General features: G+C 46.3%; 1 protein-coding gene across 1 annotated transcript; it reads right to left on the bottom strand.

Moving 5' to 3' along the window:
* Nucleotides 1-38,467: 38,467 nt before the first annotated feature.
* nxn (nucleoredoxin) lies at nucleotides 38,468-208,439 on the bottom strand. Its single transcript, XM_063031226.1, has 8 exons — nucleotides 207,863-208,439; nucleotides 113,943-114,060; nucleotides 113,719-113,852; nucleotides 108,620-108,720; nucleotides 91,035-91,141; nucleotides 69,686-69,865; nucleotides 64,216-64,337; nucleotides 38,468-39,233 (listed from the first exon to the last, which is right to left on the bottom strand). The coding sequence occupies exons 1-8, from the start codon at nucleotides 208,166-208,168 to the stop codon at nucleotides 39,051-39,053; spliced, it is 1,251 nt and encodes a 416-aa protein (XP_062887296.1). The 5' UTR covers nucleotides 208,169-208,439; the 3' UTR covers nucleotides 38,468-39,050.
* Between the last annotated feature and the right edge of the window lie 37,961 nt (nucleotides 208,440-246,400).

Raw genomic sequence — 246,400 nt, 5'->3', positions numbered from 1 at the left:
GAGCAATTTCTGGGTGTCAGTGTCTCTCAGGATCTGTCCCGGGCCCAACATATTGAAGCAGCTATGAAGAAGGCACGACAATGGCTACGTTTCATTAGGAGTTTGGGAAGATTTGGTACGTCACCGAAGACTCGCAGGTTTCTACAGGTGTACTGTGGAGAGTATTCTCACTGGTTGCATCACCGTCTGGTACGGAGGGGTCACTACGCGGGATCGTAAGAAGCTGCAGAAAGTTGTAAACTCAGCCAGCTCCATCGTAAGCACCTACCTCTCCAGCGCTGCGGACATCTTCAAAAAGTGATGCCTGAGAAAGGTAGCATACATTGTTATGGAGCCCCTCCACCCAGGACATGCCCTCTTCTTACTACTACCCCCTGAGAGGAGCTACAGGAGCCTGATGCTACACTCTCAATGTTCAGGAACATCATCTTCCCCTCCACCATCAGATTTCTGAATGGACAATGAACACTGCCTCACTATTTTTGCTCTCTTTTTTGCACTTTATAGATATATATTGTATCTCTTATTGTAATTTATAGTATATTTTGTGTCCTGCTGCTGTGAAAAACAGATTTCAGAACATATTTCAGTGATGCCCCACCTCCCCCTCGTACCCCATCCGTTTTTTATTTATATACACACATTCTTTCTCTCTCTCTCCTTTTTCTCCCTCTGTCCCTCTCACTATACCCCTTGCCCATCCTCTGGGTTTTTCCCCCCTCCCGCTTTTCCTTCTCCCTGGGCCTCCTGTCCCATGATCCTCTCATATCCCTTTTGCCAATCACCTGTCCAGCTCTTGGCTCCATCCCTCCCCCTCCTGTCTTCTCCTATCATTTCAGATCTCCCCCTCCCCCTCCCCGTCCTACTTTCAAATCTCGTACTAGCTCTTCTTTCAGTTAGTCCTGACGAAGGGTCTCGGCCCAGAACGTCGACTGTACCTCTTCCTAGAGATGCTGCCTGGCCTGCTGCGTTCACCAGTAACTTTGATGTGTGTTGCTTGAATTTCCAGCATCTGCAGAATTCCTCGTGTTCAGTGATAATGAAACTGATTTTGATTCTGACTCATGAATGATACTCTGGAGGAACGCCACACCATCTCCACTCTCACTCAGGGGATCCCAACCTGTTTTATGCCACGGAGTCTTACCATTAACCAAGGGGTCTGTGAACCCCCAGTTGGGAACCCCTCCCCTCACGCATTTTAGGAACATCATCTCCCCCCTCCATCGTATGTTGAAAGATTGGAGCCACTGGGTTTGTATACACTGGAATTTAGAAGGATGAGAGGGGATCTAATTGAAATGTATAAGATTATTAAGGGATTGGACACGCTGGAGGCAGGAAGCATGTTCCCACTGATGGGTGAGTCCAGAACCAGAGGCCACAGTTTAAGAATAAGGGGTAGGCCATTTAGAACGGAGTTGAGGAAAAACTTTTTCACCCAGAGAGAGGTGGATATGTGGAATGCTCTGCCCCAGAAGGCAGTGGAGGCCAAATCTCTGGATGCTTTCAAGAAAGAGATGGATAGAGCTCTTAAAGATAGCGGAATCAAAGGTTATGGGGATAAGGCAGGAACTGGATACTGATTGTGGATGATCAGCCATGATCACAGTGAATGGTGGTGCTGGCTCAAAGGGCCGAATGGCCTACTCCTGCACCTATTGTCTATTGTCTATCAGACTTCTGAATGGACCACAAACACTATATCACTTTTTCCTCTCATTTTGCACCACTTTTAAAATATTTTTTTGGTGTGACTTGGTGATTTTTATGTATTGCACCTTACTGCTGCCACAAAACAACAAATTGCTCAATATATGTCAGAGGTAATAAATCGGATTCTGATTGTACGGCCATGTGTGGGCTGTGGGATGTCCTGGAGTCCTTTGACCCTCTTGGGAGTTGTGGGCATCACTGCCAAAGCTGCCACCTATAGGCGTAAAGCGTGGCTTCTTGCCAAGGCCTGGGGTCGACCACAGTCCTGCAGGTAAACACAGAAGTATTTTCTTCTTGAAAATACACGAGCGACCTAGGTAAATTGTTACAACATCACTGCAGTTTCAAGTTGCTTTAGCCCATTACTTCATTCCAAGTTATTTAATTTGTTGAATTTAAATTCCTCAGCTGACGTGCTAAGACATGAGCTTACATTTCTGAATCTTGAGCCCAAGAAACGTTTTAATTCAATGCCCACCTATAGCTACAGTTTAGGTAACCAATGGCAACAAGCTTGGGGAGATAACAAAATTCCGAGACAGTGGCTTATGTGATATCAGAGTTATTGACTGGGATAGACAAGGTGGAAATCAGACTTCGGTTTAAAATCACCGGCATATACCGGAAAATTTGTTGTCTGCAGCAGCAGCAGAACAATGCAAAACATAATAGAGAGAAAAATGTGAATTACTGAAATATATATTTAAATAGGTAGTGCAAAAATAGAAATAAAAAAGTAGTTCATGGGTTTAATGTTCATTCAGAAATCAGATGGCAGAGGGGGAAAAGCTGTTCCTGAGTCGTTGAGCGTGTGCCTTCAGGCTCCAGTACCTCCTCCCTGATGGCAGCATAGAGAACAGGCACGACCTGGGTGATGGGGGTCTCAATGATGGACACTGCTTTCTTGAGGCATCGCTCCTTGATGTCCTGGATACCACGGAGGCTAGTGCCCATGATGGAACTGACTAAGTTTGCAACTCTCTGCAGCTTATTTCAGTCCTGTGCAGGAGCCCCCTATACCAGACGGTGATGCAGGCAGTTAGAATGCTCTCCACAGTAATTAGCTCTGGGTTCAAAGTTTGGCCTCCAAGCAAACTAGCCTCCCCTCCATTCACTGTCTGCACTCCCACCGCCTCAGCAAAGCAGTCAACAAAATCAAGGACCATTCCCAGCCACCCCGATCATTCTTTCCTTCCCCCCTCCTTTCGGGCAGAAGATGAGAGCATGTATCACCAGACTCAGGGACAGCTCCTACCGCACTCTTATCAGACTCCTAAATAGACCTCGTCTATTGTTAAAAGATGAACCCTCGATCTCCCAGTTTACCTCGTTGTGGCCCTTGCATTTAATTTGCCTAATTGCTCTGTACCTCTGTAAATGTAGCACTCTGTGACACTGCAGTTCCTGGTCAAGATGGCGCAGATAAAGGGCCTTGGCCCAAAATATCGACTCTTCATTCCCCTCCATGGATGCTGCCTGACCTGCTGAGTTCTTCCAGTACTTTGTGTGTTAGTGTGCGTGTGTGTGTGTGTTACACTGAGCTGTGATGCCCATTGAAGTTGTAGCTCAGCTTAACACACACAAAATGCAGATGCTGTTCTAGCGTAGTGGTTAGCGTGACGCTATTACAGCTCAGAGCTTCGGAATTGGGAGTTCAAATCCAACGCCGTCTGCACTTTCTTCCCGTCAGTGTGTGAGTTTCCTCAGGGTGCTCTGGTTTCCTCCCACAGTCCAAAGACATAACGGTTAGTAGGTTAATTGGTCACTGTAAATTATCCTGTGATTAGGCTGGGGTTAAATAGATGTGTTGTTGGGCAACGTGGCTCACTGGGATGGAAGGGCCTGTCCCTCATTGTATCTCTAAATTTAAAAAAACCCAAACCCATACCAAAACATGTTTCTAAACCTGTGAGAGAGAACGGGCCAGGAGATTGTCCTCAGTCAGATCGTACATAAAATCAATGCTAGCAAACCGACCACAAGCCAGGCAACATCTGGAAACTCTCAGGCTAAAAACAAGCATTTTACAGAAAAAAAAAGCGAGAGTTTTGGCTAGCTGACAAAGATAAGCAATAAAATCTAAAAGTATTTAAAAATTCATCAAAACATCCTGGAGGAATTTATCCTCCTAATGAGTGGAGAGCAAAACTGGGGAGAATCTGTGGAGCCAGTTAGGAATTTAAGCAATGGTAAAAAATAATGAAGTCGATGTAGAAAAATGTCAAACACAGATTAATTTCTGGAGGTGAGGCCAGACTTGCATTAAACTTTGGTTAAGTGATACCTGGAGTTCTGCACTTAATATAAACTAAATGAAAAATGGGGAAAAAAATACATAGAGATGAAACAAGAACTGGAAATTAAGATCTGTTTAAGAATGTTAACAAGGACAAGCCAGGGAACTACCAGACGTCAGTAACAGGGAAGTTACTGGACGACATTCTGAGGGGCAAGATCTATGAGCATTGAGTTGACAGAGTCTGAATAGGACGACTGGTCATGGCTTTGTATGTGGAAAGTCATGCTCAACATACAGAGTTTGTTCAAAAAAGTTGTTTTGAAGAAGTATCCAAAAAGGTAGATGAGGGCAGGGTAGTAAATGTTGCCTAAATGGACTTTGACAAGATCCCAAATGGTAGGTTGGTCTGCAAAGTTAGGTCCCATGGAGAGTTGGTTAGGTGGATTGAGACTTGGCCCGAAGGTATGAAGCAGAAGATGATGACTGAAAGTTGTTTCTGATTACAAAGGTCAATGTCTAGTGTGTGCCACAGAGGATGTTGGCACCTTCATTATTCATTATTCATATAAATGATTTGGATGCAAATGCACAAGGCTCGATTGTTGATAGTAAAATAAAACAGTAAAGTTGATAGATGGTAAAGTTGTTGATAGTAAAAAGGAAAGGTACGTCGCATCCAGAGTTTCTGGGGTGAGCGGACGATTTCCCTCCACGCCTCTCTGACGTAGTGGGGAACCGCGTACCAGGCAAGTTACAGCAGTGGTTTGCCATTGCCCTCTGCCGGGTGAGATTCCAAAGAGATCACCAGCTCGTAACCCAGCACGGATGGAAAGCGTGCAGGGGAGCCGGCTGGATTCGAACTTGGGACCTTTCATCCCAAAGTCCGGCACTGATGCCACTACGCCACCAGCCAGGTCTTGTTGATAGTAAAGAAGGTTATTTCAGACCACAGGGGGATCTTCACTAGTTAGGAAAATGGGCTGAGCAGCAGCAAATGGAATTCTATACAGATAAGTGTGAAGTGGTGTGCTTTGGAAAGTCAAACCAAGTAGAATTTATCCTGTGACTGGAAGGAAGCCAGGGAATGCATTAGGACAGAGGGACCCAAGAGTGCAAGTGTATAGTTCATTGGAAGCGGCAATATGGAAAGACAGGATAACAAAAAGCTGTTTAGCATACTGACCTTTATCAGGCAGGGAATTATACGGTTGGAGTTGTAAGTGTCATTGGTGAGCGTGTGCTTGGAGTATTGAGCAAGGTTCTGGTCTCCCTGTCATAGGAAAGGTGATTAAACTGTTAGAGAGTGCAGGAAGTATTTATCAGCATGTTGCCAGGAGCAGAGGGCCTGAGTCACAGGGAAAGGCTGATGATGGCTGATGCATTTGTGTTATTGAGATGCAGTGCGGAATAGGCCTTTCTGCCCTTCGAGCTGTGCCGCCCAGCACTCCCCTGATTTAACCCTAGCCTAATCACGGGACAATTTACGGTGACCAATTAACCTCCCAACCGGGTAGGTCTTTGGACCCACGTCATCACAGGGACAATGTGCAAACTCCTTACAGCAGCTGTGGGAGTCCTTCCAACAGTCATCCCAGAGGATTCTTTGCATTTCTAAAGAAGAAACATTCTTGTAATATCTCTCTACTCACCCCCCCCCAAACCCCTTCTCTCCCATCCACCCCCCCATCCCACTTTAGTAAGGGTGGTGAATCTGTGGATATCTACCGTGCCTCTCACCACCCCCCCCATTCTCCTGCCTTCTCCCCGTAACCTTTGACGTCCTGACTAATCAAGAACCTATCAACCTCTGCTTTAAGTATACCCAAAGACTTTGTCCCCACAGTGGCCCGTAGCAATGAATTCCACCCTTACTAAAGTGGGATGAAGAGGGGGAGAAGGGGAAGGGGTGAGTAGAGAGATGTTACAAGAGTGCTTCTTTTCTTTAGAAATGTAAGACTGGTGTAGGAGTCCTCTGGGATGGCTGTTGGAAGGATGCATGGTGAACCATGTAGAACTGCAGACTATTTAGTCATAGTTGCTGCTCTAGAGAGAGAGTCGGCATAGATGTAAAGAAATCTTGTTCTGTCATTTCTTTTCCCCCATAGCCCGGCAATTATATTTCCTTCTGAAGTATACAGTGTTCCTCTGAAAGCTCCTATTGAACTCCGGATCGAAACAACTCATTGTAAAGAATCCCCTCCTTCCCCCTTTGTGTGCCACGGGGATCAGTGTTGGGGATGCAGATATTTGCAACCTCTCTGTATCCCTCGGATAATTTACACCACACTTCTTTATTCTTCTGCGACTGCTGAGAAGACAGAGCCCTGTGCAAGAGTGGGCTGAGGTTAGGACACCGAGAGCCTTCAAGAGGCTAAAACCAGTCTAAGTGGGTGGACAAGGGGGAGGGGCTGGTGGAGTGTTACATTTCCATTTTATAGAAAGAGTGGAAAAAATCAGGAGAGAGAGCAGGGGTTCTCGCCCCAGGGTCCACAGACCCATTGCTTAATGGCATATTGGTCCATGGCATAAAAATGGTTGGGAGCCCCTGGCTTAGAAATAGACCCAGTGACCACTCTATAGGGTACAGAGTGGAATTCCAGTGTGATCTTCTGCTGCTGTAACCCATCCACTTCAAGGTTCAATGTGTTGTGCGTTCAGAGATGCTCTTCTGCACACCACTGTTGTAATGTGTCATTATTTGAGCTACCGCTGCCTTCCTGTCAGCTTTAACCAGTCTCCTCTGAGCCCTCTCATTAACAAGGCATTTTTGTCCGCTGAAATTCCGGTCATCGGGTGGTTTTTGGGTTTTTTTTTTGCACCATTCTCTGTAAACTCTAGAGACTGTTGTGCATGAAAATCCCAGGAGATCAGCAGTTTCTGAGATACTTAAACCACCCTGTCTGGCACCAACAATCATTCTATGGTCAAAGTCATTCAGATCACATTTCTTCCCCATTAATGTTTGGTCTGAACAATAGCTGAATCTTCTGACCATGTCTGCATGCTTTTATGCGTTGAGTTGCTGCCGCATGAGTTGACATTTGTATGAATGAGCAGTTGTGCAGATATACCTATTAAAGTGGCCACTGGGTGTATGTACTGTACCTTTAATGGTTGTTGCTTGCAAGCCCGTGAGGCATTTTGATTATAAGACCATAAGACATGTAATAGGAGCAGAATTAAGCCATTCAGTCCATCGAGTCTGCTCTGCCATTCAATGGGCCTTTCCCACTGAAATCTAGCAGCCACACTCTGCGTACTGGGATTTTCCTACCTGCTAGAGGCTCCAAGAGTGAAAATCTAGGAATGACTTTTGTAGGTGAGAGCTACCATTTTGAGGATGAGGTGAGGTGTGTCCGTGGGAGATTGTGGATGGGGGACTGGGAGTGGAGGTTGGGTCTTTGGAGAGGCAGATGTGTTTACAATCTGAAGGGCCTAACATGGTTGTCAGACTCAACTCAGGGTGTGCCCAAGATGAATGTCAGGTCATTCTCAGAACTTGTAGAGTTTTACAACATGGACACAGGCCCTTCAGCCCAACTTATCCCTGCTGACTGAGGTGCCCTCCTGAGATAGTCCCGTTGGCCCTTTTTTATGCCATGGACCAATACCATTAAGCAAAGCGTCCTTGGAGCCCAGGTAGGGAACTCCTGCTCTGAAACGTTCTTAGTTATGAGCTTGGCCAACACACACAAAATGCTGGAAGAACTTAACAGCTCAGGTAGCATCTATGGAATGAGAAAAACACTCAATATCTCTGGCCAAAGCCTTGGTAAGGGGCTGAAAACCGGTCACAGTGCGGTCTGACCAAAGCCTTATGAAGCCTCAGCTTAACATGCTTGCTTTTATAATTCTAGTCCTCTCGAAATGGATGCAAACGTTGCATATGTGAGTGCGGTGGGGGCGGGGAATCGATGGTGGGACACTCAGCGTAATGGAGGTTGAGATTACAATGAGATGTACGGCTGTCCTGAGCAACCCTGACAGCCTGACAAATGGTGTCTGGACTGCGACAACAATATACCAGCCTTGTTACGAGCAGCGTGATGTACAACTGCATCCCACGCCTGACTGATTAACTACATTAGAGACTGCGGATAAAATATTAAGCAAGGATTTCTCATTTATCATGCTCGGTTGGTAGGGAGAATTTTGGCTGATTGGCGTTTAAAGCTTGCTTTGTAAAGACAGCCTCACTGTAGGCCCAACACCAACATCCTCACCTCTTTAATCCTACAATCCTTTAACAAGTATTTTGTTTAATAATGCCATCTTTAATAAAATAATAATGCACTTCAAAGAGAAAAACAGTTTTTCATTGAGTCTATTGTATTTCCTTGCTCTACTGTGAAAGCATGCAAGAAAATGAATCTCAGGGTAGTGTATGGTGACATACACAGTATGTGCAAAAATCTTAGGCACATGTATATAGCTAGGGTGCCTAAGACTTTTGTACAGTACTGCAGTAATTTTATGTATTGCACTATACTGCTGCCACAAAAAAAAACAAATTTCATGGAATATGTGAGTGATGATAAATCTGATTCTGATATGGGTCTCTTTTGTGGACCAAGAGTGGAAAGGGGGCAGGGAGAGGGGAATTGTGGCTAGGAAAAGGGGAAGGGAGAGGGGAGGGAGCAGGAAGCACCAGAGGGACATTCTGTAATGATCAATAAACCAATTGTTAGGAATCAACTGAACTTGGTCAGAGGGCTGGGTCTGTCTGCACCCATGCCATCTCCCACCCTGGCACTCTTTCCCTGCCACCTGTCCCACACCCCTCCCGTGGCACTCCACCCTTGCCATTCCCAGCATCCTTTGCTCTCACTCTCTGCTACGTGTTGGCAAATACAGTACTGCACAGAAGTATTAGGCACCCTAGCTATGTACACGTGCCGAAGACTTTTCCACAGTTCTGTATGTACTTTGATAATAAATTTGATTTGTACTTGGGGAAGGAACAATGCCATTTAGTTTGGGTTATTCTTTTAAAGAACTGCTATTCAGTAAATCAAATTGCCTCTTTGTGTGCAGTAAGAATCTATAAACCATTACAAAATCTATTCTACACATCAGTGTTAAATTTACATACATATTTTAGGCTGTGCGTTGGGAGATGTGGTGTAGTCAGTAGCCCTAAGGGGCTTCAGCCTTTGAATTGTATTAAATCTGTATTCCTTCAGGTTATCACACACAACAACTCTGCCCAGCCTGAACAGACTGACAGCAAAGCATCTGTCCTCCCAACAGCGCAATCCCTTCTCCTCCAATCTTTCCCGGAAACAGGTAACATAAGGGGCCATAATTTGCAGGTGATTGGAGGGAAGTATGTGGAGAATGTCAGGTGATTTCTTTAGACAGAGAGCACACAGCCCTGCCAAGCATTGTGGAACAGACAGATAGGTACATTAGGGAAATTGAAGAAACTACTAGATAGGCACATAGGTGATTGAAAAACGGTGTGGGGGGAGGTGGAAGAGATATGTAGAAGGGTAGAGTTAGATCTTATTTACGTGCTTTACTTACACCCATCACTACTCGCCGCTGACAGCAGCTCGCCGGAGTCCACAGTCCAGGGCCACTCTTTCACATAGTTCCCAGGTGCAGCCCATCTTTGAAGATCCGAGGGATGAGGTCTTTGGGGCATCACTGTCTGTTATGGAGGGGCTACTGCACAGGACCAAAAGAAGCTGCAGAGGGTCGTAAATCTAGTCAGCTCCATCTTGGGCACTAGCCTACAAAGTACCTAGGGCATCTTCAGGGAGCGGTGTCTCAAAAAGGCAGCGTCCATTATTAAGGACCTTCAGCACCCAGGGCATGCCCTTTTCTCACTGTTACCATCAGGTAGGAGGTACAGAAGCCTGAAGGCACACACTCAGCGATTCAGGAACAGCTTCTTCCCCTCTACCATCCAATTCCTAAATGGACATTAAACCCTTGGACACTGCCTCACTTTCTTAAATATACAGTATTTCTGTTTTTTGCATGTTTTTTAATCTACGTATTTCAATATACATATACTGTAATTATTTTTTTCTCTCTTCTATATAATGTATTGCAATGAACTGCTGCTGCCAAGTTAACAAATTTCACGTCACATGCCGGTGATAATAAACCGGATTCGGATTCTGTTAGCATTTCTGTTTCAGTAGGATTTTACAGGATGGGGTTGCAAGTCCCAAGCCGAGCCCTCCTCCTCTCACAGCCAGGCTTGCGACCATCCGTGATGGAGTTAGATTGATCTGAGAGGAGGTTAAAAGGTCAGCACAACATTGTGGGCTGAAGGGCCTGAGGTGGTGTGATGTTCGATGTTCCATCCATTTAACTGAACTCTCCTCCCTGGTGTCAGCCTGTTACGTCTAAGGAAGTTCCCCATACCTTGACGTCGTTTCCACAGCACGCAGAACTGACCATTCTGTGGACCGTACCGCACAGAAACCTGCTCCTTCAGTCGACCTGTCCCACAGAATCTGGAACAACACACACACACACACACAGTGCTGGGGGAACTCAGCAGGTCAGGCTGCACCCATGGAGGGGAATAAACTGTCGACGTTTCGGGCCGAGACCCTCCATCAGGACTGGAAAGGAAGGGGGAAGAAGGTGGGGGAGGAGAGGAAGACAAGGTGGCAGGTGGCAGGTGAGACCAGGTGAGGGGGAAGGTGGGATGAAGTAAGAAGCTGGGAGGTGAAAGGTGGAAAAGATAAAGGGGTGAAGAAGATGGAATCTTATAGGAGAGGAGGAGGGACACCGGAGGGAGGTGATAGGCAGGTGAGGAGAAGAGAGGAAGAGGTGGGTCTCCCCTTCCCCTTTTCTCTTTTTCTATTCCTCATTCTGGCTCCCCTGTTACCCCTTCTCTCTCCCCTCCTGCCCCCCACTTCCCTCAGGTGCCCCCACTCCTTCCCCGCTTCCTCTGGGCAGTACAGAGACAGTGCGGTGCAGGTAAACAACAAGGGTGCAAGATCATAACGAGCTAGACTGTGAGCTCAAAGTGTCCATAGGATTCACATTCAGATTAATTTATTTATCACTTGTAATCAAAATTCATCGTTTATACTAACAACCAGCACAACCCAAGGATGTGCTGGGGGTGGGGGGCAGCCCACAAGTTTTGCCGCTCATTCCAGCACCCACACGTTCAGCAGAACAAGCTCCTTTGCTCTCTAACACTCAGCCACACAGACAGGCCGCCATCAGGCCTCTGGCCCCCCGTGGATTCGCGGACCGACAAACAGTGGGCCTCTGACTTCCGGATGTGCCGACCCAGGGCTTCAACCACTAGGCCTGGATTTCCAGGCTCGTCAATTTCAGTATTCGATCCTCTTTATCAACCCCAGGACTCGTGATCACGGGTCCCCAAATACTGCTCTGGCAGCAAGTTACCATATATTACGTAAAAAGTTAAACTCCACAGTACACAGTTGTAGGGTGTATACAGTTTAAATGGATCAGCATGGACTAGATGGGCCAAAGGGCCTGTTTCTGTGCTGTACTTTTCTATGTCTCCATGACACTCATGTTTCATCGTTACCCGCAAGAATCAAACAATGTGAGGAGGTTGAAGAATCAAACAAAATACTCACTTGATGCAGTATTTATAGGTCTTTGGGGACATTTAAAGTGCAGGTTGACAGGTTCTTGGTTAGTCAGGGCATCAAAGGTTATGCGGGTGAAAGCAGGAGAATGGGGTCGAGAGGAATAATAAATCAGCCTTGATGGAATGGCAGAGCAGACTTGATGGGCTGAATGGCCTAATTCTGCTCCTGCGTCTCATGGTCTAAATCTCCGAACTGCTACAAGACAAAGCAATCCTTGCCAATCTGATTAGGTGCATGTGACCACTTCTCACTGTATGTTTCTATGTATGTATGACAAGTAAAGCTGATCTTTGATCTTTCAAGCTCAGAGAAGTAGTATAGATGACCCATCAGCTGAGGGGTGGTGGCGGTGTGGTGAAAATCCTGAACTGCCAATTCACAGAGCGGAACGAATGACCTGAGATCAGGTGTTCCAATATGATTGCAATAGCTCATGATGTTATATTTCGGTTAATTCAATAAATCTGGAATTAAAAAGCCAGTGATCATGAAACTGATGGACTGTCGTCAAAACTCATCTGCTTTCAAGGAGGAGATCAGTCCTGGGTCACACTTGACTCCAGAGCCGTAGAAAAGAATTTAACAATCCATTGCCCTTCGAAAGGGATTTCTTCAACCTGAAGGCTGATTTATACTTGTGCGTCAAATGTATGCCGTAGGTACGGCGTAGCCGCAAACCCTACGTTGTATCTACGCTGAACCCTACGCCGTAGCCTAACGCGCACCTCTCCCAAAATGTAACTACGCGTCGCAGTGACGCAGACCTGAACAAGTGTGACTGGTCAGATTGGTAGCATCGCATTTCCTCCTACGCTGCAATAGCTTCCCATTGGGCAACTGAAGGGCAGGGAAGGGACTCTGGCTGCAATACTTTCCATAAAGCTTTACAGACCTCTGAAATCATGGAGGACCCTGTGCTTGACGCCAGTTTGTAGCTAGCTGCTACAGCCTGTTGACTTCCACCTGAAGCTAAAACTCAACTGGTGATTGCCAGTCTCTGAGTATACTGTGCGTACACTGATGCGAAATAAATGTTTGGAGACGATGAACCAAATCGTCAAATCTACCTGCCAACATCCAAAAATATTTGAAATGCATTTCCTCGTCCATGTCTCTCAGTGGCCGGACAAGCTCAGAAAATTCACCCTCCTTCAGTTTCAGTCGCCATTGTTTGAAGTTTGAGTTTCTTCGTGTTGGGTTTCAACACGAAGAAACTCAACACAGTGGCATGGAAACACCACGGGCAACTAGCGTTTTGGTAGTGAATTGCAGAGCGACGCAGACACACCAACACACAAGTATAAATGCTCACAACGGCGTAGCCCACTTGTGTAGGCTGCGGCGTAAGCTAGTACGGACAAGTATAAATCAGCCTTGAGAGTGGTGAATCTGTGGAATTCATTGCCCCAGGCCACTGCGGAGGCCAAGTCAAAGTACAATTATGTTATCAAAGTATGTACACAGAATACCGCTCTGATATTCAACCTCCCGCGGGCAGCCATGAAACAAAGAAACATCATGGAACCTGTTCAAGAAAACAGCAAACACCCAGCGCGGGGGGAAGAAGAACAAATAGCGCAAATGGCAAAAAGTGAGAGAACAGCACAGACTATCAAACATCAGCCAGGAACCCTGTAGTATTCAGTCTGGTTCAGTTCAGCGCTGCACCGTTCGCCCACCGCAGGCCGTTGGGCCATTCTTCACCGAGGCGCCCGAGTCTACGGCGATCGCCTCGATCAAAACACTCGAAAACAGCAAAAAAAAATAACCAGGATCCAGGAACACATGTGACATGAGCGTCCGAGTTCCCCAGAATAAGTTCACAGCCTTGCCGATCAATCCTAGTAACGTGGATCCTGACACTTCTGTACTTTCGTCCGACAGCAGCTAGCGAGAGGGAGAGGAAGACCGGTCAAACGCAGGCCGGCGCCGCCAAACACCCACCCGCCCTCCACTCTCAACCTCGTCGACTTCAACCTTGCTCAACGCCTCAATCAGAGAGAAGCAATGGAGTCGATCAAAGCGGAGGCTGATAGGTTCTTGATCAGAAAGGAAATTCATTTGCACTGTGGACAACAACAGGCAAATGAACCATTTCTCGGGCATTATGACTCATCTCCCTCAATCCTCGGCCGCTCGATGGACACGAGAGTCCGCCCCACAGGGGTCCACAGGTGTTCATAGACAAGAAGAAGGCAGGCTCATCCTCAGGAGCGGTTTTTGATTCCCAAGAAGCATTTGGGATTCTTCACTTTCATTTTATTAAAAGAGGCTGGAGTTAGGTTAGATTAGATTCATGGTGCCAAGTACAGACAGAAAGCCAAAGAAATGCAGTTAGCATCTGACCAGAAATGCGAAGAATAGTGTTATTTACAAAATAACTGTGAATAAAAGAAGTGCTACAGCACACAAATATAAAAGTACTGAGACAGTACAATACGGATGCAATACTGCTTAGCACTGTGATGAGAGGTTCCTGCTCCCATGACAATCCTTACTACCAGAGGGCTTTTGATGCTCGCTGTTAAAGCTGCCATATATATTCAGGAGTTGGTGAGAGGCTGCTGCTTTCCACAGTTGTATTGGGACTGTAAATGTGAGTCAATGGGTAGCAGAGTGCCTGAGTCAGAGGCCGCAGATTCAAGAACCACTTCAAGGGGTCCAGAGGAGGATTACAAGAATGACCCCAGGAATGAAAGGGTTAACATATGAGGACTGTTTGCTGGCTCTAGGCCTGTACTCACTGGAGTTTAAAAGAATATGGGAGGATCTCTTTGCAACCGACGGAATACTGAAAGACCCGGACAGAGCAACGTAGGGAGGATGTTTCCGACAGTGGGGGTGTCTAAGTCCAGAGGGCACAGCCTCAGGATACAAGAATATCTGGAGATGAGGAGAAATTTCTTTGGACAGAAGGTGGTGATAGTTTCAGATGGGTGTGGAGGCCAAGTTATTTAAAGTGGAGGTTGATAGGGTCAGGGCGTCAAAGGTTACGAGGAGAAGGCAGCAAAATGGGGTTGAGAGGGTTAATAAATCAGCCAAGGTGGATTGGCAGAGCAGAATCGATGGGCTGAATGAAATAATTATGCTCCTATTTTTTATAATCTAATTTTAAAAAAGAGATTAATGCCGGGAATCCCTTTAACATTGCAGTTAGCGTAACACTATTTCAGTGCAGCATCTCAGACTCAATTCTGCTGCTGTTAGCAAGGACCCCTCGACTAAGTGGGTTTCATCCAGGCTCTCCAGTTTCCTCCCACCTTCCAAACCTGTACCAGTCAGTAAGTTAACTGGTCACACGGATGTAATCAGGCAGCGTGGGCTCGTCGGGCCGGAAGGTCCTGTTACTGTGCTGTACCTCTAAACTGAATAAAGATACAGTGAGAAGCCTCTCATGCAGGTCAGATCGTTACACAGCGCCTCGAGGTCGAACCAGGTGAAACAATAACAGAAAAGCAGAATGAAGTGTGACAGCTATGGAGAGGGTGCAGGCAAACTATAAGGTGCAAGATCATAACGAGGTAAATTGTGAGGTCAAGCGCCCATCTCATTGTACAAGAGTGGCTGATAACAGCGGGGCAGAAGCTGTCACTGAGCCTGGTTGTACTTGCTTTCAGGCTTTTGTATCTTCTGCCCGATGGGAGAGGAGAGAAGAAAGAAGGGTGGGGTCTTTGATTTTGCTGGTTGCTTTACTGAGGCAGTGAGCAGTGTAGACAAAGACAATCCTGATGAAATGCAGTCTGTATATTGAATTGAATCGACTCTATTACTCACAAACTTCATATACACAAGTAAAGAATCTTTACGTTACGTCTCCATCTAAATGTTCCTCTCCATAGATGCTGCCTGATGTGCTGAGTTCCTCCAGTATTTTGTATGTGTTGCTCTGGATTTCCAGCATCTGCAGAATCTCTTGTGCTTGTGACAGACAAAGATTCTTCCCCTCGGGGAAGTGGCAAGGGTTGTATTTGTACCTCCCCAGCAAAGAGATTTCAGTGCAGGGAAAGAAACACTTCTTCCCACGTTATTGCAAATAGAGGTAAGATTACTAATCAGAGCTACACTAGCCTAACCGGCAACTCAAAGCCAATGTCCCTATTGTAAGAGGAGTCAGCCAGCTAGCCCGGAACTCAGCATCGGCAGAAACCGCGAGTCATTGACTTGCTGTTGTTTAGAAGAGCTGACAGCTTTATTGGAAGCCCAGTCACAGGGGATAAAGGACAGAGTGCTAACCCACTGTGCTGGCCAATGTCGTCTCCTTGTTGGTATTCGCAATCGTTCTGATCAGAAACATGCAGCACTTTTTAATCCATACGTGACGAGGAAGAGACACACAGGCTAACAAATAAAACCAGCTTCATTTTGGTTACGTGAGACAACATACATTGGGAAGATTAAGCTGCCTCCACACAAAGAACAGATGGCCCGGACACTGTCCTTCACAAACCTTGGTTCATTCACTTGAGGATCAAAAGGTGATGCGTCAAAAAGACACCATCCATCATTAAGGATCCCCATCGCCCAGGAAGTGTTCTCCTCTCATTACTACCATCAGAGAGGAGGTACAGAAGCCTGAAAACACACACTCAATGTTTTAAAAACAGCTTCTTCCCCTCCACCATCAGATTTCTGAAATGGACAATGAACCAACCCACGAACACTATCTCACTATTTTTGCTCTTTTTTTGCACTAATTTAATTTATATATATTAAATATGTAAATATAAAGTTATATTAAATTACAATAATTGTAATTATTGTAATTTATAGCATTTTTCAAGTTCAAATTGAATTGTCATACACCCGAATGCAGCCAAATAAAACAGTGTTCCTCGAGAACCAAGGTACAAAATGCAGTACTAACAGTCACACACAACACAAGCACATACACCTACTGATGTATGTACAGCACTGTACTGCTGCTGTAAAAACAGTCAGCGATATTAAAATGGATTCTAATTCCAATGGTGATTCACTGCCGCTTCACGGGCTAAAGGGTTTTTATCCTGGGCGTGGAGGTTTGCCTTTGTTGGTTGAACTCTTTGTTTAAACTACCACGTTGTGGGTTCAAGTTGGAGTTCACGAACCCAAACTTGTGAACAACACCATAGCAGTGGAAGACAGCTGCTCGACCTTTGACACGAGGCTGAACTCGGGCCACCTTTCGTCTTTCAGTTGGCTGCATTATAAAGCACTAGGTCAGACCGCATCTGGAATATTGCGAGCAACTTTACACCCCGCCAAGGAAAGATGCGTTGGTCCTTGGAGAGGGTCCGGAAAAGCTTCACAAAATTGACCTCAGGATAAATCTTGGTGATAAGAGGCGTGGATAGAGTGGTAGCCAGAGGCTAATACAACGGGGCAAAACTTTAAAATGTTTGGTGGAAAGTACAGGGGGGAATATCAGAGGTAAGTTTTTTTACACAAAGAGTGGCAAATGCTATGGGTGGTGATAGAGGTGGCTACGTTAGGGACTATTAAGAGACTCTTAGATAGGCACAAGGATGATAGAAAAATGGAAGGCTGTGTGGGAGGGAAGGGTTAGATTGATCAGAGAGTAGGTTAAAGGGTCGGCACAATATCATGGGCTGAAGGGCCTGAACTGTGTTGTTCTATGAGGAGCATTTGATATCTCTGGGCTTGTAGTCGATGGAGTTAATATGAGGGTGCAATGTCATTGAATCCCACTGATTTAAAGCTTGGATAGAGCCGATGTGGAGAGGATACCTCCATTAGTAGCTGAGCCTACGGTCCGGGGCCACAGCCTCGGAATAAAGAGGTGCCCCTTCAGAACAGAGATGAGGAGGAATTTCTGCAGCCAGAGGGTGGTAATCTGTGGAATTCATTGCCACAGAGGGGGTCAAGTCATTGACCGTAAGACAATAAGACATAGGAGCAGAAGTAGGCCATTTGGCCCATCGTGTCTGCTCCACCATTCCATCATGAGTGTATTTAAGGCAGGGGTTGATAGGTTCTTGGTCGGTAAGGAGGTTAAAGGTTATGGGGAGAAGGCAGGAGAATGGGGTGAGAAAAGACAGCCATGACTGAATGGGGAGAGGACTCAGCGGACCCAGTTCTGCTCCTGTATCAGAATCTCTTCTGGGCCAATGGTTTATTATTGTTACATGACCAAGGTACAGTGAAAAGCTTTTGTGTGATTGCCATTCAGACACACCAATCAATACATACTACACTGAGGTAACAGAATGCAGATTAGAGTGTTACAGAGAAAGTGCAGAGCAGGCAGACAAATAAAATGCAAGGGCCAAAACGAGGTAGATCAGGAGTTCAGTTTTCAGCATATGAAAGGCCCGTTCAAAAGCCTGACAACAGTGGGACAGAAGCTGTCTCTGAGCCTGGACCTACATGCTCTCAGCAATTTGTATGCTGAGTCCTGATGAAGGGTTCCGGCCCGAAACGTTGACTGATCGTTTCCACGGATGCTGCCCGACCTGCTGAGTTCCTCCAGCGTGTTGTGAGTGTTGCTTTGATCCCAGCACCTGCAGAGTATTTTGTGTGCTGATGGGAGGGTGGACAAGAGAGCATATACGGTCTCCCCGTGACCAACGTGTGTTTCCTCCGGATGCTCCAGTTTCCTCCCACATTCCAAAGCTGTACGGGTTAGTAGTTCAATTGGTCACATGCCAGGTGTAATTGGGCGGCATTGCCACCCTGGGCCGGGAGGTCCTGTAATTGTGCTGTATCTCTAAAATAAAACTCATGCAAATCTTCACTAACTCTGTCGACAGTTCCTGCTGCTTCAGGAAAGCAGCCAACATAATCAAGGACCCCTCCCAGCTCAGTCATTCTCTTTTCTATCCAGCTGTTATCAGAGCTTTGAATGGACCTCTCATACACAAAAAGAGGAACACTCTACCTCACTGTGGGCCTGCACCTTATCTGTCTACCCACACTGCACCTCCCTTGTAACCCTAACACTATTTCCATTTTCTTCTTATGACCGCAATGTAATTTTATATGGCATGTCCTGTCTGTTCAGTGAGTTCAATACCCACTGCTGTCCATAAGGAGTTTGTACGTTTTCCCGTTGACTGTGTAGATATGCTCCAGGCGTTCCCATTAGGTCAATCGGTCACATGGGTTTAACTGGGCAGTGCGGGCTTGTTGGGCTGGAAGGGCCTGTTACTGATTTCTTAGTAAAATAAATAAAGTCTTTGTTTTGCCATTTGAAAATTTAATTTCCTATCCAGTTTGTTTAATGAGTTTAAAACGAGCAGTTGTAATCTTGTGTTCTTGCTACAGTATATGAGAGACTTGCATTTCTATACCCAGTGGCCACTTTATTAGGTACGTCCTGCACCTAACAGAGAGGCTGCTGAGTGTATGTTTCTGGACCTCTGCTGCCGTAGCCCATCCAGTTCAAGGTTTAACGTGTTATGCATTCAGACATGCTCTTCTGCACACTAACATTGTAATAGGCGATTATTTGAGTTACTGTCGCCTTTCTGTTGTCTTGACGCAGTCTGGCCATTCTCCTCTGACCTCTCTCATTAACAAGGTGTTTTCACCCATAGAACTGCTGCTCACTGGATGTCTTTTGTTTCTCACACTATTCTCTGTAAACACTAGACTGTTGTGCGTAAAAATCCCGGGAGATCAGCAGCTTCTGAGATACTCAGGCCACCCCATCTGGCACCAACAATCATTCCACAGTCACAGTCACTTAGATCACATTTCTTCCCCATTCTGATGTTTGGTCTGAAGAACAACTGATCCTCTTGACCATGTCAGCATGCTTTTTTGCATTGCGTTGCTGCCACTTGATCGACTGATTAGATATTTGTACTAACGAGCAGGTGGGCAGGCGTACCTAATAAAGTGGCCACTGAGTGTAGCGTTGAGCAAGAAACAGATGGCTGGTGGAACTCAGCCGGTCAGGCAGCATCTGAAGAGGGAATTGAAGAGTCAATGTTTAGGGTCGAGACTCCCCTCGCTCACTCCAACCTCACAGCTTTCAGAATCAGGTTTATTATCACTGGCATGTGACGTGAAATTTGTTAACTTAGCAGCAGCAGTTCAATGCAATACGTAATCTAGCAGAGAGAGAATAATAATAATAATAATAATAATAAAATAAAACATAATAATAAACAAGTAAATCAATTACATATATTGAATAGGTTTTTAAAAATGTGCAAAGGCAGAAATACTGTATATTAAAAAAAGTGAGGTAGTGGCCAAAGCTTCAATGTCCATTTAGAAATCAGATGGCAGAGGGGAAGAAGCTGTTCCTGAATCACTGAGTGTGAGCCTTCAGGCTTCTGTATTCTGTACCTCCTACCTGATGGTAACAGTGAGAAAAGGTCATGCCCTGGGTGCTGGAGATCCTTAATAATGGACGCTGCCTTTCTGAGACACCACTCCCTGAAGATGTCCTGGGTACTTTGTAGGCTAGTGCCCAAGATGGAGCCGACTAGATTTACAACCTTCCCCTGCACCAATTCCAGCCTTGTCATCAGACCCACAGACAGCAGGGTCTGTTGTCCTGAGACAGGAGGTGATCCGCGTTACCTGGATTGGACGACTTTAGAGGCTGGATAGGCTGGGACTGATTTCCCTGGGTGAAGGAGGCTGAGAGCTGCCTTTATGAAATGATAGGAGGCAGTGATAAGTCACAGTCTTTTCCCAGAGTAGGGGAGTCTGAAACTGGACGGTGAGAGGGTAAGTTTGAAAGGAGACCTGAGGGGAAAATTCTTCACATGGAGGCTGGTGGATATATGGAACAAGCTGTCAGAGTAGGCAGCAGAGGAGGATATAGTTATGATGTTTAAAAGACAAAGTTCAAAGTATGTATACTAATACAACCTTGAGATTCGCCTCCTTACAGGTAGCCACAAATCGAGAAACCCCAAAAGAACCCATAAAAAGAAGGAAACTGTCAAACACCCAATGTGCAGAGAAAATGACAACAAACCATCCAAACAATAAAAGTAAGCAAATATATCCAGGACTGGTTTAGAAACGTGAATCCACAGACACGAAGCCAGGCATCACTGCAGCCGGAGCAGACCACAGCCTCTGTTCAGTGCAGAGCTGAGCCGAGCCGAGTCGAGTAAATGTCACAGAGCAGCGAGCAAAGCCGGGCAGACTCGGACCCTCAGCTCCGGTCCCGACACCCCAACACCCTGACCTGTGCAATTTGGCCTGGTGCTTAAACTGATCAAACCTCAGGTCCTTCCTTGTACCCGCTCCTCTCGACTCTGCCTCAACTCAGCTCGCCTCCACTCTCCTCAACTCTACTTCGATTCAGCTCACTTCTCCATTGTTTGCAGTGATCGTTATTAATAAAGTGTTAGTAATAAAGTATTCTGTTGTTTTCTTTGTTTGTGTTTTGCCACCAATAGGCAGTCACTGGGTTTAAACCAGACATTTGGGCCAGGTACATGGACTGGAGAGGTTCAGAGGGATGTGGGACAAATGTAGGCAAATTGGATTAGCACAGGGAAGGCATCCTGGTCAGTATGCATGAGTTCAGATTCAGATTCATTTACTGTATTTATCACTTGTACATCAAACGTACAGTGACGTGTGTTGTTTGCATAAACAACCATCACAAGCTAAGGATGTGTCGGGGGCAGCCCGCAAGTGGCACCACCTAGTATGCCTACAACACTGGGCACAACAACACAGCACACAACAGCGAAACGAGACACAGACCTTCCCCCCACTACCACACACTCACACAGACACATTCACACACTCACACTCTCTCATGCACACACAATCACACACACACACTCACCCCATACATACGCACACACACACACTCACACTCTGTCTCTCACACACACACACACTCTCACTCATTCACACTCACACACACACACACACACACATACACACGCACTCACACTCTCTCACTCACTCACACACACACACACACACACACTCTCTCTCTCTCTCACACACACACACACACACACACACACTCTCTCTCTCTCTCTCACACACACACACACACCCACACACCCACACACTCCTCTAACCCAGAACAGACCTGCTGCTTCTAGTTTCCGGACGACTCACGGGTTCGCAGATTTTGGGCCTTCAGCTTCCTTGGTGGACTCACAGCCTCAGGACTCTGCCCGTCGGACCTTGGGCTGAAGAGCCTGTTTCTGTGCCTTGATTTTAAAATATATGTAGCTTGGAAGGGTAAAAAGGGTGTTCTGGAACAAGGACAATATAACATAAGACCACAAGACATAGGAGCAGAATTAGGCCAGTCTGCCCATTGAGTCTGCTCCGCCATTCCATCATGGCTGATTTATTATTCCTCTCAACATCACTCTCCTGCCTTCTCTCCGTTACCTTTGACACCCCAACTAATCAACAACCTTAATGAGTGTGTAATACTTGATCTGCTATTAGGGAATGAGACAGGACAGGTGACAAAAGTTTGTGGAGGGGTTCACTTTAAAACTACTGATCATAATGCCATTAGTTTCAAGCTAAATATGGAAAAAGATAGGTCTAGTCCACAGGTTGAAATTCTAAATGGGAGAAAGGCCAATTTTGATGGTATCAAAAACTATCTGGCATGTGTGGATTGGGCCAGACTGTTTTCTGGCAAAAGCGTACTTGGTAAGTGGGAGGCCTTCAGAAGTGAATGTTTGAGTGTACAGGGTTTTCATGTGCCTGTCAGAATAAAAAGGTAAAGATATCAAGCATTGGGAACCTTGGTTTTCAAGAGATAGTGGGGCCCTGGTAAAGAGACAAAAGGAGGTGCTTAGCAGGTATGGGCAAGCAGGAACAAGTGAGGTGCTTATGGAGTATAAGGAATGCAGAGGACAGTTAAGGAGGAAATCAGGAGGGTTAAAAGAAGGCATGAGTGTGCCCTAGCAGACAAGGTGAAGGAGAATCCCAAGGGAATCTACAGCTACATTAAGAGCAAAAGGATTGCGAGGACCACAATTGCTCCTGTGGAAGATAAGAATGGCAATTCATACGTGGAACCAAAACAGATGGGGGAGATCTTAAATACATTTTTTTCCACTGTACTTACTCAGGAGATGGACACAGAGTCTATACAAGTGAGGCAAAGTAGCACCAACTTCATGGACCCTACACAGATTACAGAGGAGGAGGTGTTTGCTGTCCTGAGGCAAATCAGGGTGAACGAGGTGCTCCTTCAGACCCTGCAGGACGCTAGTGCAGAAATCGCTGGGACCCTAGCATAGATATTTAAAACATCCTTAATGATAACAACAATAACCAATGTTGTTCTGCTGTTTAAGAAAGGCTCTGAACATAAACCACAAAATTATAGGCCAGTGAATCTGACATTAGTTGTGGGAAAGTTATTGGAAGGTATTCTAAGGGACCGGATATATAACTGTTTGGACAGACATGGACTGATCAAGGATAGTCAGCTTGGCTTTGTGAACGGTGGGTCATATCTAACCAATCTTATGGAATTATTTGAGGAAATTATCAGGAAAGTGGATGAAGGCACTGCAGTGGATGTTGTCTACATGGACTTTAGTAAGGAATTTATCAAGGTCCCGCATGAGAGGCTGGTCAACAAGGCTCAGTTGCTTGGCATTTAAGATGAGGTAGTAACTTGGATTAGACGCTGGCTTTGTGGGAGAAGCCAGAGAGTGGCAGTAGATGGTTGCTTCTCTGACTGGAGGCCTGTGTCTGGTGGTGTGCCGTAGGGATCAGTGCTGGGTTCATTGTTGTTTGTCATCTAGATCAACGATCTGGATGATAATGCGGTTAACAGGATCAGCAAATTTGTGGATGACACCAAGGCTGGGGTGTAGCAGACAGCAAGGAAGGCTATCATGGTTTGCAGAGGGATCTGGGCCAGCTGGAAAAATGGCAAATGGAATTTAATGCAGACAAGTGCGAGGTGTTGCACTTCAGTAGGACCAACCAGGGCAGGTCTTAGACAGTGAGCAGTCGGGCACGGAGGAGTGTGTTAGAACAGAGGGATCTGGGAACACAGGTCCATAATTCATTGAAAGTTGCGTCACGGGTTGATAGGGTCGTAAAGAAAGCTTTTGGCACATGGAGCTTTATGAATCAAAGTATTGAGCACAGGTGATCGATGTTATGTTGGAGTTGTACAAGACATAGGTGAGGCCTACCCTGGAGTATTGTGTGCAGTTTTGGTCACCTACTTTATGTCAATAAGGTTGAAAGAGTACAGAGAAAATTTACAAGGATGTTGCCCAGACCGGAGGACCTGAGTTGTAAGGAAAGATTGAATAGGTTTGGGCTTTATTCCATGGAATGTAGAAGGTTGAGTGGAGATTTGATAGAGGTATGCAAAATTATGAGGGGTATAGATAGGGTAAATGCAAGCAGGCTTTTTCCACTGAGGTTGGGTGGGACTACAACCAGAGGTCATGGGTTAAGGGTGAAAGGTGAAAAGTTTAAGGGGAACATGAGGAGAAACCTCTTCACTCAGAGGGTTATGAGAGTGTGGAATAAGGGGCAGCGCGAGTGGTGCATGTGAGCTTGATTTCAACGTTTAAGTGAAGTTTGGATAGGTGCATGGGTGGTAGAGGTATGGTGGTCCCGGTACAGGTTAATGTGAGTAGGTAGCTTAAATCGTTTTGGCATGGACTAGATGGGCTGAAGGGCCTGTTTCTGTGCTAGACTCTATGACTCTAACCTATCAGCCTCCACTTTAAATATACCCAATGACTTGGACTCCGCAGCTGTCTGTGTCATTGCATTCCATAGATTCAACGCCCACTGGCTAAAGAAATTCCTCACCTCTGATCTGAACGGACATGATCGTATTCTGAGGTGGTACTGCCTTGTCCTAGATTCCCCACTATAGGAAACGTCCTCTCCACGATCACTCTCTCTAGGCTTTTCAATATTCGGTAGGTTTCAATGCGATCCCCCCTCATTCTTCTAAACTCCAGCAGGTACAGGCCCAGAGCCATCAATTGCTCCTCGTACTTTAACCCTTTCATTCCCAGGATCATTCCCGTGAACCTCCTCTGAACCCTCCCCAATGCCAGCATATCGTCTTAGATAAGGGGCGCCACAGTGTTGTAACAGTTAGCAGGGTGATATTACAGCTTGGGGCATCAGAGTTTGGAGCTCAATCCCAGCATCCTCTGTAAGTCAATATGTCCTCCCCGTGAAATGCATAGGTTTTCTCCAGGTGCTACAGCTTCTTCCCACAGTCCAAAGCTGTACCGGTTAGCAGATTAATTGGTGATTGTAAACTGCCCCGTGGTTAGCTTAGGGCTAATTGGTGGTGGATGAGGATTTCTGGGGTGGTGTGTTTCAAAACGCCGATTCCATGGTGTTCCTCTAAATAAACTGCTCACAATACTCCCTAGTGCGGCCCGACCAATGCCTCAGCATTGCATCCATGTTTTTATATTCTAGTCCTCTTGAAATGAATGCTAACATCGCATTTGCCTTCCACACCACAGACTCTGTCTGTCTGTATCTTGTTTTACGGCGGTCGGTGTCCAGCTTAATGGTGCATTACCGCCACCCTCTGCTCCGGAATGTGCACTAGACATACATTCTAAATCCCTTCACCCAATCACACACACACACACGCACGCACGCACGCACGCACACGCACACACACACACACACACAAACCTACACTTTACCCTCCCATCTTTGACCATCCTAGTACCCTATTCCTGTTTATCCGTCATATCCTATTAAAAAACCCCTGTACCCCTTAAAAACGCTAAAAATACTCGGACGTGCTCTCTCACCCATGCCCAGCAACCCTTTTAATGTGAATTCCTGCACCCCCAACTCCCTTAATTTAATTCTCATCATCTCTCTCTGTATCCCATACTTCCTGCAACACAAAACTACATGTTTACACCACAGACTCAACCTGCAAGTTAACCTTTAGGGAGTCCTGCAGGAGGACTCCCAAGTCCCTTTGCACTTCGGATTTCTGAATTCACTCCCCATTTGGAAAATAGGCTACGCCTTTATTCCTTGTAACAAAATGCATGACCGTACACTTCCTGACACTATATTCCATTTGCCTGTTTTCCGGCAGACTTAATACTTCCTCAACACTACCTTCCCCCTCGACCTATCTTTGTAATAATTGATTACAAAGTGAATAATTGATAGTCTAACTAGCACAAACAACAACACAACCATTATTATCAGCTGTCTCCCAGGTGGCAAAACCCTATTGAGTGTCATCACAAGTCTATTTAAGGGAGCCTATTCCAACTCTGCAACGTGAGACCGACAGGCTTGGCCTTGGTGATATTTTCCACTATCATGTAACGCTGACAGCTCATTGCCTCTGGTGAGCAAAGAGACTACAGGATGCACCTTACTGTCTGGCATTATTCACTCAACAAATCATTCAGTGCTGATTTCAGCCGACATCTTCATGATAAACTATTGTTGCTTATTTGAACTGCTGGAGTAGTCACAAGAGACAAGGTTTGAGGGAAATGTGATCCATGTGAATGTGCAGGTATGTTGGATCAGGGTGTACAGTTGTTATTTTTCTTGTAGTTTAACTTCCCTATGCTTATAATTTTTATATAATCACCTACATATATGTATAATTATTCAGAAACTTACTTACTGCTTGTTGCACCCCTGGCATTTAGGGCAGTAATGAAGGTTCTCCATCTCTGTCTGTATAGAAGGATTCTTCATCGCTGTTTCCTCAACGATTGCTTTTGGACCAGTCTGGATTGTTTGCCCTGAGCCAAACCCCTGAACCTGGAGGACCGGTGAACCACTCGTAGTCTGTTCTCTCTCCTTTGACCTGTTTGTCATGGGTGACCCTACCAAGAGCCAAAGCACAAGACCCTGACTCCAGCCAACACAGCTCTCCTGGTCATCGAGGCACGCAAGCCTCAATGACCCTATGGCAAGGTTGTGGTCCTCTTGGATAGTATAGATTTTCTATTAATTGTAGTATCGCTGATTCTGGATTTTCTAGAAGCTTCTCAGTTTTCCTGCAGCATTCTATAAGGTCAGTTGTCATTGCTAGAAAGTTGTTATCTCCAGTCTGTGTAGGACACAACCACAACTTTGGCAAAAAACACACAATCCTGGAGGACCTCAGCAGGTCAGACAGCATCTACAGAGGGGAATAAACAGTTGACGTTTGGGGCCAACCCTCAGCAGGACTGGAAAGGAGGGAGGAAGAAGCCAGAATAAGAGGGAGAGGAAGGAATACAAACTGGCAGGTGATAGGTGAGACCAAGTGAGGGGGGGCAGGGAACTGGCAGGTGGGTTGGGGAGGGATATGAAGTGAGAAACTGGGAGCTGATGGGTGGATGAGGTAAAAGGCTGGAGAAGAAGGAACCTAATAGGAGAGGAGAGTGGACCACGGGAGAAAGGGAAGGAGGAGGGTCACTAATGCAGGCAATGAGCAGGTGAGGAGGGGTAAGAGGGAACCAGAATGGGGAATGGAAAAAGAGAAGGGGGCGGGGGAGGGAATAACCAGAGGTTAAGAGAAATTGTTGTTCATGCCATCAGGTTGTAGGCTACTCAGATGGAATATGAGGTGTTGTCTTTTTGTCCTTTGTTCTTGTAACACTTAACACTTGAACAAAACAACAATAACTTCCAAGTGCCATGCCTCATTCTTGACTTCAGAAGAACTTCTGGGTTAATGTCATCAGATCGGAATGAGGAGACGGCAGGCCAGTAAGGAGTCTTCAATAGATCCGGAGAATGGCTACACCCACGCTAAATGTACAAACAGAAACCTCACCCTCTGAGTCCTCCACTCTTTGGACTGGTAACATTTAACATTTGCAAGGCTGTCATGTCGAGGTGAACGTGTTCCAAGAGCTTTTATCACATGACCACCTGCCTCCAGTTGTCCCACTCTCCGGCCATTGGCCGCTCGGCAACTTAACCTTGTCCATGCACAACAAAGGACCCGAATGGATGAATCCTGACTATCAGACTCCATTTCACTGGGTCCCAATATTTTCATAACCAAAGCACAAACCTGTTCAAAGCAAATGAGAAACATGCACACAATTTCTTTTCATGTCCCTGGTGACTTCCCTCCCTGTTCTGCACTTGGCAGTTTCCTGGAAATTAATATTTAATCCTTCAGGACTCAGGGGAAACCCTGACCATATTTTTTCACTCATTATTTATTACCTATCCCTACTATGTAATTTCACGGGCACTTGAGAGTCTGGAGTTACTCACAGACCAGGCCAGAAGATCTCCTTCATTAAAGGTATTAGTCAACTACGTGGGTTTTTTTTAAACAACTCATTATTAGCTGCTATTTTAAAAATAAACCCAGGTTTGTTGAACTGAACTGAAGCTTCCTGTCTGTGTCAGATCAGTCGAGAGTGACCATTCGGTTCTTGAACCAAACCTAAACAACCACATTCACTAGAGACTAGGTGAGGCTGGAGTTTGAGGCCTAGTGCTTGGTGTCCCATCAACAGTGAGACTGGAGTTCGAGGCCTAATGTTTGGGATCACTTCATTGGCGAGACTGGAGTTCGAGGCCTAGTGTTTGGGGTCCTGTCATCGGTGAGACTTGAGATCGAGGCCTAGTGCTTGGCGTCCCATCAACGGCGAGACTGGAGTTTGAAGCCTAGTGTTTGGGGTCCCGTTGTTGGTGAGACTGGTGCTCAAGGCCTAGTGCTTGGCGTCCCATCAACGGCGAGACTGGAGTTTGAGGCCTAGTGTTTGGGGTCCCCTCATTGGCGAGACTGGAGTTTGAGGCCTAGTGTTTGGGGTCCCATCATTGGTGAAACTGGAGATCGAGGCCTAGTGTTTGGGGAACCATTCATGGCAGGTCAGGAGTTCGAGGACTAGGGTTCAATGATCAATATGTCCTGGAATCATGCCAAGGACTGAGGCCGAGAGTAGAATTGCAAGTCTGGAAATTGAGACCCATTGGCTGGATCCGAGTCTATGAAGCTCTGCGAACTCTGTGAAGCCACTGAAGAGGTCGAAGCCCAATCTGAGTCTGAGTCTGCTGGATACTGGAGGCTGGAATCCTGTCCTGGGATTAGAGGACTTTGTATGTGCACAGGTGGGAGGGAGGAATGGGTCTAGTTTTGCTGTTGATATTTTGCTGTGTTCTGGGCATGCTCTGTTGCTGACACTCACGGGCTGCTCCCTGAGGAGTGTTGGTTGTTAACGCAAATGGTACATTTCACTGTGCGTTTCAAAGTCCACGTGATAAATAAACTTGAATCTCAAATCCTTTCCTTGTGAGTGTTGTGTCTCTGATGCTACGTGCCTGTGATACTGCTATAAACATGTTTTTCATTGCACTTGTGGGTACATGTGTTACATCTGCGCATGCAGAAGTCCCACACCACCAGGTTCAGAGGGAAAGGTTCATTTAATTTTCTGTTTATTTATTTTGAGATACAGCACGGAGTCAGGCCTTTCCAGCCCAATGGGCCTGCAATTACACCCACGTGACCAATTAACCTCTAACCCCAAACACTGGGCCTCGAACTCCTGTCCCGCACTGCATGGGAGGAAACCCATGTGGTCACATGGAGAATGTGCAAACTCCTTACAGGCAGTAGTAGGAATTGTTACCGTAATAGTGATACGCTATCACATTGCCCATTCATAGCCTTGTTAGAAATCTTGCACTGGCTGGGAAGCCAAAGCCCTTTGACAATAAGCTCAACTTCGAGCATGAGCAGGGTTACCAGTCCAGGGATGTAGGCACAATGCAGTCATCCTCGTCTTTACCGAGTGTTCCCACTCCAGTCAGCCGCTCCCGGCCATATCGCTCAGCTAATCATTCAATCACCTCACCCCTACTTCCCAACGGTTGGGGAGCCAAGAGCTATGTGGGGGGGGGGGACATGGGTTTAAGGTGAGAGGAGAGAGATTTAATAGGAATGTAAGGGGCAACTTCCTCAGGGTGGTCTTGGAACGAGCTGCCAGAGGGAGTGGTAGAAGTGAAAACACGACAATGTTTAAAAGACAATTGGGCTTGGAAAGGTTTTGAGGGGTTTGGGCTAAATGGGACTAGCTCAGTATGGCGGGGTTGGGCTGAAGGACTTGTTTCCATGCCGCAGTCTATCATTACGATCATAACATTTGCGTGAGTTTCCTCCGGGTGCTTTGGTTTCCTCCCACATTCCAAAAACACACAGTTAAGTAAGTTGTGAACATGCTACATTGCCATGGGAAACATGGAGACACTTGCTGTCTGCACCCCCCCCAACCCCTGGCACATCCTCAAACTGTGTTGGTCATTGACATTAAACAGCGTGTTTCACCGTGTACATGTGACACATAAAGTTAATCTTTAAATCTTTTTAAATTGAGATTTCCGCTGTCCAGCCTGATATAGAAAGCTGTGTAGATTTCTTTCCCAGATGAGGTGTGTGTAAAACCATTACGACCAGTGGAGTAACATGCGGAATAGTCATTGTGGTGATACGGGACAGAGAGCAACTGGGACGTACACAGCAATCTGCCGCATAATGGCGGGTGTGATAACCTGTCGAGGATATTGATTGATGGTTAAATCCTGGCCAGGTCGGCAGCAGTAACCTCTTCATGATAGTGTGGTGGGAACTTCATCCTTTACTCAAGTGAGTGGACGGAGGTGGTTCACCATCTCATTGGAAAGTCTTGTGGTCCGGCACCTGCCTCACAGCTGTGGTGGTCTCGATTCCTTCTGAAGGGAACTAGTACCCACGACCTGAGCTGCCAAGTGACCTCGAATGGATATCACATCAAAATTAAATAACACAACATAACAATTAAGTGGAGACTCACTTTGCAGTGTAAGCCATGGACACCTTGGTATCATTAACCATATAACCATATAACAATTACAGCACGGAAACAGGCCATCTCGGCCCTTCTAGTCCGTGCCGAATGCTTACTCTCACCTAGTCCCACCGACCTACACTCAGCCCATAACCCTCCATTCCTTTCCTGTCCATATATCTATCCAGTTTAACTTTAAATGACATCGAACCTGCCTCTACCACTTCTGCTGGAAGCTCGTTCCACACAGCTACCACTCTCTGAGTAAAGAAGTTCCCCCTCATGTTACCCCTAAACTTTTGCCCCCTAACTCTCAACTCATGTCTTCTTGTTTGAATCTCCTCTGTTCTCAATGGAAAAATCCTATCTACGTCAACTCTATCTATCCCCCTCATAATTTAAAATACCTCTATCAAGTCCCCCCTCAACCTTCTACGCTCCAAAGAATAAAGGCCCAACTTGTTCAACCTTTCTCTGTAACTTAGGAGATGAAACCCAGGCAACATTTTAGTAAATTTCCTCTGTACTCTCTCAATTTTATTGACATCTTGCCTATAATTCGGTGACCAGAACTGTACATATTACAGACAACTGAGCATAAAAATCAGTGCAGAGCCTAGGGAGTGCCGTACTGTCAGGATACTGGCTTTCAGACGAGACATCTCCAGAGGACATAAAACATAACCCAAGCAAATGTATTGGAGAAGATAAAGTCAGCAAAGTTACATGTTTTATGGATTGTGTTGCTTGTAAAGGATAGGGATTGTCAGGTTTGCAATTTGCAACTTTATGACTCAGAGTTCAGCACAGAAACAAGCCGTTCAGCCCATCTAGTGTGTGCCAGCCTGGTTTTCTGTCTAGTTCCATCTACCTACACTGCGACCACAGCCCTCCATACTCTCCCCATTCACGTACATTCCAAATTCCTCTTAAGTGTTGCAATAAAACTTGCATCCACCACTTCCGCTGGCAGCTCCTCCCACACTCCCACCGTAATCTGACTTTAGAAGTTTCCTTCAAACGTACCTTTCACACTTGACCTGTGACCTCCAGTTCTGGTTTCACTCCACCTGAGAGGAAAGTGTCTGCATATATTCACCCCATCTATACCCCTCAGAATTTTGTATATCTCTATACGGTCTCCCCTCACTCTCTTGCCCTCCAGGGAATAAAATCCTAACCTACTCAACCTTTCCCTCTAACTCAGGCCCTCAACACCTGGCAATATAAGACCATAAAGACTGACTGATTAGATTAGGTTTATTTTATTAGTCATATCTACATTAAAACATACAGTGAAGTGTGTCATTTGTGTTAACAACCAACAGACAAGTGTGAAGTGTTGCACTTTGGTAGGACCAACCAGGGTAGGTCTTACACAATGGTAGGGCACTGAGGAGTCAAGTTTATTGTCGTGTGGTAGATCAAAGGAATCTGGGAATACTGGTCCATAATTCACTAAAAATGGCGTCAAAGGTTGATGGGGCCATAAAGAAAGCTTTTGGCACACTGGCCTTCATAGGTCAAAGTATTCACTACAGGAGTTGGGATGTTATGTTGAAGTTCTATAAGACGTTGGTGAGGCCTAATTTGGAGCGTTGTGTGCAATTTTGGTCATCTACCTACAGGAAAGATGTAAATAAGGTTGAACGAGCACTAAGAAAATGTACAAGAATGTTGCTGGGTTTGGAGGACCTGAGTTATAAAGAAAGATTGAATAGGTTAGGACTTTATTCCTTGGAATGTAGATGATTGAGAGGTTTGATAGAGTTATACAAAATTATGAGGGGTGTAGATAGAGTAAATGCAAGCAGGCTTTTCTCCACTGATGTTGGGTGGGACTACAACTAGAGGTCATTGGTTAAGGGTGAAAGGTGAAAGGTTTAAGGGGAACATGAGGTATTGTAGTTTTCTCTGATTCTATAACACATACCCGCAAGTGCCACCATGCTTCCAACACTAACATAGCTTGCCCACAATGTTCAGTAGAACACACACAGCCAACATACAGGACAGACTTAGCAGCAGCAAAAAAAAAACCTTCTTATGCCCAAACCTCCATTGGGGATCACTGGCCCACATCCCCAGAACCCGCTGACCATGGCCCTTGACCTCGGGGATTGCATCATCAGCACCTACCGACCTCAGGGGTCTCCAGCTCTCATCCTCAGGACCTGCTGACCTCGTCCATGGTTTGATTGCACGCTTTATGGGATGTACTGTATGTTTTATAGGCTTTGAGATTTAGGGATTGCATGGTTAATGGGTTGCCCGGGTTACGTGTTGTATGCTTCTGCTGTCTGAAAAGGCGGAAGAGAGCTGGACTATGCACATTCACACTCAGGTCCTTCTACAGATGTGCAGTGGAGCATCCTCACAAACTGCACTGTGGTGGACAGGAAGGTGAGCAGTTGGTCGGATCTGACCAACACATCACCGGCATCAGCCTGCCTGTTGGAAAACGGCCAATAACCTCACAAAGGATCCCACCCGCCCTGCTCACAGACTGTTTATCCCACTCCCATCAGCAGCATCACCACCAGGACCGTCCGACTCAAAAACCAGTTATTTTCCCCAAAGAGTAAGGCTGATCAACACCTCCACCACCACTATTGTATCATTTTCTCTCAGTCACCTTACGTGCAGACACTCACAAGATAAAGGAGCAGAAGTAGGCTATTCGGCCCATCGAGTCTGCTCCGCAGCTCCCCCATGAGCTAAACTATTCACCCATCTAGTTCCAATTTCCGGCTTTATCCCCATATCCCTTGATACCCTGACTAATTAGATACCTGTCAATCTCCTCCTTAAACACCCTCAATGATCGGGTCTCCACAGCTGTATGTGGCAACGAATTCCACAAATCCATGACCCTCTGGCTAAAAAAATTTCTCCTCATCTCTGTTTTAACTGGGTACCCTCTAATTCTAAGACTATGGCCTCTTGTCACTTATGGGCATACAATCTAATGTACTCACACTTATTGTAACACAAAATGCTGGAGGAACTCAGCAGGTCAGGCAGCATCTACGGGAATGAATAAACAGTCAAAGTTTTGGGCTGAACCCTTCTTCAGGACCGAGAAGGAGGGAGAAGACCCCAGAATAAGAAGGTGGGGGGGGGGCTTAATAATAAATAAATATTTATTGTGCTTACTATTATTGTTGTTCTTTACCTTATTGTTTGCCTTGCTCTGCATCGGATCCAGAGTAACAATTATTTCATTCTCTTTTACACGCGGGTCCTGGAAATGACATTAAGCAATCTTCATTCTTGTATGCTTTATGGGTTGCTCGTTCTTTGGCTCTCAAGGCTGACAGGTTTGAGTCTGATTTGTTTGAGGCCCTGAGCTCTGAAATTCCTATCCCTACCATCTTCTGCTCTTTTTAGTCACTGCTTCAACCAACCATAAGGACTAAGCTTTAGGTCACCTAGGTTGGCATGGGGAACATGGCGACAGTTGCCAGCAGTCCCAAACACGGTAATGCATTTCAGTATTTTTTTGATGTACAATATATGACAAAGAAAGCTACCTTATCCTGCATCTTATTGTCTGCCTGCTCTGTAACTGCAACACCATCTCCTGCGTTCTGTTGTCATCTTCGTGTGTACTACCTCGATGCACGGTTGTAATGAATTGACGGTAAATTTCTTTATTGCTGTCAGAAAAATATTGCATGATGGCATGCAAAGTTTTTCTGATGGCAATAAAGAAATTTACCAGTTTTGAGGCACAAGACATTCCACAGACAATGGAAATCTTGAGTAACACATACGCACACACAAGTGCTGGAGGAACTCAGCAAGTCAGTATGCAAAGAAGCTTAAGAGGCCGGATGCAATTTTCAACTCCATTTTGTTGACTAAAGCGTCCATTGACCGCTGACTAAAGTGTCGAGGAAGACTGAGACATCGAAGCGAATGCGGAGGGTGAGTGAGAGCTCAGCGCCGACTGCCTGCCTTGTCTGTGAGCGGCCTATCGCTGTGGCAGGTGAGTAGGCCTCAGCACTTGTGTGGTGTTCCTCTCTTTCGATGAGTGCTGGTGATATCGAAAGATGGCATCATGGTTCTGCATTTACGTGCTGGACTATTGTATTTATGGACTTTTTCAGACTTGTAGTTTTTATATTGTTTTTCTTGCCCGTTCCTTTTCAGTTTTATTGTACCAGGGAAGGAGTTGTTCTTGTTGCGTTCTGTGGGGGAGGGGTTCTTTGGGTGTCGATGTTCTTGTTCCATTTTGTGCAGGGGAGGGGGATTTGGGGTCGATGTTTCTCTCTGAATGACTTTCATCTTCTTTCTGTGCTTCGTGGCTATCTGGAGAAGGGGAATCTCAGCGTTGTATGTGGATACGTACTTTGATGATAAATGAACCTTTGAGCACCTATGGAGGGAAATAAACAGTTAAGGTTTTGAGGCCTAGGGTCTTCATCAGGACTGGAAAGTCAGAGGGCAGAAGCCAGAAAAAGAAGTGGGGGAGGGGAAGGAATACAAGCTGGTAGGTGATGGGTGAAACCAGGTGGGGGGGAAGGTGGGTAGGTGGGGCGGGAGGGATCAGTGAGAAGCTGGGAGGTGATTGGTGGAAGAGGAAGAGGGCTGAAGAAAGAGGAATCTGATAGGAGAATACAGTGGACTGTGGAAGAGAAGGAAGGAGAGGACCCAGAGGGAGACGGATCATTTCCTTCCATCGATGCCATTTGACCTGCTTAATTCCTCCATCTTGAGCAATATACCAATTTTACCGTGTTAATATTGCTCCATAAATCCAGATGTCATCTGTTGTTCCTTACAGACTCTGAAACAATGCGCAGGAGCATTTAGTTTACTCAAAATCTTTACTCCCTCCTCGTTGCCGTCACTAGAGTTCAAACGAGCCTAAAATTGAATTTCTTTCCACGCACGTTACCTGAAAATGACTTGCTGCCTGCCTGAGACAAATAACGCAGGGCAGGAGCAATGGGAACTTGACCTGTGACCTCTCCGCAGTTGTCCTCATTACCCGACCAGACCTAGTCAAGTAGCTCCTGCATTAAATCCTCTCCCACCACAAAAACATAAGGCATGATCTCTCGTCCTCCCTCCCCCCACCAGCCGCAGCTTAATCATCGTGAAAGGCCGATCAGGCGGCACATGTGGAAGGTGGAGGATACACCCTGCCATTGTTCTCTCATTTACTCCTCTTGCTTATATTAAACGCACAATAGTCTCGGTCTGGCACCCTGATCACAAAGACAGATGTTCCCCATGTACTAACTGAACAATAACTCTTTCATTTGTCTGATTAAACTCCAGCTGTAATTTGAATATCAGTCTTCTTGAAATTGTAATAGAAGAAAGGAAGCAACCTTTTTATTGAGGGGGAAGGAGGAACAGCCAGGGCAATGGTGGAATGCAGATTCGAAGTACATTTATGCATCCACTCAGTGGCCACTTCATTAGGTGCCCCCGGTGGTCACGGAGTGTCTGTTTGTGGTCTCTTGCTGTTGTAGCCCACCCACTTCAAGGTTTGACGTGTTGTGCGTTCAGAGATGCTCTTCGGCCCACCAACGTTGTAACACGTGGTTATTTGAGTTACTGTCAGCTTGAACCAGTCTGGCCGTTCTCCTCTGACCTCTCTCAGTAACAAGGCACTTTTGCCCACAGAACCTGCCTCATTGGATGACTTGGTTTATCACCCCATTCTCAGTAAACTCTAGGGCAGGGTTCCCAACCTTTGTTATGTCAAGGACCAATACTATTAAGCAAGGGCTCTGTGCACCCCAAGTTGAGAAACCCTGCTCTAGAGGCTGTCGTTCGTGAAAATCCTAGAGATCAGCAGTTTCTGATGTACTCAAACCACCCCTTCTGACACCAACAATCATTCCATGGTCAAAGTCACTTAGATCACATTTCTTCTCCATTCTCTAATGTTTGGTCTGAACAACTGAACCTCTTGACCATGTCTGCATGCTCCTATGTATCGAGTTGCTGCTACATGATTGGCCGATTAGACAGTTGCATTAATGAAGTGTACAGGTGGACACGGGGTGTAAGCTTCAATGTACATCTGACAAATACAGCCAATCTTTATCAGCCTTAGCTCTGCACCTGTGTTGCTGAACTCCAGGCTTACCCCAGGTTGAAACGTTTAATGCTGTGTGCGAGTGAGGGGGAGGGGGGAGGGAAGGAGAGGGGAGGGGGAAAGGGAAAGGGAGAGGGACGGGGAGACACTCAGTTACGGTACATGTTTTGCGGAATCTGGCTCTGAGGGTCACCTACTCCTACCAGTTGGGGGTCTTCTTACCTTTTGTGGGGTGTGGGGCTTGGTCGTTTTCCAGTGTCCACCCAGAGGGCTGGCAATGTTGCGGAGATATTGGCACCACCTTTACTGAGGTCCCGGCTGTGGAGTCCTTACACCAGTCCTGCGTATCGACAGTCCCACAGTCCTCACCTGTCACCAACAGAGGGGAGAGAACATCTCTGCCCCCGCTGACTGCACGGGTTGAAACAGCTTCAGGTGGTGTGCTAGTGTACCGCAATATCAGGACAGGCATGTGGGGGGGGGGGGAGACTGAGGGAGGGAGAGACAGAGACCGGGAGGGAGAGGCAGAGGAAGGGGGAGAGACAGAGAGGGAGAGGCAGAGGAAGGGGGAAAGACAGAGAGGGAGAGGCAGAGGAAGGGGGAAAGACAGAGAGGGAGAGGCAGAGGAAGAAAGACCAGACACTTTGGGAGGTAGAGGCACAGAATGAGACACACACAGGCCAGGAGAAAGAGGACACTGAGCAGCACACACACCACACACACACAAACCACACATACAAACATCACACACACAGACCACACGTACAAACATCACACATACACATTAACACACACCACACATACACACATCAATACACACACACCACATACAGACCACAACCACACACACCCCCACACAGACACACCACACATACATCAACACATATTGACACACACACACAGACCACACATACAACACACACACACAAACCACACGTACAAACACCACACACACAAACATCACACATACACATTAACACACACCACACATACACACATCAATACACACACACCACATACAGACCACAACCACACACATTGACACACACACACCACACATACATCAACACATATTGACACACACACACAGACCACACATACAACACACACACACAAACCATACGTACAAACACCACACACACACAGACCACATATACACACACACCATACAGACTACACACACACCACACATACACCACATACATAGACCACACATTGACACACACACACACACACCACAAATACACACACACACACCACAAATACACACACACTTACATACACTTTTCCCAAGCGATACACATACATACCGAGCCCCTCAAAGAGACCAACACTCTGAGCAAAAAAAACAAACACATATGTTTATTGAGCAAAGCAAATGCAGATGTGAAACAGAGTGAGAGTGATGAAGTAAGAGATGGTACATGGGGGGAGAGAGAGAGTGAGTGGGGAGAGGGGGAGGGGTAGAGGAGAGTGATGAATCTGAGGAGTTTGTTACTATAGACGGCTGTAGAGGCCAAGACAGATGTTATGGGGAGAAGGCAGAAGAATGGGGCAGAGGGGGAAAAGGGGGGGCAGAGGGAGAGGGGAGTGAGGAGAGGGGGTGAGGGAGAGGGGAGTTGGGAAGGGAAAGGGCAAGGGGAGTGGGGAGAGGGTAAGGGGCATGGGGAGGAAGAAAGGGAGAGGAGGAGGGGAGGGGAGAGCAAGAACGAGGAGGAAGGGTAGAGTGAGAGGGAGAGCAAGGGAGAGGGAAGGAGGAGAAGAGGAGGGAGAGGGAGGAGACAGATAGTGATACAAGGAAGGAGAGTGATAAAGAAACCAAATTACATAGACTTCCAAACAGCAGACAAGGGTAGTGAGAAATTAGAGAAAGATTATATTCCATAAAGTGTGGTGAAGGGACAGATGATCTTAAATAGGAGAGAGATACAAAGACCCAGGAAGATACCAAAGAAAACGCAGGCCACCTGGAGGGACTGAGAGAAGTCCAAGGCTGCGATGGGATAAGTTAGGGTCAGTGGCAGTTCAGCTGCCCTCTCCAGCTCCTCACAACAGCATCTGCATATGAAAGCTGCTGTGGTATAAACGACTCTGGCGGAAGCCATGTTGCCTGCTGAAAGCCAGACGCGCAGGAAATAAATCACAGCTGCTTTCAATGTGACTGCTGCCATGTTTATTGGGCTGAACTTGCAAATAATTTAAAACATCATAACAGGACCAGATTACAGAAAAAAATGGGGAATATAAAAACTAAAGTGGCATAAAATCCAGCCTTTAATACACCGACTGATGGGAGCCTCTTCTGAAGAACCTGAGGCAGTCAATTGTTTGAGAGAGCAGATTTGCTGAGGTTGGTCTAGGTTTCGAGGATGGAGCTTGCACTGGTTGGTGGAGAGGTGTGTGGAATTTTCAGCCGCTTGCTTCTGTTGCGATAACTGTTTCCAGCTTCAGAAGGGAGAAGGCGAGGCCCAAGCCCTGGTTAACTCGGACTTCCACGGACTATTGGTGCTGCTGGTGGAACGGAGGTCAGACTACCTTCACACCAGGACCTGGTAAAGCAGAGACAGGAGATGCCAGCAGCTTCCAATACAGCTGTGCCTACGACCACAATGTTAAAACGAGTAGAAATTCGAGAGTTAGAAAGACCATTTTTTTAATTGTTTTTTTTAAAGGTTTAAATAGAACAGGAACCAGGCGAGAGTATGAAACATTCTCCTTCAGATGGGTTCGGGTTTTAGTTTTTCCATCAGGAACGCCCTCACAAACTCCTCCACAATGACCGGCGTGATCTCCTCCACATCTTTCACGTACTTTGCTCTCTGCGACATGTCCAGGATGGTGAGCAGTGGCGCAGATTCTGGGAGGTTGGTGAAGTCCCGCAGCGATTCCGTCATGTCGTCCTGCAAGAGGGTGAGGAGCAGTTAGTCATCAGAGCGGCACGGTTTTGGACTTTAGCCAGGGTCAAAGTCACACTTCAAATTAAGGAAGAGCTACTGATAGACAGAATGCAGAGTGCAGAACCCGCCAACACCAATGGCATCGCTATGGAGAATGGAAACAAGCCCTTCAGCTCAGCTCTCATGCACCAGTCCTCATCGATGGGTGAAAGGTGCAAAGCTTCAAGTTGCTGGGCATCAACATCTCTGAGAATCTATCTTGAACCCAACAGATTGACAATCAGGAAGGCAGCACATCAGCATTTCTACTTCATTAGGAGTTCGAGGAGATTCAAACAACAAAAGACCGTAGCAATGTTTTATAGAGCATCCTGACCAGCCTGCTGTGGAGCCTCCAATGCACAAAACAACAAACTTCATGACATACAATACTGTGTAAAGGTCGTAGGTAAATATATATAGCGATGGTACCTAAGACTTTTGCACAGTAGTGTCAACATGGAGTGGAGAGCGAGTTTGTAAATCTGGCTGGATCAAATGATGCTGGGTGGAGTGCAGTGGGAGGGGTGCGGGACAGGTGGCAGAGAAGGAGTGCCGGGGTGGGTGTGGCGTGGATGCAGACACACCCAGTCCTGAGACACCAGGCAAGGTCATTTGGTTCCAAACAATTGGTTTATTGATCATTACAGAATGTCTCTCTGGTGCTTCCTTCTCCCTTCCCCTTTTCCCAACCATGATTCCCCTCTCCCTGCCTCCTTCCCACACTCAGTCCACAATAGAGACCCATATCAGAATCAGGTTTATTATCACTCACGTTTCATGAAATATATTTTTTTATTGCGGTAGTACAGTGCAAAACATAAAATTACTACAGTACTGTACAAAAGTGTTAGGCACCCTCGCTACTAAGACTTCTGAATGTCCGTGACAATAAACCTGATTCTGATGGGAAGAGGCTGCAGACCCAGCCAGCTCCCCCAGAGGCAGAACCCTCCCCACCACTGAGGGTGTCCTCAAGAGGCAGTGCCTCAAGAAGGCAGTCCATCATTAAGGCTCCTCACCACCTTGTCTCATTACTACCGTGCAGCAGGAGGTACAGCAGCCTGAAGACCCACGCTGAACGTTTTAGCACCAGCTTCTTCTCCACCACCATCAGATTTCTGAACAGTTCACGAACCTGTTTGCACTAGTTACTTCTTCTTCTAACGTACAGCAATATCTTTATGCCCTGCACTGCAGTGGTACCACAAAACAGCAGGTTTCATGGCATGTGTCAGTGATCATAAACTCTCACTCTGATTCTTGTTCCATTGCCCCCCACCCCGCTAACCAACATAAAATGAGAGGCTCAGATAGTCAAAGTCTTTTTCCCAGGGTAGAAATGTCAAATACTAGAGTCCATCGCTTTACGGTGAGAGGGGGTAAGACTGAAAGGTATTACAAAGCACTGAAGAGAAGTTTGGACAGAGAGGACTATGGAGGGCTCTGATCTGGTGCCGGTAGATGGGACTAGGCACAGAGTAGATCAAGGGTTCCCAACCCTTTTTATGCCATGGACCCCTACCATTAAGCAAGGGGTCCGAGGACCCTAGGCTGGGAACCCCTGGACTAGATGGACTAGTGCCTGCAGCACTCCATGACTCGATGTGTTTTCAGAGAACGGGAGGTGCCTGGAAATCACTGCGATTTAGACAGACAGGGAATGGCGGAGTACAGGTTCCAGGTCCATGAAAGTGGAATTGTCTTGGATTGGTATTGCACTCCTTCGCCATTCCGTTCGATGTTCGAATTCATGCTCACCCACATGGATCCTGACTTCCTGGTCAATTCAGTTTCGCTGACGTCGCTGGATCTCCTGGCCTCTTGGCACAATGTTACACACTCTGTTGACCCTCACTGAACCAGGACAGCAGACCCAGGTGTGGGGGGCAGCTACCCTGGGCAAAGGTGGTGGAAAACAGGCTCCCCATTCCTGGGACTCTAGACGACTGGGTCTTTGCACCATTGTAATGAATTGATCTGACTGGACAATTTTTCTCACTGAACCCAGGTACATGTGACAATAATAAACCAATTTACTAATTAACAAAGTTATCCCAAGGGCACAGAAACAGCAGGCAATCAAGGGTTCTGCTGAGCTTTATCTGGGGTTAAATTCATGCCCGAGCGTCCCTGCAGAAGGAACACGGGGTGTCCGCGCTAACAGTGGGGGCATTTCTGCAATATTCATTTATTTGTTTTATATCTCTTATTGACACCAACAGAATCAACAAACTCATTCGTAAGGCCAGTGATGTTGTGGGGATGGAACTGGACTCTCTCACGGTGGTGTCTGAAAAGAGGATGCTGTCTAAGTTGCATGCCATCTTGGTCAATGTCTCCCATCCACTACATAATGTACTGGGTGGGCACAGGAGTACATTCAGCCAGAGACTCATTCCACCGAGATGCAACACAGAGCGTCATAGGAAGTCATTCCTGCCTTTGGCCATCAAACTTTACAACTCCTCCCTTGGAGGGTCAGACACCCTGAGCCAATAGGCTGGTCCTGGACTTATTTCATAATTTACTGGCATAACTTACATATTACTATTTAACTATTTATGGTTCTATTACTATTTATTATTTATGGTGCAACTGTAATGAAAACCAATTTCGCCCGGAATCAATAAAGTTTGACTATGACTATGTAACTCACAGTAAAATTTTAGTCTCGCACTGTACTGCTGCCACAAAACAACAAATTTCATGACCTACTGTATGTCAGTGATGATAAACTTGATTCGGAGTCTGAGAAACGAAAAGAAAAATGGGTTTTAACTGGTAGCAAGCTATTAAATGTATGTAGACATCTGGGAGCTCTGGTTTATGAGGTGCAGGAAATTACATGCAAGCAATTGAGAAGGTAATTGGAATCCTGGCCCTTATTACAAGAATAGGAAGAAAGGCTTAGTTTGCGTTCCAACTGTCAGCAGTACGGGCCAATTCCACGTTGGTCACTAAAGACTCTTACAGATTTCTATAGATACCTAGTGGAGAGCAATCTGCACAGTTTCGTATGGTGTTCCCAATCCATAGGATCAAAAAAGGCTGCAGAACTTCAGAGTCTCAGCCGGCACCATCACGAGCACAACCCTCACCCAGCAACAAGGACAGATTCAAGGCGCAAAGCTGCAAGAAGGCAGATTCCATCATGAAAGACACAAGGAAACCGGCAGATGCTGGAATTCCAAAGCAACACACACCAAGTGCCGGAGGAGAGCTCACGAGGTCAGGCAGCATCTATGGAAAAGAGTGAACAGTCGATGTTTCAGACTGAGACCCTTCTTCAGGACTTGTAAGGAAGGGGAGAAGTCTGAGTAAGAAGGTGGGGGGAGGGGAAGGAGGAGTACAAGGTGGTAGGTGATAGGTGGAACTGGGAGGGGGGAAGGGGGGATGAAGTAAAGAGCCGGGAAGTTGTTTGGTGAAAGTGATAAAGGCCTGGAGAGGGGGAAATCTGATAGGAGAGGACCGGAGACCACAGAAGTGAGGGAAGGGGGAGGAGTACCAGAGGGAGTGCTCACGAGGTCAGGCAGCATCTATGGAAAAGAGTGAACAGTCGATGTTTCGGACTGAGACCCTTCTTCAGGACTTGTAAGGAAGGGGAGAAGTCTGAGTAAGAAGGTGGGGGGAGGGGAAGGAGGAGTACAAGGTGGTAGGTGATAGGTGGAACTGGGAGGGGGGAAGGAGGGATGAAGTAAAGAGCCGGGAAGTTGTTTGGTGAAAGTGATAAAGGCCTGGAGAGGGGGAAATCTGATAGGAGAGGACCGGAGACCACAGAAGTGAGGGAAGGGGGAGGAGTACCAGAGGGAGGTGATGGGCAAGTAAGGTGATAAAGTGAGAGAGAGAAAAATAGGAAAGGGGAGGGGGGGGGCAATTACCGGTAGTTCGAGAAGTCAACATTCATGCCATCAGGTTAGAGACTATCCAGATGGAATATAAGCTGTTGCTCCTCCAACCTTAATCCATTAAGGACCCTCACCACCCAGGACATACCCTCTTCTCATTACTACCATCAGAGAGGAGGTACAGGAGCCTGAAGGCACACACTCAACATTTTAATAACAGCTTTTTCCCCTCCATCAGATTTCTGAACGGTCCATGAACACCACCTCACCATTTTGCTTTTATTTTTGTACGATTTACTGTTTTTTATATTTCTTATTGTAACTTTTTTATGTCTTGCAGTGTACTGCTGCCACAAAACAACAGATTTTGCGACCTTAGTCAGTGATAATAAACCTGATTCGGAGTCTGAGAAACGAAAAGTAAAATGGTTTTTAAAAAGTAGCAAGCTATTAAATATATGTAGACATCTGGGAGCTCTGGTTTATGAGGTGCAGGAAATAACATGCAAGCAATTGAGAAGGTAATTGGAATCCTGGCCCTTATTACAAGAGGGCGGGGACACAGAAAGAAGAAAGGCTTAGTATGCGTTCCAACTGTCCTGCAGGAAGGGCCAATATTCCATGCTGGTCAGTAAAAGACTCTTACAGATTTCTACTGATACCTAGTGGATAGCAATCTGACTGGCTGCATCACAGACTGGTGTGGAGGCTCCAAGGCACAGGATTGAAACAAAAGGCTGCAGACTCAGCAAGCTCCCCTCACGGGCACTACCCTCCCCACCACTGAGGGCATCTTCGAGAGACAGTACCTCAAGATGGCAGCATCTATCACCAAGGATCATCCCCACCCAGGACGTGCCCCCTTCTCATGACCACCATTAGGGAGGAGGTACAGGAGCCTGAAGTCACACACTCGATGTTTTAAGAACAGCTTTTTCCACTTCATCATCAGGTTTCTGAACGGTCCATGAATTTGTGAACACTATCTCGCTATCTTTTTGCACTTTTTTTATATGCTCTTATTGTAATTTAAAGCACATTTGCTGTATTGCTCTGTACTGCTGTTGCTAAACAACACATTTCACAATATACGTCAGTGATAATAGACTCGACTGTGTTTTGGATAAGGGTGTGAATCCCTCAGAGGGGTGTGGATGCTTGGACACTGAGGCTGTCATTCATTAGGACATTTTGGAGAACATGGGCTGAGGGGACTGGAAGGGAAAGTGAGGTCCAAGTATGGTCCAGGGTCTTAATGGTCTAGTATTTCCTTCACAGGAAATCGGCAGTGTCAGCCCGGTGCTGAGATAGTGAATGGGGAGGGGGAGAAGGGAGAGGTGTCAGCTGTCTCACTCTCCCAAGGAGGGTAGAAAGACAACGTACTGCAAGTTATCATGGGGTGCCTTAGGGATCTTTCAACACACCAGCAGATTTGGAATCATGGCTGAGGCTGTGTGGGTTCAGGAATCAATCCAAGACCAAAAATAAATGCCTGCATCTGAGAATGTTTAAGCTTTAATACTTCCAATTTCGGAGAGCTACAACATTCTGATTCCAACCTCACTTTGATTGTGTAATGTAAAATAACCGCAAATCCACTGCCTGGTTCTCTGAAATTATATATACACATGAAATGAATGGAACATCTCCCAGTAATCAACATCAGGTCATACTTTTCAATAAAGCTGCTGTGTTGAACCCTGGGAGCTGGGAGTCGATGTTCTGAATCAGAAGCTGACTGTACAATCAATGTATGTATGTAAGCTATCTTATATTCGGCGGGAGGAGAGAGAGCAGCACGCCGCGCGTGTGCAGCCCTCCGATGAAAAATGATATCGTATCCGTTAAATAGGGGCCGTGGACAATTCTGATTTGATGGAGATGGACGTGAAAGCACAGAGGAACATCTGGAAAAATTTCTGAAACACTCGTTCGCTGCTGTCGTTACTGCACAGTCCGGAATCTTTCGGAGGGAAGGCCTCAAAATCCCCGGCCTTGCTGGCTTTTGGTGACCGAGAAGGAGGTTGAATCGTTCAGATAGAGATGGCGCTCAGTACTCGGTGTCGGTGAGCTGATTCGGAGGCTCGAAGTTTTCGGATGACTCAGTGTCGGACCGTGGTCGGGTATGGCAGGGAGAGTTTTTCTTCCTTCTCTTCGTCTGCGTGAGATGTGGGACATTTGAGAGACTTTGAACTTTTACTGTGCTCATGGACTTCTTCAGCAAGTTATGGTATTGTTGCACTGTTGTAACTATATGTTATAATTATGTGGTTTTGTCAGTTTTTTCAGTCTTGGTCTGTCCTGTGTTTCGTGATATCACACCGGAGGAAATATCATATCATTTCTTAATGCATGTATTACTAAATGACAATAGAAGGGGACTGCGTGTCTTCATAATCTAATCTAATGTGTTTATATTTATTGTGTTCTTTATCTTATTACGTGTTTCTTTTGTGCTGCATCCAATCTTGAGGAACAATTATTGTGTTCTCCTTTACACCTGTGTACGGGAAATGACATTAAACAACCTTGAATCTTGAACAGGATTCAGAAGGAGCGACGAGCAGATGGTAACATGGCGGCACCCCTCGCCCCTTCAATGGTGGCTCAGTGTGTGGAACGACTATCTAACCACAACAGATTGTGGGAACTGCTGAGAGAATCATCGGGGTCTCCCTCTCCCCGCACGCCCCTCCGATCCAGGGCATACACCAAAAGTTCTGCGTTGAGAGTGCTCAGCATTGTCAGGGGCCCCTCCTACCCATCCCACCTCCTACCGTCAGGCAGAAGGCAGCTCAGTATAAGAACAAGGACTGTGAGGCTGGGCAACAGCTTCTTCCCCCAGGGTGTGAGACTTCCAAGCACCCTGCTACCCCTCAGTTCACATTATTTATGACAGCGCCGTTAACACTAACACTGTTGTATATTTAACTGTATGGTGTATCTGCACTTTATATCAACTTGTACATCTACAGAGTACTTTTGTTGATCTGTTAATATTATTCTACGTGCACTGTGTTTTGCACCTCAGTTCCTGAGGAATGTTGTTTCGTTTAGCTGTGTACACATGCACGGATGAATGACAATAACCTTGAACCCTATCATTGAGACAGAGGGCTCTGGGTTCGACCCCCACTCCAGACACTCAGATATTAAAATTTCCATGGGACAAAGGGAATTAGGCACTGAGGAACTTCCGCCTATCGCCAACAGAGCTACATCCACCAGCTCGGATGACTGCGACTGATCTCACGTCGTGGCTGTGAAGAAAGGCTCCGGATAACTCCTTAACACAGTGACAACAATTTGTCTTGTCCAACAGAGGTAGATTCTCTGCCTGTCTTCGCTTTGCTGTTTGGAAGACCTCACCGTGTACAATGTGGCTGCTGTCTTTCCCACCCCAGTGACAGCAGTTTATAAGATTATGGGAGGTAATGATTAGGGCAGACAGTCAGAGTCATTCTCCCAGGCTACAAATGTTAACTACTATGGGACACGTGTTTAAGGAGAATGGGGGGGAAGTTTAAAGGAGGTGTGTGGATAAGTGTTTTTTTTAACATGGAGAGTGGTGGGTGCCTGCAACCGACTAGACTGACGAGGGTGGCGGTGATGGAAGCAGATACGATTGTGGTGTTTAAGAGACATTTACATCTACACATGAAGATGCAGGGAATGGACGCGTTTGGATTCTGTATTCACTGGAGTTCAGAAGAATGAGGGGGATCTCATTGAAACCTATTGAATATTGAAAGTTCGAGGTCGAGTGGACGTGGAAAGGGTGTTTCCTATAGTGGGAGAGTCTAGGACCAGAGAACGTAGCCTCGGGATACAAGGACGTCTCCTTAGGACAGAGATGAGGAGGTATTTCTTTAGCCAGATGATGGTGAATCTGTGAAATCCATTGCCACAGACGGCTGTGGAGGCCAAGTCACTGGGTATATTTAAAGGGGAGGTTGACAAGTTCTGATTAGTCAGGGCGTTAAAGGTCACAGACACGGGGTTGAGCGAGAAAATAAATCAGCCATGATGGAATGGTGGAGCAGACTCAATGGGTCAAATAGCCTAATTCTGCTCCCATGTCTATGGCCACTGCAAGGTCACCATGAAGGTTAGAACTTAGGGCCCACAACCCTGCAAGTGAGAGGATTTCAAAGAGCCCGCAGCTCCGTGCCTGCGGAAATGGAAGCGGATCTCGTCCTTGCCTGACCCGGGAGTTACTTGATCTCATCATCTGGTTGAAAGCAAGAGGGCTGGGCGGGAGCCATCCGTCATCCTGACAGATCCACACAAAGGGAAGCAATCTGAGACGAGGAACGAGAGGAGCTGGGCAATACATTAATTCACCGCCACACGAGCAACCTACAGCAGCGGGAAAGGCACAGAGCACAGCAGGGATGCCTCATAAACGGAGAACCCAGAGTCTGATCCCAATGCTAATAATCGGCAATTAGCCTGGCACAGGATGTACTTAATGCAACATAGCCCGCAGTGGGTTATCACTCGCTACATCCATCACAGCCACAGCTCGTTTCCAGCCTCAATCTCTGTTCTCAACGTTTACGACAGTCTCCAAGCTAGGGACAGAGCAACCCAGCTAATGTCACCCAGAGGGTGATGAATCTGTGGAATTCTTTGCCACAGACGGCTGCGGAGGCAGAATCGTTTGTTGATTTTTTAAAAAATTATTTTATTTAGCGATACAGCAAGGTAACAGGCCCTACCGGCCCAATGAGCCTGCTCCGCCCAAGTAGAACCATGTGACCAATTAACCCACTAACCCGTACGTCTTTCGGACGTGCGAGGAAACCCCAGCGCTCGGAGGAAACACACGCAGTCACGGGGAGGATGCACGAAATGGAGAATTGAACTCAGGTCGCTGGAACTCTAAAGCGTTATGCTACCCACCGCACATCTGTGCCGCCCCACACCCTTACTGTGGTCATTGTTGTTCCTTTTCGTGCCTTGTGGCGCATCGGGCGGCATTTATGCCCTTTCCGTAGCTTTGACTGTTTTTTTTTGATGAGGCTAAGTTGCTAGCCAGATGCCGAGCCCAGCATGGACGGAAAGCGCGCAGGGAGCCGGCTGGATTTGAACTCGGGACCTTTCGCCTCGAAGTCCAGTGCTGATGCCACTACCCCACCGGCCGGCTACCCACTGTGATTAGTAAGGTGTCAAAGGTTACGGGGCGAAGGCGAGAGAATAGAGCTCAGACAGAATCAACCGTGATCAAAGGGGCCAAGCAGAATCTATTACCCAAATGGCTCAATTCTGCTCGTGAGTCTTACGGTAACCCGAACTGTCCACAGATTGGGACTGAACAACAGTGCATGGGAAAGGCTCGCAGGAACAGTGGTGACGGGAGAGCGGGCAGGCACGGGAAGAGCATTCTCACTGACCCAGTGAGGGAGAGAGTCTGCTCGGCGCCACCCAGCCCCCCGACTGTTGCGGCGTGGGAGACGGCGGAGATACAAGACATGGGGAGGTGTCCTCTTCCCACAGGGCAGAAATAGCCTGCAGCTCCATAGCACCAGGCAACTCCCCGCTGGTCTTTCAAACGCTCGCCTGTACGTACAGGGTGTCTGTAAGTCGGGCGTTTGTGACCCGGGGTGAGCTCAGTACAGTGCAGGAGCAGGCCTTTCAGTCTGCTCTGTCCCTGCTGACCATCAGGTATCCACTTGCACTAATCCCACTTACCAGCAAATAGCCCGCAGACAGCGCACGTTAACAACTTAAGCGCCTCTTCAGATTCTAGTTAAAAGATTTTCTACCTCCACCACCCCTCAGGTAATGACTTCCAGATACCAAACACCCTCTAAGTGAAGTGTTTCTTCTTCAGATCCTCTCTAAATCTCTTACACCTCACCTTAAACCTTCGCCTTTGCTCTCAAACATTTTGTTTTACTATCTCCCCTTTCTATTTGGCGGGATGGAGATACGTCTCTACCAAAGGAGGTGTAAAGCGCTCCTTCCCTCTGCTCGCCTGCAGGTCCCACTTGAGCAAAGTGCAGCCCCAACTTAGCCCTCCCCCCGCCCCCACACTGAACCCATGGGAGCAGGTGGTGGATGGTTGTACAAGCAACTAGTGCATATCCCAAGTCCTGGTATGTGACCACTGACACCAGGCAGACAATCTCTGAAGAGTATTGATAATGGCTGGGGTCACCCGTCTTGTAAAGTCACTGCTCAGAAGAAGGCAATGGCAAACCACTTCTGTAGAAAAATTTGCCAAGAGCAATCATGGTCATGGAACGAACATCATTGGTTATGTCACACGACATGGCACATAAAGATGATGTCATATGACATGGCACATAATGATGATACCATACGGCACAACATATAATGATGATGATGATTCTATCTATGCCTCAACACTAAACTCTCAATTCTTCATGGAATAGAGAACAGTATAGAACAGCCCAGGCCCTTCAGCCCACAATGTTGTACTGACCTATATAAACCTACTTCACAATCAATGTAATCTTTCCGTCCTACACAGCCCATAACCCTCCATTTTCCTTACATCCATGTGCCTATCTAAGAGTCTCTTAAATGCCCCTATTGTATCAGCCTCTACCACCACCCATGGCGATGTGCTCCTGGCACCTATCACTCTCTGTGTAAAACACCTACCCGTTGACGTCTCCTATACTTGCCTGCACTCACTTTAAATGGATGTCCTCTGGTATTAGTCATTGCTGCCTGGGAAGGTGCTGGCTGTCGTCTCTACCTTGGCCAATCTTGCAACATTTACTGGCCTTGTTTCTAAGTACCTCCAGTGATCTCGCATCCATAATCCTCCAGGAAGAGGGAGTTTCAGGGTTCTGATTACAAATGAGTCTTTGTGGTTCCATCAGCAAAGGGGCAATGACGTACAGAAAGGAGGCCATTTAGGACCATGGACTGTGATGTTGAGATGGCAGGAAGGGTCTGCTGCCAACCCCGGAGAGCTAAGAGAGGGGCAGGGGAGGGGACTTCTAAGAATTTATTTCTTGAGATAAAGCACACAGTAGGCCGATCTGGCCTTCGAGCCGCGCTGCCCAGCAATCCCATAACTTAATCCTAGCCTAACCACAGGACAATCTACAATGACCAATTAACCTACTAATTGGTACATCTTTGGACTGTGGGAGGAAACCAGAGCACCTGGAGGAAACCAACATGGTCACGGGGAAAATGTACAAACTCCTTGCATGCAGTGGTGGGAATTGAACCCAGATCGCCTGTACTGTAAAGCACTGTGCTGAGCACAATGCTACCGTGCTGCCTCGAGGGATCCTTTCACTCCAAAGACTTGAGCACCTAATCTAGGGTGGTGAGGAGATATGGTATGCCACCAAGGACTTACAAATTTCGACAGATGCGTGGTGGAGAGCATTCTGACTGGTTGAGTGGTATCACAACACAACCTTGCACTCAATGTTGGTAAGATCAGGAACTGATTGCCCCTACTGTGTAGGTGAGTGGCAGGGCCTGGAGTGGGGGGGGGGGGAAATGGAGGAACCTCATGGGGGCTGGAATAGGTTACAGGAAAATGTAGCATAATCAGAACAGGCAAATGGCTTTCTCTATAGTACGGAAACATGGAAGGACTTGGTGCCTTTTCCCAAGGGAGGTTCGAAGCTGCCTGCAACACACACAAAATGCTGGAGGAACTCAGCAGGTCGGGCAGCATCAATGGAGAGGAATAAACAGCCAACTTCTTGGCTCAGACCCTTCACCAAGACATTGTAACTCTTGACCGTTGCCCACAGATTGCCTGCGGCCATTGGCGTCCCCCGAGCTGTCTCAGTAGGCCCAGACTAATCCTCACTGCACCCCCCTCCACCAGCAGCACCACTCCCTGCAAGCTGAGCAGAGGAAGAATTAAAACCAGTTGTCGAAAGAGCTCCTGGCTGAAATTTAAGTCTGCAATCACATCTCAGGAGCTCCAGAAAATTCATCTGGGCTTCCTTCCATTGGAATATTCTCAAACGCTGGATACCCCGAGTATATTCAAACCATCCCGTTACACTGACAGCTCATCACTAAATTAGATTATAGACTGCGCTCACTGTAGCCATGGGAAGAATATAAGAAACAGCAGAGGGAAAGGCAAACCTTTCAGCAATTCCATGATGCCCTGGCTCCATCTTTCCCTCGTCTACTTCCCCGTCTGGTCACTGGATCCCTCAATTCCACTGGGGCTCAACAATCCGTCTGCCCCAGTCTCAGAGAGAGAGATTCCACTGTTTCCGGTAGAATAGTACAACACAGTAACGATCTTTTGGCCCGCAAAGTTACAGTAAATTTACTGTCCAAGTACGTATATGTCACCATTTACAACCTTGAAATTCATTTTCTTGCGGGCATTCACAGGAAAATGAAGAACTACACCAGAATGTTCGAAAAACCATACATAAACAACGACTGACAAACATCCAATGTATAAGAGCAGACAAATGCTGTAAATAATACCAAGGGCACAAACACGAGGAAATCTGCAGATGCTGGAATTTCAAGCATCACACATAAAAGTTGCTGGTGAACTCAGCAGGCCAGGCAGCATCTGTAGGAAGAGGTACAGTCGACGTTTCGGGCCGAGACCCTTCGTCAGGACTAACTGAAGGAAGAGCTAGTAAGAGATTTGAAAGTGGGAGGGGGAGAGGGAGATCCAAAATGATAGGAGAAGACAGGAGGGGGAGGGATGGAGCCAAGAGCTGGACAGGTGATTGGCAAAAGGGATATGGGAGGATCATGGGACAGGAGACCCAGGGAGAAGGAAAAGGAGGGGGGAACCCAGAGGATGGGCAAGGGGTATAGTCAGAGGGACAGAGGGAGAAAAAGGAGAGAGAAAAAGAATGTGTGTATATAAATAACGGATAGGGTACGAGGGGGAGGTGGGGCATTAGCAGAAGTTTGAGAAATCAGTGAAGGCGTGAGCTATGGTGTCCTTAACGCAAGCCTGTAGGTTGTGGAATCCCGTCCACAATGTTGTGCTCACCTGAGGCTTCTTTCCCCCCCACTGAGATAGGGTGAGACTAGAACCAGAGGTCGCAGGTTAAGGGTGAAAGGTGACAAGTTTAAGAGGGAACTTCTTAGAGGGTGGTATGAGCTGCCAGTGGAACTGGTGGATGTGAGTTGGACTGCATCATCCATGGGAAGTTCAGAAGGTACATGGATGGCAGGGGTATGGAGGGTCCAATATGGGTTAATGAGACAAGGCAGAATAACAGTTCAGTACGGACGAGACGTCTGTGCTGTAGTGCTCTATGACCTGTTAGCATACTCTACAATCAATATAACCCTTCCCCCTACACAGCCCATAACCCACCGTTTTTCTTTTGTCTGTGTGCCAGTCTAACAGTTTCCTAAATGTCCCTGCTGGATCCATCTCCACTACCACCCACGGCAGTGCGTTCTACACACCCACCATTCTGTGTATAAAAGAACTACTTCCCACATCTCCCTTAACTTCCCTCCACTCACCCTCAAGGGATGGCCACTGCTGCCCTGGGAAAAAGGCGACGGCTGTCCGCTCTCGCTATGCCCGAACAGCTTACGTATCTCTACTGAGTTGCTGCTCATCCTCCTTCAGTCCAAAGGGAAAGCCCTAGGTCACCCAACCATTTCACACAGGAGACCATGGAGGGATAGTGTCCAGGGCACCACATTATACTGCCAGCAATCCAGGTTCAACTCCTGCTGCTCTCTATATTCTCCCGGTGACTGCAAGGGGATTCCTCCAGAAGCTCTGGTTTCCTCCCATATTCCAAAGACGTACAGATTAGTGAGGGTTAGTTAGTTGGGGGCATGCTATGTTGGCAATGGAATCATGGTGACACCTGGGGGCTGTGCCCAGCCATATTTAGACTGTTGGTCATTGAAGCAAACAATGCATTTTAATGTACGTTTTGGTGTGCATGTGACAAATTGTGCTATCTCTTTATGTAATCTTCTTACATCCCTGTGCCTCCCTAAGACTATTAAATGTTCCAGTTTGTATCAGCCTCTACTCACACCGCCAGCAGTGCATTCCAGACACCTAGAACTTTCTGTGTGAAAAAACACACCTTTGACATCTGTTCTATTTTCCCCCACTCACCTTAAAAGGATGTCCTTTGGTATTAGTCATTACCGCCCTGGGAAAAAGCTTCCAACTGTGCAATCTATCAATGTCTCTTGTCATCTTGTACATCCCCATAAGTCGCCTCTCATCCTCCTTCACTTCAAAGAGAAAAAGCCCTTGTTTGCTCAACGTTTCTTCATAAAACAGCTCTCTAATCCAGGCAGCATCCTGGTAACTCTCCTCTGCACCTTCCCTAAAGCTTCCACATCCTTCCGATACTGAGGTGACCTGGACAGAACGCAACTGATCCACAAGAGATTTTGCCTCATCTCAATCCCAAATGAACTCTGACCAAGGGTAGGAGTGGGAGTGATGTGAATCTGATGGGTCACTCAACCATTTATCAATCACAGACCACATTTCTTCCACAACTGAGGCTCTTGAGATAACAGGAGAGTTTGGACAGGCTAAGACTTCGTTCTCTAAAGTGTAGGAAAATGAAGGGAGGCCACATTGAGCTGTATAAAATCATGGTGGGGGGGGCACAGATAGGGTAGAAATACATACAATCTATTTTTTCCTGAGAAAGGGAACTCTCTTCCCCTAGTAGTGTCACCTGTCTCCTGGCAGAATGCACTCAATGGACCGAATGGCCTCACTCTGCTCCTGTCTTATGGGTACGCAGTGAAGTGGGACTCACCGAAAGGTGGTCACTTGCCTGAGAAAGTGCTCAGATGCCAACCACTGAATGTCTGGTCAACATCTGCACGGCTGTACTCACTGACAGATCAAAGGTCATTTTTTAAAAATTGTACCAAAAACAAAAATCAAAGGTCCACTTCTATCAGCTGAGAGGGATCCAGTCACATTCAAAGTTCAAAGTAAATTTATTATCGAAGTACATATATGTCGGGCCAGCTGGTGGCACAATGACATCAGCGCCGGACTCTGGAACGGAGGTTCCCCGGTTCGAACCCAGCCGGGTCCGTTCCTGAGTACGCTTTCCCTCTGTGCCGGGTTGAGTGTCAAGATCGCAACTCGACCTCGTAAAATAAAAAAAGGGAAAAATACTGCGAAACACAGTCTCTCTCTCTCTCTCGCTCCGCGCTCTGTAAAGACATGAAAAAGACATCGTCCCACCAACATGGCACACACACGCACGCAGACACACAGACGTGCACAAATACGCAAAAAAAGTACATATATGTCGCCATATACAACCCTGAGATTCATTTTCTTGTGGGCATTCACAGTAAATACAAAGAAACACCAGAGGATCAGAGACAAACCACACACAACAAAGACGGACAAAGAACCAGAGTGCAAAAGACAACAAACTCTGCAAACACAAAGAGAGAGAGAGAAAAAACAAAGTAATAATAATAAATAAATAACTGACAAATAGCGAGAACACGAGTTGAAGAGTCCTTGAAGTTTAACATCAAAGTACGTGTATGTCACCATACACCATTCTGAGGTTCAATTTCTTGCAGGCATTCACAGTAGATACAAAGAACACAATAGAATCAATGAAAAACTACACGCATATGATGGACAAGTGCCCAATGTGGAAAAGGACACAAACTGTGCAAATACAAATGAATAAATAATGGAAACGCAGGCACGTCAGTACCCAGACTGGACAGTGCTCTGGTCAGTGCCTGTTCTCCATGTTAGGGGCAGCTGAAGCTAAAACCAGGCTGTAGGTATGAAAAGCACTAGGCTTTTAGCTTTAGAGATGGAGAGACGTCTACGGAACAGAGTGATACAGCCACTGCCTGAGGGTGGCCAGGAGCGAGCGCTGGGTGTGACAGTAAGCCCACCGTGAGTGGCACACTGCTGAGTAGGCGGGCAGGCACCAGGAAAGCCAAACCAGTAGCCCACCAACACCAGAGGCTGCGATGGCTGCAGGTCTTTCCCAGGGGAGCTGCCCACTTACAACCGAGACCACTCAAGCAGTTAAGAGAAGACAGACATGCTTGAAATGGTGATTAGAAGTAAACATGTTCATAATGTGCGTACGTTACCGAGTAACGGAACTTGAGACTGACATGACAGGAAACAGGGACAAACTTCATCAGCAGTCACACAGCAATATCTATGTAAATCTTCAGAAAGCCACAATAATAAACACCAATGAAATAGTCTGAAAGTTCCCAGCAATTGAGAAATGAGTGTACTTGGCTTTGCCTGTACCTCAGATTTTACCAGCTTGAGCTAAGATTAAAAAAAATGAAGTAATAAATAATACCCCAATTAATCCTAACCAAACTATGAGACAATCTGCAATGACCAATTAACCTACCGGTACATCTTTGGACTGTGGGAGGAAACTGGAGAACCCGGGGAAAACCCAAGCATTCCACACAGAGGACAGACAGAAACTCCTTAAACAGGACGCCGGGATTGAACTCTAAACTCAAGACACCCTGTAATAGTGTCACACTAACCGCTACACCACTGTGGCACCCTATACTACCCTGAGATTCATTTTCTTGCAGGCATTCAGAGTAGAACAAAGAAATAAAACGGAATCAATTGAAAACTGCACACAAACGACCAGTGACAAGCAACCAATGTGCAAAAGAAGACAGTATTTGCAAACAGAATAAATAAATAATACCGAGAACGTGAGTAGCAGAGTCGTGCGAAGTGAGTCTGTAGGTTGTGGAATCAGTGTTGAGGTGAGTGGCGTTATCCACCTCATTCCCCCATCCAACATGGCTGCTTGGCTTTACGGAGGATCGTTAGCTTCTAACATTGCACCTAGACGGTCAGCACAGAATCTGCTTCTAGTTAGTGTCGACTGTGTTCTCATGTTAAGGGAATGCTTCTAATTAACGCACAAAGGCTTCGGGCTCTCTCTGTGCTGCAGGGAGGGGGAAAAACAGATACTTGCGCCTGGCAAGCGTCACTGCCCCCCCCCCCGCCAGATACGCTGACTGCTCCGCCCTGGCATTAATGCACATCGGATGGAAGATTTGTACACCCGACTAAAACCCCCTTCTCTCACAGTGGCCTGTCACAAAGCCAAACACTTAATTTTCCCCCTCGCCAATGCACACTTCTCAGCAGGTATCTGAGCTCACAAATGATCTAATGGGTGTGATATCCGCTGGCGTCAACAGTAGCCTGAGTTACAATCCTAACGGAGCCAAGAATGATTCCCTCTCTCCCTTTCATCTGGAAGGTATGCACTGACCCTGGTGAATCTGCGCCTGTTACGTCCCTCCCCCACACTTGCCGGGACTCATTGTGGCCCGCAGTCAGATGAAGTCCAATGGGAGGCAAAGGTGACCCCCCCACCCCCCACCCTCAGTGCTGCACCAGTGGGGTGACACGGTAGTGTGGTAGCTACTGCCACGATCTAGAGGGCCAGCCGTAAAATCGGAGTTCAATTCCTGCCGCTGTTTGTAAGGAGTTTGTACGTTCTCCCTGTGACCGCGTGGGTTTCCTCCGGGTGCTCCGGTTTCCTCCCACGTTCCAACGATGTACGCATTGTAGTCAGTGAGTTGTGGGCGTGCTATGCTGGCACTCGAAGCGTGGCGACACTTGCGGTCTGAGTTGGTTGTTGACGCAAACAATGCATTTCACCGAGTTCCTCTAGCGTGTTGTGAGTGTTGCTTTGACCCCAGCATCTGCAGAGTATTTTGCGTTTGCATTTCACAGCATGGTTTGACGTTTCGATGTACACGTGACCCAATTTAATCCCTAAACATTTTAACAACAAGATCCACACTCTTTATTGATGCAGTGTAGAAGACAATCGTATCTGGATACATCACAGCTCAGCTCGGTACAGCAACTGCTCTGTCTGTGACTGTAGAGAGTTCTGGACACAGCTCGGCACATCACAGGGATACGCTCGGACCGATGGTTTGGGATGTGTCTATTTTAATGCAAGGAGCATCATGAACAAAGCAGATGAGCTTAGAGTGTGGATCAGTACTTGGAGCTGTGATGTGGTGGCCATTACAGAGACTTGGATGGCCCGGGGGCAGAAATGGTTACTTCGAGTGCCAGGCTTTAGATGTTTCAGAAAGGACAGGGAGGGAGGCAAAAGAGATGGGGGTGTGGCACTGTTGATCAGAGATAGTGTCACTGCTGCAGAAAAGGAGGAAGACATGGAGGAATTGTCTACAGAGTCTCTGTGGGTAAAAGTTAGGAACAGGAAGGGGTCAATAACTTTACTGGGTGTTTTTTTATAGACCACGCAATAGTAACAGGGACATCGAGGAGCAGATAGGGAGACAGATTCTGGAAAGATGCAATAATAACAGTGTTGTCATGGTGGGAGGTTTTTTATTTCCCCAATATTGACTGGCATCTCCCTAGAGCAAGGGGTCTAGATGGGGTGCAGTTTGTTAGGTGTGTTCAGGAAGGTTTCCTGACACAATATGTAGATAAGCCTACAAGAGGAGAGGCTGTACTTGATCAGGTATTGGGAAATGAACCTGGTCAGGTGTCAGGTCTCTGGTCTCTCAGAGGGAGAGCATTTTGGAGATAGTGATCACAATCCTATCTCCTTTACCAGAGCATTGGAGAGGGATAGGAACAGACAAGTTAGGAAAGCGTTTAATTGGAGTAAGGGGAAAATATGAAGCTATCAGGCAGGAACTTGGAAGCATAAATTGGGAACAGATGTTCTCAGGGAAATGTATGGCAGAAATGTGGCAAATGTTCAGGGGATATTTGCATGGCATTCTGCATAGGTACGTTCCAATGAGACAGGGAAAGGATGGTAGGGTATAGGAACCATGGTGCACAAAGGCTGTTGAAAATCTAGTCAAGAAGCACAGAAAAGCTTACAAAAGATTCAAAAAACTAGGTAATGATAGAGATCTAGAAAATGATACGGCTAGCAGAAAGGAGCTTAAGAATGAAATTAGGAGAGCCAGAAGGGGCCATGAGAAGGCCTTGGCGAGCAGGATTAAGGAAAACCCCAAGGCATTCTACAAGTATGTGAAGAGCAAGAGGATAAAACGTGACAGAATAGGACCAATCAAGTGTGACAGTGGAAAAGTGTGTATGGAACCGGAGGAGATAGTGGAGGTACTTAATGAATACTTTGCTTCAGTATTTACTATGGAAAAGGATCTTGGTGATTGTAGGGATGACTTACAGTGGACTGAGAGCTTGAGCATACAGACATTAAGAAAGAGGATGTGCTGGAGCTTTTGGAAAGCATCAAGTTGGACAAGTCACCGGGACCGTACGAGATGTACCCCAGGCTACTGTGGGAGGCGAGGGAGGAGATTGCTGAGCCTCTAGCAATGATCTTTGCCTCATCACTGGGGACGGGAGAGGTTCCAGAGGATCGGAGGGTTGCAGATGTTGTTCCCTTATTCAAGAAAGGGAGTAGAGATAGCCCAGGAAATTATAGACCGGTGAGGTCTTCAGTGGTTGGTAAGCTGATGGAGAAGGTCCTGAGAGGCAAGATTTGAGCATTTGGAGAGACATAATATGATTAGGAATAGTCAGTATGGCTTTGTCAAAGGCAAGTTGTGCCTTATAAGTCTGACTGAATTTTTTGAGGATGTGACTAAAAACATCGATGAAGGTAGAGCAGTAGATGTAGTGCATATGGATTTCAGCAAGGCATTTAATAAGGTACCCCATGCTAGGCTTATTGAGAAAGTAAGGAGGCATGGGATCCAAGGGGACCTTGCTTTGTGGATCCAGAAATGGCTTGCCCACAGAAGACAAAGAGTGGGTGTAGACGGATCATATTCTGCATGAAGGTTGGTGACCAGTGGTGTGCCTCAGGGATCTGTTCTGGGACCCCTTCTCTTCGTGATTTTTATAAGTGACTTGGATGAGGAAGTGGAGGGATGGGTTAGGAAATTTGTTGATGACACAACTGTCAGGGGTTACAGCGGGACATCGATAAGATGCAAAACTGGGCAGAGAAGAGACAGATGGATTTCAATCCAGGTAAGTGTGAGGTGGTTCATTTTGGTAGGTCAAATATGATGGCAGAATACAGTATTAATGGTAAGACTCTTGGCAGTGTGGAGGATCAGAGGGACCTTGGGGTCTGAGTCCATAGGACACTCAAAGCTGCTGTGCAGGTTGACTCTGTGGTTAAGAAGGCATATGGTACATTGGCCTTCATCAATCGTGGGGCTGAGTTCAAGAACCGCGAGGTAATGTTGCAGCTGTATAGGACCCTGATCAGACCCCACTTGGAGTACTGTGCTCAGTTCTGGTCATCTCACTACAGGAAGGATGTGGAAACTATGGAAAAGGTGCAGAGGAGATTTACAAGGATGTTGCCTGGATTGGGGAGCATGCCTTACGAGAATAGGTTGAGTGAACTCAGCCTTTTCTCCTTGGAGCGACAGAGGATGAGAGATGACCTGACATAAGTGTATAAGATGATGAGAGGCATTGATCATGTGGATAGTCAGAGGCTTTTTCCCAAGGCTGAAATGGCTAACATGAGAGGGCGCAGTTTTAAGGTGCTTGGAAGTAGGTACAGAGGAAATGTCAGGGGTAAGATTTTTTTTTTACACAGAGTGTGGTGAGTGCGTGGAATGGGCTGTTGCTGACAGTGGTGGAGGCGGATACAATAGGGTCTTTTAAGAGACTCTTGGATAGGTACATGGAGCTTAGAAAAAGAGGGCTATGGGTAACCCTAGGTAATTTCTAAAGTAAGTTCATGATCAGCACAGCATTGTGGGCCGAAGGGCCTGTATTGTGCTGTAGGTTTTCTGTGTTTCTGAACCAGCCTTCTCTCTGTGGACTCTGTCTACACTTCTCTCTGTCTCAGTCAAGCAGCTGGCATAATCAAAGGCCCCACCCATCCCAGACAATCTGTCTTCACCCCCCATCCGGCAGAAGATACAAAAGCTTGAAAGCCTGGCTCAGGGACAACTTCTATCCTACCAGTATCGGACTCCTGAATGAACGTCCTGTACAATCATTTGGAGTTTTGACTTCACAATTTACCTCATAATGATCTTTCGTCTTATTATTTACCTGCACTGCACTCTTTCTTTAACTGCGACACTTTATGCTGCATTGTTATTGTTTTATCTTGTTCTTCCCCTTTGGACTGTGTAATAATTTGATTTGTTTGAACAGGATATAAGAGAAGCTTTTCACTGTATCTTGGTACAAGTGACAACAATAAACCAATACCTATATTAAGACTAATTTTATTTCTCGGTAGGCCCTGAGAAAGTCTGAAAACCGATGGAAGTCAAAACATTCACTTTCAATTTCTCCCTACCCTCCACATTTCTTTTTGTGAAGACGTTCTTGAGAATGACTCCGGGAATGAAAGGGTTAACATATGAGGAGTTGTCTGATGGCTCTGGGCTGGACTAGCTGGAGTTTAGAAAAAATGAAACCTATAGAATGCTAAAAGGTCTCAAAGGAGTGGATGTGGAGAGGATGTTTTCTATAGAGGGTGAGTCTAGGACCGAGGGCACAGCCTTAGAATAGAGGGACGTCCATTTAGAACAGAGATGAGAAGGAATTTCTTTAGCCAGAGGGTGGTGAATCTGTGGAATTCATTACCACAGATAGCTGAGGAGGCCAAGTCAGTGAGTATATTTAATGTAGAGATTGGTGGGTTCTTGGTTAGGATATCAAATGTTACAGGGAGAAGGCAGAAGAATGGGGTTGAGAGGGTTAATAAATCAGCCATGATGGAATGCAGAGCACAGTTGATGGGCCGAGTGTCTTAATTCTACTCCTATGTCTTGTGTACTTATTGGCAAACATTCAGGGCCTGGCCTACTGGCCTTAGGCGGGAGATTCCATGATGTTTAGCCTCTGTGTCTGGGCTGGACAGCAGTGGTGAGCTGACTGAGATTCCCTCCCTGGAGAAGGGCTGGAGGCTGAGGAAGAACAGCGGCTGCTTCCCAGCAGGAGACTCAGCGGCATTATTAGCGGCAATAGAATGTCCTTAACAAGTAAAAAAACGTGTTTAGTCTGTTTCCCCCTCCACAAACACTTACACCCGGAGGCTTCTGAAAATTACTGCCATTAATAAAAAGCCACAGTAACTTCCCTCAGCTTTACGTGCCTTGTTTTTAACTCAGCCACGGTTGCTGGAAGTTCATCCTTGCAGCTTAGGAAAGGCCTTACAAACGTTTAGTGTTAGCAGGAGCCGTGGAGAGGGTTTTACCTGGCATCAATGCGCCTGGCCTCTACGGAGATACACATGGGAAGAGGTCCTTTGGCCTACAAAGTCTATCAGCCATCATTTGACACTAATCCACTCACTGACACACTAAGCAATTAAACGCATAAGACATAGGGACAGAATTATACCATTTGGCCCATTCCATCATGGCTGAATTATTACTCCCCTCAACCCCATTCTCCTGCCTGCTCCCTGTACCTTTGATGCTCTTACTAATCAAGAACTTATCAACCTCCGCTTTAAATATAGCCAATTACTTAGCCTTCAGTCATCTGTGGCAATCAATTCCACAGATTCACCATCCTCTGATTAAAGAAATACCTCCTTACCCTCATTGTAACCCTTGGCTATTAGGTTCTATAATGAGTCAAACTATAGCTGGGGAAGTGATGACCCCCTCCTGTTAGACTGTGATACCTTGTTTTTTTTATTCTTTCCCCTTCTCTTCTGGTATTTGTGTCTGTGCACTTGTAATGCTACTATGACACCGTAATTTCCTTTGGGATCAATAAAGTATCTATCAATCTCTCATCAATGTTCTAAAGGGACATCCTTCCATTCTGAGGCTGACTACTGGAAACATCCGCTGCCCGTCCTTTGGATGAGAGAGGATACCGGAGCACTCTGAGGAAACCCACGCGGTCAAAGGGAATGACATGCAGACTCCACGTGAACAGCACCTGGAGTCAGGAATGAATCCGGGTCTCCAGCACAATGAGGCGCAGCCCCTGCCAGCTGCTCCACTGTGCTGGGAGTGTCCCTGTGTTTAACAGGGCCTCGGCCTTCAGACGGTGTCCGGCCTTTCTGCGGAAGACTGGGTCTGCGACTGTGCTGGTGCAGGGTGCGGGTATCCAGCACCCACGAGGTAGGGGAGGACCTGCCTCACTTCTTTCGGAGAGCGGCAGCAGATTTCACCCTTGTGAATGCAACTGAGGGTTAACGTATGAGGAACGTTTGATGGCTCTGGGCCTGTACTCGCTGGAGCTTAGAAGAATAGGGGCTATCTCACTGAAACCTATCGAATGTCGGAAGTTCTAGATAGAAGGTGTTCCCTATAGTGTTGGCACAGTCTCAGAATAGAAAGATGTCCCTTTAGAATGGAGCTGAGGAGGGATTTCTTCAGTTAGAGGGTGGTGAATCTGTTGAATTCATTGCCACAGACGAACGTGGAGGCAAAGTCATTAGATAAATTTAAAGCGGAAGCTGACAGGTTCTTGATTAGTAAAGGTGTCAAAGGTTATAGGGAGAAGGCAGAAGAATGGGGTTGAAAGGGAAAATAAATCAGCCATAATGGGATAGCACAGTACTCGATGGGACAAATGGCCTAATTCTTCTCCTATGTCTTATAGCATAAACAGATGGCTGCCTCATTACTCTATGGGAGCTTGCTGTGCTCAATCTTTGGCTACCCCCTCCTCTCGCTCTCTCAGACACATGCACACGTTCGAAGGTTAAGAACCTGATTTGCTACAAGAGTAAAACTCTGACAATCAGGCATCCAATTTATTTTTGATGGCCCGCTCATACGTTCCGAGCGTGTGCCGCGGTTCCAGACTGTGACAGGGGCGGAAGTCCGGAATATGGGCCAGGTCTGTCCGCGGCCAAGCTCGAGGTTTGGAATACCAAGGATCAGGAACGTGGCTGGGTCTGCGGCTGGAGGGTTTGTGCATTTCCCTGTATGCTCTCCGGCTTCACTGGGAAATGGATTATACCGCCATGTGACAGGTCAAAAAGAAGTGATATGGAAGAATAGTTATACAATATCCTCTAGTCTGCACATTCTGCTAGACCGGCACCACCAATTTCCCGAGAGTGCTGGGGGACTGGAATTGTACATAACAAGCTTGGAAGCCAAAACCTTAATGAAGAGCACAATTCCACAAGCACACGCAGAGGCCCTTCAGCCCTTTCATTCATGCTGAACAAAATGCCCATCTCACCTCGTCCCGTTTGTCTCTTATCACTCTAAACCAGGGTTTCCTAACCTGGAGTCCACGGACCTCTCGGTTAACGGCAGGGGTTCATGACATAAAAAAGTTGGGAACCCCAGCTCTAAACCTGTCCAAAATGGCTTTAATTCAACCACTTTCTCTGGCAGCTCATTCTATCATACAGTCCTCCGCATGAAGAAGTTGCCCTTCAAGTCCCTTCTAAAACGTCACCCTCTCACCATAAACCTATGCTAACTAGCTTTTGATACCATTTCCCTGGGAAACAGATGCCATTCACCTTATCTGTGCCTCCGTTATCCAAGTCTCTGTACAGTCACCTCTTGAGCTGCTGTACTCCAAGGAGTAAAGTCCTAGCCTCAGAAGTAACACAGTTTATGAGATATCCCTTGTATCTAATACAGTGGCCACTGAGTCTATGTTCGTAGTCTTCTGCTGCTGTAGCCCGCCCACTTCAAGATTCGACATGTTGTGCATTCAGAGATGCTTTTCTGCACAGCGCTGTTGTAACACGTGGTTATTTGAGTTATTGTTGCCTTCCTGTCAGCTTGAACAGGTCTGGCCATTCTCCTCTGACCTCTCTCATTAACAAGGCGTTTTTGCCCACAGAACTGCCGCTCACTGGATTTTGTTTTTGCACTATTCTCTGTAAACTCTAGAGATGTTGTGCGTGGAAGTGTCAGGAGATCGGCAGTTTCTGAGACACTTAAACCTCCCCGTCTGCCACCAGCAATCATTCCATGGTCAAAATCACTTAGATCACATTTCTTCCCCATTCTCTGATGTTTGGTCTGAACAACAGCTGAACCTCTTGACCATATCAGCATGCTTTCATGCATTGAGTTGTTGCCACATGACTGGCTGATTAGATATTTGTATTAACCAGAAGGTGTACCTAATAAAGTGGCCACTGAGTGTACATTTGCAGAGAGTATCATCTACCTACCTCTCCTGCTACAAAGAACAACAGCGGGGGATCCTCCTCCTTCGCTTTGTGCTCTGAGAGAATTTTTTCTGCGATCGGCTGGATCAGTTGTTTAGCTGGCTCCAGTTCCTCCTCTTCTGAATCTAAGGGAGAAGTTAAAACGGGAAGAGTCACCGGCACGTTGCAGTAAAGCATCCAGAAGGTGGAAATGGGAAATAAAATGGTAGCTGTAGGCCCATTACTACTTAATCCCTGTCGACACCCACTGACAGACCGCAACCCCCCCGCACCTCTCCTTACTCTTGCCTTCCCTCCTTTTGTTCTCCCTCTCCACTTTCAATTCCAACTTCTTCCAGTTCTGATTAAGAATGATTGATCTGGTATGTTATTCTCTTTTCCTCTCTCTCCACAGATGCTGCCTGACATGCTGGGCATTGACAACAGGAGAATCTTTGAACATTGTACAGACATTTCGGCCCACAATATTGTGCTGACCCTTTAATCCACTCTAAAATCATTCCAAGCCTTCCCTTCCATATAGCTCTCTGTTTTCCTATTGTAGAATATAGAACCCCCCAGCACAATACAGGCCTTTTGGCCCACTATGTTATACCAACCCTTCCTACACAGCCCTCCATTTTTCTCTCAACCATGTGTCTACGATCCAGTGAGACCTCCCTCATTCTTCTAAACTCCAGCAAGTATGGGCCTGAAGCCATCAAATGCTCATATTACCCCTTTCATTCCCAGAATTATTCTCGTGAACTCTGGACTCTCTCCAATGCCAGCACATCCTTTCTTAGATAAGGGGCCCAAAACTACTGACAATACTCCAAGTGCAGTCTGACCAATGCCTTATAAAGCCTCCGCATCACATCCTTGCTCTTATATTCTAGTCCTCTCGAGATTAATGCTAACATTGCATTTGCCTTCCTCACCAGTGGAGACCAGGAGAAATTGCTCTCCCTCTCCCCGCCACATTGGCATGAACTTTCTAGCTCTTATAGTCATACAGCACACTAAAAGGCCCTTTGGCCCATCTCCTCCATGCTAACAATGGTGCTATTTGCCCACACTGGGTTCCCAACCTGAGGTTCACGGACCCCTTGCTCAACGGTATTGGTCCACGGCATAAAAACAGTTGGGAACCCCTGGTCTAAACTTTTCCTGTCAGGTACTCATCTAAGTGATTTTTAAAGGTTGCTATTGTATCTGCCCCAACCACTTCCTCTGGCAGCTCATTCCATATATACACTACCTTCTGTGTTAAGTTACCATCCCTTTGGTGCCTTTGAGATCTCTCCCCTATCCCACTAAACCTAGTTTTTATTCCCCTTTGATGGTCTGAATTCCTCCTCACAGCCCTCACTTCCACTATCTTCCAAAAGTGCCTCCCCTTCCTCCAAGTAGTCCGCCAGGTTTTATGTATAAAACTCCCGAACGTATTTAACGAATTGAAATTCCCCGGCTGCTCGAGCTCTCTGTGTGCTATTCCAGTAACTGAACCCCCACACCGGGCAGCCCCCTCTGGAAACGGGCAGGAGATGCGGCAACACGAAGTTGCTTCATCATGGTCTTTATTGCCGCAGCACTTGATGAGTTAAAAGAGCACCCGGTAAAGTGCTCCCGTGGCGTTGGGGAGGGAGGGGAGGGAGGGGCGGCTGGGGCAGAGCTCTGGCTGAGGAAGCAATAAACCCACTGGTGGAATTTAGAGGGTAATATAACCGAGCAAATGAACTAATTAGAAGCATTAGAGAGGATAGTAATGATTGGGGAGGGCAATAACAAGGGCAGTAAAATGATTAACAAGTTTAGCAGAAGCCTGGAGAGGTTTGGCTGGGTTCACGCTTGCTATTCTGTTGTAAACAAAGTACCGAGTCGTGTGGGAAATGGGGATCAAAGGTAAACGCTACACCAATTGGTGTTAACGCAGCAATTGACTCCGAATCAGGCTTATTATCACTGACATACGTCAGAACATTTGTTATTTTGCGGCAGCACAGTGCAACGCGTAAAAATTTACTGTCAGTTAAAATAATCAATATAAACAAAACATTGTAAACACGTAGTGAGATGTTGTTCCTGGGCTCGTGGTCTGGAGGGGGAAGAAGCTTTTCCCTCAGTCGTTCAGTGTGTGTCTTCTGGTCCTGGTTCCTCCTCCCTGATGGTTGCGGTGGGGAAAGGGCACGTCCTACCTGGTGAGGGATGAATCGTGAAGGAACTGTCAGTGTGTTGGCTCAGGGAAGCTTTCATTCCCTGAGTGCGTGATGATGTAGAGAAGGGCGGTATGTGTGACTGTATTTCCGTGTGTGGTGTGCAGATGTATGTATTCTTACATATGTGTGATGTGTGTGAGAGAGGGGGGAAGAGGGAGAATAAAAATGAATATGAATGAGTCCTGGAGACTGCATAAGCGATGTGCATGTATGTGAGAAACAGATTTAATGTCACTGGCATTAATCATGAAATATATGGCTTTGTGGAGGTAGTACATTGCAATACATAATAAAATTACAAGTTACAATGAGAAATAGATGTATAATATTTACATTAGATAACTAGTGCTAAAAGAAAACAAAAGCGAACCACATAATGATACAGTCTACAAGCAGGGGTAGGCAACCTTAACACAAATGATTTTCTAGCATGCGTTATTCATTAATTTGAGGCAAAACATAACTAGATGTATTTAAATGGATAATTCCCATATTTCAAGTTTTTTATGGCATTTATCTGGCCCACCGTCCGCTCATTAATGCGCGATCCGGCCCACAGAGGCAAAAAGGTTGCTGACCCCTGCATTGTCCATTCAGGCAGTGGGGATGAAGCTGTTCTTAAATGTTGAGTGTGCGTCTTCAGGCTCCTGTACTTCCTCCCTGAGAAGAGGGCATGTCCTGGGTGATGGGAGTCCTTAATGTTGGATGCTGCCTTTCTGAGGCGTCACCTTTTGAAGATGTCCTGGATGCTGGGGAGGCTGGTGCCCATGAAGGAGCTGGCTGAGTTTACAACTTTCTGCAGCTTTTTCCGATCCTGTTCACTGACCCCACCATACCAGACGGTGATGCAACCAGTCAGAATGCTCTCCACAAGATTTGCAAGAGTCTTTGGTGACGTACCAAATCTCCACAAACTCCTAATGCAATGTAGCCTCTGTTGTGCCTTCTTTATAGAAGAAGAAAACCCTTAACTCTGAGTGGAGTCATCGGGACGCCGTCATGACGGTGTTTTTTTTAGCAGGCTTTCTTATTTTTACGAAGCCGAGTTGCTAGCTCGACGCTCAACCCAGCACGGATAGAAAGCGTGCAAGGGAGCCGGCTGGATTCGAGCTCGGGAGCCTTCACTCTGAAGTCCGGCGCTGATGCCACTACGCCACCAGCCGGCGGCCTTCTGTATAATTGCATCAATATGTTGGGCCCAGGGTAGATCCTCAGAGACACTGGCACACAGGAACTTGAAAATATTCACACTTTCTACTGCTGACCCCTCGATGAGAACTGGTCTGTGTTCCCTTGGCTTCCCCTTCCTGAAGCCCACAATGAACACGTTCCTTGGTGTTACTGATATTGAATGCAAGGGCGGTGTGTGTGTGTGTGTGTGACACCAAAGTCCTCGGTCTTCTTGTTGCTCGGCGGCCGGGGAGGGGTCAAAGCGCTCGGCAGAGGATGGGGCTTGAAGAGGCTGTGTTAAAGGGCTGGCCGGAGGCTCGAAGTTTTCGGACGGACTCAGAGTCCGCTGCGGTCGGGTGCTTCCAATGCATTGGCAAGTTTGCGGCGCTTGGAGGTTCATGGCAGGGAGAGTTTCTCCCTTCTACCGTCTGCGTGAGATGATGGGGCTATAGGGACTTTGAGACTTTTTTTTACCGTGCCCATGGTCTGCTCTTTATCAAATTATGGTATTGCTTTGCACTGTTGTAACTATATGTTATAATTATGTGGTTTTGTCAGTTTTAGTCTTGGTTTGTCTTGTGTTTCTTGTGGTATCTCTCTGGAGGAACATTGTATCATTTTTTAATGCATGCATTTCTAAATGACAATAAACGAGGACTGAGTGTCCTCATAATCTAAGTGTGAAATGTTACACATGTACAGTACTTTCTCTGTGTGAGAGACAGTGATGGTGTATTTGTACACTATGTGCACAACATAGAGTCTCTGTGTGACTAAATTAACTCAAACCCAGTGTGGAGATGTGGATCAGCAGATTACTGGCACTCAGAACAACCACAGGGCCCTTGCTGTCTACTTAAGCCCTTGGACATATCTGGGGCCCCTGGTATACACTTGAGTTTTAAGAAACCTCAATTAGCTCCCTCTTCTTCCGACAGTTTTACCTTTCCCACAACAACCTGCCTCCTCAGTTATTTTCTGATCACAATGATCCGATCATAATTGGGAATGTTGTCTGAACGAACTGGGACATCAGAGTTGACGAGAAGAACAAGAACTGACCGAGAACAGGGTGGTAGGGCAGCCAGACTGCGATCCCAGGGAGATGCAGGACAGAATCTGGGACGAATTTCGGGAAAAGTCCAGAACTTGCTCCGGTGGGCGAGGGAAGGTATGGGGAATCAAGGATGGGCACTAAGGTGTCCTGACCTATGACCTACTCTCTGTGAAGTGCCTTGCCTCCCTCACTAACCTCACCTCACCCGGCCAGTCATCGGGCTTGGTTTACACATACTGAACATGCAGAGAGCAGTCACCCCCGGCTGTCAAACCGACTGCAGTCCGAACAGGAGGCTGCTCTGTACCAAGTCATGACTTTGATAAAAGTAACACAACTGCACAACCTTTGTTTCCCACAATTACCAGGTGGTTGTGCCGAGAAGATCCGGCGGTTACCTGAAGATCGATCAGGTGATAGATATGCCCAGTAGCACAGAGTGATAAAGTCATGCTGTTTATTATGGGATGGTGAAGATGACTTAAAACTTCAAATGAATGTTGTGAAATTTTAACTAGGGTCCAGATTTTTAAATAAAATACAGGCATTTTTCACACTCACACATACATGGATTCAGATATATGGCCACACAGACGGGCACTCTCATACAGCAAACACACCACCCTGTATAAACGTGCACACACACACGTAGACTTTCTCACGCACCTTTTAATCACACACCTAACACGCATGTGGATATCACTCACACACATTTTTACACGTATGTATATACAATGACTATGCACAAACACGAAATGTGCACACAGACACACAAAGTATCACATGAGGGCACACACTCTGACATACACATTTTTATACACGTACTGTATGTACAGACATACACACACACACCGAGACTTTATTGACACCCCAGGCAGTGCGCAAGCGCGCGCACACACACGCACACACTAGTGAAGACACACACACACACAAGTATCACCAATAATGACAGAGACATGGGCACACAGACAAAGACACACACACACACACACACACACAGAGGCAGACTGAAGTCTAGACTGGGAGATTCATGGCGAGCACTTCATACCCACAAACAGAACCAGGCAGGGCCCCTCATTCAGTTGCATGGTGCTGGACTCTGTAAGTTCTAATACCGGTTTCGGATGCCACGGGAACTCTTTGCAATCCATGTCATTGAGCACAGCCGCCCTCCCCTGCCGAGTGATGATCTTTCCCTCCTGGTCGAGGATGATCAGAGTTGGAATGCCTGCATTTAAAACAGAACACCGGGGATTAGTCGGTTTCTGTGCACAGTGTCAGCAGCCCTACAGTTCCAGTGAATCAAATTCTCCCAACTTACCTCAGGGTCCCTCTCCTGTGATTGTCCCCATATCTGGGATTCAGAGCATGGAAACTCTAAGGAACAGACCTTTTGTGTTGAGCATCACCCGCCTTTTTTCTAACAGGCAGGATTCTATTCTCGAAGAGGAAAATGGCTCCGTGACTCTAGTCAAAAAGCCTGCCATATTAACAGTAGTAGCAAATATCCAAATGAGGACTTCAAAGGCCAAGGCAGAGAAAGCTTCCTTGTGTACAGCTGAACATGGGCCAGTTGTTTCTAGGAGAATAGCAAAGTCCTTCCGCTGACTGGCCTTGGACCTGCACTGATGCTGTGTGACAGGCCGACAGAAGCTTCTCAGGCCAAGGCCCAGCAGGACGGACACTGCTATCTATGCTGATACCCCCCACACTGTACTGCGGGAGGAGCAGTCTCCAAATGTTGGATGACAGCACCACAGCGGTTAGCGCAATCAATTTACCGTGCCAGCGATCAGGGTTCAATTCCGTAAGGAGTTTGCACGTGACTGTGAGGGTTTCCTCCCGGTGCCCCGGTTTCCTCCCATGTTCCACAGGTTAGGGTTAGTAGGTCACGGGCATGTTATTTTGGCGGCAGAAGTGTGGCAACACTTGTGAGCTGACCACTCCACAACCCTCGGTCTGCATTGGCCATTGACGTAAATGACGCTTTTCAGCAGCAGCAGAGAATACAAAGCAGACAGAGAACAGATGCATGGCTCCTACTATATATATATGAATATACATACATATACAGTACTGTGCAAAAATCTTAAGGACCCTAGATTTTTTAATATGATTTCAGATGGTATAGCTTCCACTGAGCCCTGATCTCAACATCATCGAGGCTGTCTGGGATTACCTGGAGAGATAGAAGCAAGTGAGACAGCCAAAGTCTGCAGAACAACTATGGCAAGCTTTCCAAGATGCTTGGAACAACTACCAGCCGATTTTCTTATAAAACTGCACGCTGGTGCACCTAAGAGAATTGATGCAGTTTTAAAGGCAAAGGATGGTCACACCAAATATTGATGTGATTTTTTTTACAGTTTACTGCTCTTTATAGTTTTTTTTGATATTCAGAAACTTTTCATTTCATTATTTTCAAAAGCATCTTCATTTTACTGAATTTTTTTACATGTGCCTAAGAATTTTGCACAGTGCTGCACATATCACATATAAAAGCATTATCAGGGATGCATCTCACCCTAACCATGGACTTTTTAACTTTCCTCCCATCTGGTAGGTGCTACAGGAGCCTCCACTCCCGCACCAGCAGGCACAGGAACAGCTTCTTCCCTGAGGCTGTGACCCTGCTGAACCTCACATCACAGCGCTAAGCAGTATTGCATCCATATTGTACTGTCTCAGTACTTTTATATTTGTGTGCTGTAGCACTTTTTTTATTCGCAGTTATTTTCTAAATAACAATATTCTTTGCATTTCTGGTCAGATGCTAAATGCACTTCATTGGCTTTGTATCTGTACTTGGCACAATGACAATGAAGTTGAATCTAATCAAATCTAATCTGCATCTACCATCACTCCTGACAGTACTTTTCTGGCACTCTCTGGAATAAAAAACTTACCTCTGACATCTCCCCTAAACTTTCCTCCGCTCATCTTAAAGGGATGTCCTCTGATATTCGCCTTGCAGCCCTGAGAAAACGGCATTGGCTGTCTTATAGACAATAGACAATAGGTGCAGGAGTAGGCCATTCGGCCCTTCGAGCTATCCACTATCAGTATCCAGTCAACAACCAACACAGTCCAAGGATGTGCTGAGGACAGCCCGCAAGTGTCACCATGTTTCCAGCGGCAACGTAGCATGCCCACTACTCACTAACCCTAACCCATACCTCTTTGGAATCTGGGATGATACTGGAGCACCCAGTGGAAATCTATGGGGTCACAGGGAGAATGTACAAACTCCTTACAGACAGTGGCGGAAATTAAACTCCAATCGTTGGTGCTGTAATAGTGTTACACTAATCCCCACGTTACTATGCCCCGAGTCAGCGGATCCTGAAGGTGTCCCAGCACTTTCTACAGCGGTGGCAGTGGACAAAAGGAACGTGTGCGTGGGATGTGAATGCAGCGGGGACTGAGGCTCACTGACACTCAAAGAAGAGTTCCGTCATCCAGCCAGAACCACGAGGGAAGGATGCTGTGACTGGACGAACCTGATCGCTGACTCTCATCAGAGAGGGAGAGGCAAAGAGGAAGTTAGGACAGGCTGGGGCTTGTGAGGAAGCGTCAGTAGATGGTGAATCTCAGTCGATATCTGAGCAGTCTGAAGGAGCAATCCAAAGATCTGCACCAACAATACTAGTTTCAAATCCTGCTGTGGCAGTGCAGAATTTAAAATTTGGATAACCCTTTAAAAGAACATTATTGAACATAGAGCAAAGTACAGACCTTTTTATCCCACTGTGGGTGCTGACCTTTTAACCTACTCTACCATCAATCAAACCCTTCCTTTCTAAAAGCCTATAACTCTATATATTTCTTCCACCGGTATCACTCACGTCCCCATCTACATCAATGGAACTGGAGTGGAGCGTGTATCAAGCTTCAAATTCCTTGGTGTCCACATTTCCAAGGATCTCACCTGGTCCCTGAACTCCTCCATCCTGATCAAAAAGGCCCAACAGCGCCTTTATTTCCTGCAGAGCATGAAGAAAGCTCACCTCTGTCCCAGGATACTGACGGACTTTTACTGCTATACCATTGAGAGCATACTCCCCAACTGCATCTCAGTGTGGTATGGCAATTGTCCCGTATGCGGAGCAGACTCGATCGGCCGAATGGCCTACTTCTGCTCCTTTGTCTTATGGTCTTGTCTTATGGTATGGGACCGCAAAGCACTCCAGCGTGTGGTGAATACTGCCCAGCGGATTATCAGCACCCAATTGCCCACCATTGAGAACATCTACCATAAACGCTGCCTGGGTAGGGCGAAAAGCATTATCACATATGCATCTCACCCTAACCATGGACTTTTTACTCTCCTCCCATCCGGTAGGCGCTACAGGAGCCTCCGCTCCCGCACCAGCAGGCACAGGAAGAGCTTCTTCCCCGAGGCTGTGACCCTGCTGAACCTCTCATCACAGTGCTAAGCAGTATTGCATCCGTATTGTACTGTCTCAGTACTTTTATATTTGTGTGCTGTAGCACTTTTTATATTTGCAGTTATTTTGTAAATTATTCTTTGCATTTCATTGGCTTTGTATCTGTACTCAGCACAATGATAATAAAGTTGAATCTAATCTAATATATTCTGTACATACTGCGCATGCATATATATGTAAGTATGCTTATTGGGAAACAACTTTTACATAACAAAAACTAATCAAGAAAATAGCTGGGATTCACTTTGTTTATTTAGAACACTATGCTGCTTGATTGGAGCAGGAGACTGCTGCTTAAGTTTCTAACTAGTGTCGCATGCGTGCACTTGTACGTGTTAGACACTACATTGTATTTAGGTTTTAAATATTGTCAGTTGCATTGTGTTTGTGTTCAAAAATCAGTGATTTTGTCACTGACAGTTGGTGAGAAATAAGCTTTGAGACAATTCAGAATTGCTTTGCTCTCTAGAGTTTCAACCATTCAGGCTTGGAGATGGCAGAAACGGCCGGGAGTGTAAATTAAATGACTTCATTACTTCAACAAGTTCGGTACTACAAAAAATTTGAAGGTATCAACAATCATCTTGAATGTTACAATAAATGTGAAGATTTGGAGGATGCAGTCCATTGATAGTGTTATATGAAGGCGGTCCATTAGCTGCACTAGGTGACTGCGCTAATTTTGTTCATTTATTGTCGATCAAAAGAACGCGGCAGTGTATACTGGATTAATTTCTCAGTCAATAACTATTAGGAACTAATACACAGTTTTGTAGTATTGTAGTAGTACTCATACTGTTCTAATGTGTTCTTCATTTCATTAAATACAAAATTTGTTACTAAGATATATGGTAGTTTGTCTTTTTATACCTTTTTAACTATTTCCATGAAACTTTGGCTAATTGGGGCAACCGTTTAACTGGACCAAAATGTACTGGTACTGATGTGTCCCAACCGGAATCCACTATAATTATCAATGGAGGAATTCATCCGTGTTACATTCTTTTGACTGCAAATGAACAGAGCGGAGGTTGATAATTTCTCGATTAGCAAAGCTGAGAAAGTTTATGGAGCACGGGACAGAGAGGAATCATGAATCAGACATGACTGAATAGCAGAGCAGACCCAGATGACCTAATCCTACTTCTATGTGGTTTGGTCTAATATGTGTATCTGTCCAAATATCTTTTAAATGTTGTTATAGTTCCTGCTTCCTCTTCCTCTGGCAGTTCATTCCAGAAATGGACCACCTTCTCGATTTAAAAAAAAGTTCCAATTAAATCTCTCCCCTCTCACCTTAACCTCATGCACTCTGGATTTGCCAACCCTGAGTAAAGACATAGAACATAGAACAGTACAGCACAGTACAGGCCCTTCGGCCCACAATGTTGTGCCGACACTCAAACCCTGCCTCCCATATAACCCCCCACCTTAAATTCCTCCATATACCTGTCTAGTAGTCTCTTAAACTTCACGAGTGTATCTGCCTCCACCACTGACTCAGGCAGTGATGCCCTGGGGAAGAGGCGCTGGCTATCCACTCTATCTATTCCTATTAAGACGGTGCGCATTCACCCTATCTATGCACCTCATAATTTTATACTCCTCTCTAAAATCACCCCTCACTCTCTTACACTTCACTGAATAAGGTACCATACCCTGAACAAAATACTCCAACGTCATGCAGAAGTGCAACATAATGCCCCTCTCCCCACCTCCTATACTTAATGCCCTGACTTTGGAGTAAGCCTTCAGAGGAAAGAGTCCTGCCAACCCACTCACAGCTGAGATAATGAGATCCTTTGTTTAGTTCTAAAATTCTAGAAAATTCTCCAACCCTACTCCCTTTCCCTCACGTAGTTTAAACTGTCTGCAGAGTCACTCCAAACATGGGCAGCGCGGGGAGAGGGCGTGGAAATGGAAACCTTTCATTCCTTTATATCGTAGGATCACAAGACATGAGAGCAGAATTACACCATTCAACCCATCAAGTCCGCTCCACCATTCCATCTGGGCTGATTTATTATCCCCCTCGTCCCTATCCTCCTACCTTCTCCCCATAGCCTTTCACACCCTGATTAATCAAGAACCTATCGACCTCTGCTTGCTTATACACACACACACACACACACGGCCTCCACAGCCGTCTGTGGCAATGAATTCCACAGCTTCACCACACTCTGGCTAAAGAAATTCCTTCTCATCTCTGTTCAGAAGGGGCATCCTTCTATTCTAAGGATGTGCCTTCTGGTCTTAGACTCCAATATAGGAAATATCATTTCCATGTCCACTCTATCTATATTCGGTAGGTTTCAACGAGACTCCCCCACATTCTTTTAAACTCCAGCGAGTACATGCTCAAAACCATCAAACCCTCCTCGTAGGTCAATCCTTTCATTCCTGGGATTCCTGAGCGCCTCCTCTGGACTCTCTCCAACGCCAGCACATCGTTTCTTTGATTCAGGGCCCAAAGCCGCTCACTAATGCCCGATAAAATCTCAACATTACATTCTTGTCCTCTCAAAATGAACGCCAACATTGCATCTGCTTTCCTTAGTCCCAACCCGACCTGCAAATTAACCATTGGGACTCCCATGTCCCTTGCACCTCTGATTTCTGAATACACTCCCCATTAAAAAAAAAGTCTACACCTTTCTTCCTTCTACTATACACCACCCTATACTGAATTCTCCCTGTGACTTCTTTGCCCAGTCTCCTAATCTCTCCAAGTCCATCTGCAGACTCCCTGCTTCCTCAACACGACCTGTGCCTGTATCATCTGCAGACTTGGCCACAAAGTCAATTCCATGGTCCAGATCATTAACATATAACATGAAAAGTAGCGGACCCAACACTTTGGTCATCGCTGATTATCTGGACTCTGATAACTTGTATAGGTCTCTCAATCACACTTTATTTACTTGGTCTGGCCCCTGTCATTAAACTGTTCAAATGTTTGAACTAAGACATGCTATTTCTAGGCAGAAAGTAACTAGTCAGATACAGGTATTTACCAACTGAAAACATTGTGCATGTTCAAATTCCTTATTTGCATAATCAGTCACCAATTACAATATGATAATACAGGTATTGATAGCCAATAGAATCTACACATTAAAGACCAGTAATACTTTGAATTAGTAAAATAACTTTCTAATAGGAATCGTCACCGAAGAATTCTTTATTTGCATTCTTGTCTTGGTATGCCAAATAGCAAGACAAGTATGCTGTTGCAGGAAAGCAGCATCCATCATCAAGGAGCCCCCCCTGCCCACGACATGCCCTTTTCTCGATGCTGCCATCTGGAAGGTGGTACAGGGGCCTCAGGACTCGCACTACCTGGTTCAGTAACAGTCACTACCCCTCAACCACCAGGCTCTTGAACCGGGGGGGGGGGGGGGAATAACTTCACTCAATTTCACTTGCCCCATCACTAAAATTTTTCCACAACCAATGGGTTCATCCTCAAGGACTCTTCATCTCATGTTCACAATATTTATTGTTGATTTATTTATTTTCATTTGTGTTTGCACAGTTCGCTGCCTTCTGCACTCTGATTGAACACTGAAGCTGGGCAGTTCTGTTATGATTATTATTCTATGGCTTTATTGAGTATACCTACAGGAAAATGAATCTCAGGGTTGTGTATGGTGACATATATGCACTTTGATAATAAATTTACTTTGAACTTTGAAATAGCCTGGCCCCGTGCTGCGCAAAGGGAAGCTATGCTCTTTAAGGATCTCTCTTCAAAAGACTCACTTGCCTGCGTTGACTACATGCTATCTGTAAACTATCCTTGCCCGGATGTGACCTTAAACCTCGCCTTACTGCATCTTCCTCACCATCAATCACCCGTTCCTAGGCTGTACCCGTACACTAGGGGCAACTTCAAGCAGGTAATTAACCTAACACTCACAACACGCTGGAGGAACTCGGCAGGTCGGGCAGCATCCGTGGAAACAATCAGTCAACGTTTCGAGCTGGAACTCTTCGTCAGGACTGTAGAGGGAAGGGGCAGAGGCCCTATACAGAAGGTGGGGGGTGGGTGGGAAGGAGAAGGCTGAAGGTTCCAGGTGAAAAACCAGTAAGGGGAAAGATAAAGGGGTGGGGGGGGGGAAGCAGGAGAGGATAGGCAGGAAAGGTGAAGAAGGAATAGGGGAAAACACAATGGGTCGTAGAAGGAGGCAGGATCATGAGGGAGGTAGTAGGCAGCTGGGGGAGGGGGCAGAGTGAAATAGGGACAGGGAAAGGGAGGGGGAGGGAATTAGCAGAAGTTGGAGAATTCAATGTTCGTACCAAGGGGCTGGAGACTATTGCTCCTCCAACCTGAGTTCAGCCCCATCATGGCAGTAGAGGAGGCCATGTATGGACATATCTGAATGGGAATGTGAGCAGAGTTGAAGTGGGTGGCAACCAGGAGATCCTGTCTACTGTGGCGGACAGAGCGGAGGTGCTGCACATCTTTGGGGTGTGGGAGAGAACCTGGGGGAGGGGACACACAGTCACAGGGAGATTATACAGACTCCACATCGACAGCAGCTCAGGTCACGATCAAACCTGGGTCAATGGAGCTGTCTCACCCTTCTGGACAGGGCGTCCAGTATCTCTCCGCTAAGTCTCACAAAACACAATGCCAACGCTGAGTGGACCTTTATCAAACACCTTTATTCCACGCAAGGGGAAGTTCACCTCCATTCCCATCAGGAGATTTCCAACACACCTTTTACAAAGAATTCTTTTTATACACAAGAACAAGGTGAAGTTACTATCTCCATTGAACACAGTCCTCCGAATCATCAATGGACACGTTTGTGGTGGTCTGCCATCTGCAGCTGACTCATCTCTGCTACTTCCTTACTCTTGCACAATGTTCAGTACACTGCATGCTTGTAGTCACGTATTCCTTTAGTAAACACACTTCTTATAGTTCCTTCTTGTTACCTTAATCACACTCATATATTGCAAGGTATTAGCTTAGCACTCTGGGGTTGTACAACTCCATTTTATCACATCGAATGGTTACAAAAACACACAGTTCAATACATAAATCCACATGGGTAAACCTAAAGCCTGGTTTATAATTCTGTGTCAACGCATCGCTGCAAACCCTACGCAAAGCCGACGTGGAACCCTACGCGAGAGCTTGCGTTGCTGCGACACGCACCTCTCCCAAAATGTAACCGCGTGTCGCGGCAACGCAGAACACAACAGCTGTGATTGGTCCGCTTGGTAGCATCACATGTCATCCTACGCTGCAATAGCTTCCCATTGGGCGACTGAAGGGCAGGGAAGGAACTCTGGCTGCAATGCTTTCCATAAAGCTTTACAGACCTCCAAAATTATGGCGGACACATTTCGCACGAAAAAAGACGCTCACGTCTTGTTTACCCCAAGACTACCATGACCATGAAGCCTTGCGCGGGCAGGTGTGTGCGCATGCGTGACGTGCGCGAATTGCCGAGTGATGCAGACACACCAACGCACAAGTATAAATGCTCACAACGCGCGTAGGTCACTTGCATAGGTTACGGCGTCCAGTTAATGCAGAAGTATAAACAAGGCTTAAGACGGGCTGAACAATTTGTTTTAATGACGTAGCTTCCTTATAAAGCAAACCCTGCAACCATCGTTTCAGTCTCCAATCTCACCCATCCCATTCTCCCCTTTATACCCATCAACACCCCCCCCAACGATGTCTTGACCTGAAACGTCCGCAAATCTTTTCCCTCACCAGAGATACTGCTTGACCCACTCAGCTCTTTCTTGCTGCTCCTGACTCCAGCGTTGGCAGCTGCTTCTCGTGCCTCCTGTGACCATCTCTGAGGTTAAAGGCAGTCTCTTGTGTTAGCATGGGAGCTGAACGTTGCTCCCAGAGTTCGCCCCGACATCAGTCAGCAGCTAGGCCACCTGGACTCTGTCCTGCCTCTCTCCCTCAGCCATGTCTCAGAGAGGCGTCACTCAGACAACATGGCAGTGTGGGATCCTGGTGCTTTAGCCATCCAAAGCTTCTTCAGGAGTCAAGAAAGAGGCCTAAAATTTGTTGATTATGATTTTATTAAATGTTACAAGAGAAAGAAGCTCAAGAGATCAAAGAAAAAGACCATATCAAAAAGGATTTGTGGTCTTCTCATACTCAGTTTCGAGATGACAGAATTCCACTGATAACAATTAACCTGCAGTACACTTAGTGGCTACTTAATTCTCTACCCCCATACCTAACAAAGTGAACACTGAGTACATGTTTGTGGTTGTCTGCTTCTGTGGCCCATCCACTTCAAGGGTCGACATGTTGTGCGTTCAGAGATGCTCTTCTGCACACCACTGTTGTAACATATTCTTACTTGAGTTACTGTCACCCTCCTGTCAGCTATTCTCCACTGACCTCTCTCATTAACGAAGTAATTTTCGCCCACAGAACTGCCACTCCCTGGATGCTTTTTTGGGGTTTTTTTGCACCATTCTCTGTAAACTCTACAGACTGTGTGGAAGTCCCAGGAGATCAGCAGTTTCTGAGGCACCCAAAACACCCCATCTGGTACCAACAAGCATTCCACAGTCAAAATCACTTAGACCACACTTCTTCCTCATTCTGAGGTTTGGTCTGAACAACAACTGAACCTCTTGACCATGTCTGCATGTTTTTACACATTGAGTTGCTGCCACATGATTAGATATTTGCATTAACAAGCTGGTGTTCAGGTGTACCTAATAAAGTGGCCACAGAGTGTATAAAATAGCCAGATTCTTGTGAAGTGACACCCGATACTGAAAACTAAGAAGTTTCTAGAGAGAAAAAAAAACAGAAGCAGCTGTACTGGAAAATTCACTGAACAAGTACACGTATATTCGGCAGGACTGTGGGTTTTGGCCCGAAATGTCAGACTGTACTTTTTTCCATAGATGCTGCCTGGCCTGCTGAACTCCTCCAACATTTTGTGTCTGTTGCTCGGATTTCCAGCATCCGCAGATTTTCTCTTGTTTGTGACATGTATATTGGTGATTGGATGTGCTGGGGCCAGCCCACAAGTGTCACCCTGCTTCTGGTTGTTAACATAGCATGCACACAATTTATTAACCCTAACCCCTACGTCTGTGGACTGAGGGAGGAAACCAGAGCACCCAGAGGAAACCCACACAGTCTCAGGAAGAATGTACAAACTCCTTACAGACAGCGGTGGGAAATGAACCCCAGCTGGTGATTGTTGGCACCGTGAAGTATTGCGATAGCCGCTATACTACAGTGGAGCCGTAGGGCACAGTAACAGGCCTTTTGGCCCATCTGATCTGGGCTGTTCATCAAGCACCCACTGACATAACTAGCGCCGGCCACTACTCTACTGTGCTGCCCCTCAGGGAACGGGGGATCACTGGGCTGCAACTATACATACACACAGACAAGACGTGGCGTTATTCATCCAGCTCAGAGGCAGCTGAGGGCTGGGCTAAGGAGGAAGTGTGAAGTGTTGAATTCCATGGAGCTGAGTTCAGATCAAGCAGAACAGAAGAGGAGGAGCCTGTGTGAGCAGTGAGTGTGCAACGCCACAGCTCACACTCTGTAATGTACCGTAAGAATCTGAAGAATTCTGTGGTAATTAAGCTTCTGGAGTTCTCCTACACTCCCAGTGTCCATAACCAAATACATTCGAGGTTTAAAAAAAAACACATTACAAATGGCTGTTATACTCTTGAGGGCAATTGGGAGAACTACTTTAGGAGGGGCTAGGGATAGGAGATCTGGTTACAATTACAAATTGGTGTTGAAAACAAAAGGTGGTGTGTGAGTGGGCCACACAGATCCTGTCACACCAGGTGATAAGACATGCCAACAGTCCATAGATCAGAAAATGTCACAGTGTAGGAAGCCATTCAGTCCCTTGCCCCTCTGCAAACCCCTTTTACGTGGAATGAGGACCCTAGGTTGACAATGGAAATGGTGTGTTGGCCACCACGAATTCCCATCTGCAGAAGCAACCGGATAACCAGTGTTAGTGACAGCGAATCGGGGATAAGTAAGTATTATGAACGTCCAAGATTCAACGTTGGTAATTGTCTTTCGTCAGTACGCTGTGTAAAGGAGAACAATAAGCTTGTTACTCCGGATCCAATGCAGCACAAAAAACACAATAGTATAATAAACAGAACAGATATCAATACAGACAGTGCCTATAAAAAGTATTCACCCCCCCCCAAGAAGTTTTCATGTTTTATTGCTTTACAACATTGAATCACAGTGGATTTAATTTGGCTTTTTTTGACACTGATCAACAGGAAAACTCTCTTGTGTCAAAGTGAAAACAGATCTCTACAAAGTGATCTAAATTAATTAAAACATAAAACACAAAATAACTGATTGCGTAAGTATTTACCCCCTTTTATTATGACACACCAGATCATCACTGGTGCAGCCAATTGGTTTTAGAAGTCACATGACTAATTAAATGGCGACAACAGGAATTCTGCAGATGCTGGAAATTCAAGCAACATACATCAAAGTTGCTGGTGAACGCAGCAGGCCAAGCATCATCTATAGGAAGAGGCGCAGTCGACGTTTCAGGCCGAGACCCTTCGTCCTGACGAAGGGTCTCGGCCTGAAACGTCGACTGCGCCTCTTCCTATAGATGCTGCTTGGCCTGCTGCATTCACCAGCAAATTAAATGGAGATCTGTTTTTGGAGACCTGTGTGCAGTCAAGGTGCTTCAATTGATTGTAGTAAAAATACACCTGTATCTGGAAGGTCCAACTACAGGTGAGTCAGTATCCTGGCAAAAACTATACCATGAAGACAAAAGAACACTCCAAACAACTCCGCAAAAAAGCTATTGAAAAGCCCAAGGGATACAAGAAAATTTACAGTTAAGTCAATCATGAAGAAATGGAAAGAATATGGCACAGCTGTAAATCTGCCTCGAGCAGGCCGTCCTCAAAAACTGAGTGACCGTGCAAGAAGGGGACTAGTGAGGGAAGGGGACAAGAGACCTATAACAGCACTGGAGGAGTTACAAGCTTCAGTGGCTGAGATGAGAGAGACTGAGCATACAACAACTATTACCTGGGTGCTTCATCAGTCACAGCTTTATGGGAGAGTGGCAAAGAGAAAGCCACTGTTGAAAAAACTCACATGAAATCTCAGTTAGAGTTTGCCAGAAGGCATGTGGGAGACTCTGAAGAAGGTTCTAAGGTCTGATGAACCCAAAATTGAGCTTTTTGTCCATCAGACAAAACATTATGTTTAGTGTAAGCCAAACATCGCACATCATCAAAAACACACCATTCCTACCGTGAAGTATGGTGGTGGCTGCATCACCTATCTTCATATCGTCTGCAAACTTTGGAACAAAGCCATCAATTCCATCATCCAAACCATTGACATATAAAGTAAAAAGAATCGGTCCCAACAAAGACCCCTATGGAACACCGCTAGTTATTGGCAGCCAACCAGAAAAGGTTCCCTTTTTCCCCCCACTCTTTGCCAGCTGCCAATCAGCCATGCTTTATCCCTGCTAGAATCCTTCCTGTAATTCCTTGGGCTCATAGCTTGTTAAGTAGCCTCGTCTGGCACCTTGTCAAAGGCTTTCTGAAAATACAAGCGTATTATATCAACCGATTCTCCTTTGTCTATCCTGGTTATTATTTCTTCAAAGAATTCTAACAGGTTTATCAGGCAAGATTTTCCCCTGAAGAAACTAAGCTTACTACAGCCTATTTTATCATGTGCCTCCAAGTACCTTAAGACCTCATTCTTAATAATGGACTCCATCTGGTCCAGGTGACTTATCTACCTTCAGATCCTTCAGTTTCCCAAGAACCTCTCTAGTCATGGTAACTTCAGACACTTCATGACCTCTGACACCTGGAACTTCCACCATACAGTGAAGCACTGATGCAAAATTTCCTTGTCCCCCATTACTCTCTCTCCAGCATGGTCTTCTAGCAGTCTGATATCCACTCACCTCTCTTCTACACTTTATATCTGAAGAAACTTTTGGTATCCTCTTTAATATTATTGGCTAGCTTACTTTTATATGCCATCTTTACCTTCTTAGTGACTCTTTTTGTTGCCTTCTGTTGGTTTTTAAAAGCTTCCCAATCCTCTAACTTCCCACTAATTTTTGCTCTATCATATGCCCTCTCTTTGGCTTTTATGCTGGCTTTGACTTCTCATTAGCCACGGTTGTGTCAACTTTCCTTTAGAATATTTCTTCCTCTTTGGGATGTATATATCCTGTGCCTTCTGAATTACTTTCAGAAATTCCAGCCACTGCTACTCTGCCGTCATCCCTGTCAGTGTTCTTTTCCAATCAATTCTAGCCAACTCCTCTCTCATGGCACTCCCTCTGTAATTCCCTTTTCTCAACTGTAATACTGATACATCTGAGCTTAGCTTCTCCTTCTCAAATTTCAGGATGAATTCAATCATATTATGATCACTTTTCCCCTAAGCGTTCTTTTAGCCTAAGCTCTCTACTCAATTTTGGTTCATTGCACAACACCCAATCCAGAATAGCTGATCCTCGAGTGGGCTCAGCCGTGAGCTGCTCTAAAAAGCCATCTTGTAGGCACTCTAGAAATCCCCCCCCCCCACCCCCGGGATCAAGTCAAGTCAAGTCACTTTTCTCACCCTGTCTCTTGCAAAAATGTCATCCCCTTCTCGCAATTCCTCCGTCTCCACCGCATCTGCTCTCAGGATGAGGCTTTTCATTCCAGGACAAGGAAGGTGTCCTTTTTTAAAGAAAGGGACTTCCCTTCCTCCACCATCAACTCTGCTCTCAAACGCATCTCCCCCATTTCACGCACATCTGCTCTCACTCCATCCTTCCGCCACCCCACTAAGAATAGGGTTCCCCTGGTCCTCACCTACCACCCTACCAGCCTCCGGGTCCAGCATATTATTCTCCGTAACTTCCGCCACCTCCAACAGGATCCCACCACTAAGCACATCTTTCCCTCCCCCTCTCTCTGCTTTCTGCAGGGATCGCTCCCTACGCGACTCCCTTGTCCATTCGCCCCCCCCCCCATCCCTCCCCACTGATCTCCCTCCTGGCACTTATCCTTGTAAGCGGAACAAGTACTACACATGCCCTTACACTTCCTCCCTTACCACCAGTCAGGGCCCCAAACAGTCCTTCCAGGTGAGGCAACACTTCACCTGTCTGTCGGCTAGGGTGATATACTGCGTCCAGTGCTCCCAATGTGGCCTTCTATATATTGGCGAGACCTGATGCAGACTGGGAGATCGTTTTGCTGAACACATACGCTCTGTCCGCCAGAGAAAGCAGGATCTCCCAGTGGCCACACATTTCAATTCCACATCCCGTTCCCATTGTGACATGTCTATCCACGGCCTCCTCTACTGTAAAGATGAAGCCACACTCAGGTTGGAGGAACAACATCTTATATTCCGTCTGGGTAGCCTCCAACCTGATGGCAGGAACACTGACTTCTCTAACTTCCGCTAATGCCCCACCTCCCCCTCGTACCCCATCCGTTATTTATATACACACATTCTTTCTCTCACTCTCCTTTTTCTCCCTCTGTCCCTCTGACTATACCCCTTGCCCATCCTCTGGGCTTTCCCCCCTCCCCCTTTTCCTTCTCCCTAGGCCGCCTGTCCCATGATCCTCTCGTATCCCTTTTGCCTATCACCTGTCCAGCTCTTGGCTCCATCCCTCCCCCTCCTGTCTTCTCCTATCATTTTGGATCTCCCCCTCCCCCTCCCACTTTCAAATCTCTTACTAGCTCTTCCTTCAGTTAGTCCTGACGAAGGGTCTCGGTCTGAAACGTCGACTGTACCTCTTCCTAGAGATGCTGCCTGGCCTGCTGCGTTCACCAGCAACTTTGATGTGTGTTGCAAGTCACTTTTTATTGTCATTTCGACCATAACTGCTGGTACAGTACACAGTAAAAACGAGACGACGTTTTTCAGGACCATGGTGCTACATGAATCCAGCACCAACCTGATTTTCCCAATCTACCTGCATATTGAGGTCCCCATGACTATTGTAACATTGCCCTTTTGGCATGCATTTTCTATCTTCTGTTGTAATTTGTAGACCGCATCTTTACAACTATTTAGGGGTTTGTGTACAACTCCATTCAGGATGTTTTTACCCTTGCAGTTCCTTAGCTCTACCAACAACACCTTCTGACCCTATGTCATCTACTTCTAATGACTTGACTTCATTTTTATACCAACAGAGCTATGCCACCACCTCTGGCTTCCTGCCTATCCTTTCAATTCGGTGTGTACCCTTGGACATTAACCTCCCAGTTATCATCTTCTTTCACCCCTGATTCAGTGATGCCTACAACATCATATCTGCCAATTTGCAACTGTGTTACAAGTTCATCTATCCTTTCCCATATACTGTGTGCATTCAAATATACAGTAACATCTTCAGTCCTGTGTCCACCCTTTTCGATTCTGTCCACATTTTACGTTGCAACTCATTGTGTTGACTGCAACTTTGCTGTATCAGCGGCCCCAACAACCTCTCCTCACTACACGTTGCCTCTGTTTGTAAACCAGCTCCATCATCTTCCACACTATCAATACCGAGGTACGGTTACCCTATTGAGTGATTTTTGTATATTTTCCAACGAATGGACAAAACTGATGTCGGTAAAAACGGAAACTCGCTCATGACTTGGGGTTGTCCTGTTCTATCTGCTCACTTGACGTAATCCAACCATCCAATGGAAAGTGGACCTGCCTGAAACGTCGACTGTGTACTCTTTTCCATAGATGCTGCCTGGCCTGCTGAGTTCCTCCAGTGTTTTGTGGGCATTACTTTGGTTTCCAGCATCGGCAGATTTTCTCTTGTCAGTGATCCAATGCAAAGGGTCAGTTTAAGCCCTGTCTTTGTCAGTGGAGCCTCTGATTTCACTGGGTCCTCACAGAAAGCAGACTTAGCAATTTTTGTTAACAAATTCAAAACCCTTGATTTTAGACATGAGGGAATAATTTTAAGGTAACTGGAGGAAAGTACAGGGGTGATATCAAAAGTATGTTTTTTCCTTTCATTGGTTGGTAAGCGCATGGAACTGGGGGTGGGGGCAGAGGGAGATAGATTAGGAAAATGTCAGAAATTCTCAGATGGATGGCAGAAAAATGGAGGGCATTGTAGGAAGGAAGGGTTAAATTGATCTCAGAGGAGGTTAAAAGCTAGGCAGAACATTGTGGGCCAAAGGGCTCATACTGTTCTATGTTCTGCAATGATGTTTTACAACTCTTACTGACTTTTTTCACCACTTATTCCTTTGTAGGACTTGAACGCCATTTCTTGCCCGTCCCATCCACAACCCTTCGCCTCCCTGAACTGAAAAGCTTCAATAGAGGGTAAAGAGCTGATCGCTTTGGAGTTGCAGATGGGCGGACCAGTTGGCGGGGGGGGGGTGGTGGGAGGGTGGCATGTAAAACAGCATGAGCTTTTCCACTGATGGGCACCCGGTAATTTCATGGTCTCCATCGCTGAGGCTCACTTCTGATTTCCACAATCATTAATTGTGCTGTCATGGCAGAATTTGAGCTCATCCCTCGGTACTCGGTCAGTAATTGAACCACAATTCCAGATACACAACCACTATATAACCAGGGTGGGCTTTCTGTCTTCCTTGGGTCATAATTATCTTATTAAAAATTCTAACCACCGAAGTTAATAACATATCATTCAAGAACCCAAGGGAGCAGCTTGTTTGAGCAAATCATTCCATCCCAGAGACGGCTGGCATCAACTCCATCCCACATTCAAAGGTCTCCGCAGCTTCATTGCCGCTTTGAATCCACTGATCCTTCTGCTCCACTTCCACTTGTCCCAGGGCAGTAGGGTAGTGTGGCAGTTGTCATAACCATTGCGGTTCAGTTCCCACTGTCTGGAAGGAATCTGCACATTAGGTACACAAAACCATGAGGTGCGGTGATCGTCCAATGGAGACAGGAAGCCTGTGTGGGAGGAGTTTCCAAACTGGAAAGAGCCATTGCCCTGGGGCGGTTCCGCTCTCCCGACCGCGGAAGCCCGGGTCCAGAGATACGAACAAGCCTCACAAACCGGGGCCTTCCTTGATTGCAGTGGAGGACCGTGACATTTTCTGAGCCTTGTCACGCCCTGCGTTGCAGTACCACCTTCCTCGCCGTTGGATCCCCCTGCAGATTGCATCCGCCAGAGCTGACTTCACACGCTGGGACAGGCAACCACCAAGTGTATCGACGGGATCAGGGTACACAAAATTGTAAGGAGTAATTTCAAGCAGGCTTTTCCCACTGAGACTGGGAGAGCCTTGAACTGGAGGTCGCAGGTTAAGGGTGAAAGGCGAAATTTTTAAGGGCAACTCTTCACTCAGAAGGTGGTGCAAGTGCGGAACAAGCTGCCAGTGGAAGTGGCGGATGTGGGTTCATTTGCAGCACTAAGAGAAGTTTGGATCGGTACATGGACGGGAGAGGTGTGGAGAGCCATGGACCTAGGCAGAGTAACGGGTCGGCATGAATTGGATGGGCTGAAGGGCCTGTTTCCGTGCTCCATGACTCTATGGCTTTCTGTGACTGTGTGGGTTTCCTTTGGGAACTCCAGTTCCCTCCCACGTTCTAAAGTGTAATGGGTCAGGGTTAGTAAGTTGTGGGCATGTTACATTGGCACCAGAAGCGTGGCGACACTCACAGGCTGCCCAGAGCAGATCCTTGTTGGTCGCTGACGCAAAATATGATACATTTCACAGTATGTTTCAATGTACTTGTTAAATAAAGTTAATAAAGCTGATATTAAATTTCAGCTCCCCGGGAGAAATGCACACCGACAGCAATCCCTACTCTACTCAGATCAGTTGGGATAATAAGACCATAAGGCACAGGAACAGAATTAGGCCACTCAGCCCATCGAGTCTGCTCCACCATTCCAACATGGCTGTTTATTTTCCCCCTAACCCCATTCCATAGTACGATGAGCAATACAATAGGAAAGCAGGCCCTTCTGCTCATCGTTTGCGCCGACTATCGGGTAGTTACTGTCATCATTGTCCTTTTGCGCTGTGTCATATGACATGGGCGATCATGGTCTTTCCATGACCATGATTGTCCTTGGCAAATTTTGCTACAGAAGCGGTTTGCTATTGCCTTCTTCTGAGCAGTGTCTTTACAAGATGGGTGACCCCAGCCATCATCAACACTCTTCAGAGAGCATCTGCCTGGTGTCAGTGGTCGCATAACCAGGACTTGTGATGTGCACCGGCTGCTCGTACGACCATCCGCCACCTGCTCCCCTGGCCTCACGTGATCATGACCAGTGGGGAGGAGGGGGCCTAAGCAAATGCTACACCCCTTGCCCAAGGGTGACCTGCAGGCTAGCGGAGGGAAGGAGTGCCTTACACCTCCTTTGGTAAGAGACGCTATCTCCACCCCGCCACCCTAGCAGTTACAGTACACCTGTTAAAAATAATCTACTAATGCTTCTTATCCTCTCCCCTCCACACCACCCTGCACTGCTCGGAGGGCAGCCCTTCAGCGGTGCGGTTGGAGACGTCAGAAAGCAGGCTCACTGACCACTGCCCTCCCACCTCACTACAGTCCTGTTGTACCGTAGGAAGGCTCTGACCTTTGCTGCATTCAGAGGACGTGGATTTACAAAACAATGATGGGCATACACAGGGCATACAATGCAACTTCTTCACCCAGAGGGTGGTCAGTATATGAAACAAGCTGTCGGAATTAGTGGCTGAGGCAGTTCCATTAACAATACGGTGGTGTAGCGGTCAGTGTAATGCTTTACAGCGCCAACAACCCGCATTCAATTCCTGCCGCTGTCCATAAGAAGTTTGTACTGTTCTCTCCGTGACTGCGTGATCTCCAGCTCCTCAGAGAACAAGCAACCGTGATCTCAAACATTTTATCTGGCCTACTAGATCCCCGGATCCCACAGGCCCATGGAGGGGGACAGGGAAAACGGGGCCATGTCCAATCCCACCCCCCGGGGCAGCCTGAAGCCGAGATACCAGGCTGGGATCCCAGTGAGGGGCCTGTGGCAGTGCCAGGAGATCAACCTCCCTGGCACCCCAAGTGTGGGCAGAGTGTGAAAAGAGGACAAACGTCAGCACACTCACACAGGCACACCTGGGCTGTTACTTTACACCAAAACAACATGTCTGAGACAGAGCCTTCTGGGCAGGAGCTGACAAGCTTTGTCTGCTCTTTTGCTCCCGCAGTGGCTTCCTCAGTCGCTCCGCGAACGTGGCTGCTATTACATTACAACAGGGCACGCATTCAATTCGCCTGTGTACAAACCCTCCAAAGCACCGCCTCTTCCAGTAATCCCCGCTCCCCATCCCACAACCATCAGGCTCCTGAACCAGCAGAGATAACTTTACTCACCTCAACACTGAACTGACTCCACAACCTACAGATTCAATATCAAGGCCTCTACAACTCGTGTTCTCAGTATTATTCATTTACATTTTTTAATTATCTGCACAATTTGTCTGCTTTTGCACATCAGTCATTTGTCTGTCTTTGCTATTTATAGATTTTCATAAAATTTATTACATGTATTTTATTGTGAATACCTGCAAGAAAATGAACATCAAGGTAGTATAGGGTGACACATAAATGCTTTGATAAGGAAGTTACTTTGAACCTCTCTACTTTACTTCCATCTCACATCCAAGATACTTGCGGTTGAGTACTTGGAATTTCATCCGGATTGGAAAGGAAAAGGGCAGAAGCCAGAACAAGGTGGTCTCACCCATCAGCTGCCACCTTACAGTTCTCTCCCTCTCCCCACCTTCTTTATCTGGCTTCTGCCCGCTTCCTTTCCAGTCCTGGTGAAAGCTCTTGGCCTGAAACGTCAACTGTTATTCCTCTCTATAGATGCTCCTTGACTTACTGAGATCCTCCAGCAATTTGGATGTGTTGCTCTGTACTTTTAAGAGAACAATCGTTGGGTGTTCCCGAAGCTGCCTCCTCTACAATGGTGAGACCCACTGTAATTTAGGGGACTGCTCTAGCCTCGCACCTCCACACCATCCGCCACTTCTTGTTGGCCAAACATTCCAATTCCCGTTCCCACGTGTCGATCCATGGCCTCCTCTTGTGCCAAGATGACACCACCTCAGGATGGAGGAGCAAGCAACGCCTTATATTACATCTGGGTGCCCTCCAACTTGATGGTATGAATATTGATTTCTCCTTCCGGTGAACATATTCCCCGCCCCCATCCTCTATTCCCCACTCTGACCTTTTACCTCACCTATTACTTCCCCCTGGGCCTCTTCCTCCTAGTGTCCACTCTCCTCTCCTATTAGATTCTTTCTTCTCTAGCCCTTGACATTTCCCACTCACTTGGCTTCACCTATCACCCTCCAGCTAGCCTCTTTCCCTTCCCCTCGCCCCCAACTTTTCCATTCAGGCATCTTCCCCATTCCTTTCCAGTCCTGAAGAAGTGTCTCGGCCTGAAACCTCGATTGTTTGTTCCTTTCTGTAGATGTTGCCTGACCTGTTGAGTTCCTCCAGCATTTTGTGAGTGTAACTCGACATGAAGAAAGTTATCCGTTCCCAGACAGCTGCAATGTTGAAGAAACTCTTGTGCTCTTGAAAGTGTGCCAGTGGGATATAGCACAATAGAGATGATGCTGTTTGCTTTTTGGAGTTGATGACTTCACCCCAGTGACATTCAGAACATTGGCATTTTATACAACAGAGAACAGCAGAACACTGAATCAGGCTCTACAATGAACAATGCCTGTTCTGAGTATGATCTGCATGGTCTACATTTGTCCACTCTCTATGTAAAAGCCTCACAAGCAACACATACTGAACGACACTCTTGAGGTACCGAGCGCAGTCCACCACGCTGGTGCTTCGAGTTTTCAGGGAGAATGGGAACATCAGGCTGGAAACAGAGCACACAAGCCTCTTGAAGCTGACATGCACAGAGGGAGCAGTGCATTACTGGTCCCAACTCGTACCTTGTATGCCATAGTGTCGGTTGAGCCGAGACCTTCTGGTTTCATCAGTGTACGGGACAGCTGTCCAAGGCATCTCACTGAAATACTGTTTGTAGGAATCTTCTGACCTGTGGAGGGAGAGAGTAAACAGTCAAAGTTCAAGCCCTGAGGTATGGGAAGGGGTTCAGCAGGTTGGGGACTTTTTTTTTACATTGCAGTGTAGGACAATGAAAGGTATCCGGTTGGCCAGGACCCAGTGGAGACTAGCGGCCTGCACGACAGCCAATCAGAACAATGCATCGGTCCAATATGAACGTGAGTACTCGACAGAAACAACGCTCAACTGCGTGCTGATGATGTCACCTTGACTGGTGACGAAACATTTGTGGCCTAATCTCCAGGCTTGACGATCGACCCTACAGACAAGCACTCAACCTCAGCTACCAATCTTCTTTTTCATTTCAATGAAGGGTGACCCTATTAAAAATCATGAGGGGCATGGATAGGGTGAACGTACCCAGTCTTTGCCCCAGGGTTGGGGAATCAAGAATTAGAGGTTTAAAATGAAAGGAGATAGATTTACCAATTTACTGGAAATTGGTTTATTAGTGTCACATTTATTTATTTATTGATATACAGTGTGGAATAGACCCCTCCGGCCTTTCAAGCCGTGCTGCCCAGCAATCCTCCCAATTTTAATCCTAACCTAATCACAGAGCAATTTCCAGTGAAAAATTAACCTCTTTGGACTGTGGGAGGAAACTGGAGCACCTGGAGGAAACCTATGAGGTCACGTGTTTGTTCTCATGTGGTAACAAACCCATTACAGACAGCAGTGGGAATCAAACCCGGGTCCGTGCCACCCTCAAGGTACAGTGGATAACTTTGACCTGCCTGGCACCCGTACACATCATTTCACCGCATCAGTAGAGTTATAGAGCATGAAAACAGGCCTTTCCGCCCAACTGGGCCCATGGTGACCACCAAGATATCCCAATCAAGTTTATCCCATTTGCCAGAACTTGGCCCATGACCTTCTAAACTAGGGATTCCCAACCTGGGGTGCATGGAACCCTTGCTCAATGGCATTGGGCCATGGCGTACACAAGGTCAGAGTCTGAACTTTCTCCTATGTACCTGTCCAAGGTACACGGCACGTTATATCAAGGTAATCCATAATGCAGAATGTTGTGTTACAGTTAGAGAAAACGTGCAGTAAAGGCAGACGATAGGGTGAAAGGTCATGATGGGGGTCAAGTGTGAGGTCAAGAGTTCATCTCGTAAAAGGTGTATGAAATCATGAGGGGCACAGAGAGCGTTGATGTGCGCACCCCGCCCCGAGGCCGGAGAATCAAGAACTAGAGGGCGAGGGCTTAAGGGGAGAGTTAGAGACTGCCTGTTACACTGCTGGTGTTTAGGGCAGCAATGAAGGTCCCTCATCTCGGTCTCTCCCACACAGACAGAGGATTCTTCATTGCTGCTTCCCTAATCACTTCATTGTCCAGTCAGGGTTGCTAGGCCTGAGCTGAAAGATGAGAGAGGAAAGAATGATTTTATTTTTGTCGTATTTAGAGATACAGTGAGGAACAGGCACTTCTGGCCCAATGAGCCACAGATTTGACCCTGGCCCAATCACTGGGCAGTTAACAATGACCAATTAACCCACTGACCGGCAGAGCTGCGGCAGCACCCTGGCACTCACTTCAATAGGATGGTCAGTAAATGGAATGAGCAGGCCTGAGGAAGTCGTTGAGGCACGTACTCAAACGACATTTAAAAGGTATTTGGACAAGCAGATGAAGAGGGGAGGTTTAGAGGGCTATGGGCCAAAGGCAGGCAAATGAGACAGGTTTAGATGGGAACCTGTGTCATCATGGACCAGTTGGGCCTATTGGCTGTCTGACTCTTTGACACTGACTTGATTTGGAGGAGGTGGCATTGCTGAGGCTAAAGAGGACACAAATGCTGGGACCAGGACCAGAGCCAGAACCTGTCAGTGAAGGACTCAGGGAGAGATTTGCAAGGTCGATGGTGAGATGTTTGTTTCTACAGCTGGGCAGGTGCAGAGCTAGGAGGCAAACCCATGAGGCTCATGTTGAAACTTGTGAATTCTCTGCTCCGGTGGTCTGTGGACACTTGTTCACCGAGTACACTGCAGCCTGTCTGTCAATGCCTGGACACCAGCCTGGAGGGGAAAAGGATTTGAGGATGTGGACCAGCTGCAGCTCGTTGAATGGAGGAGGATTTTGGGCAGATTTGCCAACCTGTCTCGAAAATCTGGTCTGACTGGCGTGGAGGTCTTGCAAGAGGAAACCACACTCCCAAAACTTCTGGTGATTTACGCAAGGAGTATTGTCAAAAACGGCAAGCTGTGGCCTGACTTGTAACAAGTTTGTCTTTGGTGATCCAGTTGCCAAGCCATCTTAATTCAACCCCAGGACAGGAAAAATCTGACGTTTATAACTACAATCAGTGGTTATAAATACAGGCACCAGACTTGGAGCAATGCCAGAGATAACTGTGCACAAGTCTCAGTCAGTCACCCAGGTCATGCTGCCATCAGGCAGGATGTACAGAAGCCTCAGGTCCCACACTACCAGGTTCAGGGCATTATTACCCTGCACCCATCAGGCTCCTGAACCAGTGTGGATAACTTCACTCACAACTCTGGACTGATTCCACAACCTACAGACTCACTCTCAGGGACTCTTTACAACTTGTTCTCAGTGTGATTTTGATTTGCACAGTTTATCTTCTCTTGCATGTTGGTCATATTATTTATGTATAGTTTTTTTGTAAATTCTGTTTTATTTCTTTTTCCTCCCATAAATGTCTGCAAGAAAATGAATCTCAGGGAAGTATATGCCAGCATATATGTACTTTGATAATAAATTGACTTTGGACTTTTGATTAGAGAGCTTGTCACATAGACACACACTGTGTTGTATCACTCACTGGCTGTACACTAGCTAACATGCCTGATGACAAAGACAATGAATGCAAACACCACCCTGACTTGCCATTTGTTATGATGGAGAAAGGGGCCATTCAGCCCATGAAGTCTATACTGACCCTACAGAACAATCCCACCGGTCACATTCCCCACATAACCTATTCTCTTTCACATGCCAAAGAAATCCCCTGGACTCTGCCACTCACTTACACACTGGGAACAACGTACAGCGTACAATCAAACCGCCAACCCACATATCCTCACTATCTGCTACACCACTGACTAGCAACTTGTAGACCCAAGAAATATGGCAGAGAGAGATAGATAGATAGGGAGATAAGGAGATAGAGATAGGTAGAGTGATTGGGAGGTAAAGACAGAGAGTGATTGGGAGGTAAAGACAGAGATAGATAGGGAGATAGAATAGAGATAGATAGGAAGATAAGAGATCGATAGGGTGATAGAGATAGACAGGGAGATAGTTAGAGATGGAGAGAGATTAGAGGGAGATAGGGAGAGAGAGAGAGATATTATTTCCCTCCATAGCTGCTGCCTGACCTGCTGAGTTCCTCCAGCACTCTGTGTATTGTTCAAGATTTCCAGCAACTGCAGAATCACTTGTGTCTCCAAGAAGAAAAATGGGTTGAGTACAGGGTTAGTGCAAAGCTGGTGATCTTCACCTTGGAGTCAGTGGACCAACGGGCCTGTTTCTGTGTTATACCACTATGTCTGCAATCTTTGCCTGGTAAATCCAGTTTCTGAAAACACTCCAGCATCGAGCTTCAGAAGGTCTCACTCTACTAAGTACAAAGTTGTGGTTACAGAGGGAGCTTGGAACCGAGCTATGTTCCTACAGCCTTTTCTATGTCACCTGTATTTTCATCAAATGTAATGCACATTTAATGTCGCTTGTCCAGCTGATCCTTTGATACAGAAGACTTCATTGAGTAACTGATTGAGGAAGGGGGTGCTCCAAGGCCATTCAACACCAACAGCTCAGTTCCACTACAGACTGCTCTTCTCTTTTTTGCTGGCCTAGTGTGAAAGGCTTTGGTTAGTCTCACTCCAGTTTAATGTGTGTGGGCACTCGTGAGTCTCACACTGAAGGACCAGAGCAAGAGGGTGTCGAGGAAGAAGTAAGGGCCTGTGTCATAGTTCAACCTGACCAGGCCCCGCAACAGATGATTAGTAAGATAATTAATGATTGACACAGCTCTTACACACTTTTCCAGCTGTCTGAATACATTCCTCAATTTAGCAAATCATCCAGCAACCCCTCACAATGTGGGGTGGCATGGTAGCGTAGTGGTTAGTCCGACGCTATTACAGCGCCATCAACCCAGGTTCAATTCCCGTTGCTGTCTTTAAGGAGTTTGTATGTTCTCCCCGTGGCAGTGTGGGTTTCCTCTGGCATCCCAGAGACGCACGGGTGTTACGAGGAAGCAGATTCACGGGTTTGGCGAGTGAGACACAAGACACTGATTACCAATGAGCACATTAACCATTCACTTACAGACAAACAGTAAAATATTCAACCTAACATCTAAGCCACCCTAAGTTACACAAGCTATGATACTAAACATTCAGTAACAGGTACTTTGTTAAGTCTCCCCAAGTTACACAACTACAAAACCAAACATTCAACACCCAGATACTTAGCTAAGAGCGCATGTGGGCCCTTCTGTATCTGCAGCACATTTTCCCAATGGTTCTTCAGCACTATCACGACCTCAGTGCGAAGATGAGTGCTCAGAGACAAAGGAAAGCTCCTTAGGAGCCTGAGTCCGGACATCGTTGCCGTGGCACACAAGGCAACCAATGGGGAAAGAGGTGCTGCATCCTGCAAATGGGCCAATCGATGACTGGCACAGTAGAAGTGGCTTTTGACCAACAAGTAAGCTAACCCTTCACAGTAAACAGGTTAGTAGGTCAATTGGTCACAAGGGTGTAATTGGTCGATGTGGGGTCGTTGGGCCAGAAGGGCCTGTTACCGTATCTCTAAATCAAATAAAGAAATAAATGTTTGACCTTTGATCACCACACACATCCAATCTCATCATGCTGTTTAATCTTCTCAGGCCAGTCAGTACTGGGTCAGTGCTCCATTTTTGACTCAGTCACCTCTTTGCCAACTATGGGTTTGCGAAGGGGGTGTGGAGAAAGATGCAAAGGGGGCCCGTGCCACAATTCATCCTGAGCAGCTGCCTGACAGAGGAGACGGACGTCAAGTACTGCTGGCAGATCAGCCAGCTCAGTGAAAGACGCCCTTCGGGCTGCCCGAAATCTGTTGGTCGGCCAGCACATTGAGACGTCCGTGGAGGAACGCTGGCAGCTGGCACGTTCCAGGCTGCAGGAGTATGTGCTGAGGGACTCACTGAAGCTTGGTGCAGTCACCGTGAGGACTCGATGGGGAACGAACACAGTGCAGGGTTCTTCTGCTACTGGACAGGGAGAGGCCGGGTTAGGAGAGAGGGTTCCTCAATCATTGTAGTGGTATACAACCACAGGGGGCCAGGTGAATGGCAACAGTCTTAATGGTTTTAAGGAACATAATAAAACACCACTTAAAAACATTGTCTATGACTGTGAGAATGAAAGGTATTGCAGAGTTTATTTTTTGTGAATTTTTGAAAGTTTTGAATAAATTTTAGTTTGATTAAAAAAAAGGAATTTGCAAATTGGGAAGTCACACAGCTGCTGTGTTGGAGGCAGTGGGCTTTCTCAGAATGGGACAGGGGAATAATGTTGAGTGAATACTATCCCTTCCCTTACCCAGAGGAATGGGGCTCACAAAGGAATCATGAAAATCATCAGGAACCCCCACATCCAGGTGATACTCTCTTCTCACTGCTGCTGTCAGGAAGGAGGTACAGGAGCCTCAGGACTCATCACCAGGTTCAGGAACAGTTATTACCCCTCAACCACTGGGCTCACTCAACTTCACTTGCCCATCACTGAAAAGTTCCCACAACCTACAGGCTCACTTTCAAGGACTCTTCACCTCATGTTCTTGGTCTTTATTGCTTATTTATTTATTACTTTTTTCTTTGTATTTGCACAACTAGTTGTCTTTTGCACAATGGTTGAACGCCCAAGTCGGTGCGGTCTTTCATTGATTCTATTACGATTATTATTCTATTATGGATTTATTGAGCATGCCCGCAAGAAATTGAATTTCAGAGTTGTACATGGTGACGTGTGTACTTTGATAATAAATTTGGATTAGATAATCTAATTTACTTTGAACTTTGAAAATCTTCATAAATCTAGTCTGCATCCTCTGCAGTGCAATTACATCAACGTGGTAACCAGAACAGCACAAAATTCTCAACCTCTAGTCTGACTAGGAACTCAGAGGTTCGAGCAATATCTATGCAGGGAAAGGAATTATCAACATTTTCGGGTCTAAACACTGCATCAGGATTTCAATCCGTAATGTGGTTAATTCCGCCCCCCCCCCGCCGTACTTCGTGTATTGCTCCAGATTATGGTAAATGATTACCGCAAACAAATGAAGAGGTGTGCGAAGGCGAGGCCAAGTCCAGGATCGAAGCACGCGGATGCGATAGAGAGTCGGAAGGAGGTTGAGGCATTTTTGAGGAGGAATTGGAGCAAGGTAGAGGCATGTTCAATATGGAGTCGGGACTTGTGAACTGGAGAAACATCAGAGCGGAGGAGGGGCAATTCAGGGCCCATTCACGTTGACTGGGAGCGAGGTTTGATCCATCGAGCACTGAGCCGATTTAGAATGGTCGGGCACGGGGCCAGAATGTGGCGACAGGGTCCAGGTCCAGTGCATGTCGAGGTGATAAGGCCTGGGTCCTAAAGGGAGGAATAACCTGATGTTTGGGCCATTTAAACACTAGGCCAGACTAGGTGCTTGGACTAGAGGTGAGGGTCGGACCAGTTCTGCTAGCTGATCTGCAATGTTCACTCCACTCTCTGCACTGAGGTTGAGGCTGTGGGCCTGCTCAGACTGCTCTGGGCTCAGAAACATTTACGCTGCTATGTGCTGAACTGAGGCTCAGGCTGTGGGCCTACTCCAGGCTTCATGTCTGAGGACTCACTTTCATTCTAAATGCTATTTGCTTACTTTTGTTTGCACGATTTCTGTTTTTGTTTCTCTCTCTCTCTCTTTGCACATTGAGTGTCTGTCAGTAAACTTTTGGGTTCCTTGTTTCGTGGCTGCCTGCACGGAGACAAACCTCCAGGTTGTATAATACATACATACTTTTATAATAAATATACTTTGTACTTTGAACAGACTTCAGCATCTGCAGTCTTTTTTGCCTCTAGTGTTATTTACAGTTCTAAGTCCCTATTCTTATATTCTATCTGTTCCAGTTCCTATACAAGTCCCTGTTCTTATATTTTATATATAAAACATCTGATAACATGCACTTCAAACTTTACCATAGAGACAATAAAATGCATTTTAACTATCTGGGAATACAGACACATAATTCATTGAAAGTGGTGTCAGAGGTAGATAGGGTTGTAAAGAAAGCTTTTGGCACAAGGGCCTTCATAAATCAATGTATTAAGTGCAGCAGATGGGATGTTATGTTGAAGTTGTACAAGACGTTGGTGAAGCCTGGCTTGGAGTATTGTATGTAGTTTTGGTCACCTTCCCGAACAAGATTGCTGGGTCCGGAAGGCCTAAATTATAAGGAAAGATTGAATAGGTTAGGACTGTATTCTTTAGAATGTAGAAGATTGAGGGGTTATTTGATAGGGGTACACAAGATTATGAGGGGTATAGATAGGGTAAATGCAAGCAGGCTTTTCCTACTGAGATTGGGTGGCACTACAACCAGAGGTCATGGGTTAATGGTGAAAGGTGAGAAGTTTAATAGAAGATAGAACAGTACAGCACATTACAGGCCCTTCGGCCCACAAAGTTGTGCCGACCCTCAAACCCTGCCTCCCATATAACCCCCCACCTTAAATTCCTCCATATACCTGTCTAGTAGTCTCTTAAACTTCACGAGTGTATTTGCCTCCACCACTGACTCAGGCAGTGCATTCCACGCACCAACCACTCTCTGAGTAAAAAATCTCCCTCTAATATCCCCCTTGAACTTCCCATCCCTTACCTTAAAACCATGTCCTCTTGTATTGAGCAGTGGTGCCCTGGGGAAGAGGCGCTGGCTATCCACTCTATATATTCCTCTTAATATCTTGTACACCTCTATCATGTCTCCTCTCATCCTCCTTCTCTCCAAAGAGTAAAGCCCTAGCTTACTCCTAAGGGGAACATGTGAGGAAACCTCTTCACTCAGACGGCCGTGAGAGCACGGAACGAGCTGCCAGCACAAGTGGTCCATGCAAGATCAATTTCAACATTTAAGAGAATCTTGGATAGGTGCACGGACAGCAGGGATATGGGGGGCTATGGTCCTGTTGCAGGTCATCAGGAGCAGGCAGTTTAAATGGTTTCAGCATGGACTAGATGGGCCAAAGAGCCTGTTTCTGTGCTGTCCTTCTCTATGACTCTACTCAATTCGATTGCTTACGTAATCCTCACACAGAAGCCACAATAGTGAGACCAGAGGTATACTGGGACAGATCTTCCGCTGCCCCAAGAATGCTGGTTGTCCACACTGGAGTGAGAGTGTCAATGATCTTTAGAACCATGGAATGTTAGAGCTCTAACATGTCCTCAATGTAACAATTGTGGGCGATAGGAAGGATGAAGAGAATGCCTTTGTAGGGTTGAGACCAAGAGAAACTGACATCTGCTGATGTTAGTGGCTGAGACTGTGTGGGGAAGGCTGATCTGTGAAAGAGATGTAACTGGAAAAAAGAAATGAACCCAAGGACATACATGTACTTTGAAAATAAATTTACTTTACTTAGATCAATACTCTTCCCTGGTGCTGACAGAAAATTGGACAACTACACTCAATCTGACAGTCCCTGGCCGACCATATGCCATAATCTACAGTCAACTTCAGCCTTCTGCAGGGAAAGCCACTCCCTATGGATCACCTTCCAGAGCTTTGCTTGCATCTGGAACTTGTCTCTGTATACTGGACTGGTCAAAGAACACTGAGGCTGTCTACAAGAAGGGTCAGAGCCGTCTCTATTTCCTGAGGAGACTGAGGTCCTGACGATGCTGAGGATGTTCCACGCGTCTATGGTGGCCAGTGCTGTTATGTTTGCTGTTGTGTGCTGGGGCAGCAGGCTGAGGGTAGCAGACACCAACAGAATCAACAAACTCATTCATAAGGCCAGTGATGTTGTGGGGATGGAACTGGACTCTCTGACGGTAGTGTCTGAAAAGAGGATGCTGTCCAAGTTACATGTCATCTTGGACAATGTCTCCCATCCACTACATAATGTACTGGTTGGGCACAGGAGTACGTTCAGCCAGAGACTCATTCCACCGAGATGCAACACAGAGTGTCATAGGAAGTCATTCCCGCCCGTGGCCATCAAACTTTACAACTCCTCCCTTGGAGGGTCAGACACCCTGAGCCAATAGGCTGGTCCTGGACTTATTTCCATCTGGCATAATTTACATATTATTATTTAATTATTTATGGTTTTCTATTGCTATATTTATACTCTATTCTTGGTTGGTGCAACTGTAACGAAACCCAGTTTCCCTCGGGATCAATAAAGTATGTCTATCTATCTATCTATCTATCTATAACAGCTTCGAAGGAAGGAAGGAAGTTGACCAAACTTCAAAGCCCCACTGCTGTCCAGTTCGAAGTATGACATTACAGACATGATTTACTCAGATTTTTCCAAGGAACTGGTTGGCACGGTGGTGCACTGCTAGAGCTGTTGCCTCTCAGTGCCAGGGACCTGGGTGCTGTTTGTGTGGAGTTTGAATGCTCTCCTTATGGTCATGTGAGTTTCCTCCCACATCTCAAAGATGAATGTGAGGACTGGCTCGTGGACCTCTGCTTTCCTCCTCCTGAAGTCAATAATCAGGTCCTTGGTCTTGCTGACATTGAGTGAGAGGTTGTTGTTAAGGCAGGTTTTCAATTTGCCTTGTGCATGCTGATTCAACACCACCTTTGATTCAGCCTACAACAGTGGTGTTGTCTGCAAACTTGAATATGGCATTGGAGCCGTGCATGGCCACTCAGTCATAAGTAACAGGCGAGTAGAGCAGGGGGCTTAGCACATAAACCTGTGCTGCACCTCTGCTGATGGAGATCACAGAGGAGATGCTGTTGCCAATCTGAACCGACTGGGGTCTGCAAGTGAGGAAATTGAGGATCCAATCGCACAAGGAAGTATTGAGGCCAATGTTTTGAAGCTTATTGATTAGTTTTGTCTGTCCGTTGCAAAAGGCAGGATCTCCCATTGATCATCCATCTGAATTCTACTTCTCATTCCCATTCCGACATGTCTGTCCACGGGCTCCTCTAATACCACGATGAGGCCAATCTCATGCAGGAGGAGCAAAACCTCATATTCCACCGGGGTATTCTCAGTTCAGACAGCATGAACAATGATTTCTCTAACTTCTGGATATTTCTCCCCCCTCTCCTTCTCTCTTTTTCCGTTCCCATCCTGGTTACCTTCTCACTCCTTCTCTTCTCCTCACCTGGCCATCACTTCCTTCTGGTTTCCCTTCTCCTTCCCTTTCCTCCAAAGTGTACTGTCCTCTTCCAGTGGATTTCTTCTTTTTATTCTTTTTTATTTCTCCTTTTCATTCTGGCTTCTGCCCCCTTACTTTTCGGACTTGATGAAGGGCCTCGGCTTAAAATGTCAACTGTTTCTTCCTCTCCATAGACGCTGCCTGACCTGCTGAGTTCCTCCAGCATTTTGTGTGTGTTGCTCTGGATTTGCAGCATCTGCAGAGTCTCTTGTCTTTGTGAGTCAGTAGGTTAACTGACGCTGGGAATTGCCCCCAGTGTCTGGGTCAGTGGCAGAACTGGGGAGAGGTTGATGGGAACAAGAGAGAAATAAAAAGTTTAAGGACTAATGAACATAAGGGGGCTCTTGATCAGCAGGGACCTGACAGGACCAAGGGCCCGTTTACATTCTGTATGATTCCATAATTAGTTACGTGGATTTACGAGAGAATCCAGGGTTGTGCTACAAAAGGATTTGATAGAGTGTCAAAATAACAACAGATTATAACAATAGGTTATAACCGATACCTGTACCCGGCTGGAAGTCCGAGAAGAGTTTATTCATCATATAGGCCAGGAAAGCACTAGGTCCCTTTTCACAAAAGATTAAGGTTAAATAAATAAAGAGAATCTGTTCCAAAGGCCAAAGGAACAGGGGAACACAGACAATGTGGTTGACAATGATCATCACCGTCATTATGCGCTGCGTCGTACGACCATGATAGTTCTTGGCTAATTTTTTTCTACAGAAATGGTTCGCCGTTGCCTTCCATCTGGGCAGTGTCTTTACAAGACGGGCGACTCCAGCCATTATCAATACTCTTCAGAGATTGTCTGCCTGGTGTCAGTGGTCACATAACCAGGACTTGTGATATGCACCAGATGCTCCCATGACTCTGATCGGGGGGCTAGGCAGGTGCTACACTTTGCCCAAGGGTGACCTGCAGACTGGCAGAGGGAAGAGCACCTTACATCGCCTTTGTTAGAGGCATTATCTCCATGCCACCAACCCAACAATAGGCATAACAATACTGGATCACTGTCCCTGCCTTGTCCTTCCCCTTCATTGTATTTTGCCTAATGCCTACATCCCGCTGTCTCTCTGTCCTTCCGTATCTCCATACTCAGCCCAATCTTAACCAGTACTAATTCCCACTCACACATCAGATAAAGAGATAAAGATCATGGGTAGCTTTATTTGCCTCATGTACAGTAAAGCATGCAGTAATATACATTGTTTTGCGTCAACAACCGACACAGTCCAAGGATTGTGCCAGGGCAGCCCACATTTCCAGTGCCAACACAGTATGCCCAGAACCCAAACCCTGTCCCTACATAGATCAGTCTGCCCAGAACCCAAACTCTGTCCCTACATAGATCGGTCTGCCCAGAACCCAAACTCTGTCCATACATAGATCAGTCTGCCCACAACCCAAACCCTGTCCATACATAATTCAGTCTGCCCAGAACCCAAACTCTGTCCATACATAGCTCAGTCTGCCCAGAACCCAAACTCTGTCCATACATAGCTCAGTCTGCCCAGAACCCAAACTCTGTCCATACATAGCTCAGTCTGCCCAGAACCCAAACTCTGTCCATACATAGCTCAGTCTGCCCAGAACCCAAACTCTGTCCATACATAGCTCAGTCTGCCCAGAACCCAAACTCTGTCCATACATAGCTCAGTCTGCCCAGAACCCAAACTCTATCCATACATAGATCCGTCTGCCCAGAACCCAAACTCTGTCCATACATAGCTCAGTCTGCCCAGAACCCAAACCCTGTCCCTACATAGATCAGTCTGCCCAGAACCCAAACTCTGTCCATACATAGCTCAGTCTGCCCAGAACCCAAACCCTAACCATACATAGATCAGTCTGCCCAGAACCCAAACTCTGTCCATACATAGCTCAGTCTGCCCAGAACCCAAACTCTGTCCATACATAGCTCAGTCTGCCCAGAACCCAAACTCTGTCCATACATAGCTCAGTCTGCCCAGAACCCAAACTCTGTCCATACATAGCTCAGTCTGCCCAGAACCCAAACTCTGTCCATACATAGCTCAGTCTGCCCAGAACCCAAACTCTGTCCATACATAGCTCAGTCTGCCCAGAACCCAAACTCTGTCCATACATAGCTCAGTCTGCCCAGAACCCAAACTCTATCCATACATAGATCAATCTGCCCAGAACCCAAACTCTATCCATACATAGATCAATCTGCCCAGAACCCAAACTCTGTCCATACATAGATCAGTCTGCCCAGAACCCAAACTCTGTCCATACATAGATCAGTTTGCCCAGAACCCAAACCGTAACCATAAATAGATCATAAGACATAGGAACAGAATTAGGCCAGTCGGGCCACTCATCTTTGGAATATGGGAGAAAACCCAGAGGCAACCCGCGTCATGGGGAGAATGTACAAATTTGCGGCGGGAATCGAACCCTGATCTGAGACCCCTGGTGCTGTAAAGTGATTGTGGCAACCGCTAGGCCGCCATGCCACTCTCCTTATCGACCATTCCACAAACAAAAATTTGAAATGGGTCGAAGGGCCGATTTCCATGTTGTATCATCTATGAGACTTCATCCCTCTGACCTACACTGTGCCTCTCTACCCCTGACCCGTTCTTCATCACCTGCTTCCTCAGTCTGTGCCCACTGCTGACGGTACCAAGCTGTGCGATTCTCTGTTACCTATCCCGTACTTACTCCCTCCCATTCACTTTGCTCTCCTGTTGGCCATCACCAGCTTCATAGTGGTTTGGTCGAGTGAACACAGAACACTGCAGGCTCTTCAGCCCATAATTTTGTGCCAACCCTTCTCACAGGTCAATCTAACCCTTCCCTCAGCGTCTATCATTATCCCTGGCCGTGCATTCCATGCACCTACCACTCTCTGTGTTAAAAAAAAACCCACTTCTGCCACCACTCCCCCAGACTATCCTCCAATCACCTTAAAATTATCTCGTATTAGCCATTTCCTCCCTGGGGAAAAGTCTCTGGCTGTCCACTAAATCTTTGCCTCTCAACATGGTGACAGAATTGATGGCTTTGTGGCCAAGTCTGCAGACAATATGAAGGTAGGTGGAGGGGAAGGTAGTGTTGAGGAAGTAGAGAAGCTGCAGAAGGACTTAGGGGAATGGGTAAAGAAAAGGCAAACAACAGGAATTCTGCAGATGCTGGAAATTCAAGCAACACACATCAAAGTTGCTGGTGAACGCAGCAGGCCAGGCAGCATCTATAGGAAGAGGCGCAGTCGACGTTTCAGGCCGAGACCCTTCGTCAGGACTGCAGTCGACGTTTCAGGCCGAGACCCTTCGTCCTGACGAAGGGTCTCGGCCTGAAACGTCGACTGCGCCTCTTCCTATAGATGCTGCCTGGCCTGCTGCGTTCACCAGCAACTTTGATGTGTGTTGTTAAAGAAAAGGCAGATGGAATACAGTGTCGGGAAGTGTATGGTCATGCACTTTGGTAGAAGAAATGAAAGAGTTGACTATTTTCTGAATGGAGAGAAAATTCAAAAAACTGAGGTGCAAAGGGACTTGGGAGTCCCTGTGCAGGGTTCCCTAAAGGTTAGCTTGCAGGTTGAGTCAGTGGTGAGGAAGGCAAATGCAATGTTAGCATTCATTTTGAGAGGACTAGAATATAAAAGCAAGGACGTAATGTTGAGGCTTTATAAGGCACTGGTGAGGCCCTACTTGGAGTATTGTGAACAGTTTCCGGTCCCTTATCTAAGAAAGGATGTGCTGATATTGGAGAGGGTTCAAGGGAGGTTCCTGAAAATGATTCCGAGATTGAAAGGCTTATCATATGAAGAGCATTTGATGGCTCTGGGCATGTACTCACTAAAATTCAGAAGAATGAGGGGGGATCTCATTGAAACCTGTCAAATGTTGAAAGGCCTCGATAGAGCGGATGTGGAGAGAATGTTCCCTGTGGTGGGAGAGTCTAGGACCAGAGGGCACAGCTTCAGAACAGAGAGGTCCACTTAAACAGAGATGAGAAGGAATTTCTTTAGGCAGAGAGCTGTGAATCTGTGGAATAGGTTGCCACAGACGGCTGTGGGAGCCAAATCATTGGGTATACGTAAGGCAGAGGTTGATAGACCCCTGATTGTTCAGGGCATGAAGGGATACAGGGAGAAGGCAGGAGATTGGGGCTGAGAGGGAAATAGATCAGCCATGATGAAATGGCAGAGCAGAGGCGATCGGCCAAAAGGACTAATTCTGCTCCTGTATCTTATGGTCTTATCATCTATCAAGTCAGCTCTCATCCTCCTTTGCTCCAAAGAGAAAAGCCCTACCTCGCTCAACCCTTCCTCATAAGCAAAGGCTTCTCACCAAGGTGTGACGCTTATGGGATGGACGTGGATGTGGAAATTCAAGAGACGGCAGGGTTTATTGCTCCCAAAACAAACAGGGTATTAAGTATATATGGACATTTGGTACACAGCACTGACTTGATGGGCTGAAGGGCCAGTTTTCAAGCAGTGTGACTATCTGCTATAGTGTGATGAGCTTTTTAATTACTGAATTAAAAAGAAGCTTTAATTAGGCGGCACGAAGAAACGTCTGCAGTTCTGGTCACCCTGTTGTGGGAAGGATGCGGAGACTTTGGAAAAGGAGCAGAAGGGTTCTATCACAGTGTTGTCTGCCGTGCCCTACGAAGAGAGGTTGGCCTGTTTCTGTTTTCCCTGGAGTGCTGGAGGCTGAGAGGAGACGTGACAGAAGTTTATTAGACCATGAGAGGCACAAGTAGGGTAGACAGTCAGAATCTTTCTTGCAGGATAGAGATGTCAAACACAAGAGGACATGTATTTAAGGTGAGAGGGAGGAAGAGCCTAAAGGAGATACCTGGGGCAAGTTTTTCTTTATACAGAGTGGGGGGGGGCTGCCATAGCATAAAAAAGGTTGGGAACCCCCATTTTAGATAGATGCATGAATATTCAGAGAATAGAAGGACATGGATCCCTCAGTGGAGGGACACAGGCAGAAGATATTTAATTTAATTTGACATCATGTTCAGCACAGATATTGTGGGTTAAAGGCCCTCTTTCTCTGTTGTACAGTTCTGCATTATAGGAACTGAAGATCCCCATTATCTGTGGTGGGATTCACAATCACATCTGGAGACTATTCTAGTAATTTACCTCCTCGGTAATTGCTTTTCTCATCTGATCACACTCCTGGCATGCACTTTGGAGTGTTTCACCCAGTGAGAATGACATTGTAATTGCAGTATATCATTCCTGTGCCCGTTACCCCCTGGCACTACTGATCAGACTGGATAGGCTGGGACTCTTTCCCCTTGAACGAAACAGGATGGGGAGTGACCTTCAAATTCACAGTCAAAGTCAAAGCCAAGTTTACTGCCTATAAAAGTTTATAAATAATGGGGCGGGGGGAGCATACTTTGGCATAGTCCCAGGATAGGGGAGACTAAAACTAGAGGGATAAAATTAGGTATAAGGTTAGATTAAAAGGGGATTAAAGGGGTATGTTTTCCCACACAGAGGATGGTGGGCTTTGTAACTTAAAAACATTAAACTAACTCAAAGGAAGACATGAAATTCTGAAAAACGGGTGTAACTTCGTCTTTAAGCGAAACACGCCCGTATCATGTGGAAGTGTGATGACATATGCAATTAACATATTTTTACATATAACCCATAATTGTTTAAACGAACAAGAATGGTTAATCAAACAATATATACAAGATTACTCAAATGTACCTGAAATATTGAATACACAGCAGTGGGCATATGGGACAACCTGCCAGAGGAAGTGGTGAAGGCGGGTACAGTTACAATCTTTAAAAGGCAGGGAGATGGACAGAAAAGGTTTAGAGCAGGGGTTCCCAACATGGGAGCCACAGACCGCTCGGATAGTGGTAAGGCACCATGGCTTATATAAAAAAAAGGCTGGGAACCCCTTGTTTGGAGATGGGCAGAACACAGAAAAATGGGGCTAGCTTGGGAAGGTCTCTTGATTAGCATGGACAAGTTGGGCTGAGGGGCCTGTTTCTGTGCTGTATGACTCCAGGACCTCACAAAGTAGTTAGACAGAGTAAATCTATGACCTATCATGGGAACCCAACATAGTTATAGAGTGAACAGCTTCTCACCAAGGTTTGATGGTTATGAGGTGAATGTTTCTGAAGACGAAAGGAGATTCAAGACTGCAGATGTTATAATCTGGAGCAAAAGATAAAAAGCTGGAAAACCTCAGCAGGTCGGGCAGCATCTACGGAGGCAAAAGGACATTTGAGGTTTTGGGTCAAGACCCTAAATCTCCACTGAAGGATATACCACACTCAACAATTTCGGAGCAGCCTGGTCCAGAAACACTATGTTATTCATGTTCGTGCTTTTTATATATTTTTGTAACTTTTAGTGATTTTTATGTATTGCTCTGTACTGCTGCTGCAAAACAACAAATTTCACAACATATGTCGGTGATTATAAACCCGATACTGTTTCTGAAGATAAAGGGTTTCAAGCATTAAAAGTATATTTATTATCAAAGTATGTCCACAGAATTCAACTCTGAGATTAGTCCTCCCACGGGCAGCCACGGAACAAAGAAACACCATGGAACCTGTTCAAGGAAAGGTCAAACGCACAATGCGCGATTAAAAAAACAAAATTGGGTGCGAACAGAAAATAAGCAAGCAAACAACATGTAGAATATCAAATATCAAACCAGTAATGTTCAGTTCAGTGCCGTGCCACTAGCCAACGCAGGCCGTCGGGACATTCTTCACCTAAGCGCCCCAGTCCGCATCAGTTGCCCCAATTAAACCGCTGAGGGGAGATGATCAACATCCAGAGGTGGAAGGGTGGGGCTGAGCCAAAACTGGTGGGTGACAGGTAGATCCAAGTGATTGCTGGTAAACTGGGCTCCTGAGGCATTCTCCGCTGCTTCTGAAAATCACCCAAACACCCCCCGCAAGCACTGCCATTTCACCCTCCCCACCCAACACCATCAGTCAATCAGGAAGAACTTACAAAACCCATGGCCAAACCAGCCCCAGTAAAACGAGCACTTGTACCTGTCGGCACTGACGAAAACGATCTCGAACTTCTGCCCTGATTCTTTGATTTTGCGGTATGTCTCCACGAGTACACGGGTAAGGCCTCTGCAAGGAGGGCACTGCATGGAAAAGTTCAAAGGTCAACTTTATTCACCACGTACCATTACATGCATTTGGAATTTGCTATAGTGTGTTGGTAAGAGTGCGACGCACAACATTCAAAATTCATAAATAATGAAGAATTACAAAAAAAATTTACATATAAGCTAATAAAGTTTAGAGGTCAAAGTACAAATATGGAATTAAAATGTGTTTTTTTTAAATGGGTTTTATTGGGTTTCTTTGTTTTGTGGCTGCCTGCAAGGTGATGAATCTCAAGATTGTATATGGTATGCATACTTCGATTATAAATATACTTTGAACTTTGAAATACCACAATGCAAGAACATTATAAAACATGGTTTAAAGTGTTTACAGTGCAGTGATGGGGTTAATAGATAGAGGGGGTGGGGGGGGTCTAACTAGAATGGTTGATCAGATTAATTGCCTGGGGCGAAGAAAAGCTTTTAAGATGGCGCAAAATTTTTGTTTTAACAGCCCTATAGTTTTTCCAGAAGTGAGCATTTGGAAAAGGTGGTTTAGAGGGTGGGTAGTGTCCACAATGATTATTCCTGCCCATTTCTTTGTTCTGGACACATACCAGTCCTGCAGTGATGGATGACTGCAGCCAGTGACCTTTTCGGCTGACCTGACCGTTCGCTATCATCCTCGTACATCGTGAGAGGACACTGCACCAGACCAGACACTAATGGCTGGAGTGAGGATGCTCTTTATGATGGCAGTGTAGGAGAGGGTTAATGCCAGTGAGCAACAGCTGGCCTCTGTAAAACACTGCTATGGGATGTGCATTTTTAACAGCATGCTCCTCATCACAGATGCCCCCATTCACTCACAACTCCATTAATACCCGGCACTTGGCCTCTTGTCTTTGTGTTTGCCTATACCTCTCCAAATCGAACCCAGACCCTGCCTTGTCACAGCGACCCGCACTCCGAGATTTATAACCACCCCGGGAGTGGGGGAGCTGAATTTCCCACGGATGCTAGATATGGCTGGAATGCATTCAAAGCAAATTTAAACTCCCCCGGCCCCGACTCGAACTTACTTCTACAGCTGTTGCCTCCGCTATATGTACTGCTTAAGAGAGCAACGCAAACAATTTTGACAGGAAAGCGGCTGGAGAAGCTCTGCAGGGTGCTGAGAAGAAACGGTGGTCAGGAGGTACGGCCGAGGGATTGATTTTGGTCCCGCTGTCTCCCGCTCACCCAGGACTCTGCGGCCTGTGTCCTAGCACGGTACCCACCACCCCCCAGCCAGGCAACTACTCCCTCCGAGTTCACTCAACTCTTCAAGGCCTCGCCCCATCCCCACTCCCTGCCCCGTGGAGAGGAGGTGGCAGAGGCGACTGCAGTGACAACACTTAGAATAACTTTTGGGCAGGTGCGTAGATAGGAACAGTTCTGAGGGGAATGGTCCAAATATTGGTCAGCAGGAACAAGTTGGGCCAAAGGGCCTGTTCCCATGCTGTCTAACTCTAAAGATAAAGATTAGTTTTATTTCCCACATGTATATCGAAACATGCAGTGTAATCAATGCAAACACGAGGAAATCTGCAGATGCTGGAATTTCATGCAACACACATAAAAATTGCTGGTGAACGCAGCAGGCCAGGCAGCATCTGTAGGAAGAGGTACAGTCGACGTTTCGGGCCGAGACCCTTCGTCAGGACTAACTGAAGGAAGAGCTAGTAAGAGATTTGAAAGTGGGAGGGGGAGGGGGAGGGGGAGATCCAAAATGATAGGAGAAGACAGGAGGGGGAGGGATGGAGCCAAGAGCTGGACAGGTGATTGGCAAAAGGGATATGAGAGGATCATGGGACAGGCGGCCTAGGGAGAAAGAAAAGGGGGAGGGGGGAAGCCCAGAGGATGGGCAACGGGTATAGCGAGAGGGACAGAGGGAGAATCTGTCATTAGCTCTTCTTTCAGTTAGTCCTGATGAAGGGTCTCAGCCCGAAACGTCGACTGTACCTCTTCCTAGAGATGCTGCCTGGCCTGCTGCGTTCACCAGCAACTTTTATGTGTGTTGAGTGTAATCAATACAGTGTAATGCATTGTCCTGTGTCAACGACCAACACAGTCTGAGAATGTGCTGGGGACAGCCCACAAGTATCACCACCTTTCCAGCGCCCACAACTTATTAACCCTCGCCTGCACACCTTTGGAATGTGGGAGGAAACCCGAGCACCCGGAGGTAACCTACGTGCTCACGAGGAGAATGTACTCTAGGCTTTTGTAAATAAAACAGCAGAGGAGTTTCCTTTATTGTCAAATAAGCACAGAAAAAGTACGGTAAAAGTAACTTGACATCATTATGTCATCACATCAGAGCAGTCTCTTAAACTGAACCCCAACTCAACATCAGTGTTTCCACTCGTCACATTAGCCCGCAGTGCAAGCTCCTTACAGACAGGAGAGGGAATTGTGCCCTGACCGGTGATCACTGGCTCTGTGAGGTGTTGCACTGACCACTAATGTACAATGGAAGCACCCGGCATGGAGGGAGGCCAATCGGCCCCTCGGGTCAATCATGACCCTCGAGCGCCCACTGAGCGCCACTCCCACTGCCAACACAGGGCTTCTGTCAGCACCTGCACAGGGCGGCCTCACAAAGCTCTCTGTAAGGAGTTTGTACGTTCATCCCGTGACTGCAAGGGTTTCCTCTGGGTGCTCCGGTTTCCTCCCACATTCCAAAGACTCATAAGTTGTGGGCATGCTATGCTGGCACCGGAAGCATGGCGACATTTGCAGACTGTGTGGGTCATTGACTCTAATTACACGTTTCATAGTATGTTTTGATTTACATGTGACAAATAAAGTTAATCTCTCTAATCTCTTAAGTAAAGGAACAGAGAAGCAAAGTAGCTAACTCTCCCTGATTCTGTAGTTTTACAGTGGTGTCACAGGTAGACAGGATTGTAAGGAGAGCTTCTGGGACATTGGCAGTTATAGCACTGAGTGCAGGAATAGGGATGTAATGTTGGAAGTTGCTTGTGTCATTGCTGAGGACAACTTTAGAATATTGTGCGCAGTTCTGGTCATCTACATACAGGAAGGCTGTAAATAAGATTGAAAGAGTACAGAGAAAATTTACAAGGATGTAGTCGGGACTGGTGGACCTGAGTTATAAGGGAAGGTTGAATAGGTTAGGACTTTATGTCCTGGAGCGTAGGAGAACGAGGAGAGGTCTTATAGAGGCACACAGAATTATGAGGGGGAGAGACGTTATGAGTGTATTCGGGCTTTTTGCCCCTAGGTCAGGTGAAGCTAAAATGAGAGGTCATACTGTTGGTCCATGGTGGAAGGTTAAATATTTAAGGGGAACCTGAAGGGAAACTTCACTCAACAAAAGCGGTGGATGTTGGTTTGATTTCAACATTTAAAAGAAATTTGGATAGGTACATGAACGGGAGGGGCGCAGGTAGATGGGACCAGGGAAAAGGCCAGGCCAACATGGACCAGATGGGTCGAAGGGCCTAATTCTGCACTGTGGTGCACAATGACCAGTAACTGAAAAGTAACCTGAGGGACAACAGAGGGTAGTGGGTACTTGGAACAAGCTGCCCGAGGAAGTGGTAGAAGCGGGTACAATTGTGGCCTTCGATAGAGACTTGGACGGGGGGGGGGGGAGAGAGGATGATGAGGATGAGGATGAAGAAGAAGAAGAAGAAAATAGTTTATTAATCTCAATTGGGAAATTAAGTAGCAACAGGTAACGGACAAGACAAGCTTCGAGGAAACGTGGCCAAATGCAGACAATTAGGACTAGCTCAGTCTCACAATTTGGATGGTAGAGACAAGATGGGCCGAAGGGCCTGTTTTCCGTGCTGTGCAGCTCCATGATGCTGTTAATGTGAGGAGAGAATCTGGAGTTGAGAGAGAAGCCCTCCATGAGAACCCCGGGCTGGGGTGGTGAGGTGCTGATGGTACCAGGGGACCCCAATTCATGGCACACTTCAGCCCTCGAACTTTGAACCTACTCGAATAGCAATCTCACCCTTCCTTCCCACAAAACCCTCCAGTTTTCCTTTCATCCATGCGCCTGTTTAAGAGTCTCTTAAATGTCCCTAATGTATCTGCCTCTTCCTCCACCACTGACACTGTGTTTCATGCACTCAGCACTCCGGGTAAAAAATCTTTCTGTGAGTTCCCCCCACCCCCCCACCCCACCACCAAACTTTTCACCAATTGCCTTAAAATTATGCCCCCTTGTAGTAATCACTGCTGTCTTAGGAAAAAGGTACTGGCTGTGAAGTCTATCTATGCTTCTTAACACCTTACACACTGCAATGAAGTCACCTCTCATCCTCCTTTGCTCCACAGAAAAAAGCCCTAAGCTCGCTCAACATTTCTTCTTCAGACATGTTCTCTAATCCAGACAGCACTCTGATAAATCTCCTCTGCACCCTCTCTAAAGCTTCCACATCCTTCGCATAATGAGCTAACCAGAACTGAACAGCACACTCTAAGTGTGGTCTAACGAGAGTTTTATAGAGCTGCAACATTACCTCACGTCTCTTGAAGTCAGTCCCCTGACTAATGAAGGCCAACGCACCAAATGCCTTCTTAACCACTCAATCATTTTAATGCAGTTTTGAGAGTTTCATGGACGTGGATTGAAGATCTCACTTTTCCTCCAGGCGGTGAAGAATCCTGCCATTAACCCCACGTCTACCTTCACTTTTCCAGATTGAGCTCCATCTGCCACGTTTCAGCCCAGCTCTGCTGTCAATGTCCCACTGTAACCCCTGACAGCCTTCTACACTATCCTGCACACCACTAATCTTACTAACCTATTCTCCCACTTCTTCATTTATAAATTTACAAAGAGCAGGGGCCTCAGAACAGATTGTTGTGGGACACCAGCAGTCACCGACCTCCAGGCAGAATACTCTTTGTAAATATGCAGGTCCAGCACCTTCGAATGAAGGAAGAATGGGTGACTAGGGAGTGGTGTTGGTGGATACCAAATACACTCTTCTGGATGTTTATCAGTCTTACCCAGTGGGCAGAGAAGTAAATGCCAACGTAGCTGCCGTCCAACTCACTGCTGTTCACCACCTGCCCGCTGTTCTTAATCAGAGGGCCGGCCATGATTTCGCCAAATGACTTGGGACCCCAGGGGAACTCGGAGCCTGTTGGAGGCAACGGACCAGGTTAGCGAGGCTGCAAAAGGCTGGAGGTCCACGGCCATCTCGTGTCCTCACCCGCCTGGCATTACCTACCCATTGGGTCGTCCCGAATGATCAGCTGCCCGTTCCTGCTCACGATCCTCCCGGTGCTCCCCTCGATGAAGATGAGCGTGGGGACATTGGTCACTTTATACTTGCTCCACAGCTTCACCTGAAATTGGAAAATAACATCTGTTCAGCTGAACATTTACCTCAGAAAGTCTCCCTCCAAGGCCCCAACATTTACCTCAGAAAGTCTCCCTCCAAGGCCCCAACATTTACCTCAGAAAGTCTTCCTGCAAGGCCCCAACATTTACTTCAGAAAGTCTCCCTCCAAGGCCCCAACATTTACCTCAGAAAGTCTCCCTCCAAGGCCCCAACATTTACCTCAGAAAGTCTCCCTCCAAGGCCCCAACATTTACCTCAGAAAGTCTTCCTGCAAGGCCCCAACATTTACCTCAGAAAGTCTCCCTCCAAGGCCCCAACATTTACCTCAGAAAGTCTCCCTCCAAGGCCCCAACATTTACCTCAGAAAGTCTCCCTGCAAGGCCCCAACATTTACCTCAGAAAGTCTCCCTCCAAGGCCCCAACATTTACCTCAGAAAGTCTCCCTCCAAGGCCCCAACATTTACCTCAGAAAGTCTCCCTCCAAGGCCCCAACATTTACCTCAGAAAGTCTCCCTGCAAGGCCCCAACATTTACCTCAGAAAGTCTCCCTCCAAGGCCCCAACATTTACCTCAGAAAGTCTCCCTCCAAGGCCCCAACATTTACCTCAGAAAGTCTCCCTCCAAGGCCCCAACATTTACCTCAGAAAGTCTCCCTCCAAGGCCCCAACATTTACCTCAGAAAGTCTCCCTCCAAGGCCCCAACATTTACCTCAGAAAGTCTTCCTCCAAGGCCCCAACATTTACCTCAGAAAGTCTCCCTCCAAGGCCCCAACATCTCATAGAAGCAGCAGCTGGTTGAACGCCAAGTTGGCGCGGTCTTTCATTCTTTCTATCATTACTATTCTATGATGGATTTATTGAGTATACCAGCAAGAAAACAAATTTCAGGGTTTTATATGGTGGCATATATGTACTTTGATAATAAACTTAACTTGAACTTTGAACAAAGGTTTGTCCAAACCAGTGTTTCAACCTCAAACACTGATAGTTCCTTCTCCCCAAACAGAAGCTTCTTGACTTGCTGAAATCCTCGAGCAGATTGTTTGAACATAGAAGAGTACAGCACAGGAAAAGGCCATTCAGCCCACAGCATGTGCTGAACCAGCTCAAAAGCACATCAAAACACCCAAACACTAATCCCCCCTACCTACACAATGTCCACATCCCTCCAGCTTCCTGACACCCGTGTACCTATCCAAATGCATCTTAAAAACCTCTAATGTATTCGCCTCCACCACAACAGGAAGAACATTCCACAACTCTCTGAGTGAAAAAAACTTACCCCTCACATCCCCCTTTTCAGCTTCAATGCATGCCCTCTGGTATTAGGCATTTCAATCCTGGGAACAAATACTCCCTGTCTACTCTATCTACGCCTCTCCTAATCTTATAAACCTCATCAGATCCGCCACTCCAGAGAAAACAACCCATGTACAGCCTCTCATGTTTTAGCACATACCTTCTAGACTAGGCAGCATCCTGGTAAACCACTTCTGCACCTTCTCCAAAGCCTCAACATCCTTCCTCTAATGGGGTGAACAGAACTGAATGCAGTATTCCAGAGGTGGCCTAATCAGAGTTTTATAAAGTTGCAACATACCCTCTTGACCTTTGAACTCAATGCCTCGACTAATAAAAACAAGCATTCCATAAGCCTTCTTAACCACCTTATCGACCTGTGTAGCCTCTTTCATGAAGCTATAAACTTAGATCCCAAGATCTCTCTGCTCAGCAACACTGTTAATGATCTTGCCCTTTAACAATGTACTGCCTCCTTGCATCTTGCCCTAGTGAGGTGCAACACTTCACATTTATCTGGGTTAAACTCCATCTGCCATTTCTCTGCCCACTGCTGCAAATCGTCTAGATCGCGCTGTAACTTTTTACCAGTCTTCTACACTATCCACAACTCCATCAAGCTTGGTATCATCCACAAACTTACAAACCCACCTGTCTACATTATCATCCAGGTCATTTATATACATCACAAACAGCAGAGGTCCCTGCAAAACACCACTACTGTAATTATAGACATCCAACTCAAAAAGTCCCTTCAATCACTACCCTCTATCTTCCAGGCACAAGCCACTTCTCAGTCCAAACAGCTGTAATATATTTATTTGTGATACAGCACAGTAACAGGCCTTCCCGCCAAATGACTCTGTGTTGCCCAATTACACCCATGTGACCAATTAACTTACTAAGCCCTGTGTCTTTGGAATGTGGGAGGAAATTGAGAATGTACAAACACCTTACTAACAGGCAGTGGTGGGATTTGAACCTGAGTTGCTGGTGCTGTAATGGCATTACACGAACCGCTATACTGCCATGCCACCCTCTGCTTTTCCTTTACACGCTATGCGGAAGTCGAATGAATTTTCTTGTGAACTCTGTTGAGTTTAAAAATTGCTCAGGAACGGAGACTCGGTGAGCTCAAGATGGGGAACAGACGACAGAAGCAGGTGAACCAAATGCCAAACTCCGCCTAGGTAGCCTCCAACCTGATGGCATGCACACTGATTTCCCCAGCTTCTAGTAGTTTCTCCCCCCTCCCCCTTCTCTATTTTTCTATTCCGCACTCTGGCTCCCATTTTACCCCGTCTCTTCCCCACACTTGCCATCACCTCCCTGGTGCCCCTCCCCCTTCCATTTCTTCCACAGTCCACTCTCCAATCAGAGTCCTCCTACCTCATCCACCAATCACATCCCAGTTTCCTAGTTCATCCCCTCTCCCCCCACCTCATGTTACCTATTACCTGCCAGCTTTTACTCCCCCCCTCCAATCTTCTTATTCTAGCTGCTTTCCCCCCTCCCTTTCCAGTCTGGATGAAGGGTCTTGGGCCAAAACTTCAACTGTTTATTCATTTCCATAGATGCTGCCTGGCCTGCTGAGTTCCTCTAGCATTTTTTTTACGATTATGAGGACATTCAGTCCTCATTTATTGTCATTTAGAAATGCATGCATTAAAAAATGATACAATGTTCCTCCGGTATGATATCACAGAAACACAAGACAGACCAAGACTAAAACTGACAAAAACCACATAATCATAACACATAGTTACAACAGTGCAAAGCAATACCATAATTTGATTAAGAGCAGACCATGGGCACGGTAAAAAAAAAATCTCAAAGTCCCGATAGCCCCAACATCGCACGCAGACGGTAGAAGGAAGAAACTCTCCCTGCCATGAGCTTCCAGCGCCGCAAACTTGCCGATGCATTGGAAGCACCCGACCACAGTCCGACTCTGAGTCCGTCTGAAAACTTCAAGCCTCTGACCAGCCCTCCGATACTGAGCACCGAGCACCATCTCTGCTGAGCGCTTCAACCCCGCCCCGGCCGCCAAGCAACAGGCAAAGCCAAGGATTCGGGGCCTTCCCCTCCGGAGATTTCGGGTCACACAGTAGCAGCGGCAGCGAAACAGGCATTTCAGAAGTTTTTCCAGATGTTCCTCCGTGCTTCTCATGTCCGTCTCCATCAAATCAGAATTGTGCACAGCCTCCTACTTGACAGATTACAGCTATTCATCACCGGAGAGGTCGCGTGTGCTGCGACGCGCCACCATCTTCTCCTCCTCCCGATTTGGGGCGTTACTCCTGATTTCCACCGTTAGCAGAATCTCGTGTTTATGAACCAAATGAGAGGTCTTTCAGGATTTTCAGTGTTTAACAGAGCAGTGGGAAAGTAAATCAGAAGGCACATTAAATTTACTATCACTGACCTATGTTGTGAAATTTGTTGCTTTGTGGCAGCCGTATAATGCAATACATAAAAAAATTACAAGTCACATTAAGAAATACGAAATAAAGGAGTACAGAAAAAGGACAAAAAGTGAGGTAGTGCTCACAGTCCATTCAGAAGTCTGATAGCGGAGTGAAAGAATCTGATCCTAAAAGATTGTGTGCGCGTCTTCAGGCTCCAGTACCTGCTCCCTGATGGTACCAGCGAGAAGACGGAATGAGAAAATGAAGACCAGGAAGAATATGTCTTCTATTTGCAGGAGTCTTGTGGGGTAGCCTCGTATCTGACTGCTTCACTCAGCTTGGCTGCGCGTCCGGACTACAGAACAGGCACTTCTTTATGAAGCATTGTACAAGTCCGATTTTGATAACTGAACCCTCAGTATACCTAAACAAAAAGCCCATTGGGAAATGAAGCTGCAAGTCTAAGATTGTGGTTTGTGCCAAATTAACATTTAATTATATCACAGACTAAGCAAGAATACAATATCAGACGCAGAGGCACAAGAAAATTCGGGGGTCTGTATACACTGGCAGGTCACAGGTCATGGATGGGTATCTAAGGAATGCTGGCCTCGAGTACCAGACCCTGATCAACCTAGACTGCCTCTGGGGCACCTCCTGACTTAGTGAGTGTGCCTGCCTAGTGGGATAGGTTATGGGATTGGCAGCAGGTTCAAATCCCTCCGTGGCAGATGGGAACTTTAAGTACAATGCCCTTTCTTTCAGAATAAAGTGTTGCAGAGAAAGTGCAGAGCAGGCAGATGCTAAGGTGCAAGGCCGTAACAAGGTAGATTGTGGGGCCAAGAGTTCATCTTACCATACTGGTGGTTGTTCGATAGTTTTATAACAGTAGGAGTGAAGCTGTCCTTGAGTCTTGGTGATATGTGCTTTCTCTTAGATTTGGTATGTCACCAGAGATGCTAGCAAATTTCTCCAGGTGTACTGTGGACAGCACTCTGACTGGTCTGGTATGGAGGGCTGCAAACTCAGCCCGCTCCACCATGGGCACTAGGTTCCCTAGCATTGAGTAATCTTCGGATGGTGATGCCTCAAAAAGATGCATCCATCATTAAGGCCCCCCCTATCACCCAGGATATGCCTCCTCCTCATTGCTACCATCAAGGAGGTGGTACAAGAAGCTGAAGACACATACTCAACGTTTTAGGAACAGCTTCTTCCCCTTCGCCATCAATTTTCTGAGAGGACAATAAACCCATGAACACTATCTCACTATTTTTGCTCTCTATTTGTGATACTTATTTTTTGTGATGCTTAGTTTTTTAAAGCAGTGGATTCTGGTTATTTGGGCCATTGATAAATTGCGGCAACAGCTTATCTGGGACAACTCTGAAAGAGCAAAAACTAATCGAGAGTGTAGCTGGGATTCCGTTTATTTGGGACATGATGCCGCTTAACCGGGGCAGGAGACTGTTGCTGAACAGTTTTTAAACGAGCAACAGACACTGCACTGTACTTACGGTGAAGAGTTTTTAAATAGCGTCAGTTGCGTGTGCTTGTGTTGTTATCCATTTGAGCTGATGGATGCTGATTCAAAAAGCAGTGATCTTGATCATTTTTCTTTTATTTCCACTTGAAAAAAGATCAGACCCTCGCCAAGATGCCAAGAAAAGATTTGACACCAGCTGAAAAAAATTACCTTAGTGGAGCAAATTTATAGCCATCAGCTGGTAGAGATAACTGGAGTGCCGACATCTACATCTGCAAGAGAAACTGTGAGAAGAATGGGCATTACACGAGGGACAACAGGGAAAATTCCACAAACGGAAGTGTGAAGGCAAGGATCCAGATGTTGAAGTTTTCCATCGTAACGGGACAAGGTGTGTAGATCCGTAGATCAATGTTGAAAAAAGCATGTCAAAGGAGCTGGTCACAAAGATTTTAAAGCAACAGATGGCTGGTTATCTTAATAGAAAGGTTGGTGCCACATTAAATTCAAGAACACATGGTGAGAAAGGTAGTGCTGATGTTTTAAGTGCAGAAACATAAAGATCTACAAAACTCCCTGACTCGCATCAAAAATTTTGTGCACATTATCTGCAGTGCCGATGAAACAGTCTTTTTATTTTAAATCGTGCCAAGCCAGACGGTTCCCTTGGCTACAAACACCATCAGGTTCAAAGAAAGCAATGGACCGCAAAATGGACCTATTATCTACACTAGGTTTCTCTGCTGATCTTGTTCATTTACAGTCAATCAAAAGAATGCAGCAACGTACACTGGATGTGCTCCTCTGTCGATAAAATTTTGGAATGAATGCACAGTTTTATAGTATTGCATCATATGACTGTTGTTCTGATTTTTTTTCTGTATTTAATCTAAATACATGGTTTTATTCACTTTTTGTTTTTTTAAAATATATCTTTTTAATGATTTCCATGAAACTTTGGCTAATTGGATAGCTACTCAATTGGGCCAAATGTACTGGTCCCAATGTATATATACACATGTGCATATGTATGTAGGTGTGGGGGGGTGAGAGAGAGGGGGGGAACGGGGGAAGAGAGGGGAAGGGAGAGAGGGGAGAGGGGAGAGGGGGGAGAGGGGAGGGGGAGAGGGGAGAGAGGAGAGGGGAGGGGGAGAGGGGAGAGAGGAGAGGGGAGGGGGGAGAGGGGGGAGAGGGGAGGGGGAGAGGGGGGAGAGGGGAGGGGGAGAGGGGGGAGAGGGGAGGGGGAGGGGGGGGGGGGAGAGGGGGGGAGGGGGGAGAGGGAGAGGGGGAGAGAGGGGGGAGAGATGGGGGAGAGATGGAGTGTGTGAGAGTGAATGTAGTAATTTATAGTTTGTTCTAGGCATTACACTGTAATGCTGTTGCAAAAAACAACAAACTTCACGACATATGTCAGTGATAATAAAGCTGATTCTGATTCGGACCGATGGGGGAGGGGAGGAGAGAGACCATCCCGAGTGGGAGGGGGTTTTCATAATGTAGGCTGCTGTACCTGTACCAAGGCAGCGAGAAAGGCCACGATGAGGTAGATTGTGAGATGAAGGGTTCAGCTTTTAGCATTTGAGAACCATGTTCACGATTCTGATCACAGCATGACTCAGGCCGGAAAATAGAGAAGATAGCTCCAAATCTCCAAATCTGTTGTGGCAGTCCATCCTTTCTCCCTGACTTGAACCAGTTCTGGCAGGGAATCCATCAGTCATGGTAGGGGTTGTGGCGGCTGGGAGGGCAAGCACTCACAAGGCGCCTGGACGGACTCCTTCCTGACAGTTTAACCTCCCACACTGGCTCAGGGTTAACACTACAACAGATGGCGTCAAGCATACATGCCACATGCCAACAGGACAACGCTTTCTCATCCTCACCCTTGGGACCCAATCCATGGGGCATTAACGACTGAGCTAAATTCAAAATAAAACATCTGCAAAATAACAGTCGACTATATTCTGTTCTTGCAGAAGTCTGGTTTCACTTGGGGATTTTGATCACTTTCATTGAGACTTAGAATTAAGAACTCTGCAAACAGAAAAGCTCACAAAATGATTACACCAAACACAGAAATTATTGACAGATGTGTAAATCTGCAGCTATCCCCGAGGTGGATTTTAACATTTTAAAAGAAACAAACTTCCCCAGAAACACAGCGTGTGATAGAGCCTGGAGCAATTCAGGCTGAGATGGTATTTCCTCAGTTAAAGAAATCTTAGCAGAGTGAGGAACCCATAGTCATCAAGTTAAAAACAAAACCATTATTCTTCCTTCCCCTGCTGCCGCACTGACTTTAGAATTCAGAAGCATTTCATTCACTAGCACTCATAACAGTAGACACAGAATGACAGTTCGCCTCTTGCTTAACTAACAATGAATAACATTCAGAAGTCTATTATAGATCAGTAGGCTAGATTAGCTTTGTTTGTCACATGTACATTGAAACAATCTTGCACTCATCGTCAGTAAGACCAAAGAGCTGATTGCGGACTTCAGAAGGGGCAAGATGAGGGAACACAAACCGGTCGTCACAGAGGGATTGGAAGTGAAGAAAGTGAGCAATTTCAAGTTCCTGGTTGTCAGTACCTCTGGGGACCCAGCCTGGTCCCAACATATTGATGCCGCTGTAAAGGGGGCAAGACAGAAGCTATATTTCATTAGGCACTAGAGGAGATTTGATTTGTCAACTAACACACTCGAAAACTTTGACAGATCTACCTTGGAGAACATTCTGACTGTCTGCATCACTGTCTGGTATTGGGGGGTAGGGGAGCTACTGCATAGGATTGAAGTAAGCTGCAGAAAGTTCTAAAATTAGTCAGCTCCATGATGCCTACCAGCATCCATAATAGCAAGACATCTTCAAGGAGCTGTGCCTCAGGAAGGCAGCATTCATCATTAAGGACCCCCACCACTCAGGACATGTCCTATTCTCATTGTTACCAGCAGGAGGGAGGTACAGAAACCTGACAGCACACACACTCAGCCACTCAAGAACAGTTTCGTCCTCTCTGCCATTCCATTTCTCAATGGACATTGAACCCATGAACACTACCTCAATACTTCTTTTAAAATTTCTGTTCTTGCACTACTTAACTGCAAACGTTTGTATGTATGTATATATATATATATATATATATATATATATACATACACACACACACACACACACTGTAATTCATTTTTTCTATATTTATCAAGTATTTCATTGTACTGTTGCCTTAAAGTTAACGAATGTCATGATATAAGCTGGTGAAATTAAACCTGATTCTGATTCTGAAACATACAGTAAAATGCTTCATTTGCGTCAATGACTTACATAGTTTGCGGATCGTGCTGGGGCAGCCCGCAAGCGTCGCTGTGCTTCCAGTGCCCACATAATCAGAACCTGAATCACGTTTATTATCACCGGCATGTGTCGTGAAATTTCTTAACTTAGCAGCAGCAGTTCAATGTAATACATAATATAGAAGAAAAAAATAAAATAATAATAATAAATGAGTAAATCTTGTTCAGTATACTTTATACAGTATATATGTATACTGAACAGATTAAAAATTGTGCAAAAAACAGAAAAAACTATATATTAAAAAAAAGTGAGGTAGTGTCCAAAGCTTCAATGTCCATTTAGGAATCGGATGGCGGAGGGGAAGAAGCTGTTCCTGAATCGCTGAGTGTGTGCCTTCAGGCTTCTGTACCTCCTACCTGATGGTAACAGTGAGAAAAGGGCATGCCCTGGGTGCTAGAGGTCCTTAATAATTGACACTGCCTTTCTGAGACATCGCTCCTTGAAGCTGTCCTGGGTACTTTGTAGGCTAGTGCCCAAGATAGAGCTGACTAAATTTACAACCCTCTGCAGCTTCTTTCGGTCCTGTGCCGTAACCCCTCCATACCAGACAGTATTGCAGCCTGTCAGAATCCTATAGAAGTTTTTGAGTGTATTTGTTGACACGCCAAATCTCTTCAAACTCCTACGGAAGTATAGCCACTGTCTTGCCTTCTTTGTAACTGCATCAATATGCTGAGACTAGGTTAGATCCTCAGAGATCTTGACACCCAGGAACTTGAAACTGCTCACTCTCTCCACTTCTGATCCCTCTATGAGGATTGGTGTGTGTTCCTTCATCTTACCCTTCCTGAAGTCCACAATCAGCTCTTCTGTCTTACTGACATTGAGTGCCAGGTTGTTACTGCGGCACCACTCCACTAGTTGGCATATCTCACTCCTGTATGCCCTCTCCTCACCACCTGAGATTCTATCAACAATGGTTGTATCGTCAGCAAATTTATAGATGGTATTTGAGCTATGCCTAGCCACACAGTCATGTGTATACAGAGAGTAGAGCAGTGGGCTAAGCACACACCCCTGAGGTGCGCCAGTGTTGATTGTCAGTGAGCAGGATATGTTATCAAAATCTGCACAGATTGTGGTCTTCCGGTTAGGAAGTGAAGGATCCAATTGCAGAGGGAGGTACAGAGGCCCAGGTTCTGCAACTTCTCGATCACGATTGTGAGAATGATGGTATTAAATGCTGAGCTACAGTCGATGAACAGCATTCTGACATAGGTGCTTGTGTTGTCCAGGTTGTCTAAAGCCGCGTAGAGAGCCATTGAGATTGTGTCTGCCGTTGACCTACTGTGGCAATAGACCTCAATACATGATAATATAGAAAATAAATAAATCAATTACAGTAAGTATATATATATGTACATTATTGAATAGATTTAAAATAATGCAAAAAATAGATTTTAAAAAGTGAGGTAGCGTTCATGGGTTCAATGTCCATTCAGGAATCGGATAGCTGAGGGGAAGAAGCTGTTCCTGAATCGCTGAGTGTGCACCTTCTGGCTTCTGTACCTACTTCCTGATGGCAACAGTGAGAATAATTAGGGCATGCCCTGGGTGATGGGGATCTTTAATAATGGACGTCGCCTTTCTGAGGCACTGCAACTTGAAGATATCTTGGATATCTCGGAGGTTAGTACACAAGATGAAGCTGACTAATTTTACAAACTTTCTGTAGCTTATTTCAGTCCCGTGCAGTAGCCCTCCCCCACCCCCCCCGTACCAGACAGTGACGCAGCCTGTCAGAATGCTCTCCACGGGACATCTGTAGAAGTTTTTGAGTGCTTTAGCTGACAAGCCAAATCTCTCCAAACTCTTAAATCAAATATAGCTGCTGTCTTGCCTTCATTATAGCTGCGTTGATATGTTGGGACCAGGTTAGATCCTCAGACACCCAAGAACTTGAAATTGCTCAAGGCGTGCCCACAACTAACAAATAACTGTACGTCTTTGGAATGTGGGAGGAAACTGGAGCACTTGGAGGAAACAACTGTAATCACGAGGAGAATGTACAAACTCCTTGCAGCCAGTGGTGGGAATTGAACCCCAATCTTCCAGTCATTGGTACTGTCGAGCTCTGCGCAAACTGCCACGCTACCACGCCGTCCTCAATCTGCCGGAGGCGATACGTATCTAAAGTAACAATTTCAGTGTATCATTGAGCGATTTGAGTGTATAAGGGAGCTTATAGGAAATCGCATTGAAAGATCTTTTCGTGTGTGTGGGCTGAATAACTTTAACGAGCCAGATCTTTGGTATTTACAGATCTTCAGATTAAAAAGTCCACACATGAGGATCAATTAAAGCTCCCAGGGTTTGTTTGTACAGAGATAACCCCCTGTACTGTGGTTGGGAGGGGGTGGGATGTGTAAATATAAAGACCTAACATATATAAAACAGCTTTTACACTCTCTGAATGGTCCAAAGTATCTTGCAACTGGTGAACCGCAGTCGCGGTTGGAACGCAGGAAATGCAGCAACCAATCTGCGCACAGAAAGATCCCACAGTGGGAGGATTGCTGACAGACAACACACGAAATAGCACTGGGATAGGCTTTTCAACCCTTTCAGCTTAGCCCCCGCTATTCAATGTAATTGTGGCTGCTCATCATAACTCACGGAGAAACAAGGAAAACAGGGAGAAGGGTCCGTTCCACCACCGTTGAGCCTTTCGGCCATGTCCACTACACCCCCACCACCACATCTCGGAGTTGGGGAAGGGAATGGAGAAAGCAAGACCGAGAGGTCAAAGGGAGGGGCCAAATAATAAGGCCATTAAGTCACAGGACTGTAATTAGTTCATTCAGCCCATCCAGTCTGCTCTGCTATTCCATCTTGGCTGATTTATTATCCCTCTCAATCTTATTCTCCTGCCTTCTCCCCATAACATCTGGCACCCCGCCTGATCAAGAAGCTATCAACCTCCACTTTAAACATACCCAATGACTTGGCCTCTCCAACTGCCTGTTGCAATAACTCCACATGTTTTCCACCCTCTGGTTAAAGAAATTCCTCCTCATCTCTGTTCTAAAGCAATATCCTTGTATTCTGAGGCTGTGCCCCCGGTCCTAGACTCATTCACCTTAGAAAACATCTCCTCCACATCCACTCTATCAAGGACTTTCAATAATTGATAGGTTTCAAAGAGATCCCTCTTTATTCTTTTAAACTCCAGCGAGTACAGGCCCAGAGCCAAATGCTAAACCTTGCATTAACTCTTTCATTGCCAGAATAATTCTCATAAACCTCCTCTGCACCCTTTCCAACGCCAGCACATCCTTTCTTAGATAAGGCAGGCAGACCCGCACACAACATCCCAAGTGCGGTCTGATCAAAGCCCCAGCACTACAACCTTGCTTTTACATTCTAGCCCTCTGGAAATGAATGCTAACAATGCATTTGCCTTCCTCACCACAGACTCAACTTGAAGTTTAGTATAATGAAGGCAAATGGAATGTTGGCCTTCATTGCTAGAGGGATTGAATTTAAGAGCAGGAAGGTTATGCTGCAACTGTACAGGGTACTGGTGAGGCCGCACCTGGAGTACTGTGTGTAGTTCTAGTCTCCTCGCTTGAGGAAGTATGTACTGGTTTTGGAGGTGGTGCAGAGGAGGTTCACCAGGTTGATTCCAGAGATGAGGGGGTTAGATTGTGAGGAGAGATTGAGTTACCTGGGACTGTATTCTGGAATTCAGAAGGATGAGAGGAGATCTTATTGAAACATGTAAAATTATAAAAGGGATAGATAAGATGGAGACAGGAAAATTGTTTCCATTGGTCGGTGAGACTAGAACTAGGGGACACAGCCTCAAGATTAGGGGGAATAAATTTAGGGTGGAGATGAGCAGAAACTGCTTTTCCCAAAGAGTGGTGAATCTGTGGAATTATTTGCCCAATGAAGCAATGGAGGCTACCTCAGTAAATATATTTTAGGCAAGGTTGGATAGATTTTTGCATCGTAGGGGAATTAAGGGTTATGGGGAAAAGGCAGGTAGGTGGAGACGAGTCCATGGTCAGATCAGCCATGATCTTATTGAATGGTGGAGCAGGCTCGACGAGCCCGATGGCCAACTCCTGCCCCTATTTCTTATGTTCACACAGGGGAGAGCAGGGAACGGGAGGGTGGTGGGATGGAGCCAGATAGGATGGGTAATAGACAGAATTAGAGAGGGCAGAGAGATGAATAATTCATTTTCAGTCCTTTGTCTCTTCCAATCAACTCCCAGTTTTTGTTGGTATTTCCATTCTCCCCTCTCCATCATCCTATCGCCTCCCCCCTCACTCGGATTCACCCATCACCTGCCACCCTTCCCCTCCCCTATTTCTACCGGCTATCTCCCCCTCTAGCTTTGATTTCAGATGATGTGGACTGTCCATTTCCCTCCACAGATGCTGCAGTTTGTTTATGGATCCAAATTCCAGCATCTGCAGTTTCTTGCGTCTCCACATAGCAATTCCAGTTACAGCTATACAAGACCTTGATCAGACCCCACTTGGAGGACTGTGTTCAGTCTGGTCACCTCACTACAGGAAGGATGTAGATACAATAGAGAGAGTACAGAGGAGATTTGCAAGGGTGTTGCCTGGAATGGAGGGTGTTCCTTATGAGAATAGGTTGACTGAACTCGGCCATTTTTCCTTGGAGCGACGGAGGATGAGAGGTGACCTGATAGAGGTGTATAAGATGATGAGGGGCATTGATCGTGTGGATAGTCAGAGGCTTTTTCCCAGGGCTGAAATGTCTAACACAAGAGGGCACAGTTTTAAGGTGTTTGGAAATAGGTACCGAGGGGATGTAGGGGGTAAGTTTTTCCACACAAAGAGAGGTGGGTGCTTGGAATGCACTGCCGGCGGCAGCGGTGTAAACAGATACAATAGGGTCTTTTAAAAGCCCCTTAGACAGGTACATGGAGCTGAGAAAAATAGAGGGTTATGTGCTAGGGAAATTCTAGGCAGTTTCTACAGCAGGTTACATGGTCGGCACAACATTGTGGGCCGAAGGGCCTGTAATGTGCTGTGAATTTCTATGTTCTATGTTCCCTCTACTTACAATCTTTGACTAAACTGGCACAGACTCTTTGGGCTATACAGAGATATACAAAATTATGAGGGGTTTAGATAGGGTAAATGCAAGCAGGCTTTTTCCACTGAGGTTGGGTGGGACTACAACCAGAGGTCATGGGTTAAGGGTGAAAGGTGAAGTATTTAAGGGGAAAATCTTCGATCAGAGGGTGGAGAAAGCGTTGAATGAGCTGCTAGTGCAAGTGGTGGATGAGAGGGGGGTCAATTTCAGCATTTGGATGGGAGGGGCACGGAGGGCTATGGTCAGGTGCAGGTTGATGGGAGAGGCAGACTAATAGTTCAGCAGGGACTAGATGGGCCGAAGAGCCAGTTTCTATGTTGTACTGTTCTACATCTATGCTATGGGTACTCCACTTATTTTTTTTTTGTGAATAAAAATTAAAGTGTAGGAATACATGGTACCACATTGCAATAACACTCATTGCTGGGCATTTTTAAGTTTAAAAGAATGCTTTTAAAGTTTATTTTATTGTCATTCAACCGTACACATGTATACCACCAAGCAATGTTCCTCCGGGCCAAGATGCAAACTCAACACATGTAACACACACAACGAACAAACAATAAGACGCATTTACAACACAAGTTAAACAGTAAACAGTATAACGCCACCGGGGCTTCATACGTGACGAGACCCAAACACATTTAAGGTGAGGAACTGCGACCTTTGGCCTACAGGCTGCTTCACGTGGGCCGAGACCCTGCGGGAATATAATTAATGCTGATGGCCTTCAAGAGGCTGGGTTCCCTCACAGCTGCCACTGTCAAGAGCCCCGGCAGTGAGTGATTAAAGCCAGCCTGCCCATGGCAGCTGTCACCTGGTACTCACTCTGGCTCAGGCCCTTGGAATCATGCAATTGTCACATTTACATGTTCCATTAACTAATTCCATTACCGATGTCACAACAGCGGGTTTTATGCTCTGTGCGAGCGCCCGCCTAGAACACTGACATGATAATGATCACATCGAGCCGCTCTTCCACACAGTCTTTGATGGGTCCAGACTGCTTGCATCCTCACTTGCTATTGTGACAAACAACTTGTAAAGGAAATTGCCAAGCATTGAGCTATCAGACAGCAACTGAAAGACATAAAAAGGCTTTCTGGAAATCTGTATGGCAGCGTGATCGGGTGAGTCAGTCGTCAGTGGGTTCGATGTTTTAAACTGCTGTCAGGAGGTGTCTGCGTAATCCTAAATGCAAGAGATTCTGCAGATGCTGGAGATCCACAGAGCAATGCGCACAAAATGAACCCAGTGAGTCAGGCAGCACCGAGACCCTTCATGTCTCGGCCCAAAATGTCGAGTGTTTATTCGCCTCCATAGATGCTGCCTGGCCTGCTGAGTTCCCCCAGCACTTTTTGCACGTAGTCCTAACCCTACGTCACAGTGGTACACCACATGCCTCCTCTTGCAACACCATGGACTTGTCTCCATTTGGGTAGCCTCCAACCTGATGGCACCAACATCCATCGGTCAAACTTCTGGTAATGCCCCCCACCCCCACTCCTTCACTATTTCCCATCCCCTTTTCCCTCTCTCGCCTTATCTCCTTGCCCACCCATAGCTCCCTCTGGTGCTCCTCCCCCTTTTCTTCCTTCCATGGCCTTCCGACTCTTTCACCAATCAACTTCCCAGCTCTTTATTTCATCTCTCCCCCACCAGGTTTCACTTAACACCTTGTGTTTCTCTCTCCTCTCCCGCCTTCTAAATCTACTCCTCAGCGTTTTTTCTCCAGTTCTGCCGAAGGCTTTCGGCCCGGAATGTTGACTGTACTCTTTTCCTAGATGCTGCCTGGCCTGCTGAGCTCCTCTAGCATTTTGTGTGCGTCGTTCATCTCTGATCATGGTTTTCTTTTGCACTAATTGTCTTGTTTTGTTCTTCACTGTCTTGTATAACTTTATTTTTCTCTTTTCTTTATATTTTGAATTTTTAAGAAATTGACCCCAAATTTAAAAAAAAACAAAAGACCTTGAACCCTTAGACAGTTCTAAACTGGGAAAAAGACACTGGCTGTCTACTTTTCTATGCGCCTCATAATCACAAACTTCCGCCAGGCGTCTCCTCAGCCTCCGCTGCTCCAAAGAAAACAACCCCCACTTGTCCAACCTCTCCATGTAGCAGATGCCCTCTAATCCAGGCAGCATTCTGGGAAAACCCCTCTGCACCCTCTCTAAAACCTCCACATCCTTCTGATGATTGGGGGGGGGAGGGGAACAGGACAGAACTAAATGCAATTCTCCTCCTGCAGCCTAACTCGAGTTTTATAAAGCTGCAACAGAAACGGCAATTTCTAAAGGCAAGCACAAACGTGCATTTTCTTCAGCAGACTATCAACCCACACAGCCACTTTCAGAGAGCTATGGGCCTGGACGCCAAGTTCACTCTGTACACAACACCTGCCATTAATCATGTGCTGAACCTTTATAGTTACTGGTTTAAACTCCATCTGCCTCCTCTCTGCCCATATCTGCAATTGATCTATATCCCACTGTATCCTTTGACAATCTTCTACACTGGATCAAAAAAGCACCACCTAACTTTGTATTGTCTGCAAACTTTACTAACCCACCCATCTACATTTTCATCTAAGTCATATCACACACAGCAGACGTCCTAGTATGGATCCCTGTGGAACACCAATAGTCGTAGACCTCCAGCCAAGTATCAACCACTACCCTTTGGGTCAACCTATCCTGAATCCAAATATCCAAGTCGCTGTAGGTTCCATGCACCTTAATCTTCTGGGCAAACCCCCATTAGGAACCTTGTCAAAAGCCTCATCAATAGGTGGGAGGAGAGAGAGCAGTGCGCTGCACGTGCGCAGCCCTCCAGTGAAAATGATATCGTATCCATTAAATAGGGGCCGTGGACAATTCTGATTTGATGGAGACAGACGTGAAAGCAGAGAGGAACATCTGGAGAAATTCCTGAAACGCCCGTTCGCTGCTGTTGTTACTGTGCGATCGAGAATCTTCCAGAGGGAAGGCCTCAAAATCCCCGGCTTTGCCTGCTGTTGGCAACCGAGAATGAGGTCGAATCGTTTAGATAGAGATGCTGCTCGGTACTTGGTGTCGGAGAGCTGATCGGAGGCTCGAAATTTTCAGATGACTCAAGAGTCAGACTGTGGTCGGGCATGGCAGGGAGAGTTTTCTTCCTTCTCCCTCCGTCTGCGTGAGATGTTGGACATTTGAGAGACTTTGAACTTTTTTACTGTGCTCATGGACTTCTTCATCAAGTTATGGTATTGTTGCACTGTTGTAACTATATGTTATAATTATGTGGTTTTGTTAGTTTTTTCAGTCTTGGCCTGTCCTGTGTTTTGTGATATCACACCGGAGGAATATTGTATCATTTCTCAATGCATGCATTACTAAATAACAATAAAAGAGGACTACGTGTCTTCATAATCTAATCTAAATACACACACACACACAGAGCATCCACAGCTCTACCACTGTATCTGTACATCAGCATACACTGCAATATGCTTGACGAAAGGTCAGTGTCTTCACATAGAGGTGAACCATGGCAGCCAGAGGGGGACAGTGATCTAACAGCCATGCAGAAAGCCGGCTGCTGTGCCCTTAACCCTCCTGGCTGGGCGGTAGAGGGTTCAAGGCCAGCTGCAGACCTTGGCATGGAGTGGTACAACAGCCCACAGTAGACCAACATTTCAGAAACCCAGTGTGTCTGGGATCACGTTGTGTCCGGCCCCCGGGGATAACATTGTCCAACCACTAGGAACTGGTGTATCTGGCCCCCATAGTCACAGTATGGGCAGTCTAGCAGAGGAATGAAAGGGTTAACGTATGAGGAGTGTTTGATGGCTCTGGGCCTCCACTCGCTGGAGTTTAGAAGAATGTGGGGGGGGGGGAAATCTCATTAAAACCTACCAACTATTGAAAGGCTTTGATAGAGTGGATGTGGAGAGGATGTTTGCTATAGTGGGCGAGTCTAAGACCAGAGAGCACAAACTCAGAATACAAGGACTTTCCTTTATAACAGTGATGAGGAGGAATTTTGTCAGCCAAAGGGTAGTAAATCTGTGGAATTCATTGCCACATACGGCTGTGGAGACCAGGTCATTGGGTTTGACAGGTCCTTGGTTAGTAAGGGTGTCAAAAGGTTGCAGGGAGAACGCAGGAGGACGAGGTTGAGAGGGAAAATAAATCAGCCATGATGGAATGGTGGAGCAGACTCGATGGGCCAAATGGTCTGATTCTGCTCCCATGTCTCATGGAACGTGGGTTGCCGGTGGCACAAGGTGTGTCACTCCACAGAACTGGCTCAGGATCTGCCCATGCCTCGATTACTCTGGCCTCCCATGTGAGGCCTTTTCTCACACAGCGCCCAGTGCATTAAACCTAAATCAAACGCGTTCCCTCAGCACAGGCAAATTAAAACCATTTTGCCTGAGCAGAAAATATACACTCGTGCAACTGATTAGCAGCAGGGACCAGCTGAAAGAATCAAATTCCCCGGGAGCGGACGCCAGGCAATCAGAGCTGATCACTAAGGGCCACCTGACTCCTCACGCTGGCCGCCATTTCCCAGATGCCCAATGGAACCGGAGGCCCAAACCTGATTTTCATGTCAGTCATTCATCTTACAGCCCAGGAGTAATATTGAACAAACAGTTAACTTACTCTCATGGGTAGTGTTCCGAGTTTAACCCTCTCATTACCTCATCCTGAACAGTAAGCATTTTAATTAATACATTGTGTTATTTAATGAATCAAACCAGCAATGAGTTAACCAAACCTACAAGCAACCGATTTTTTTTTTATTAGAGATGAGCTAATCGGATTTTATGAAACCAGAAACGAGCTATCAAACTAAATTCATTGTTTAAATAAGACTATAACTGTTTTAAAATCCTGGACTATTACAACTTTATATGTTAGTCCATAAAGAGTTGGCTAAAACCTTAACTCTTGCACTATTGGATTTTGTAGTTAACCCTTCAATTATCCAACCTGACTGTTATTTATTTAGATGTAGCTCCAGATGGGCCCTTCCACCCTTCGAACCACACCGCACAGCAAACTCCTGATTTAACACAATTAATCACACAAGAATTTACAATAACCAATTAACCTACCAACTGCAAACACGAGGAAATCTGCAGAGGCTGGAATTTCAAGCAACACACATCAAAGTTGCTGGTGAACGCAGCAGGCCAGGCAGCATCTCTAGGAAGAGGTACAGTCGATGTTTCGGGCCAAGACCTTTCGTCAGGACTAACTGAAAGAAGAGCTAGTAAGAATAACTTACTAACTAAGAGTAAGAGTAACTAAGAGTAAGAGTAACTTAGCTAGTTGCTAGCAATCTACCAACTGTACACCTTTGGACTGTGGGAGGAAACTGGAGCACCCAGAGGAAACCCACGCAGTCACCACGGGGAGAACGTACAAACTCCTTACAGGCAGCGGCGGGAATTGAACCCAGGTCGCCTGCACTGTAAAGCACTGTGCTAACCACTGCGCTACCGTGCCGCCCCATCACATAAGCAGAGTAGTGCGCCAGCCCTCAGAGTTCAATCCCGCCGCTGCCTGCAAGGAGTTTGCACGCTCTCCCCGTGACTGCGCGAGTTTCCTTGGGGTGCTCTGCTTTCCTCCCACGGCATGGGTTCAGGTCAGTGGGTTGTGGGCATGCTACGTTGCTACCGGGAGCATGGCGACGCTTGAAGACAGCCCCCACACACATCTCAGCCTGTGCTGGCCGCTGATGCAAACATCACATTTCACTATATTTTTCTATGTACGTGTGAAGTAAAGCCGATCTTTATCTTTAACCTCATGTACCCCTTTCTATTACCCATCATTTTAACCCTTCTATTATACATTTTGTACGGCTGCCCTTTCAGCTCGTTCATCATTTTGTTCTGTACTGTGTTGAGGTTAACCCTTTCTTGTTAGGCCATCCTGAGTGGCATCTACCCACAATGCCACATTCCGTGAGGTATTCCTGTGTTAGGAACAGCTATCTAGAGGCTCAGATTCAGATTTATTTATCACAGGTACATTGAAACATTCAGTGAGAGATGTTGTTTGCGTCACCCAGTGAGAGTGTGCTGGGGGCTGCCCGCCAATGTCCGGTATAGCACGCCCACAACTTACTAACCCGAACCTGTACGTCTTTGGCATGAGGGAGGAAGTTTGTTACCACGAGCTCCGGTGCCAACATAGTACGCCCACAATTCTGGGCAGGACAACATAAGGAGCTACAACAACGGCTAAACAACCTCCTTTCCCCACCCTCCTACATGCACAGACAGGCCTCCAACTCGAGGGCCGCCTGTCTCCGGCCTACCAGTCCTCGACCCCGACCTCTCAGACTCACAGACATCAGTCCTCCAGCCTCGGAAGGCTTGTAATGAATTATAGATTGGTACAGTACAGGAACAGGCCCTTACTCCCCACGGTCTCCATGCCAACCAGGAAGCCCTTCTACACTTCCCTGCATTAGACACATATGTTGTGAAATTTGTTGTTTTGGGCAGCAGTATGGTGCAAAGGCACAAACAATTACGAGAAATTGCAAAATTAATAAGCTGCACAAAAGGGAACAACAGGGCAGTGTTCATGAACCGTTCAGAAATTGATGGAGGGGAAGAAGCTGCTCTTTAAACATCAACTGTAGGCACTTCATCCCCAAGAAGAGGACGTGGCCTGGATGGTGAAGACTCCATCTTCTGGAGGCACCACCCTTTGAAGATGCCCTGCACGGTGTGGAGGGGTGGAGCTGGCTGAGTAGTTTCCTCTAAAGCAGGGAATCCCAACCTGGGGCCTGCAGACGCTTTGGTGAATAGCATAACAAAGTTTGGGATCCGCAGATGCTCCCCACTGTTCATCTGTAGAAGATTCCAAGGTTTCCGCACCCACCCACCCCTACCCCACTCTCTCTGAGCACATCTCTGAGTTATTTTGTCTCAGGATTACTGCGTGAGATACTAAATTTGGAAAAGGGAGTAGCCCACTGCAGTGATCAACAGAACTATACCCAACAGCAAAGGCCATCTTGAGCTCATTCCCATCACCTCTAGCCATTTATTTATTTATTGAGATACGGAGCGGAATAGGCCCTCCCGACACTTTGAACCACACTGCCCAGCAACTCCCCTGATTTCACCCAGGCCTGATCACAGGACAACTTTACAATGACCAATTAACCTACCAACTGGTACGCCTTTGGAATGTGCGTGTGGAAACCGGAGCACCCGGAGAAACCCACATGGTCACGGGGAGAAGGTATAAACAATGGAACTCCGTCCGTCTCCATTTGGACTGCTTCTTTCCTGACGTCAACCATTCTGCTTCCTATTAATCACCTAGTCAATGCCCCAGTAATTACAGTACAAGGTCCCCACAGAACAGATCTTCAAACACTAAGGAGTCATACTGTAGAACCAGAGAGAATGAGGGCTGGTAGCCCCCCAACCCTCCCCGCCCCCCCATGGGATCAGCCAGATCGGAGGTCTGTGCAGGCAGGAGGCACGAGGACTGGTGACCTCGGGGCTCAGGGTCCTGTCATCAGACATCCCACCTCTCCCAGAAGTTCCGCGAGTCTCTCGCATATTGATGGTGGCTCCCTGACGCCCGCAAATTATATACAATATCCCGGAAATCGATTTTTTTTTGGGAGAGTGGGAGAGACGGAGAGAGCATCCTGATTGGTCTCTCTTTGTGCTAAGTAGACTTATCAGTTTTCTCTGTGGGCGGGCTTTACTGTCAACCTCGCTCTCTCTCTTTCATTGTCCATCAGTTCAGTTTAGTGTCCTGCAGCGCCACGGCAGAGTGTTCCAAAAAAAGAAAATATAAAACATACATCACCCCAGACTACACTAAAGTGTACCCCTACCTAATAGGGGTCAAAAATAATGACAGTGTTGCTCGCTGCACTGTTTGCAACAGTGACTTTTCTATTGCCCATGGTGGGTTAAATGACTGTAAAAGACATGTTGAGGTGAGTCCTGGATTATGTCTCAACTAACCTTGAAGGACTGGTGCCAAACTACAAAAGTTTGCCAGTTGAGTTCTGGGGGAAGCTGTGCAAAGTAAAATCCGTGAACACAGAGCAGTTGAGATTCAAAGAGCTCTGCCAGTTGATGAAACTGCTTTTGGTGCTGCCAAATTCTGATTGTGATGTAGAAAGGGCATTCAGCATGGTGTGTCACATTAAGACAGAACTCAGAAGTCAGTCGTCTCACAAAACACTTGTGAATCTGGTGTTTTGCAAAATTAAAAAATCCATTGACACAGACTGCTATGAGGTTGAGACCTCCCTGAAATGAGTTTTTGCAGTGTGGGATGTCTGTGTCATTGACAAATCGTGGGGTCGATATCGAAGATTGAAGCAGGAAGGTCGACTGGAAGTGGAGGCCCGGTGACCAAAGCCCTGGGCCTGTGAGTCAACTGGGGGAGTCGGGAGACCCGACGTCTGTGAGTCCACAAGCTCACTGGAAGCTGGAGGCCCTGAGATGGCCTGCCCAGGGATTGGAGGATTGTGTGTGTGTGTGTGTGTGTGTGTGTATGTGTGCGTGTGCGCGCGCGCGATCGAGGGAGGAAAGGGGCTTGTTTTGCTGTTGCTGGCATTGCTTTTATTCTGCTGAACACTGTTGACATTTTTACGCAGGTGCTGGAGTATGCAGGGACACTTAGGTTGTGTTGGTTGTTAACGCAAACGACACGTCTCACTGTCTGTTTCAATGTACACATGATAAATAAATGAATCTGAACCTGCACCGACAGGTGGCAGATTCCTCTTGCATCATTTACAAGAACGAGGCCCTACAGAGTTAATATTCCTCATGTAAGTGCTCAACAGGAAATGCCTTGTGATTTCAAAGCCAAGATCCACAACTGGAGAGATACAAGTAAGCATTTAACTTCCTTTTCATTAATTGAATAAAAACATTTTTTCAAGCTTGCACTTTGCAAACTTTGGGAGCCCCTGCTTGGAACCAGATAAAACACGCTCACATGTTTTGTGCCTGGTCCTGGCATCAAGAATTCCCAAATCATGTGGAGTGTAAGTTGACACCATTGTTTTCACCACTGGCCACACTTTCTGCTGCCAGAGCTCTATGCTCTGGAATTCCCTCCCCTGACCACTCTGTCCCGCAATCCTCGTTCAAACCTCTCTACTGGCCTTCATTAATCAGAGTTCTGAATACAGGAGTTGGGATGTTATGCTAAAAGTAAAATCGTTATCAAGGTATGTACAGACCGCCATGTACCACCTGCGCATTCATTTTCTCGTAGGCACTCACAGCAGAAATACAACAGAAGCAAAGAAAAACCACAGACAAAGGCTGACAACCAACCAAGATGCAAAAGACAAAAAGTGCAAATACATTTAAAAAAAACTAGTAATAATAAATAAATAATACTGAGAAAATGTCGAAGTTGTACAAGACATCAGGAAGGCTGAACTTGGAGTGTTGAATATATAAATGCATGCTGCAAAACAATAAATTTCATGACATATGTTAGTGATTCCGTTTCTGCATGTAAGACCACAAGACACAGGAACAGAATTAGGCCATTTTCACCATCAACTCTGTTCTGCCATTCTATCGTGGCTGATTTATTTTCCCACACACTATTCTCCCGCCTTCTCCCCGTAACCTTTGACGCCCTTCCTCACCAAAAACCTATCAACCTCCACATTAAATATACTCAATAACTTAGCCTCCACAAAGATTCAGAGTACTTATTATCAAAAGTATATATAATCCCTAATTAAAACTAGTTCATTACCCAACACCCAATCCCAAATTGCCTTTCCCCTAGTGAGCTGCTCTGAAAAGCCATCTGGTAGGCATTCTATGAATTCTCTCTCTCAGAATCCAGCACCAACCTGATTCCCCCATTCTACGCACATATTGAAATCCTCCATGATTATCATAACACTGCTCTTTTTTCACATGTCTTTAATACTTTGCCTTGAAAATGAAAATGCCTGACGCGGGCCTCTCATGGTCTGAGTCGATGTTTTCTCCCCTGCCCTCCCCTTTAATATTTTCCATTCTTGTTTATATACCACATCCTGGCTACTGTTCGGAGGCCTCTATATAACTCCCGTCAGGGTCTTTTTACCCTGCATTTTCTTAACTCTACCCACAAGGATTCTACATCTTCCGGTCCTATGTTACTTCTTTTTAATGATTTGATTTCATTATTTGTTAACAGAGCCACCCCACCTCCTCGGCCTACCTGCCTGTCCTCAAACAATGTGTATCCTTCGATGTTGAGCTCTCAATTTATCTTTTTCAGTCACGACTCAGTGATAGCCACAATGTTGTACCTGCCCATCTCTAACTGTGCTACAAGATCATCTACCTTATTCTGCATGCTGCATGCATTCAAATATAACACCTTCAGTCCTGTATTCATCGCCCTTTTTGATTTTGCCCCATTGTAAACATTCCAACTCATCCCACTGACTGCAATTTTGCCCTATCATCTGCCTGCCCTTCTTCACAATCTCACTACACACAGCCTTTGTTTACAAACCAATGGCTCCATCCTCAGCCCTATCACTCTGGTTCCCACTCCCCACCAGCTCCAGCAAGCAGGCCCACAGGAATATTGGTCCCCCTTGGGTTCACGTGCAACCTTTCATTTTTGTACAGGTCATACTTTCCCCAAGGATGCAAGGATCCCAATGATCCGGAAATCCGAAACCCTGTCCCCTGCATCAATTTTTCAACATTGCATTCACCTGCCAAGTCATCCCATTCTTTCTACCTGGCACGTGGCACGGGCAGCAATCAGGAGATTACTACCCTGGACGATCCTGCCTTTCAGCTTTTGACCAAACTCCCTATATTCTCTCTTCAGGATCTCCTCCCTTTTCCTACCTCAAAGTTCAAAGTAAATTTTATTATCAAAGTGCATATACGTCACTGTATACAACCCTGAGATTCATTCACCTGTACGCATACTCAGCAAATCTATAGAATAATAACTGTGAATATGCAAATATAAATAAATAACAATAAATAATGAGAACATGAGATAATGAGATAAAGAGTCCTTAAAGTGAGATCATTGGTTGTGGGAACATCTCAATGGATAGGTAAGTGAGTATAGTTATCCCCTTTTGTTCAAGAGCCTGATGGTTGAGGGGTAGTAACTGTTCTTGGACCTGGTGGTGAGGGTCCTGAGGCTCTTGTACCCTCTACCTGATGGCAGCAGCGAGAAGAGAGCATGGCCTGGGTGGTGAGGCTGATTCTTTCCTACAACAGTGTTTCACGTAGATGTTGTTGGTACCAATATGCACCACGACTTCTGACTGCTCACCTTCCCCCTTTAAAATGCTGTGGGCGTGATCTGACACATCTCTGGCCCTGGCACCTGGGAGGCAAACTGCCCATAAGGATGTGTCTTTCGCTTATTCACTTTCACTCCTGTCTCTTCCTCCAGTTATGGAATCCTTTATCACTGCTGCATTCCTCTTCTCTCCCCTTCCTCGCTGGCAGGCACGGTGCGAGAGACCCAGTCACTGGTTAGATCATCCACCATCTCCCCCCTCCCCCACCAACAGTATCCAAATCAATATACTTATTATTGAGGGGAATGGTCGAAGGAGTACTCTGTACTGGCTGTCAATTCCTTTTCCCTCTTCTGACAGTTGCCCAGGTACCTGGTTCCTGCATCTTAGGGGTGACTGCCTCCCTGCAGCTCCTATCTACCGTCTCCTCATTCTCCCGTGTGAGCTGAAGGTCAAAGAGCCTCGGCTCCAGTTCCTAAACATCGTCTCTAAGGAGCTGCATCTCAGTGCATTATTTTGTGCAGATGTAGTTATCAGGGAGACTAGATTTTTTCCAGAGCTCCTACATCTCCCACAAAGAACATACCACTATCTCCAGACCCATTAGTTAAGTGTTAATAGACAAAGAAAGAAAGACCATAAGACAAAGGAGCAGAAGTCGGCCATTCGGCCCATCGAGTCTGCTCTGCCATTTTATCATGAGCTGATCCATTCTCCCATTTAGTCCCACTCCCCCGCCTTCTCACCATAACCTTTGATGCCCTGGCTACTCAGATACCCATCAATCTCTGCCTTAAATACACCCAATGACTTGGCCTCCACGGCTGCCTGTGGCAACAAATTCCATAGATTCACCACCCTCTGGCTAAAAAAATTTCTTCGCATTTCTGTTTTGAATGGGCGCCCTTCAATCCTTAAGTCATGCCCTCTCGTACTAGACTCCCCCATCATGGGAAACAACTTTGCCACACCCACTCTGTCCATGCCTTTCAACATTCGAAATGTTTCCATGAGGTCTCCCCTCATTCTTCGAAACTCCAAGGAATACAGTCCAAGAGCGGACAAACATTCCTCATATGTTAACCCTCTCATTCCCGGAATCATTCTAGTGAATCTTCTCTGTACCCTCTCCAACGTCAGCACATCCTTTCTTAAATAAGGAGACCAAAACTGCCCACAGTACTCCAACTGAGGTCTCACCAGCGCCTTATAGAGCCTCAACATCACATCCCTGCTCCTATACTCTATTCCTCTAGAAATGAATGCCAACATTGCATTCGCCTTCTTCACTGGGAAAACTTTACTGGAAGCTTCCTTGGATCCTCTGCCTGTCGAGCCTGAGCCTAAGCCTCCCACTCTTACACTGGCTTGCGCCAACAATGGCCACTCCACTTACACCTTCCTTTTTACTGGCTCAAATAAAACTCACTCTGGAGACTTGTTCTTTTCAAAAGGTTCTCAAGTGTTGAATAAGTTTGTTCTTTCCCACTGTTATGTGTGTAAAACTCGTGGTAAAAAGGCCAAGTAATCTATGATACGTGCTGAACATTTCCTGTAGCAATATACCTAGTGGAAACTAGGTAGGCTGCGGAGGTTGTAAAATGTCAGGCGATACCTCTGTGTGGGAAAGGCGAATTCTCCTGGGAGGGGAGATTGCGAAGGGGGTCACAGTGTGTTTTTACTAAACATTGTAAGGATGTCAGCAAAGTTGAGAAGAGGCCGTGAAGCAGGGAGAGGTGGGGCAGGAAACGATTGGTAGTAAAGTCGTTGTTCTTTAATTGACTTCGCCGCTGAGTGGGGGAGAGAGCTATGCAGTTACACTGCACATGTGTTTAACTCTCATCTTCACACAGACTGCTACTAGTGACTTGCCAAGTCGAGAGTTCATTCAAACCACAGCAAAAAATCAATTTGTAAATGCGAGATTCTGCAGATGCCTGAAATCTTGAGCAACACACACAAAATGCCAACCCACAACCATCAAAGTTCAAGGTAAATTTATGATCAAAGTACATGCATGTCACCATATACTATGCTGACTTTCATTTTCTTGCAGGCATTCACAGGAGAGTAAAGAACGTAGGCTCCTGAACCAGCGTGGATAACTTCACTCTGCTCAACAATAAACTGATTCCACAACCTATGGACTCTGCAACTCAAGTTCTCAATATTACTTTTAGTTTTTACACAGTTGTCATCGTTTGCACAGTTTGTCTTTGTGTGTAGTTTTGCATTGATTTTATTGTATTTCTTTGTATCTGCTGTGGGGGGGGGGTGAAAGATCAAGTGTCATAGAGTCATAAAGCACCTAAAACAGGCCCTTTAGCCTAATTTGTCTGTTCCAATCAAGATACCCAACTAAGGTTGTCCCATTTGTTTGTGTTTGGCTAATTATCCCTCGGGGTATATGGGGTGTCAGGGAGGGGTAGCACCTCTGGTGGGGGAACATGTCACGTCCTTTTCAGGGCGGTTAGTCCACCTTTGGTCCCCACCTGGCACTCAGCTCTCACCTGTGGCTCCCCGTAGCTGTTTGCATGTGACAGCGGCCACACCCCGGGCAACGGCTTCGACAAGCCGGCTAAACCAGGTGAGGGTAGCCGACGGGTCTCAAACCCTCGGTGAGATAGGGAGTTGTCTATCCCAGCATGTGAAGACAGACTCCGGCGGATTGAGCTGACGAGACCAATGGAAGGTCCAATGGTCAAGAAGGCGGTCTCTGCAAGCGTCGTGGAACGTGTAGAGCAGGACAAGACACAGAAGACGTCCTGGTCATCCACTGCGCCTAGTCCCATCTCCAGCCGTCTAGACTCTGTCTTGCCACTGGATCCAGATGGGAATTGGGAAGAGAGAGTGAGGCTGACACTGCGCAACTCTCCCTCACCTAAATCCAAATCATGCACTAGCCTTGACACCATCATTATGGTGTCGAGGTCCTCATCGACGTCAATGATGGACGAACAACAACATCCCTCAGAACATTTCCTATCCATGCACCTGTCCTATTGTCCTTTAGATCTCATTATTTAATATTTAATGTCATTTCCAGTCCACAAGCATAAAGGAGAATGAAATAATTATTACTCCGGATCAGATGCAGCATAAAAACACACAGTAATAAAAAAGGCAATAAATATAAATACATAGGAGTTTATATACATAGATTGACTGTGTGTTCATGAAGCAGCTCAAGGCACAGGGAGTGCCTGTACATAAGGTGACTCTGACAGGTACTGATAAAGTACAGGTGGAGTGGTGGGTTAGTTGGTGGAGGTGTTGATCAGTCTTACTGCTTGGGAAAAGGCCCTGTATTTTAGTCTGGTGTGGATGCTACGTAGCCTCCTCCCTAATGGGAGTGGGACGATACTTCATAAGCAAAGTGCCTATTCAACAGCTACCTCTGGCAGCTCATTCCATATTTCACCTCAGGCCCTTTTAACTATCCCCACTCTCACCCTAAACATATGCCCTCTAATTTTTGATTCCCTTTCCTTGGGGAAAAAGACAGTACATTCTGGGAGTAGTCAGTTTGAGTGGTTCAGCACAGACTAGATGGACTGAAGGGCCTGTTTCTCTGCTGTACTTTCCTCTGATTCTACTCACCCTATCTGTGCCTCTCATGGTTTTATGCACCTCTAACGTCACCAGGCCGGCTGGTGGCATAGTGGCATCCGCGCTGGACTTCGGGGCGAGAGGTCCTGTGTTCGAATCCAGCTGGCTCCCGGTAAGAGCTGGTGATTAAAAAAAAACTCACCCAGCAGAAGGCAATGGCTAACCACTACTATAACTTGCCTCGTACTCGATTTCCCCGTACGTGGAAGGAAATCGTCTGCTAACTGGAAGTAATTCCGGATGCGACATACCTACCTAATGTCATCTCACAGATTCCTGCACTCCAGGGAATAAAGTCCCAGCCTGCCCCTCCCCCCAATAACTCAGGCCTCTGACTCCTGGGAACATTTTCATTCATTTTTGTTCCACTCTTTCCAGCTTAAGGAGACGGTATAGGATAGCATGTATTTAAAGGTTGGTCTAGGCAAGATGGGCTGAAGGGCCTGTTTCAGTGCTGTACGACTCTAGTAAGGTTACATTTGTTTAGCCCTTTTTCAAGCTGTGAATTGTTCTGAGTTGCTTTGTAAGTGCTTTACTTCACTCCGTTAAAATGTAACATAAGAAGAGTTTGGGACAGGTGTTCCAAAGCTCGGTGAAGGAAGTGAGCGGGGGGCGAGGTCCAGGGAAGGAATTTCAGAGCTTGGGGACAGGGCAGCTGTTGGCCTCACTGTTAATCTCAGATCAGTGGGGAGGTCTGGGACGGGTTTAGAGCCGGGGGTTGGGGGTGGGGGCGGGAGTGCAGAGATGCGAGGAGGTAAAACTTCGCTCGCTGGGCAGAAGCTGCTGCAGGATAGTGAGGAGCGGTGGGTGACAGGAACTTGCAGTGAGTTTGGATACCAGTAGTAGAGGTCTGGAGAGGGACTGAAGGAGCAATAGTCAAAGGCAGTGGGTTTCAACAGTAGATAGAACATAGAGCAGTACAGGCCCTTTGGCCGATGATGTTGCACTGATTTTTTAACCTACTACTCGAAGATCAATCTAACTCTTCCATCTTACACAGCGCTCCAATTTTCCATCATCCATGCGCCTAGGAGTCTCCTAATTGTCCCTAACGTATTTGCCTCTACTGCCACCCCTGGCAGCACCTTCCACACATCCACCACTCCGTTTAGAAAAAAATAAAACTACTCAGGACGATTCCCCCACACCCCCCATGAGGCTTTATAAGGTACTGGTGAGGCCTCACTTGGAGTACTATGGGAAGTTTTGGATCCCTTATTTGAGAAAGGATGTGCTGACATTGGAGAAGGTTCAAAGGAGGTTCATGAGAATGATTCTGGAAAAGAAAGGTTTTTCAGATGAGGAGTGTTTGATGACTCTGGGTCCATACTCAACTGGAATTTAGAAGAAACTATCAAATCTTGAAAGGCAAACAACAGGAAATCTGCAGATGCTGGAAATTCAAGCAACACACATCAAAGTTGCTGGTGAACGCAGCAGGCCAGGCAGTATTTCTAGGAAGAGGTACAGTCGACGTTTCAGGCCGAGACCCTTCATCAGGAAAGGGCTAGATTAGAGTGAATGTGAAGAGGATGTTTTTTTTTAAAGTGAAAGAGTCCAGGACCAGAGGACACCACATCAGAATAGAGAGATGTCCACTTAGAATGGAGATAAAGAGAGATAAAGAGGAATTTTTTTTTAGCTAGAGGCTGGTGAATCTGTGGAATTTGTTGCCACAGGTGTCTGCAGAGGCCAGGTCATTGGGTGTATTTAAGGCAGAAGTTGACAGTTTCTTGATTAGTCAGGGGTTGAATAGTTACAGTGAGAAGACAGGAGAATGGGGGTGAGAGGGAAATGGATCAGCCATGATGAAATGACAGAGCAAACTTGATGGGCCAAATGGCCTAATTCTCCTTCTGTGGCTTAAGGTCTTATAAACTGAGACAGGGATGGTTTTGGCCATTGTGACAGGTGTAATCTAATATTGCATTGTGGGATGGGCATCAGGATGGAACAGCTGGAATTCATTCAGTCCGGTGGAAGCGCTGGTGGTTGGGATGCCACTTTGAATTGTCAGCTGTCGGCGAGATGCCTTGTGCAGATGTGGAGAGGGGCCTTTGTTCTGGTATTAATGCTGTGACTGAGTTTTCTTTTGTCTTTCACAACATCACTGTACAGACGGGGGTGTGTGTGTGTGTGTGTGTGTGTGAATATTTGGTGTGTGCAAGCATTTATGTGTGAGAGACGGGTAAGTAGTCTGTGATTGAGAGATTATAGGCCAGTGGGTGTGTGTGTGTGTGGATGTGGATGTGGATGTCCATGGGAGTTTATGGGATTTATGTTTGCATAGGTGTGTGTGAACGTGGGTGTTTTATGTATGTGTAAGTGTAAATCAGCAGGTGTCACGTATGTGTGGGTCTAAGATACAATATATATATTTACACATCTTGTTATAATAGCACATTTTGTGTCTTGCAATGTACTACTACCACAAAATAACAAATTTCATGAAATGTGTCGGTGATGAACCTGATTTTCATTGAATGACAAATAGAAATACTGTATATATAAACCTAGTAGTGGAAATTTCATTGCCCTTTCAAGAATCTGACGGCAGAGGGGAAGAAACTGATCCTAAAATGTTGAGTGTGGGTCTTCGGGCTCCTGTATCTGTGCCCTGATGGTAGTAATGGTTGTGAGGGTTCTTGCCATCAGGCTCAAGAACAGCTTTTATCCTGGTATTATGAGGCTGGTGATTATAAAGATCAGCTTTATTTGTCACATGCTCGTCGAAAGACCAAAACACGCAGTGAAATACTGTACGTCCTTTGCGTCATTGACTAATACTGGGGGTAGCTCACAGAGTCACCATCCTTCCAGTGCCAACAGAGCAACGAGTAGGGGGTATGTCCTGGGGGGGGGGGGGGGGGTCTGCTTCAAATGTTCATGACAAAAGACTGCAGGTGCTGGAATCTGGGACGAAAGCCCAGACGATGGGCTTTGTCCTGAAATGCTGACTGCCCATTTCCTTCCACAGTTGCCAAGTTCCTCCAGTGTTTTGTGCATTGGTCCAGGAACACAGCAATTGTTCAATAAAGTGAAAATAAGAATTCATTGTATGCTTCGAAGTACATGTGACAAATAATGCTAATCTTTAAATCATTTAACTGGTTACATCTCACCCCTTACACTAACTCTGCCTGATTTGAAACTATTAAGAGTTGGGGAATGTATCTTGGTTTGTGAACCTCTCTCAGCTTAAAGTGGCCCTGTATGACGCAGAGGACGTACCGCACATTTATTACAGAATCCCAACGTGGCCTCTATGCGGAGGCAGAAGAGGCAGCAGATGCTGGACATCTGTGGCAAGTTGTGGAGACGGCCCAGACCATTGGGGGCAACATGGTACCAGAGCGCTATGACGCCGCCAGTGACTCGTGCTCGATTCAGCCACTTTCTGGTAAGGAGTTTGTACATTCTCCCTGGGGCTGTGTGGGTTTACTCCTGATGCTCCGGTTTCCTTCCCACATTCCAAAGACATACAGGTTAGCAGGTTATTTGCTGGGTGTAATTGGTTGACGCAGGCTCATTGGGCCAGAAGGGCCTGCTACCATGCTGTATCTCTAAATAGATTAAAGAAAAAGTCTTTTCAGCACAGAAGACCTTAAGACATAGGAGCAGAATAAGGCCATTCAGCCCATCGAAACTGCTCTACCATTCAATGTCTGATTTATTTTTCTCTCAACTCCATTCTCATGCCTTCTCCCCATAACCTTTGATCTCCATACTAATTAAGTACTCATGACCTCCACTTTAAATATATCCAATGATTTGGCCTCCACAGCAGTCTGTGACAATGAATTCCACAGATTCTCCATCCTATAACTAAAGAAATTCCTCATCCCTGTTCTAAAGGGACATCCTACTATGCTGAGTCTGGCTCCTAGACTCCCCTACTGCAGGGAACATCCTCTCCTGATCCACTCTATCTAGGCCTTTCAACATTCAGTAGGTTTCAATGGGATCCCCTTTCATTCTTCTAAATTCCTCTAAGTACAGGCCAAGAGCAATCAATTACTCTTCTCCTATCGGATTCTTTCTTCTCCAGCCACAAGATCATAAGATACAGGAGCAGAATTAGGCCACTTGGCCCATTGAGTCTGCTCTACCAATTCATCATGGCTGACCAATTCTTCCTTACAGCCCCAATCTCCTGCCTTCCCCGTATCCCTTCATGCCCAGCCTTTAACCTTTCCCACCCACCTAGCTTCACCTTTCACCTTCCAGCTAGCCTCTTTCCCCTCCCCTCCCCCCACCATTTTACTCTAGCATCTTCCCCCTTCCTTCTCACTCTTGAAGAAGGGTCTTGGCCTGAAACGTCGACTGTTTACTCTTTTCCATAGATGTTGCCTGACCTGCTGAGTTCCTCCAGCATTTTGTGTGTATGTTGCTTCGGATTTCCAGCATCTGCAGATTTTATCGTGTTTCAGATTTACTCCGCATACCTTAACCCTTGCATTCCCAGGATTATTTGCGTGAATCTCCTCTGGACTGGCTCCAATGTCAGCACATCCTCTCAGATACGACACCCAAAACTGTTCACAAAACTCCAAATGTGGTCTGACCAATGCCTAAAAAAAGCTTCAGCATTACATACTTGCTTATTATATTGTAGTCCTCTGGAAACAAATGCTTGAGCGCACCCTTGGGCATTCGTCTGTTTTCCTGGTAACCTCCTCCTATGATAGAGCTCAGAATAAAGTGCCTGTTTTGGGTACTGGAGCATTAAATACCTTCTTGCTAGAGAATGGTTTACTGCTTCACAACATGGCTGACTCAGCCCTGAGATAAATGGTGTTGTACCCAAGGCAAGATTAATAGTGAACTAATGTTACTTTGAGTGGATTTGCCTTCTGCTCCTGGCACGGGCCAAAGCTGTGTCGTTGCATAGCACCGGGCTGATTACCAGGAAACCTTCAAGCTCTGTCAACTCCCATTAGCCACAAGCTCCATTCTAAGCAACATACACAGAATGCTGGGGGTTCAGCAGATCAGGCAGCATCCAGGGAGAGGAATAAAGAGTTGACGTTTCAGACTGAGACCCTTCATCTCTGGTGCACAATGGATATACCGCAGTCAGAGAAGAAAGAGGAATTCCCAGCACCAGCCAGAAAACGCCTCAGCTTCCAGGAGAAAACGTCTCCCGTCTCTAACATTGTCAGCAGCATGGGGTTAGTTTAACCCCAGTGTCAACAGTCCTGTCAGGCTAAGCTATGGCTCCAGCCATCGACAACACTGGCAATTTGTTCAACGGTGTTACATGTACTGAAATACAGTGAAAAACTTTGATTTGCACACCAGTCATAGGGATAATTTCAAAATACTGTTACGTCGAGGTAGTACAAGGTAAAAGCAATAACAGAATGTACAATACAGTGCTGGGAGTGTGCAGTGAAGTTAGACAGCAAAATACACGTACAATACAGTGATGGGAGTGTGCAGTGAAGGGAGACAGCAAAATACACGTACAATACAGTGATGGGAGTGTGCAGTGAAGGGAGACAGCAAAATACGTGTACAATACAGTGATGGACAGCAAAATACAAGGGTATTGATGAGGCTGACATGTCCAGAGTGTATCTCGACCACTCACAGGCAACTCAGTAATGTCATGGCTACAGCAATGTTGGTATGAATCACTACCACCCTTGAACGGAAATTTTTCAGAAAGTGGTGGATACGGTCAAGTCCATCATGAGTAAAGCCCTCCCCAACATTGAGCACATCTGGACAGAGATTTGTCGCAGGAAAGCAGCATCCATCATCAAGGACCCCCGCCATCCAGGCCATGCTCTCTTCTCACTGCTGCCATCAGGAAGGTGGTACAGCGTCCTCAGGACCCACACCACCACCAGCTTCAGGAAGTCAACCATCAGGCTCTTGAACCAGAGGGGATAACTTTACTTGCCCCATCACTGAACTGTTCCCACAACCTATGGACCCGCTTTCAATGGATCTTCATCTCAGATTCTAGATATTTACGGTTTATTTACTTATTTTTCTCTTTTGTATTTGCACACTGGTAGTTTGTTCATCCCACTGGGTGCAGTCTTTCATCGATTCTATTGTGTCTCCAGGATTTACTGTGATTGCCTGCAAGGAAACGAATCCCAGGGTTGTATATGATGACATATATGTAACTTGATAATAAATTTATTTTGAACACTTTACTGCACCACTGCCCCAGGTTCAATTCCTGCCGCTGAATGTAAGGAGTTTGTACGTTCTCCACGTGACCATGTGGGTTTCCTCCGGGTGCTCCGGTTTCCTCCCACAGTCCAAAGACGTTCGGCACAGGGTTCGGAAGTTGTGGGTGTGCTACGTCGGTACCAGCAGGGTGGTTACTTTTGTGGGCTGCCCCCAGCACATCCTCAGACTGTGTTGGCCGTTGATTCTAACGACCCATTTCACTGTCTGCTTTGATGTACATGTGACAAATAAAGCTAATCTTGAAAGAGAAGAGCACACATATACTCACCTGCCTCTGTGTAAAATAAGTTCCTGTTAAACTCCTCCCTTCCCACTTAAACCCATGTCCTTTGGTACTTGATTCCCCAACGCTGGGGAAACCAACTGGGCACACACACACCCTACCTATGTCCTTCCCGACACACCTCGAGACGACCAGCTCTCTGCGTCCAAACCTCTCTGAGGTCACCCTTGCTTTAATCATCCACTACACTGTGAGTAATACCAGAGGACAACCTTTTAATGCGAGTGGTGGAAAATTTAGTGGTTAAGTTTGAAGAGTGAAACACGCTGCCGAGCTGGTGGTAGAGGCAGATACGATAGGGACATTTAAGATACTTTGGGCAGACACATGGATGAAAGAAAAATGGAGGGTTATGCAAGAGGAAAGGGTTAGATTGATCTTGGAACATACATCAAAGTTGCTGGTGAACGCAGCAGGCCAAGCAGCATCTATAGGAAGAGGAGCAGTTGACGTTTCAGGCCGAGACCCTTCGTCAGGATCTTGGAGTAGGTTTCTACAAGTCAGCATATCATGGGCCAAAGAGCCCATACTGTGAGGTATTGTTCTATGTATGATCTTTGCACCCCTCCAAATCTGCTTTGCTGAACTTAACCCTTCATCTGCCAAGCCCTAAAGGCCCTGTGTAAATTCCAACCAACCAAGAGGTCACAAAGAAATTTAAGAGAGTCTTGGATAGGAAAATGGGTGATAGAAAACTGGAAGGCTATGGGAGAAGGAAGGCTTAGATCTGGGGTCCAGAGACACTTTGCTTAATGGTATTGGTCCATGGCGTAAAAAAGGTTGGGAACTCCTGGGTTAGAATGATCCTGGAGTGGGTTAAAGGTCAGGACAAGATGGGCTGAGGGGACTGTACCATGCTGGAGTGTTCTATGTTCTATATTCCAGGGCTCGAAGCAAGTAATCGAATCATCTCCGAGACACACTGCACATCAAGACAAGAAAACAGAAGCAGAAGGCGGCCATTTGGCCCGTCAAGTCTGCCCTGCCATTCCATGTGATCCTGGCCAATCTGCCCCAAGCTCTTCTGTGCCGGCCAGAGCCCGGCAGGCAGTGCTCTGGTTCCATCAGGGTTAGGCTGATCCTGCAGTAGGTTAAAAGGTAGGCCTAACAGTGTGGGCCGAACGGTCTGTAATGTGCTATGTCAGAACTTCCACACACTGCTTGGCCACAGCAGCAAAACCAAGCGGCAAACGTCAGGCACTTTTGTAAAGATGCTGCGGATTGTCACCTTTTATGAACAGTTGGTAATATGACACTGCTTAACCCAAGTGAACGCAGCCCCTCGCCGGGAAACACCGTCGCTGGGTGTTTAAGCTGTAACTTTAGCAGGCAGTGTTTCAGCCAGTTGCTCTCTGCAAGCTCCTTCCAGATGCTGTAGGCCACATCAAAGCACAGGAAGAGGCCACGCAGGTCAGCGATGCCGTGTACAGTTATAGAATCTCTCTGCTGCCATCAGGAAGGTGGTACAGGAGCCTCAGGGCTCACACCACTACTTTCAGGAGCAGTTATCATCTCTCAACAATCCGGCTCTTGTGCCAAAGGGAATAACTTCACTCGCCCCATCACTGATATGTTCCCAAATCACTTTCAAGGACTCATCATCTCACGTTCTCGATATTTATTGCTTATTTATTTATTTTTACTTGTTTTCTTTTCCTATTTGCACAGTTTGTTGTCTGCTACACACTGGTTGTCTGTCCGCCTTTGCTCTGTGCGGTCTTTCATTAATTCAACTGTGTTACTTTATAGTTACTGAGAATGCCCGCAAGAAAATGAATCATGGGGTTGTAAATGTTGATATATTTGCACTTTGATAATAAATTTACTTTGAACTTTGAGATTCATTTATTTATCAAATGTACATCGAAACACACCGTGAAATGGATTGTTTGCTTTAATGACCCAAACAACACAAGGACGTGCTGGGGACAGCCCACAAGTGTTGCCACACATTCCAACGCCAACATAGCATGTCCATAACTCTTCAGTTACTGCCCCCCTGACCTCTAACTCCCACTCATCCCTTCCTTGACCCCCGACTCCACACACTGCCCTCAAAACCGTCCCTATAAACCATATCTGAGCCACAAGGTGGATGGACATCACAGCTCGGCGCCACCTTGCCCAGATGAAACTTAATAAACTTTACCTTTGAAGTAAACATAAAATTCCCCCATCACCCTATCACAGACGTTGCTTGACCCACCGAGATCCCCCAGCAACGGTAATGACAGTCAGGCAGTATCTGTGGAGAGAAATGGGTCGTCTACATTTTGGGGTCAAGACCCTTCATGTGGACCCCTCTTCAAGAGTTCCTACAGTGGAGTGTTTTTTTTTTGCTCCAATTTAATAAACACATTTGAGAATTTCCAGTTAGGTGTCTGGTACAGGTACTTTGAACAGCAACACAAGGGGCTCCATTCAGTACGGCCACACAAGTTGAGTGATGGCAGGGATCTCGGAGGTCATTAATCTAAGGGTGTGTCTCTCCCCCCAACCCCCAATCCCTTCCCTCCCATCTTCCTCCATTCCGAACGTTTCCTTAAAAATTCCGAGAGGGCGTAGACTGAGAGTCACCCCTCCCAAATGACAACAGTGACTGCACTGACTGCTGAGGCCTATGGGGGGGTCCTGAGGTGGGGCAAGAGAGCAGAAATACAAGGTTGCCTTTCCTCTTATTCAGCGCACATCCTTTCAACTCGCATTCCAAGCATTTAAAATAAATTCTTTGTGTTTGTGACTTTGCTGTGAACTGTACGTTCCTGTTGGTTCGTGGGGCTGTCTGGTTAACATCCATTCACAGTCCTCCACACATCGTTTTACCCTTCCCCAGGCTCTCTCCGGCTTTAATAAAACGCTCCTTTTTTGGGAAAAGAAAAGCCTTTGTTCTTTAAGGGGCCGTGGCTTGAACATATTGGTTTATAATTTATGAAGACTAACATCCCAGGGGAGTTTGTGCTGGGGCTGCATGTTTCGGAATGACACAGGCCCCAGGAAGGAAAGCCATCTGTTGTTAGGCGCTGCAGATCTCTCTTTGTGAACGCGAGCTTTGCTGAGCACAGCTCAGGAAACTGATGTCTGTGTGTTCAGTACTCTGACCTGCACCACTTTCAGACAGGGCTGCCAGAACCAGTAATGTCCAGGGCAGACACTTGCACTGATAAATACACATCAAAACTCGAAGCTATTGTCGTATGCACAAGTATATATTCAGTGGCCACTTTATTAGGTACAGCTGTTGTGCATTCGGAGATGCTCTTCTGCACACCACTGTTGTAACGTGTGGTTATTTGAGTTACTGTCACCTTCCTGACAGCTTGAACCTGTCTGTGGAGAGCAAAGGACATGACAAGGTACAGAAGATGTCATGGTCATCTGCTGCAACCAAGGAAGGCCCTAGCCTGTGACACCTGTTTGTACCACTGGACCTGGACTTCTGAGGCTGAGAGGTGGACCACAGTTTCCCCACTGTAAAAACTCTCCAACACAGGTTCTCTGTCATCGTCGGACACAATGAACAAAAGTTCAGAGACACCTGGAGCAGTACTTACATCACCAAGGTTCTGACCAGGCGCTGGGAAGCAGATTTAAAAAAGATGGTTGGCACGATCCTGGTGGGCTGAGCAGCCTGCTTCTGTACTTTGTGACTTTCAATCAAAATTCCTACTGCCTTGCTTTTGTATGAATGAGGCGAATTGTGCTTAAAAAATAATCAAAGCCCTCAGAGATCTCTGACCACAGTCAGAGGGGCAGATACGTACGACTAGGTACACTACTGTACAGAAACCCACGTAGTCACGGTGAGAACATGCAGATTGCGGCAGAATTGAACTTGCATCGTTGGCGCTGTGGCAGCGTTACGCTAGCCGCTACACCTGGGGAAAAGCCCTTTTATTTCAAACGCACTCTTTTCCACGCTGCGTGACTCTGAAACCCTCTACGACACTGCTAAACTCTCACCTTTGCTAAAGTGTCCTTTGCTTACCCAAGGTAACAATCCTAAGCTCATCTAAGTTGGTGATAATAAATTCGATTCTAATTCAGATTTATGAATTAAACAAGCAGCGATAAAAATTAAAAAAAGAGGTTTACCATCAGGCGCAGATATGGTGGCCAAAATCACTCATTAGTGCCGTGTCACAGGGTTGCAAGTTATTCACTTTATAACAGAATCCATGGGGTTATCTAAACTTGTAACTGCACAAGCACCCCCAAGAGGGTCTAAACTGTCAGCGGCCGCAGAGATAACAGTACATTTCATTCCTGTTTCTCATGGCAATGAGATAGATCGCCCAGCCCGACTTGGACTAAATTGGTTGCCACTGTCAGTGTTATGGATGATGTAATAAGCCAACAGCATTATTAAAGCCAAGTGAGAAAGCACAGATTCCACCATTCCTTAAACAGAGTGGGAAGACCGATTCCGATGCTGTTCTGTAAGGAGTTTCTGTACGTTCTCCCAGTGGGACTTCCCCAGGCGCTCCAGCTTCCTCCCACAGTCGGAAGACGTATCAGGTAGGTTAACTGGTCATTGTAAATTGTCCCGTGATTAGGTTAGGGTTAATCAGGTTTCTCGAGCGTTGCTGGGATGGTGTAGAAGGGCCTGCTCCGTGTTGTAGAGAGCGAGTTTGTAAATCTGGGGGGAGCAAAGGATGCTGGGAATGGCGAGGATGGAGCGTCGCGGGAGGGCTGTGGGACAGGTGGCAGAGAAGGAGTGTCAGGGGTGGGTGTGGTGTGGGTGCAGACACACCCAGCCCTGAGACACCAGGCAAGGTCATTTGATTCCAAACAATTGGTTTATTGATCATTACAGAATATCTCTCTGGTGCTTCCCACTCCGTCCCCTCTCCCTTCCCCTTTTCCCAATCATGATTTCCCCTCTCCCTGCCCCCTTCGCACTCTCAGTCTACAGTAGAGACCCATATCAGAATCAGGTTTATCATCACTCACATATGTCATGAAACTTGTTTTTTTTTGTGGCAGCAGTACAGTGCAATACAGGTTTCCCCCGCCGTCTGAAGGTAGCGCGTTCCTATGAAACAGTTTGTAAGCCGGAATATTGTAAAATGAAGAAGCAATTACCATTTATTTATATGGGAAAAATTTGTGAGCATTCGCAGACCCAAAAAATAACCTACCAATTCATGCCAAATAACACATAAAACCTAAAATAACAGTAACATATAGTAAAAGCAGGAATGATATGATAAGTACATAGTCAATATAAAGTAGAAATTCTTTTCTGCAATCATTGCCGCACTGTCCACCACCACAACGAAAATCTCACGCAGGCGCTCTCAGCAGAAACACTCTCTCCAGTAACCTTCAAGCTATGAAGCTGCCAAATCATACCAAATAACACATAAAAATACACAGCCTATATAAAGTAGAAATAATGTATGTACAGTGTAGTATCACTTACCGGAATCGGGAAGACAGCGATCACACTGATGATGGTGTGTTAGGCTGAGTCGTCGGAGGTTGGGGTGGTGGGACACTGGGGTGTCGTCTGTTTCCATCAGGGCAGGCAGGTCATCTTCTTCTATGTCTGCCTGCCTCGATGTCGAAGGTCGAGGTTCGTCGTCTGCTGTGGCTGATGTGGAAGGCTTGAAGAACGACAGTATGCTTGACTGCTTAGCCTCGCGCATTTTTCTATCATACAGTTCTTTGTAAGCACTCAAACCATCCTGCGAATATGTCCTAAACCCTCGTACCCTTTCAAAATTAAAGTTGTAGTTTTCTGCAATCATCGTTGTCAATTGCAGCGAAAATTCCACTCAGCTGCTTCATGTGCAGTTCCTGGACGACTTCACTTCCGGTCCGTTCGCTACTGCATTCGGTTTCGATTGTTATCCTTTCCTCTTCCAATTGCATCAGCACTTCATCTATCAGTTCTTGGTCATGGAATGCCAAAACCTCTTCAACATCATCTTCGTCAACTTCCACAAGCCAAACTCACTTTGTCCTTACTTCGTTCACCACGATCGAAACGCTTAATTATGTCTAGTTTTACGCTAAGTGTAACACCCTTACGAGCTCTTTTATGCTTTTCTGATACCTTAGAACTCATCTTGCTACCAGATGCTCAAAATAAATCGACATAAAGCACAGATGCTCACAAGCACATGTTTAAGCAATGCCGGCTAGAATGCAGTTCCAAATCCGGGGAGCAGCTTGGCTGCTCGGGGCGCGCACTGCTTTTTTTCGTAACAGTGAAAACACCTTCTGTTAGCGAAAACAGGTAACTAATGTAGGTCTTTCATAACAGCGCGGTGTCGTAAAGCGAATGTTCAAAAAGCGGGGGACACCTGTACTATGTAAGTCTTGGGCTCCCTAGTTATACTTGTGTATCTAAGACTTTTGCACAGTACTGTACTTGCACACATTCATATACCTATACTGCTCATGAAAAGTCCTTCTCCTTCGCCAGCAGTCTCTGAACGGAAACATGAACCCATGAACCACACTCACAACACGCTGGAGGAACTCAGCGGGTCGGGCAGCATCCGTGGAAAAGATCGGTCGACGTTTCGGGCCGGAACCCTTCGTCAGGACCTTCTCTTCGACGGGAGTTCAGTGAGACCCTCTCTCACTGCTCCGCCTCTCTCCGAGTCTTCGACCAGATCCTGACCCAGACCCGCTACCACAGCCACGTCTCCTTCCTGGGAACATGTCTCCACCGCCATCTGTTACCGCAGGGATTCCAGCTCCAGTTCCAGGCCTCCCAGTTCGGGCCCAGCAAGGATCCCAGGTACCTCCGTTTCATTGACCACTGCTCCCGTCGGATTCTCCGCGCCACGCTCGTTGCCATGCGGAGATACCTACGGACCCTGTCCCTCCCTCTGCCACCACTCCGGGCCGCGCTCTCCACCGTCTGCCATGGACCTCTCCTACACTAAGGGTCCTGACGAAGGGTTCAACCGATCTTTTCCAAGGATGCTGCCCGACCTGCTGAGTTCCTCCAGCGTGTTGTGAGTGTTGCTTTGACCCCAGCATCTGCAGATTATTTTGTGTTTACGAACCCATGAACCACTGTCACCATCTTGCAAACAACAGGAATTCTGCAGATGCTGGAAATTCAAGCAACACACATCAAAGTTGCTGGTGAACACAGCAGGCCAGGCAGCATCTCCAGGAAGAGGTACAGTCGACGTTTCAGGCCGAGACCCTTTGTCAGGACTAACGAAGGGTCTCGGCCTGAAACGTCAACTGCACCTCTTCCTAGAGATGCTGCCTGGCCTGCTGCGTTAACCAGCAACTTTTATGTGTGTTGCTTGTCACCATCTTGCTCTCTTTTTCACTACTGATTTATATTTTTACATTTCCTACTGTAACATACTAATTTATGTATTGTACTGGATTGCTGTCACAAAACAAGAAATTTCAGGACATAATGCATCAGTGATAACAAACTGATTCAATCTGATCACAGGCCGCAGACACAGGAAAGGGTTAATCCAGAGGCTGCCAAGTAAAACATTTAGCATTTATTCCCAGTGTTCCAGAGATTTGGAAATACTGTCGAGCATCCACCCACCTCTTAAATTCTACTTTAATCGCATTGCCCAAGAAGTTTAGTTACTTGGTTGGCACTGAATTTCAGTGGATTAATTCCTTGTACAAAGTGACCAGCTGTCTGACTGGGAGCCGGTTCTGCGGTTACAAAGAGATAGACCAGATTATAATTGGACTTTTCTGCCATACAATGTTCCAAGATTTTCTGGACTTTCCAAGAATTAAGCCCCAAGATGCTGTCAGACTTGTATAAAAATGCTGGCGATAGAAACTTAGTGATTTGACTGAGCTAAGTGGTTGGAAGCTGGAAGTTTTATACTAAACCCTGCAGGAATTTGTAAGGGGATCAATGGTTACGGGGAGTAGGCACGAGAATGAGGTTGCCAGGGATTCCTTCATGATACAAGTAGTTGGGAATTATATTTGTGTTCAGCTTCAAGCGGTCTATCATAACCACAAAAAAAGAAAACTCTGAGAAAGCAACACTTCTGAAAAAAATTGCTATCCAGTGTAAATCAGCCATGATGGAATGGTGCAGCAGATTCAATGGGCCAAATAGCCTAATTCTGGTCCGTTCGTTTTAAAACATGTCCAATTCCAGCTGCCGAATGGAAATATTTGTCACGTCAGTCAAAAGAATTTCAGCAGATTACCCTTCCCACGAATCCCTCGACAGAAAAACCCATCTTTATGTGCAAAGCTGAAAGCAGTCAACGGGCCTGGTATACCAGAGTATCTGGTAGCCTCAGATCCTTAGCAGAGGAGATTCACCAGTGTGTTGGCTGGATTGGGGGAGCTTTAGTTATGGGATGATATTGGATAGGCTGGGCTTGCTTTCCCTGGAGCAAAGGAGGGGGAGCATTATCTTTTAGAAACCAATAAAACATAGAACATAGAATAGTACAGCACAGTACAGGCCCTTTGGCCCACAATGTTGTGCCGACACTCAAACCCTGCCTCCCATATAAGCCCCCACCTTAAATTCCTCCATATACCTGTCTAGTAGTCTCTTAAACTTCACTAGTGTATCTGCCTCCACCACTGACTCAGGCAGTGCATTCCACGCACCAACCACTCTCTGAGTAAAAAACCTTCCTCTAATATCCCCCTTGAACTTCCCACCCCTTACCTTAAAGTCATGTCCTCTTGTATTAAGCGGTGGTGCCCTGGGGAAGAGGCGCTGGCTATCCACTCTATCTATTCCTCTTATTATCTTGTACACCTCTATCATGTCTCCTCTCATCCTCCTTCTCTCCAAAGAGTAAAACCCTAGTTCCCTTAATCTCTGATCATAATCAGAGATTCTGAGCATAATTACTAAAATCCATATAGATCACATCCACTGCACTACCCTCCTGGTCACCTCCTCAAAGAACTCTACCAGGCTTGTTAGACATGATCTGCCCTTCACATAGCCATGCTGACTGTCCCTGATCAGACCATGATTCTCTGAATGCCCATAGATCCTATCTCTAAGAATCTTTTCCAACAGCTTTCCCACCACGAATGTAAAAGATTATATGAGGCAGAGACAGGAGATTATCAAAATTCTTTTCCATGCAGGGGTATCAAAAACAAGGTGAGGCAGTAGCTGAAAAGATTTCACAGGATCATAAGAGGCTTTAGAGTTCTTTAGTGCAACAAGATGGATTCTTAACCTTGCAATCCACCTCATCGTGGCCTTGCACCTCATTGTCTGTCTGCACTGCACTCTCTCTAACTGGTGAATAAAGGATCAGCTTTACTCGTCATCTACTCTCACGTGTATTAGCAATTTGCTGTGGTGCGCTGGCCAGAGCACAACATGCAACAAAACAACTTTCAACAATTGTAAAGAAAATGGAATAAAATGCATATAATACAAAATACCGGTATATATTTACAATGTAAAGAGCATTCTAAATAGCTTAAGGTGTCTACAGTGAAGTGAAGTGACCGAGGTAATAGATGGTGGGTGGGGGGGGGGTAAACTAGAATGGTTGACCAGACTAACTGCCTGGGGCAGGGAGGAGGGGAGAAAGAAACTTTTAAGTTGGCGCAAAGTTTTTGTTTTAATAGCCCTATAGTGCTTTCCAGAAGGGAGCTTTCAGAAAAAAAAAGCAGTTTGCAGGGTGGGTGGGGTCCGCAATTATTTTTCTTGCCCGCTTCTTTGTCCTGCGTTCAATTTCATTGCAATAGTGCACTAAGGTAGCACAAGGGAAAAGATTGATAATCTGCTTGGGCAGCGTGCAGAACAATGGTTTTCTGTGTGCATCAGTACATGTGACAATAATAAATCAATTTACTAATCCTCCCCACCACCAAGGACATCTTCCAAAGGGGATGCCGCAAGGACGAAGGACGCGGCATCCAGCAACTGAGGCCAGCCGCCATCCGGGACAGGCCTCGTCCTCATTACAACAGGGGCCTGAAGGCACACACCCAAATGCTCTCAGCAACAGCTTCTTCCCCTCTACCATCAGATTTCTAAACAGTCTGTGAACACGGCCTCACTACTTGTCATTTGAATCAGAATCAGCTGTTTATCACCGGCTCATGTCACGAAATTTGCGGCTTTGCAAAAAGAGGGAAACAGTAAGGGAGGTGCCAAAAGAGCAGAATAGAGGGAGAGATGCAAAAAGAGAGAACAAGACAAACATTTTGCTCTTTATCTAGTTTTATTGTAACTTATAGTATGTTGTTATGCCTGCACTGTACTGCTACCACAAAACCACACGTTTGACAGCCAATGCGAGAGACAATAACCCTGATTCTGACATGAGGGGCAAATTTTATTTACTCTCCATTTGCCCGTTTCAGTAGAACTCTGCGTCTTCTCCGTGGATTGTCACCTTGTCGTGGTGGAGATGCTTGTGTGGTCCTGAGATCCCGAGAGCAATGCCGTCTGGAGCTATGCTCCTGGTAGGGTCACCCATGGCGGTAAGGTCGAGGGTGAGGTCCCTGACAAAGAACAATCCAAATAAGACCTCAATGGTGGAGCAAGCGGACGAAGCTACTTCAAACTCAACGGCTGTGAAGGCGGATGAAGGCTGCAACAAATCCATCAGCTCTAGTCGTCGTGGTTTCCATGCCATTGGAATCAGTTGGTTGATTTGTGAAGTATCGTGTGCTTCTCGGAGTGCAACATCAAGTACACGTTAAACAAATACACACACAGACATCTTCGCTCCGTACGGAACAAAGACCATCATCCTCGACCTCAAGGGACAGCCACGACGACGGCGACGAGAACTCTGTGGCTGATGAGCTGCCGGGGTGGTGGTGGAATTAGATCCAGTCACTACACTTAAGGGGCTTTTAGACAGACACTTCAATAGGCAAGGCCTTGAAGGACTTCATGGGCAAAGGGGCCAAAGGCCCTGGTTCACGCTGCTTAACTCTATGGCGATGACCTCAGCAAGAGCAGCTTCACCAGAAGGCCCACAGGATTTAAGATGCACACCCGGCCTTTTCAAAATGATCTGATAGAGGTATACAGATGATAAGAGGCGTAGACAGTGGGCAGCCAGCGCTTTTCTCCCAGAGCAGAAATCACTATTATGACAGGACATAATTATAAGCTGATTAGAGTATGGGGTGAATCTCAGAAGATTTTTTTTATATACACAGAGTGGTAAGTGCATGGGACCAGCTGTCAGGGATTGGTGGTGGGGGCAGATATATAAAGGACATTTAAGAGACTCTTATAGAGGCACGGAGGAGGAAGGCTTGGACCAGAAGTTCCCAAATTGTGGTCCACGGACCCCTGGCTTAATGGTATTAGTATATGGCATAAAAAGGATGAGAGCCCCTGGATTAGATTGTTCTTGGACTAGATTAAAATGTTAGTACAACATCATGGGTCAAAGAGTCTGTATGGCTCTAAAACTAGGGACAGCCAATAGCTCTCGACTTTGTCAGCGACGACCTTATTGGACTCATTCCTTTGTGGGACCCGCCAGGTTGCTGGTGGGGACGGCATTTATTGCCCTTCTGTTATCACCTTTTTGAAGGGGGTGGTGAGCCCCTCATAAAATGGCTGGGTTGCTGAAGGATTCAGGAGAAAGATAACATTAGGGAGGGTAAAAAGGGTGGTTTTCTTATTACTCCAGAGCAAGGTTATAATTATCATATTAGGACCAAATACCACATTGAATTACCACGGATACCAGTACCACAGTAAAAGGAAACTTGCTGTAAAACTCAGTAATCACCCCTCATTACACTGTGTACAAACAGGACCGGCAGGTCACCAGGAGTAAGCCCAGCTGTGAAGCAGGTCTCCCGACCGCTGACCAAGACATTAACTTTAGGAAGCACTGTGCAAACTGACTCCAACTGTGAGGGAACAACATCGTCTTTCTCTCCCTCGCTCTCTCTTCTGGGCTAATTAATCCAAATGAAAACATTCCAGTCTCTGCCGAGGGGTATTTTTAGACACTTTCTGCACAGTTTTACACACCATGAAGTGAGTGAGCAGGTTTTAGTCAAACAATCAATCTGCCACTTTCTTTACAGACTCGTTTCTCATTGCAGACACAAGCCCTGTATGGGAGACCCTGGAGTACTGAAGTGGGTTACTGGGGCTCCTAACCCTCAGCGATGCACATTTTTGTCGAGTTTGCTGCTTATTATCAGGGAAGTCCTCTGACACACCTCTTCCATAAATCCATTCTAACATGTCTAACATGGGGGGGGGGGGCCACAGCAGCGTAGCAGTTAGCAGCAACGCTACTGCAGCTCGGGGCGTTCCAGATTTCGGGTCCAATCCCGGCGCCGCCTGAAAGGAGTCTGTATGTTCTGCCCCATCAACCGCATGGGTTTCCTCCGGGTGCTCCGGTTTCCTCCCACAGTCCAAAACGTACTGGCTAGAAGGTTAATTGGACATTACAAATTGTCCTGTGATCAAGTTCATGGGAGAGTAGGCAACTTTAAATTCCTCCGTTATCCTTATGAAGGACCTATCCCGGGCCCGGTATGCAAGTGCAATTACAGTGAAAGCACAGCAGTGCCTCTACTTCCTTGGAAGTTTGCAAAGACTCAGAATAACATCTAAAACTTTGACAAACTTCTATAGATGAATGGTGGAGAGTATATTGACTGGCTGTATCACAGCCTGGTATGGAAATACTGAAGAACTTGAATGGAAAATCCTAGAAAAAGACTTGGATACAGCCCAGTACATCACCAGTAAAGCCCTCCCCACCATTGAGCACATCTACATGGAGCATTGGTGCAGGAAAGCAGCATCCATCATCAGAGACCCCCCCACCACCCTGGACATGTTCTCTTCTCACTGCTGCCATCAGGACTCGCACCACCAGATTCAGGAGCAGTTACTACCCCTCAACTATTGAGCCAGCGGGGATAACTTCATCCAATTTCTCAGCTATCTGGTTGGCCGGGACCCAGCGGAGCCTGGCGGCTAGTGTGACAGTCAGCCAATCAGAACAGCAAGTCGGACCGATAGAAATGTGAGCACCCACAGAGACAACACTCAATTGCTCACCAATGAGAGTCACCTTGACTGATGATAAAATGTTTGCGGCCTAACCTCCAGGCCCGGCGAACAACCCTACAAGCAAAAATAAACCTGTGAACTCTCGGACACAGACCATCTCGGTTTCCCTTATTAGGGAAGAGAGCCTGTGGCATGTCGAATTACCCGGTGAACGAGTAGGTTTTGCAGTACTGCAAGTCTGTGTCTTTGTTGATGCTTGCTGGACGCTTGTGTGCTCGGTGGAGGGCGCTAATGCTTTTTTGCTGGTGGGGGTGGGGAGGGGGGGAGTCGTTGCTTTGCTGCCGCTTATGCGTGGGAGGAGGGAGCTGGGGGGGCTTTGGGGTTCTAATGTTTAACTGTCATTCATTCTTTGGGGCACTCCTCCGTTTTCATGGTTGTTTGTGAAGAAAGAGAATTTCAGGATCTATACTGTATACATTACTCTGACATTAAACGTACCAACTGAAGATTCGCAGACACACTGATTGGCGTGACTAGCTGATTAGATACTTGCATTAATGGGCAAGTGTACAGGCATACCTAATAAAGTGGCCACTAAGTCTCTGTCACCTTTTACTACCCTGAGATTCATTTTCTTTCACTAATAGGGTAAAATAATGCAGGAGTTAAGGCAAGATTATATGTTATATGGTTATATGGTTATTATATTTCTTTGTGCGATTTTGTTGTAAGTCTCTATAATGTTGTTTAGTTCCAACTCCTGATTACACAAAAAAAAGAGAAATAACAGCAGGCAAAATTGACAAGTTCTCACCCAGTGGGGGGAAAAAAAACACAACACATAAAATGCTGAAGGAACTCAGCAAGCCAAGCAGCATCCATGGAGGGGAATGGACAGTCGACATTTCAAACTGAAACCATTCAGCTGCTTATTTCCTCCCACAGATGCAGCCTGACCCACTGAGTTCTTCCAGCTTTTTGTTTATTGCTCTATTTTCCAACATCTTAAGTCTCTCGTGTCTCTAGAAGGAAAAAGCGAGCTGACTAAAATTGGAGAACTTTCTAATTTTAGACATCTCTTCAGCTCAATCATTTCAACATAGAGAGCCCTGGCCAGCTCAGTTTTTCTACCTGTGAATCTTTCCTGCACTTTCTCCAATGCCTCTCCTGCTCCTTTACAGTCAGGCTGAGTGAGCTTGGGGGAGGGGGGGTTCTTTTTGGAATGGAGGAGGATGAGAGGTGACTTGTTAGAGGTGTACAAGCTGATAAGAGTTACGGATAGAGTGGAAAGCCAAAGACATTTTCCAAGAGCAGAAATAGCTAATATGACATGAAATACATGCGAGACATAAATACAAGTAGTCAGCTTGGTTATGGCTGATATTCTGAGGTGATCTGAGGAAAGTATGGGAGAGGATGTCAGAGGTGGGGTTTTTTTCCCCCCCAAGAGAGTGATGGGGGCATGGAACACTGTCATATTTCATATGATGTAATTTGACCTTTCCCAATCCTTTTTATTAACTTAAGATATACGAATAGAGGAGCAGAATTGACGACATAACTGAACATGTTCGATTTAAGATATTGGTCTAGCCTTGTTTTGTCCCGTTTGCTTTTTTGGGTTTAATATTTAGTTCTTTTTTTTGCTTTTTTTTGGGCATTTTTCTTTGTATATTTTTCTTTTTATTTCTTTTTTCTTTATGATTAATTACATCATGACTTTGGAAGTCTATTATACCTGGGTTATCTGAAATTTTTTCTGTATATGCTTATTAACAATAAGATTATTCCAATCTCTTTGTATCAACATTGTTATTTTGTTTATAACTTCAGAAAAATTAATAAAAAGATTTAAAAAGAAAAGAAAGAAAATAGTGCAGAAACATAAATTTTTTAAACCGATGTCTGCATTATGATAGGCTCAGGTCAAGTAAACTCAGCAAGCACCAATCATGAAAATTCAAACAGAGGGGACAACCGTCCAGAAATACCAGGGACAGGAATTCTCACTTTCCAAGCTTGTGGGCAGCTTCAGCTTCTAGCAGGCGGTGACCCTTCCCCGTGGGGCTGGGGAAAGAGGAAAACAAATTGATATCCGGCCACGCCTGCTGTCAAAGGTCACTGTGTCGGAGACGAAGCTTGCAAACCCTTTGATACAACACCTCCAAGATCCTGAGCTTGCGTATGGGATGTCTTACGCTGCCAACACGTATTCTGAACCAATTTCCAAAACGGCCTCAGAGAGAGAGCGTGGCATTGAGCTGCATGAGATATGGAGATTGACTCAGTCAAGGAAGAGTAGGTGGACAAGAGAGATCAGCTTTATTTGCCACGTATCCAATCGAAACGCACAGCAAAATATGCTGTTTGTGCCAATGACCAACACAGTCTGAGGGTGTACTGCGGGCAGCCTGCAAGTACCACCACGCTTCCAGTGCCAACATAGCATGCCCACAGCTTACCAACTTACCAACCAATACACCTTTATTTATTTATTGAGATACAGCATGGAAAAGGTCCTTACAGTCCTCCGAGTCGCGCTGCCCAGAAATCCCCCGATTTAACCCGAGCCCAATCACGGGACAATTTACAATGACCAATTAACCTAACAGCCGGTACGTCTTTGGACTGTGGGAGGAAACCGGAGCACCCGGAGGAAACCCACACGGTCACGGGGAGAACGTGCAAACTCCCTACAGACAGTGATGGGAATTGAACCCGGGTCGCTGGTACTGTAAAGCGCCACCGTATCGCCCCCATGCGTCAGTGATAATAAACCTGATTCAATGTCCAGCTGCACAAACAGAGGCAGGGATGAAAAACAACATCGAAAGTTGACACATATAAGCAGTACACCACAACACCAGCGACAACATGGGAGACGACGCGCACAGCAAAAAGCACGGGACAGCGATCCCACCTCGGAGTGCAGGTGATGACTGCGAGTGGCTCCGGGTTAATACCTCGCTGTTCAAGGTTACCCAGACAATTATAGCACAAAACGTCAGCCCACTGCAGCTAGACTTTTGTCTAGCCTCGTCGCACCAAAAGCAATTTAAATTCACGGTCGTGCTGTGCATGTCAAACCAAGCTAATTTTTAATCCAGAGTCAGCCCAAATGAATGGTCTCCGTGGCAACTCTGCATGGGATTCCTCGCACTCCTGAGCTGCTTGCCAGCTGGTGAAGGGACTGGAGACTTCAGCAGCTCACTGTGCTGGAGATTATGTTCAATGCTGGCGGGGGGCTTGGGGGTGGGGGAGAAGAAATGGAAAGGCAGACACAGCATAAACACGCATTGATTGCTTCATTTGCGAGCTGTGCCCCCATCAGCCACCCTGGTGGCCTAAATAAGGGACTGTCTACATCTCGTATATACCCAAGGGATCTTCAGTTATCACCATCCTCTACAGTCAGATCTTCACCCATCACCAGCCTCTCCAATTCCAGTCATCCCGTTACAGGAAGGAGGTGGGAGCTTTGGAAAAGGTTTAGATGAGATTCACCAGGATTTGAGGGCAGGTGCTATAAGGAGAGGCTGGAGCAAATTTGGGCTATTTTCTTTGGAGCAGTGGAGGAGGAGGGGAGACCTGAGAGGAAGTTGTAAAGTTACGAGAACTGTAGATGAGGTAGACAGTAGGACTATTTCCCCCTCACAGAGTCAGAAAATTACAAGAATGTTACCTACAGTATTGTTTAAAAGTCTTAGGCACATACAGTATATATAGCTAGGGTACCCAGGGCATTTGTGCAGTACTGCATATTGATTTGAATAGGAAGGTGGTTGGGAAACAGAAATAAGAGTATTAGCTTTGTATTAGCTCAGTAGTAGTTAGTATATTTGGTAACTGAAAAGACATAATATACAGTACAGTGCAAATGTCTTAGGCATCGTCTCTCTTTCTCTTTCTCTCTCTCTCTCTCTCTATATATATATATATATATATAGAAAAATAGAGGGCCATGGGTAGCCCTAGGTCATTTCTAAAGTAAGTACATGTTTGGCACAGTATTGTGGGCCGAAGGGCCTGTATTGTGCTGTAGGTTTTCTATGTTATATATATTCACTTCAAGTTTTACTGTCATTCAACCACACCTGAAAGCAGCCAAAGGAATCAGTGTTACTGTGGAGTCAAGGTGCAAAACACAGTACCAACAGTCATACACAGCACAAAGCACCCCTGGCACACATAAGATAGAAAGATACAGCCACTCAATAAAAGTGTCCAAACTCGAGCGAACCAACGCCGCTGAAATCTGTAGATGACCACAAAAGAGATTATCTTCTGTCAAGTGAACACTGGGAGGGGGCAGCACCAACTCCAACCTGGATGACACGCTACATCGCCCCGGGGCGGAGCGCACTGGCTCCAACGCTTCCCTCCTGGCGGCTGTAAACAGGCAACACCGTGGCTCAAGGCCTAGTTCTTGCATATACACGATACGTGCCCAAGACTTTTGCACGGTACTGTATGCGCGAAGCAAGATCAACAATGGAGTAGTGTAATTAAATGTTTTTGCTGAGTCACATTAGTAACAGTACATGCTGGGCAACTTAGTGTGGGAACGACAAACCAAGCCCACCCAAGATAAAAACACGTGCACTTGAAAGTCCACACTCAAAAGAGAGTCCACTGCATGTAGGAGGCCCAATTGATATACCACGCTATCAAATGGCTGCTTGTGCACCTGCCAGACTCTCACAATCAAACACTCTGAAATGGCACAGACAACATGCATTTAAAGTGAGAGCACGGAAGTCTGAAGATGTGTGGGGAAAGATGTGTTTTTTTAAATATACACACCCAGAGTGGTAGGTGCATGGAACAAGACTCGTGTAGATGGATGTCTAATTTTCAGTGTAGATTCAGTGGGCAGAAGGACCTGCTTGACTCCACGGAGTCTTTGTGTAATGGTGTTCCACATCTCCATTCCCCTCAGCGTAAAGAAATGCTTCCTGACATCACTGGCTCCCTCGGCTCTGGTTTCCTTCACCCCAAGAGGAAGTTTGGCTCCATTTATCCTATCAAATTTGATAATCATCCCAAGTGCCTCAATTAAACAGCCCCCTTTGATCTGCCAGACCCAAGGGACCAGACAGCCCAGCTTACACAGGATATCCTCAAAATTTAACCCCGTCAGCCCCATGACAGTCCTCTGGCTTTGCACTATACCCACCATTTTCTCATCGTTCAGATCCTGTGAGGGGGGCCAGGGAATGTAACGTCTGATAATAACCGAGAATTCTTAAAAACAATTGTCTTTCTAATGACGACTACAAAACTAACCCAGCTTTTTTTTTGTAAAACCTCATCTGGTTCATTAATGTCTTTCTGGAAAGGAACACTACAGTCCTTTTCTGGTCCGGCCTAGATGTAGTACAGAACAGGGCCTTTGTCCCAACTGGATATCATCTAAACCAGCCCCAATTCCCCACATTTGGCCCATATCCCCCTCAACCTTTCCTATCTATGTCCAAATGTCTTTGAAATGCTGTAATCGGGTGGCAGAGTGGAGATATGTCTCTACCAAAGGAGGTGCAAGGTGCTCCTTCCCTCTGCTAGGGGCAGGTCACCCTTTGGCAAGGTGTAGCACCTGCTGAGCCCCCTGATCAGGGTCACGTGAAGCCACCGCAGGAGGTGGTGGATGGTCGTACGAGCAGCCGGTGCCTATCACAAGTCCTGGTTATGCGACCACTGACGCCAGGCAGACAATCTCTGCAGTGTATTGATAATGGCTGGGGTCACCCATCTTGTAAAGTCACTGCCCAGAAGGTGGCAATGGCAAACCACATCTGAGAAAAACTTTGCCAAGAACAATCATGGGGGTCGCCCATGTCATACGACACAACACTGACTGATGACTGTACTGCTGCAACAAAGCAATATATTTCATGACATAGATCACTAATAATAAACCTGACTCTGATTCTTTTATGGATTATAGACAATCTCCCAATTTCCTTCCCTGCCTCTCTAAAAACTCTATGATGCATTCCATCGGGTCCCCTTAAAGTTTGTTGGATCCTGTTGTCTTTGCAATCCAGAGGCTCGGAAGTCAAGAATTAGGCATAAAAACTTGTTGCTTACGGCTATTTTACTAAGTGTCACAAGAGCAAAGATAGAATAAAAAAAGAACGGAACAAAGAATTTGTGGTTTACTCGACAAACAACATTCCAGTGATAACTATTAACCTATAAGATAGCCAGATTCAGGAGGCGTGATGCCTGCTGCAGAAAAACTAAATTGCTCCTAGAAAAATTTGGAAGCAGGTGTACTACAATTACTGAAAAGTTCACTAAACAGTGAGATGTATATAGAGCACTGGGCAAAATCTACACATACAAAGTCTACATCAAAATATACATATACACACACACACATACATACATATGACCTTTACACAGCACTGTATTTGTCAATATGGAGTGAAAAGCGATTTTATAAATCTGGCAGCAGCAGAAGATGTTGGGAATGGCCAGGGTGGAGCGCCACGGGAGGGGTGTGGGTCAGGTGGCAGACACTGGGGGGTGGTGTGCATGCAGACACACCCAGCCCTGAGACACCAGGCAATGTTACTTGATTCCAAACAATTGGCTTATTGATCATCTACAGAATATCTCTCTGATGCTTCTGGCTCCCTCCCCTCTCCCTTCCCCTTTTCCCAATCATGCTTCCCCTCTCTCTGGCCCCTTCCCACTCTCAGTCCACAATCGAGACCCATTTCAGAATCAGGTTTATCATCGCTTACAGATGTCTTGAAATTTGTTTTTTATTCACGGCAGCAGTACAGTGCAATACATAAAATTACTACAGTACTGTGCAAAAGTCTTAGGCACCCTAGCTACATATATATATATATGCCTGAGATTTTTGCACAGTACTGTAGCAAGGATGGTCAAGGAAAATACACAAAAATAAAAATTCTACATCCTAATCCAACAAGGTTAACACCCTTTTTTCTAATATCTCCATGTGATGAATTTACAAGGTAGCTTGCGTTCCAATCTTCTCCACTAGTACTCTGTAATCTCCCTTGTCCCTGGTGTGGATACAGTAAGTACTCTGCATCTCCCTCTTAACACCAGCCTGGACTTCAGGAAACCACGCTCCACTCTACATCAATGGCTCTGCCGTGCAGAGAGTAAAGAGCACCAAGTTCCTTGGTGTGCACAAAACAGATGATCTACCCTAGGCCCACACCACCACCTCTCTAGTCAAGAAGGCACAACGGCGTCTAACACTTTCAGAGGAGATTGAAGCGTGCAAGGCTCCCCTCCCCCGTTCAAACAACTTTTTGCAGGAGCACCATCGCGAGCGCCCTGTCTCGCTGCGTCACTGAACGGAAGCTGCAAGGCCCTGCAGAAGACAGCAAATCCACCGGGAGGATCTCCGGGGTCTCCCTGCCCCCCATTTGTGACATTTACCAGGAGCACTGTACAGGAGGGGCCCGAAGTGTTATTGAGGATCCCTACCACCCATCCCACAATCTCAGGGACATGGTACAAGAACATCTGGACGAGGACCGCCTGACTGGGTAACATCTTCTTCCTCCCAGGCTGTGAGACTAATGAATACCCTGCCACCACCGACCGAGCTGCTTATCTGTGCTGCACACTACCTGCACTTTGATTTACGCTTCATTAAGGAATCTGTGGTATATTTTGTTTTATGTGCTGTGTGTGGTAGGTTCTGTGGGTGCACCGTGGTCCGGAGGAAGATTGCCTCGTTTGGTTGCGTACACGTACAGTCAGATGATGATAAACCTGCGCATGGACTTGCATCCATGCCACGGGTCAAAGGTGTCGTTGTGGACCAGAAGACAAAGGAGCAGAATTAGGCCATTTGGCCCATCGAGCCTGCCCCACCACTCCATCATGGCTGAATTATTATCCCCCTCAACTCCATTCTCCCGGCTGAGCTTTTTAAAAAAATTATCGTGATACAGCGCAGAATAGGGCCTTCCAGCCCATCGGGCCACATCACCCCGCATCCTGCAATTTAAACCTAGCCTAATCACAGAACAGTTTACAATCACCGACTAACCTACAAGCCAGTACTTCTTTGGACTGTGGCAGGAAACCCATGCGGTCACGGGGAGAACGTACAAACTCCTGGCAGGCAGCAGCGGCCTTCTCCCTGCAGCCACTGATGCTGTGACTGATCAAGAACCTATCAATCTCCACTTTAAATATACCCAGTGACTTGGCCTTCACACCTGTCTGTGGCAAGGAATTCCACAGATTCACCACCCTCTAAAGAACTCATTGGACGGTAGGTATTTGGGGGTGTGCCGATAGGGATTGACAAGACTCTTTTGAAGTGCAAGGCTTGTCCTCCACAAGAGCCTCCTCTTGCTCCTTCCACCTGATTTCTTTATGCCTCATGTATATCCCTGGTGTAAACTGCGCCAATGGGCCAGCACAGAGTTTCCCTGCACTTCACAGGCATGTTTTGACTTGGAGAGACACAGCATGGTACCAGGCCCTGCCAGCCCCTACGAGCCCGCAACGCCCAATGGCAGTGTAGAGGTTAGCACCACGCCTTACAGTACCAGTGACCCCGGTTCAGTTCCCACCGCTGCCTGGAAAGAGTGTGCACATTCTCGCCGTGACCGCGTGGGTTTCCTCTGGGTGCTCTGGTTTCCTCCCATAGTCCAAAGACATAGCAGTTGGTAGGTTAATTGGTCGGTGTAAATTGTCCTGTGATTAGACTGGAGTTAACTCAGGGCATTGCTGGGTAGCACAGTCCACAGAGCCGGAAGGACCCATTCTGTGCTGTATCTCATAAATAAATTGTACCCATGTGACCAATAAACCTACCAATCCAAGGCCAAGTCATCGGGAATACTTAAAGCAGGGGTTGATAAGTTCTTGCAACACACACAAAAACTGCTGGTGAACGCAGCAGGCCAGGCAGCATCTATAGGAAGAGGCGCAGTCGACGTTTCGGGCTGAGACCCTTCGTCAGGACTAACTGAAAGAAGAGCTAGTAAGAGATTTGAAAGTGGGAGGGGGAGGGGGAGATCCAAAATGATAGGAGAAGACAGGAGGGGGAGGGATGGAGCCAAGAGCTGGACAGGTGATTGGCAAAAGGGATATGAAGCTGGAGAAGGGAGAGGATCATGGGATGGGAGGCCTAGAGAGAAAGAAAGGGGGAGGGGAGCCCAGAGGATGGGCAAGGAGTTATAGTGAGAGGGGCAGAGGGAGGAAAAAAAAGTGAATGAGTGAGTGAGTGAATGAATGAATGAATAAATAAATAAGGGATGGGAGGTGGGGCATTAATGGAAGTTAGAGAAGTCAATGTTCATGCCATCAGGTTGGAGGCTACCCAGACGGAATATAAGGTGTTGTTCCTCCAACCTGAGTGTGGCTTCATCTTGACAGTAGAGGAGGCCGTGGATAGACATATCAGAATGGGAATGGGATGTGGAATTAAAATGTGTGGCCACTGGGAGATCCTGCTTTCTCTGGCAGACAGAGCATAGATGTTCAGCGAAATGGTCTCCCAGCCTGTGTTGGGTCTCGCCAATATATAGAAGGCCGCACCAGGAGATGCCTGTTTGCGTTGATAAGTTCTTCATTAGTGTGTCAAAGGATACGGGGAGAAGGCAGAAGAATGGGGTTGAGAAGGATAATACGTCAGCCATGATGGAATGGCAGAGCAGATCTGATGGGCTGAATGGCTTAATTCTGCTCCTATGTTTTATAGTCTTCTGGCACTTCCGGAGGAAGCCCATGAGGTCACAGGCAGAACATACAAACACCTTACAGACAGTGATAGAATTGAAGCTGGATCGCTGGTGCTGTAACAGTGCTGTGCCAACTGCTACACCTGTTGCTGGCTGACCAGCCACTATATATTATCCCTCAAGACAGGCGGAAAGGGAATTGATGGACATGTAGGAGAGAATAAGCCACAGAGTTACAGGAAAAGGGGGACAGAATTGTTTTGCTGGGAGGCATGAACCCAATGGGCCAAATGCCCTCATTCCAAGTGGTATAAACAAACTAGGCTTTGCAAGCAGACTGAGCCCACAGCGAGAGTTAAGGCACAGAAAAATCAGTGGAGATGCATTTCTGTCCAAAGCTGGGAAGACTATGCAAAGGTCAAATGCTACCACATCTGTCTGTGCTCGCTCAGAGATTCCACACACACAGACAACTACTCAGCCTATTATCCAATCTGCAGGCATGTCAAGAGTGGTGCAAAGACAGACAAACCCTTTCAGATAAAGGTTGAACTCGTTTCAACCCTTCACTCTTAACAAACAGCCTGATGCTTAGGCAGGAACAGGCCACTGCGCACAGCTGCCAACAGAGGGGCAAGCTTTAACCCATTAACCTCCCTCCCACACAACTCATACTTCAGTCTATTGGGACGGGGATCTCTGTAGGTCAGACGCAGGGCTTTGATCCAGAACTACAACAATTCCTTCCTCTCTCGGACACTGCTCAGCCTGCTGAGTTCCTCCAGGTTCCAACATCTGCCGCCTCGTGTCTACATATGAAAGATCCCACCCAGCACCGACATTATCCCTTCAGCCACCCCCCCCCCAACCAATCGGGCAAAAGACAAAGCCCTGAAAACACACAGCCAGGCTCAAGGACTGCTTCATCTCACTGTTGCAAGACTTGAACATACCTCTTACACAATCTGCTGGACTCTTGCCGTCACAATCTACCTCATTGTGGTCTTGAAGCTAATTGCCCGCATGCAACGAACTTCCTCTGTGACTGTTAACACTTTACTCCGCATTCTGTTATTGCTGGTGAAACGGTCTGTATAGATAGCATGCAAAACTAAACTTTTCGCTGTAACATCTGACAACAATAAGCCAATATGCCAACTTACTTAAGCCTTGGAGAGTGTCAGCGCATAAAAACACCAGAATGAGCTGGTATTTCAAGGGTTGAATAAGGCCAGGTTGCTTGACCTTTCCTGCCAGATGTGAGGACTGCAGTGTGATCGGATTAATATGACAATGGGATCTGACGGGGGAAGAGGGGATCTCTCGCCTCTAGTCTTGGCCAGCACAGCAGCTGTACTTGCGATCGCAGTTCAATTCCCGCCACTGCCTGTAAGGAGTTTGTACGTTCTCCCTGTGACGGCATGAGTTTCCTCCGGGTGCTCCAGTTTCACCCCACATTCCGAAGATCTGGGGATTGAGAGAGAAATGGATCAGCCGGGATGAAATGGCGGAGCAGACTCGATGGACCGAATGGCCCAATACTGTTCCTACGCCTTTGTCAGCGGCTCCCAACCCGGGATTCACGGACCCCTTGTCTAATGGCATTAAAAAAAAAAGGTTGGGAACCCTGGGTCTCTGGTCTTATGGTTTGAAGTGTGGGCATGCTGTGTTGGTACTAAGCATGGCCCCCTGCACAAGCCCGATGCAAGCGGTGAATTTCACTGTATCCCTCCATGCTTGAGAGGCAACTGAAGCTAATCTTTATCTTTAACAGGGGCTGCATAGAACAAAGGCAGTGAGACTTCGAATCCCCAGCGGGGCAGCGTGGGAGCGACAGAAGGACACACAAAAGGAGGCATAAACCTGAATACCCCACCTCCGCACCGTCCGAGTGACTGCCTGGGAGAGCTGAAGGAAGCTCCCAATGCCCAGATCGTCAGATTTCAATAAAGCATCACAAGATAGGGGGAGGGCAAGGTCACACACTTGAAACAAAAACTCTCAGAAAGCACAGAATCAGACCCTTCAACATCACCCCCCACCCCAAATCCATGCTGACCAAACACCAATTTACACTAGCCCATAGGACCAGAGACACGGAAGCAGAATTAGGCCATTTGGCTCATTGAGTCTGTTCCAGCATATAGCAGATTTATTACCCTTCTCAACCCCATTCTCTTGCCGTCTCCCTATAATCTTTGACATCCTTACTAATCAAGAACCTTCCCATCTCCACTGTACATCTACCCAGTGACTTAGACTTCACCGCCATCCGTGCTAATCACTACTACTGATTCACCATCTGCTGGTTAAAGGAAGTCCTCCTCCTCTCTGTTTTAAGGGGATGTCTTTGCATTCTGAGGCTGTGCCCTCTAGTCCTAGACGCTCCCACTACTGGAAACACCCTCTCCACGTCCACTCTATCTAGGCCTTTCAACATGTCCCTTCATTTTTCTAAACTCCAGCGAGTAAAGGCACCGTACCACCAAATGCTCCTCGTACATTAACCCTTTCATTCCCAGAAACATTCTTGTGAACCTCCTCTGGCCCCTCTCCAATGACAAAACATCCTTTCCTAGGTAAGGGGCCCAAAATTGCTCTCACCACACTAACCCTACACTAATCCCATTCGATTCTTCCCCACTCTCCCACTAACTCTCCCCAGAATCTACCACCCACCTACACTAGAGCTACCTAGACCAGTACAGCACAGGAACAGACCCTTTGCCCCACGAAGCCTGTGCTGAGCATAGTGCCAATTTAATCATTCCTATTTGCCTACCTGGAGACATTCTCCCTTCGGCCCCTCCCCGGTCGAGCAGAAGATACAAAAGCTTGAAAGCACATACCACAAGGCTCAAGGTCAGCTTCTGTCCCACCGTAATCAGACTCTTGACCGGTCCTCTTGTAAGGGAAGATGGACTCTTGTCCTCATTATGATCTTGTGCCTTACTGCTTCCCTGCACTGCATTTTCTCTGTAGCTGTTACATTTTATTCTGCATTGTTATTGTTTTACCATGTCCTACCTCAACACACTGTGTAATGATCTGATCTGTATAATCAGTACACTTCACAACCTTTTCAAAGTTCAAAAGTTCAACGTAAAGTTCACCATATACAAACCTGAGATTCATTTTCTTGTGGGCATACTCAATAAATCCATAGAGTAATAACCATAACAGAATCATTGAAAGACCACCCCAAGTTGAGCATTTAACCAGTGTGCAAAAAGACAACAAACTGTGCAAAGACAAAAAGAAGTAATAATAATAAATAAATAAGCAATATATATTGAGAACATTAAATGGAGTCCTTGAAAGAGAGTCCATAGGTTGTGGGAACAGTTCAATGATGGGACAAGAGAAGTTGGGAGAAATTATCCCCTTTGGTTGATGGTTGAGGGGTAATAATTGTTCCTGAACCTGGTGGTGTGAGTTCTGAGTTTCCGATATCGTCTTCTTGATGGCAACAGTAGGAAGAGATCATGACCTGGGTGGTGAGGGTCGCTGATGACAGATGCTGCTTTCCTGTGACAACATTTTGCATAGATGTGCTCAATGGTAATAACAAGCAACTAAACCATTAGCCAGTGCTCCTGACCTGCCCTTGATCTCCAGAAGGCTGTTGGTGGTGGTGGTCATGGAGGGGGAGTCCTTGATCTCTGGTAGGTTGGTGATTGGGGGGGGGGTTTATTTAATGACATTGATTGATAGGTTGTTGCTGGCTGACTGGCCAACAACACATCCCTGTTCATTTCATCTCCACCCTAACACCCCGGATTAAATCCCACGGCGTTCAGCAAGTGACAAAGGAGGCAGGATTGTGTGGAATGGCCTCTTCAGCTAACAGAAGAGCCACCATGGACAACCCCTTAGGAGAACCTCATCCTCATCTTGAGGGATCACATTCCTGCCACGACATCCTCGCCTAATGAGCTAATCGTGAGGGAGCTCAACATGAACTTTACTAAGACATTTCTGAGTTTGACTTTTCATTTTGCCTGTTGGTTTTGGCACGGTGCTGAAGATTTCTGTTGTACAACAGGCCAAAGCACATAAACATACTTCTCTCCCCCCTGGTTTGACTCCTGCAGGAGAGCAAACTGAACTGTGACTGGCCAGGAAGGGAACTGACAGCCGAGGTTACCTTCTCCATTTTGGCAAGATGGCACTGAGCCCATTTCTTAAAAGATGTTAAGTATGTGAATCAGAATTGTCTCTCAGAACATACTGCATTTGGTGGAGGGGGGGTGAAGCTAATTTCCAGTTTAGGGTGAATCATATAAAGGATTTTGTAAGCTCTGAACTGACTCTGTGGTATTTGATTAAAGTTTCTTCATCCTGTCCACTGCTTGATTAAGAAAGATTTAGATGATTTAGCTTCAAGTCTTTTATGGGCTGATTTCTCTCAACATCTTCACTACCACAGCTGACAATAGCGCAAAGAGTGGGCGTTCAATGTCATAAAGTCACACAGCTTGGAATCAGGCCCTTTGACCCAACCCAGCCAAGCCGATTGTGTCACCCAGACAGCTGGTCCCATCCCTTCATTTGGCCCTCTAAACCTCTCCCATCCGTGTAATTATCTAAATGGTTTTTAAAAAGTTGCTAATGTGCCCACCTCTACCACTATTTCTGGCAGCTCACTTCAAATATGACCCGGCTGGTGGCGTAGTGGCATCAGCGACGGATTTCGGGACGGAAGGTCCCGAGTTCGAATCCAGCCAGCTCCCCTGCACGCTTTCCAACTGTGCTGGGTTACAAGCTGGTGATCTCTTTGGAAACTCACCCGGCAGAAGGCAATGGCAAACCACCGCTGTAACTTGCCTGGTACGCGGTTCCCCACTACGTCAGAGAGGCGTGGAGGGAAATCGTCCACTCACCGGAGAAACTCCGGATGCGACGTACCTTTCCTTTCCATTTCAAATATACACCACCTTTCGTGCCAAGAAGCTGCTCCTGATGTCCCTCTTAAATCTCTCGCCTCCGATCTTAAATGTATGCCCTCTTGAGCTTAGCACCTTCTCCCTGGGGAAAGGGACATGCTTTATAACCCTGTCTGTGCCCTTCGCCAAGGACTCTACGCCTCATGTCCTCAGTACTATTTATTCTCTTTCTTTTTTTATTTGCACAATTTGTCAGTCTTTGTTATTTATAGTTTTCTTCTCCAAAGATTGTCACTTTGTTGTGGTGGACTGGCTTCTGAGTTCCTGAGATGCTGCCTAGGGCCTGTCTGATGGTAGGGTCAGCCATGGTGGTAAAGTCAAGGGGAAGCTTCCGGACAAACAGCAATCCAACCACGATCTCATTAGTGGAGCTGGCAGAAGATGAGCACACATCACAACGGCAGTGAAGGCCAAGGACGGCTGAAGGGTTCGCAGTCGTCTTCCATTCCATGTCACTGGACCCTGACCCCGATCTGTCAAGGAAAATATGGTGGCTGGCTGTGCATCAACCTCCACATGTTAAACAAAGTCATGCACAGACCTTCTCCATTAAGGGACTAACCCCTTGGGAGAACACTGTACTCAGCTCAAGTGATCGCACTGCTACTAATTATAGTTTTCAAAAATTCTGCTGCATTTCTTTATTTTCCTGTAAATGCCTGCAAATAATTGAACCTCAAGGCAGTACATGATGATGTACAGTATACGTAATTAGACAATAAATTTATTTTGAACTGCACCAGGTCACGCCTCAAACTCCCACATTCCCAGTCTACAAATCCTCTCTTTGTAACTCAGGACCCCAAGTCCAGGCAACATCCTGGTAACTTTTAACTTCCTTCCCGTTGGTGGGAGATCGAAACTGTGCTCAAAGTCAGGGAGGAGGTAACAGCGGAGCTAGTCCAGTGCACGTCACAGGACAGCAGCTCCTACCGGAGTCGGGATTCTGTCAACTGTCTGGCATCTGAATTGGTGTTCAGCCCCTGAGACAAACCAGTCAGCTTTCCTCTGCACATCATTAAAGCAAATTTCAGATAAATGATTTGTCACCATCACTCACACATACACAGCTATACATACATACACACACACACACGCAAACCTACAGAGACACAGATTTGCAGGTGGCTGCACATGCGCGTGCATGCACAAACACACACACACACACACACACACACGTACAACACACGCAAGCCTGCACAGAGAGGGATTTGTAGGAGCCTGCACATACTGTGTACACAGACACACACACAAACCTGCTGAGTCAGAATTGCAGGAGCTCGCACACGCACACAACAGACATACAAACCTGCAGAGAGATTTGCAGGAGCTCGCACACGCACACAACAGACATACAAACCTGCAGAGAGATTTGCAGGAGCTCGCACACGCACACAACAGACATACAAACCTGCAGAGAGATTTGCAGGAGCTCGCGCGCGCATACACAAACATATAGTGTACACACACGATAAGAAACAAAATAGACAGGCACTTTGTCTATCTGTCTCTCTCTCACACACACACAAACCTGCAGAAAGATAGATTTGCTGATGTGTATACACACATAGAAACATAGAAAATAGGTGCAGGAGTAGGCCATTCGGCCCTTCAAGCCTGCACCGCCATTTATTATGATCATGGCTGATCATCCAACTCAGAACCCCGCCCCAGCCTTCCCTCCATACCCCCTGACCCCCATAGCCACAAGGGCCATATCTAACTCCCTCTTAAATATAGCCAATGAACTGGCCTCAACTGTTTCCTGTGGCAGAGAATTCCACAGAATCACCACTCTCTGTGTGAAGAAGTTTTTCCTAATCTCGGTCCGAAAAGGCTTCCCCTATATCCTCAAACTGTGACCCCTCGTTCTGGACTTCCCCAACATCGGGAACAATCTTCCTGCATCTAGCCTGTCCAATCCCTTTAGGATTTTATACGTTTCAATCAGATCCCCCCTCAATCTTCTAAATTCCAACGAGTACAAGCCCAGTTCATCCAGTCTTTCCTCATATGAAAGTCCTGCCATCCCAGGAATCAATCTGGTGAACCTTCTTTGTACTCCCTCTATGGCAAGGATGTCTTTCCTCAGATTAGGGGACCAAAACTGCACACAATACTCCAGGTGTGGTCTCACCAAGGCCTTGTACAACTGCAGTAGTACCTCCCTGCTCCTGTACTCGAATCCTCTCGCTATAAATGCCAGCATACCATTTGCCTTTTTCACCGCCTGCTGTACCTGCATGCCCACTTTCAATGACTGGTGTATAAGGACACCCAGGTCCCATTGCACCTCCCCTTTTCCTAATCGGCCACCATTCAGATAATAAGCTGTTTTCCTATTTTTGCCACCAAAGTGGATAACTTCACATTTATCCACATTAAATTGCATCTGCCATGAATTTGCCCACTCACCCAACCTATCCAAGTCACTCTGCATCCTCCTCACAGCTAACACTGCCGCCCAGCTTCGTGTCATCCGCAAACTTGGAGATGCTGCATTTAATTCCCTCATCCAAGTCATTAATATATATTGTAAACAACTGGGGTCCCAGCACTGAGCCTTGCGGTACCCCACTAGTCACCGCCTGCCATTCTGAAAAGGTCCCGTTTATTCCCACTCTTTGCTTCCTATCTGCTAACCAATTCTCTATCCACATTAATACCTTACCCCCAATACTGCGTGCTTTAAGTTTGCACACTAATCTCCTGTGTGGGACCTTGTCAAAAGCCTTTTGAAAATCCAAATATACCACATCCACTGGTTCTCCCCTATCCACTCTACTAGTTATATCCTCAAAAAATTCTATGAGATTCGTCAGACATGATTTTCCTTTCACAAATCCATGCTGACTTTGTCCGATGATTTCCAAATGTGCTGTTATCACATCTTTGATAACCGACTCCAGCAGTTTCCCCACCACTGACATTAGGCTAACCGGTCTTTAATTCCCCGGTTTCTCTCTCCCTCCTTTTTTAAAAGTGGGGTTACATTAGCCACCCTCCAATCCTCAGGAACTGGTCCAGAATCTAACGAGTTTTGAAAAATTATCACTAATGCATCCACTATTTCTTGGGCTACTTCCTTAAGCACTCTGGGATGCAGACCATCTGGCCCTGGGGATTTATCTGCCTTTAATCCCTTCAATTTACCTAACACCACTTCCCTACTAACATGTATTTTGCTCAGTTCCTCCATCTCTCTGTCCCCTACTATTTCTGGAAGATTATTTATGTCCTCCTTAGTGAAGACAGAACCAAGGTAATTATTCAATTGGTCTGCCATGTCCTTGCTCCCCATAATCAATTCACCTGTTTCTGTCTGTAGGGGACCTACATTTGTCTTTACCAGTCTTTTCCTTTTTACATATCTATAAAAGCTTTTACAGTCAGTTTTTATGTTCCCTGCCAGTTTTCTCTCATAATCTTTTTTCCCCTTCCTAATTAAGCCCTTTGTCCTCCTCTGCTGAACTCTGAATTTCTCCCAGTCCTCAGGTGAGCCACTTTTTCTGGCTAATTTGTATGCTACTTCTTTGGAATTGATACTATCCCTAATTTCTCTTGTCAGCCACTGGTGCACTACCTTCCTTGATTTATTCTTTTGCCAAACTGGGATGAACAATTGTTGTAGTTCATCCATGCAATCTTTAAATGCTTGCCATTGCATATCCACCGTCAATCCTTTAAGTGTCATTTGCAAGTCTATCTTAGCTAATTCACATCTCATACCTTCAAAGTTACCCCTCTTTAAGTTCAGAACCTTTGTTTCTGAATTAACTATGTCACTCTCCATCTTAATGAAGAATTCCACCATATTATGGTCACTCTTACCCAAGGGGCCTCTCACGACAAGATTGCTAATTAACCCTTCCTCATTGCTCAAAACCCAGTCCAGAATAGCCTGCTCTCTAGTTGGTTCCTCGACATGTTGGTTCAAAAAACCATCCCGCATACATTCCAAGAAATCCTCTTCCTCAGCACCTTTACCAATTTGGTTCACTCAAGCTACATGTAGATTGAAGTCACCCATTACAACTGCTGTTCCTTTATTGCACACATTTCTAATTTTCTGTTTAATACCATCTCCGACCTCACTACTACTGTTAGGTGGCCTGTACACAATTCCCACCAGCGTTTTCTGCCCCTTAGTGTTACGCAGCTCTATCCATATCGATTCCACATCTTCCCGGCTTATGTCCTTCCTTTCTATTGCGTTAATCTCCTCTTTAACCAGCAACGCCACCCCACCTCCTTTTCTTTCATGTCTATCCCTCCTGAATATTGAATATCCCTGAACGTTGAGCTCCCATCCTTGGTCACCCTGGAGCCATGTCTCTGTGATCCCAACTATATCATAATCATTAATAACAATCTGCACTTTCAATTCATCCACCTTATTACGAATGCTCCTTGCATTGACACACAAAGCCTTCAGGCGCTCTTTTATAACTCTCTTAGCCCTTATACAATTATGTTGAAAAGTGGCCCTTTTTGATGCTTGCCCTGGATTTGTCGGCCTGCCACTTTTACTTTTCTCCTTACTACTTTTTGCTTCTACCCTCACTTTACACCCCTCTGTCTCTCTGCACTGGTTCCCATCCCCCTGTTGTGAACTAACCTCCTTTCGCCTAGCCTCTAATTTGATTCCCACCCCCCAACCATTCTAGTTTAAAGTCACCTCAGTAGCCCTCGCTAATCTCCCTGCCAGGATATTGGTCCCCCTAGGATTCAAGTGTAACCTGTTCTTTTTGTACAGGTCACTCCTGCGCCAAAAGAGGTCCCAATGATCCAAAAACTTGAATCCCTGCCTCCTGCTCCAATCCCTCAGCCACGCATTTATCTTCCACCTCATCGCATTCCTACTCTCACTGTCGCGTGGCACACACACACAAAAAGGGTAAACAAGACACACAACAGAGATGAAGAAACACTTTATGTGACTGAGACAAGCCTGATTCATGACAGAATTCCTTTCCAGCTCCACAGGAATTTCCATCAGCCCTCTGAAGCTCCTTGGAACATGTTACCATAAGGCCACAATATAAAGACAAGTCACTGATAGCAATCAATTAGAATGAACAGGTAACAGCGGCCGACCGCTCTGGATTTTTTAGATTATGAGGACACTCAGTCCTCGTTTATTGTCATTTAGAAATGTGTGCATTAAAAAATGATACAATGTTCCTCCAGAGAAATATCACAGAAACACAAGACAGATCAAGACTAAAACTGACAAAAACCACATAATTTTAACATATAGTTACAACAGTGCAAAGCAGTACCATAATTTGATAAAGAGCAGACAATGCGCACAGTAAAAGATAGTCTCAAAGTCCCGATAGCCTCATCACCTCACGCAGACGGTAGAAGGAAGAAACCCTCCCTGCCGTGAACCTCCAGCGCCGCAAACTTGCCGATGCAGCATCCTGGAAGCACCCGACCACAGTCAACTCTGAGTCCGTCTGAAAACTTCGAGCCCCCGACCAGACCTCCAACACCGAGCACTGAGCATCATCTCTGCCAAGCGCTTCGACCCCAGCCCTGGCCGCCAAGCAACAGGCAAAGCCGAGGATTCGGGGCCTTCCTCTCTGGAGATTCTCAGTCGCACAGTAGCAGCTGCAGCGAAACAGGCATTTCAGAAGTTTCACCAGATGTTCCTCCGTGCTTCTGACATCTGTCTCCATCAAATCAGGATTGTGCACGGCACCCTACTTGACAGATTACAGACATTCATTCCGGAGTGGCTGCTGCGCGCTGTGCCGCCATGTTCTCTTCAATATTTAAACTCTGTCTGAGATCTTTGGAAGGCAGGTTGCCTTGTGGTTCCGTCACTACATGGGCAAAGGATCAGAGTGGGGTGGGCACTATACAATACAGTGGGGTCAGTGAGTAACAGTGGGCAGCTAAACAACTGCTGAGGGGCACAGACGTGGCCTGGGTAGAGGGGAGCCCCTTAGTACACGCTGAAGCAGGCCTCTCACTAAGATGCAGCCAAAGACCTCCCTGTGATATTGAGCGAACAAGATTAGGTCTATCCAGTGTCACCATGAGCGTTCAGTCAGCCCCAGCCCCAACCTTAAAATATTGGACAACTCCCAACTCAATGGTCCTGCTGGGACAGTCACTGAGCCCCGTGCCACAAAGGGTTAAAATCTCTAGGATCAAGGGCAAGGAAGGCTAAAGGCATGTTGATGTGTCTGCCACTGCCCACAGCAGTGAAATATTCAGCAAATTATAAACAGTTGGCAGCAAAACCACAGAGGCAACTCGAGTCCATGTATGGATGCAACTTCACACAAACAGGACCACAGGTATGCAGAGGTTACTGGATGTGCAAAGTTCAGGGGGATGAAGTGGCAGTGAGCGATGGAGAGAATATAATGGGAGAGAGACAAGGAAACAGATGGAAGATGCGGAGAGGAGGAGAAGGGAGAGGAAAAATCAAGTACTGTATTGTGTGCACGTTACTAAGGGCAGACTTCAGCTACTCAATTCAGGGACAAGATCTGATGGGGATAGGAGACAGCTCGCACCCTCCACTCTGAGCTCTTCTCAGCTTTTTGCCGGGCATATTTTCGTCCTGAAGGTTCAATGCTGAGGACACAGTTTCAGATAACAGGTGTGCCCTGCCCCTGAGCCAACTTTGGTTACCTTACAAGTGCCGTACCATAGAAACATAGAAAATAGGTGCAGGAGTAGGCCATTCGGCCCTTCGAGCCCACTCTTCCCCACTCTCCCCTGTGTTCTCCCCTCTCCTTCCCTCTTTCTCCAAATCTTTACCGGATGAAGCTTTAACTCCACCTCCACCTGGGACGGCATGGCGGTTAGTGTAACGCCTTACAGTACCAGCGACCCGGGTTCATTTCCTGCCACCGTCTGTCAGGAGTTTGTACGTTCACCCCGTGACCACGTGGCTTCCCTCCCACATTCCAAAGACGCACGGGTTAGAATTAGTCGAGTTGTGGGCGTGGTATGTTGCCGCTGGAAGTGTAGCGACACTCGTGGGCTGCCCCCATCGCATTCTCAGACTGTGTTGGTCATTGTCGCAAACGACACATTTCACTGTATGTTTCCACATACATGTGACAGACAAAACTAATCTCTTCAGTCTCTAACTTCACTCAAGATGGTATATTCTATGTATCACACTGTACTGCTGCCACAAAACAAAGAATTACACAAGAACATAAGAAATAGGGGCAGGAGTCGGCCATCTGGCCCGTCGAGCCTGCTCCGCCATTCAATAAGATCATGGTTGATCTGACCATGGACTCATCTCCACCCACCTGCCTTTTCCCTATTACCCTTAATTCCCCTATTTCACTACATATGTCAGCGATAATAAACCTGATTCTAATCCAGTACGATAACCCCACCATCTCCAACCTTACATATACATTGCGAGAAAAAAAAACTTGAATCAAAAGCCCCAGGACTTTGGACGAAGTTTAATCTACTGATCTGAGCTGGGATTCTGTGGAAGCTGTGGATACCACAAGGTTAGGCGTTCACTGTGTTGGCCCAGTACCTGAAACACGACAGGGGGTGGCTGGGTGCTGAGAAGGAAGGCAGCTGGTTACCAGGAGCCACCAGACAAAGGTGTTAGTGGCGGGTATCGGATGTCTGTCACAAGCGGAAAACATTTTGAAAATTAGCATAAATTAAATGCTGCATTATTTTGCCTAAAATCTGACTTGTCATTTCAGATAATGTCTGACAATATCGTATTAGAAGATCTGTCCTGGGACCAGCACACAAGTGCTATTGTAAAGAAGGCACGGCAGAATCTCTACTTTCTTAGAAGTTTGCCCAGGTTCAGCATGTCATCTAAAATGCTAACAAGCTTCTAGAAATGCGTGGTAGAGAGCATCCTGATTGGCTGCATCGTGGCCTGACTTGAGAGCACCAATGCCCAGGAACGGAAAAGCCTACAAACAGTAGCGGTAACGGCCCACTCCATCACAGAAAAAGCTCTCACCACCATTGAGCGCGTCTACAAGGAGTGCTGTCGCAAGGAAGCAGCACCCATCGAGGACCGCCACCATCCAGGCCACGCTCTCTTCTGGCTGCTGCCAAAGGGAAGGAGGTCCCACACCACCACCAGGTTCAAGAACAGTTATTACCCTACAACCATCAGGCTGCTGAACCAGTGTGGGTAACATCAATCACTACAACTCTGAATTGACTGTATGATCCTCAGACCCACTTTCACGTTCTCAGTATTATTTTTAACTTGCACAGTTTGTCTTCTTATGCATACGAGCTGTTTGGCAGTCATTGTCTATGTACAGTTTTTTTTTCATAAATTCTCTTGTATTTCTTTATTTTCCCATGAATGCCTGCAAGTAAATGAATCTCAAGATAGTATATGGTAGCATAAACATACTTTTTTAAAAAAATCACTTTGAACCTTGAATCCATATCCTTCCACCATGCATATTCATGTATTTATCCAACAACCTCTCAAACATCACTGTGGTGTCAACTTCAACCACTACCCCTGGCAGCCCCATTGCAGACACACACCACTCTAAAATAATCTGCCCTGCGCATCTCTTTAACCTACCTCCCCACCTCAAATATATGCCTTTGTATTTCTACCCAGGCAAAAAAGATTTGGCTGTCTACCCCATCTATGCCTCAGGTAACTTTATAAACTTCTATCAAGTCTCCCCTCATCCTCCAGACAAAACAACCCAACTTTGTGCGACACCTTACCCATGAGTGACCTGTAAGCTAGTGGAGGGAAGGAGTGCCTTACACCTCCTTTGCTAGAGATGCATCTTCACCCAGCCATCCAAAAGCTTCCCTATCCTTCCCATAATGAGGAAAAAACTGAATGCAATGTTCCAAGTTGCGTGATGAATCCAAAAGATAGGTGTGCTACTGGCCTGTCCAAGAAGCTGTCTGTGATCACAAGTCGGTGGAGGAGTTGTAGAGGTTGTAGTTAACCCCAGCTGATGAGAGCAGCCTCTCCCACTATGGTCCATCTCCAAAGGTATTGGACGGCAGTGGAATTAGGCTCTTCAACACTCACAACACGCTGGAGGAACTCAGCAGGTCGGGCAGCATCCGTGGAAACCATCAGTCAACGTTTCGGGCCAGAACCCTTCGTCAGGACTGAAGAGGGAAGGGGCAGAGGCCCTATAAAGAAGGTGGGAGGAGGGTGGGAAGGAGAAGGCTGGTAGGTTCCAGGTGAAAAACCAGTAAGGGGAAAGATAAAGGGGTGGGGGGGGGAAGCAGGGAGGGGATAGGCAGGAAAGGTGAAGAAGGAATAGGGGAAAACACAATGGGTAGTAGAAGGAGGCAGAACCATGAGGGAGGTGATAGGCAGCTGGGGGAGGGGGCAGAGTGACATAGGGATAGGGGAAGGAATTACCGGAAGTTGGAGAATTCTTTGTTCATACCAAGGGGCTGGAGACTACCTAGACGGTAAATGAGGTGTTGCTCCTCCAACCTGAGTTTAGCTTCATCATGGCAGTAGAGGAGGCCATGTATGGATATATCCAAATGGGAATGGGAAGCAATTAGTTCTCTTGCTTGGGATTGGGGTAGAGTTGAGTTTTACTTCAGGGGTCCCCCACTGTAACAGTGGAGAGCACTGTTTGCTCGACTTCTGCAGCAGAGAGAGACCCACCCTTCTCACTGCAGGATGGCAGAGGATGAGTGTTTTCTATGTGTGTATGTGTGGGTGGGGAGAAGGGGGAAGAGTTATCCACCCCTCTTGTGCGGGGCCCAGCTTCAATATTAGCCAATGTGCCAGAAAGACCAAAAGACAAAGGAGCAGAATTAGGCCATTCGGCCCATCAGGTGGAGAGAAACAAGTTAAATTTGCATTTGCAGAGCTCCAACCACACCCAAAATCTTGTTTCGGGTCACCATTGTAAATGTAACAGCTCAACCCGCAACCAGCAAGCTCGCCCAGAATCCTCCAGATCACCAGCTGTAGTCAAAGCTGTAGTCAAACTGACCGGGAGTTAAATATCAGCTCTACAGCACGTTTCATTTACGTGGCAAAGTTTCTGCTGGGCTGGTAGGGAAGAGAGTATCCATGGCTCTCCATAAAAATACACCAAATTACTTCAAAACCACAAGCTGAGCTGCCTTCAGCTTGGATTACTTCAAAACAGCACAACTTGCTCTTTTACTGGCTGAAAAGCTTGGCAAGGAGGCCACAGCTCTCTCTCCTGGCTTCACCACCATCGGTCTGATCATCACAGGCTGATGAAAGGTGGCGTCCATCATCAAGGATGTCCGTCACCCAAGGACATGCCCTCTTCTCATTGCCACCATCAAGGTGGAGGTACAGGAACCTGAAGAAACACACTCAATGTTTCAGGAACAGCTTCTTCCCCTCCGCCATAAACACTACCTCACTATTTCTTTCCTCCTTTTTTTGCACCACTTATTTCATTTTTTTTATACTTGTTAATTCAATTTATCATTTTATTATGTATTACAATGTACTGCTGCCATAAAGCAAAAACATTTCACAACATATGCCAGTGATATTACACCTGATTCTGATCTGCCCATTGTCCACCCTGCCTCCTGTGAGTGGGCTCCTCGTCTTTATCCCCACGTACAGAAACTCACCCACAACACAAGCACCATGTTAGCGGCAAACATCAAGCACCAAGGAGACCCAAGAGCACGTAGACGCCGGAATCCAGATCAACACAAAGAAAGCCAGATGAACTCAGCAGGTTAGATGGTGTCTGTGGAGGAAAATGGATCCTCGACATTTCAGATTGCGACCCTTCATCTAGACTCTGGAGCCTGTCTAGATGAAGGGCATTGACCTGAAATGTCGACTGTCCAATTCCTTCCTTAGATGCTGCCTGACCTGCTGAGTTCCTCCAGGGCTAGGTGTGTCACCGATCCCAGTTACCAGCACATGGTCCACAGGGATAAGGGGCCTTGAGCCAACCCTAAATTGCCACTTAGATCAGCTCCCTTCCTGTGCTTGAGCCATGGTAATTGCCCATTAATAGACGGCACAGTCGCGTGGCGGTTAGCATGACGTGATGGCAGATGTAAGATCACCATCCCACCGCTGTCTGTAAGGAATTATACATTCTCCCTGTCACCTCCCACATTCCAAAGACGTACGGTTGGGGTTACTGAGTTGTGGGCGTGCTTTGCCAGCACTGGAGGGTCAGTATACTCACTTGACTGGGTTGCCCACTGAAACTGGCTCACCCTATCAGAACTTAGCGAGCAAGACAGGGGCTTCTCAACCCAACATGCAGAAGCACAACAATAATGGGCCCAGGTTCGATCATAACCTCGCGCACTGCCCACATGGAGTTTAAATGTCCTCCAATGTGCTCTGGTTCCCCCTCCTCCCCCCCAACGTCCTAAAGATGTATGGGTAGACAGTTAGCAGATGTAACTAGACACTGGGGGAGGGAGGGGTGGCAAAATTACCAAAGGTGGATTGATGGGCATGTGTGAAAGTGTGGGATAGGGACAGGGACAGGCTGTGGGAATAATGGGATAGTTTTCTGGGTATGGGCACCGGCCTCTTTCAAGGAAGTTCCAAGAGATACTCACTCCAGAAAACCCACAGGCAGGATAACAAGTCAATAATGGTGCTTCCTACCAGACCAGCATTGAGGCCACCATTACAATGGCATCTCTGAGTTGGCCTCATCACTTGACTCCAGACCCCAGAAGGAGATACTCTATTCTGAAAGCAACGAAAGGTGTGAAACACAGCCCAATTCATCACAGGAAAAGCCCTCTAAGTGAGCACATCTACCAGGAGCACTGCCACAGGACAGCGGTATCCATCATCAAGGACCCGCCAACATCCAGACCATGCCTTCTTCTTACTGCTGCCATCAGGAAGGTGGTACAAGAACCTCAGGTCCCACACCACCAGGCTCACAAACCGTTACTACCCTTCAACCGTCAGGCTCCTGTACCAGCCGGGGTCCGGTCCCGATCGAGCCAGGAGCATGATCTGGTAACTGCGTCTGACTCAGCAGGGGGATGTCTCAGGGATACAGTTGTAACCAATTTGTCTGTATGCTGTTATCTACCCATGAGCCATCTGACACTCTGCATAATTTCAAAACTAACAGGAGCCTTGATTTAGATCTCAGACAAACAAACTGCATATTTCATAACCTGGAATGCTGCATAGCGATAAATATTGCAAAGGAATGTTGAAAATTAATTCCCAGCTATGAGGAGGCAGAATGCCAGGCAGAAATCAGAGCAATTACACAAACTCTCAATGGCAGCTCTGATCCTACCCAAAAACCCCAGTCTGCCATTTCAAAAGCCTTTTATCATCAGCAAACAAAAACACCCAATATTCCTTTAATCCCAGAGTCTGACTGGGTTGTTTATGACCACAAACTCCACTGAATGCTTCACCAAGTCATGCAACACACAACAGGCCCTTCGGCCCAGAATCCGCACTGACCATCAACCAATTATTTTACATCAATCCCACATTTTTCTCCCCACACTCCCATTATCTCTGCCTGGGTTCTTCCACTCAACCATTTATTCCAATCCCACTTTATTTTCCCCCCCATTCCATCTTGCTGCAGGAAGACGAATCACATCATTGGGACTCAACTACCAGACCCGGAGACAATCTACAACTCTGTACGGCGCACTCAGACAGCACTGGAGGCTGTAACTGAACCTGGGTCACCGGAGCCGTTAGGCAGCAGCCAGCCAAATGGTGACTCTGTGGACCTCACTGCCACAAACGGCTGTGGAGCCTAAGTTATCGGGTACATCTGGAGTAGAGGTTAACAGGTTTCTGATCAGTAAGGTTATGATGAAAAGCAGGAGAATGGGGTTGAGAGGGATAATAAATCAGACTTAATAGAATGGCGGAGAAAACAATGGGCCGAATAGCCTAATTCTGCTCCTGTGTTAAATAGTCAACTGCTTTCTCTGTTCGTGATCAACTTCAGCCCAGCAGAAGGAGCAGCACTGCCTGAGACCGTGGCCAAGCTTTAAGTCGAGCCACCATGCGCTCTCTCAGCTAGATCACAGAGGATCCAACAGCCAAGAGTGGAAGGGCCCAGGAAACCCTTCCTTCCCCACGACCACCACCCACCACCCACCCCGCCTGTCTTGGGGCAATCCGCACTTCAAAGATCAGTCTGGCGGTGCAGTGACTGACTGCCATTTCGGGGATCGTGCTGTGCCGAGGTTCCTACATCCCAATCAGCGAGGCACGGGAGGGTCAAGGCTGTGAAATGGCCCCTTAGGAATATTAAACATCACCTCTCCCAAGACTTGAGCCCAAGGGGAAACAACCAGTAGCCATGCAGTTAAGGCACAATAAAATATTCTCTCGTTTTTCTTTCTTCTAATATTTGTACATTTGTGTACTTGTAACACTACTGTGACACTGTAATTTCTTTTGGGATCAATAAAGTATCTATGTATTTTGTGCAGTGGATTCCGGTTAATTGGGACATCAGGACCAGTACATTCTGGTTTGATTGATTGATTGACAGGCATACAGTAGAGTGCAGAGTAGGCTCTTCCAGCCTTTCCAGCCACGCCGCCCAGCAATCCCCCAATTTAATCCCAACCCAATCAAAGGATAATTTACAATGACCAATTAACCTACCAACTGGTACGCCTTTGGGCTGTGGGAGGAAACTGGAGCACCCGGAGGAAACCCATGCAGTCACAGGAGCAACGTACAAACTCCTAACAGACAAGCAACAGGAATTGAACCAGGGCCGCTGATACTGCAAAGCTACCATGGCATGAAATTGAACTTTCATGGAAATAGTTAAAAAGGTATTAAAAAAAAAGGCAAACTATCCTTTAACTGAGTAACAAATTATGTACTTAAAGGAAATATGGAACAAATTAGAACACTACAAATATTACTACAGTACTATAAAACTGTGCATTAGTTCTTAATAGTTATTGACAGAAGCATTCATCCACTGCATGTTGCCATGTTCTTTTGATTGACTGTAAATGAACAAAATCAGCACAGACACCCAGTGCAGAAAATGCTTTTGACAATTGTATCTTTGAAATCTCAATTTTCATTGTAAAATTCAAAACGACTGTGATACCTTCAAATTCTTTGTAGTTTCCAAGTTGAAATAGTGGAATCGTTTCATTTTCACTCCCAGCCATTTCTGGCATCTCCAAGCCTGAATGCTTGAAACTGCAGTGACCAAAACAGTTCTGAATTGTCTTACTGCTTATTTCTTGCCAACTATCAGCAGCAAAATTCACTGCTTTTTGAACAAACACACACAACTGGCACTATTTTAAAAAATGATTGCTCGAAACACAGTGTTGTGTCCAACAGCCACACAAGTGTACGCTACTGACCCTAGTTAGAAACTGCTTGGCAACAGTCTCCATACCAGTGTCCCCAATAAACGAAGGGAATCCTGGCTATTTTCTCGATTAGATTTTGTTATTTAAGAATTGTCCCAAGTAAGTGGCTGTCCCGATTAACCGACTGCCTAGTTAACAGGAATCCACTGAATTTGCAGGGTTTGTATTCTTTTGCATATTGGTTGTCAGTCTTTGTGTGTAGTTTCCCATTGGTTGATTGAAAATCTGGAAGTAGAGTCCTATTGGCCAGAGCCTTGAGTCTGCGAGCCACTGGAGAAGTCAAAGCCCAGTATCTGCAAATTTGAGTCCAGTGGAGGTTGGGTCCGGAGGTTGAAGGCCTACGTCTACGTGGGGAGGGAGGGAGGAAAGAGGCTCGTTTTTTTGTTTGCTGTGTTCTGCTGAACATTATGGACATGCTATGGTGCCCATAATGTTCTGTTACAGGCTTCCGAGGTATCCCCAGCACACCTTCGGGTGTGTTAAGACCATAAAACATAGGAGCAGACTTAGGCCATTTGGCCCATCGAGTCTGCTCCACCATTCAATCACGGCTGATCATTTTTATCTTCTCCTCAACCTCCCCGGCCTTCTCACCGCAACCTGTGATGCCGTGTCCAATCAATAACCAATCAATCTCTGCCTGACAACCAGACCTCCACAACTGCATGTGGTAACTCATTCCACAAATTCACCACCTTCTGTCCAAAGAAATTTCTCCACATCTCTGCTTTAAATAGATGCCCCTCTGTCCTGAGGGATATACAACATTGTATTTCATTTGCCACTCTCTAGCCCGTTCTCCTAATCTGTACAAGTCCTTCTGCAGCCTACCTGCTTCCTCAACACTACTTGCCCCTCCACCAATCTTCATATCATCTGCAAACTTGGCAACAAAGCCATCTATTCCATCATCTGAATCATGCACACATGATAAATAAACCTGAGTTACAGTGAAGACACAGTAAGTCCTGGTTCTGTTGTTCAATGTGGAGCCAGTGTATCGAGAGTATCATTGGTGCACTGGAGGGAATGGAAAGCTCATATCCAGGCCTGACAGGGAACAGACACTTCAGATACAGAAGGAACATTTAAGGTATCAGCCCAACTCGGGTCCATGAGGTTTAAAGAGCCGTAGAGTCATACAGCACAGAAACAGGCCCTTCTGCCCAACTGGCTGATGCTAACCAAGGTGCCCCACCCAAACTAGCTCAATTGGCCTATATCCCTCTGAAACTTCCCTATCTATGTACCAGTCCAAAGGTCTTTAAAATGTTGTTAAATGTACATGACTCAAACACTTCCTCTGGCAGCTTATTCCACATACAGACCGCTCTGTGTAAAAACATTCCAACTAAATCTCTCTTCTCTCACCTTGAGCCTGCACGCTGTACACCTGCTCGTTAATGCAAATATCTAAAGATCCGATCACGTGGCAGCAACTCAATGCATGAAAGCATGCTGACAGGGTCAAGAGGTTCAGTTGTTGCTCAGAGCAAACATCAGAATGGGGGAAGAAACGTGATCCAAGTGACTTCGACTGTGGAATGATTGTTGGTGCCAGACGGCGTGGTTTCAGGATCTCAGAAACTGCTGATCTTAATGGTGTGAAAAACAAGAAACGTCCAGTGGGCGGCAGTTCTGTGGGCGAAAGCGCCCTGTTAATGAGAGAGGTCAGAGGAGAACGGCCAGACTGGTTCAAGCTGACAGGAAGGTAACTCAAATAACCACGCGTTACAACAGCGCTGTGCAGAAGAGCATCTCTGAACACAGAACACGTTGAACCTTGAAGTGGACGGGCTACAGCAGCAGAAGACTATGAACATACACTCAGTAGTCACTTTATTAGTTACAGGGGTACCTCATTAAATGGCCACTGTCTATATGTCCTCTGACTATTGATTCCTCAACCCTGGGAAAAAGACTGAATGCATTCACTCTATCGATGCCCCTCGTGATTTTATACCCCTCTGTGAGCTCCGGGGAAGAAGTCCCACGCGTACAAACTCCACTGAAGCAAAAGCGCCAAAGAAACTAGGGGCTACGCATTCCCCAGACAGTTATTAACTTGTTCTCATTTACAAACACTTAAACACTTTCCAGATCAAAGGTTTTAATTGCAGATTTTTGGCACTCGAGAGCTTTTCCACAGAAAACTTTGGCGCCAGGCACAGCCTGGCCTGAGACTGCTGAGATCAAGCAGCTCCTGGACCTCTGTCCCCTTCCCGCCCAGAAATCACACCTTTGAATCTACCCCTGCCCCCACCCTCCCCCTCCTCCCAACACACCCTGACCCCACACACTACCTTTCCCCTACTCCTCCCATCCTGTTCCTCTGATTCCCCTCCCCTGCCCCTCCCTCACTCCCCACCCACCCTGCTTCTCCTCCTCCCACCTTCCCCTCCCTCCAACACCCTCAGCTTTTCCTTCACAACTGCCCTCACGCCCTTCCCACCCTCCCCTGCCCTGTTGTTCCTTCTCCCAGTCCCCAACCCTCCGCTGCTCCACCACCCTTCCCCTCCCTCCATCACCCCTACCCACCACCTCACACCCACCATCCCCTTCTCCACCCACCCATCTTCACACACAAACACACCTTTCTCTCCCTCTTTCCAATCATTCCCTCAGCTCCTCCAACTCTCCCGCTTTCCCACCCATCCTCTCCTCTCCTCTACCCCTCCCTCCCATTCCCCCTCTGCACCTCGTCTGCCGGTGACTGGGTCACCTCTCCATCCCCAAGCTCCAGTGAGGACGCATCTCTCTTTTCCACTTCCCATTCTTCTTGTAACCGGTGACCTATCAATGACTCCCCCCAAACCTTCTCAGAGTCTGCCTGGGGAAACTGCACTGCACTCAAATCTAGGTTTCCAGATTTATTTATCTCACATCAAAACATAGTGAAATGCATGGTTTGTGTTAACAACCAACACCTCCTAAAGGTATACTGGCCGTCTGCAAGTTATACAGACCATTCAGCCCTTCGGGGCAATGCCAGCTCCCGGCAAGACAAGTCCATCAATCCTCAACTCGGGGTGGGGGGGGAAAGAAGGAGAGTCAACTTGGGCAAAAACCACTAACCGACCCCACCACAGTTGGTTATTCCAGCTCAGAGCAGGATCTTTCTGCTATCTGTGACACAGCACCCTACCACACACCCACCCACTGCTACCAAGGGTCAAATATGGGATGAGCTGCCGGAGGGAGTGGTAAAGGAGGTACACTCACAATCATTAAAAGGCAGGGATGGACAATCAAGAGATATTTAGATAAGTACACGGATAGGAGGAGCTTTGAAGGATACACTCTGAACATGGCCGGTGGGACTACCTTGGTCACCACAGTCAGCATGGATCATTTGGGCCGAATGGCCTGTTTTCACACTGTATCCAAGGGTTGATATTTGGGATCACGATCTCTGTCACAACATAAGGTGACAAGGTTTGAATTCTCTCAAAACCCCCATCTGTTCGAAGTTCATAAACTTCACGTCACCTCATGATCCGTTTTCTTGCCGGCATTCACGTCAGAACAAAAACACTAGAGTCAATGAAAAACTACACACAGAGACTGACAATCAGCCAATATACAACAGACAAACTTGTGCAAATACAAAAATAATCATAAATCAAAGTTCAAAGTACATTTAACATTAAAGTATGCATACTAGTACCTTGAGATTCATCTCCTTACAGGCAGCCACAAAACAAAGAAACCCAAAATAATTCATTACAAAAATTACCGTCAAACACCCAATGTGTAGAGAGGTTACAAAAAAATACTGAGAGCACGAGTTGTAGAGTGGTTGATGGTGCTTCCATACGTTGTGGAAATCAGTTCACAGTTGGGGTTATTTGTACAGTAGCATTCCTGGCGGTTCCTAAAGGGTTAAATAGTTGGCTTGTGTATATCTCCATATCTCTACAGTTCTCAGTCTCCTAACACTTCACATCAAAGCCACGCAATCACGGCAAATATGACCAGATACACAATGCTGGGAACACCCTCGCTCTTCCCGTGTCTACGAGCGTTCCCACAGCCGAAGTGAAAAGCAAATCCTCAAGAGGAATTTACTGGGCTCCACTTCTCCAACTCCGGCCCACGACAGAAACCTCGGACTCTCTGCCAAGGGTGAACTCTGCAGGGACATTTCACAATAGATCCCCTGGCATACCACATCCATCAGGCTACACTCCGCCTCCTACCTCACACGCACCTCTCCCCACTTCCTCTCCTGCTGGCAGTCACAGCCACTGACCAGCATCACAGCTGTGCATGTGCACATACACAGAACAGTACAGGCCATTCAGCCCACTTGTAACTACTCTAACCCTTCCCTCCTACATAGTCCATTTTTTCTTTCATTCATGTGCTTATCTGAAAGTCTCTTAAGTGCCCATGACGTCTCTGTGTCTACCACCGCCCCAGCAGGGTTTTCCACACACTCACCATTCTCAGGGTGTAAAGAAAAACCTACCTTTGACACCACCCAATACTTTCTTCTAATCACCTTAAAATTATGCCCTCTTGTATTAGCCATTTCCATCCTGGAAACAGATCACTGGCTGTCCACTCAAACTATGTCTCTTATCATCTTGTGCACGTCACATCCTCCTCCTCTGCAAAGAGAAAAGCCTTCGCTCGCTCAGCTTATCCTCGTAAGACATGCTCTCTGGTAAATCTCCTCTGCGTCCTCTCTGAAGCTTGTGAAGTTGTCTCTCTGACAAGTGGTGTTTGGCTTGTGTCTGCTTTGATGGCACTGCCATGCCCCCCTGAGCGTCCGTCTGTTCACGTTCCCTGGGCCACAGGGATCTGCTTTCTCGTCTGCACCCCCTCTCAAACCTTCCACACCTTTTCTGTAATGAAGCAATCAGAACTGAACTCAATACTCCCAAGTGTGGTCTAACCAAAGTTTTATAGACCAGTAAAAGACACATGTACTTTATAAAACGGTAGCTTAACATTTAGCAAGACACTTTAACAGCTTGGGGTGTTCCAGAGTTCAGAGTTCAATTCCAGTGCTGTTCTCCATGTTAGTACGTTCTCCCCGTAACCACGTGGGTTTCCTGCGGGCACAAAGCTTTCCTCCCAGTCCAGAGGTCAGTAGGTGAATTGGTCATTGTAAACTGTCCTGTGTTTAGGCTAGTGTTAAATAGGTGGTGTCTGGGCACTATGGGCACGTCCGACCAGTGTCCTGCACTGAGAGTCACACAAGATGGGTACGCACTCATAAGTATACAGTCTGAAGCACCAACATCCTCAAAGACACACGTGCACTAACTCCGAAGAATGCATGGACAGAGTTGAGTATGGAACAGAGGGACCTAGGAATAGAAACAAATGTCACAGGCAGACAGGGTGCTGGAGGGAGCTTTTGGCACACTAGCTTTCAGAATCAGAGTTGTCATCATCGACGTGACACTAGGAAATTCGTTCAATGGGCAAAATATCAAGTATAGAAGTTGGGCTGTTAATGTTTAAAGTTCAACGTAAAATTTATTATCAGGGTACATACATGTCACCATATACAACCCTGAGATTCTTTTTCCCGTGGGCATACTCAGCAAATCTATAGAATAGTAACTGTAAACAGGATCAGTGAAAGAGTACCAGCATAAGACAAAGGAGCAGAATTAGGCCATTCAGCCCATTGAGTCTGCTCCGCCATTCCATCAGGGCTGATCCCAGATCCCATTCCAGCCCCATACACCTACCTTCTCTCCATATCCTTTGATGTCCTGACCGATCAGGAAATGATCAACTTCTGCATTAAATACAGTATACCCACGGACTTGGCCTCCACCGCAGTCTGCAGTAGAGCATTCCACAGATTCACTACTCCCTGGCTAAAAAAAAACTCCTGCTTACCTCTGTCATAAAAGGTCACCCTGTTAGAGTAAAGATAGCATCAAAATGGAAAAAAAAAGGACAGGAAAGATTTAGAAGGATGCAGCTTGGACAAGGGCTGGAGTCATAAGAAGTTGGACAGGCTAGGACATTATCCCTTTAAGTTGAGGAGACTAGCAAAGACTACAGAAAACCCTGATGTACTGTAGCTTGCAAATATTTGTTCTATTCCTGCCAAGGACAGGAACCAGCTGAAGAGGTACCTGAAGTGAAGCCACTTCACTGCTACATTAAAAAGGTACTGCAAGCCCTTGACACAGTGCCAATCGTTCCACAGAATTACCTTCCGCTATGTTCCAACTAACCCACAAACACAGCCTGACAAGATGCCAGCATTTCTTCAGGCCCTACTCTACACACAACCTCATTTTTCGTCAACTCCTTGGAAAAAAATCTGGCACTAAATGGACCCTTACATGCACAGCAAATTCTAAAATATTTATGACATTTTATATACAATCACAGAGGTGTCGACATTACAGACATCCAACTGGTTCATTGTATCTTTAGCAGCGTGACACCGTTCCTGCCTGATTTACTTCCCATGTCCTTCCCTTTACAGCTCCTTGGTGAGTCCCAAAATCAGCTGGGGTGGGGGTGGGGTTGGGAGGGAGAACACCCAAGGGTGACCGTGCTTCTGGCGCCAACATAGCACGCCAGCAACTCACCAACCCTAACCGCAAGTCTCTGGAATGTGGGAGGAAACCCATGTGGCCAGGGGGAGAACGTGCAAACCTCTCAGATACAGTGGCAGCAATTGAACTCAGGGCACTGGCGCTGTGAGGGCATTACGCTGACCGTGAAGCTACTGTGCTGCTCACGCCCGCAGTTCCTTGAAACACGTAATTTCCAGAAAAACGGTGATTGGAAACAGAATCTGATTGCAACTGGGAAGCACAAAGTACAGGCTCAGTTATTGAGCCCACTACGACAAATGTGAGTGATGATACACCCGATTCTGATATGGGTCTCCATTGTGGACTGAGAGTGGGAAGGGGGCAGGGAGAGGGGAATCATGGTTGGGAAAAGAGGAAGGGAGAGGGAAGCACCAGACAGACATTCAGTAATAGTCATAGTCATACTTTACTGATCCTGGGGGAAATTGGTTTTCGTTACAGTTGCACCATAAATCATAAATACTAATAAAACCATAAATAGTTAAATAGTAATATGTAAATCATGCCAGTAAATTATGAAATAAGTCCAGGACCAGCCTATTGGCTCAGGGTGTCTGACCCTCCAAGGGAGGAGTTGTAAAGTTTGATGGCCACAGGCAGGAATGACTTCCTATGACGCTCAGTGCTGCATCTCGGTGGAATGAGTCTCTGGCTGAACGTACTCCTGTGCCCACCCAGTCCATTATGTAGTGGATGGGAGACATTGTCCAAGACGGCATGTAACTTGGACAGCATCCTCTTTTCAGACACCACCGTCAGAGAGTCCAGTTCCATCCCCACAACATCACTGGCCTTACGAATCAGTTTGTTGATTCTGTTGGTGTCTGCCACCCTCAGCCTGCTGCCCCAGCACACAACAGCAAACATGATAGCACTGGCCACCATAGACTCGTAGAACATCCTCAGCATCGTCCGGTAGATGTTAAAGGACCTCAGTCTCCTCAGGAAAGAGAGACGGCTCTGACCCTTCTTGTAGACAGCCTCAGTGTTCTTTAACCAGTCCAGTTTATTGTCAATTCATATCCCCAGGTATTTGTAATCCTCCACCACGTCCACACTGACCCCCTGGATGGAAACAGGGGTCACCGGTACCTTAGCTCTCCTCAGGTCAATAATCAATATACCAATCATTTGGAATTAAATGACCTTGCCTGGTGACTCGGGGCTGGGTGTCTCTGCACCCGTGCCACCCTCCCCATCCCTGGCACTGCTTCTTTGCCACCTGTCCCACACCCCTCCTACTTGGCACAGTGAGGTAGACATGGAAACAGATGGGGAAAGGCCGGCGGTTGAAGTGGAATGGTTCTGGTCAGAATGGGCCCAGCCGAAACCCTGGGAGAGTGTGGCAAACGTAGTGCCTGAAGCCAATCAGGATGAAGGCACTGCAGGGCAGGGTCTGCCCAGAAAGAAGGAAACCAGGGTGAAAGGGATTGCTAATCAACAGCAGTATTACAAGAAGCACAGGGACAGCAGGAGGGGCAGAGCATTTGGGAGACCCAGGGCCGGGCAGAGGGTCCGACACCAAAGGACGCCCATATCTGAAGCAACAATCAAAGTCATTCAGGAAAAAGACTCCAGGCGGAGGGATTGCATCAGAAGGCAATGACTGCGACTCCCATCAAGGCCCAGCAAACCACTGGCTGTCTGATCCAGCCGTCAAAACTCGTCCCGTCGTTTGAGATGAGGAGATTAAACATGGTTCCCCTCTGTTAGATGAAATGAGGAGATTGAACTCAGGTCTTCCCCATTGGCTGAGACTAGGAGATTGAACATGAACCCTCTCCATTGGCTGGTACGAGGAGATTGAATGCGGCCCCTCTCCATTGGTTGAGACACAGAGATTGAACATGGGCCCTCTCCATTGGCTGAAATGAGGAGATTGAACACAGGCTCTCTCCATTGGCTGTGAGGAGAAGATTGAATGTGGGTCTTCCCCATTGGCTGAGACAAGGAGATTCAATGTGGGCCCTCTCCATTGGCTGAGACAGGACGACTGAACATGGGAAAGAGACTCTACTGGCCACCACGGTTCACAACAGAACCCAACCCTCAGCTTTCCAAACAGTCTAAGGAAAATTGTTCCAGCTTTCTGAAATTATTTTAACATACATTTATTTCATTAACCTTGCAAAAATAAGATTGAATGAAAGAATATTAGACTTCTTAAAATGACAATGGTTGGGCCATGAGCTCCTCTCCTTCAGTGTTCCATTTAGCAGATGGTGTTGATCATGAAGCAGTTTTCTGTTACAGATCTGACCCCGAGCTCAAACTGGTTTGAGTTCTCCCTTCCACTGGGGATATTCAATTCTCACCGCTTAAACTGATCGCTCCGGGTCACCTTCGTGACACAGGGGCAAGGCTGCGGTGGGTTAGAGGATCAGGGAGTTACAGTGTGGGAAGGAAAGACTTTGCCACACGTTTTATTTCCACTGAGGAACATACTCAGTGTCAGAGGGACACGAAGCCAGTCAGGGAAGGAAAGGCGTGGGGGGGGGCTGCGGGCAGGGAGATATCAACAAGATGTGTCTTTAGTGAAAACAAAAGTTTGCCATTACATCAATCCTTTCGAAAAGACTTCACCGCTTAAAGAAGGTCCAGCTCTCTGAAAAGACCAGAACTGGTGTATTGAAGTGATATAGCAGCCATCTTGTGCACAGCAAGCAACAGCAAGGCAGCGGCCAAACTATCTGTGCTGTTGACGTGGATGAAGCAGTGCTCAGTCAACAGGGAGCACCTCCAAAGTTAGACATCGCACCCTCACTCCTTCCCCCGCTTGCCACCTGTTGCTGGGAAGTGTAGGTCAAGGTCAAAGTGAAGTTCACTGTCATTTGCGCGAGTACACGCTCCTGTCGCTGTCCGTGAGGAGTTTGTACGTTCTCCCCGTGACCGCGCGGGTTTTACTCCGGGTGCTCCGGTTTCCTCCCACAGTCCAAAGACGTGCCGGTTAGTAGGTTAATTGGTCACTGTAAACTGTCCCGTGATTGGGCTAGGGTTAAATCATGGGTTGCTGGGCAGCATGGCTTAAAGGGCCGGAAAGGCCTATTCTGCACATTCTCAATAAACGCCGAGGTGCAATAAAAAACTCACTTACAGCAGCATTCGCAAGAACAACAAATTCTACACGCGATCACAATTCCCGAAGAAGGCTCTCAGCCCGAAACACCAACTGTTTACCCTTTTCCTTAGACGCTGCCTGCCCTGCAGAGTTCCTCCAGTGTTTTGGGTGTTGCTTCCATACCACAATTTTTATAAGAAAACATTTGAACAAATAAAAAGTCTACTGTAGTGCAAAGAGACCACAGTGTTGCGAAACTTCCCTTTGGAATGTCTCCATCTCTCTCTCTCTACCCCTCTCTTCCAGATGTACAGGCTGACCCCCCTCGGAAGCTCGAGGTCAGAGGATGAGAAGGCAACGCTCCGGGGAACACATCTACTAGCTTAAACAAACAGAAATTATTTCAAGAGGTAGACCCAATTATACACAGCTAATGATCACACACACAGGCCCAAGGATTCTGAGACTCCTGGTCAGAGGTGAAGGGAGATCCCAGAGTGGACAGGAGGCAAATCAGAGACCCAAGGAACTTCCAGCGCTGGAATCCAGAGCAACAAACACTGGGCTGGGGCAGCTCGTTCTGCCTGGCCATTCCGGATCCCTTTCCAACTCGAGTTCTCAGGGTTATTTGTACTGGTCTTTTTATACATTACACACTGTGGTGCCTGTCAATCTCCGTTCACGTAAAGCTTTTCACAACATTAAACGTCAGGCTTACGACAGAGGCGCAGAATTAGGTCATATTCGGCCCACCAAGTCTGCTCTGCCGTCGCTTCATGGCCGATTTATTGTCCCTCTCAACCCCACTCTCCTGCCTCCTCCCCATAACCTTTGACCCCTGACCTGATGAGACATTAAACCCAGGCTCCATCTTTACTTTATTGTCGCCAAACAATTAGTACTAGAACGTATAATCATCACAGCGATATTTGAATCTGTACTGCACACTCCCTGGATTACAAATATTAAATATTAAAAATAGTTAAAATTAGTAAATATTAAAAAATTAAATTATAAATCATAAATAGAAAATAGAAAAATGGGAAGTAAGGTAGTGCAAAAAAACCGAGAGGCAGGTCCGGATATTTGGAGGGTACGGCCCAGATCCGGGTCAGGATCCGTTCAGCAGTCTTATCACAGTTGGAAAGAAGCTGTTCCCAAATCTGGCCGTATGAGTCTTCAAGCTCCTGAATCTTCTCCCGGAGGGAAGGAAGACAAAAAGTGTGTTGGCTGGGTGGGTCGTGTCCTTGATTATCCTGGCAGCACCGCACCGACAGCGTGCGGTGTAAAGTGAGTCCACGGACGGAAGATTAGTTTGTGTGATGTGCTGGGAGAAGAGATGCAAGAGACCCCCAGGCACTAATCCAAGACCATGGTGTCTCCTTCCTACATAGCAAGACCCAAGCAACAAACATGAAGTACAAAACACAGCACAGTATAGACCCTTCACCCACAATATTGTGTCAACCTTCCGACCTACTCCAAGATTAATCTAACCCTTCCCTCCTTTGTAGTCTCAACTTTTCTATCATCCATGTGCCTATCTAAGAGTTTCTTACATTCTATCTACTTTTTTCTTGTAAAAGGCTACACGAAAAGGAATATCAGGGTGGTGTATGACATATCCAGTACATATATACTGTGATAAATTTGCTTTGAACCTGATAGCATGAACACTGAATTCTCCAACTTATGGAGACCTGCTCTCCACCCACGCCTCCCCCCGTCCTTTTACTCTCTCCTCCTGATCTACCCAGTTCTTCTTACACCCAAGCCCGGCCCCCACTCATTTCTTGCCCCTCCTCCACTCATTCTATCCATCCACAGATTCCTCCCGTGTCCCCTTCCTCACTGCTTCCATCTGCCCACCCCATGCTCCACCATCCTCTCCTATCAGATTCCGTCCCCTCCCAGACTCTTGTCACTGTTTCCGGCTTCCCCTCTTCCACCTGCCTATCGCCCCTCTCACTTGGATCCACCTCCGGCCTGCTGCCTCTCTCTCCACCTCTCCGTGCTGGCTCTCTCCCCGTTCTGGCTTTCATAAACACAAGATTCTGCAGGTGCTGGAAAGCCAGAGCAACACACACAAAACGCTGGAGGAACTCAGCAGGCCGGGCAGCTTCTACAGAGAGGAACAGACAGTCAACATTTTCAGGCAGAGACTCTTCGTCAGGACTGGAAAGGAGAGGGGAAGATGCCAGAACAAGGTAGTTGGGGAAGGGGAAAAAAGTACAAGCTGGCAAGTGATAGGTGAAGCCAGAGGGGTTCAAAGGTCAAAGTAAACTTATTATCAAAGTGCGAGTGTGTATATCACCATATACAACCCTGAGATTCATTTTCTTGTGGGCATACTCAATAAATCTATAGAATACTGGGCTTAGAGGTGACAGGTGGAAGACTGAGAGCTGAAGGAGGAATGAGATAAGAGAGGAGAGTGAACCATGAGAGAAAGGGAAGGAGGTGATAGGCCCTCGATCTGTCAGTCGAAATGCAGGGTCTCGCCATGAAACATCGACTGTAGTGTCGGGGAACCAGCCCTTTGGCCCACGATGTGCTGAACTAATTGAATTAGTAATTAAGCGTCTAATTCAACCAAGCGGTTCTGCCTACACAATGTCCATATCCTTCCATTCTCCTCACATTCATGTGCATCAGGCCTCGTGATCACCTCTATCGTTCTTGCCTCCACTTCCATCTCGGGCACCCACCACTCTGTGCAAAAACATCCTGTCCCGCACACCTCCATTGTCTTAAAAATATTTACTTACTTAGAAATGCAATGGGGAACCCACCCTTCCAGCCCAAACAGCTGCCCCACCTACTTAACCCCGGCCTAACCACAGGACAGTTTACACTGACCAATTAACCTACTAGCCGGTACGTCTTTGGACTGTGGGAGGAAACCAGAGCACCCGGAGGAAATCTATGTTTTCACAGGATGGACATACAGTGCAAACTTTCTCACAGACTGCATCGGAACTGAATTCTGGCCTCCAATGCCCCGAGCTGTAATAGTGTCACGTTAACCACTACGTTACCGTGGCGCACGAAAGGAATCCCTTAAACAGTCCTGAGTGAATATCAGGAGGTAGTAAGGGAATCAATACAGCAATTGTGCCAGGTGCCAGCCTTCTTTCTTCAAATATCACGTCATAAAAGGTTTAGAGTCACTTTAAATGCAGACAGGGAACCTGAGCTGCAGTAAGTGTGGATGGGTTAACGCAAACCCTCACTCTCCCAGAACCAGACAGCACTCTCGAATGAAAGGGAATGAAATTCCCACTGCTGGGTCCCCTCTATACAAACACAGACACGGAGAGACAGGCTCACTCACACACACACACACACATACAGTCTCTCTCACACACACACAGTCTCACACGGTCAGAGAGACAGCCTCACTCACACCAATATATACACACGGAGATACAGTCTCTCTCACACACACCAATATACACACACACATGGAGATACAGTCTCACACACACGGAGAGACAGGCTCACTCACACCAATATATACACACGGAGACACACACACACACCAATATACACACGGAGATACAGGCTCACTCACAGGGAGATAGTCACCCACACACTAATATAAACACAGAGACACAGTCTCTCACACACATGGAGATACAGTCACACACACCAATATACACACACGGAGATACAGTCTCCACACACACCAATATACACACGCGGAGATACAGTCTCACACACACGGAGATAGTCTCTCTCACACACACACACAGGTAGTCTCACACACACCAATATACACACACACACACACAGACACAGTCTCACACACACACAGAGATAGTCTCACTTACACCAATATACTCTCTCACAGAGATAGTCTCACACACACAGCATTATACACACACACACATAGATACAGTCCCACAAACACCAGTATACTGTGTCTTTCTCTCACACAGATACAGTCTCACACACACACACGTAGATACAGTCCCACACACAGCAATATACACTCTCTCACACACACATACAGTCACACACATCAATATACTCTGTGTGTGTGTCTCTCTCTCTCACACACACACACACACTAATATACTCGGTCTCCGTATCTGTCACATACAGTCTCTCAAGTGCACTCCCCCGTCAAACCATATCGAGAAGCTGTCAGTGAAGACAATCAGAGTGGAATGGAACAGAATAAAAAACTAGATTCAGTTCAGTGACAACACGGAGAGGGGCCAACGAAAACTAAATTACTCTGAGGGAAACGAGTGAAGATGAGGTGAATGGCTTGCTTTTATTCCCTCAAGTGGATGTGGCCATGACAGGCTGAGCCAGCGTTGAACTACCTGTCCTGTTGCCCTTGAGAAGATGGTGGGTGAGCTGCCTTCTTGAACTGCTGCAGTCTGAAGCTCTGGGTACATCCACAGTGCTGCTAGGGAGTGAGTTGCAGGTTCATGACCCAGTGACAGTGACACAAGTCAGGACGGAGTGCCACTTTGCCTGGTGGTGCCCTCTTGTCCTAGTTGGTAGAGGTCGTTCAGCTGCTAATGATAAAGCTTGATTTTCAGTAACATGGGGCAGGAAGAGGCCTTTCTGCCCATCAAACCTGTCTCTGCAATCCCCAACTCTTTGCTCACAGCCAACATCAGGATATGTAAACAACTCCGGTTTCTGCCACTTCCTGTGGAAGGGGGGTGGTGCGTGAGGGTCACAAATTATGCTCCTCCTCCTCCTCCTGTAGTTCACTCTCCTCTCTAGTCCTTCACCTTTCCCTCCCACCCAGCTTCACGCATCACCCTCTAGCTAGCCTCCTTCCCCTCCCCTACCTCTTTATTCTGGCATCCTCCCCCTTCCTTTCCAGTCCTGATGAAGGGCCTCAGCCCGAAATATTGACTGTTTATTCATTTCCATGGATGCTGCCTGACCTGCTGAGTTCCTCCTGCACTGCACAGCAGAGGTTCCCAACCTTTATTTTAGTACCACAGACTCCTACCATTAACTGAGGGAACTGCGGACCCCTGGTTAGGAGCCCCTGCTGAAACAGGCCCTTCAGCCCAACACACTGATGCTATCCAGGATGGCTGTCCAAGCGAATCACAGTTGCCCGCTCTAAACCTTTCCCCAGCCCTGCACCCGCCCTCATGTCTCTTAGACGTCGTTACTGCGAAGAGATAATGAGGTCTCCACTCTGCCAGCAGGTTCAGAACCTGCCGCCGGAAAAAAGGCTGGAGATGGAGATCTCATGACTGGGAATTATGAAGTTCAAAGTAAATTTATTATCAATGTACGTATATGTCACCCTATACAAACCTGGGATTCATTCCTTGGAGTTCCCCACTACAGAGGTCCGTGACTGAGCAGGCTTCGGTCGGAGTCTGGGAGGACGTTCAGATGCAGTAGGCATTGTGTAACTGGGCCACAGGGCTTTACACCTTTTCCCTTTTAACTAGAAACACACACACACACCCCACCCCCCACCGCAGTCAGCCAGCATCCCCATAACCTCGCCTCATTGCTGGACGCGCCCTGTCTGCACACTGCCCCAAATGCACGATCTGTGGACACAGCTCAGCACATCATGGAAATCAGTCCTATAGGCTGTGCCTATAGATCTCACTGCCTCAGTAAAGCAACCAGCATAATCAAAAACCCCACCCACCCACCTCATACAGTCTCTCTTCACCCCCCCCCCACTGGGCAAGAGATAGAAAAGTCCCAAAGCACCTACCTACCGCCGGGCTGAAAGACATCGTTCACCCCCCTGTTACAAGACTATTTAATGGTTCCCTTGTGCTACAAGATGGACCCTTGCCCTCACGATCCAGCTCATTATGATCTTGCTCCCTATTGGCTACGCGCACTGCACTTTCTCGGTAACTGTTACACTTTATTGTGCATAGTTGGTTCACCTTGTTCTACCTCAATGCACTGGATAATAATTTAACCTGTGTGAACAGGCTTTTCTCTGCATCTTAGTACACGGCGACAATATTAAACCAATGCTTCCCCCCACCGAGCACGCCCAGGGAGGGGAGAGGGAGAACGGTTCGGACAGGAATGGGCAAGCTGGGTGGAGCCCTTTCCTCCTTCCTGTTGTTTAGGTCCTTAAACCCAATACCAGAGCGGAGGGATTAAAGAGACAAGTTTATACAGAACCGCGCTTGCACCACAGGTTAAACTTAACTGTATCATTGTACCGAGATTTTTACTGCCTGTCACGACACGGCCACGTCTGTTCACCGCCACGCTGAGAATCCCTCATCCAGGCATCAAGCTGGCAAACGCTCAATCCTAGTTTCCCTCGAAGTTCATTCCTCCAAGAAAGCATCTCTCAGTGAGCGGGGCATTAAGCAAATGTTTATATATTTTTTTTAAAACTCGAGATCCACACAGCGTGAGATTCTTCCAAGAATGCCTCTAAGAGTGCGACGACTGGGCAACTTTGCACTGTCTATAAAGAACTCCTACAGCAGGAGATCCAAATTGGATGGGGGGACAGCAGCGACAATTTAGGACAATGGCCTGAGACTCCGTGTAAAGTGCGACAGCGTTTATATAAAGCAGATCAGGAGGCTCCACAAAACTGTACCCCCGGCTCCGCACAGCAACGCTGCCTCACGCCTGCAGCAAGGCGGCATTCTCGGCTGAATGCAATAATGCACGCAACACCAAATGCACTTTACAACGCCCGCTGCATGCAATACTGCACACTCCTGTCTAACTCCGCTCTGAGCGAGCGCTTTGCCATCTTCCGCCCTGCTGGTCTGAATTCGGCGCAAGCCAAATTCCTCCAGTACCAGCAACGTTGTGTCCAGTTAGGTGTAACAATTCATACCCACGGTGCTATACAATGCGTCGCACTATATCGTAACCAGAAATATTCCGGGTGCACACCGGGCAAAGTGAAATCAGGATGATTTACTCTAAAACCCAGGGTGCACAAATCTAGCGCGCGATACAGTCTGTGCAATACTATTTTCTCAGTGTGGACTGATAGGATTTATTCTAAGTAAATCCCAGATGATAAACTGTTTTGACTACCGTATAATCCAAGGTCCAATACATTTAGCTCACAATATAGTTTCCAGACCGTGCAATAACGCAATCTTAGATACTGTACAATTAAACTTAGGGTGCTAAATTACAATAAGTGTAGAATACTTCAGATTGAAATGCTGCCACAACGCCGTGTTTTCTGAGTACCTCCAGGGCTCGCAGTCCCGCACACCCGACTCCTTACCTTCTTCTCCTTCTCCTCGAAAGGCAGCATCAACCAGGGCATCTGGCCCACGAACTCCAGCCAGGGCTGCTGCTCCTCCTCGGAGCCGATGAAAACCACCTCCAGCTTGTCGGCGTTCTCGCCCTGCTTGAAGCGACCGTAGAAGTCGGCGAGGGCCGCGGTGAACTGCTGGCACGGGGCGCTCCAGCTGCAGCCGAAGTAGAGGGCGAGCAGCCGGCCGTCCGAGCCGAGCGGCGAGCACTCCACCTCGGCTTGGTGCCGGTCGGTCAGCCGCTCTCCCAGGAGCTCGCACACCGGGCCGGCCATGGCGGCGAACGGCGCAACAGCCGCGGCGGAGGGGAAAGGAGAGGGGGAAAAGGGGGGAAGAGGCGGAGGAAGGGGGTGGGTGGGAGGGTGGCCGGTCCCTGCCGAGCGTCCCAGCGAGTCCTGCCGCCCCGGGTCGCTGCTGGTCAGCCCCGGGCTCCGCCGCTCTCTGCGAACGGACTCGGCTCCCGCGACGTTCCAGGACCAATGGTGATCCAGCAGCACTCCTATTGGTCCCAGCAGCGAATTCCTCCTCGCCTCGCCTCGACACACTCTCCCCCCACACCCAGCACCAGCCACCGAGCAAGTTTGCCAAGCACAGCCCTCTCCCTGGCGGTGGCGAGGGGGGCGGGAGTGACCTTGCGGAGATCCACGAAACCGTGAGGGGCATGGCCGGGCTGAATCCCTTTCGCAGGGTGTGCTGCTGGCGGGGGATCCCAAACTTCAGCGAGACGAGAGATTCTACAGATCCTGCAAAAAAAAATTTGCCGGAGGAACTCAGCAAGTCGAGCAGCATCGCCAAATTTGGAGTATTGTGTGCCGTTCTGGTCACCTACCTTACAGGAGAGATGAGATTGGAACGAGTAGAGATAAAAAAAAATGTTTACAAGGATGTTGCTGGGACTTGTTATGGGGAAAAGGTTGGATAGGTTAGGGCATTTTCCCCCCCTTGGAGCGTAGGACAGCCGCGGCGGGGGAGAGGGGAAGGGGTTAGGAAAGCGCTCGGTCCCTGCCGGGCATCCCAGCGAGTCCTACCGCCCCGGACTAGGACTCGTGAGGGGAGATATGAATGCAGTAAACAAAATTATAAGGGGTAAGTGTAATGAGGTGAATGTAATTAGGGGTGAAAAGGGGAACTTCTTCACTAGAGGGTGGAGCTGCTCGCTGAGTGTGCCTCTCTATAGATGCTGCCTGACCTGCTGAATTCCTCCAGCATATTGTGTGTGTTGACCACTTACCCTCCCGCTCACCCCTATACATACACACACACTGCTGAGTACAACCAGCAGATAGTTTGTTCCCAAAGACTTGAGAGGGTTGTGGATGGGACATGTTTTTTCCTTACGCACAGATAATGGCGAGTGCCTGGACCCGATGGCAGGGGTGTTGCTGGGAACAGATATAAGAGTACCGTTTGAAGAGGCTGTGACCGCATACGACGGGCAGGATAGGAACGGGCCCTTCCACCCACGAAGCTGAAGTAAATTAAACGCAAGAGAGTCTTCAGGTTCTGGAAACCCAAAGCAACATCCCCAGAATGCTGGAGGAGGTCAGGCAGCGTTTGAATAAACAGTCGACGTTTCGGGCCGAGACCTTTCTTCAGGACGGGAGAAAAAGGGGCAAGATGCCAGAATTTTAAAAAAGAGGCGGGGAGAGGGGAGGGGGACGAGCTGGGAGGTGATAGATGACGCCACGTGGATGGGAAAGGTAAAGGAATGGAGAAGAAGGAATCTGATGGGAGAGGAGAGGGGACCATGGGAGAAAGGAATGAAGGGGGCAGTAGGGCGAGGTGATAGACAGGTGAGGAGAAGAGGTAGGAGGCAAGAGTGGGAAACAGAAGAGGGAAGTGAGAGGTTTTTACCTACCGGAAGGAGAAATAAATTTTATGCCCGCAAACACGAGGAAATCTGCAGAGGCTGGAATTTCAAGCAACACACATAAAAGTTGCTGGTGAACGCAGCAGGCCAGGCAGCATCTCTAGGAAGAGGTACAGTCGACGTTTCAGGCCGAGACCCTTCATCAGGACTAACTGAAGGAAGAGCTAGTAAGAGATTTGAAAGTGGGAGGGGGAGGGGGAGATCCAAAATGATAGGAGAAGACAGGAGGGGGAGGGATGGAGCCAAGAGCTGGACAGGTGATTGGCAAAAGGGATACGAGAGGATCATGGGACAGGAGGCCCAGGGAGAAAGACAAGGTGAGGGGGAAGCCCAGAGGACGGGCAAGGGGTATAGTCAGAGGGAGAAAAAGGAGAGTGAGAGAAAGAATGTGTGTATAAAAATAAGTAACAAATGGGGTACGAGGGGGAGGTGGGGCATTAACAGAAGTTAGAGAAGTTGATGTTTATGCCATCAGGTTGGAGGCTACACAGATGGAATATAAGGTGTTGTTCCTCCAATCTGAGTGTGGCTTCATCTTGACAGTAGAGGAGGCCATGGATAGACATATCAGAATGGGAATGGGATGTGGAATTAAAATGTACCATCACCTGTCCAGCTCTTGGCTCCATCGCTCCCCCTCCTGTCTTCTCCTATCATTTCGGATCTCACCCTCCCCCTCCCACTTTCAAATCTCTTACTAGCTCTTCTTTCAGTTAGTCCTGATGAAGAGTCTTGGCCCGAAATGTTGACTGTACCTCTTCCTATAGACGCTGCCTGGCCTGCTGTGTTCACCAGCAACTTTGATGTGTGTTGCTTGAAATTCCAGCATCTGCAGATTTCCTCGTGTTTGAGTTAGGGACTCCAATAGTGCTCTTTGGATGGCCTTACCATCAGTTAAGCGGGCCAAATGGCCTTCATATGAGCTGACAGATGATAGAGCTGGTAAATTAGTTTCCCACAACTTACTGACTCACTTTCAAGGACTTTGCATCTCATGTTCTTGATATTGATTGCTTAATTGTCTATTATTATTGTTTATTTCTTTTTGCATTTGCACAATCTGTTGTTTTCTGCACTCTAGTTGAATGCTCAAGTTGGGCAGTCTTTCGTTGATTCTGTTATGGCTATTATTGTATTGATTTATTCAGTATTCCCACACGAAAATGAATCTCAGGGTTGTTTATGGTGACACATACGTACTTTGACAATAAATTTACTTTGACCTTTGAACTCTGAACTATTATTGTCACATCCACTGAGGTACGGTGAAAAACGTGGTTTTGCATGCCATCTGTACAGATCATTTCATTAAAGCATAGTAGTAAACCAATTACAAAATGCAGCATATGGTGGTACAGTTACAAAGATGCAGTGCAGGTACAGAAATTAAAGTAAGGGGGCCAGAACAAGCCATATTGTGAGGTCAAAAGTCTACTTTATCATAGTAGGGGACTGTTCAGTGGTCTTACAGCAGGATGGAAACCGTCCTTCAGCCTGGTGTTTTGTGCTATCAGGCTTTGGCATCTCCTGCCCACAGAATGGTGAATGAGACTGAATACTTAAACATAGAAACATAGGGAACCTACAGCACAATACAGGCCCTTCAGCCCACAATGCTGTGCCGAACACGTACTTACTTTAGAAATTACCTAGGGTCACCCATAGCCCTCTATTTTTCTAAGCTTTGTGTACCTATCCAGCAGTCTCTTAAAAGACCCTATCGTATTCACCTCCTCCACCATCGCCGGCAGTCCATTCCACACACTCACCACTCTCTGCATAAAAAACTTATCCCTGACATTTCCTCTGTACCTGCTTCCAAGCACCTTAAAACTGTGCCCTCTCACATTAACCATTTCAGCCCGGGAAAAAGCCTCTGACTATCCACATGATCAATGCCTCTCATTATCTTATACACTTCTATCAGATCACCTCTCATCCTCCGTCACTCCAAGGAGAAAAGGCCGAGTTCACTCAACCTATTATCAGAAGGCATGTTGCCCAATCCAGGCAACATCCTTGTAAATCTCCTCTGCACCCTTTCTATAGCTTTCACATCCTTCCTGTAGTGAGGTGACCAGAACTGAGCACAGTACTCCAAGTGGGATCTGAGCATGGTCCTATGTAGCTGTAACATTACCACTCGGCTCTTAAACTCAATCCCACGGTTGATGAAGGCCAATGCACCGTATGTCTTCTTAACCACAGAGTCAACCTGCGTAGCAGCTTTGAGTGTCCTATGGACACAGACCCCAAGATCTCTCTGATCCTCCACACTGCTAAGAGTCTTACCATTAATACTATATTCTGCCATCATATTTCACCTAGTTTTGCATCCTATCAATGTCCCATTGTAACCTCTGACAGTCTTCCATACTATCCACAATACCCCCAACCCTTATATCATCAGCAAATTTACTAATCTATCCCTCTACTTCCTCATCCAGGTCATTTATAAAAATCATGAAGAGATGGGTCCCAGAACAGATCCCTGAGGCACACCGCTGGTCACCGACCTCCATGCAGAATATGGCCCATCTACAACAACACTTTGCCTTCTGTGGGCAGCTAATTCTGGATCCACAAAGCAATATCCCCTTGGATTCCATGCCTCCTTACTTTCTCAATAAGCATTGCGTTGGGTACCTTATCAAAAGCCTTGCTGAAATCCATATACACTACATCTACTGCTCTACCTTCATCTACTTGAGTTGAAAACAGGGAGATAGTGGAGGAAAGAGGGGTGGATTTATGAGAGAGAGAGATGGTATCTCAATGTCAGAAGGTTGGTGATGGAGTTGAGAGAAATGTTGAGAGTTCTGTGTGTTGCTCCAGCTTCCAGCATCTACAGTTCCCCGTGTTCTCCCAGTGTGTTCACCCCATTAGTTTGGCTCCATTCTGTGACACGTCCTCCACAGTCACCCTGGTCTCCGCACACATTTCCTCCATTTAACATGATCAAGCACTGTGTGGAGTCTCAAGCTCATTTTCACAGTGTTGTGTTGCAATATTCCCACTGAGAATATCTTTACTTCTATAAACAACCATTTAAAATCATTATTAAAATCCCAAAAACTTCATCCATGCATGTAACAACACAGACCTGCATTCTGTAGCGGCTTCTCTGGAGCCTGAGTCACTGGGCGTTAATTACAGTAAGAAACACATATATAAATTTAATAAATAATCCAAAAAGAGAGCAAAAGTAGATGCTCACGGTGCATTCAGAAATCTGATGGCAGAGGGGAAGAAGGTGTTCTTAAAATGTTGAGAGGGTGTCTTCAGGCTCCTGCACCTCTCTCATGAAAGTAATGAAACGGAACTATTCTTTTGCATGTAGTATACATGAGCCAAGCTCATAGCATCAGATATTCAACGTTCACAAGAAAAACTAAACTAACTGTAAACTATACACAATTTTTTTTACAGGATAGAACACAAGTAGATCCAAAAGAAAGGTCCAAATAATGCAAAGAATTTGAAATGTCAGAGTGTTGTTAAACTCCAGTGATTAGGACTGACTCGGTTGGTTGAAGGGAAGAACCTGGCGAGGTGGGATCTCAGGCCTCTGCTCCACCTTCCCAGTGGCAGCTGTGAGAAGATGACATGGCCCGGATGGTGGCCATCTCTGATGATGGATGCCGTCTTGTTGAGGCAACGTCTCCGTTAGATACCAAGTCCTTGTGTTGTCACGTGTACGGAGGTACAGTGAAAAACTTTGCTTTGCATGCCACCTATATAGAACCCTTCATTACAGCTTCAACGAAAGAGAAGATCAAATGTAGGGTGAAGTGTTACGGTTACAGAGGGAATGCAGTGCAGGCAGACAGTACAGTGTAAGGGTCATGAAGGGGCAGATTGTGAGGTCAAAAGCCTAATTTATCATACTCATTATCATCATTATGCGCCGTGTCGTATAACGTGGGCGATCACGGTCTTTCCATGACCATGATTGTTCTTGGCAAATTATCCTACAGAGGGGGTTTGCCATTGGCTTCTTCTGGGCAGTGTCTTTACAAGACGGGTGACCCCAGCCATTATCAATACCCTTCGGAGATTGTCTGCCCGGCGTCAGTGATCGCACAACCAGGACTTGTGATGTGCACTGGCTGCTCATACGACCATCCACCACCTGCTCCCGTGGCTTCCCGTGACTCTGACTGGGGGGCAAACTAGGTGCTACACCTTGCCCAAGGGTGACCAGCAGGCCACCGGAGGGAAGGAGTACCTTACACCCACCCTGCCTCCCCTTATCAGACTCAGGCACCATTAATAGTCTTACAGCAGGATAGGAGCTGTCCTTCAGCCGGGTGATACTGTATGTGTTTTCAGGTTTTTGCATCTTCTGCCCATAAGAGAGATGAAAGAGACAGAATACCTGAGCTGATTCAGATGAGCTCAAACCCCACTGGATTATATTTCACATCCGAAAACACTTTGGAGGAGGTCAGTAGTCTATGTCAGCACTCAGACATGCAAATCCCTCGTTTATTTCCCAGCCAGCTGCCGCTTCTCACACACCTACTCTCCTGCCTCTCTCCAACACACCAGAGGCAACTTGCACCTGCTAGCCCACAGACCTCTCTGATGTGGGAAGAAACTGGAGACTGGGAGTGACAGGGAGACCCTGCAAACTCCACACAGAAAGCACTGAACGTGAGTCTCTGGAGCTGTATCTGTTGCATTGTGGGCAGATGTCACCTTGATAAACGAGCCAAGGCAAGGGAGGGGTAAACACAAACACGGGGAAATCTGCAGATGCTGGAGTTTCAAGCAACACACATAAAAGTTGCTGGTGAACACAGCAGGCCAGGCAGCATCTGTAAGAAGAGGTACAGTCGACGCTTCGGGCCGAGACCCGTCGTCAAGACTAACTGAAGGAAGAGCTAGTAAGAGATTTGAAAGTGGGAGGGGAAGGGGGAGATCCGAAATGATAGGAGAAGACAGGAGGGGGAGGGATGGAGCCAAGAGCTGGGCAGTCCCTTTTGTCAATCAACTGTCCAGCTCTTGGCTCCATCCCTCCCCCTGCTGTCTTCTCCTATCATTTCGGATCTCCCTCTCCCCCTCCCACTTTCAAATCTCTTACTAGCTCTTCTTTCAGTTAGTCCTGACGAAGGGTCTCGGCCCGAAACGTTAACTGTACCTCTTCCTAGAGATGCTGCCTGGCCTGCTGCGTTCACCAGCAACTTTTATGTGAAGAGAGGGGTAAATGTACCTTATAGTGAAAAGCCTGGAAAACAACCTACACACACACACACACACACATATATATGTACACAGAAATACACACACAGATCAATGCACAACACACACATACACTCAAAAACAGACACCTACACACAAACGTACACATTCCTTTGCAGAAACACACACACACACACACACACAAACATAAACACCTGCATGCAAACAGAGAAACCTACACATAAACGCATACATTCTTCCACAAAAAAAGCGGAAAACTTACTCACCGTCACACATCTATACAGGTAAACACATGCATATTTTTACACATGAATGTGGGTACCTTCACATAAAGTAGACATTCCAACATACTAAACACATGCAGATATACAAAACACTTGCACACACATTCACACTCACACCTGTACATATATGCACCTGTGTGTACATGTATATACACACACACACACACCATTAATATTAGAGAATCACATTTGTGGAACCAGAGCTCCTGAAGTCCATGATGTTGATTTTGGGAGGAGCCTCTCTCCGGTCACAGTGCTGAAACAGATGGTGCTGGAAAGGAAGGGTTAGATTGTTTCCTGGACAACCAGAGAGCAGTGGCCAGGGGGTGGAAAACAATGGGCTGAGCCTCACAGCCAGCAGCCATAAATCACAGAGTTCCCAGTTGACTCCACACCCTTCCCAGGGAGGCATGGGTGGGGGAGTGGGGGATGGAAAGCAATTGTGTGTGACTCAACATTACATTTATTTTAACACAAACAGGCCCATAGAGTGAACTGTGCCCTGGGTAAGAGCATTATCAAAAAACAGTTACCAACAGAGGGCAAACATCATGTTCACTGCTGGATGTTTGGGACTACTTGGCCATACAGACTGTTACATTTCGTAACTTCAAAGCATTAACCTAATTCCAATGAAAAGATGGGAGTCTGAAATGATGCACGTCTTAATTCGTGTTTACTTTACACAAGGCATGCATGTACCACATGATAGTGTCATGACGTATGCGATTCATGTATTTTTACACATAACCCGAAATGAATTATTTAAACAAACAGGAATGCTTAATCAATATATGTTATACAATTATATATGCATAGGGTGGCACTGTGGCGTAGTGGTTAACACAACACTTTCCCGTGCCAGCGACCCGGGTTCAGTTTCTGCCACTGCCTGTAAGGAGTTTGTACCTTCTCCCCGTGATCACGTGGGTTTCCTCCGGGTGCTCCGGTTTCCTCCCACAGTCCAAAGATGTACCGGTTGGTAGGTTAGTTGGTCATTGTAAATTGTCCTGTGATTAGGCTGGGATTAAATAGGAGGATTGCTGGGCTCAAAGGGCCAGAAAGTCCTGTTGTGTGCTACATCTCAATGAATAAATAAACACACACATACAACTTATTATTCCTGTTGTTGAGGTCACAAGGAGAACGTGCAAACTCCACGCAGACAGCATCAGAGGTCAGAATTGAACCCAGGTCTCTGGGTCTCCGGGTTCAATTTCCATCACCCACACACAAGCCACCAATTCTCCCCAACCACGAGGAAATCTGCAGATGCTGGAATTTCAAGCAACACACATAAAAGTTGCTGGTGAACGCAGCAGGCCAGGCAGCATCTCTAGGAAGAGGTACAGTCGACGTTTCAGGCCGAGACCCTTCGTCAGGACTAACTGAAGGAAGAGTGAGTAAAGGATTTGAAAGTTGGAGGGGGAGGGGGAGATCCAAAATGATAGGAGAAGACAAGAGGGGGGGGGGCTGGAGCCAAGAGCTGGACAGTTGATTGGCAAAAGGGATATGAGAGGATCATCGGGACAGGAGGGTTCTCCCCAACCCCAAGTTGTTGCCATTAATAAGTCCCTCCTGTCTCTCCAAGCAAAGGGAACAATTTACAACAATAATTAAATTGGTAAATCAGGATGCTGGTAAACTTGTTTATGATTGCCGCATGTTCTGAGATACCGTGCAAAGCTTGTCCTGCAAACCATTCATAAACATCATTTCACTACTGGGCTAGTACAAGGGAAAACAATAGCAGAGTGCAGAATGAAGTGTGGCAACTACAGACTAAAAAGAGCATGTAGACAATAGGGTTCGAGGGCCACAATGAGGTGGGTCCTGAAGTCAAGAGTCATCTTACAACTGCGGGACCTGTTTATCTTTGGGATGTGGGAGGGAACTGGAGCATCCGGGGGAACCCCTGTGGTACAGGGAGAATGTGGAAACTCCATGTAGATCAGGGGTTCCCAGCTTGGCCTCCACAGGCCTCTCTGTTAACATTGGGGGTCTGTGGCATAAAGAAGGTTGTGAACCCATGACGGAGATATTCCATTCTGTACATCTCATCCTCCACTTTTAAGGTTCAAGATTTGATTAATTAGTCTTATCTACATTAAAACAACCAGTGAAATGAGTCCCGAGGAGGGGTCTCAGTCTAAAACATCGATCGCTTCTCTCCATAGATGCTGCCTGACCTGCTGCGTTTCTCCACATCTTGTGTGTGTTGCTCTGGATTCCCAGCATCTGCAGAATCTCTGGTGTTAGTGAGGTGAGTCGTTTGCATCAACAACCGACACAGTGAGTCTGAGGATGGGATGTGCGGCCACGGGGCAGCTCCATAGGAATCTGTGAAGATTCGGCATGGCATCTAAAACTTTGACAAGCTTCTATAGATGTGTGGTGGAGAGTGTACTGACTGGCTGCATCACAGCCTGGTCTGGAAACACCAATGACCTTGAATGGAAAATCCAACAAAAATGAGTGGATGTGGCCCAGTCCATCACGGGTGAAGCCTTCCCCCATTGAGCACATCTACATGAAACGCTATTGCAGGAAAGCAATATCCATCATCAGAGATCCCCACCACCCAGGCCATGCTCTTTTCTCGCTGCTGCCATCAGGTAGAAGGTACGAGAGCCTCAAGACTCTCACCACCAGGTTCAAGAACAGATACTACCCCTCAACCATCAGGCTCTTGAACAAAAGGGGATAACTACACTCACTTGCCCCACAACCAACGATCTCACTTGAAGGACTATTTATCTCATTATCTCAAATTCTCGTTATTGATTGCTATTTACTTATATTTGCATATGCACAGTTTGTCATCTTCTGCACTCTGGTTGACTTTCATTGATCCTGTTATAGTTACTGCCATAGTCTCTTGTGTCTCCATAGACAGGATTAATGGGTGTTTGATGGTCAGCATTGACACGATGGGCCGAAGGGCCTGTCCCATACTGCATAAATCAATGGCTCTAAGCTTCCTACAGCCATTCCTACTGCAGGTCCTGTCGTACATGTTAAAGGGGAATGCACTTCTATAGCACAGGGTCTCCCAATCCTGTTATGCCTTGGACCCCTACCATTAACCGAGTAGTCCATGGCCCCAGGTTGGGAACGCCTGCGTAGTGCTAGTGCCTCCTGTGTTATCCCAGATGGTCCAGGCCTGGATTCACCTTCCCCATAACCTGGATGCCTGGATGCCTGGATGCCTGGATGCCTGGATATGATGCTGTGGGTGAGCCTGCCTCTCGGTGGCCGAGAGTGGGAATGCAGTCTAATGATGTCCAAAGGCCCATCCCTTCACAAAACACTCTGATTGATGGCTTTGGAACCAATCAAAGGCCTCTTACCAGTGTCTCCAATGGTCGCAGATACCAGAATTCTCCCCAGATCGGTATAAATAATCTTCAAAAAATTAAAAACCACATTTAATTAACAATGCATTACATTAAAAAGAAATAAAGAAAAAGCATGAACATTTTGCACAGGAGTGATCAGCAGACCACCTCAATGTCTTTGCTTAACATAGAACATAGAATATTACAGCACAGTACAGGCTGTTTGGCCTACAATGTTGTGCTGACCTTTTAACCTATTCCAAGATCAATCTAACCCTTCCTTCCCACATAGGTCTTCCTTTTTCTGTCATCTAAGGCTATCTAAGAGTTTCCTAAATGCCCCCTAATGTATCTACTTCTACCACCATCCCTGGCAGAGTGTTCCACACACCCACCACTCTCCATGTTAAAAACAGACCTCTGGCTTCTCCCTGTACTTTCCTCCAATCATCTTAAAATTATGACACCTTGCATTAGTTATTTCTGCCCTGGAGAAAAGTATCTGGCTGCCCACTCAGTCTTTTTTTTCGACGTGTGCCTGCGTGCATGCGTGCGAGTCTGCGCGTCTGTGTCTGTGTGTGCATGCGTCTGTGATGATGTCTTTTCCATGGCTTTTTACAAGGTGCGGAGCGAGAGAGAGAGAGAGACTGTGTGGCGCACCACTCCCCACACAGACATTTTCACAGTATTTTTCCCTTTATTTTATGAGATCGATATGCGATCTTGACACCCAACCCGGCACGGATGGAAAGCATACTTGGGAGTGGACCCGACTGGTTTCGAACCAGGAACCTCCGGTCCCGGGTCTGGCGCCGATGTCATTGCGCCACCAGCCGGCCTCTGTCCACTCTATCTATGCCTCTTATCATCTTGTACACCTCTATCAATTCACCTCTCATCCTCCTTTGCTCCAGAGAGAAAACCTGTAGCCTGCTCATAAGACATGCCCTCTAGTCCATGCAGCTGTCACAATGTACACTCGCATTTTGGGAACCCAAGTGCAGAGGAGAGAAAGACAGATTCCGATGTGGAGATGGTGATGAGAGTTCATTCGTAATGATTCCAATAAATATCGGTGTCTTGGCCGAACTACACCATTAGAAATAACATTCTCAAAACTAGGACCCCACAATTAATGCTAATCAGGCATCCACTTAAATAACACAAGTAACATGGAATCCTCAAGCCCATCAAAATAAACTTAACAAGCTCAGACAGAAAAGACCAGGAGACCACATTACAAAGAGCGAGTGGCTCGAGAAAAACACAAGAAATGCCAAACGATTAACAACTGTCATTAAACAACAATTAACCATTTCAGGTGCTCTAAAAACCTCAGCGCCCAATGCTCCCTGGCATCCCATAGTGGCCTGAAGAACTCATTACAGCTGCATCCCCGTTGGCAGATCCTGCATTCTATTTCAGTGCTTTTGTAACCTTGTTCTAGCTCAATGCACTGTGAAATGATTTGATCTGAGTGAACAGTGCACAAGACAAGGTTTTCACTGAAACTGGGTACACGTGATAATAATTCCCAGTACACTTTGTCCTCAGTTGGAGAGGGCAGATTCAGACAGTGGATCAGAAGCAGCCATCTGGCACTCATTCAGAACCAAACTGCAGGATCATCAGATTTTGTATCGAACCCCAGACCATCAGTGGAATTGGTTAATTGTTGTTGAACAACAATGCTCCACGAATGGCTTTACTGTTGTCACTTGTGAAAGACTTTGATTGGCACGCTATCACAAGAATATTTCATTACAACAGGTCATCGAGGAAGTAGAAATGGAAAGCAATAACAAAAACTCTACAACTCATGTTCCAAGTATTATTTGATTTTTATATGTACAATTTATCTTTTGCACATTATCAGTCATAGAGCCATAGAGTACTGCAGCACAGTAACACACCCCTCAGCCAAGCTAGTGTAATTCTGCTTAATTCCATCGATCTGCTCCGGGACCCTAACCCTCCCTGCCCCTCCCATCCAAACTCGTCTTAATTGTTACAATCAAACCCACATCCACCATTTCTGCTGGGAGCTTGTTCCACACTCACATCACCCTCTGAGCGAAAAAGATCCCCATAAACATTTCACCTTTCACCCTTAACCCATGACCTCTAGTTTTAGTCCCACCCAACTTCAGTGGGAAAAACCTGCTTGCATTTACCCTATCTATACCCCTCATAATTTTGTACACCTCCATCAAATCTCCCCTCATTCTCCTACACTCCAGGGAATAAATCCCTAACTTTCTTTGTTTATGTATAGTTTTTCATAAATTCTATTGTTTTTCTATATTTTCCTGTAAATGCCCGTAAGAAAATGAATCTCAAGCTGGTATATCAATAGGTTTCAATAGGTACATTTAACGTCAGAGAAATGAATACAATATGCATCCTGAAATTCTTTTTCTTCGCAAACATCCACGAAAACAGAGGAGCGCCCCAAAGAATGAATAATGGTTAAATGTTAGAACCCTAAAGCCCCCCCCCAGCTCCCCCTCCCATGCATAAGCAGCAGCAAAGCAATGACACCCCCCCACCCCCACCAGCAAAGAAGCATCGGCACCCCCCACTGAGCACTGAAGCGTGCAGCAAAGCATCAATAAACACATAGACTTGCAGTACCCCAAAGACTACTCGTTCACCCAGTAATTCAACATACCACAAGCTCTCTCTCTCTCTCTCCCTAATAAGGGAAAAAGAGGTGTCCCCGTTTCACAGCAAGAAGGGAGACATAACAAACAACTTGCTAATTTATAGTGTTAAAAGTCTGTTGTGTCGTTTTTTTCCATATGGTAACACATGGTAATCTTAAGCTAGTATATGGTAACATTTCTAAAATTATTAACAGTTATACCAGGGGACTGTTCACTCTTCTTACAACAGTGGGATAGAAGCTGTCTTGAGGCTGGTGGTAGGTGCTTTCGGGCTTTTGTATCTCCTGCCTAATGGGAGGAGGGTGGAGGGAGAAGATGGATGAGGGGATCTCTGATAATGCTGGCTGTTTTACCAAGGCAGAGGGAAGCATTGACAGAGTCCACAGAGGGGAGGATGGTTCCTGTGATGTGCTGAGCTGTGTCCTTGACCTCAGAGTCAGAAATATCACTGGCGTATGCCATGAATTTTATTGATTGTGGCAGCAGTACATTGCAATACATTACAATAATTTAAAAAACTATGAATTACAATAAGAAATACACACACACACACACACACACACACGGGGTGATTGATAAGTTCATGGCCTAAGGTAGAAGGAGTCAATTTTAGAAAATCTAGCACATTTATTTTTCCTACATTTACACACTTAGTCCAGCGGTCGTGGAGCATATGGATCCTTCGTTGTAGAACTCGGCGTCTTGGACCTCCAGAAAGTGGTCCACAGCAGGGGTGATTGATAAGTTCGTGGCCTAACATAGAAGGAGATAAGTTATTAACATCAAACTTTCTGCATTCTCACTCAGAGTTGAACTGCACATGCATGTAATGAGAGCTGTATAACTCATCTCCTTCTACCTTAGGCCACAAACTTATCAATCATCCCTGCCGTGGACTACTTCTACAAAGAAGGGATCCGTATGCTCCACGACCGCTGGACTAAGTGTGTACATGTAGGAGGGGACTAAGTGAAAAATAAATGTGCTAGGATTTCTAAAATTGACTCCTTCTACCTTAGGCCATGAACTTATCAATCACCCGTCATATATAATAGATAAGTAGTGCAAAAAGAAAGCAAAAAAAGAAAAAAATACTGAGCTAGAGCTCATGGGTTCACTGTCCACTCAGAGATCTGCCAGCAGAGGGCAAGAAGCTGTACCTAGGGTATTGACTGTGTGTCTTCAGGCTCCTTTACTTCCCCCCTGATGGTGGTAATGAGTAGAGGGCAGGTCCTGGGTGATGGGAGTCCTGAATGATGGGTCAGCGGTTTGACATGAACAAGGAGCATGTGAAATATGGCAATGATCAGAGTCTCTACTCACACGGTCACATACCTGTTCTAACTTACCCACCCAACACCGGTAACCCACCTTCTCACTTTTTCGCTTGCTGAAACATTACCTTTGTCTTCTCCCCTTCCCCTCCCTCTTCCCTCTGCTTCTGTTCCCCAACCTGGCCTCTTACCTCTTGTCCTCTCCTCCTTCCCTCTCTCCTGTGATCCGCTCTCCTCTCCTGTCAGAATCCTTCCTCTCCAGCCCTTGACCTTTCCCACCCACCTGGTTTCACCTGTCACCTGCAAGCTATCCCCCCTTCCCCTCCCCACACCTTTTTATTCTGGTCTTCCCCCTTCATTTCCAGTCCTGGCGAAGGGTCTCAGCTGTTTATTCATTTCCATGGGTGCTGCCTTGCTTGCTGAGTTCCTCTGTGTTGCTTTGGACTTCTAGCATCTGCAGAATCTCGTGTCTTTACACCGTTCCTCTCTCCCCAGATACTGCCAGGACTGATGAGTGTTTCCTGCCTTTGATAATTCGAACACACATGGAACTCAGGAGGGGAAGAGAGCGATACACTGCCCTGGGGCGGTTGCTGAAATTATTAAGATTGATATTAGCTGCTTGCAGTCTTCCCTGGAGAGTGCCTCCGTGACATTTAACCTCGCCCAATGCTGCCACCACCTGGTTGACTTTGGTATCTGCCAAGTTAAAAATAGCACAGAAAAGAACAGGCCCTTTGGCCGAACCAATTAAATTAATGATCAAATGGCCAAATAAACCAATTTCTTCTGCCTACAATCCTTCCATCTTCCTCACAGTCATGTGCCTATCTAAACGTCTCTTAAAAGTCCCTAATATATCTCCCTCTACCACCACCTCAGGCAGCACGTTCCAGACCCTACCTCTCTCTGTGGAAAAAACACTTGCCCCTCAGATCTCCTTTGAAATTGCCCCCTCACTTTAAATGCTTGCCCTCTGGTATTAGGCATTTCAACCCTGGGAAAGATAAGACGTTTCAAGCAACACACATAAAAATTGCTGGTGAACGCAGCAGGCCAGGCAGCTTCTCTAGGAAGAGGTATAGTTGACGTTTTGGGCCGAGATCCTTCGGCAGTCTGAGCGAGAGAGTACTGCCTTAGAGTCACAGAAGTGGAGACAGAACCCTCTGCCACCAGACATCAAGAAGCCACTTACACAAATCCATGGGCAGAGGCTTGACAGCGATCACCGACCAGGGTTCGATTCCCGCCGCTGTCTGTAAGCAGTTGTATGTTCACCCTGTGATCATGTGGGTTGCCTCCGGGTGCTCCGGTTTCCTCCCACATTCCAGAGACGCGTGAGTTATGTTCAGAGAGTTGCAGGCATGCTAATCTGGCGCCAGAAGCATGGCCACACGTGCGGGCCACTCATTCTGTGTTGGTTGTTGACGTGAATGACACATTTCACTGTATGTTTTGAAGTTTTGATGTGACAAATAAAGCTCGTCTTTAAAATTCTGTGAACATCCATCCCAACACTGTGAGCTACGGCAACGTGGTGGGAAAGGGGTTTGGTTTTATTCAAGAACATCAAGGCTGAATTGTAGATAAGCAAGAGCTGATGACACACTAGCATAAGTCAGCTTTGGGACCGGGGGCTACATACACAATAGACCAGTAGAGCTAGGACTTGATGTTTCAATCCCTATGGTGAGTCAGCACTCTCGATATTGGCAGTGGGTTTGGAGTGGTGACAAGGAGGGAGGGTAGGTCATCAGGTGGGCATCCTCCTTCTTTGACGTTTCATTGATAAGCCCACGACGTCTCCAGAGGGCTCAATGGTGCTACCTGGCGTCCCAGATACACCCCCCTCAGTTCCATACCCTCCTGACTTCATCTTGCCCAGTTGTTGTCTCTCCTTTTAATCCAAATCCAATTGCTGCTTTCTTCTGCTGCATTTGACAAGGACTTGAATTATATCAGGGACTACACCTCCTGAATTATCCTTCAAGAGAACAGATGGATCAGACAATGTTTACAACAAGATGGGGTGGGGGGGTCATGGATGTGTAACAGTTAGTGTGATGCTATTTTAGTGCCAGTGATCCAAGTTCGTTTCCACTGCTGTCTGTAAGGAGTTTGCTCGATCTTCCGTGACTGCATGGATTTCCTCCGGGTGCTCCTGTTTCCTTCCACCTTCCAAAGATGTACTGGGTAGTGGGTTAATTGGGTGTAATTTGGGCAGTGCAGGTTAACATGAATGAGCCTGTTACTGTGCTGTATCACTAAGTAAATAAATAAATTCCAACCAAATCCCCACCAAAATCCCATCAAACTACCACCACCCAGAAAATTACATTAAACTAGTCTGAGTTTCTTTAAGTGGTGAACTTTCCACAACTTTGCTCTTTGTTTGCTTCATTGAGGTTTAATGTTGACCTAAAGCACAAGAGATTCTGCAGATGCTGAAAATTTTGAGCAACACACACAAAATGCTGGAGGAACTCAGCAGGTCAGGCGGCATCTACCGAGAGGAATAAACAGTCGACGTTTCAGGCTGAGATCTTTCATCAGGACTGGAAAGGAAGTGGGCAGAAGCCAGAATAAGAAGGTGGGAGGAGGGGAAGGAGTACAAGCTACCTGCAACAAACAGGTCTCACCCGTGGGCAACCATTTTAAATCTACTTCCCATTCCCATTCTGACTCGTCGGTCCATGGCCTCCTCTGCTGCCATGATCAGGCCACTCTCAGGTTGGAGCAGCAACACCGTTTGGGCATCTTCCATTCTGATGGCATGAACATCGATTATTCTAACTTCCAGTAATTTCTCCCCCTGCACTATCTCTCTTTCTCCATTCCCCATTCTGGTCCCCCTCTCACCCCTTCTCTTCTCCTCACCTGCCCATCACCTCCCTCTGTTTCCCCTCCTCCTTCCCTTTCTCCTACGGTCCACTCTCCTCTCCTATCAGATTTCTTCTTCTTCAGCCCTTCACCTCTTCCACCAATCACCTCCCAGCTTCTTACTTCATCCCACCTCTCTTGCCACCCACCTTTCCTCTCACGTGGCCTAAACTATCACCTGCCAGCTTGTCCTCCTTCCCCACCCCTCACCTTCTTTATCTGGCTTCTTCCCCCCTCCTTCCCACTCCCGATGGAGGGTCTCGGCCCTAAACGCCCACTGTTTATTCATTTCCTGCCGAGTTCCAGCATTTTGTGTGGGTCGCTCAAGAATGACTAAACTACGATGAGTCAGCAGGTTGCAAGTTCCCCCTTTCCAGGAGCAAGCACAATGTGATGGACAATCTGACCAGTTCACTCACTGAACACAAAGTGACTGAGGACAATGGAGAAAACTGTTTGTACACTTCCTTCAGAGAGGCCGATCAAAACGCTCTATTTGTCGATGACTTGAATACAGGAGCAGGGAGGTTCTACTGCAGTTGTACAAGGCCTTGGTGAGACCACACCTGGAGTATTGTGTGCAGTTTTGGTCCCTTAATCTGAGGAAAGACATTCTTGCCATAGAGGGAGTACAAAGAAGGTTCACCAGATTGATTCCTGGGATGGCAGGACTTTTATATGAAGACTGGATCGACTATGCTTATACTCGCTGGAATTTAGAAGATTGAGGGGGGATCTTATTGAAACGTATAAAATTCTAAAGGGATTGGGCAGGCTAGATGCAGGAAGATTGTTCCCGATGTTGGATAAGTCCAGAACGAGGGGTCACAGTTTAAGGATAAAGGGGAAGCCTTTTAGAACCGAGATGAGGAAAAACTTCTTCACACAGAGAGTGGTGAATCTGTGGAATTCTCTGCCACAGGAAACAGATGAGGCCAGTTCATTGGCTATATTTAAGAGGGAGTTAGATGTGGCCCTTGTGGCTAAAGGGATCAGGGGGTATGGAGAGAAGGCAGGTACAGGGTTCTGAGTTGGATGATCAGCTATGGTCATACTGAATGGCGGTGCAGGCTCGAAGGGCCGAATGGCCTACTCCTGCACCTATTTTCTATGTTTCTATGATCATATAAATATCTGATCTGGTTACTTTGTGTAGCTATATCACCTGTATATTGTATACATATGAAATGATATTACATGAAGCCACATCTTGCTACTAGAATTGGAATATTGGAATTACCACCCTTGCTTGAAGCCCCTGTGTTGTAGAATTTTTTAGAACTCCAGCAGCCTCCTGTCACAGTGTGCCCTTGGAGGACAGGGCTGACCCAACTGCAGAAGAACAGCGGGCTCCCAGTCACGGGAAGCCCTGGAGCTGTGGACGGTAGGCTCACAACCAGACCCAGGAGCCGGAGGGCGAGAGATTCCCCAGGGAGAGAGGAAAACAAGAGGGTAGATGTAGGGACACCAACAGTGCCTCAGGGGGAGCAACTGCGCGACACCGTGAGATAATTCATTCTCTCCAACACAATGAATCTGCTCAGGCACTAAAGGAGAGTCCTCTTTAAATAATCATAGACTACGGGAAACCGGTGCCAATCACAGTTAACTTGATCAGATGAAACCAAAAGCACACGGGCTTAACGACTCTAATTAAGATGATGATTAGTAAACACAGGAGCTCAAAAGCTCGAGAAGCTCAACACTCTATGGCAAGCCATTAGGGTTTATGACACCTCTGAGGGTACTTTACGCTGATGTACAAAAGATAATCAGAAAGGAATATAACTACAGGGCTACGGAGAGGTGATGAGAGAGTTGTAGCAGCTGTAGTGCTCATATACGGAGACCAGCACCGACTCGATGGGCCAAAAGGCCTCCTTCCATTCTGCAGCCAATCTTGATTCTGTGATTATGCTGTTGGATCCTGATGTTTCCTCGACCCAACGGCTCTTGGAAGTCAAGAATGAGGCATAAAACTTGTTGCTTGTGGTTGCTCTTTATTAAGCACACCAAGGAACGAGGGGAGGAAGACGGCAAAGAACAGAAGAAAACCTCGAGCGACGCACACAAAATGGTGGAGGAACTCAGCAGGCCAGGCAGCATCTGTGGAGAAGAGTAAACAGGCGACGTCCTGCTGAAGGGTCTTGGCCCAAAACGTCAACAATACTCTTTTCCACAGTTGCTTGTATCTATTTTCTGTCTGTATTGTATTTTGTGTTGTGCATTCATTATGAGCTTCGATAATTTGTCACATGGGTTGGGGCGTGGTAGAAGCAAATGAGTATAGTATGTGCTCACGCTCTGTCCCAGTTAGTTAGTTTGGTTTAGTTGATAGGATGTGAGCCAGGGATGATTTTTTTGTTGACTGCTGATTATTCTTATTCTGCTGTGTTGCTAATTTAGTTTTGTTAGCTTTTTATCTCTACAAGGTTGTACACCTTTGCTGATTTTGTAATCACGGATTGAACGTACGTTTTTCGACTTGGAACTTGGCTATTTGGAAGCAATGTTCCCTCTAATTCTTAGTAGCCAGTGTGCGCAAAAATCTTACGTTGTGCAAATTTTTTTCCAATGACATAAGTATGTGCGCACTGAGTGCACACATGGGACAGTTTATGTAGGTTTACAAAATATTTGACATAAAACTGCACAGAATAACATACTTATTTAAGTCACACAGACAAAAAATGCTGGTGAACACAGCAGGCCAGGCAGCATCTCTAGGAAGAGGTACAGTCGACGTTTCGGGCCGAGACCCTTCGTCAGGACTAACTGAAGGAAGAGTTAGTAAGAGATTTGAAAGTGGGAGGGGGAGGGGGAGATCCGAAATGATGGGAGAAGACAGGAGGGGGAGGGATGGAGCCAAGAGCTGGGCAGGTAATTGGCAAAAGGGATATGAGACTGGAGAAGGGAAAGGATCATGGGACAGGAGGCCTAGGGAGAAAGAAAGGGGGAGGGGGGAAGCCCAGAGGATGGGCAAGGAGTTATGGTGAGAGGGACAGAGGGAGAAAAAAGAGAGAAAAAAAGGGGAAAGAAAAAATCATAATAATGGTAATAATAATAATTATTATTATTATTGATAAATACATAAATAAATAAGGGATGGGGTACTAAGGGGAGGAGGGGCATTAACGGAAGTTAGAGAAGTCAATGTTCATACCATCAGGTTGGAGATATTTAATTTTTATCATATTTAAGTCATTCAGTTATTTTTTCTCTCTCCTGTCTTTGGCATTTACCCATTCTTTGTAAACTCTGTCTCGACTAATAGAACCCATCCCATTGATAGCCTTTGATTCTCATTAACATATCCAAATGACATTCACCTAAATGGTTTCTCAGTTTGTTTTTGAGTTGATTCATTAGGCTAAAACCTCGCTCACAGTCCGCACTAGATGCAAGAAAGGTTCCCCCAATGTCCATCCACTGTGCGAGGTCGCAAAACTGTTCATTTTGAAGTACAAATGCCACCATTTGAGCAAAGTTTGAAATCAGTTTGGATTTAATTTTTTCTTGCATGGAAAATTTGAAAGCATTGAACTGTCTAACTATTACAATATTTTCAGCTAGAAAATCATGATATTTTAGACATAAGGCATTATAACTTGTTCATCGCCAAATGTGGTCACAATCTGCAATTGCGGAGAAATCAAAAACTTACCATTCTTGTACCTCAACTTTGATCTCCTCTGAGTTTGATTGTTCTCGCTCTCGCTCATCTGCACTCAACTGTAACATGCGTAGCACTCCTGTAATGGGTAATGACGATTTCTGTTGCCTGAGCTTTTGTACACCGTCCAAATGCGACTTACTTGCCAAATGACGCTTCAAGAAGTCAAGTTTCCAAATATCATCCCACTTCTTTCCACTAGCAAATTCTCCAGCAACTTTTGCATCATGACCATACAAACAGATAACTCCATTTTCTGAATCATACATAAATACTTCTTGTAGCTGAATGTTCATGACCTCATGAGCTTTCGGTGTAACAGTTTCTACTATTTTGTTTAGCCATTCAACTTTAAACAAATTTGCAGTTCTTTTGCACTTCACGCCCTTCGCTTCTTTTGAATTCGACATAGTGAATCAATATTTTTTCCAATAAAAGCTTAGTAAGCTATCTACAGGATTTGAAACCGATCTTTGTAAACTTTACGATATGAACACTGTCCGCCAAACATGGCTGCCACCATGATGCAGCTGTACAAACCGGAACAGGAAAGGTGAGGTGACGTAGATTAGTGACGTGCATTGTGGTATTTGAAAAACCGACTAACTAGTTAACAGAAACAGTTAGCTAAAAGATTATTTTCAATAAGTATAATTATTAACTACTACATGATTTTAGGTAACTAACCTTTTGTGCGCTGGTTGAAAAACGTGTGTGTGCATGCACAGCTTAGAGGGAACTATGTTTGGAAGTGCGTCATATGGTGTCAGTTCCCTCACTGAATCTCGAAGTGGTCTTGGTTTGTTTACAAGGAAACAATTATCCAGTGAAATCCAACAATGCCTTTACCTCGAGAGTTCTTCTCCCTTGTCATTCTAATGATCAATTTGGGTTAGTTATTAAATAGGTGGAGGAAAAGGAATTGGAAAACTTCTGATTTTTAATCCAATTTACCATTTTCTTGACCTAAGCATTTTTTTTAATCATCATGGCAGTTAAATTTTAAGATGTACTTTAGAATTGCTGTTGCAAAACCAACAGTAGTGATTTGCTTTCAGAAAGGAGAGGATAAAAGAGAAAGCCAAAGATTATTTAATTGACATTCAAACCACTAGCCTATGCAGGAGGGGATACAAATTCTGGCCTCTGATTTTCTACTTTGGATTACAGAATCCTAGCAAGAAGTTATTCAGCTCATCGTTCCCGTGCCAGCTCTTTGACAAGCTCTGAAACTAACTCCACTCCTTTGCACTTCTCATACAGAGCATACTTCTCCTCGTGTTTTCAACTATTCCAAGGGATCCCCGTGCAAGTTGATAGGGTGGTTGAGAAGGTGTATGGTGGGTTGGCCTTCATTAGTCGGGGAATTGTGTTCAAGAGCTACAAGGTATTGCTGCAGCTCCTATAAAGACTACACTTGGAGAGTTGTGTTCAGCTCTGGTCACCTCAGTATAGGAAGGATGTGGAAGCTTTAGAGAGGGTGCAGAGGAGATTTGCTAAGGTGCTGTCTGGATTAGAGAGCATGTCATATGAGAATAAGATGAGCAAGCTAGGGTGAAGGAGGATAGATAGATAGATACTCCATTGATCCCAAAGGAAATTACAGTGTCACAGTTGCATTACAAGTGCACAGATATAAACATTAGAGGAGAAGTAGAAAGATTTTAAAAAAGTTACCTCGAACAGTCTAACAGGAGGGGTCATCACTTTTAGATTATTATGAGGACACGCAGTCCTCTTTTATTGTCATTTAGTAATGCATGCATTAAGAAATGATACAATATTCCTCCGGTGTGATATCACAGAAACACAAGACAGACCAAGACTGAAAAACTTTCTTTTCTTTCTTTTTCTATCTTTTTATAATTTCAATATCAAACAGATTACAAAGAGTAAGTACATAATAATTGGAATTATATTAATTGATAATAATTATTGGATTAACAGTCAGGTAACATGGTTAGAAACATCCCAAAATCACACAGATTAACAACAAAATATATAAGGAGTATACATAAAATATATAAATGTCACAAAAAAAACAGAAAAAGAGAAAACAAAATCCCCTAAAAAGAGAACTAATCTACCCAAACTAAAGAAAACTAAAGAAAAAAAGGGCTATTTTGATACCTCAGATAAAACCAATAGTGTCGCCACTTCTGCTCTTCTCCCCATATAATGAAATCACAAAATAGATTTGGCAAGGGTCAAATTACATCATATGGAAGTATTGAATAAATGGTCTCCAAGTCTCATCAAATTTAATAGGTGGGTCAAAAATGACACTTCAAGATTTAAACAAGATATAGTTTGAGAAAACCAATGACATGTAGTAGGAGGATTAATCTCTTTCCAATTCAATAGTATCGATCTTCTAGCCATTAAAGTAACAAAAGCAATCATCTGACAAACTGAAGAGGTCAAATAATGTTTTGCTATCATTGGTAAACCAAAAATGGCAGTAATAGGATGAGGTTGTAAAGCAATATTCAAGACAGTGGAAATAATACCAAAAATGTCGTCCCAATATTTCTTCAATAAAGGACAAGACCAAAACATATGAGTTAATGAAGCTATTTCAGAATGACATCTATCACATATAGGGTTTATATGAGAATAATAATGAGCCAATTTATCCTTCGACATATAAGCCCTGCGTACAACTTTAAACTGTATCAACACATGTTTAGCACAAATAGAGGAAGAATTAACTAATTGAAAAATCTTTTCCCATTTCTTAGTAGGTAAGGTAAGGTTCCCTTTCCCAGTCATTCTTAATTGTATTGGAAACATCCGGATTAATTTTCCTTATCATGTTATAAATAATTGCAATTGAACCTTTCTGAAAAAGGTTTAAATCCAATTTTTTCCCCAATATATCAGTGGAATATGAAATGGGAAAGGTAGTAAGAACAGTGTTTAAAAAGTTTCTAATCTGTACATATCTAAAAAAATGCGATCTAGGTAAATTATATTTATTAGAAAATTGTTGAAAAGACATAAAACAATTATCTGAAAATAAATGAGAAAAACGTATTACACCCTTTGTTTTCCAGACCAAATATGCTTGATCCAAAAAAAGAAGGTTGAAAAAGAAAGTTGGATATAATAGGGCTAGTTAAAATAAATTGATTCTGTCCAAAAAATTTTCGAAACTGAAACCATATTCGAAGAGTATATTTAACTATTGGGTTATCCATTTGTTTGTCCAGTTTAGAAAAGTCAAAAGGAAGTGGAGTCTCTAAAATAGAACCCAATGAAATCTTGAAAGAGAATTACATTCAAGATTAATCCATGGTGGACTTGGAATGGTATCCCAATTCCATGTCCAAAATTTTAAATTATGAAGAGTAATCGCCCAATAGTAGAATCTAAAATTTGGCAATGCTAAGCCACCCTCCTTTTTCGGCTTCTGTAAGTGTCTAGGATTTTTATTCTACCCATATGTATGAGGAAATTTTTGAATCAACCTTATCAAAAAAGGATTTCGGAATAAAAATTGTCAAAGCTTGAAATAAACATAGAAACTTAGGTAAAATAATCATCTTAACAGCGTTGATCTGACCAATTAATGACAAAAACATTGGTGACCATTTAGTTATCAAACCTTTAATCTGATCAAGTAAGGGTAAAAAATTAACCTTTTGAATAAATCCTTGTGCTTCTTAGTAACTTTAACTCCTAAATAAGTAAATTGATCAGTAACTAATCTAAATGGTAAACATTTATAAGTTGGAGCCATCATATATAATGGAAAAAGTTCACTCTTATTAAGATTCAGTTTGTAACCAGAAGATTTACTGAACTTATCCAACAAGGATGAAGTTGCAGGAATAGATTTTTCTGGGTCAGAAATATGTACTGTAATAGTAAATCATCTGCATATAATGATAACTTATGTATTTCCTTCCCACGAGTAATACCAAAAATATTTAGCGAATCTTGAATTGCAATTGCTAAAGGTTCTAAAGCAATATCAAATAATAAAGGGCTTAAAGGACAACCCTGCCTAGTGCCACGAAATAATCGAAAAAAGGGAGATCTTTGATTGTGAGTCGAAACTGAAGCTAAAGGACTATGATATATCAATTTAATCCAGGGTATAAATATCGGGCTAAAATTAAACTTCTCAAGCATAGTAAATAAATGTGGCCATTCAACTCTGTCAAAGGCTTTCTCGGCATCTAATGAAACAACACATTCTGGAGTTCTCAGTGAAGGAGTAGAAATGATATTTATTAATTTCCTAATATTAAAAGATGAATAGCGATTTTTAATAAATCCAGTTTGATCCGCGGAAATAATTTGAGGTAATACCTTTTCTAACCTAGAAGCTAATGTTTTAGAAAAAATTTTTGAGTCAACATTCAATAAAGATATCGGTCTATATGATGCACATTCAGTAGGATCCTTTTTTTTAAAATTAAGGAAATGGAAGCTCCATAAAATGATTGTGGTAATTTAATAATAATTGCATCTCTAAAAACTCTGCACAACTGGGGAGACAGAATAGAAGAGAAAAATTTTAAAAATTCTGCTGTATAGCCATCTGGGCCGGGTGATTTACCAGAATTCATTGAAAAAATAGCACCCATTATTTCTTCCTCCGTAATAGGTGTTTCTAACTTTAAACGTTTGTCAGGTGTTAATTTCGGAAAGTTCAAATTCCTTAAAAAATCTTGCATCTCCTTGGGATCATGAAGAAATTCTGACTGATATAAAGATGTATAAAATTCTTGAAAAGATTTATTAATCTCATCATGATCAACTGTTAAAATATCATTAGATTTACGAATCTTAGTAATTTGATGTTTAACCGAGGCTGTTTTTAATTGATTGGCTAGTAATTTACCAGATTTATCACTATGTATATAAAACTCACTTCTTGTTTTCATTATTTGATTTTCTATTGACGATGTTAATAGTAAACTATGCTCCATTTGAAGTTCAACTCTCTGTTTGTAAAGCTCCTCACTAGGAGCAATGGCATATTGTTTATCCATGTCTTTAATCTTGTCAATCAACACCAATATTTCATTCTTAGTGCGTTTTTTTCAATCCAGCCAAGTAAGAGATAATCTGACCACGGATATAGGCCTTAAACTGAAAAACTGACAAAAACCACGTAATTATAACATATAGTTACAACAGTGCAAGCCATACCGTAACTTGATGAAGAACAGGCCATGGGCACAGTAAAAAAAAGTTCAAAGTCTTTCGAAAATCCCGCATCTCACACAGACGGGAGTAGGAAGAAAACTCTCCCTGCCATGCCCCACCACAGTCTGACTCTGAGTCGTCCGAAAACTTCGAGCCTCTGACCAGCCCTCCGACACCGAGCACTGAGCACCATCTCTGCCGAGCGCTTCGACTCCATCCCCGGCTACCAACAGCAGGCAAAGCCGAGGATTTGGGGCCTTCCCTCCGGAGATTCTCGATCGCACAGTAGCAGCGGCAGCGAACCGGGCATTTCAGAAGTTTCTCCAGATGTTCCTCCATGTTTCTCACGGCTGCCTCCATCAAATCAGAATTGTGCACGGCACCTATTTAACAAATACGATATCACTTCAGCGGAGAGGCTACGCACGCTGCATCGCGTTGCCATCTTCTCCTCCCCTGCCACTTCCCTGACTATAGGCTGACTCATTATAGAGCCTAGTAGCTGGGGGTAAGAATGACCTCACATAGCGCTTTGGAGCAGCACAGTTGTCTCAGTCTATTACTAAACTTGCTCCTCTCTTCAGCCAAGGTGGCATGCAGGGGGTGAGAAACATTGTCCAGAACTGCCAGGATTTTCCATTGGGTCCTTTGTTCTACCACAGGCTCCGGTGTGTCCAGTTTGACTCCTACAACAGGGCCAGCCTTTCTAGTCAGTCTATTGAGCCTGTTGGCATCACCCATGTTGATACCATTGCCCAGCACACCACCACATTGAAGATTGTACTGGCGACAACAGTGCGGTAGAAGATGTGTAGGAGAGGCCTGCATACTCCAAAGGACATCAGTCTCCTCAGGAAGTAGAAGCAACTCTGGCCCTTCCTGTACACAGCCTCCATGTTGGTGCTCCACTCATATCTGTCATCTAGGTGCACCCCCAGGTACTTGCAGGTCCTCGCCACCTGCAAGTGGTGAGCTGATAGAGGTGTACAAGATAATAAGGCTGGACAGCCAGAGACTTTTTCCGAGGGCACAAATGGCTGATAAGAGGGAGCATAATTTTACGGTGATTAGAGGAAAGTATGTGTTTGGCGGGGGGGGGGGGATCCATCTGAGTCAGGTTTTTTTACACAAAGAGTGACAAGTGCATGGCATGTAATGCTAGGCATGGTGGTGGAGGCAGATGCATTAGGAGCATCCAAGAAACTGTTAGGGTCATGGATGAAAGATTAAACGAAGGGCTATGTAGGAGGGAAAGGTTAAATCAATCCTAGAGTAGGTTAAAAGGTCAGCACAATATCATAGGCCCTAGGGCCTGTCCTGTGCTGTACAGTCTACGTTAATTTCCCAGTATCCACTATCCATGCCGACAGGGAATTCTATATCACTACTCACTGAAACAATAACCGTTCCCAATTGGACCGTATCCTGATTGTGAGTGATGTGATGACTTTCGGGAGGATGCAGGAGATGTTCACCAGGGTGTTCGAGACTCAAGAGACTGCAGGCACAGTAATCTGACGCAAGGCATGCAAAATACTGGAGGAACTCAGCCGGTCAAGTGGCATCTGTGGAGGGAAATGGACAAATCCAGACAAAAAGCCTCAAAGGGGAGGGGAGGAGAAGATGGCGGCACGACGCAGCGCGCACGGCCGCTCCGAAATGATATTGTATTTGTTAAATAGGGGCCGTGCACAATCCTGACTTGATGGAGACAGACGTGCACGGAGGAACATCTGGAGAAACTTCTGAAATGCCTGCTTCACTGCCACTGCTACTGTGCGATCGAGAATCTCCAGAGGGGAAGGCCCCGAATCCTTGGCTTTGCCTATTGCCTGTTGCCGGGGCCGGGGTTGAAGTGCTCGGCAGAGATGGTGCTCAGTGCTCGGTGTCGGAGGCTCGAAGTTTTCGGACGGACTCAAGAGTCGGCTGTGGTCGGGTGCTTCCAGGGTGCTGCATCGGCAAGTTTGCGGCGCTGGAAGCTTATGGCAGGGAGAGTTTCTCCCTTCAACCATCTGCATGAGATGATGGGACTTTCAAGAGACTTTGAGACTTTGTTTTACCGTGCCCATGGTCTGTTCTTATCAAATTATGGTATTGCTTTGCACTGTTGTAACTATATGTTATAATTATGTGGTTTTTGTCAGTTTTTCAGTCTTGGTCTGTCTTGTGTTTCTGTGATATCATTCTGGAGGAACATTGTATCATTTCTTAATGCATGCATTACTAAATGACAATAAAAGAGGACTGCGTGTCCTCATAATCTAAAACCTGAAATATCGACTGTCCATTTCCCTCTGCAGATACTGCCTGACCTGCTGAGTTCCTCCGGTATTTTGTGCTTTTGACTAGGACATTGCCCTGATTAGGTGGTATCAGCTGTAAGAGAGGTTACAATTTGGATTATTTTCTCTGGAGTGTCAGAAGCTGAGGGGGAAGTTTACAAAATTATGAGAGGCAAGGATAGCTTAGAACAAATCCAATGTGGATACTGCCCCAAATACTATATAGGACATTCAGGGAGAAGATTATCCACAAGACTATGTGGTAGTGTAGTGGTTAGCACAGTGCTTTGGGTACAGGCGACCCAGGTTCAATTCCCGCCACTGCCTGTAAGGAGTTTGTACATTTTCCCCGTGACTGTGCGGGATTCCTTCAGGTGCTCCAGTTTCCTCCCACAGTCCAAAGACCTACTGGTTAATTGGTCAATGTAGATTGTCCCATGATTAGGGTTAACCTGGACGATTGCTGGGTGGCATGGCTCAAAGGGCCAGAAGGGTCTATTCCGCACTGTATCTCAATAAATAAATGAACTTTAGCTAGCCACAAGAAGACACGATCCTCTGTCACTCGTCTCAGAACATGAAGGCCAAGAAGGACACAAGTTCGTCTGGGAAACTACAACAATCCAGGCAGAAGCACAAAACTTGAAATCGAGAGAATTCTCAGAAGCAACACACACAAAACGCTGGAGGAACTCAGCAGCTTCTCAGTGGAAGACTCTATTGACAAGCACATTGAACAGGACACCATTTACGAAGCTCTGTATCTGCGGGATCAGGGCAGAGGGGTGAGCCCTGAGGGACCAGCGCTCACGACGACCGATGAGCAGGGATACGGGCCAGCGGAGATCATCCAGCTATCTGTTGGCCAGGACCTATCAGAGACCAGCAGCCAGCGTGACAGCCAACCAACCAGAGCAACAAGTTGCACCAACATCAACGCGAGCACCGGGCAGAAACAGCACTCAATTGTACACTGATGATGTCACCTTGACTGGTGTTGAAACATTTTCATACCATAAGTTTAAAGAGAGAGAGAGAAAGAGGAAGAACAGGCCACATAGCATTATTCGGATCTGTGGCTCCCTGCAACATACGAGGGGTGATTGATAAGTTCGTGGCGTAAGGTAAAAGGAGTCAATTTTAGAAAACCTAGCACATTTATTTTTCAACACAGTCCCCTCCTACATTTACACACTTAGTCCAGCGGTCGTGGAGCATACGCATCCCTTCTTTGTAGAAGTCGGCGTCTTGGACCTCCAGAAAGTGGTCCACAGCAGGGGTGATTGATAAGTTCGTGGCCTAAGGTAGAAGGAGATGAGTTATTAACTTCAAACATTTTCACTCAAAGAGTTGAACTGCATGTGCATGTAGTGAGAGTTGTATAACTCATCTCCTTCTCCCTTCAGCCACAAACATTTCAATCACCCCTGCTGTGGACCACTTCTACAGAGAAGGGATCTGTATTTCCCTTTGGATAGTCTCAGTCAGATTATTGGAGCTGTTGCAATGAATTCCACAGATTCACCACCTCCTGGATAAAGAAATTCCTCCACATCTCTGTTCTAAAGGGATGTCAATAGACAATAGACAATAGGTGCAGGAGTAGGCCATTCGGCCCTTTGAGCCAGCACCGCCACTCACTGTGATCATGGCTGATCATCCACAATCAGTACCCTGCTCCTGCCTTCTCCCCATATCCCTTCACTCCGCTATCTTTAAGAGCTCTATCTAACTCTTTCTTGAAAGAATCCAGAGAATTCGCCTCCACTGCCTTCTGAGGCAGAGCATTCCACAGATCCACAACCCTCTGTGTGAAAAAGTTTTTCCTCAACTCCGTTCTAAATGGTCTACCCCTTATTCTTAAACTGTGGCCTCTGGTTCTGGACTCCCCCAACATCGGGAACATGTTTCCTGCCTCTAGCGTGTCCAATCCCTTAATAATCTTATGTTTCAATCAGATCCCCTCTCATCCTTCCAAATTCCAGTGTATACAAGCCAAGCCGAGTTGCTCCAATCTCTCAACATATGACATTCCCACCATCCCTGGAATTAACCCAGTGAACTTGTACTTTGAGTCTGTGCCCTCTAGTCCTAGACTGCCCCTCGATTGGAAGCATTCATTCCACATCCACTCTATCCAGGCCTTTAAATGAACATCAGGTTGCTTTGAAGAAAACAGGACATGAATAGATACTCAAAAGGATTACGTGTTTTGTGTCTATTCAGGAGATAAACCAAGGGTTCCCAGCCTTTTTTACACCATGAACCAATAACATTAAGCAAGGAGTCCATGGACCCCGGGTTGGGAACCCCTGAGATAAATAGATGTCAACACAAAAGATTTGCATAGCTCCTTCACATCCTTAATCTTACCAGAGAAGTTTGCAGTGAACCACAACCTATGGACTTACTTTTAAGGGCTCTTCAACTCATGTTCAGCTGACTGGTGTAGTGGCGTCAGCACCAGACTTCGGGGCGAGTGGCTCAAGGTTCGAATCTGGCTGGCCCCTTGCACGCTTTCCATCCGTGCTGGGTTGAGCGTCGAAATAGCTACTCGGTCTCGTAAAAAAACAGACAAATGCTAAACGGCAAGGTTGCTGCCCGATGTGCCACGAGGCTCGGAGAGGAACGACAACAACTCATGTTCTCAATATTATTTATCTATTAGAAAATTACAGTTCTATGTTTTGATTTACAACCCCATCCTATTACGGCAATTTTTGGATTGCCAATGGTAGAACATAGATCTTTGTCCTCTTCAGCTTGTTGGATGATAGCATTTGTTACTTTAATGGCCAGAAGATCTATTTTATTGGACTGGAAGGAAACCAATCCTCCTACTACATTCCAATTGTTTTCTCAAACTATTTTAAGTTTAAATTTAGAAAAAATTAGAAGTGATATTTTTGATCCTTCGGTTAAATTTGAAGAAACTTGGAAACCTTTTATGCAACATTTTCATATGATGTAATTTGACCTTTCCAAATCTTTTTTTATTAACTTAAGTTATATGACGAGAGGAGCGGAGCTGACGACATTACTGAACGTGTCTGATTCAAGATATTGGTCCAGCCCTGCTTTGTTCTGTGTTTTTTTGGGTTTAGTATTCAGTTTTCTTTTCTTTTTCTTTTGGGGTTTTTTCTTTGTTTATACATATATTTTTTCTTTTTATTTCTTTTTTTTCTTTATGACTAATTTCATTATGAGTTTGGAAGTCTATTATACCTATGTTACTTAAAATCCTTTTCGTATATGTTTATTAAGATTATTCCAATCTCTTTGTATCAACATTGTTACTGTGCTTATAATTTTGAAAATTAATAAAAAGACTTAAAAAGACAAGGAAAGAAAGAATTAATCTCAGTGTTTTATATGGTATGTACTTTGATAATAACTTTACTTCGAACTTTGAGCATCTGATATTTGGCCAGTGTTTTATAGATGGATATGTAGATATGGGGGCAATCATCGGTGATGAAGGATCAAGACCAGAAGTCCTGGCAAGATCCGCACAGACAATGACTGCACTATCCAAACTCAAGACAATATGGAGGGGCAGCAACATCACCATGAAGTACAAGATCAGACTCCTGCATGCATTGGTATTCTCCATCTTCCTGTACGCATGTGAGACATGGACCTTCACAGCAGAGCTACAGAGGATGATACAGGCATTGGAAATAGAAACATAGAAACATAGAAAATAGGTGCAGGAGTAGGCCATTCGGCCCTTCAAGCCTGCACCGCCATTTATTATGATCATGGCTGATCATCCAACTCAGAACCCCGCCCCAGCCTTCCCTCCATACCCCCTGACCCCCGTAGCCACAAGGGCCATATCTAACTCCCTCTTAAATATAGCCAATGAACTGGCCTCAACTGTTTCCTGTGGCAGAGAATTCCACAGATTCACCACTCTCTGTGTGAAGAAGTTTTTCCTAATCTCGGTCCTAAAACGCTTCCCCTCTATCCTCAAACTGTGACCCCTCGTTCTGGACTTCCCCAACATCGGGAACAATCTTCCTGCATCTAGCCTGTCCAATCCCTTTAGGATCTTATACGTTTCAATCAGATCCCCCCTCAATCTTCTAAATTCCAACGAGTACAAGCCCAGTTCATCCAGTCTTTCTTCATATGAAAGTCCTGCCATCCCAGGAATCAATCTGGTGAACCTTCTTTGTACTCCCTCTATGGCAAGGATGTCTTTCCTCAGATTAGGGGACCAAAACTGCACACAATACTCCAGGTGTGGTCTCACCAAGGCCTTGTACAACTGCAGTAGTACCCCCCTGCTCCTGTACTCGAATCCTCTCGCTATAAATGCCAGCATACCATTCGCCTTTTTCACCGCCTGCTGTACCTGCATGCCCACTTTCAATGACTGGTGTATAATGACACCCAGGTCTCGTTGCACCTTCCCTTTTCCTAATCGGTTACCATTCAGATAATAATCTGTTTTCCTATTTTTGCCACCAAAGTGGATAACTTCACATTTATCCACATTAAATTGCATCTGCCATGAATTTGCCCACTCACCCAACCTATCCAAGTCACCCTGCATCCTCTTAGCATCCTCCTCACAGCTAACACTGCCACCCAGCTTCGTGTCATCCGCAAACTTGGAGATGCTGCATTTAATTCCCTCATCCAAGTCATTAATATATATTGTAAACAACTGGGGTCCCAGCACTGAGCCTTGCGGTACCCCACTAGTCACCGCCTGCCATTCTGAAAAGGTCCCGTTTATTCCCACTCTTTGCTTCCTGTCTGCTAATCAATTCTCCATCCACACCAATACCTTACCCCCAATACCGTGTGCTTTTAGTTTGCACACTAATCTCCTGTGTGGGACCTTGTCAAAAGCCTTTTGAAAATCCAAATATACCACATCCACTGGTTCTCCCCTATCCACTCTACTAGTTACATCCTCAAAAAATTCTATGAGATTCGTCAGACATGATTTTCCTTTCACAAATCCATGCTGACTTTGTCCGATCATTTCACCGCTTTCCAAATGTGCTGTTATCACATCCTTGATAACTGACTCCAGCAGTTTCCCCACCACTGACGTTAGGCTAACCGGTCTATAATTCCCTGGTTTCTCTCTCCCTCCTTTTTTAAAAAGTGGAGTTACATTAGCCACCCTCCAATCCTCAGGAACTAGTCCAGAATCTAACGAGTTTTGAAAAATTATCACTAATGCATCCGCTATTTCTTGGGCTACTTCCTTAAGCACTCTAGGATGCAGACCATCTGGCCCTGGGGATTTATCTGCCTTCAATCCCTTCAATTTACCTAACACCACTTCCCTACTAACATGCATTTCGCTCAGTTCCTCCATCTCACTGGACCCTCTGTCCCCTACTATTTCTGGAAGATTATTTATGTCCTCCTTAGTGAAGACAGAACCAAAGTAATTATTCAATTGGTCTGCCATGTCCTTGCTCCCCATAATCAATTCACCTGTTTCTGTCTGCAGGGGACCTACATTTGTCTTTACCAGTCTTTTCCTTTTTACATATCTATAAAAGCTTTTACAGTTCGTTTTTATGTTCCCTGCCAGTTTTCTCTCATAATCTTTTTTCCCCTTCCTAATTAAGCCCTTTGTCCTCCTCTGCTGAACTCTGAATTTCTCCCAGTCCTCAGGTGAGCCACTTTCTCTGGCTAATTTGTATGCTTCTTCTTTGGAATTGATACTATCCCTAATTTCTCTTGTCAGCCACGGGTGCACTACCTTCCTTGATTTATTCTTTTACCAAACTGGGATGAACAATTGTTGTAGTTCATCCATGCAACCTTTAAATGCTTGCCATTGCATATCCACCATCAATCCTTTAAGTGTCATTTGCCAGTCTATCTTAGCTAATTCACATCTCATACCTTCAAAGTTACCCCTCTTTAAGTTCAGAACCTTTGTTTCTGAATTAACTATGTCACTCTCCATCTTAATGAAGAATTCCACCATATTATGGTCACTCTTACCCAAGGGGCCTCTCACGACAAGATTGCTAATTAACCCTTCCTCATTGCTCAAAACCCAGTCCAGAATAGCCTGCTCTCTAGTTGGTTCCTCGACATGTTGGTTCAAAAAACCATCCCGCATACATTCCAAGAAATCCTCTTCCTCAGCACCTTTACCAATTTGGTTCACTCAAGCTACATGTAGATTGAAGTCACCCATTACAACTGCTGTTCCTTTATTGCACACATTTCTAATTTTCTGTTTAATACCATCTCCGACCTCACTACTACTGTTAGGTGGCCTGTACACAATTCCCACCAGCGTTTTCTGCCCCTTAGTGTTACGCAGCTCTACCCATATCGATTCCACATCTTCCCGGCTTATGTCCTTCCTTTCTATTGCGTTAATCTCCTCTTTAACCAGCAACGCCACCCCACCTCCTTTTCTTTCATGTCTATCCCTCCTGAATATTGAATATCCCTGAACGTTGAGCTCCCATCCTTGGTCACCCTGGAGCCATGTCTCTGTAATCCCAACTATATCATAATCATTAATAACAATCTGCACTTTCAATTCATCCACCTTATTATGAATGCTCCTTGCATTGACACACAAAGCCTTCAGGCGCTCTTTTACAACTCTCTTAGCCCTTATACAATTATGTTGAAAAGTGGCCCTTTTTGATGCTTGCCCTGGATTTGTCGGCCTGCCACTTTTACTTTTCTCCTTACTACTTTTTGCTTCTACCCTCACTTTACACCCCTCTGTCTCTCTGCACTGGTTCCCATCCCCCTGCTGTGAACTAACCTCCTCTCGCCTAGCCTCTTTAATTTGATTCCCACCCCCCAACCATTCTAGTTTAAAGTCACCTCAGTAGCCCTCGCTAATCTCCCTGCCAGGATATTGGTCCCCCTAGGATAAATGAGATGCTATCGCAACATCTTGGGCATCTCATACTTGGATCACATCACAAACGCGCAGGTCCACAAGGTCATCCAGCACCACATTGGCCCACATGAGGACCTTCTCACAACGGTGAAGAAAAGAAAGCTGAGATGATACTGCCACGTAACAAGATCCAGTGGCCTTGCAAAGACCGTTCTACAAGGAACTGTGGAGGGGAGAAGAAGGGGAGGTAGACAGAGGAAAAGATGGATGGACAACATTAAAGAATGGACAGGGAAAACATCTGCGGTGACCCAGGCTCTGGCACACAACTGTGACAGATGGAACAGACTGGTGCAAAGCTTGTCATGACGGAGCCCCGACGACTCCACCAGGAGTTAAGGGCGCAAAGAAGGAAGGAAAGGATGTAGAAAGGATATATTATCACTAGTAGATTATAAATAATGTTTATCAATACAAAGGAAAGAACAATTTCATCACCGGTCCATGTGGATGTTTATTTGCTACAAAGGATGTTGAGGATCTGGAGACGCAAACACAAGGAAATCTGCAGATGCTGGAATTTCAAGCAACACACATCAAAATTGCTGGTGAACGCAGCAGGCCAGGCAGCATCTCTAGGAAGAAGTGCAGTCGACGTTTCAGGCCGAGACCCTTCATCAGGACTAACTGAAAGAAGAGATAGTAAGAGATTTGAAAGTTGGAGGGGGAGGGGGAGATCCAAAATGATAGGAGAAGACAGGAGGGGGAGGGATGGAGCCAAGAGCTGGACAGGTGATAGGCAAAAGGGATATGAGAGGATCATGGGACAGGAGGTCTGGGAAGAAAGACAAGGCGGGGGGGGGGACCCAGAGGATGGGCAAGGGGTATATTCAGAGGGACAGAGGGAGAAAAAGGAGAGTGAGAGACCAACGGCATGAGCGCAAACACGAGGAAATCTGCAGATGCTGGAAATTCAAGCAACACACATCAAAGTTGCTGGTGAACGCAGCAGGCCAGCCAGCATCTCTAGGAAGAGGTACAGTCGACGTTTCAGGCCGAGACCCTTCGTCAGGACTAACTGAATGAAGAGTTAGTAAGAGATTTGAAAGTGGGAGGGGGAGGGGGAGATCCAAAATGATAGGAGAAGACAGGAGGGGGAGGGATGGAGCCAAGAGCTGGACAGGTGATAGGCAAAGGGATATGAGAGGATCATGGGACAGGAGGCCCAGGGAGAAAGGAAGGGGGGGGGGAAAGCCCAGAGGATGGACAAGGGGTATAGTGAGAGGGACAGAGGGAGAAAAAGAATGTGTGTATATAAATAAATAACGGATGGGGCACAAGGGGGAGGTGGGACATTAGTGGAAGTTTGAGAAGTCAATGTTCATGCCATCCCTCACCCTCCTGTCTTTTCCTATCATTTCAGATCTCCCCCTCCCTCTCCCACTTTCAAATCTCTTACTAGCTCTTCCTTCAGTTAGTCCTGACGAAGGGTCTCGGCCCAAAACGTCGACTGTACCTCTTCCTAGAGATGCTGCCTGGCCTGCTGCGTTCACCAGCAACTTTTATGCGTGTTGCTTGAGGATCTGGAGACCCACTCCCAGTTAAGATAGGAAAAGACCATAAGACATAGGAGTAGAATTAGGCCATTCGTCCCATCGAGGCTGTTCCACATGTGCCAGAGGTTGATCCGTTTCACACGGTCGTCTAATTCCACACAAACTCAACCCAAACTTCAGTCTGTGGGACGGCGGGTCTTCAAATCTAGGATAACGATATTTTGGGGTTTCTTTCTCAATCATTATTGGGTGGAATATAAGCTTGGACATTAGGATGGGGAGTCATAAACATGAGTGATTCTGGGAATCCAAAGCAACACACGCAAACGCAGGAGGAACTCAGGAGGTCAAGGAGCGTTTAAGGAGGGGAACAAACAGTCAATGTTTCAGGCCAGGATCCTCAATTAGGATGGGGAGTCATTTCGATTTGGGTGGAGCCTAGCAGTGCAGAACGTTAATGTCATGCAGAACCTGCCATGCTCTCCTTGAAAACCCTGTGGTGGTTACCAGGAGGGATGTGTTAAGATTTTTTGATGCTAGTATGCGGGCAGTGGGCAAAATATCCCTCTAGTGTTTGTGGATCTCGTACTGGAGATGCAGTATCACTTTACCCTGCCACTTTGTTTTTGGCCCATGTCATCATCATCTCGGTCCCCAACTTTCCTTTACTGGGATCTTCCTCCTCTTCAACCTCCATTCTGGAGTTTAAGGTACAATAGTGGAGTTATTGCCTATGGATTGTGTTTTGGATTTGGGGTCTTTTTTATAGGGACTGTGTGCTGTGATCTGGGGGTTGTGCGGTAGCTAATTGAGGGGTGTTGTGGGGAGGGACATGCCCGGGGGTAGAGTTAGGTAATGGGGGTTGAGGATTCACGGCGAAGGGAGGTGGGGTGGGGTGGCAATTGGCATTGCGGGGGTGAGGGTGTCCCCTGCAGTAGGGGGAGGGCTGAAATAGGAGCCTAGCTGCTGGTGATATTGGGCGAGTTTGGCCCCTTGATGGGGTAAGAGCTTGGGTTTATGGGGGTGTGTAGCAGGGTTGGAGATGTTAGGTTTAGGGGTAGGGTAAAGGACTGTTATATAAGCCCTTTAGTGTGGTGTGGTTTGGGTTATTTGGGGTGCTGTCCGGTTTAGTTGGGGTGCGCGGTCCATTGGAAATTAGGGTTAGGGCTAGGGTCAGGGCTGGAGTTAGGATGCGAGTATGCGGGCAGTGGGAATTTGGTCCCTTGCTGGGGTGAGGGTTTGGGTTCATGGGGGTGTGTAGCAGGGTTGGAGGTGTTAGGTTTAGTGGTAGGGCAAAGGACTATTATATAAGCCCTTCAGTGTGGTGTGGTTTGGGTTATTTGGGGTGCTGTCCGGTTTAGTTGGGGTGCGCGGTCCCTTGGAAATTAGGGTTAGGGTTTAGTTGGGGTGTGTGGTCCTCCCGATGTTAGGATTAGGTTGGGGGGGTAGGGTTGAAGGGGGCCTGCTGG

Source organism: Mobula hypostoma, chromosome 23 (assembly GCF_963921235.1).
Source record: "Mobula hypostoma chromosome 23, sMobHyp1.1, whole genome shotgun sequence".
Taxonomy (NCBI): domain Eukaryota; kingdom Metazoa; phylum Chordata; class Chondrichthyes; order Myliobatiformes; family Myliobatidae; genus Mobula; species Mobula hypostoma.
This window is presented reverse-complemented; position numbering and strand designations above follow the sequence as displayed.

Excerpts from the sequence above, each read along its gene's own strand:
- nxn (XM_063031226.1), bottom strand. The coding sequence starts at position 208,168 with ATGGCCGGCCCGGTGTGCGAGCTCCTGGGAGAGCGGCTGACCGACCGG. Across the intron at positions 91,142-108,619 it reads GTTTTCGTCAGTGCCGACAG|GTCAGAAGATTCCTACAAAC; the intron begins GTACAAGTGCTC and ends CTCCCTCCACAG. Across the intron at positions 64,338-69,685 it reads CTGCCTGGTTCTGTTTGTGG|ATTCAGAAGAGGAGGAACTG; the intron begins GTATGAAGTGCT and ends CTTCTCCCTTAG.